This window comes from Castor canadensis, chromosome 15, assembly GCF_047511655.1.
Source record: "Castor canadensis chromosome 15, mCasCan1.hap1v2, whole genome shotgun sequence".
Taxonomy (NCBI): Eukaryota; Metazoa; Chordata; class Mammalia; order Rodentia; family Castoridae; genus Castor; species Castor canadensis.
Genome location: NC_133400.1, coordinates 73,778,037 through 74,066,394, shown reverse-complemented (window position 1 = coordinate 74,066,394; position 288,358 = coordinate 73,778,037). Strand labels below are relative to the sequence as shown.

At 39.6% G+C, this 288,358-nt stretch overlaps 1 protein-coding gene, 1 long non-coding RNA gene, 3 other non-coding genes and 2 pseudogenes across 5 annotated transcripts; 3 read left to right on the top strand and 4 right to left on the bottom strand.

Annotated features, from left to right (window-relative positions):
- Window positions 1-11,666: 11,666 nt before the first annotated feature.
- On the top strand, window positions 11,667-14,529 carry Otud1 (OTU deubiquitinase 1). Its single transcript, XM_020183120.2, has one exon. It carries the CDS (start codon window positions 11,813-11,815, stop codon window positions 13,244-13,246), a length of 1,434 nt encoding a protein of 477 aa, XP_020038709.2. The 5' UTR covers window positions 11,667-11,812; the 3' UTR covers window positions 13,247-14,529.
- A 48,576-nt stretch (window positions 14,530-63,105) lies between these two features.
- On the top strand, window positions 63,106-218,634 carry LOC141417300 (uncharacterized). The gene is made up of 4 exons (XR_012441822.1): window positions 63,106-63,468; window positions 194,066-194,358; window positions 217,193-217,329; window positions 218,440-218,634. It is a non-coding gene; the product is annotated as an uncharacterized lncRNA (long non-coding RNA).
- Window positions 64,104-64,205, top strand: LOC141417668 (U6 spliceosomal RNA). Its single transcript, XR_012442317.1, has one exon. It is a non-coding gene; the product is annotated as a U6 spliceosomal RNA (small nuclear RNA).
- Window positions 66,842-66,966, bottom strand: LOC141417772 (U6atac minor spliceosomal RNA). The gene has a single exon (XR_012442402.1). It is a non-coding gene; the product is annotated as a U6atac minor spliceosomal RNA (small nuclear RNA).
- LOC141417590 (NADH dehydrogenase [ubiquinone] 1 alpha subcomplex subunit 5 pseudogene) lies at window positions 89,789-132,757 on the bottom strand (annotated as a pseudogene).
- Window positions 167,385-178,348, bottom strand: LOC109677007 (trafficking kinesin-binding protein 2 pseudogene; annotated as a pseudogene).
- An 18,925-nt stretch (window positions 218,635-237,559) lies between the features above and the next one.
- Window positions 237,560-237,750, bottom strand: LOC141417795 (U2 spliceosomal RNA). Its single transcript, XR_012442420.1, has one exon. It is a non-coding gene; the product is annotated as a U2 spliceosomal RNA (small nuclear RNA).
- Window positions 237,751-288,358: the final 50,608 nt, after the last annotated feature.

Below are 288,358 nucleotides of genomic sequence, written 5' to 3'. Positions count from 1 at the left end.
TGTGTGTGTGTGTGTGTTACTCGGGATCCAACCCAGGGCCTTGTGGATACTAGGCAAACACTCAAGCACTGAGCTACATCCCTAGCTGAAAGACGATTTTTAATGTGGGAAAAGAGCGTTTAAAGATACTGAACAGTGACACTCATGACAATGACCTTTGTAGCCAGTAACTCTAAAGCTATGCGTGCTGTCCTAAACCTGAGTGTAACCATGAGTATTACTCTATTCTGAAGCCGTGAATTTATTCACTTCTATTTACTTGTAACAAAATTGTGACCTCTCACTTAACTTCTTAAAAGGTTTTCTTCAATCTTAGATTCTCTGTTTCTTGCCTGTTGTTTATCTTTGTTTCATCTGAGAAACTCTCATCATGAGGTCCTCTTATCTGTTTTTGGCACTGTTGCTGAGCAGACAAAAAGTAGGAAATAATCACAAAGTCTCCGCGGCTGGTACTCCTATTCAGGCATCTGCATTGAAGTGTTCTAAGAGATTGCATTTTGTCAATGGCTAGGATATTACGCAATGCCATTTACACTGTAAGCTTTTAAAGGCTGTTTCCATATCATTTCTTATAGCATACAATCACATGATTTTAAGGTTGAAAGAAATCCCAGCGACCATTAAACCCTGCTTTTATAGGTGGAGTAACTAAGGGCTGGCAGATGATTTGTTCAAAGTCAATTAGTTTTGAGGTTGGGAGGTAGAATCTGATTCTAGCTCACTTTAGCAAATTATAAGACGGAGTCACCAAATATCAGAGATCCCAGGTGTTCCTGGGTATTTTAGTAGCATGGGCTCCGTAGGAAAAAATAGTGAGCAGTCTTATCCTGAGGTCATCTGGGGGTCCCGGTGTTTACACCATGGACTTGGTGTGAACACAGGTGTGACTGGAGGGTCTGCTAGGAGTAACAAGGAACCCCCATCACTTAGGAAATTTCAAGGACTTTAGAAACTTTGTGCCAGGACCACCTGTTATAACAAAGATGCTCCTGTACCCTTGCCACTGAGGAAATCACAAAGCACTCAGGAGCTCTGTGTCAGGACCTGGGGTCAAAGACTAAAATATCTATATCTTATTACATATCCTGAAAAACCAATGTACATAATTGCAATCTTTAGGTGAGTATGATTCCTTTCATTTTGCTTTGATTCATTCATTCATTCATCCAACAAATACCTACTTATTAGCTCTGTATCACATAAGTCTATATTTGATAGTCTTTGGATATATATTCATTATATGCTATTTTCCCTGTGCCTCACTGGAAAGTGGAGTCAGGAGAAAAAAATTAAAATATCAAATATATTCTATATGCACAGTTTTTAAAGACAAATCAGATTCACTGACATTCAAAATTGGTAAGTTTCTCATGAATTATCTTCTAAAATGTTTATGAGCAACTGTAGGAATCCTCATATAAAGGCTCAAGCTTGTGTACCAAGATGTTATCTGAAACATTACTTGACTAATGAGGCAGTTAAAACAATCTAATTATCATTAAAAATATGATTGCATATCTGTATTTTACAAGCTTTTTGTAGGTATTAAAAAAACAAAATAGATCTATATATTGTGACATAAAAAATGTCCAGTATATTCTAGTGACATATTTTTTAAAAAGCATATTGCAAGCTGGGCATGGTAGCTCATTGCTGTAATCCCAGCATTTAGGAAATAGAGATAGGAAGATTACAAGTTTAAGGTCAACCTGGGCTACATAGTGAGTGAGACCCTATCACAAAAAGTCAACAAATCAAAAAACTCAAACATACACCAAAAAAAAAAAATTGCAGAGAAAATATGCACAGTACAATACTATGATGAAATATTCTTACAGGCACATGTATGTATCTCCATATAATCTATACATGCACGTGACAAGGCTGGAAATACACAAACAAATGTTTACAGTGGGTACCACCACAGTGGAATGTGAGGTGGGAGATAAGGGAGGTGGGAGGTAAGGGAATTTCACTTTGGGGAGGGGCGTTGGGGTATGGATCCCAGGGCCTCCTACATGCTGAGTGTCCGAGCTACGCCCCCAGCCCCTGCACTTTCACTTTTACACATTTGCATTGCTTTAACTTTTTCCAACCCATATTTTAAAAAAAAGAAAAAGAAAAAAGCAATTTTAAAGTACTGTAATGTCAGTCCTCCTTTTTGATTGGTTTGTTTGTTTTTCCCTTAAGGCTTGGCAAAAGAGTTATATAATGGGTAGGCGTTTTTTACAGTTGGCCTCTGAGTCATGAAAGGTGGGTTTCTCAGCTTGGCCTTCTGCCTACACAGAGGGCAGGTGGGCTGTGGCTGTGCCTTTGCTCCCCACAGAGGGTCTGTTTAGTCTCTGAGGAGGGGTAAGCCATATTGTCACCATGTTCACTTATTTACAGATATTTAAAAGTAAATAATACAAAGGTTGTGGGAGTTTTTAATGTTGGCATACAAACGGGTTCTGTTAGAATCACCCTAGCAACAGGTGACTGCATTCACTGCATTGTTAGTCAACGCTTGTGTGGATGTGTTGTTTTCCAAACTTGTGCTAAGTCTTCATAAAAGGCCAGTGTGTGTGTGTGTGTGTGTGTGTGTGTGTGTGTGTGTGTGTACTCTGTATTTTATCTGTATTGCTCCTTCTGCAACTAGCAGGCCTAGTTATTGTTGGTAGACCTGAGCATCACATTGAAGTCAACCAGATGTAGGCAACTAGAACAAAATGTTTCTAGTCTACTCTTTTTCTAATATAAATGTACAGAATTTAAGGAACATTTTTTGGGTTTCTCTTCTTACTTGAATGATTCAAAGTAGTGCATAGGAGATGAATATTCTATTCAAATTGTCATTAAGCCTCCCTGTGACTAACAGCCCCGACTCTTTTTCTGTAGTCAAGCAAATTCACAGGCTGAAAAAACATTGCACAAATAGGCATTTGAACCTTGCCAATCAGTAGGTAATGTTTCTGACTATTTATCAACAGGATCCGCACACTTCCTAAGCCTACGCTTGAGTCAGTGATCACACATTCTTCTCAGCCTTTTCTCCATATTCTGTTCTACTTTTTTTCCAACAAAAATCACAACAGGGTAGAGTTGGATAGAAGGAATGGCTTCTAACCCCTGTAGCACAGTAGGGTAACTATGTCAGCAGTTCATTATGTATTCAAAAGAGCTGGTAGAGAGGATTTTGAATGTTCCCAACATGAAGAAATGATAAATACTTGGGGGGGGGTGGTATATATGCTATTTACTCTGCTCTGATCATTACATATTAAACATAAATATTAAAATATCACACTGTATTCTATAAATATGTACAATTATTATGTCAATCAAAACATTTTAGAGCTGGACATGGTGGTAAATGCCTGTAATCTCAGTACTCAGGAACTGAGAGGCAGGAGAATCTCGAGTTCAAAGCTAGCTAGCATTGGCCATGTAGCAAGATCCTGTTTCAAAATAAATTAATAAATAAATAAATCAGGAAAACAAAAACAATAACTTGCTAATTGTTTAATTTAGTTATTATAAATTGCTTCAAATTTCCTGGATTTATGAGGTCTTTAAATAGGGTCTTCTGTCATCCTTTTCTTTAGCACAATATTAAAGTTATGGAAGTCATAAATAAATACAATTTTCAGAGAAGCATAAATTTTAAATAATTACGTGTAACTTTCACTTCTGCTTGGAAATTTCACTTCCAGCCAGTGACATGTCAATCAAGGTAGACGAGCTGAAGAAAAATATGTTTGCATGAGATGATGGCCTTTATTTATTTATTTGCTGCCTTTAAATTGAAGATTTAATAGAGTACAATCTGGGGATGAATATGTATAAACCTACACATCATTTCCCAAGATGCTTGCCTTCATTTATGTTCCATTTTTAGTTGGAAATACTACAGAAAATATTTATCGAAAGCTTGCTATGTCCTGGGTACTTTTCAGTATTTTTTTTTTCCAGCTGAGCCTTCCTCAGAAGCCTGAAGGAGCCCCTAAATTATCTTTCAGGACAGCCTTCCACCCGTCAAGGAGACACCATGAGCAAAGCTCATTCGCCCAAATGGAGAAAACTTATGGACAAGAAATTATCAGTGACCTTACATGGTAGCCACTATGTCCAAGGAGTATCACAGGATTTGATTTCTTTAAGAATCTTGTGGCAGAGTGGCTCAAGTGGTAGAGCACTTGCCTAGCAAGCATGAAGCCCTGAGTGCAAAAAAAGAGAGGAGAAAAAGAAGAATCTTGTGACAGATGATCCTATGGAGATGACAATGTTGAAATCGGTGACAGTCTAAAGAAATAGTGTCATTGGAAGCTTTAGCACATGTCTGGCTATTCACCAAAGAAGCCCTTCTCTCCAAAGGGCCTATTTTACTAGGGTACAAATATTGGGTCATGTACATTTTCATATTAACCATTTAATCAAATAAAATTTGTGATAGTAAAACAAAAGAATCTTTCCCCACAATACATTGTGTATGTCATATTTTTAGTTTGGCTCATTCTGTGAAGTGCTCAATAAATGACTGAGAGCTGGGGACACAGCTCAGTGGTAGAGCACTTGCCTGGCATGCACCAGGCTCTAGCTTCATCCCCAGCACTCCCTCCCCCCAAAACAGTTTGTTGAATGGATGTGTTTTTAATATCATGACAATTATACAAAACATTTAAGAAAAACAAAATGATCAATTTATATGGCATTTCACTAGCTAAACAAATTATCCTTTCACTTGAATGTAAATAATTTGGTTTCAGTAAGCTTCAATTTCTTTATATTATTTTAATAATTACACTTAAGCTGGCATATAGGATGCCACAAATTCTTCAGATAAATTGTTAAGATACATAAAAGTTGTCCATGATTTTTGCAATAATGTCCCAAAATAAGCATTGTTGTTGCTGAGATATTTACCGATAATATATAATCCTTTTCTCTCAAGCACTTAGTACAATACCTAGTTGATAATAGGCTTTATTTAAATAACTTCCATTTAGATATAATTCACCATTTTAAATAGTATATTTATGTGAGGGTTTTCAGATTTTCATAGAATTGTGCAGTCATCACCATGATCTAATTTCAAAGCATTTTCTTCACCCCCAAAAGAAACCCTTAAACATTGGCAGTTACCGTGTATTACCCCCTCACCTCAGCCTTGGAAAACTCTATTTTATTTCCTTTTTTATTTTTTGGCAGTTCTGGGGATGAAACCCAGAGCTGGGCAGGAGCTCTAATGCTAAGCTACAACCCCAACCCAATCACTATTTTCTTTCTCTATAGATTTTCCTATTCTGGACACTTCATTTAAATGGTTTTGTGCACATGTAACTTTTTGCATCTGATTTTTCTCACTTAGCATGTTTTTGAGATCCATTCATGTTGTAGCATGTATCAGTACTTCACTGTTTAAGACTGAATAATATTCCATTGTATGTACATACCACATTTGGTTTATCTGCTCATCAGCTGACGACTTTTTAGTTGCTTCATTATTAAGAATGACGTACAAGTTTTCACGCAGACATGTTTTTCTCTTGGTTGCATACCTAGGAGTGGAACTGCACAACCGTACCATGACTCCATGTGTAATTGCTATGGTTTGCATATAGTTTGAATGTGTGTCCCAAGGCTTTGGCTCTTGAGAGCTTGTGTGATGTTGAGAAGTGGTGGGATCTTTGAGAGGGGGAAGCTAATGAGAAATCATTGCTGCCACTCCCATCTCACTTGCTTCCTGTCTCACCATGGGATGACTTACTCCCACATACTCTCCTGTCATTGTGATGTCATCTGTTATGACCGAAGAGCTCTGCAGAGCTGCTGGTACCACGCCTTTGAACCTCTCAAGCTGTGAGCTAAATAAAATTATTTTCTTTCTAAAATAACTGGCCTTGGGTACTTTGCTAGCATAATAGAAAATAGACTGATAAAGTACTTTTGTGGAACTGCCAAACAGTTCCAAAGTGTATGCAACATTTTACAGTCTCACAAGGAATGTATTTTATGGGTTCTAAGTTTTCTAGTTTTTTTTTGTCTTTGTGGTGTGTGTGTGTGTGTGTGTGTGTGTGTGTGTGTGTGTGTGTTCGTGCTGGAGATAGAACCCAGGGCCTTGTATATGCTAGGCAAGAGCTCTGCCACTGAGCCACACCCCCAGCCCATTCACATTTTTGCCAACCCTTACTATAGCCTTCCTCCCTCTCTCCCTCCCTCTCTCATTCCTTTCTCCCTCTTTATCTTTTTTTGTTTTGTTTTTGAAATAGGATTTCTCTATGTAGCCTAGGCTGGTCTGGAATTTATAATCCTCTTGCCTCTGCTTCCCTAGTGCTGGGATTACAGCTGTGCATCATCATACCTGGCTCTTTCTTTTTTATTACAGCCATCCTAGTGGGTGTGAAGTTTTTCTCATTATGGCTTTGATTTGCATTTCCATAAACACTAATAATGTTGAGCATTTTCTCATGTGTTTATTAGCTGTACATGTATCTTCTTTGATAAATGTCTATCTGAATTATTTATCCATTTTAAAAGCCAGGTTTTAAAATTTTATTGTTGCATTATAAAACTCCTTTATACAATATATTCTGCATGCAAGTCCCTTATTGGGTATATGATTTATAAACATATTTAGCTTTTTTTTTTCTTTTTTGGTGGTACTGGAAATTGAACCCAGGGCCAGGCACGTGCTACTCAAGTGCACTGTCACTTGAGTCACATCTCCAGCTAGATTTGGAAGTGTATCCCACTTTTAAGGTTTTTTCACTTTCTTTATTATTTGCTTTGAAGCACAAAGGTTTTTAATTTTTTGTTTTTTTCAATTATAAAATTTTTTATTAGGATATATTCAATATACGGGCGGAGATTCATAGTGACAATTCTGATTAGGCTTATATTATACACTGGTTAGATCACCCCCATCATCTTTTCCAGGGTTTTTAATCTTGATGAAATCCAGTTTATATTTTTCTTTTGTGAGTTATACTTTTAGTGCCGTATCTCTGATACTGTTATGTAATTCATGGTCACAGAGATTTATGTCTACTATTTCTTCTAAGAGTTTTCTGGTTTGGGCTTTTGCATTTAGGCTTTTGATTTGATTTTTGTAGATATTATAAGATAGGAGGTCAATTTCATTTTGTTGCATATAGGTATCTCGTCTTAACACAATTTGTTGAAAAGACTGGCTCTTTTCCCCCACTGAATTGTCTTGGCATACTGTCATACACCAACTGACCATAAATGTGTAAATTTACTTTTGGACTGTCAATTTCATTCCATTGATCTATACGTTTATCAGTCAGTAGCATAAAGAAATTGAAATTGGGAGCCATGGGTTCTCCAGCATTGTTCTTTTTCAAGCTTGTTTTTCATAGTAGGCCTATAAAGAAATGATTAATCAAAGAATGAATATATGAGGTTTTTGGAAGTTTAGACTATTTGGGGGTGGAAGGTAAGACATTGGGAATGGTGTATTTAGGCATATGTGACTTAAGGAAAAGATGCCTTTGGTGGCCAGGTTTCTGCCACCTGGACAGTCATGAAAGAGTGCTTCTGAATTCTCTGTAATTGGTGCCACCAATTACATAGCTGGTATTCAACTGGATATTAACTTGACCTTCTTGTTTTGTTTTAACCCAATGGTTCTCTTGCTGCTATCCTCTGGTTGATGATGGCTAATATTTCCTATTTTTCTAGCCTGTTCAGTAACTAAACAACTATGGTTTAGAATCATTAAGAATTCATTTTTTAGTTTCAGCTTAATTGCTGTATTAAATGTAAGACAGAAGATTCAGTTTCCTTGCATAGGTTTTTTTGGTTTATTTTGGTGCTGGGGATAGATCCCAGGGCCTCACACATGCTAGGCAAACGCTCTACCACTGAGCTACATCCCCAGCCACTTTAATGTGTAGTTTATCATAAAATCTTTAAGTTATTCTATGCTAAGTTTGGAGACCTTTCTCCTGAAGAGCTTGCAGTTGAGAAGAGGCTAACAGTCATGTGGACCATGCAGAATTAAATACCCTTCTATCTGGAATACTTACGGTTCTTTGATTGCTCCCATCTGTGTAGCATTTTGTCATGCTTATTAATTTTAATTATTAAAAATATGGGAAGTCATTCCCCCCCCACCCTAAAGTTGCTCTTGGCCTTATCCCCCTTACTGTACTAGAATCTGCTTGGGGCTAGGAACCTTGACTTGATTTTCTGCTGCTTGCAATATTTTTTCATCACAATTACCTAGGTCCAAGGCATTTTGAAATAATTTCCATCTCGCGGATTCCCAAGAACCTTGAAGAACTTCAGTGAATCAGTTTACACTATTCACATGCAAATGAGCTATAACAACTTGCTCTGAGAATCTTTTTCTTTCTTTTGTTGGTACTAGGGTGTGAACTCAGGGCCTCACACTTACTAAGCACACACTCTACCACTTGAGCCACTCTGCCAGCCCTTTTTTATGTTGGATATTTTTGAGATAAAGCCTCACTTTTTGCCTGGGCTGGCCTAGAAACAGGATCTTCCTGATCTCTACCTCGAGTAGCTCGGATTACAGGTGTGAACCTCTGGCACCTCATTTCCTTCCTTCCTTCCTTCCTTCCTTCCTTCCTTCCTTCCTTCCTTCCTTTCTTCCTTCCTTCCTTCCTCCCTCTCTCCCTCCCTCCCTCCCCCCTTCCTTCCTTCCTTCCTTCCATCCCTCCTTTCTTCTTTCCTTCCTTGTGCTGGGGACCCAAGGCATGCTACTACATGAGGGGTCTACAATGGAGACAACCCTAGCCTCAAGAAAGCGTATGTTTTTAATGATTTGTACTTCCAGAAGCTTTGTCCTATTCATGATCCATCCCTATGAGCTTCCTGAGGCCAGGGACCATGGGGATCTTGTTTGCCTCTCAGTGTCTCCTACACCTATGGACATATACTAGATGCCCACATACACTTCTTGTGATACAACCGAACCTCTCACATCAGAACAGGGATTCTGTTTGAGTAGGTTACGGACATTGCTCAAGGAATTACATTTGCCTCCCTCTCTTTCGCTGATCTCTGCTATCACTTGTAAGGTCTGGCCTTTGCTTAGCCTCCAGGACAGAATTCCACCCCTCCCCCACCCCCGTTTTTCAGGACTGGCAGTCATTCCTGCTTTGAAGTTCCCTGAAGTATTGTTACCAGTGGCTGGGGTGTTCTAGACCTTCATAGCAGGTTCTTGGGTACAGGTCTGTGATTAGGATGCTGTCCAAGGTGCAGGGAATGAACCATGAAGAGTAGGAAATAGAAAAGGGTGATTTATTAGAAAAGCAGAATTACACCTTGCAAGGTGAGGTGGACAGTTGGATGAGGATGGACTGCTTCAGTCAGGGTTTAAGTTTTATCCCATAGGTAGGGTTACTAGGTGGCCTAAACCTGAGGCTCTACTCTTGTGGCCCTCCTCAAATGATGCGGCCATGGTGCCAAGACTGCCTGGGTGTAGGAAGGCCTACGCCTGCACATTTGAGCCTCTTTGCCCTGCCTGGTTTAACACTAACAGAGGAAGGTCATATGGCAATCATTACGCCCTCAAATCGCATGCCCTACTTGACATGGGCTGCATGCTCCCTAAAGAGAATATAGGGCTATTGTTTTAATCCTTGGCTCAGGGTGTGGGACATCTGGGATTTTAGGGCATTTCCTCATTCCTGCTCATGGCTACCTAACTATCTACCCTAAGACTACCACTCTCTCCAGACCTCTGTGCCTGAGATGTGGAGTGGACATTGATCCCCACAGTGGATACGAAGTTTTCCATAGTCCACCATTTTCACATAAACCAAAAGGAAAAACAAATGTCCTCATGTATGTTAAAGTTTTAAAGCTTCACTTCTATGTCCTTAACCCAGTACATCAGGCACATCGCCTGTCTTTTGTGTACCTAGTGTTTTGTTTTTCTGTGTTTACCTCTACCTGTTAAAACACACTCTTGCTTTAAGATTTTAATTTTCATATTTTCCTTAGCTTCCTCCAAGCTCTTGTTATGCTACCTAGCCCTGCTAGGCACACATTGGGTACTCAGTAAATATTATTTCAGGATTATCTTACTGTTGATAGTTACTTTATTATTTCAGAGCTTCAGCTATGGAAAGGCTGAGTTTAGTGGGAAGTGCACAGCATTGGAGACCCAACAAACCAGGGTCAAAATCCAAGTAATTCCCCTTTTCTAGTTAGCCATGGGGCTACCAGCTCCCCATAGGGTAGTGAGCAAAATTTAATAGCATGGTTAGACAGTTGTTTACCTTCTCCTCCTCAATTAATTTACCTAGCAGGTTCCACTGACCTGAGCACACAGCTGCCACTGGAATCTTGCCACGCCTATCTGCCCCCTTATCCCCATGGCAGATTAAAAACCGGCCAGAGTCAAGAAATCTGGATTGTAATTCTAGATTGCTCGCTGTCTGAGAAGCCTTGGGAACTTGGTTTCCATCTACTCATCCATTCAGTAAAACGTAATTAGTTCCTTTATGTGCCGGGCTAGGGGATAAAAGTAGAGAAGAAGACCATTTTTCCATTCGTGGGATTTTCGTTCCAGCGTACACCAACTCTAAAACAATGGCTTCTAAATTCAAGTTGCATGTCTAGAGCCTGTACATTTAGCATCTGACCAAAGCTCAAAATACAACAAAAGTCGTTTGTTACCCTAAGATAATGCACAGTGATAAAACTTCCTTCACAAAGGAGGGCGCTACTAACCCAGGGCGGGGGAAGTTTCTTTGTTTCTACCCAAGTCCCCGTCTACTGCCTCTCACCTATGCCTAGAAGCCGCACCTATTTTCAAAAGACCCAGCGGCACTCAGTCTTCTGAGAAAAGCTGTCTGAAAGGCTTCCTTCCTTTCAGCCATGCATTTCCCAGGTGATATGAGTTAGGGGTGCAGAAAAGCCTGTTTTTCTGCTTAGCAGGGCAGCAAGACCTTGGGAACTAAACATGTGAACCCAAGGAACTGACTGAAAAGAGGTTAGTGGCGAATGCAAGCCTAAGACCATGCAAAGGCATCTTTCCGTCTTCTAGCCCTAGCTCTGAGGCTGCCTTCGAGACGCAAGTTTCCCAAGCATTCCAGCTCGTTCAAGCGGCACCCATCCAGCCACAGAGCCAGGCAGCAGCGGAGACTCAAACAACCTACCAGCCAGCCTACGGCTGGAACCTGGGAAGCCAGCTTTAGGAGTCACGTGGCCTGCAGCCCGGAATCCCACGACTGCGCATGTATCAGTCTAGGCTCCTCATCCCACACCCACCCAACTCCGCCCGAGCGCCCGCTCAGGCCACGCCCATGACGTCCGTCGAGCGGGGCGGAGCCCAAGCTGGAAGGGGCGGGGCGAACTCGCGCAATTGAATGGAGCGGCGCGACGAGCCGCACATTCCAACGGGCCCACGTGACGCGGCCGCACGGCCTGAGGTAAACAACCGCGGCCCCGCCTCCCGGCCCTCCGCGCGCCCTGCACTGCTGCTCGCCGGCGGGACGCGCTCCAGTGGCGAGGCCGGCTTCCTCCAACAGTCCCCAGCGGCCGCCGCGGGCCGGAGCACCGGCAGCGGGCGCGGCGCCCCGGGCCTGCGGGCCGAGCGCGCGTTCCTTCCCTGCCCCCGCGGCGCGCTGTGGCGCAGCAGGAATTTGGCTGGGACCCGGGCGCTATTTGCGGCTCTTGACGCGCAGCCGCCGGCGGCCCTTGGGTCATTTCTATTCTGGGGGCACTGGGTCACCGCGCTCGGCTGGCTCCCCACACCCCCACGGCTGCAGGCCCAGAGGTGTGTCCCCTGCACGGGGACTCGCCGCGCCTATAAGGGGCCCAGCGGCGGGCAAGGGACATGCAGCTCTACAGCAGCGTCTGCACCCACTACCCAGCCGGGGCACCGGGTCCCACGGCCGCCGCTCCCGCGCCACCCGCCGCCACCGCCTTCAAGGTGTCCCTGCAGCCCCCGGGTCCCGCCAGCGGAGCGCCAGAGCCCGAGACCGGTGAGTGCCAGCCCGCCGCGGCCGCTGAGCCCCGGGAAGCCCCCGCCGCCAAGATGCCCGCCTTCTCCTGCTTCGACGTGGTGTCCGGGGCCGCCGCCCCAGCCTCGGCCGCCGCGGGGCCGCCCGGTGCGGCCTGCAAGCCTCCGCTGCCGCCGCACTACACGTCCACGGCGCAGATCACCGTGCGCGCCCTGGGCGCAGACCGGCGGCTGCTGCTGCACGGGTCCGACCCCGCGCCCGGCGCCGCCCCGCGTGCCCGCTGCCTGCTGCTGGCCCCCGCTCCCCGCGCCCCGGTGCCGGTGCCGGTGCCGCCGCGGCGGGGCTCCTCCGCCTGGCTCCTCGAGGAACTGCTGAGGCCCGACGGCCCCGATCCCGCCGGCCTGGACGCGGCCCGGGAGGGACCCGACGACAGAAACTTCCGACTGAGCGAGCATCGTCAGGCCCTGGCCGCCGCCAAGCACCGAGCCCCGGCGCCGCCCCCGGGAAGCCCCGAGCCCGGCCCCGGCGCATGGGCCGAGGAGCACCGGGCAGAGAGGATCCGCCGGGGCTGGGAGCAGGCCGGTGACCGCAGCGATCCCCCAGGCGCGGACGTGGTCCAGCGACCTGAGCCCGAGGCCCAGGCGCCCCCAGCGCGGAGCGGCGAGGCCACCCCAGGCAGCGCCGCAGAGACGGTGGCCGTGGCCAGATCGGAGCCGAGAGACGAGAAGCTCGCCCTGTACCTGGCCGAGGTGGAGAAGCAAGACAAATACCTGCGACAGCGGAGCAAGTACCGATTTCACATCATTCCCGACGGCAACTGCCTGTACCGAGCCGTGAGCAAGGCCGTGTACGGGGACCAGAGCCTGCACCGCGAGCTGAGGGAGCAGACGGTGCACTACATCGCCGACCACCTGGACCACTTCAGCCCCCTGATAGAGGGCGACGTGGGGGAGTTCATCATCGCAGCCGCCCAGGACGGCGCGTGGGCCGGCTACCCCGAATTGCTGGCCATGGGCCAGATGTTGAACGTGAATATCCATCTGACGACTGGGGGACGGCTGGAGAGCCCCACCGTGTCCACTATGGTCCACTATCTGGGCCCCGAGGACCCTCTGCGGCCCAGCATCTGGCTTAGCTGGCTCAGCAATGGACACTATGATGCTGTGTTTGATCACTCCTATCCCAACCCAGAGTATGACAATTGGTGTAAACAAACTCAAGTGCAAAGAAAACGCGACGAAGAACTCGCCAAATCCATGGCCATATCCCTATCCAAAATGTATATCGAGCAAAATGCATGCTCTTGAAATGTCTGACATCTTACACCCTGAGAAATTGCATACGGAACTTGTGTTTGGAGAATCACGTGAACTCTAATCAGGGTAATAGCACTTTTAAACTTCCTAGTAGATTTACCGTAGGTGTGATGCCTTAATCATTTGTTTTTAACATTTTCTCAGCTGAAGGTTGCTGGGCACCTAAATGATGTTTCACGATAGCTTTGGGGGATCCTACTGCTATTTATAATTTGCTGTATACAGTGAGCACTACTTAATTTGCAAGTTAATTCCTCACAGTGTAAATTTGTTCATTCCTGGTAGTCTATTTTCTATAAAAATGTATTTTTGCACAACATTTTTAAAAATTGGTGTGCTTTCATCGATGATGTGTTCCAATTGGACAAACAACTTTCGGGCATAAATCTAGAAAAGTGCTTTATATGAAATTTATCATTTTGAAGTTTGTGATTTTGAAGTTTGTTATTTTACGTTGTTGAAATGTGAATTTTACAATTCTTAGGTAATGATATCATTGGATATTGATGCACTCATGTTACCAGATGATTGCCCATTCCATTGTGATGAAACAAGCAGATTTGCTGTTTGGAAATTATTTTTCTAGAAATTGTCAATCTTTAAAGAGAAATACTTAAGAGATGGCTATTAGATTTTTTTTTCCTTAAAGGATAGTACCAGGTCTAACAAGAATGAATGTCTGATAATTGCTGTGGCAGAATGATGATTCTCTGGTTAATGTTTAGAGTAGATTGTCTGGTGCTCTGTTTTTATTTGTCATTTTGTTAATGAAAGAATTTTAACATGGTGTAGAATTTTGTGACAAGATGAGCCTCCTGCTTCATATTTTCATTTGTCATTTTGTTAATGAAAGAATTTTAACATGGTGTAGAATTTTGTGACAAGATGAGCCTCCTGCTTCATTTTTTTGGATTCAACTAAGATTTATAGCAAATGCCTGGAACCAACGTTGCAGTTATTTTATAGCAGACTACTGTCTTAATATCTTGTTCCTTATAAATTCTTCCAGAAGGCAAAATAGGATTATCCTGTATAATATAAAAATGTCTATAAACAGAGCTTGTATGGTTTGCTGGGTCAAACAGTGTTTCCATTTGAAAAATCTTATCTCCTTGCCACTTCAACTACTTTTAGTCGTATTTATTAAGTAATACAGTTTGTACTTTTTTATTTTGTAACATTTTGTGATTTTTTTGGTACAATACCGTATTTGTACAATAGAACAATTCTCAGCTGATGGAATGAATGAATAAAATGCATACTTTTACAATGTCTTTTTGGGTAGAGTGGTTTTTAAATTGTAATGAGTATAGGAACCTTTTTTAAATGTACACAGTTTTTTCTGAAAATTCCACAGAATTATGAGAGGTTTCCTAAATTCTCACATGAACAGCATAGGCTAATCATTAGTAATTTCAAAGGATAAGTCTCAATGATTTATAATTTAATGGTGGAGGAACTCAAGAAATTGCTCTCATTATTTCTAATTATAATTCATATCAAATTATAGCTTTACTTATTGGCTCCTGAACAGGGAAGTGATTGTTTTGTGCTCACTAGCCCAGTGTCTGATTAAATATCATACTTTTGTGTCCCACTCTCATGTTTTTAAAGTATCCTAATTTTCATCTAGTCTGGTCTTTGTGGGAACGTGAGACTATTTTGATATGTGTTACCATCTAGTTCAGTGTTATGGTTTGAATGTTTACATGATAGGGCCTTTGGAGAAGAGATTAAGTCCGGAGGGCACTACTCTCATTACACTTGCAGGATTTTGTTGAGGACTTTCTTTTTTAAGTGCTGGAAATTGAACCCAGGGCCTTGTGCATGCTAGGCAAGCATTGAACTGTATAGCGTCCCCAGCTCAGACTGGTTCTGCCCTTGAGTCAATTGCTAGTAGCCTAGGCCCTTGTTGCTCTTCTGGGATGTGAAGATACCTAGATGGCACCATGTGCAAGGAACAGACCTTCACCTGTTAAGAAAATTGCCTGATCCTTGATCTTGGACTTCCTGGCCTCCATAGGTGTGCAAAATTGCTTTTGTTTATGAATTATCCAGTCTCAAGTATTTGGTTTAATAGCAGTACAAATCAACAAAGAAAGCACTCCTGTGTAATGTTGGGTGTGACCTGTATTGCAGAGTAGAAAAAGCTAGTTTGGATTTTTTTACTTCTCAGTTAATCGCTTAACATACCACAGTTGTAGATGCAATTCAGCTTGAGTTTACTGTTCAGCCACATGTTGGGAGACATGCCCTTGTTTATCGAGGAAAGAACTTGGCAAAGACCTTAATGTTAACTATGAACTTCTGGATTTTTAGGTAAAGTTTTGAATCTGGTTCACTAATTAAGGAATTTGGGAAGAAATAAATGCTTTTCTATTGAGAGCTGAACGAAATTTGGAGATGCTGAAATTTGCATGAGAATGAACAGAATGGATTAATCTTAAAAAGTGCTCTGTAAGCCTTTTACTGATCTCAGTAGGTTCCTTGTGTTCTATTTTGTTGATTTAGACTGAAGTGTGATGTTTTTAAATGAAATGGATTCTATGATCATATTACATGGCAGCATGTGTTTTTAGTTGTCTGGCCTAAAAGGTTTGTTTATATCTTTCTTATTCTTTTTTTTGTGGTTTAGTTCTTGTTTTGGTTTTTGTTTTGTTTAAAGAGAAAATGTCTTCATCACTCCTTTACACTTCATATTCTGTATACCGTTTTCTCTGTTGGCCATAGCAGGCCTGGATTACCAAAGACTTGGGCGGTTACAGAGGTAGAAATGTGATTAATTGTTACTTACTTTTGGCAAACAGTTACTAAACAGTTTCATTCCTTTAGTTATTCTTGAAGAGCAGCCAAGAGACTCAAAACCGTAAAGGAGTTGGTGCTGTGAGTTCTATTAAGTTTCTTTAGCGTTTACTCCCCCATAAAATGTGGGGGGAAGGAGGCTAAAAATCTATAAAGCCCAACTAATGCTTTCCCAACTAATGTTTTCGGGTATATTGGCAGGAAAATCAGAGAATTGCATTAAAATACATAGATTAAAAACTATGATGCATACCTGAGGTGTGGCTCAAGGGGTAGAGTGGCTGCCAAACAAACATGAAGCCTTTCAATGCCCAGTACCTCCCAAACAACAATAACAGAAAACATAATTATTGTGATTGATTACTGTTTTAAATAACGTGGGACTTCAACATTTTGGCAAAAACTAAATATTTGAGGTTTTGTAGGCTTTATGTGGCAGAATTTTCACTAGGTACAAAGCTTTTCTCAGGAGCCGGTGCTGGTGGCACCTGTAGTTCTAGCTACTCAGCGGGATCCTGGTTCAAAGCCAGCTGGGGCAAATAGTTTTCAAGACCCTATCTCGAAAAATTCATCACAAAAAAAGACTAGTGGAGTGGCTCAAGGTATAGGCCCTGAGTTCAAATCCCACTATCACTTATAATAATAATAATAATAAAGCTTTTCTTAGAAACCTTTTATAGAGGCGGGGAAATACTGAGGATCCCAGCAACATCAGAATCGGTTAGCCTCAGTTTGGGTAAATAGCCCTTGTGGTGGCATGTTTTCTTCATGAGATCGGTGCTGAAAAAGCAAAAACAAAAACGGGACTTTAAGGTAATCTTACTGTTTTAGTTAAGTTTATTTTATGCAATTGTTTTCTCTTTCCCTAAATTTACCGAGGTGCTCAGTGAACTCACAGGGAGGAAAGGCATTAGAGAAGCAACATAGATTTAAACCTTTGTACATCTGATAATTTGTGGGGACTGTGGTTTGGGTGTGTCCTTCAGAATGTAAATGTTGGACATTTGTCCCTATGGTCATTTGTTAATGGCATTTGGAGATGAGACCTTTGAGATATGTTTGGGTGCTTTCCTGGATTTATGAACTAATGGGCTCTCCAGGGGTGGCTGTCTCTGATACCTCCCTCTATCTCTCTGTGTGTGCTATGCCCTCCACCAAGTTGTGATCCAGTAAGAAGCCCCTTACCAGATCTGGCACCTTTCTCTTAGACTTCCCATGCTTCAGAACTGGGAGCTGAATAAGCCTTTGTTCATTATATATTACCCAGTCTCTGGCATTCAGTTAAAGCAACAGAAAACTGGCTAAATTCAAGATCTTGTATGTAGCATGTTCTCATTAAGTTTGTCACAAGAAATTGTATCCAGACTTTTTTTTTAACTATACCTAGAGTGAATATGCTTTGATACTATGTCAAAGAGGCACTGAGAAACTAGATAGTATTTAATTCACTTTTATTCCCCAAATGTACTTAGCTCAATAGATAATAAGCTATATTATGTTCCTGTTGAATCCTGGGGTTCTGAGGACTTTGCAGAGTGGGTGCTCAGTAATTGAAGAAGTGATAAATTAGAGGGAGATGTGAGCTTTAGAAAATATTTAGTAATGGGTGTCCTGTGGCTCGTGACTGTAATCCTACCTAACGGGAGGCAGAGATCAGGAGTATCAAGGTTTGAGACCAGCTTGGGCAACAAAAGTGAGACCTTATCTCAAAAATACCCAACACAAAACAAGGACTGGTGGAGTTGCTCAAGTGGTAGAGTGCCTGCCTAGCAAGTGTGAGACCCTGAGTTCAAACCACAGTACCAAAAAAAAAAAAAAGAAAATACTTAGTGGGTGGATATGGAATTAAATCAAAATCATTTGATTCTAAAAGCACTAGGAATAATCGCAAAGTAGCTAGGTGTTTTAAACTGAAATAGTCAATTATAGAAAGACAATGAAGTACTCAGGTGCTGGAGTTGGAAATCAGGGCTTTGCATGGGCTAAGCACACACACATCGCTGAAGTGAATTTATCGCTGTCATATATCAAACATCTTGAGAAATTGAACCAAGAGAAGTAATTTAAATTTAGAGCTTCCATTAATCTGAAGTGCTTTGGAAAAGTGTTGCCTTGTCTGAGAGTCTTGCTCTGGCTTGCTTTAGAGGGTACTCCCATCGCAAGTCCAGTCTGTAGTAATCCTAGCTTCACTCTTTTCCCTGAAGGGCCCAGTTGAGAATGACATATTGGATGGATTTCAAGCATGATTTTTGGCTGTTGTGTTCAAAAATACCAACAGCAAGATTGTGCCCTTGGCCAGCGAGGCCAGGGCAAATAGTATGAATCAGATCAAAATAGATCTATGGGGAGAGGTGGGAGCCAATGTATTTCCTCCTACTGTAAATTGGGTCACTGACAATTGTTCTTTGAATGAAGGTCAGAGAGATAATTCACTGTTATCAGATTACTCATAGTAGAACCTTATCTAGTCTTATTTCTCATAATTGAATTTTCCAAACAATCAAATAGTCGATTTATGTGTTAAAAAAACCCACGAAACTGCTTTTGATAGCCTCCTTTAAGAATTAGCCTATTTGCCTTTATAAAATAACTTAATCTTCCGTTCATGCCTTAGGGCTCTTATGGACTAGCTCCATTGCTGTGAAACCATGGCGCTCTGCTGAGGTGTGACTGTTTCTAATCTCTACTGGATCTCAGCTTGCTGGGATTCTCATCTCTGGAATTTGCGCTTTCCTGTCTCCTCTGATTTCCTATTGTCATTTTCTGGCCCTAATTTCCCATTATGATGGCCTGTGTTCAATTAGAGATACCAACAGACATGATCGTTAGAATTAGCTCTAAAACAATAAGAAATTGGGTTCTAATTTGGAACTGGGATGCTCTGCTATGGGCAATGTGTGTGAGCTTTAAAGTTGATCAACCAGAGAAGTTTTTTGCTGACTTATTTGTCTTCTTTGTGGTATTTTTTGATGGTATCCTAGATTTGTCAGATTAATGGCATATTTAAATAGCAAACAATTTTGAGTTGGCTATATTAATCCTCAGAATTGGAACTGATTTGTCATTGGTTAATATTTTGCTTCCTCACTACCAGATGTAATCTTTTTGTTTTCATAGCAAAGAATCCTACTTATTTCCTGAAATTAAGCTAGGTTTTCTTTAATAATTAGTATACAAGAAAGAAAAATACTTTAAATTATTTCTTACTTAATTTTGCTTTTTTAAAAAATTGTACTGGGAGTACAATGTGACATTTACAAAATGTAATCTTTCATAGTACATTCTTGCCATTCTCTTCCTTTTGTTTTTGAATTTTTGGTTATTTATTTTTCTTTTTTTGGTGGTACTGGGGCTTGAACTCAGGGTCTCATGCTTAGCTAGGCAGATGCTCTACAACTTGAGCCACTCTACCAGCCCTTTTTATGCATTTTTGTATTTAGTTTTCTGGTCCACTAAGCTGTGATAATAATGAGCTTATTCAAATATCAGGTCTTCATTTGCAAACTCCAAATCACAATGTGCCCAGACATGTCCAGTACAAATATGACAGCTCTTTTGAAATTCCTCTCCGTAATACTTATTTAATGTATTCATATTATAGCTACATGGGTAATAACTTAGTCTTTCACATCCTGGTTGTCCCTGTCTGTGAGAGAAAACATCCGTATTGATTAGAACAGTTGAATAGATTCAGTATGCAGCCTGAATTAACAGGCTGACAAGTAGAACTTAGTCAAGGACAATTTGAAAAAGGGAGGATGAATTAATTCCATGGGGCATGTGCATTCTATATTTTAAAGTAGTTGAAGTAGAAAATACGCACACACACACACACACACACACAGTGTTTTCTTGTTTGAAGTAGAATGATTTTTCTGAACTCAAAGGAGGATGACAAGGAGACTGGCAATGTACAGAGTACACTTTTTTCTTTTTCTTTTATTTATTTATTTATTTTTTTTGTGGTGCTGGGGTTTTAACTCAGGGATTTCATGCTTGCTTTACCACTTGAGCCAGTCCCCTAGCCCCAGACAGGTATACTTGCAGTAATGATTAAGTCTAAACAAGTGTTCCACGTGAGTGGAAGTTCCTTCTTGGAATCATTTTTAGGGATGGTGTGGTTGTATTTCTTAGCATATCAAGATATGAAAAGGTGGTGTGCAAAGTAGGTCATTGTGGAGGGAATGTATACCAATGTGTCCTGTAACACCTGTGCAGCCAATTTGTAAAATAAACCCAAATAAGGCTTTCAGTTCCAAGGACAAACAGGAAGCTCTCACACTTTGTTTCTTCCAGTGAAATGTGAGCTATACTGATGATGTAATAGGAATGAAAGAAGAAGGAAATGCCACAGTTGAGTGGAAGAACACAGTCAGGAAATTCTGACTTAGCTGTCACTTCACTGCCTTTGTCATCTTGCTAGATCTACAGGGAATGGTTGTTTAATGACATTTTTGATTCTGAACAATGCTCATGTCTCAATAAAGCAGTGCATACCTGAAACAGAAACCTCAGTCATACTTCACACAGAATTCTAGGCCAGAGAAGAGAGAGATTTAAGATGTTATGTTGAACTTTTCAATATAAAGTAGCAATTCTCTCACAGATTTTTTTATTGAATGTTCCTTTTATGGATAGTGGCTGTTGGCAGAATCCAGTACTAGTCAGAATTGTAGCAATTTGCCAAAAGATGATTGATTTAGAAGGCAACTTGACCCTGTAAGAAGACAGCCACTTATAATAGTTAGGCCAAGCTATTACAACAAAAAGCTTATTTCTCTACAGCTTATCTGTTCCAAAGGGAGAAGTCTAGGTTGGCAGGGCAGCTCTTCTCCCCAAGGGCTGTCACTATAATCTAAACTGGGCTACCTCCATGTCTAGATTGTAGCTGTTGAGAGGGAAGAGCTCACATGTTAAGATTGTGCCCTTCACTTCTATCTTCCCCATTGGCTGGAATGCATCACACGGGCTCATGTAGCTGGGAAATATCCAGATAGTTCCCAAGAAGAGTAGAGCCAAGTGCCAGTGGCTCACGCCTGTAAGCCTATCTACTCAGGAGGCAGAGATCAGGAGGATTGCTGTTTTAAACCAGCTGAGGCAAATAGTTGTCTGGACCTTATCTCAAAAAAAACCCCAGCACACAAAAGGGCTGGTGGAGTGGCTCAGGTGGTAGAATGCCTGCATAGCAAGTGTGAGGCTCTGATTTCAAATCCCAGTACCACCAAAAAAAAAAAGAAAGAAAAATATAATACTGAAGTAACTCAGTAGCTCAGAATAAAAATAACTTGCTTCATATGACAAAGATAAAAGTTGCCATAATTTAGGGTTCCTTATCAGCTCCTCAACAATGTATTTGTCACAGATTAAATGTATCTGTATGCAAAGCCTTGCTTGAGAAGACTGCTATTTTTCTATTTCCTTTCCATTCTTAATTGTTCTTTGGTATTTCAGAGCTATATTGAAAATCTGGTGTTCAACTCAAGTCCTGGTTTTCTTTAGAAAGAACAATATATAAACATTTTTTTTCCTTTTTAGGCTTTTACCGATTTTACTTTTTAGAGTATTAATGGTTGTACTTCTTCCTCTGATTCTGTTTTCTAATTTCCTTCTTTTGCATTGCCCTGCTTGGGTTTCTTTTACAATCGTTGTATTCAGTCTGCTTTGCTTACAATTAGGTGTTTTTCTCTAATATTTGTGAATTCACTAATTCTACTTTACTAGTTTTACTAATTTGCTGAGTCTTTAAAAAGAAAAAAAGTAACTTCACCCTACCCCACCCCATCCCCAAATAAAAGAAAGGGAAAAGTCCATTAGTGGGTACTTAGTGGGCAAGAGATTCCATAAAGGGGTTGTACTTAGGATTTAACCTTGAGACTAATCCTCTGAAATGAAAGTTAGTATGAACTATCATAACTGAGTCAGAGGAGGCAAATGTAAGGGGAGCCCATCCCGAGATTGATCACTAAAGGCCTGGTGGAGAAGGGGGCTTCCCAATGTGTCAGGAGCACATCCTTTGCAGGAATTAATCACAAGTAATCGATATAAACAAAGCTGTAACTGACCTAAATATATTGTGATGCTTCCGCAGCAATGTATTGTTGCAAGGGAAGAGTAGGTGCCTGTAGGAAGCCTAGAGAAAAGAGAGCCAAGGAACAATATGTAGGCCCTTGTGCCTCATTTTACGTAGACGTTATGATTTGGAGCTTAAATTGTCCCCATAGGCCCATATACTAATACTAAAGGCTTGGTTCTCAGCCCGTGGTGAGGGAGGGGGTGGAACCATTAGGAGGTGGGGCATAGCAGAAGGAAGTTAGGTCATTGGGGGCAGGCCCTTGATGGAGATGTTGGGACCCTGGCTCCTCCTCTCTTTTGCTTCTCCACTTCCATAAGGTGAGCAGTATTGCTCCACCACAGGCTTCCAGCCCTAATCATTTGCCTCACCATAGTCCCCAAAACAGTGGAAGGAACCAACCATGGACTGAAATCTCTGAGTATCAGAGCCAAATTAAACTTTCCTCCTTTTAAGTTTATTTTATCAGGTATTCTGTCAGTGGCTGAAAGCTGACTAACGCACTAGGTGAGAAGGGACCATGAGGCAGCCATACTGATGCTGAATCATTTAGAATACTTTTTGGAAATCAGAAGTATAGTCATTCAAGAAACATTTCCTGAAGGAATGCAAGAACTGTGATAAGCAGTATGTGAACTCAGGGGCTATCTGGTAATTGGTATTTAATAATTGGAGACTGTAATAATCACATCTTGCTCAAAAATTACTTTGCTCATGAGGGAGTTTTTTGGATTCAAGTTGGCTGAGGTTAAAATTGTGGCTGAAGTATTTATTGTAAGCATGACTGTAGGTAAGTTAACCTCTTTAACCTTGCTTCATCATTTGTACAATGGAAACAGTTGCTGTATCATTTCAGAAGGTGTTGTAAGGAGTAAATTATAAATAATGTATATATCTTAAGCAGAGAGCTAGAATTAGCATTCAGTAAGTGTTAGAACTATGTCTGTAGTTGCTATCTTTAGAATCACAAGACTAGTTATATGTATTTGTAGGGGACCAAAAAAATGGAGCTTCTCTCCACCCTTCTAGATTCCTTGGCTGGACTGTGGATTAAATTGACATAAAACAGATTAATGGGAAAAAACTAACACATTTAATGATACATTTATGCATGGGAGTCCCACAACACATGGGAGTGGAAGAAGGGTCAGATGACTGATATGTCTCTAGCATCCTGAGCTACATAGAGGAATGGAGACCTGGGGCTTGGGTTGGGGGAAGTGGGAACACAAACTATGGGAAATCCGTGGTGGCTAAAGTGGTCTTGCTGTGTCTATGTAGATACCAGATACCTTCTGAGGGCAGGGGGGCAGCCCTCAGAAGAATAGATAGCTGTTTGGGCACAGCACCTGATCTGCACTCTGGTCTGAGGTGGTCGACGGTGGTTACTAACATTCCCAGAATGGGGAATCTTTCATGAAATTGAGTTCCTTCTGGAGGATCCCTCCCTAGGCAGATGAGCATGTGCCCACATCCTCTCTTCTGGGGACCCTCAGTTCACAGTGTCATATTTTGGGGTGGCATTTTCTGAGCTAACTGAAACTGGGGTTTTGGATCCAAGGCCCAAGCTCCTGAGATTTCAAATGCCAGGTTTGGCCACTCACCCCTAAATGCCAAATAAAGAGGCATGGTGAAAGCAGAGAGAGGAGGTTTATTACACGGTTCTCGGGACATGCAGTGGGAAGAGGGAGAGTAAGCCCTCAGCTCATCTTCAGCCACCTTCAGGGTACAGACATGAGCTATAGGTTTAAGTAGACAAAAGAACTGGGGGCAGGGAATAAAGATATGCATAATTAAACAGTATCAGTCACAGGTGTGTTCTGGTTGACCATTATCTCAATCCAAGGGTTCCCAGAGGGGTTCCACAGTTAATAACTGGATTCATTGTCAACTGGCAGGTGGTTCATCTTAAGGAAGGTCTACTGTTGGGTGTACTTTCTGTCCCTTGTCATAAAGATGTTATAAGTCATTCCTGTCCTTCCTGGATTCCAAGGTGGCTGCAAAGTGACTACTAGACTGAATGGCTCAGAGCAAAGGACATAGAAACAAAATAGAGGCTGGATGCCTAGCTGTTTTTTGGCAGGGGGAGGGTAACTGGTGTTTGAACTGAGGGCCTCACACTTGTTAAACAGGTGCTCTGCCACTTGAGCCATTCTGCTAGCCCTGTGATGTCTTGGGTATTTTTGAGATGGGGTCTCTTGAGCTATTTGCTGGGGCTGCCCTCTAACTGTGATCCTCCTGATCTCTGCCTCCTGTAGCTAGGATTAGAGGCTTGAGCCACCAGTGCCCAGCTTGGGATGCTTAGCTTTTATCTTGCTTTCATTTAATTCATAGGCCCAGTAAGGAGTCAGTGCTTTCAGCATAAGCAGTTTTTAAGTACCTATATTGGTAGCTTCAATTTGCCTAAAAATATCAAAACGATGTTTAAAATGGACACTTTATATATATATATATATATATATATATATATATATATATATGATATATATATATATATATATATATATATATATATATATCAGTGGTAAAGCCCTGGTTTGGCATGTCTTGACTGCAGAGTTCTCAGGACTGCAAAAACAAATAGACAAAAAAAAAAAAAAGACAAAGAATGGGTATCTTTCTCCATTCTTTTTTGGGTTATGGAGCCCAGGGCTTTGGCATGCTAGACAATTACTCCACCATTGAGTTACATCCCCAGCCCCTACCTTTTTTTTTTTAATGGGGAATTTTAACTGGAATTTTGATCATCTTGAGTAAGAGCTATGGGATTGTTTCCTTCAGCACAACATTCTGCTTTAGCTGCCTCATTTTCAATATAATGTGTCATCCACCAAATTCTATCTTTTATTCAGGAGACACCAGTTAAAATTGTCTACATTTTATGAATCTCATTTTTTTCCCTCATAACCTTTTATGATGGAATAAAAAAAATACTGATGCTACAAGAATCTGAAGGGTGTACTGCTTGCCGTTTTACTGAAAACCTGGGAGACAGAAATTGGTGGGAGGAAACAGGTTAATTTAAGGCTGGCCCCGAGGGAGATGGGGGATAATGTTGAAAATCTTGGGGTCAGAGGGTGTGCAGGGTTTTAAGGAACACTGGAGGCTATAGGGAGACAGTGGAAGAGAAATTCCCAGGTTGGGAGAGATCTTTTCTCTTTACAGTTCTATCTCCTCTTCTTCATTTTTTTTTTTTTTTTTGGTGGGACTGGGGTTTGAACTCAGGGCTTTGTGCTTTCAAAGCATGTGCTCTTCTGCTTGAGCCACACCTCCAGCTCCCAGCTCCTCTTGTAAGTTATCAGGTCTCCATATCCTGGGGCCAGTTATCTGCATTTTCTTTTTAGGTAAACATATTGCTCCTCTGCAAGTCAGTTCATATGAATAGGAGGAGCATGTCATGTGAAAAAGATGGAGCATTAAGAGTGTAGGGTTGGGCATGCCTATAATCCAAGCTATTCAGGAGACAGAGATCAGGAGGATCGAGGTTAGAAGCCAGCCTGGGCAAACAGTTTGAGACCCTATCTTGAAAAAAACATCTCAAAAAAGGGTAGGACCTGAGTTCAAGCCCTAGTAGCACAAAACAAAAAAAAAGAGAGATAGAGTAGGGAAAGGACTGGTGGAAGGTAGGATTAGGGGAAAGATTGGGAGGAAGGCAAAAATCTAAAGTCCTCAACTCATTGTCACATCTCAGTTCTCCAAAATAACCAAAGCAGCAACTTTGTTGTTCTGGATATTTTTCTTTTCTTTCTTTCTCTTTCTCTCTCTCTCTGTTTTTTTTGACAGTACTGGGCTTTGAACTCAGGGCCTCATGCTTGCTAGGCTGGCACTCTACTACTTGAGCCAGCCTACCTTCCAAAAGATAAAATTTTCATTCGATATCTGATTTCAGTACAGTGGGTCCGTCCTTGGCTCTGCACCTGGAGTCACTGAGGTCAGTCAGAGTCCCTCAGGTTCTCCCAGGACAGGAAAGGGACCCCAAACCCCCTTTTCTTTCTTTTCTCTTTTCTTTTTTTTTTATGGTTTTAGGGGTTGAATTCAAGGCCTCACACTTGCTAGGCAGGTGCTCTACCACTTGAGCCACTCTCCAGCCCTTTTTTGTGTTGGGTATTTTTGAGATAGGGTCTCACAATTGCCCAGGCTGGCTTTGAATCCTGCTCCTCTGATCTCTCTGCCTCCTGGGTAGCTAGAATTTCAGATGTGAGCCACCACCACTCCAGCTGAAATTGTCTTTTGACAAAGATGAGACTAAAACAGAGGGGTCGGGTTTTTCTAGCTGGTATTAGTGTTGGGACCAGTACCAAACCCCTTTATTTTAAACTTCCTGGTATTAAGCTTTAGGTTTCAGCATATGTGTTTTCTTCATGTCAGGGGATTTGGTGTGGCATATTCTAATCTCCTACCTTACTCTCAGAACAAAGTAAAGGTTCATGTTTCTGATTTCACTGTGAAAAAGAAGCACATGGCTGTAGAGCAGAGCATCGGCATGAGTGATAGATGGTAGATAGATAATAGATAGGTATTTAGATTTTTTTTTTTGGGTGGGACTAAGGTTTGAACTCAGGGTTTTGCACGTGTGAAGCAGCTGCTGTACTGCTTGAGCCACACCTCCAGTCCATTTTGCTCTGGTTATTTTATTTATTTTTTATTTGTTGGGAGTAAAGGAGCTTTGAACTTAGGGCCTCACACTTGCTAGGTAGGCATCCTACCACTTGAGCCATTCTGCCAGCTCCTTTTTTGTGATGAGTATTTTCAAGATAGTGTCTTGCAAACTATTTTGCCCAGGGCTGGCTTCAAACTGTGATCCTCCTGATCTCTGCCTCCTGCGTAGCTAGGATTACAGGCGTGAGCCACAAGAGCCCAGCAGCATTATATTTTTGAGTCTCTCCATGTTATCTGATGGGTGGTGTAAGGAGACCCTGGTCCAGAATATCTCAGGTCCTCATGTCTCTCAAATGGAGAACTGGACAGACACACAAATTGCAAAACAGTAGCAAAGCTTCACTGAGAGAAAAGGAAAGAATAGGCACTGCAAAAGAAAAAGCACTGAGCCCTGGCCAGGTGGCACAGAGCACTGATCTCTTGTTTAGAGGGCAATTTATAAATTTTAAGGTCAAATGGCAGGAAAAATCTGAGCAGTCTTTGCAGAAGGGGCTAGGATGACTGACAGGTTTGATTGACAAAGTCTTGTTATTTTACTCATGCTCTTATGCTGATCTCCAAATCTTTATGTATGAGATGCAACCAATATTCATACAGTCTTAAGTGGAGGGCTTTAGCTCAGAGGTCAAATTGAGGACAGATTTCTCTCCCTGGGCACGAGCCATTTTCCAGAGGAGATTCCCTTATCTTTTGAGGAACTTGCATCTGCAAAGGAATTTACAATTGAAGTGATTTATAACTGAGGAGATGTTTGAGGGTGGTACTGGGTGGGGAGAAAGAGGAATTCAGCATGGAGTGACATTTTGCTGATAAGGAGAGTCCCATGGGGGTTACTAGCTTGCCTTGCATAGGTAACTTTGACCTTAGGCTAGGTATAGGAACTCTTCAACTATAATAAGATCTTGTGTATCTTACACAGTGACCAAATACTGAATGAAATTTAGATTAAGAGAGAAAAGATGAAGAATACGAAGGAATATAATGAAAATTCACAAAATTGTTGGGAAAACGATGAACGTGGATGTACTCACCAAATCTGACATATCAAGATGAAGTTAGTTTATTCGGTTTGATTCTTGTATGTGTACATATGTCCATATTTGTACATATATGTGTAAGGAGAGAAGTCACTGAATTCAGAGAACCTTTCAGGGGAAGAGTCGCGTTCGAGTTTGTCTCAGCTGCTATAATAGAATGCCTGAGACTGGATCGTTATGAAGAAAAGAGGGTTATTTTAGCTCATGGTTCTGGAGGCCTGTAAGTCCAAGATCAGCAGACACTTCTAGGAAGGTCCCTGTGCTGTTCCACAAGTTGGAGGGGCAAGTGGGCTTGTGCAGAGAGGTAAAACAAGAGAGATGGCCACACTTTGTCATAACCCGCTCTCACAGTAGCCAATCCTTCTCATGAGAATTAATCCAGTCAGTTTTCAAAAATTGTCGTGTTTCAACTTTAGCTCCTTACAGGAAATACCATGTTGGGAGTGTGGATGGTCTGCCCCCCCAAAGCCCTGACCCTAGGTGTGGGGAGAAAGCCTGTCTCCCAGTTCTGCTAACTGGAACCCACAGCTAAATCTGTACATGCATATTTCCTGGTTTTGTTTCACCTTTTCTATAAGTTGTACCACTGCTATGGGCAAGGCGGTGACAGACTAATTATTTTCTTCCTCATTTTGTCCAAAACTGTATATAAATTAATTTTTCTACTACTATATCTATTGTGTCATTTCTCTCTGTCTTTTTTTTTCTGTAGTGGGGTTTGAACTCAGGGCCTACACCTCAAGTCACTCCACCAGCCCGTTTTAGTGATGGGTTTTTTTCAAATTAGGGTCTTGAGAACTATTTGCCCTGGCTGGCTTTGAATCATGATCCTCCTGATCTCTGCCTCTTGAGTAGCCAGGATTACAGGCTCAAGCTACCAATGCCTGTTATGTGTCATTTTCTCTTAATGCAGGTTGAGTATTGGGACTCAGAGCCGGGCTTAAAGAGCCAGACCCTAAGGGATCTCTGGTAACACTTTGAGAAAGGTATTCATCCCTTTGATGACCTAATCATCTCTCTCTCTCTGTGTCTGTCTCTCTCTTTTTTTGCGGTATCAGGGTTTGAGCTCAGGGCCTTGTGCCCCACCAACATTGCCACATGGTGATCATATTTCAAGATCAGTTTTGGAGTAGTGAACCCATCTTCAAACTGTAGCAGCCTACTGTCAGTCCCTAATTGCTGTCCTTCGCTGTTACAGATGGTGGTCAAAAGGGGAAAGTCAGGCTAGGGATGTAGCTCAGTGGTAGAGTACTTACCTAGTAAGGCCCTGGGTTCAATCCCCAGCCAGAACTGCAAAAATTAAATTTAGAAGAAGGAGGGGGAGATGGAGAAGGGGTTTTTTTTGGCCATACTGTGGGTGGCCATACTCAAGTCCTCACACATTGCTTGGCAAGTGCTCTACCACCTGAACTGTGCTGCCAGAATTTTTGCTGTGATTACTTCTGAGATAGGGCCTCACTTTATGCCCAGTGGCCTGGGCCATGGTCCTCCTATTTGTGCTTTCCAGCTGCGATGACAGGCTTAGCCTATATCTGCCTGATCTCTTCCTCCTGAGTAGCTAGGATTACAGGTGTGAGCCACCAGCGCGGACCACACTGTTATAAAAAGCACTTAGAAAATGCTTTTGTTAAAGAAAAAACACCACCACCAACTCCTCACCTGAACCCCCATGTTTACTAGAGCAGAAGAAAAGCTTGGCATCTCTGCCTCAATTTTGCATCTGTCTATCTTGCTCTGAGTCGTTTTCTCTGTAGTCACCTTGCAGCCACCTCTGATTCCAGGAAAGACAGGACTAATAGATAAGTATCTTGTGACAAGAGTCAATGCTACCCCAAGGCAACAAGGGCTTTCTTATGGGGACAAGGTCCTGCTTGATCCATCCTGAGATAATGGACAATCAAACCACACCATTGACCTCCAGACCGCACCTATGATTGTCTAATAGTCACACTCACCCCTTGTCTCTGGTCCCAATCCTTTCTCCATTTAAGTCTGTACCTGGAGGATGGATTGAATTGCTTACTTTGCCTCCTTCCTGTGGTGTGCTTGTGTCATTAGTAAATCTCCTTTCTCTGCCCTTCACCACTACTCATCTCTTTATTTGGTGTATTAGGGTGAGTGGTCAGACCTAACATGTGGAACCCCTAGGATTCTGGTTACAGTTTGAGAACTATTTCTGTGTGTTAATCCCAGAAAAGAGCTTTTTCCTTCCTTAGGCTTTGCACATGTTGCTTTGGCTTTTTTGTTGTTGTTGACCCCAATAGGATTTGAACTCAGGGTTTTATACTTGATAGGCAGGCACTTTACTGCTTGAGCTACACTCCAGCCCTTTTATTTGTGTGTGTCTGTGTGTGTATGAGTGACATTGGGGATTTGAACTCAGGGCCCATACATGTGTGCTAGGCAAGGGCTCTATCACTTGAGCTATGCCCCAGCCTTTCTGTCATGTATTGTTTGGTCCTGTGTGTGTGTGTGTGTGTGTGTGTGAATGAAAGAGAGAGGGAGGGAGAGAGAGAGAGGGTGTTTCCTTCTTCCCTTGCTGTTTTTTTTTTTGTAAATATGATGTTTCCTTCTATCTTGATCTATGAATTAAATTGAGATAAAACAGATTCACAGGAGAAGAACAATTTTAATTATGTATGTCTCACAAAAAAATTTAAGACTCGAGGAAGATGGTGACTTATAAATCACCCTGAATTATAGAAAGGAATGGAGATCTGGGAATTCTGGGAATTGAGGGGTGTAGAGCAAACTGCGGGAAGGTGAGTGTGAATGCCTGGTGAACAAACGTTGCCTTGTGTTGCAGGGAAAAGTCTCTCAGAATATTAAAGTTGTCTTGGTAGTTCTCTTCCGGGTACAGATACCTTTGTAAGTGTAAAGTTCCTTTACTAAAGGGTAAATTTTAGGTACTTGCGGAGTAAGTAAAGAACTTTTCCTGTATTGTCTGGTCATTTGCTTTTTTTTTTAGCTTGAATAATCAAGGTGCAAAAGTTGCATATTTTGGGGTGACTGTTCTGAACCCTTGCACTTCCAATTGATTCCACAATGATGACAAACTTAGTGCTTTGCTAGCTTTTTCTCTTCTTAATCCTCAGGGTAATCTCATAAAGGTAGGTACCATATCGTTACCTGGAAGCAAAGAGGTAGAGATGTTAAATGACAGGCAGAGAGCTGGCTTCCATAAATTTTTCAAAGTATGGGAGAAACAGTAGGTTTTACTTATGTATGTATGTATGTATGTATTCATTTTTGAATCAGGGTCTGCTGGTGTTGTGCAGGCTGGCCTTGAATTTGTAATCCTGCCCCAGTCATTTAGGTGGCAGGACATACAGGAATGAACCACTGGAGTATTAGATTTTAAAAAATGCTATTTTTGCTATATTTTCTACCTCTCTCTTCCAAAATATTCACCCACAAAATTATGGAAAAATATAATACCATAAAGATAAGAAAAATGGAAGAGGACAATAAAATAAAAGTGTGGGAACAAGAAAGAGAGGTGGTAAAGGATTTAGCAGGTCAGAGCTGAAAACCTATAGATGCTGAGAAACTAGAGCAGTTTTATTTTGCAGAATCCCAAAGCAAGCAGAGAGCTGCAGGCACAGGACCTCTGTTGGTGATGGTATAGGTGGAGTGAAAAATGGCGTATGGAGCCTGACGCCAGTGGCTCACACCTAGCTACTCAGGAGGCAGAGATCAGGAGGATTTTGGTTAGAAGCCAGCCTGCAAAAATAGTTTGTGAGACCCTATCTACAGGGGGTTTGGGTCCCTTTCCTGAGTGACAGTGGCTTCCCCATCCTGGGAGAACTTGAGGGACTCTGACATCAATGACTCCTCCAGGTGCAGAGCCAAGCATGGACTACTGTAGTGAAATTAGACATCAAATAAAAAATTTACCTGCTGGAAGGTGAGGCCCAGCCCCAGTCCCTTTTCCCAGTTGGGTCTGAAGATGCTGACTGCCAGACTTACTTTCTGACCCGAGGCAGGTTTCTTGTTTGGTTAAATAGATCAGACCAAGAGAAAAGACCCACAGAGACTGTCAGTTGGGATCTTTAGTAAAATAACCAAGGCAAGTGATTTAGAGCAAGCCCCATGACTACACACAGTTTCCACTCAGCTTCCCTGGGCCTCCTTCTAAGGCCAGTGTGGTGGGTCATGAAGTATTGACACCATCTCTGAGACAAAAGAGGGACCAAAACAACCAAAAAAGAAACACCAAGTGGAATGTACAGAAAAGAATGCATTGAATAGAAGAAGGCCTAAAAAAAGAAAGAAAGAAAAAAAAAAAAAAAACCCTGTAAATAAACCTCTAATGACATCTGCAGAGAAGATCCTGTGATACGGAATTGGATCCTGGAATACAGAATGATATTTTTAACATAGAATTCTGTAAGTTAAAAATAGCATGGCTGAAGTGAAATATTCAGTAGAAATTTGGAAGATAAAGTAGAGGAAATCTCTCAGAAAGTAGAGGAAGGAGGAGAAAGTCTAATATTTGATCATTGTGTTCCTGAAATAGAACAGAGACATGAGTTGAGAGGAAAGATTAGGAAAAAGATTTCCCAGAACTCAATGACAGTTGTAAAGTTCCACGGGCTCCATAGGTCCATTTTGGACAGCCATATAAGTGGTATCTATTGATTAAGATGGGAAGGCTGTTTGGTAGGGTGATGTAGTACACAAACTGCACAACTGGATGGCAGCCCAGTGAATTCAAAAGGAACCTTCATGCCGTGAAGTTTAAACTAGAAACTTCAGAGTACTAGGGATAAAAAGAATATCCTCCATAAGCCACATCCAGAACCTTAGGGGAAAGGAATGGCATCAAGACTTGTTATTGTTTGGATCTATAATGTCCCCCAAAGACCCCCCACATTGAAAGCTTAGTTCAAAGCTTGACACTATTGAAAGGTGGTGGCAACTCTGTCAACTGGGCCTAGTGGGAGGTTTTCTGGTATTGGGGGCATGCCCACGAAGGGGATTGTGGAATGCTACTGTCTTTCTCTTCCTTTTTCACTTGTGATCATAAGGCACTGCCTCCCCAGAGGCCCAAAAGCTACTGAGCCAACCAACCATGGACTAAAACTTCCAAAAACTGAGCCAGAATAATTCTGAAGTTGATTATGTCAGGTATTTTATTACAGTCCTGGAAATGACTAATACAAGGCTTCTCAAAAGAAGCATCATAACCAGAGGACCAGGGACAATGTTCACAAATTCTGAGGCTACAAGGATTTCCATCCTGTAATTCTATACTTGGTTGGCTTACTTAGTGTTCTTTTCTTTTTTTTTTTTTTTTTTTTGCGGTACTAGGGTTTGAACTCAGGGCCTTCATCTTGAGCTACTCCACCAACCCTACTTTTGTGATGGGTTTGTTTTTTTTTTTTGAGACAGAGTCTCAAGAACTATTTGCCTGGGCTGGCTTTGAACCACTATCCTCCTGATCTCTGCCTCCTGAGTAGCTAGGATTACAGGCCTGAGCCACCAGTGCCCAGCCTAGTGTTCTTAATTGTAAATGGCAGAATCTTTATAGTTATTTTAGGCACAGAGAAATTTATTGGTCTTAGACTGCTTGTGGACTTTTCTGGTAAATCAGAGGATGCCACTTTGTAAGCCATCTTGGCAGGATCTGTATCCAAAACCACTGTGGGGGCTGCACTGGTTGACAATATCTCTATTATACTTGGCACAGACAATGTACCTGGCAACGACAACAAAGTTCCACTGCTGCATCTCTTCCTCCTTTCCAGAGCACACATCGTTATACCATTATTCACCGAAAAGATGGATTCTGTAAATGGATGCTTTTTTTTTTTTTGCTTACTTTTCTTGTGGTGGAACTAGGGTTTGAACTCAGGGCTTTGTGCTTACAAAGCAGTCTACTATTTGAGACACACTCCAGTCTGATTTGCTCTGGTTATTTTGGAGATGGGGTCTTGGGAACTATTTGCCCCAGCTAGACTCAAATTATTCTTGATCTCAGCCTCCCAAGCAGTGAGGATTATACATATGAGCCGCTGGTGCCTGGCAAGTTTTCTTTCTTTCCTTTTTTGCTTACTTCTGAAATGTACTGCATGTATGTGTCACTGAAAGAGTTTAGGTTACATAGCTTCTCTCTCATCCCCATGTGCAGGAGAGCATGGTCTTAATTCTACCTTGGGGCTGGTGGTATGGCTCAAGCTGAAGGCCTTAAGTTCAAATTTCAGTATCACCAAAACCAAAAAAGGAGTATCAGTCCAACTTTGGAAAAGTGAGAGTGAAGATGGGGGAAATTTATCAAAGGAAAAATGAGCAAAGATATGGAATGACAGCAAAAAAATTATACATCAGACAAATTATTATGAGTGAGGGTAGAGGAAACACAGGACCATACATCCAAGTCTCAAAGTATTTCCAACTTCTCGACCTTTCTGAGAAATCTACTGCAAAATGTCCTCCTATCTACATAAGGTGTAGACCAAGGAAAATGAAGACAGGGGGCCCAGGAAACAGGGACTCACCTTATGCAAGACCCAAAGCAAATGTCCTTAATGGTGGTAGAAGGAAAGAGCTGTCGAGCACTGAGCAGAAAGCTTAGCAAGCAGGCTAGCACAAGGAGGGTGGGTCCCAACAAGTCCATGTCCTGGGAAGGGAGTAGCACTTGGAGGGTTGGATGGTTTGGGATAGAACAGAGCTAGGAGCACAGAAGACCAAGGAAATGGAAGAAAGGAACACAGTGATGAATTTTAGGAAGAACAAAAAAGTTACACAAGAAAAAGGAATATGAGTTGAAATGCATTAAAAGTGTACTACAAAAGATAATCGTATAATTAGTACAAAAATAAAATATATAATGATATTAGGAAGACAAGGAAGGGGAAGTATAAGATAGCTGAGCATCATATGATGGTGTTTTGGTCAAGAGAGAAGACTATGTATATGACCGTGTTCCCATACGATTACAACAGACGCCAGGTGCCAGTGCCCCATGCTTGTAATCCCAGCTACTTGGGAGACTGAGACTGAGAGGCAGTTCAAGACCAGCCTGGGCAAATAGTGCAAACCCCAGTCCCACTAAAGAAAAAAAAAAAAAGATTGTAGCAGAGCTGAATAATTCCTGTCACCTAGGGATGGCATAGTGTCATCAGGTGGTTTTGTGATGGGGTGGGTGCACGCCCACCACTCTGCAGGAGGGGATTATGTACCCTCACGTGTAGTATAGAGCACAAGCAAGTGTGACACTGGTTTATGGATTTCCATATTATACTTTTAATTGTTATTTCACTTTTGAGGTACTGAGGTCTGAACTCAGTGCATTGCACGTGCTAGGCAAGTGTTGTACTACCTGAGCCACGCTCCCGGTCCTTATTATCATTTTAGAGTATACGCCTGCTATGAGTAAAAACAGTGTGGCTTGTTATGCTAGCAGCAGCCTCAGACACCTTGTGTCTATTAGGTTTCCTCATGGCATCAAGAGGCCATGTGAAGGGGCTGGCCTACACCATGGAGGTCTGTGTAAATACACTCTGATTTTCACACGATGACATCACCTAACAATGCATTTTTCACAGTGTAGTCTTGTCCTTACGAGATACATGACTATATATGAATTCTTATCTTCTGTAATTGAAAATCAACATGTAATTGTTAAAAGTAAAAAATCCAGAAGTATTTTGATAGTTCTACAAAACATATTTCTATTAAACATTTACGTGAACCACTGCGGGGAGCCAGCAGTAGGACACCTGCCTAGCAAGCACAAAGCCCGAGCCCAAACCCCAGTACTGCCAAAAATAAAAAGGTTAAAAAATTTATATTATTAACTCACATAACTATAATAAGGGAAGCACATTATTTTAAACTGGAGGCAAAATACCAGAGTAAAGACTGAAGGAGTGGCTCTGGTCTGTGGGGTGGTAGACTAGTAGCAGGGGACTATTGGTTCCCGTGTTAAGCTATGGTTAGCTCTTTGACTTTAAAAAAAGACAAACATGTACAACTTTGTAATGTAACAATTGCAGAGTAAAAGCCCGTGATAGATTTTTGCAAACTGTGTCCCAGATTTTAGTTCTGCGCTGTTCTTAATGCTATGATACAATATTAATGACCTTAATTCTTATGATGGCATAAATGGGACATTTGTATGTGGAGAGAAGAAAAGCAGTGAATAAAATGCATTCAGCCTGTATTTAAGCACAGTTAGATTCCAGTCTCTGTTACATAGATCAAAAATTAAGTTCAAGGTATCGAAGTATTTGAAACTTCAAGGAGAGATGGAGGAAAAAAGAGACTGGTGTGTGTTTGCCCATGTTCAGCCCATGCTGGACCAATCAACTCTTTTTCTTCAGGAAAGTTGGCACACTTACGGGCCAGGAATGCAATTGAGGAGACCATATGTGTAATCTCTTGCTCAGAGTCCCAGAGAAGCAGCAGGAGTGTAGCTGGTTCTTAAGAGAGGAGAATGAGGTAAATGTGCTGAGAGATGGAGTTGACAGATGGAAAGAAAATCCTGAGAGATTTTTGTTTCCCCGCATTGGCCCCTACTTACATTAGTTTCCATTACTTGCAAGTTAAAAGTCTTAATTCATACCAGATCATAGTAGCTATCTTTACAGTTTTCACAGTTCCCCATATTGTGTGGCCCTGCTCCCAAACTTGGATGTTGGCCCTTGCTTGATGGAGAGTTCAGCCTTTACCTCATCTCATGACGTCACCGACTGTCTGCAGTGAGGCCTCAGCATGGCACCCATCACGCCCATGTGGTGGGAGCTGTACTGGCCACAGTGACACTGGATGGGAGTCCTGGAACTAAAGCTCTTCCCACCATTTTTAGAATCAGGTTAAGTCAATTCTGATTAATGTGAGATGGACCTTAATATTCAAAAGGAACTTCCATCTCCAAGCATTTCACTGGATTGCTAATAGTAAGTGAGGGCTGGTAACAAGGAAGGACTAGAATGCATAGAAGCTTGCTGGGAGGCACTGTGGGTGCTTCTGGGTTATCCAGAATCTAGAAATGAGGGAACATGTATTGCCGTATAAATACAGATTTCTGTCAAGTGAAGTACACTTAAATATGTTTTTTTCTATGAAGTTGAAGAAAAAATTAACTAGGTTGGTGAGTGTTAATGATAATATAATGACTTGCAAAAGTTCATACACCCCCCCCTTTCCATCTTGGGGTTATTTTCTTTTGACTTGAAGTACAGGTAGCTCTTCCTATCCACAGTTTTCATATCTGTAGAGTCAACCAACTGTGGATCAAAAATATTTGGAAAAAATTTTCATCTGTATTAAACATATACAGTTTTTTTTCTTGTCACAATTTCCTAAATAATACAGTATAACAATTACTTACTTAGCATTTGCATTGCATTAGGTATAAGGACTCTAGGAATGCTTTCAAGTGTAGGGGAGACCGTGGAGGGTTCTATTTAAATACTGCTCCATTTCATATAGGGCACTTGCGCATCTGTGAATTTTGATAACCACTGGGGTCCTTGAACCAAGTTCCCTTGAAAACTAAGGGATGATTGTAATTCTTACTAAAAATTTTTTCATAGTGATCTGTGTTAAAAGGCATTTTAAATTGTAATCTTGATTGAAAAATAATTAATGCTGATTAAAAATGAGTTGATTAAAGATGGTGGGCTTAGGCAAAAACAGTTGGAGTCAACACACAATTCCTGTTTGCTTTTTCAAATTCATTACATTGAATTTAGGAAGAAAAAAATGTATACTTTGTATACTCAAGATTTCCTTAAGTTTTCCATATTAATCTTTGCCGTTTTAGCATTCATGTAACATTAAGCATGGCATAATAACGATACTGGATTGTTGATTCTGCGTTCATGTCCTGCCATAGCTGATGATCGAAGTCGCTGGACCAGGAGTTAAGAGTAAAGCAGACACAAAGTTTATTGAAAGGGTTACAAAGCAGCCTGATTGGGTGGGACTTAGTGAAAGAGCTAAGCCAAACAGTGGCTGAGGTCTAGCACAGGTTATAGGACATTAACTCGACTAGGACCAGCTATTCTACCTTGAAATTACATTTGTGATTGGTTGGCACCTAGTTGACTTCTAATTAAATCCGATCACCTGTCTGTCCCTCCCCTTTATCAAACTGGATGTTCCAGGAGGGTCTGGTCAGCTCAACCTGGCCTTGGGGCCCACTCCCCACATTGTGCAGCTGCATCTTGTTATTTGGGTAAGGGGCTTGTTATTTCTCTGAGAAGCCTGTTGTTTCTCATGCCTTTTTACGTCTGCTTCTAAAGTGCCTCTCTGATCCAAAATGAAGTCGCCTCTGTCATCTCCCCCAACTTGCAATAATGGTAAGATATATTTTCAAGTCAGAAGATTTTTAAATATGCCACTTTTTTTTGTTGTTGTTTTCGAGGTACTGGAGTTTGAACTCAGGGCCCCATGATTGCTAGGCAGGCACCCTACCACTTGAGCCATTCCACCAACCCTATTTTTGTTGGGTATTTTCAAGGTAGGGTCTCTCAAACTATTTTGCCTGGGCTGGCTTTGAACCACAATCCTCCTGATCTCTGCCTCCTGAGTAGCTAGGATTACAGGCGGGAGTCACTGGTGCCTGAGGAAAATAAGCCACCTCTAAAGATCACATGAACTGGTCTGATACCTGATCTTTCCTTTTAATTTATTCTAGTCACTGTTGGCATCTATGCCTTTCCCGGGCTTCTTAAGGCATGTAAAGCCCTTGTAACTCTAGTTGATACAATAAAACCTATTAATGTAAATTTGGCTGATTCTGCATGTGCTTGCTGTTTGGGCACACTTGAGTCATTCAAATAGAGATTCAAAAGATTGCATTTTGAATATAAGGAATAAAATAGTCCTTTCTAATTATATGGAAATATTTAAGCATTTTAAGCATTTGGGTTTTCTTTCAGCCTAAATTAAAGACGTCTGGGAAACAACTACATTTATTTTTCATTTGCCTTTGAGAGAATTGAGCTGACTGATTATATATGTGAAAGTAGAGTTTTAGGCTGAATGGGAAATATAGTAAGATTTGGGCTAGTCTTAAAAACAAAATGGGAATGAAGGAGATGGTGGATCATACCTTTTACTGGATCATAAAATTATATCACTGCTGTGATTAAGCAATACAACAGCTACTTAGAAACTGCTTATGATAAAAAAAAAAAAAGCACTGACTCGTCGCTTGGGCCCACAAAAAAAAAAGCAGGAGAAAAGCCTCCCATCTCCACCTTCCTTTTGCATTGGTCTTCCTTTGTCTGAAAGCTTTGGGTCAGATTTCTGCTTACCTCTGCACATAAACATGCTAACCGCTCAAGCACTGTCTAATAACCTGTGATACCTAACTTGTCTCATTCCCCAGAAGGGCACAGGAAACATTTTCTGATATGGTCAAGGTCTTTCATTTCAAGAATACTACAGTGCCCCTATCAGCAGGAAGTAGTTACTGAAGAAAATGGCCTCTGGCCTTTAACTTCCCCTCCCCTAATTGAATGATGATTTGACAGAGGGGATTTGAAGGAGGGAGCACTGGTCACTGACCTAACCTAACTCTATTTTGACGTCTCTGGCTTTATTTTTGCCTCTTTAACTTTTCCTCCTTAGTGCCTCTCTCCTGTGGTCACCTAGGATTCTGGAGACATTCAGGACTGACTGATAAGCATCTTTATGACAAGGCGTTCATAGAAAATTTGAGATTTTCTATAAAAGGGAGAGAGAGTTGGGGTTTGAATTATGCATAGTTAACAGGGGATCCTGGTCAGGCAGGTGACCATGTCACAGTTCCTGTGAGCTCCTTGGTGATGCACTTGGGGGGTCATTGAATCCCATTATTTTCCCACCATGACTCCACTGAAAAAACCTCTTTTCTCTGCCCTTCACCCCATTTTGCTCTTTAAATGGCCTATTGGAAAGGGTGGCTGAGCCTTGTCTGTTGAGACTAAAGCATCAACAAGAGTTCAGTTTGAGTCTTGAAACATGGCTTGAAGAGTCTGCCTCCTAGAATCCAGAAAACTCCCATGCTTAACTGGCATAAATAAATATTTGTTAAGTAAGTGATAATTAAGAAAATCATCTAGAAAAATAGTATTTTTCAACTAATTCTGTATTTTTATTAAAATCTTTTACCCTTTTAAAGGTTAAATGTAACTAACAATCTGAGTTACTTTATTCTTGGATTTGCCCAAGTAGCACAGAGAACTCTATCAGTAGTCTATTTTTGTATCATGGTAATTTATCCACTAGAAGCAGGTTTGACAACGTTCAGATGAAGAATCCTCCTAATGAGGATTCCCAGAATGGAATCAAGAGTGTTAATAAGCCTGTCCATCATCCACCTGAAATTCATTAACTGTTTGATGTTTGCCAGCTACATATAGATCATGTCTGTGTTGACACTTCTTAGTCTTTTATTTTAGTTTGATTTACTACCGGCTACAGACTTCATTCGGGTGTTCTTAGTAAATCCAAGGGGTAGAGAGCTTAGTAAAATAATCAAAATATTTGTTTACTGCAGATTCCCCCTCCCCCTTTTTTCATGGGGGTTATGTTTTCATGGTGTGGAGGAGTATATAAATAAAACAACTAAGTTTTGATGGAGATTGATAAGTTATGAAGAAACACCACACACGGGAAGCAGGGCCCTTTACTGGACGCATCTAACAACCAACAAAAGTCAATGGCTAAAAAACTTCTGCACACTAAACCCAGCATACTCCCCTGAACTGAACTCCTAATCTCAAGGAAAAGATACATTTATGGGAGTCTGGAGTAAGACATAACTCCAGGAAAAGTAGAGGGAAAAAAAAAAAAGAAACATTAAAGGAGCTATTTTGCAAAGAACCAGATTATTTGGTTACTTGTCCAAGTACCACACTTCATATGCTTTGAGATCTTGGACTAGTCAATAAATATCCCTGAGCCTCAATTTCTTCATCTAAAAAATAGAAGCAATGTTTTCCAATCTGTTTAGATCATAGGTGCAGCTTGTAAAATTTATTTTACAGCCCAAAATACAACTAAAAAAGCCCCAAGACTTTAATTTCCTATAACTTAATTTTTGTCTTGTCATCATACAACTGTTGGATCAAAAACTTAAGACCAGCAATAAATAACACCTCACCTGACATCACTTTTTAAAGTGCCAAGGGAATATTTTCAATGAAGAGGACAAGGAAAAGCTTTCTTTGTGTAGGATGATCCAAGATAATTCTAAGAATGTAGTTCCTGTATCCGAATGGAAAAGATTTCCTGTATAGAGATGTACCATGGAAGTTGCCCAGCGTGTGAAATGGAATCTCCTGGAACAAATGATGTCAAGTTTTATATTTCATAGACAGCACCAAATGGTTTTGTGATTCTGCTGTCAGAATTCCTAAGAGTCAATTTGGTTGAGATGGGTTTACATTTGGTGGTTTCTGGAAGTGATTTGGTGAGACTGGTTTGGCTGGGCAGAGAAGCCACCACCTGTTCTTATGGCAAGTGCTTTATTTTTACACAGAAGTATTGCCTGTCTTCTATGAACATTTTTCCATCTATTTGCAGAAATAAACATAAATATGTGAAACAATGAACAAAATAGTTTGAACACTGAGTATTACAATATTTAAAGTCAGACGTAACTTCAGATCCTGCTTCTTCCTACTAAAGGAGTGACTTGAGCCAAATTGCTAACCTCAAAGTCTCCCTCTTTTAGTTTTACCTAAGAGAAAAAACTGAGGCATTGGTTCCTTTGTTGTTGCCTTTTTTTTCTAGTTTGTTAGAATTGAGTAGAAAAGCCTAACTGATAATAGGTACTTAGTGGGTGTTTTAAGTTTCAAGAGAGTAATTTAGAATTGCCAAGCTAGGAAAAGCTTCTCTGAGTTGAAGGAGTCAGGAAAACTGTTGATAGAATAGTCAGCATACTCGTTTGTTCTGATTATCCCGGGGGGGAAAAGCTGAATGGCATGAAGCTTGGAAGTGTTCACTTTTGGGCTGTTGAATAATCTCAGACACCAAAAAAAGTATAAAAGTGCAAACTGTAAAGTCTAGGCAAGTGTAAAGGAATCAGAAAGGGAAAGATGACATGGGCTTTTAGTAAACTGGAAACTATTAAGTCCCAGAAGGCTGATTAGAATGTGGATAAGTCTGTGGGTGGAGGGTGTGACAGGAAGCAGGAAATATCCATTACCTTTCTCTTAGGAGCTGAAATTCTGTTCCCCAGCCAGCATCAGGGCTAGAGGAGCCAGCCCAAACAGATGAGCTTTCTGTTTGCCTTTTCCTGGTCTGCAGGGCTCCGACTCAGTCAATGTAACTCAAAAGCTCTCTGCTTTCAGTTGCACCTTCTATAGTCAATTCTGCCTCAGATCTTCAAAATCAAGGTGGAATTTTACACTGCCAAGTGCACTGGACAAAGAACAGAATGCCTCTTTGATTTCTTAGAAGCAACAGGTGTGAGGCTTCTGATTTTTCCACTGGTTTGTGGTGTGCTTTGTGAAATGCAGATAAGTGCAAATCAGGGCTTAATCTCAAAGTGAAAGCGATTTTTGCATCTAGTTTAAGAGACTGGGGATATGTGAAGGGAGACTGCCCTGAGATTCAAGTAGGAAAATCCACTCTTAATGGACAGTGAGGAGGGGGGTGGTCCCTGCAAAGTGAAGATGAGACAGTATGTGTGGTGTGGCTGGTAGGAGTAAATGAAGAAATACCCATGAAAGTACTTACAAGGTTACCCAGCACAGGTGTGTGTTCAAGAAATATGAGCTGTTATGGCTCCAGCAACGTTTCCTAATTTGCCTAGTGATAAAAATCACCTGAGAGGCTTGTTAAATTTAAAGATTCCCAGGCCTCTCCCTAAAGAGTACATTTTTTTTCTTTTTTGGTAGTACTTGGGTTTGATGTACATTTTTTTTTGGTGCACTGGGATTTGAACTGAAGGCCTCATGCTTGCTAGGAAGGCACTCGAGCCACTACACCAGCCAGTTTTTACATTGGGTATTTTCGAGATAGGGTCTCCTGATCTATTTGCTCCAGCTAGCTTCAAACTGAGATCCTCCTGATTGCTGCCTCCTGAGTAGCTGGGATTACAGCTGAACCACCGGCGCTGGGCTAAAGATTACATTTGATTGTGGCTGAAGACGGTGGGGAGATGGATTGTATATGTAAAACATTGTCCCAAAATTCTTTTTAAAATTGACATGCATTTGCTATTTATTTTATTCTATTCTTTTAAAATTAATTTATTAGTGTTTATTAATTGCACAAGAGGTTTCATCATGTAGATAATGTGCTTTGATTATATTTACCTCCTCTATTACTCTAATTCCTGGCCCCCTTTTAAAATGGGGTTCATTGTTCTATTTTCATGAATGCATATAAAGTAGTAAAGTAGCTGGATCGTTTTCACCCTCTCCCCCTACACACACACCGCCAAGCAGTTCTCCTTTACATTCATGTCGTTGTGGTTTTATTTGCTGTTTTTGTTTTGATTTAGGTCTAGATTCTGCATATGAGAGAAAGCATGCAATATTTGTCTTTCTGAATTTGGTTTATTGTAATTTCCAGCTCCATCCATTTTCCTGTATATGACATAATTTCGTTCTTCTTTTCTTTCTTTCGGTACTGGGGCTTGAACTCGGGGCCTACACCTTAAGCCACTTCACCAGCCCTATTTTTGTAATGTTTTTTCTTTGGAGATAGGTTCTCTCGAGCTATTTGCCCAGGCTGGCTTCAAACCACAATCCTCCTGATCTCTGCCTTCTGAGTAGCTGGGATTACAGGAGTGAGCCATCAGTGCCCAGCAATTTCATTTCATTCTTCTTTATGGCTGAATACTACTCCACTCTGTGTGTATACATATACATACATACATATATATATACACACACACACATATATATACACATATATATAAATTTCTTTTTCCATTCATCAGTTAACATGTCCTAGAATACTTTAGATTTCTCTGGGTTGGAAAATAACACCTGAAAGCAATGGTTTTCAAGTTTTTGTTGCTTCACAGGCCCCTGGGAGCTCTACCCTTAGAGTCCAGGGTGGTGGTGAAGAATGTACATGCTAATTGAGGCAACGCTGGGAGTGATGGGAAGGAACTTTCTTTCACCTTCTATAAAACCAAGACCCCTTAAAGAGGTTCACTGACGTCTTATAAACTATTCCCAAAATAGTTTGGTCCAAAAATCAAAATTGTGGGAGGAAAGAGAGGCAGGTGAGTGTCTTCAAATATGCAGATGCCCATGCTTGTCCTGGTAAGATTTTAGCCAGTAGATCTGAGAGCTTATTCCAAGTTTCTCAGGCAATTCTGCCGTGATTCCTGGTTTGGGAACCACTGGAATTGTTCTATCTCAGACCATGGCAGCTAGGTATTGGTATTAGCATGTATCTGGGAAAGAATGTGTCAGTCCACAACAGGAGTGCTACCTGGAGAAACATGGCTTCTTGCCATGGCCAGAGAAAAGGAGCTTGGCCATGCCAGGAGTCACTCAGTCCCTTTTCCATGAGGAAGAAGCCACTCCTTCAGGTGTCCTCTGTCTATAAGCGGTATACCCATCAAACTTCACATCCTGTTTCCAGTGACCCCTGTCTGAGTTGTAGCTGCTGCAATAAATCGTCATCCTGTCACCTCCCTTCTTGTGTCCTTACACCACCCCAGATCCAACCTCTCTCCCATGTGCCTTTAGCCTTTCCTGTGTCCCCCACAACTCCTCTTCTGTGATCATTACATTCCTTTCAACCTAATATATTGTGCCCTCTCCTTCATTTCCTGGACTCAGCTAGTGTTTCCACAAAGGGGACTATTTATTCCCTCTTTCTCCAAACATGTCAAACTCAGGACAAGTGGCATAGTGTCATTTGTGGATGTCCTCAAAACCCTGAGTCCACAGTGGGAAAAAAAATTAATCTTTCTCTTAGTCTCTACTTACTGTATGGTTGGACCCTGGATGCTCCCCAAAGGTCATGTGTTGATGGTTTGGTCCCAAGCTGATGGTGCTGATGGGAGGTAGCGGGACCTTTTAGAGGGAGGCCTAGTGGAAGGAAGCTAAGTCCTTGTGTGTAGGGAAATGCCCTTGAAGGGGATGTTGACCCCTGGCCTGTCCTCTCCCTCTCGTTGCTACCCAGTTGCTTTGATGAGCATCTCTGCTCCATCATGTACTCCCACCGTGATGTGTGGTTTTACCACAGGCCTAAAGCAACAAGGCCACGTGACATGGATTAAAACCTCTCAAAGCACGAGCCAGAATAAATCTTCCCTCCTTCAAAGCTGATTTTCTCATCACAGCACACTTATCACCCCAACTGCTGGCTGTCTTAGGAGGCTGCAGGGTTTACCTCATGACACATCCACATTCCTGCCTCTTGGTTCCTTGCTGGGTTGAATGATGTCACATGGGTCTGAGCACATTTAGTATGTCCAATGGGAAAATAAGGATGGGCTGAGGCAGAGGTGACTGTGAATTGTGGTTGAATGTTATTAAAAATACTGAGCTGTGTAAAGGGAGACCTGCCTGGAACATTTTTTAAACCTATTTATTTATATGAAGAAGCAAGTAAGCGTTAGTATCTTGCATTGAACTTCTAAATCATCATAAATGTAAATATTACATTGTGAAAGATGTTTTTAGATATAGACCAATTCTCACAGAGGCATAGCAAGGGGGCGAAAATGGGGTGGTCAGTCCTAAATGCAGGCATAAAAGGATGCATTGATATAGAGAATTTTAAAAAGTAAGAACACCAAAATCCAAAATCCATGTGCTGCTTTTTTTTTTTTTTTTTATTGACAGCACTGGGGTTTGAACTCAGGGCCTCACACTTGCTAGGCAGGTGCTCTACCACTTGAGCCACACCACCAGCTATGTTTCATGTTGAGTATTTTTGAGATAGTGTCTCATGAACTATTTGCCTGGGCTGCCTGTGAACCTCGATCCTCCTAACTTCTGCCTCCTGAGTAGCTAGGATTATGGGCGTGAGCCACTAGTGCCCAGCCCATGTGCTTATTACAAAAATCATAAAATAAGCTGGCAGTTCTGTACAGTACCAGTGATAAAATGTAATTCCTCTACAAAACCCAACTGTTAACAATAGCTGTGGTCACTGTTGAGTATTCTTCCAGTGGGTCATCAGGTTCCTTACCCTTTAATCCTCCCTGGAAGGTAACTGGAGAACTTGGAGTTGCAGTCGGTTAGACAGTGAACTCTTATATGTGCGTTCATCCATAAATGTACGTGTGAAGCTTGAGCATCTTTGCAGCCAGCTTTGGAGCCATGTCCCCAGCCCCCCAGCTAGCTTCGGAAGCCTCTTTCCAGCCCTTGGTATTGCATGTGTGTATGTTGCACCAGTAGGACTGGGAGAAACAATGGTAGGGTGGAGATTGTGAAGACAGTAAGATCGATCAGTGTCTGTGACTGCTTGGAATTTTTGTCTGTGTTTAAAATTTAACAGTGGACAAAACAAAGAGTATGCATTCCAAGGTCTAATATATTTATTCAGAAAGTAGATTTTAGTACACATATGAAATGTTTTCATCAAATTTGAAAGACAACTTGAACATCCAAATTTCTTTTTTATTTGAATCATACATTGTTTTTAAGTGAAAGGACAAATAAAAGTGATTATTTCTAACAATTGTATAAGTATTTGTTTTTGGCATATAGAACGATGTGGTGTTAAAAAAATGATCCAGTTTTCCTGTCCAATGTGCCAGCTATACTGAGTATACCACTGGGTCCTCAAAATGCTACTGTTGATTTCAACTTAAATAGGATGCCTTAAGACAGAGAGAAAACTGGCTTCATCACTGCCATGGTTTGGATCTCGAATGTCTCCCAAAGGCCCCTGTTGATAAAGGCTTGGACCTTTGCTTTCGGGGTGGTAGAACTTTTAGGAAATGGGGCCTAGTGGAAGGAAGTTAGGTCATTGAGGGTATGCCCTAAAGGTGATACTGGAACTCTCCCCAGCTCCCCTCCCTGCTTTCTGGGCACCATGAGATGAATATGTGTTTTTTCCATGATGTACTGTGCTACCATAGCCCCAGGGCAAAAGGGCCAAGTGTCTGTGAACTGAAGCCTTCCCAACTATGAGTCAAAATAAACCTTTCTTCCTTAGAAGTTGATTTTCTCAGGTAGTTGTTACAGTAACAGAAAGCTGACCCACACAATCACCAAACTTTACTTTCTCTCTTCTCATATAATATTTCTGGAAAACTCAAGAAACTAAAGAGCACAGTGAGCACAAAGCACACTGAGTGTGCTTTGATTCACCACCTATAACTGAGCTTCTCAGGCTGGAGGAGTTTGGTATTTTTAGGTTTGTTTATGTCTGTTCAAAGGCAATCGTGGAACAGTTGCCTTTTAGATATGGTAAACGTGTTGATACGTATTTACACTTTTTTGACTATATTTCATAAGAAAAAGATTACCAGTAATTATTTTGGTGGGATTTGAACTCAGGGCTTCACACTTGCTAGGAAGGTGCTCTACCACTTGAGCCATACCTCTAGTCCCACTAATAATTTTTAAATAAGGAAAATTCTCACCATTGAGTGGCACAGTTCAGGTAGCAGTATAAGATGCAGTCACCAAGTTTAATTTAAGCAGTAACGTGTTTTGGGGGTCACTTTATAACTGCAGCTCTTAGTGAAAGTGGCAGGAGTTAAGTTCCTTCTCTCTGCCCTCTGTCTCTCTGTCTCTGTGCTGGATTTGAACTCAGTGGCTCATGCTTGCTAGGTAGGCACTCTACCACTTGAACCATGCCTCCAACCCAAGAATTACTTTTGGAAGTTCCTTCAATAAATTGCGGGTTCCTGGACCTCTAGACAGCCAGGCGTGTTGTTTGGGTCTGGCAAGTTCTTACTCTTTTGTGCTATTCCATCTCCCGGGAACGCAGTGGCAGAGAACACCACATTTTCTCCCATTTCCCCTTCTTTTTTCTCTCTCTCCCTCCTCTTTCTCTTCCTCCTCTCCCTGCTTTTCATCCATCTCTTCTGTCTTTATTTCATACCAAAGACTCATAGTCTAATTTTCTTGAATTACATTCTCAAAATGAATTTGTATACCATGCAACTCCGTGGCATTTGGCAACTCATGGTACTTGGGCTTCTATCTTCATTTCATTTGCACTAAGACCGATGAAAATAAACCAATCACAGAATGGAGGCTTAAGATAAATACATGTTGCGGGGGGGAGAAATGACCCAAGTATTGTATGTACATATGAATAATAAAAAAAATACATAAAAAAAGATAAATACATGTTGCAGGGCTAAGGGTAATGCATGTTTTTATAAAATAATATGACCATAAAAGGCAATTTTTAAGGACCTTGACGGTGTGTTTGAGGAAGGAGTTCTCTTACAAAGCATACTTTTGGTTCTCCAGAGTTATCAAATTGCAGAGCCTTCAGGACACCGAAGATCAATGGTGACTCAAGGACTTTTGTACTGTCCCTTCTGTTTTCTACCCCAAGTTGCATTAAACAATATCTTGCTATTACTCTCATTATTTTAAATCTAAAAATGACAGAATTCTTCATAAAATCTCTTAACAGCCCCAAGTCTTGTTTACCTGGGCAGAAGCATATGCAAAGAAATCTGCCTGCAGTTCACGGCTGGGCTCTAGGGCCTTCAGCAGGTGTCTACCCCAAAGGGTGGGGACGCTCTGCGCCTCTCCACGCTCCCTAGAATGCAGCATATCAGCCAGAAGCCATTCGGTTATCACTCTTTCCACAGTGGAGGCATGCTCACCGGGCACATTTTCTCTAACTGCCCTCACTGTTAAGGATACACACATTTTGAATTAAGAGAAAATTCTTATAGCCCTTTGCAAAAATAACAGGTTCTTTCTTTGTTGCAACATTTACCTCTTGGGAAAGGATTTGCAGAACTTTGTGGTAAGTTGCTTTGTAGTGATCTTGGGCTACTAATTCTATTTTTATTCCTAAGAAGAGGGGGTAAAATAACTATCTGGTGGATATCAGGGGCCTTAGGCTTTTGAAGGGGAATTCGACCAACGGCGTCATAGAACAGCAGTGTTTTATTCTGAAATCAAAAACTGGCTTTGCATAGTAGTGATTTTTAAATTTTTTTTATTTACTTATTTTATTTTTTTTGTGCTACTGGGGTTTGAACTCAGTACCTTATGAGCATACAACTTGAGCCATGACCCCGGTCCTTTTTGTTTCGGTTGTTTTTGAGATAGGGTCTCATGTTTTTGCCCAGGCCAGCCTGGACTGTGATCCTCCTACTTCATTCTGGCATAGCTGGGATGATAGGTGTGCACCACCACACCCACCTTTTTTTTGTTGAGTTGAGGTCTCAGTAATTTTTTGCCCAGGCTCTCCTTGAACCGCGATCCTCCTAATCTCTGCCTTCTGATCCACTAAGATTACAGGCATAAGGCACTGGCGCCTGGCATATATACCATTTTCTTTACCAGTTGGGCACTAGGTTGATCTGTATCTTAGCTCTTGTGAATAGTGCTGCAATGAGCATGGGAGCACAGCTATGTCTTTGACATGCAAATTTCATCTCCTTTGGATATAAGGCCAGATGTGAGATAGGTGGGTCCTGTGCTAGATCTAGTGTTAGGTTTTTGAGGAATCTGTTCTCATGTTCTTTTTCAGAGTGGCTGTACTGGTTTACATTCCTGCCAACAGTGTATAAGAGTTCCTTTTTCTCCACATCCTCATCAGCAGTTTGCTAACATTTTTGTTTTTTTGGGTTTGAACTCAGGGGCTCACACTTACTAAGCAGGTGCTCTTCCACTGAAGCCACTCCACAGCCCTTTCTGTGATAGATATTTTCGAGATTGAGTTTCACTAACTATTTGCCACTGCTGCCTTTGAACTGTGATCCTCCTGATCTCTGCCTCTTGAGTGGCTAGGATTACAGGCGTGAGCCACCAGTGCCAGGCTTTTCTTTTTTTGTTTTGGTAATAGGCATTCCATCGATTCCAACTATGAGATGATGTCTCATAGTTTTGATTGAATTTCTCTGATGGCTGAGGATATTTAATATTATTTCATATAGTTGTTGGCCATCTGTATTTCATCTTTTCAGACGTGTCTATTCAGACCATTTGCCCTTTTTTTTTTTGTGGTACTGGGGTTTGAACTCAGGTCCTCATGCTTGCTAGGCAGGTGCTCTATCATTTGAGCCACTCTGCCAACCTTTTTATTTTGTTACCTATTTTCTAGCTAGGGTCTTGAGAACTATTTTCTGAGGACAGCCTTGAAAGGCAATCCTCCTTATCTTTGCCTCTCGAGTAGCTAGGATTACAGGCATGAGCCACTAGTGCCTGGATATTTTAATTAGATTATTACTTGGTTTTTTTGAGCTCAGGTTATATTCTGGATTTTAATCCTTTGTCAGAAGAATAGTGATTTGAACTGGAGTCCATGATCCCTGTTGGAGAAGTATTTGTCTGGGCTGCAGAGTGCTGGTGATCTCTTTAGAAAGGACTGCACAATCTCTTTTGTGTACGCATTTGATTAATAACATATCTTGCAGCATTTCAGAAAGGAAGACTTGCTCTCAAGTTAAACTAAAATTAATTCTTTCACGAAACTCAAATGCCATTAGCCAATACCATTCTTCAGAATAGTCAGTAAAGCACACATAAATACCAAAAGACAAGAGCCGTACTAGAACATGACCGAGGCTCACTCTGTTTTCCTTGTTTTTAATTTAGTGGAGGTATGTTGATTTCAAAAGCTTAGTACTTAAACACTTTGGAATGGCTGTTATTGAAAGAGAAAGCTATCTACTTTGTTTAAGTAAATGCAGGTACTATGCTAACTAAGACTATTGGTTTGTCAAATAGAATTAAAATTACTTCTGCTGTTTCATGATATTAAAAGATGGATTTTTAATGGAAGAGCCTTTATTTCTAGGTAGGGAAATTCAGGTCATATTTTTTTTTTCCTTCTTTCCTTCCTTTCTTCAATCCCTTCCTTCCTTCCTTCCTTTCTTTCTTTTTGCGATACTGGGTTTGAATTCAGGGTCTACACCTTAAGCCACTTCACTAGCCCTTATTTGTGATGGGTTTTTTCAAGATAGGGTCACAAGAACTATTTTGCCTGGGCTTCAAAACTTGCTCATCCTGATCTCTGCCTCCTGAGTAGCTAGGATTATAGGTGTGAGCCATAGATGCCCAACTCTTTCTTTATTTAAGGTTTTCTATAGTACTTAGGTATACAACAACACAGTTTCATGTAAGAGATATCCCAAATTAGACATTGTTCAGAAATTATAAAATTATTTTTAGCAGTGCTCAGTTCACAAATAGTGATAAGAAAGGTTTTGAAATACTCTGTAATGGTGGACACTTTTTTTGAGTTGTATTTTTGTAAGACTTGGGAAAATTGGCACTGAACATGTGAGTTTAATGGAAGTGTGCTCGCTAATCATTTTTGTTGTTCGATTTGTGTATACCTCTTGAATACTTTCATTTAGATTTTTAATTTGGTGTTATATCACTTTAACTGAAAGTCACTCAAAGGTCTTGATAGAAATTATTCCTAGAGTTAAATACATCTGTTCTTATGTAGTTCCACAATAATAGTGTAAAAAATCGAGCTCTTACTACACTCTACCACTTATACACTTACTTTTGTGCTAAAACTTGCTGTGTTTTAAGTAGATACAAGATGAATCAAGCAGATTATGGCCTCAAGAAACTTATAATTGAATGGTAGAGATAAAGTATGAATATAAGAATCCCCAATATGAATAAATAATGTAAGATATATCAAGGTCATGTACAGATAAATTCACAAATTCAGAAGACAATAATAATATCCACTGTTTATGAATGACTTCTCAGGCAACATTTTGAGCTCACAAGTGTGTTTATTTTAATGCTTCAACTCACACCTTGAAAGGCAAATGTTGTTAACCCCAGGTCTAGATGACCAAGTGGAGGCTCAGGCAGGAGGTGGGAACTGAGTGCTCTTGAGGGATGGATAGGATTGATTTACCTGGTGAGGTGGGCAGCCCAGGTGAAGGGAGGAGCTACAGACAGCATTGTAAAAGCCAGGAAAGTCTTGGGAGGAAAAGAAACATCTCCTATTGACTGGTCAGGGAAGAGTGCATGGGAAGGTCAAGAGTATATTTAAGACCTCTGATTTGTAATGGTAAGGAAAGACCCTGAGCAACGTGTGAATGGGTGTTGTCATATGGCAAGTTCAAAGGATTCCTTGTGGAGTCTGTGAAGTGTCCGCTTATCAGCAAAATCCCAGAGGATGTTCTCAGAGATGGATTTTGGAGAGACGATGACTTTAACATATACAATATTCTCTAATTTGTGTATGTATTTTACCTGTGATTCTTTTTTCACTCTAGACAGTCTCTGGTGAATTCTGTATTATAAGCCATTTGATAGCAACTGAGCATTAGTTCAGGCCTTGTAAACCAACTATATAATTACATTTCTGCTTTTTTTTTTGGAGGTGCTGGGGTTTGAACTCAGGGCCTCAAGCTTGCTAAGCAGGTGCTCTACCACTTGAGCCAGTCATCCAGCCCTTTTTTTGCATTGGGTATTTTCAATATAGGGTCTCATGAACTATTTGCCTGGGCTGGCTTTGAACTAAAATCCTCCTGATCTCTGCCTCCTGGGTAGCTAGGATTACAGGTGTGAGTCACTGGTGCCCAGCTACATTTCTTACAATAAGTACTTTGATAATGAGTTGAGCAAATGAAGACATTTTTTATTTCATATTGTTTGAACATTTTGATTCCGTTTGGTAATAGCTTAAGCATTTTTTATTATTACCCAGATTTATTTTCTTGTTAGTTAAATTTGTTTTGTAGATTTTCTAATTTAAAAATTGATAGACATTTGGGCAGGGAACATATTCTGTATGATATACATCACATCATAGTGGATATGCATTGTTTGTGAAAACTATAAAAGGAGAGAACCCTAATGTCACCTATGGACTTAGGTGTCATAGGTGTAAATGTCACTGTATAGTTATCAATTATTATCATTATTATTGTTATGATTTTTGAATCAGGATCATTGCTCAGAGCAGCCTCAAAGTTGCTATGTAACCCAGGCTGTCCTCAAACTTGTGATTCTCTTGTCTCAGCCTCCTGAGTAGCCAAGATCAGGCAAGTGCCACCACAGCCAGCTATATTCATCACATGTACCTTTGGTGAAGGATGCAGACTGTGGGAAAGGCTCAGGGTGTGGGGGAGGGGCAAAGGGTACTCTCTCTACTTCCTGCTCCGTTTTTCTGTGAATCTAAAACTGCCTTAAAAATAGTCTATCAAAAATTAATAGAAGTAGGGAAACCTAAGGTTTTCCGACTAGAAAATTCTGTGTGGCAGATCAGAGGGTTTTTTGGCAGTGCTGGGGTGTGAACTCAGGCCCTCATGCTTGCTAGGCAGTCACTCTATCACTTGAGCCACTTCACCAGCCCACCATGTGGGAGTAAGCTGGTAGTAAGGTGGGAGTGTTATCAGAGTGCAACCGTGGACAATGGTGGCGATGTGGGGGTTGGTTCTTCCACCAGTATGAGGACAGGTGAGGGGTTCCTTAGAAATAATACGCTCTCATGATGTGAGAAGAGTCAGTCAATGAGAATACAGCAGAGAAGAAATCTTAGAATTAGAAAAAATGTAAGAGAATTCTAAGCACAGCATTCATTGTCCTGTATAGACAGCTCCCTGTATCTGCTGCTGGCTCTGCATCCACAGGCTCGAGCATCCACAGATGGAAAATATTTTTAAAAATGGCATCTGTACTGACCACATACAGAGATTGTTTTGCCACCATTCCCTACACAACACAGTTTAACAGCTCTTTACATAGCACTTACATTGTCTTAGGCATTGGAGGTAATCTTGAGATTGTAAGTACACAGCAGGAGGGGTGCGGGCTCTGTGCAAACACTGCCGTTTTAGGTAAGAGACTCGAGCATCTGCAGCTCTTGGTAAGCATAGGAGGATCCTGGAACCAATCCCAAGGACGCCGAGGGGCAATGTACTGCTCTATACTGATGCAGACTGAGCCCCTGCTGTCTGAAAAAATCTTGTTTGGGCTGTCTTCCTGTAAGAAGGCATCTTGCCAGGTGCTGGCTGCTCACACCTGTAATCCTACCTACTCAGGAGGCAGAGATCAGGAGGATCACAGTTCAAAGCCAGCCCGGGAAAATAGTTTGAGAGACCCTATCTTGAAAATACTTAACATACAAAAAAAGGGCTGGTGGAGTGGTTCAAGGTGTAGGCCCTGGGTTCAAGCTCCAGTACCGAAAAAAAAAAACCAAAAAAAACCAAATAAAAAAAAAACGCATCTTGATTTTGCAATGGAAGTTGGCTCTTAGGGCATCTTTTTCTTCCTTCCTTCCTTCTTTTCTTCCTTCCTTCCTTCCTTCCCTCCCCCTCTTCCCCCTCAATCTCTCTCTTTCTAGTTTAAGACACCCCCCCATGCATATTAATGTATCAAATCCAGGGATAGCACTATATGTTGCTGGCCAGCTCATCTCTGTCCCTGTCTGTATTTTTTGTTGAAAATCAAGACAATGAAGTACATCCCTGGTATCTACCAGCCCTTTTGCTCTCATGAGCCTGCAGGGATGAAGTTATCTTAGCAATCACTTCTGTTTTCATCTCTAAACTCATTTGCTTCGAGGTCGCCTTTTCATTTTTGCTAATTGCACTGGGTCTGACTATGAGAGAAAGCCCTCCAAAAGAACAAGGAAAACAGCCCCTAATGTTGAGTGTTTTCCTTCAAGGCACATTTGTATTGGTGGCAGACACATTTATATTTGTTTAGAAGCCTGGTTCTTAGACTGTTAGTTTCATTTTTACAAAGAACTAGATGACTTGTCTAAGTGACATGTGACTATAGGAAAGGGACTAACTGAGCGAGGAAATGAGGTTCCCTGATCACTTATTTAGTTCCTCTCCTGAGACTCATAGCAAAATCAACTATGTCCTCTGAGTGATTCTTATTACAAACCTGGAACCACCCATACCAATCTTAATGAAGAGTAGGGAAGAAAATTGGTATGCACTTGTTCAAGGGGGAACTAAATAATTAACTGGTAAACTTTGGAAAGAAATAAAAAGATTTATCTTAGAATGCATTATTCCAAAAAAAAATCCTGAAATTAATTTCTTCTCTCTCTCTCTCTCTCTCTTTTTTTTGGTGGGACTGGGGCTCAAACTCAGACGCACAACAGTTGCTCCACCACCTGAGCCACATCTCCAGACCATTTTTGCTCTGGTTATTTTAGAGATGGACTCTCACAAACTGTTTGCCTGAGTTGGTCTCAAATTGCAATCCTCCTGATCTCAGCCTCCCAAGTAACTAGGACTGTAGGCATGAACCACCAGTGCCTGGCTTTTGCTTCTTTTTTCTTTTTTGTGGTGTTGGAAATTAAATGAAGGGTCTACTGGATGTTCAACAAACATTTTACCAATGAGCTACACCCCAGCCTAAATTTTTTTGTTTCTTTTGGTACTGGGGTTTGAAATCAGGGCTTACACCCTTGAGCCAATCCACTAGCCCTTTTTTGCGATGGATCTTTTTCGAGCTAGGGTCTCACAAACTATTTGCTTAGGCTGGCTTCAAACCTCGATTCTCCTAATCTCTGCCTCCTGAGTAGGTAGGATTATAGACGTGAGCCACCAGAACCCAGGAAAGCTTATCTCTTGAGAGAAGGCACAGCTTCAAAATTTTTTCTTGCATCCTAATCTGTCAGTCACAGAAAAATTCAGTGAGTGCATAAGAAAGCAGTTATGACCTATGTTATCCTGTATTTTTTTTTTACAGAATAATATTTTACTACTTTTTTCCATGATCCATAAAATAACTACTATGTCTATGTCTGAAGATCTTGTCCTGTGTATGTCATATTGTTGAGTGACCTGTAGCTGATACTCTTTTGTCAATCCATCTGCAATTATTTGTCTTTCTTCTGCTCACATTGAACATTCAGGGATTACTTGACACACAAAAATGCTATATATATATATTTGGCTATTTATGTGATTAATATTGATCTCTATAATGATTGTTTATCATTGAATATTTCTATGTGGGGTTTGAACTCAGGGCCTTACTCTTGTTAGCAGATGCTCTTACCACTTGAGTCACTCCACCAGCCTTTTTTTGTGTTGGGTATTTTTGAGATAGGGTCTCATGAACTATTTGCCCAGGCTGGCTTCGAACCATGATACTCTAAATCTCTGCCTCCTGAGTAGCTAGAATTACAGGCATAAGCCACTGGTGCTTGGCTCATTTGTCTATGCTTTTAAGTAAGAAAGTAAAGCTACTTCTGCAAAAGATATTATTGGACCATAGGCTGGGGATGTATGTAGATCAATGGTAGATCACTTATCTAGCATGCGCAAGAACCTGGGTTTGATCCCCAGCACTGAACAAAAAAAATTGGACCAAATTTTAGGAAATCAGAAATGTTTCCCACAAGTCCTTATTATATATACTATCAATCAGCAAATAACTAGCTTTCTAAGATATTTACAGGGGGTAATTTACAGTATATTTAACAATCTGTAGGGCATGATAACTAACATAGCCAAGCTGACCAATGTGTTAAGTATAATTGAAATTCAGTAGTAAGAGAAATCAAGTAAGCAGAGCAGGCATTTGGCACATCTTCAGCATCAGTGCTACCTAACTGACTGGCATTTTATAATTCTAGGTGTGGCGATGACTTTCCCAGATGACCTTCAGAAGGCAAGCTCTTCTTGAAGTGCTTGTTTTCTATGTAGACAATAATCCTTTGAAAACAACAAGCCTTCATAAACAAGAGGTGGCCAACTATTTTATTCCATTGCTATGAAACTCTCCAGTGTTGACTGTCACTCCTCAGTTTTGTAGAGTGGGGGTTATTTCTGCAGTTCGTGCCCCTCCCCATATTTCCACCTGACCTTCAGTGATGAGGTGTTGTCTTTGGTTGTATGGCCCACTAGCTTGTGAAGGAATTGGGACCTCTCTAATTTAAACCTATTTGGGCAATGCTTCTTAGTTTTACTAGTAGATCTGAGAGTTTCTGTCTCAAAAGACATCGTATACACCCACGGTTAACCAAGTATGGTTCAAAGCAGCAATTCACGTAGTAAAGTTTAGTTACATTTTCCCTCTGCATATCCTGTTCTCTGAAACAACACCAATTATTTGAATTTCATGCTACTTAGCTTTCGGGAAATATTCTAAATTAATGTAAAAATAAACACAAACATCCCATTCTTAAAGTTAGGGTAGTTTTCCATGGTTGTATAAAAGACTCAAGTGGAAATCTATTATGTAAATTCTTTTGTTTCTTAAAAATATACTTTTCACGGTTAGGACAGCTTCTTCTTCAGTCTTTTCTAAATATTTTTAATTTATAGATATGAAGCAGATATTTTTACTTTTCCTAATACCAAGATTATGTCTGAACTGAAAAACATTTTTATTGTTGTGCTGGGTTGGGGGTGCATTGTGGCATTTATAAAAGTTCTTACAGTGTATCAAATATATCATACTTGAATTCGCCCCCTCTACCATTCTTCTTTATCCTTCTTTCCCCTGTGTCTGAACTTTTCTTTCTTTTTTATTTTTTTGTGGGACTGGGGTTTGAATTCAGAGCTTCATGCTTGCAAAGCAGGCACTCTACTGCTTGAGCCACACCACCAGTTCAGCATGTCTGAACTTTTTATAACAGAAAAATATAGACCAAGATAATTTCCATTTGATACATTTTTATATTAACTGGACTAAATCACACATATTCATTCACAATAGTATTTAAATATGTCTTCTTAGATCCAGTTGAATCTTCAATGTTACCAAGAATCAGAATTGCCTGGAAAACGCTAGATCCATCTTGAGCTTCTGATTCCCTAGGTCTCGGGAGGAGCCAAGAATTCACCTGTCTAATAAGGTCTTATGTGGCACGGATCCTTCTGGCCTGGAGACTACTCTGAGAACCACTAGCTTAAACACTTAGGGAAGCTCTGCATAGAGCTTGCCTGGACGCTGTGGCTTACAGACACAGACCAAGGATCCTCCTGAATGCTCCAGTCCTAATCCTTAGGTTCTACATCCCCATTTAATTTCATGATCTTTGGAATCCTGGCCCATGTGATGGGAAGAGGGCTGTTGCCGTTCACTCCAACTCAGCTACTGAAGAGGAGAGGCAGGAAGTGGGAAGGTTTGTTAGTTGGGTCTTGTACAAATTCAGCTGGATGTCCAGGCAGAGGTATGTTGAAGGAAAGCGACCAGTATGTAAGAGCAAGAACAGGGCAGCAGAGAGGAGGGAAACAGTGACTTACTAACTGGCTGGCACTGAATCCACACTCCTCTCCTGGAGGGTAGAGAATAATGTCATTTATATGGATCAGGGGTGAACTTTGCAAGCATAATTGTAACAGCCTGTAATTATCTGGGACCCCAAACTGAACCCTGGTTAGTTTCAAAACTCTATTACATCTGAGGATGAGGGGAGGAGAAGGGAAGAGAGGCAGTGTCACATATCACAAAAGGACCAAGTGGGATGAACTCTCAGAACATACCTGTTGCCTTTGCTGTTCCCAAAGAAACCCTTTAGTATGTAGGTTGGGAGTATAGGTCCCTCAACTTCAAGGGCAAGGAAGGAGAGGCTTTTTTTTTTTTTTTTAGTGCTGGGTGGGGATGGAACCCCAGGCCTTGCATGTGCTGGGAAGTGCTCTGCTACTGGGCTACATCCCCAGCCCCAGGACTGATTGGCTTTAAAAGGAAAAAGTCAATAACTTTTTGAGGATTAAGGTTTGCCCTGATACAGGCATTCATGCAAACTGGTGGGTTGCTTATTCAGACACAGTCCATTGAAAGTTTGCGCCTAGATTTTTGAATAGAACAAATTGTTGTCTTCTGATTTTTTTTTTCCCCATGGTGCTTGGGTTGGAACACCTACAAGCAAGCAGGGTATTCCAGTCTTGTCAGGCCCTTCTGCCAAGTATTTCTCATTATGTAAGTGGGTGAGGTATGTGTTGCCTCTTACATAAGAACCGGTTTTGCTATCATTTATCAAGCTGGCTTGGGCTATTTCTCTGTCACTTGTGTGCATGTGATACTTGGAGTGGCAGAGGCGTGGCTTGCCTGGCTTCCAGGTTTAGCTTGGGCTTTAGATCTGATGATTAGGGTTTGAACTCAGGGCCTCACACTTGCTAAGCAGGCCCTCTACTGCTTGAACCACTCTGCCAGCCCTTTTTGTGTTGGGTATTTTTGAGCAAGTACTTGCAAACTATTTGCCTGGGCTGGCCTTGAACTGTAATCCTTCTGATCTCTGCCTCCCAAGGAGTTAGGATTACAGGTGTGAGCCACTGGTGCCCGGCTTTTTTTTTTTTTTTTTTTTGTGTGTGATATTGAGAGGTCCTCAGTTTAAAGTTCATTCTTAACACATTGAATATTAGAGAAATCAACTCCTATAATTGATTTAAAGGTTTGAATTGTTTAAAGAGTCATCCAAAATAAATGAAATGTTGTTATTGATTCACGTGAGCCAGTCCATTGATATGAAAGGTAATTAAAATATTTCATTTCTGCTCTGAATCCATTGTTTTCTTTTGATTTTGGAGTTAAGTGGAGATAACTTGTAAATGATTATAGGATTATTTTTCTGGAGCGTAACTAAAAAGATTCTTAGTTGAACTCCCAAATATTTAACAGGTAGTGCCAACAGAGCGACTAGCATATTAAACATGAACCTAGTGTGGCTCAAATTCTTTCTAGAATCAAGTAGGGTATGCGGTAACTAGTATAGTCCTTTGCTGCCTGCAGGGGATGGGTGCTGGGAACACCTATGGATGGGAGAGTCAGCAGCAGCTCCCGCCCCTTATATAAAATGGTGCAGTGTTCGCAAATGACCAGTGAGCATCTTCCTGCACACTTTCTAGATTATTTAGAACGCCTAAAACAATGCATATGCTATGTCAGTAGTCGTTATGCTGTAACGCTTAGGCAACTGTGACAAGAACAAAATCCTTAGGTCATGCAGTACAATTGAAATTTAGTACAGTGAAATTTTTCTTTTATGAATATTTTTGATCCATAATTGGAACCCATGGATGCATGGGTTCCAGTGCATAACTAACTAACTAACTAACTAACTAACTATGTGTTTGCATATATTATCAATTACCATTTGGGTCTCAGTTTCCTTAGCTATAAAATGGGCATAGCAGAGTACCCACCATGCAGAGTTGTTAGAGGAAGTAAAGATTAATAGCATAACACCTTAGAACAACACCAGCCATACAGTGAGCCCAGAGTTCAAGTAGTATTTTTATCACTAGAAAGAAAATGAAATAAGCCCTTTCCCTTGAAACTGTCAGCAAAGAGTAAGACAAACACGGAGAGGATTGGAATGGGGTGAGTTTGGCAAAACTGTCAGATTTGATGGTGCTAGGGCAGAGGAACTGTCTGGGGGACACACTGTGACTGAGATCAGCCCTGTTTGCTCAGTGGGGCCATCTTGGGGAGACAGTGTTCCCAGGGTGTGGCCAGGGCAACATGAGGACAAGCCTACACTTTGCCCTTGGTTTGTTGTGGCCTCTGAACAGGAGGCCTGGTGTGTGCAGCCTTGAAAGGATATTACTTTCTTCCACTCAAGACTCAGGGTCCACCCACAGGTAAAAAGGACTCTAGTTCTTTTCCACACCAATTCTTATCTCAGAAGGGGAGGAAAGCGCACCACTTCCCTCTTTAAACATGTGTGGACAGGTACGTTTTTTAACCAGTCTCTCTAATCAAAGACCCACAGTGCCTCCTCCAGATGCACATTTAGAAATGCTGCCATGGTCACTGTTTTTGCAGTTGAGTGTCTGTCATTTGTCCACTGCAGGATGGCAGAATGTGAAAGGAACATTCCAAAGGAATCACAGCACCATGTTTGGGTGAATATGGTGGAAGAAGAATGAGGAACTGGGAAGAACCTGCACTGTCATCAGCATCTGGCCTTCTGGGGTTTCAGTCCCTTATTCCTTCCTCCCTCCCTCCCTTCCTCCCTCCTCCCTCCCTCTCTCCCTCCCTCCTTCCTTGTTCCTTCCTTTCTTCCTTCATTGTTTTGGTGGTACTGGAGTTTGAACTCAGGGCCTCACACTTGCTAGGCAGACACTCTACCACTTGAGCCATTCTACTGGCCCTGTGTTGGTGTTGGATACTTTTTGAGATAGGTCTCATGAGTTATTTGCCTGAGCTGGCCTAAAACCTCGATCCTCCTGATCTCTGCCTCCTGAGTAGCTAGGATTACAGGCATGAGCCACTGGTGCCAGCCAGTCTCTCCTTTTTAAAAGGAAGGTGTTGAGTGACCCTCTGAAGCCACTTCAGGCTCCGATGCCATGTTTGGTTGATGTGACCCCAGTCATGAAGAAGTTCACAGACTTGAGGTCGCCTAATGCATTGCTATGTGCCCATCACTTAAACAATTTGACTCAAAAACAATTTCAAAGAGATTTGATCCAGTGACCCTGAAGCTCCCTATTACAGATGACTTTATCCTGGGTTCATTCTCTCTAGTCTAACTCCTGCCTTTCCACTTGACTTGAAGCAAGCTTTATTCTTTCTAGAGGCTCCCAGAGTGCAATTCTGTTCAGCAACCCCCACCCCTTATAAAACTTCATGGAAGTGAAGGGTTTTTTAAAAATTTGAGCTCTGCAGGACCAGTCTGACCAAGGAAAGACTGCAGACAAGTGCTGTGTGGCCCCAGTCTGCCATCGACGATTGCTGGTGTAGTAACTACTCAGTAAGACTTTGATCAGGGGTCATTTTCTAGACACAATCATAACATTTTCTAGGCCTCTGGCGTCATTATTTCATGAAGTTTATTAGTACATTGCTTAGCAACTGTACAGCCAAGCCATGCAAAGAAAATCACTAATACAGGACTGTGAAATTGCAAGACACACTTTTAAAAATGTATTTTAGGAATCACAAAATGACCAGCATGAAAGGTTAATGCTGATTCCATTAATGACTGAAGAAACTCTATGACAAGAATAACAGAGCTCATGGGTGTAATGTCAGCCTTAGTGGGATTTGTGACCTGGACATTGCTAGAGGCAGTGTTCTGCATCGGGAGGACAGAGCTTGTCATGTTCGCGTTGAACTTTCTTAAGTTATTTGGGACCCTCTTGTGGGTAAGGGTTGCTTCACACTCATATCTCGCTTTAAGGCCCCAACTTTATTATATTCACAATATGGATTCAGGCATCTCAAATGCTTTCTAAGATGAATGGTGGAGATCCCTCTATACATAAGCAATTTGCCCAATGTGTTCGATAAATACGTTAAGTAAAATGTATTCTTCTTGTCTGTGAGAGGAGCCTGTGTAGAAAGAAACTCTTGAGAAACTTAGTTTAAATTGTTCCATTTCTATTTTGCCATTGTGGTTTGGGGACCTGGAAGATTTAAGTCATCCAAATGCATAAAACAATTTTTCTTAGGCTGGGTGCAGGTGGCTCACACCTGTAATCCTAGCTACTCAGGAGGCAGAGATCTAGAGTATTGTGGTTTGAAGCCACCCCCGGGAAATAGTTCAGGAGACCCTATCTCAAAAAACCCAATACAAAACAGGGACTGGTGAGTGGCTCAAGTGGTAGAGTTCCTGTCTAGAAAGCGTGTGTGGGCCCCTGAGTTCACCCCCAGGACCACCAGAAAAAAATTTTTTCTTAATGCAAGTAGTATATTTTCCCTAGCTTCCTGTGGCTAAACTCCCTCAAAGAACTTGAATGGGGATACTAAAATTTAAGACGGTTCATAAAATGAGGCCCTGTGACATGTGTCACATTCCACTGTCCCCGGTCCCTGCTTTTAAGTAAAAGTTCCTATACTATTACCATATACATGTACCCTAGATTCTATGGTGTTTTTGACATGGTTTACTTTTTATATAGATTGTATCATACTATATACATTCTCTTCCCCCAAAATTTCAAAGTACTTTTTTGTTGTTTAGCAATGTGTTTTTTCTTTTCTTCACGTTTCCTTCTGCAAGAATACTTTCAGGAATATCTGTGCAGGAGTGGAATTTCTGGACTCTAAACTCCACTCCTCCTTCCCAAGCCTGGACACAGCCTGATGTTCTGTGAGGTTACTGGGCCGGCTTTAGTCTCCCCCGACACGAGTCCTGCAGCTCCATATTGTCACTGGTCCTCGCTAGCTTAGCCTCACTGCAACTTTTCGTTTTTGCCAATCTGATGAGGGTGAAACGGAATATTTTATTGTTTCAGGAGGAATCTTCCTGGTTGCTACTGAGGTTGAGCATTTTTTTATGTGTCTGGTAACCATTCAGGTTTCTTGTTATGAGAAGTATATCTTTAAAAATAATTTCTTAGCGAGTAGGGGTGTAGAGTATCTGCTTAGCAAGTGCGAGACCCTGAGTTCAAAGCCCCAGTACCACCAATTTTTTTTTTCCTTAGGCTGTTTATATTCTTAATGACTTTTAGGAATTCTTTTCATACCTGATTGCTAATCTTTTTCTCCAAGTCTTTGCCTTGTCTTTTATTTATTTAGTTGGTGGGGCTGGCTTTTGAACTCAGGACTTTGCACTGGCTTTGAACTCAGGCTCAAGCTATTGCTTGAGCCACTCCTCCAGTCCAGTTTCGCTCTGGTTATTTGGAGATCGGGCCTTGAAGTGCGATCCTCCTGACTTCAGCTCCTCCAGTAGCTAAGATTACAGGCGTGAGTCACTCATGTTGGCTTCTCATTTTTTTTCTTTATGTGTTAAAGGTTTTCCTCCCCTCTATTTTACTTTTATCCTATTGCACTTGATTATTGTAAATTGTGTGGGATAGAGATATTATTTTATTCTACTTTTCCATTTAAATAACCAGTTTTCTAGCATAACTTATGAAATGCAACTTACTGTTTGGAAATGGGTGTTTGTTACTCTTGTTTGGATTTGTTTTCATTCTTAAAACTAGAGTCAGTTTATTATCAATTCTGTGAAAACTTAAGATACAATCTCTGGACATTTTCTCTCCGGAATTCTTTCTGTTTTTCTGGAATTTGTATTAGAATCATATTTCTCATTCTATTTTCCATGTTTTTTTTTAAGCTTTCATATTTTTTACATCTCTGTTTTGACTTCTGTGTGATTTTTTCAGATTTAACTTTTTCTCTTTCTAATTCTTTTTTCAGCTATGTCTCATAGGCCTTTTAGCATTTTTTAATTTTCAGTTTCAGTGACTATACTTTTCATATATTTAAGTTCCACTTTTTCTTTTTCAAATCTCCCTTGTTTTCTGTAAGGTCATTTTTTACATATTCAATTTTTCTTTTATCTTTAATTATTTAAAATACCTATTTCTTATGCTCAGTTCTGTAACTCATACACTAAAACTGAAATGATAAAAAGAAGAATGGTATGGTTCTTGGGCAAAAATGATGTGCAAATTTGTGAAGCATGCCGTTTTTTTTTCTAATGGATATAAAGATTATATACACAATGTACTGTTTGCCATAAAAATGAGTGGGTTCTATCATTTGCAGTAACATGGATAAGCCTGGAGTACACTATGTAAAAAATATAGAGCAGACACAGGCCAGTACTACTTGAGCTCATTCATATGTGAAATCCAAAAAACCTGATCTATAGAAATTGAAAGTAGAATGGTAGCTATCAGAGGGTATGATAAAATATGAAAACCTGGGGAGGGTAAGGAAGTGAGGGGATGGAGAGAGATTGGTCAATGGATGTCACATTACAGGTAGATAGGAAGAGCAAGTTCCATAGTCTAATTGCACATAATAATCGTAATAATAATGTATCATATATTAAAAAATATCCAGAAGACAGGATTTCAATTGTTCTTATCCCAAAGAAATGATAAATGTTGAAAATTATAGCTGTGTTAATTACCCTGTAAACATGTATCAAAACATCGTATTGCTCCCCACAAATATGTGTAACTAACATAGTCAATGAAAGCAAACCTTTTAACTTTTGGCAGCCCTGGGTTTTGATTTTTGGGCCTTGTGTTTGCTAGGCAGGTGCTCTACCACTTGAGCCATGCCCGAAGCCCTTTTTGCTTTGGTTATTTTTGAGTTAGGATCTTCTGTTTATTTATGCCTGGATCAGCCTGGACTGTGATTCTCCTATTCACGCTTCCACACAGCTGGGGTGACAGGCTTGTGCTACCATGTTTAGCTTTTTATTGGTTGAGATGGGGGTCTATTGAATTTTTTGCTGGGGCAGATCTCAAATTGTGATCCTCCCAATCTTTACTTCCTGAGTAGCTATGATTAGAGGCTTGAGTCACCATGCCTGGTTAAAAATAAATCTTAAAGTGCATATTTGTTATCTCTGATAATTCTGTTATTTTAGTTCTTTCACTGTGTGTTGAATAGATTGATATTCACTGTAGTTTCCTTGTTTATGATGAATTTTGAATTGTGAACTCATGTAGGGCTTTCTGGGAATTGTGTTCAACCTCCCAAACAGATTTTAATTTCCATCTACCAAGGATATCGCCAGTTTGACAGAACTTTTTGTTTTTAGTAGTTTTTTTGGCTTAGAAATCTCCAGACAATTGACCAGTTTATGCTTATAAATTTATTGCAAAGATTAATTATTGTTCCACTTGGACCTTAGGCCAAAATAGAGAGTTCCTTGTTTTCTCTGTTTTTAGGATGGTATTTGTCTTTTCAGTATACCCTTTATTGAGGGGTAAATCCTTAGGGTGCCTTTCTCAATTCAGGAACTTCTGCTCCATTTCCCTCTGGTCAGAGTCCCCAGGCCTCATCTGTTACTTAGGTTGTCATGAAGACCTAGCCCTGTGTTTGCACAGACTGACAAAACCCCACAGAGTTGTCCAGCATTCTCTGCTTATTACTGTCTTTCAGATTTAATCTTGTTTGTCATCTTTGGCCACTGTAGATTTCTCATATCTTATTAAATTTAGTTTTCTTGTTGTTCTTTTTAGTGGCACTGGGATTTGAACGCTGGGCTTGTGCTTACTAAGCAGGTGCTTTAACAATTGAGCCACAGACCCAGCCCTGACATTTATAGCAGGAATGTTTTCAGATTTTCCCAACTTCCTGACTGCCAGAAATGAAGGTGCATTTGCTTGCCTTTGCAAGCTTAGCTATCCAAGTAAAAGTCTCAAGTTAGAAAGAAAATAATTTAAACAGTAATAGAGCCAAACAATCACTGAGTGCAATGTACATAGGTTTACTATATAAACCTATCATTTATATGCATTAAAATTGGTGTTGTGCTTTTGCCTGCATTAAACTGTATTTTTGGGAAAATAACCTGTTCTTGACTGAACATACTTATTTGTTGAGCAGGTGCTCAATAAATGTCTCCCATCTGTACAAGAGCACATGATGCATGCTAGATTTCAGCACTGACTACTGACCTATTTCTCTCTCTTGGTCAAAAGATAAACTGATGTTTGAAGTAGGAAAATGACAATCCATGGTGTGTGTTTCTTCCCCATGGAAAAAAATGTGTCCTTAAAACAAAACAAAAAAAGAGATGCAGTGGTGCTGGAGTTTTTGACAATGCTGTCACAAGCTTCTACGCATTGAAAATAACTAGCCCCTCATTCTACAGGAACTTCTCATGCAGCTTCATGCACATAATAATTGTACAGGGGATATATTGTGACATTTACATATGTGCTTAAAATATATCTTAGTTGGATTTAGACCCTTCGTCGATCTCCCTTTTCCCCCCTCCTCCCTTCTTAGAACAATTTCAACAAGTTTCATTCTTCTATTTTCACATATGGAGATAAGATTCATCCACCATATTCACTCTCACTCCCTGTTACCTGTACCCACCCCCTTCCACTTGTATCCTCCCCTGGAAAAGCTTTATCTTTTTCCTCTATCCTTTATTTGTTTTTAAATTAAGTGTAGATGGATAGTCCAAAGAAGTTTCATCTTGGTACTTCAGCTCCGTATATATCATGCTTTAATCAAATTAATCCCCTATTACCTACTCTTTCTCTATCACCATGCTCCCCTAATATTCAACAGCTTTCTGTACAGTGCATTATTATTCATATAGAGGTGGTTGTTCCAATATTTCTCATTCTCTATAATTTTAAAACGATGGTTAGAAGCCACAAAATAGATGGCAGTGCCTTAACTATATGCGCGTCATCAGGTCCAAGGGCCTCTCAATCCTTGTCAAAGGGAGTGCTAGCGTTCTCTCCTTTTATACAACTCTGTTTTTATCATTTTTAATGGGTATTTGTAAATCAAGAGGAGACCCAGTAGGTGTAGCTATACTTTCACATATATGGATGTCCATTTGGCTCCTTAGGAAATAGTATTCTATTATTTGTACCAATGTAGAGCATGAACTTGCCAACTTCTGCAGGCTTGGCTAACTGTGCAAGAGAATGCATTAAGACAGCAGTTCATATCTGTTGATTTGGGAGAGAGATAAAGTGAGAATATTCTATGAAATGCCCTTTACCCAGGCACACCTCTCTTAAAAGTTTACTACAGATATTTTTTTGAAGCCTAGGGTTCTTTTTCAGAAAAAAAAGGAATCAGAATTGACAAAATAATTCAAATATCTGGGTGTATCAGGAAGATATTCTAAGATGTTTTTCAATGGCTAGGGGATATCAAGGTATAAGGAGAAAACAGCAGTAAGTATTCTTTAGTTATCAGAGAATACCAGGAATCTGTTTCAAGGTCACTGTAACCTTGAAGCAAGCTGGAACACAAGCACCCTCTACATGGCTCTTCCTGTGGTCCCAACTGTTGTGAATGGTTATGGACCCACAAGGGAACCACACTTGAGTATGAAGACTGGCAGGATATGAATGGGCCCCCAAAACTCATATTGAAGCTCCATCCCTGATGTAACAGTGTGGGGAGGAGAGGCCTAATGGGAAGTTATGGCTCGGATATGGTTTGTCCCCACAAAAACTCATGCTTTTGCTGTTGTTGTTGTTTTGTGTGTGTGTGTGTGTGTGTGTGTGTGTGTGTGTGAGTGATACTAGGGATTGAACTCAGGGCTTCAAGAACGCTAGGCGAGTGATTGATCACTTAAGCCTCACTCCCAGTCCTTTTGTTTGTATTTTATTTTTGGAATAGGATCTTGCTAACTTTGCTTGGGCTGGCTTTGAACTTGCCTCCTGAAAAGCTGGAATTTCAAGCTTGACAGAGCCAAAACTCACATGGAAGCTTAAATCCCCAAATGAAGCAGTTTTAGGAGGGGGGAGGCAGGAAGAGGTGTGTGGGTCATGGGTTGAGGTGCTCATGAAAAGTCTGATACCTTTTTGTTTTTTGTGGTACTTGATTTGAACTCGGGACCTTGCTCTTGCACTTGCTAGACAGGTGCTCTACTGCTTGACCTGTGCCTCTAGCCAGGATTAATGCCTTTCTTGAGGGAGTTTTCCTGGTCATGGGACTGGATTAGTTACCATGAGAGTGGTTGACACAAAGTAAGTCTACCATTCATGTTTTCTCTTTTCTGCATACAACCACTTGACCTGTGGCTTTATATTCTGAATTGGAGCTGTAGGACACCTTCACCATAAGTGGAGCTGATATTACTGTCTCCAGAACTTCGAGCCCAAATAAACCACTTTTCTTTATCCATGACCCAGTCCCAGGTATTCTGCTAAAGCAACAAAAACCAGATTGAAACAGGAGGTGTTTAGCTCACAGGGTGTGTTAATGTTATTGAAGGTGTGAGTTAGCTACCACAGAACAAGTTGTTATAAAGTGAGCTGAGCCCCTTGTACTTTTTTCTCTTGCATACGTTCATATGTTGATTAATCTTGGTTGTCAACTTGGCTGGATTGAGAAGTGCCTAGGAGATTAGTAAAGCATACCTCTGGGTGTGTCTGGAAGGCTGTTTCTAGAACTGATTAAAGCATGAGACAGTAACTAAGAGAGGACAACCTGCACCATCTGGTAGGCTGGGGCCTGGATGGATTAATAGTGAAAGAAGGAAGAAGCCATCTGGCACAGGTATGCTCTCTCTGCTTCTGGCCGCCATGATGCAAGTTGCTTTGCTCTGCTCCGTCCTCCCTGCCATGATGAACTGAAACCTCTTAAAATGTGAGACAAAATAATTCCTCCTCCCTTAAGTTGTTTATTCAGGAATTTGGTCACATCAGGAAAAAGCTAACACAACTGGTTTGCCCTTCCATGTCACAGCAGAAAAGCCCTCACCAGAGGGCAGTAACATATTCTTCAACTTCCCAGACTCTACAACTACAAAAGGTAAACTTCTTTTCTTTAAAAATTATCTAGCCTTGGGTATTCTTATATAGCAATAGAAAACAGACTAAAACAAAGACAAAGGAGTAGATGTCCATCCCTGCATTGTGGTGGCACCTCTGACAGTTCCTGGAGTGTCTATGGGACCCTCAGCTCAGTGCAACACAAAAGTCTGTGGGACTATTCTGCTTTTTCTATGTAGGATGTCCTCACTAGAATTGTTGACTAGTGGAATTCCCAGAATTGCTTCTGTGATTTCTTTGACCCCATAAACCATGAGTGAGTGGTTCATTTAAAAACGCTTTGAGTCTACTAGGTGATGTGGCAAAGGCAATTAAGAAATGTTTCTTCCAGGTGTGGTGGTACACACCTGTAATCTGAGCACTCAGCAGGCACAGACACAAGGATCATGAGTGTGGGGCCAGCCTGGACTACATAGTGAGTTCAAGGCCAGCCTGAGCTACATAACTAAGACTTTATCTTAAAAACCAAGGGCTGAGGATGTATCTCAGTGAAGAGCACTTGTGTAACATACATAAAGCCCATTCAATTCCCAGAAATAAAAAGAGAGGGAGAGGGAGTGAGAAGGAAGAAAGAAGAAGGAAGAAAAAAGAAAGGAAGGAAGGAAGGAAGGAGAGAGAGAGAGAGAGAGAGAGAGAGAGAGAGAGAGAGAGAGAGAGAGAGAGAGAAAGAGAGAAAGAGAAAGAAAAGGTTTCTCCTCTAAAGCTATTCACTGACTGGCACAGGAGGCAGAGGGTGGATAAGTCAGTTCAATACAGTGTTGGGGCAGAGTGCAGGGAGGGGCCCCATATCCAACCTTGAGTTCATGGAGTAGGTCAGCTGGCATCCCTAGGAGGAATGATTTCAGATTTAAATAAGAAGAGATTTGCATGTGTGTTTGGTACCCTTTGGTTAGGAGCAGAGAAGACAAAACTATTTCTTTTTTCTTATGTTCTTTGTTCTTTGTTTTGAGACAGACTCTCACTATGTAGCCCAGGCTTGGCCTCAAACTCAGCATCCTCCTGCATCCACCTCCCAGAGTGCTGATGGCTACTTCTTCATGTAAGCTGTTCTATCGAATTCTCTTGTAACTTAGCTTGGTAATACCTCTGTACTTATACACAGCATTATTTTCAGAAGCAAAAGCATTTCATCTTCCGATGCTCTCAGTAGAACATCAGACTCAGTAGACAGACTGTTAAATAGATACTTGTTAAGCAATGATAGTGGATCTGGCTTATATATGAAAAGATCAGAGCCAGGTGTGACGAAATGCAGGGGTGACAGTCACACTTGGCTTCTCCATTCTAGATCTGCCAGAGCTTTTCCTTGTCCATAATTTTGCTTGCCTCCATACCTCCACCTCCTGATCATAATTAATAATGTCTGTCTATTGATTTCTTCACTCTTGTGGAGTTGTCCAGTTGCACGCAAACTCAGCTCTACAGCTGACAGAATTATGCTTTGTCCCCAAACTATCTCTGTTCCTAGAACCCCTACCTTTGCTTGCTGTCTCCTGGTTCCTAACACTATCCTTGCCCCAAGGTAGTCTTGTTACTATTATTATTATAATTATTAGCATGTTATAGTTGTACAGGAGTTTTCATTGTGACATTTACATAAGTGCTTGTAATGCATTTTAATTAGATTCACCCCTTCTTTCTCCTTTGTCTCCCCTCTTCTTAGAACAATTTCAACAGGTTTCATTGTACTATTTGTCCTTTCTTTGCTGGGGGTTTTGAAGTCAGAGCCTGGTGCTTGCTAGGCAAACACTCTACCACTTGGTCCACATTTCTAGCCCCTTTTGCTTTAGCTATTTTTCTGATAGTGTCTCATGTTTTTTTCCTGGGCCAGCCTTATGTGGTGATCCTCCTACCTGTGCCTCCTGATGAGCTAGGTTTACTGTTAGACGCCATAACTCCTGGCTTGTATTTTTGATATAGGCTCTTGTTAACTTCTTGCCCCGACTGGTCTTAAATTGTAATCCCCCCCTCCCCGTTTCTGCCTCCAGAGTAGTTGGTGTTACAGGCAAACACAACCATGCTCAGTCCTGAATCTATCCTCAGTCCTTGATCTTGTCTTCTTCCCTATTCGAGATCATTTACTCAGGTCTTGCCATTCTTGAATTGATGTGGATTCCAGTGAGATTGAGGAAAAAAAAAGTAGAAATAGCACTTGCAGGAGTTGCAACTTGGGCAGCTTAAACTCAGTGCAAACTACAAAACTGGAACCAGGATGCTGAGGAAACTGAAGGTGGCAGTAGAGGAACAAGCTTGCTTTCTGGTCTTGGTGCTGGAAAGAGCTGCAGACAGGAATTCGAGCTTCACTCAGTTTCTGGATTATTTCTCTTCACATTTCCACCTTTCTTCTTTTTATCTCTTTCTAATTCACCCTTTTATCTCTTCTCTCTGATTCTTTCTCCACGTCTTCCCAATTGCTTTTGAAGGCTTTGTGCAGACAGAGATATCTTTTCTAGTTGTCTTTCTTTCTTCTATTCATCAAGAAATATTAAATCTGTTATCCTGTGCTTTTTCATCCACTTAAGTCTTAAATAAATGGGCTCTAAGAACTAGCAAAACAAAGCCCATTCTCTGTCATCTTTAACACACACTTACTGAAATAATACTGGATGGGTAAAATTAGCAAAGATGTGATCTTAGGCAATTGCCTATAGAATTTTTAGCAAGTGATTGAGCTACTTAAGTATCTTTATATTTAGAGGTTGATCAGCTATATCCTGGGGGTCAAATCCAGATGCTGCTTGTTTTTGTAAATAAAGTTTTATTGGAACATTGCCATGCTCATTCCTTGGCATATTGTCTATGAGTGCTTTTGCACTTCAGCAGCAGTGGTGCGTAGTTTAGGCAGCTGTGTTAGTGCATTCAGGCTAAATTCTTCTGCAGCAGCAAATAATTATGAAACCTCAGAGCCTTACAACCAATGGTTATTTCTCACTCACATGACATGATCTTTGAAAGTTAGTTTCGATAGTTCACTGCAGGATGCAGGCTATCATGGAGGTCCTTACCTGGAATATTGTCGATTTAGGAATGAGTTAAAAGAAAGAAGATGGAACCACAATAGCTTTTAAAATTCCTCTTAGGCATCACATATCAATTTTCACTCAAGTTTCATTGGCCAAGCAAGTTATAAAACCATCCCCAGGCAAGGAAATGTATTCATCTTTCAGGGATTAATGGGAGGGCAGAATCTGGCTAGGAAGATCTGAAAAAAAACCAAACAAACCTTAAGGACTGGGGATGGTGATGGATATCTGTAATTCCAGCTATTTGGGAGGTAGAGGCAGGAGGATCATGGTCCAAAGCCAACTTGGGGAAAAGTGTAAGACCCAGTCTGAAACACAACTAAAGCAAAAAGGGCTGGAGACGTGGCTCAAGTGGTACAGAGCAAGCATGAGGCCCCGAGTTTAACCCCCATTTCCACCAAAAACAAACCCAATAATAATGCAATACCCTGACTATTCTGCTTTTGTAAAGGATTCACTACGCAAATGGAAACTTCTACAAGGTCTTGGTGCAGAAGGACTAATTTTTATCTTTTCTTCCTATTAAGTAGTATGCGTTGAGCAATGACTACAGTTTCTGCATTCTATGTGTTCAGAGAGTGTAAAGAAAACGTCAGGGTCTGTGAATTCCTGGCAGACTCTCCCTCCTCATCCTTCCACGTCTTGCCATTGACGCCTCCTGCTCGCTATTTGCTGTGAGAGCCTCAGGATTAATCTTATCCTTCACTTCATCCCCAGTGTCACAGACAGGTTCCCTGAGAAGGGAATCCTAGTGCAGGTAGCTCACAGCCAAGTGCTTCAACCATCACCAGCACTGGGGGGGTTGGGTGGGAGGTGGGGAATGGGGTCGAGGGAGTGCAATTAAAGTTGAGGCCTCAATAGGTCTCCAAACCCTGAGGCATTCGTGGTCCTTCAGGGTGGCTGTCAGCAAGATGAGCAGCGAGGCCAGGCATTCATAGCTCAGTGTTGATCTGTCACTGGTGGGGTGGATTAACCAGGGTGACTCCTTCAGTCACTGGTGACCCCTGGCGAAAGACTCAGCTCAAAGTTTTAGCACCAGTCCTTCCAGCAGCTGGGACTTGATGGAGGATCTGGGCCGAGCACAGTAGCATCGATGACACTCTCCCACATCAGGTGCTCTGAGGAGTACAGGACTCAGGACACCTACATCATCCCTGTCCCCTGGATTCCCATCTCCAGTCAGCGCTGGGTGTGCTCTTTTCTCACTCACCTCCTTCTGCTGTCCAATCACTATTTTCTACTTTTCTATCTTTCTTCCTCGGGGTTCCTAACTCCAGTAATTCCTTACTGAATTAGGACTTCAAATATTGCCTTCTCTCTGTCCCTCTGCATCAGCTGGGATGTATGGTCCATTACACACCCATTGTCAATGGTGTTGTCCCTGTCCCCGGCCAAAGTCCCTTAGTAAAAAGTCCAAACTCTTCATCCACTGCAGCTGGATGAAAACCACACTTTTTGAATTCCTGGACTTTGAGTGAGGTTTTGGGGCTAAGGTCATAACCACTACAGTCACCTAGTCTTTTTCCTTGCTAATTCTCCTAGAAAATTCTTGCATTCTTTCTCCCCAGACTACCCTTATCCTCTCGGTCTCAGTTGGCATTGTGTTTCCCCATGGAAATAGAAGCAAACAGAAAGCGCTTTCCACATGTTCCTGACCACATGCATCTGTGCCTGGCAGCCTGCCTTCCCTGTCCTTCCCCTTCCTACCCAGCCGAAAGACGTTTCTGCTGTGTTTGTCTACCTCTTCTTGTGTATCACAACTTACTCCTTCTACTGTGTTAGTGCTGTCAGCAAGCACACAGCTTGTCACTTCTTCTAACCATGTTGTCACTGCTTTTTACCCTTAACTCTCCGAAAGGGCTTTCAAACTGCCAGCCTCCATCCTCATTCCATGACTTTCTACAGTTGATCACTCTCTTTGAAATACTTTCCAGAACCCCACAGACTCCTGGTTTTCTTTCCTTTTTTTTTTTTTTAAACTCCCTGTTCTGGGGATCAAATCCAGGGCATCGTGCATACTGGGCAAATGCTCTACCACTGAACTACAGCCCAGTTCTGGTTTTCTTTCTGTCTTGGCTGCTGGTCCTTCTCAGCCTCCCTTGCTTGTCCTTGCTCATCTTTGAGGATGCTAAGTGTGGCAGTGCCTCGCTGAGTTTCCATCAGACAGTTTATCTTCTCTAACTCCCATTCCTCCTGGGGAAGCTTGTCCAGATGGCTTTAATTACCACCTATTTTCTCACAAATCCCAGACTTATTTTCACAGCTGGACCTCTGCCCTCATCTTCAGTTACCCACTTCACATTCTCACTTGATGTCCCACGGGCAGCTCGGATGCAACAGACCCAGCACTGGGTTCTTGATAATAGCTGTCATGTGACTGCTGTGAGAAACAAGAGAAAAAAATGGATACTTGTATCTTAGATGTCCTGCCATGGTAAACACTCAAGAAATAATTATTGTCACAGTTGTATTGAGTAGGTACTTAATAAGTGTTTGTTGGGTAAATGAATATTACAGTAAATCCCTACAGTAATATAAGCTGGCTTAAGTAGTCACCAATAGTAAGCGTTTGTTGGTGGTAAACAGAATAAGTAATAGTTTATTTATTTATTCAATAAATACTTAGTGCTTGTGATATACCAGGCACAATTATTGGCACTGAGAATGTAGTATTGAAAAAAATGAGGCAGAATTCATTTTCTCTTAAAGTTTAAATTTTAAGAGGAGGGAGGGGACAAATAAAATAGAGACTATGTTTATGTAGATGCAACAGAGAGAAATGAAACAGCAAAGAGATTGTGAGTGCAACAGGTGTAGCTGGGGGGCTATTTTTAGATAGAATGGCAGATTACTAAATTATTGTTGCATGAAATAAAACCTCTGAAACGTGGGACAACAATACATATTTATTTTGGTTTCCAGGGGTGAGAAGTTTCAGGCATCTTGGCTGGGTGGTACTGGCTCAGAGCCTCTGATAAGTGTGCAGTCAAGATGTTAGCTGAGGCTCCAACCATCTTCAAGCTTAATTAGGCTCGCATTTGGCTCCTTCACAAGGTTGACAAGTTGGTGCTGGCTGTTGGCAGGAGGTTATAGTGCCTTACCACAGGGACCTCTCCAAAGAGCTGCTTGAGTGTCCTCATGGCATGGCAGCTTGGTTCCCTCAGAGAAAAAGATCCAAGAGAGCACATCTTTTTATGACCTAGCCTCCAGAATTGCACATGTCACTCTACAAACTAGTAGTTTCACAGGTCAATCCGGCTTTGAATAGGGAGGACATGGCAGAAGGACACCAATTCTGGGAGGCAAGGATCATTGAGCTGTTTTGGAAGCCAGTTTCCACATGGTTGGACATTTTAGAAACTCTTGTTTAGCAAATGGAATCTTTGTTCTTTTTTTCCATCTCTTTGTTGGCAGGGTGGGGGAGTGGGTGCCCTGTGACCACTTAGATCAATGGATTGTGACAGAAATGACACTGTATTTGGTTCTGGGCCCAGGCCTGAGGCATGGAAGCTTCCATGTACTGTTTCTTGGAATGGAACACTTGCCCTGCAGAAAGCTGGTCACCTTACAGAAAGTCTGACCACATTGACAGTACTATGTTGTGAGCAAGGTTGAGTTAGTCACTAAGGAGACACCAGATATTGAGTGAAAATGACCACACATAATTCCAACTTAGCCTCTGTTTGATCCAAGGGTCCATGTAAAAGCCATCCAGCCCAGCTTTTCCACTCCTGGCTCATAAGAGACAATAATAAATTACTGGGTAAACCATTACTTTGGGAATGGTTTATTTCACAGCAGAAGATAAGAAGTCAGAGAAACCTACTCTAAAAACATGACATTGGAGTGCCATGTGCTGATTTGGGGGAAGGCTGTCCAGGCAATAGAAAACAAGAAAGGCAGAGGCCTGAGAGAGGAGTGTGCTTGCTTAACTGAGGAGCAATGAGGGGGCCAATAAAGAATCAAAGCAAGCATCAGATGAGCTGTAGGTGATGAAGTCAGACAGATGGTTAGGGACCAGACCATGATGGGGCTTGGAGATTGTTATAAAGATTTTAAATTTTATTTTGAGGTATTTGGGAAGTCAATGAACAGTTTAACCAGAGGAATGACATTAATTCAATTTATATTCTAAATGTCTCAGTCTTTCTGTTTTTTTTGAAAAGTAAGAGTGTGGAAGGGAAGAATGGAAACAGAACAATTAAGAGAACATGCTATAGGTCAAGAGGATAGAGTCACAGGTAATGGGGAATCACAGAATCTGGAAATGCTTTAAAAGTAGAGGCAATAAACCAGGCATGGTGGTACATACGTGTAATAACAGCACTCGGAAAGCAGAGGCAGGAGGATCAGGAGTTCAAGGCTAGTGGGGACTACCTAGTGAGATACTGTCTCAAGTAACCAAGGGCTGGCATTGTAATTTATGTGATAGAGTGCTTGCCTAACATGTGCAAGGACCTGGGTTCAATCCCCAGCACTGCAAACAAACAAACAAAAAAAGCAGAGTCAAGAAGATTTACTTGCAGGTTGAATGTGAACTGCAGTGAGAAAAAGAAAAAAATTAAGGATGCTTTGATTTTGGCCCAAACAACTGGGTGAACAAAGTTGTCTTTGCTAGGTGGGAAAGGAAAGGAGAAAGGTAGGGACTTATTTTGGGAGGAGAGTTAAAATTCTGTTTTGGACAGCTTCATTTCCCTTCTAGGCAGGAATGTACTGGACGAGACACATTAATGACTCATCAGCATATAGGTGGCATTCGCCCCCATGAGTTGTTCGTTAGAATGGGCCCTGTAACAAAAGACAGATTGGTAAGGGAACAAACAAGCTTACTGACAGGTATATGTTAGATTCGAAAGGGAGCTACGTGGGAATGAGTAAATCTCAAAGAGGTGGCTTTGAATTTGAGCTTCCCTGGCATCTTGAATAAAGTGCTGTATGTTTTAAGTGACATGACAAGACGAATGGAATTTTGAGTCACTACGGGTGGCAACGTGTGGGAAGGCAAATAAATGGCAGACAAAGACCAGTTGTAAAGCTTGTAAATGGGGGGTCCTTTGTGCTATCTCTAGGCCCATGAGGTCCACAAGCTGTCTTTAGGTGGAGGAGGTATTGGGGGTCCAGGGGATTGAACTCAGGGCCGTGAGCTTTTTAGGCAACAGCTCTACCACTTAAGCCACACCCTCAGTCCTTTTGCTTTTAGTTAATTTTTTCAGATTCAGTCTCACATTTTTGCCCAGACTGGCCTTGGATTGTGATCTTCCTACCTCTGCTTCTCCAGTAGCTGGGATTACAGGATGTATCACCATGCCTGGCAGGATATACTTTTGCCTTTGTAAATCTATATCCTGCTTTTAGAAAAACAGGAGAACAAAGAGCTTTCCTGGATCTGTTTCTCCTTGATTGCCTTCAGCTCAACCATTTTTATTATTATTATTACTATCTTTGATCATTTTATTGTTGTACTGGGGGTACATTGTGACATTTAAAAAATTTCTTTCAATATATCATAGTTGAATTCACCCCCTCCATCATTCTCCTTCATCCTCCCTGCCCCTATTTCCTGAATAGTTTCAACAGGTCTCATTTTTCCATTTTCATACATGGGTACGTAGTATTTCCACCATATTCATCCTCCCTCACCCCCCACCGTACCAACTACCAGACAAGACCTGCTTTACCTTCCTGTTTTCCATTTTTCAAAAAAGACATTTTTGTTTGTTTAAGATAGCTATACAGGGAGTTTTCTTGTGATATTTCCATGTATATATGTGTTATAACCCGACTTGGGTCATCTCCTCTATTTTTCTTCTTTTTACCTTAGTCCCCCTCTTATGGTGATTTCAGCAGGTTTAAAAATTCTATATTCATCTTCTTAACTTCCTTCTTTTACTTTCCTCTCCTGTTAGTGACCTCCCCTTAGTGTGACCTCTTTTGTATAATATTGCTTGTATTTGTATTAGGTCTATATTCCATAGATACATATGCAGCTCAACCATCTTAATACTAAAGAGGCATATATATATATATATATATATATATTATGGGAATGGGTTTGAACTCAGGGCCTTTGCACTTGCAAAGCAGGTGTTCTACTGCTTGAGTCACAGCACCAGTCCACTTTGCTGTAGCTATTTTGGAGATGGGGTCTCATGAACTATTTGCCTGGACTGACCTCCAACCTTGATCCTCCTGATTTTAGTCTCCCAAGTAGCTAGGCACAAGCCACCAGTGCCCACCAAGATGAGTATTTTAAATAATGTTCTTATTAGTATATGATAGTTATACAGTGGGTTTTGTTGTGACATTTCCATATATATGTATTATACCCGGTTCATCCCCTTCATTATTCCCCTTCTTCCCCCACTTCCTTTCTTAAAATGACTTCGACATGTCTCAGTGTTTTATATTCATACATATTCACTCTCTTTTCATTTACCCTCCCCCTCCTACTGGTACTGTTTCCTTAACATGGCCTATTTTATATTCCTATCCCTCATTATTTGTCTGTTTATTGTTCAGTGGGTTTTTGCCTTGGTATTTTATATGTAAAATTAAAGTATATTTTACTTAAATCAGTCTAACCCTCCCTATTGCTCTTCATTATCCTTTCCCCCTGTATTTTCAACACATTTCATTGTGTCTTGTTTGTACACGATGTGATGCATTTCAATACTATTCACTCTCCATCATTTTTCTAAAGAGGTACACATTTTAGAGTGGATTATTCTAGTCTCCCAGAAAGACAAGACTGAAATATCAAAGGAGCAGGTGAGAGATCAGAAAACCAAACCCTGGCACATTACAGCATTTATAAACTGGTAAGAAAAGGATCCATCAAAGAGATTGAAACTGAGTGACCAGGGATAAAGGAGCAGAGAAACAATGTGTTGTCTAGAAATCAAGAGGAGAAATGTTTCAAGAAAGAAGGAATGGGGCTGGGCATAGTGGTACATGTCTGCAATTCCAACTACTTGGGAGGTGGAGACAGGAAGATCTTAGTTCAAGGACAGCCCAAGCAAGGTTAGCAGAAGACCCTTTCTGAAAAGCAAACTAAAAGCTGAAGACTTAGGAATGTGGTTCAAGTGGTAGAGCACTTCCTAAGCCCTGAAATTGATCACTGGGTTTGACAGTGACTTTGGTGGGAGGGGAGAAATCAGGTTGTACCTAGAGGGCAATGTGGGGTTCTTAGAGATATTTTAAGATGGAGGCAAGTGTAAATGTTGGTGAAAATGATTCAGTGGAGAGAGAAAAGTTGATGATGCATGAGAGAGAAGGGGTATTTACAGAACTGAAGTTGGTAAGTAGATAAGAGAGTGGGATTTAGTGTATAAGGTCCAAGTTCACTGCTATAAATGGAAAGACAAAGTGTATGGCTGCAGGTGCAAAAACTTAGTAAATCTATTGGTAATGTATTTCGTTTTTCTTTTCTCATTAAAATAAAAGAAGCAATGGCTGATTTTGAAGAAGGGAAGGAAGGGGTTTGGGAGGTTGGAGAAGGGAGAGGAAGTTGTGCAATGGTTCATCAGAAGAGTAGGGTTGATCCAAGATCCCAAGGACTGGCAGGCAGCACGGAGTGTGAGACTATTGTTTGTGGTCATAATTTTACAGAGCGGCCAGTCAGCATGGTTTTCTCTTCCTGTGGCCATGTTAGCTGCAAAGTGCAGACGATGAGTGGGTAGAGAAGTTCAGATTTGATTGAGGCTGGAGTTTTGTGAGGTGATTTTGAGTGAGTGAGAGGTCCAATGCTGTGATGTTGACCATGAGGATGTAAATGGAGGAGAATGAACAATGACATTGAGGATCCCATGGAGTCAAACATTTCTACACTTGGGGTGTAAGAGGGAGTGAGCTGGTGGTAAGAGAGGAGCATTCCTGAAAGTGGAAATTTGGATGTGATGCCCCTATTGGTAGTGATGGGGGTTAAAAACATGACATGGAGGTGAGTGACTGAGGTGAGACGGAAGACAGGATTCACAGATTGATAGGTTAATGAGTTAAATGTATCACCAATAAGGGGTATCAAATTCCCCCAAGAAACATGACAGGAGGAGTGTGGGAGAGAGTTGGGTCCAAAATTTTCAGTGAATGATGCATAGTAACTGTGAGGTCTGTCAAGGACTATACTAATTAGGGATGGAGTGTATTTTCTAATGCTCAATTTTTGAGCATGGCTGTTTCTTTCAATTAGTATAGGTCTCAGCTTTCTTGCCTAAAAATAGGGAAGTTGGTCTAAATCATCTCCAAGTTTCCCTTTTGTTCTAAAATTGTCTAACTTGAAGAAAATACGTATCACCATCTTTAAAAACACCTCCATTAACAGAGAACAGATGAATTCTAAGCATTTCAGTTTTCATGACCATAACAGGGAATCTATTTATTTCAGATTATAATGTATAATCTTGTTAATTTTCTTTTTTTTGGGGAGTGGAGGGTGACACAGGAGTTTGAACTCAGAGCCTCACACTCACTAGGCAGGCACTCTACCATTTGAGCCATTCCTCCAGACCTGGTGTGTGTGTGTGTGTGTGTTTCTGAGATAGGGTCTTGAGAACTAACCAGGGCTGGCTTTGAACTGAGATCCTCCTGATCACTGCCTCCTGAGTAGCTAGGATTATAAGCATGAGCCTCCAGTGCCCGGCTAATCTTGCTAATTTTCAAATGCATGTTTGTATAGCTAACAAGATGAACTAAAGGCCTTCCTAGATTAAAGAGGATGGAAGATGAGGGATGGAGGGGCAAGTGTATTAAGTACCAACTAGGGAAATTTGGAGTTAATGTTGTTGGAGCTTTTACCATTAAAGAGAGAAAACTGTATGACCGTTAGTTTATAAAACAAGTCACTGGGACATCTTTGGGACCAGAACTCTAACTCAATGAACACCCCCACATCTCAGAGAGGGGTTTCCCCACCCCTCTACTCTCTCTTGATCCTGCTATCATTCTACTGGAACACTTTTCTCTTCTTCTCTATTTGTTTTCTTCTCTATTGCCCTGTTTGGAATAATTGGAACTCCATGAGAGAAGTTTTGTTTCTTATTATTCTTTGCACCTGTCTTCAAGCCCAGTAATTGAAATATGAGCCACCCAATAATTATCTAATCAACGCAGAATTGAATGGTTGACTGAATGCATAAATGTAGGCAGCAGTCACTTGTTTATTTACTTTTGAATCTAGTAAACAATGGCCACCTTGCAGGTTGTAGGTGCTATGCAGCCTAGGTGTTTATAGGTATTTGAAGTGTACATGTGAACCAGCGTGTGAGCATGCCAAGGCAGATTGGTAGAGTTACTGATGCCTGCTGAATGCCATTCCTTCTTCACTCTGGGATTCTTCTGTATCTCACACATTTGCATGGCAGCATCTTCCTCTAATTGTACCAACTCCTGATTTGGACTTGGGTCACTGTTGTGTTTCTAGTCATCAAGGTCATTTGGAAACTCTGGGGTCCAGGACCCCCAAAAGACCTAAAGGAAGAGTTCTGAGGAAGTGGATTCCTTTATGGTTTATTCTTCCAGGGGTGTTGAGCTATGTTGTACATCTCCTACTTTGGACTGTGGTGTCAGAACAAAATGTAAATGGGTGTGAGCTATTCACACCAGTTCTAACTGACAGCCCATGGTGAACCATCTGCCGAAGTCCTGGAAATAATCCAGCAAAGCTTTGTGGAAATTTTGAGGTAGAGCTTGGTTTTCCAAGAAACCCTCTCTTCTGACAATCAGGTCTATTCTGGATGCCTGGGTGGGTGAAGTTACCACCACTGTCGGAGCAGTTGAGACCCATCCAAGGCTGAATCAGTCATCATCTCACTTTTGCCCCCAATTAGCCGAAAGAATGTAGGCAAGTTACTTTCCCTTCGGGTCTTCTGTTCTTATCTGTGAAATAAGGAAGAGCTGAATGTCCCTTTCCAATCCTGTCATCCGGAAATGCTGTGGACTCTTTCTTTCAGGGAGAAAAGTGGATTCTAGTGCAGGTTGTTCTGCCAGCTCTAAGTGAGCCCTGCTCACCCCCTCCCTTCTCTTGAGATAATATTTTAGTTGTAATCTTCCTTGATTTCCACCTCTGTGCTACAGCTTTTATTACTCACATCACTGTTTTCTTATTCACATCAAATCTAGGTTGTTTTACGAATATTCTTAAAAAATTGAAATCAACCCAGCATTCATTTACTTAGAAATTAATCTGAAGCAGACACTGGCTATGAAGGTAGGAAAGACAGGACTCTCTTCTCCAGGATTGCACAGCCTGGCAGAAATGTGACCTAACTCTGTGGCTACATTTCTGTTTTAAAGTTTATAGGGGCTCATGAACTTTGCCTTTCTCTCCTACTTTGAAAAATTTATGCTTTAGGAGAGGAAAAAATACCTTTTGCTCACCCATCCTACATACCTAGCTGAGGACAAAGGACAGAAGAGGAAAAAGCACACAAGTTTATTTAATATCTTATGTGGCATAGGAAATGAAAAACCAAAGAAGTAGTCAAACCTGAGTGTTTCATGTAATGGATTTGATGCAGATTGGAGAGTCATGGAGAAATGTGAGTGCACCAGGAGGGTGTGCATCGGTAAGGGGACTGTTGTTCAGGTCCTGTCTGTGTCCTTGTGTCTTCAGAGATAAGTGTATTACTTCCTTCTGGGAATAGCGAGGCCACCTCTGCCATCAGGGCCTTATGTCCTGCTTTGAGATAGAAAGGCAGGGGAAGGTTGGAGAGGCCTGCTGTCTCTCAAATTCCATCAGCTTAAAATACTCAGTCTGCCAAAGTGCCATATTGAGGAATGTCATGTCCTGAACCCTATCAATGCATTTCAAAAGACAGAGGGGGTTATCAGTAGCTATAAATATAGTGATGACCATTTTTCTGTTTCTTTGGACCAGAGACAATTTGCACCTTCTCTCTGGTATTATTTTGGTTGGACTCTGGATTTTGCAGAGGAGTTGTTACGGTGCTGTGACTATGTACTTTTAACACTGGGGACATTTTAAGTAAAAATTAGGGGGTTTGCTATTCTCTGGACTTAGAGTTGGGAAGGAGGGGGTCCCCTTGTGGAGCAGTGATGTTGTGATCAGGGAGGTTGGTTAGGACACTGAAGGCGGCATGGCTCCCTCTGAGGGCAGTTGCTATTAACTCGTTTGCTGGCATCCTGCGCACCCATAAAAGGTCCTTGAGAAGCACAGTTTTAGCTGCACTAGCTCTCCAACAAGGAGAACAAGGGACGACTTTCTGTTCCCGATGAGGAAAGTGCCCACCCCCAGGGTGTGGGCTGAGAAAAGGTAACTTCCTAGGTTTCCACATCAAGGTTTGTTTCATGAGCTGATAACAGCCACAGAAGGTCAAGTTCTCACATTCTTCATTGTAAGCACAGAAAACTTCCAAGGAAAACGTCAGTGAGTGCTAGGATAGCCCTCACTTCTCCTCTCCTTTATCTCAAATCATAGATGTATTTCTATATATGTATATTGTTGAGACTTTTGTTTTTCTGAGACAGTGTCTTCCTATGTAGCCCAGGATGGCCTTGAACTCACGATCCTTCTCTGAGTGGTGGAATTACAAGCAGGTGTTACCACACATGGCAAAGACTTTATTTTTTCTACTATAGTTTTAACTTCACAGCAAAATCGAGTCTCTCAGTAAATAGTGAGATACCCCACAAATCCCCTCTGCCCTCCACATGCACAGTTTTTCCACTTTCATCATCCATTGTTACAACTGATACATCATTACATTAGAGTTCAGTCTTGGTGTTTTACATTCTATGGATTTGCACAAATACACAATGACATATATGCATTATAGTACCATACAGAATAATGCCACTGTCCTAAAAATTCTCTGTGCTCTGCCTATTCATCCTTCTCTCCCCATAACCTTTGACAACAAACAGTCTTTGTTCTGTCTCCATAGTGTTGACTCAGAATATTTTATAGTTAGAAAAATATGAAGCCTTTTCAACTGCCTTCTTCACTTAATAAAATACACTTGTGTTTCTTACTTGTTTTTCTCATCACCGATTGCTCATTTCTTCTTAGCATTGACTAATATTTCATTCCTTGGCTGTACAACACTTTACCCATTCACCTACCGAAGGACATCTTGGTTGCTTTCAAGTTTTAACAATTAGGAATAAAGCTGATATAAAAATCTGTGTGTAAGTTTTTGTGTAGACATGAGTTTTCTACTTCTTTGGGTAAATTCTAAGTCTTGCCAGGTCCTATGGTTAGTTTTATGAGAAACTGCCCAACTACCTTCCAAAATGACTGTGCCATCTTGCATTCCACCAAAAATGAATGGAAGTTCTTGTTAATCCACATCCTAGTCAGCATCTGGTGTTGTCAATGGTCTGAATTTTGGCCATTCCAATAGATGTGTAGCAAGGTAACATATTTTATACACTTTGTAGTTAAAATGTGGCTGATGACTCTGTTATTATTTTTTGGGTAGTGTTACTGTTCTGATTATTACTAATTATTTTCATTTCTCACTCATGAATTACTATCCAGAAAAATTCTGTCGACTTCATTTGGATGTGGAAAATACTACAAAATGTGCTTGCTATTAATGAATACTTAATTAGGAAAAATGTCATTTTAGGAAGCACATCCTTTTATGTAACTTATTCCATTTGTCTTTTACCACCCATGAGTGCTAATTTCCTCTCCTGAATTGGAGAACATAATTTTGCTCATTTTGTGTTCTCTCCAGTTCTTTCCACATGCCTCACACGAGAAAAGGATAGTAAGTGTGTAACTTAGTGCCATGGATTTTAGGAAGGCCTCCATGATAGAAGCAATTAGGCAAATCATTGACCCATTTCTCACTTGGTGTGAGAGGTCAATAACTTCCTCATGATTATACAGCTAATAAATGGCAGGACCTGAATCCAAACCAGTCATTTTCTTCTAGAATTCCCCATCTATGGTCAGGAATATGTACTACTAGTGATACTAACATCCCAGTTGGTATCTTATCCCTTCCTGTTAGGCATAGTCATAATTTTTACACAGGTGGCAAACACTCCTTGTGTGCAGCCCCTTGCTGGAGGAAGCTGATTCCATTCCTGGTAACTGAGCTGGAATGTGTACCAGAGTGGGGCCCATATAAATGATGGGCTTTCATCCCTGGCCAGAGTTTCTATATCAGCACTGGGAAGTGAGCCTACAGACCGTGTTTGCTGAATGATCTCTCCTTTGGAAAAACTTTGAGAAAATGTGAAGATAAGCAAGAGTCCAGGCAGTTAGGGACAGCCAAAATAGTATCAGTGGGATTGACATTGACATTGCTAAGGCAGATAGAGGCAGAAGTAAATCTGGTCAGGAACCAGATCAACCCTGAAACTGTCCCTACTTCTAGCATTTAGTCATATGAACTATTTATTGTCTAAATCACTTCAAGAATTTTTTTTTGGTTATTCAATGGAAATTATTCATGGTCAAAGTTTGGGAAAATAAGACTATATTCCTTTTTCAACAGCTAATTGGTTAGAACATTGACCAAGAATAGTTGCTATGTTTGTAGAGAACTAATTAGATCTTGGTATTTAAGAGCTGTGTGATAACTGGTTCATGTTATATTTACAACTCTATATTCAAATAAAACCTAAATGTCAGGTGCCTGAATGAGAATATAAAAATATCAGGACCTGCTGTTACTGCGGCTGAAACTAAATTATGACTCCCTTAGGGGGAGTCAGTACTTTTATGCCAAACTTGGATTCTTAGATGCACTTCCAATTGACAAATAATAAATGGCCAAGGAAAATATTTAAAATTTTTTCTGCAATCATAAAAATGGGGGGGGGGCAGGAAATGCTATACATGTGCTATAAATGTCTGTCATAGGTTTGAGAAAAATCATCCCTTAAGCTCTTTCTGTATGGTATCCTGTTTTTCCCCCAACTATAGTCAATGAATAAAATAGCTTGCAGGGTAGAAAACTCGATTGTTGGTAGTTATAAAGACAAATAATCATGCACCAAAATCATCACCGTGAAGAGATTTTCTTTAAGATTTCAATGGTTCTTAACTTTAAAGTAAGAGGGCAGAACTTCTCTTGGTACCAAGGAAGTACAAGGAGCAAAATAACTTCAGAATAGTGGAAGACTGCATTGATTCTTCTGGATTAGGGAATGTCTAAAACCCTCTTACTCCAAGGTTACCATGGTGTTTTCTCTTTTTTGACAGAATCTAAAGTCTTAGATTCTGCTTTTCTTTGCTTCATTTACCTCTTGACACTCTATCTTGAACTATCAAATAGAATTATAAGATACTTGTTAAAGTTAAGAAGAAAACAATCATTTTCTGCTTTTGTTTTACTGGGATCAGACAGAGTAGAGGACCCCAAACCTTCTGATTTGATTGACAGTATTCTGAGTGCCCTGCACTTCAATAAGTCACTCTTAGGAAGAACGCAGTGATTCTCAAGGTCCCCGGACTACCGAGTGCTCAAGTGCTGAGTGTGAGTCACTTGTTTCTGAGACGTAAATAACTAGACTGTCAAATGAAGCAGGTGATCTCTAGAAATTCCTGAATACATTAAAATGAAATACAACCCAGGACTTTGATTTTTCAGGTCCCATTGAATACTGTTCCTAGTCATATGGTAAAATTTGAATTTATTTTATTATTGCATTTTTATGACAAAGTGTAATGTAGAGCCTTCATTTTGTCCATTAATCCTCTCTCTTTCATAAAAGCAGCCTATAGGATGACAACCTCCATTAAAGCAATTGTCTGCTGTGTATAGTTACACATCAATAATCTATAAATAATGTGAAAGTTTGTAGAAAATTAAAGTATAAAGAAAGAACCATAAATCTTTCAATATTTGTCTGCTAATATATTGAACTTGTGTTTTAGTCATTTGAGCCACCTAGTGGTAATATATTTGAAATGCGAATTTTTATTATTACTATTTTTATTAGCATATATTAATTGTACAAAGGAGTTTCACGGCGATATTTCCATTCATGCATAAAATGTACTTGGATCAACCTTTTCTTTTGCTCTCCCCTCTCCTGTTGGACTCCCCTCCAGTATTGTCTTTTTTTTTGCAGCACTATGGTTTGAACGTAGGGCCTCTCATGCTTACTAGGCAGGTGCTCTACCACTTGAGCCATGCCTCCAGCCCTATTTTTGTGTTAGGAATTTTTGAGATAGGGTCTCTAGAACTATTTGTCTGGGTTGGCTTCAAACTTCAATCCTCCTGATCTCTGCCTTCTGAGTAGCTAGTAGCATGAACCACCAGCTCCTGGTTCTCTCCCCTCCTCCAATGAAGTCTTATGCCGACCAATAATTTAAAAATTTAAAAAGAAAGAACCAAGTAAAGGGAATTGATGTCATTATTATATACATCCAGCTTTTAAATGAACATCTATTTATTGATAGAAGCTTGAATATTAGAAAATATATGATAAAAACACAGCTCTTTGCTTATTTTGTTCCTTCTAGTATAAGCTCCATAGTCATGAATATTAAAGTAATAATTGAAAGGGATGCTGTATAGAAAGAAAAAATGGTACCAAATATTTAATGGACTGAAGTGATGAATGCATATTACAATTTAACCGTATTTCTATTTGTCCTTTGATAAGTGGTCTTGCATGTGGTCATATTTTCCAAATTTGTCTTTGAGACAGTCATAAATGTCGTGTCTTATATTCAAAGAACAAAATGAATTGCCAATCTGCTCAGTAGCCCATTAGAAATACTCCATATCCAGATTATAGTGTGGCTAATTTTAGATTTCTGTAACTGGAAAGTGTAGATCAAACTCAGTTTCCATTTGGCTCTGTTCTGGTATAATAACTTCCATCAGAGCCAGGTCACGAAGTACCGCCAACTTCATGTGGTAGAGTACACATTCTTCTTTGCCTTGGTAGCGTCCAAGGAGCTCTTATTTGTTGTTCCAAGAATGTCAGGTTCTTTGGTTTCCTGCTTTCTTAAATTGCCATATGTCTCTAAATAGGTTTGTTTTTTTAAAATCAGAATTAGCACAACAATATGATAGATTTGCCTTCTGTGAGTTCACCAACCCCCTACTCTTGTAGGCTTGCAAACCAGCAGTGGAAATAATCTCTCCTTTTGATGATCCTGCTTGTCTGAACTCTTTCTTCCATCTCATCTATGGTTTCATCAGGTGAGCAGAAGACAGGTAACTTTCACAAGTGGTTCCTGAAAGCAAAGACATCTGAGAAAGTTGAGAGGAGTATCAGGCTGAGAGCAGAAAAAACCATTAAAGAGAAATCGAGCAGAAGAAAAATGCAATAGGCTATAAAAGAGAAGTTTCTGCGATATCTAAGGCACTGTGCAGATTAGTGGGGGAACTTAGTGACTGAGGGAAACCTCTCTTATGAACATAAACTAAGTGCTCATCATTTTGCCCCTTTTTAAAAATGGGAAATACCAAATCTTTGGACAGAATGTGTGTTAGGGGGGAACATATTTCCTAGGCTGGGCCAATCAGAGAATTTCCTTAAGCATTTTGACCTTGGGAGTAGTGAAAACAAGTCTGAGATTTTTGAGGTTAAACCTGAGGGATATGAACTGTGGTATTGCCTCCTGCTTTGTGGAGATGAAAGCTCAGAGCAGAAAGAAGCAATAACAGCACAGGTAGAGCATCTCAGTCAGGCTTCTCAGGAACAATACATTTCCCCTTTGGCCTTAGCTGGTTGGAGGTGGACTTCTCTCATTTGTGATCCACAGAATCCTGATTAATACAAAGTAGATGCTCCTTGTGGACAGTCAAGGGACTTGTTCAAATGTATCATTAAATAGAACATTCTGGAAGAGAAAGGGGCAGGTCCCAGAGTACTGAGAATCAGGAAAATAATGATCACCAAGACCTGATAAGTCAAAAACCAAAAAGTGACCTCACTGAATAGTCATAAGTTACCAAGAGAAGGTCTGGCCATATTTGAAGAGTTGTAAGAGGATATGGACTTTTCTTTACAGGCCAGATATGTTTCTTTAATTTCCTTTTTCACCATTAAAATTTCTATTAATATGTTGCGATGTTTAACTTTTATAAGAGGGAGGTACCAAGATGCCTAATTTCTGGGTTGGGGCTGTCAATATTGGTGCCTGTTATACCCATGATGTGGTTTGAGGAAAATTACTGAAATGCTCTTTTCCAAAACATTCAGTCCCATGAAGTATACAGTCATGTTTGGTGTCAGGTGACCTGCCTTTTCCCAGCCTCATCCTTACCCTTCATGGTTCATTAGACAAATTCTAAATTTTTTTAAAAGATGGAGGGACTGGTGGAGTGGCTTAAGTGGTAGAGCGCATACCTAGTAAGCGTGAGGCCCTGAGTTCAAACTCCAGTACCACCAAAAAAAAAAAAAAAAGATTAGATTAGAGAGATCACCTGGCCCTGTAATCCTAGCTACTCAGGAGGCAGAGGTCAGGAGATCAAGGTTAAAAGCCAGCCTGGGCAAATAGTTCATGAAACTGTATCTTGAAAAACTCATCACGAAAAAGGGTAGGTGGAATGACTCAAGGTGTAAGTCCTGAGTTCAAGTCCCAGCTCTGAAAAAAAAAATGAAGGCTTCATTCATGAGATCCCACAAATTCCAAAATGAACTAAAAGCACCTGTGAAAGGTTGTTGGACAATAAGTACAGTCACTCTGAGGATATGAGAGAGTAGGGCTTGCCTTTCTTCTGGGTGCATTTTTAAGGTAGAAAGATAGACGTCTACTAAAGCTAGTGTTCAATTAGGTTTTCAGTTCTTTTCCTCTTTCCATATTCACAGGCTCTTTTTTTTTTTTTTTACTTTTATATATTTTATTTTTACTTTATATATATCATGCCAAATTAACAATTTAAAATTTTATCAAACTATTTTGATACTATTCTCAAAATGGAACACCTTCACTCTCATGAGCTAACTTCAGTTATCAATACATTTATTCACACATAACAAAGTTCCTTCTCTTTTTTCCAGAACAAAAGAAATTAAGTAATGTGCTGAAGACACTACTAAAGATACTTCACCTTTCAACTGTGGCCTCTGCACTGAATACTTCTAAGAACTTTTCTAATTAACTTTCAAGTCTTCCCACAACCTCTCTGTTCAAAGAAATACTGTCTTTGAACTAATCTGAGTAGATACTATGCAAATCAAAAACTGAACCACAAACCCTATGAAAATAGTAACAGATTTTAAAGTCTCCTAGGTTTGTCCTGTATTAATTTTCTTGATTATAACATGTCAATAATATGAACACACTTTTAATATAACAGTACATTTAATTACATCAGTTTGCCATCAACCTATCAGAGACATTTAAAGATAATTATATTGGCCATTTCCACTGATTAGCAGGAGGCTCTTCCACTAATGGCTCCCATGGTTTCCACAGCAACATTTTTTTCGCCAAGCTTAGTTCATTTTCAGCCTGACGAATCACCTCTTCTATTTGGCCACCCTGAAGTTGGTCTTCCAATTTTTTACCATCTGGTTCCACTTCAACCATACCCAGCTTCTCATTTGTAATCTGTTCAGTATATTTTCTATATGCTACATTTTTAGGGCACTGATTAAGAACATCGAGAATCTTTGCATACAATATTCTTAGTCTCTCGTGCGGAGAGTCACTCACAGCCAATCCCGTGAGGCGGGTGGTCTTCTTCGGGAGACGCCGCACAACCCCCTGGGAGCCTCTTCCCAGGCTCTTTAAATGAACTTACTCCCATGGATTTACCTTCCACCAGCGTGAATGGGCCCCAAATTTATATCGCTGCTGTCAAACTCTTTCTTAAATTCAAGACCTGTATGTGCAATTGTTTACTGGCTATTTCTTAAGTTATCTGGAAACCTCAAGTTTGATGCACCTAACAGATAAATCTGAATTCCTTGTGCCCCCCATGCCAGAAACCAGAGGGAACCATCTACCTGGTTATTTAAGCCAGAAACCTGCGAAATGCTGGTGCCTCTGTTTCTTGACACCCCCCCTTCCCGCCATCTCAATGGTCACTATGATCTATCCACATTATCTCCACCATTTCTCAAATGCACTTTTTTCTTTCCTTCCCCAGTTCTACATTCTTAGTGAAGATCCTTCTGATTTCTTGTGGAGCTTACTGTAATAGCCTCTTAATTTTTATCCCAGCCTTGAGTTATTCACCTGTCAGTATAATTCTCCTTTCTGGAGTTGACATTTTAAAATAATGTCATTTAAAAATCTTTCATGTCTTCCCTTGCAAAGGGGTGGTGAGTTTTAAAAAATGTTTTCTCACAGGCAGGAGTAGCAATACTTATCTCTGACAAAGTAGACTTCAAACCTACATTGATCAAACGAGATAAAGAAGGACATTCCATACTAATAAAAGGGGAAATAGACCAAAAGGAAATAATAATCATCAATCTGTATGCACTCAATGTCAACGTACCCAATTTCATCAAACATACCCTGAAAGACCTAAAAGCATATATAAACGCCAACACAGTGGTTGTGGGAGACTTTAACACCCCATTATCATCAATAGATAGGTCATCCAAACAAAAAATCAATAAAGAAATCCAAGATCTAAAATATGCAATAGATCAAATGGACCTAGTAGATGTCTACAGAACATTTCATCCAACCTCTACACAATATACATTCTTCTCAGCAGCCCATGGAACCTTCTCCAAAATAGATCATATCCTAGGGCACAAAGCAAGCCTCAGCAAATATAAGAAAATAGAAATAATACCGTGCATACTATCTGACCACAATGCAGTAAAAGTAGAACTCAACAACAAAAGTAAAGACAAAAAACATGCAAACAGCTGGAAACTAAATAACTCATTACTTAATGAAAAATGGATCATCAATGCAATAAAAGAGGAAATTAAACAGTTCCTGGAAGTCAATGAAAATGAAAACACAACCTACCAGAACCTATGGGACACAGCTAAGGCAGTCTTGAGAGGAAAGTTTATAGCCATGAGTGCATATATTAAAAAGATTGAAAGATCCCAAATCAATGACCTAATGATACATCTCAAACTCCTAGAAAAACAAGAACAAGCAAATCCCAAAACAAATAGAAGGAGAGAAATAATAAAAATAAGAGCTGAAATCAACAAAATAGAAACCAAAAAAACCATACAAAGAATTAATGAAACAAAAAGTTGGTTCTTTGAAAAAATAAACAAGATCGATAGACCCCTGGCAAACCTGACTAAAATGAGGAGAGAAAAAACCCAAATTAGTAGAATCAGGAATGCAAAAGGGGAGATAACAACAAACACCATGGAAGTCCAGGAAAACATCAGAGACTACTTTGAGAACCTATATTCAAATAAATTTGAAAATCTAAAAGAAATGGACAGATTTCTAGATACATATGATCATCCAAAACTGAACCAAGAGGAAATTAATCACCTGAATAGACCTATAACACAAAATGAAATTGAAGCAGCAATCAAGAGTCTCCCCAAAAAGAAAAGTCCAGGACCTGATGGATTCTCTGCTGAATTCTATCAGACCTTTAAAGAAGAACTGATAACAACCCTCCTTAAACTGTTCCATGAAATAGAAAGGGAAGGAAAACTGCCAAACACATTTTATGAAGTCAGTATTACACTTATCCCAAAACCAGGCAAAGACACCTCCAAAAAGGAGAACTATAGGCCAATCTCCTTAATGAACATTGATGCAAAAATCCTCAACAAAATAATGGCAAACCGAATTCAGCAACACATCAAAAAGATTATTCACCACGACCAAGTAGGCTTCATCCCAGGGATGCAGGGGTGGTTCAACATACGAAAATCAATAAATGTAATAAACCACATTAACAGAAGCAAAGACAAAAACCACTTGATCATCTCAATAGATGCAGAAAAAGCCTTTGATAAGATCCAACATCATTTCATGATAAAAGCTCTAAGAAAACTAGGAATAGAAGGAAAGTTCCTCAACATTATAAAAGCAATATGACAAACCTACAGCCAGCATTATACTTAACGGAGAAAAACTGAAACCATTCCCTCTAAAATCAGGAACCAGAAAAGGATGCCCACTATCTCCACTCCTATTCAACATAGTACTGGAATTCCTAGCCAGAGCAATTAGGCAAGAAGAAGGAATAAAAGGAATACAAATAGGTAAAGAAACTGTCAAAATATCCCTATTTGCAGACGACATGATCCTATACCTTAAAGACCCAAAAAACTCTACTCAGAAGCTTCTAGACATCATCAATAGCTATAGCAAGGTAGCAGGCTATAAAATCAACATAGAAAAATCATTAGCATTTCTATACACTAACAATGAGCAAACTGAAAAAGAATGTATGAAAACAATTCCATTTACAATAGCCTCAAACAAAATCAAATACTTAGGTGTAAACCTAACAAAAGATGTGAAAGACCTCTACAAGGAAAACTATACACTTCTGAAGAAAGAGATTGAGGAAGACTATAGAAAGTGGAGAGATCTCCCATGCTCATGGATTGGTAGAATCAACATAGTAAAAATGTCGATACTCCCAAAAGTAATCTACATGTTTAATGCAATTCCCATCAAAATTCCAATGACATTCATTAAAGACATTGAAAAATCTACCATTAAATTTATATGGAAGCACAAGAGGCCACGAATAGCCAAGGCAATACTCAGTCAAAAGAACAATGCTGGACGTATCACAATACCTGACTTCAAACTATATTACAAAGCAATAACAATAAAAACAGCATGGTACTGGCACAAAAACAGACATGAAGACCAGTGGAACAGAATAGAGGACCCAGATATGAAGCCACACAACTATAACCAACTTATCTTTGACAAGGGAGCTAAAAAAATACGATAGAGAAATAGCAGCCTCTTCAACAAAACCTGCTGGGAAAACTGGTTAGCAGTCTGCAAAAAACTGAAACTAGATCCATGTACATCACCCTATACCAAGATTAACTCAAAATGGATCAAGGATCTTAATATCAGACCCCAAACTCTTAAGTTGATACAAGAAAGAGTAGGAAATACTCTGGAGTTAGTAGGTATAGGTAAGAACTTTCTCAATGAAACCCCAGCAGCTCAGCAACTAAGAGATAGCATAGATAAATGGGACCTCATAAAACTAAAAAGCTTCTGTTCATCAAAAGAAATGGTCTCTAAACTGAAGAGAATATTTGCCAACTATACATCAGACAAAGGACTGATAACCAGAATATATAGGGAACTCAAAAAACTAAATTCTCCCAAAACTAATGAACCAATAAAGAAATGGGCAAGTGAACTAAACAGAACTTTCTCAAAAGAAGAAATTCAAATGGCCAGAAAACACATGAAAAAATGCTCACCATCTCTAGCAATAAAGGAAATGCAAATTAAAACCACACTAAGATTCTACCTCACCCCTGTTAGAATAGCCATCATCAGCAACACCACCAACAACAGGTGTTGGCGAGGATGCGGGGAAAAAGGAACCCTCTTACACTGTTGGTGGGAATGTAGACTAGTACAACCACTCTGGAAAAAAATTTGGAGCTACTTAAAAAGCTGGACATCGATCACCATTTGATCCAGCAATACCACTCTTGGGGATATACCCAAAAGACTGTTACTCCAGAGGCACCTGCACACCCATGTTTATTGCAGCACTATTCACAATAGCCAAGTTATGGAAACAGCCAAGATGCCCCAGCACTGACGAATGGATTAAGAAAATGTGGTATCTATACACAATGGAATTTTATGCAGCCATGAAGAAGAACGAAATATTATCATTCGCTGGTAAATGGATGGAATTGGAGAACATCATTCTGAGTGAGGTTAGCCTGGCCCAAAAGACCAAAAATCATATGTTCTCCCTCATATGTGGACATTAGATCAAGGGCAAACACAACAAGGGGATTGGACTATGAGCACATGATAAAAGTGAGAGCACACAAGGGAGGGGTGAGGATAGGTAAGACACCTAAAAAACTAGCTAGCATTTGTTGCCCTTAATGCAGAGAAACTAAAGCAGATACCTTAAAGCAACTGAGGCCAATAGGAAAAGGGAAACAGGTACTAGAGAAAAGGTTAGATCAAAAAGAATTAATCTAGAAGGTAACAAACATGCACAGGAAATTAATGTGAGTCAATGCCCTGTATAGCTATCCTTATCTCAACCAGCAAAAAAACCCCTTGTTCCTTCCTATTATTGCTTATACTTTCTCTACAACAAAATTAGAAATAAGGGTAAAATAGTTTCTGCTGGGTATTGGTGGGGGAGAGGGAGGGGGCGGGGTGGGGGCAGGGGGGAGAAATGAACCAAGCCTTGTATGCAACATAATCTTTTTAAAATTTATTTTATTCATATACGCATACAATGTTTGGGTCATTTCTCCCTCTTTCCCCACCTACCCTCTCACTACCAGTGGTGTTGCTAATGATGGCTATTCTAACAGGGGTGAGGTGGAATCTTAGTGTGGTTTTAATTTGCATTTCCTTTATTGCTAGAGATGGGTGAGCATTTTTTCATGTGTTTTTTGGCCATTTGAATTTCTTCTTTTGATAAAGTTCTGTTTAGTTCACTTGCCCATTTTTTTATTGGTTCATTAATTTTGGGAGAGTTTAGTTTTTTGAGTTCCCTATATATTCTGGTTATCAGTCCTTTGTCTGATGTGTAGCTGGCAAATATTTTCTCCCACTCTGTGGGTGTTCTCTTCAGTTTAGAGACCATTTCTTTTGTTGAGCAGAAGCTTTTTAGTTTTATGAAGTCCCATTTATCTATGTTATCTCTTAGTTGCTGAGCTGCTGGGGTTCCATTGAGAAAGTCTTTGCCTATACCTATTAATTCCAGAGTATTTCCTACTCTTTCCTGTATCAACTTTAGAGTTGTGGTCTGATATTAAGATCCTTGATCCATTTTGAGTTAATCTTGGTATAGGGTGATAAACATGGATTTAGTTTCAGTTTTTTGCAGACTGCTAACCAGTTTTCCCAGCAGTTTTTGTTGAAGAGGCTGCTATTTGTCCATCGTATATTTTTAGCTCCTTTGTCAAAGACAAGTTGGTTATAGTTGTGTGGCTTCATATCTGGGTCCTCTATTCTGTTCCACTGGTCTTCATTGCAACATAATCTTTAACCAATCCTTTCCTACAATTAAACATTTCAGTCACACTAGCTACTCCCCAAATGAGCCAGGATCCCTCATGCCTCAGTTTTTCTGTAGACACTGTCCCCAACATGTCTATCAATATGGCTTCATGGTTCAGCTCATGGGCTTTCTCCTTCAAAAGCCAGACTTCCTTCCTTCCTTTCTTCTTTCCTTCCTTCCTTCCTCCCATTTCTCTCTCCCTCTCTCTTTCTTCCTCCTCCTCCTTCTTTTTGTTGTACTGGGGACTAGACTCAGGACCTCATACTTGTCTGGCAAGCACTTTATCACCTCTTGTTTTTAGCTTGTTTTTCAGATAAGATGCTTTTTGACCTGGCCAGCTTTGGATCAAGATCCTCCTATCTCTGCCTCCCAATTTTATGCTTCCCACCATTGCTGCGATGACAGGTGCAAACTCACCCAGTTATTTGTTGAGATGAAGTCTTGCAAACTCTTTCTCTGGCTGGCCCTGAAATATGATCCTGCTGATCTCAGACTCCTAAGTAGCTAGAATTATAGGACTTAGTCAATAGCATATGGCTCAGCCATTTCATTTTGATAGAGCAAAAACCTGGGTAGAGATTCTACTACATTGTTAGCTTTTAAGCAGCTGGAACAAACATTGGCAGATGTCTGATAATAACCTTGAAAGACTTGATTGTCAAACACTGGAAAAGTGAGAGACAAAGAAAGAGAGAAGAGTTGTATGGGAGTCTATGAGGACTCAAACAGAAGAGTGGGGAAAGTTTGGATTTTTATGCTCCGACCTTAAAAGGGTTGGTCAGGTAGCTGTTTTCAATTGCTTTCCTATTGTTTTGTCTGCTTAGGCTGTTTGTCTCTCCAATATAGCACTTAGTTAACAAAATAGCATCTGACTCTTTGTAGGTCAACCAAATTAGTCTTCAGGAATCTGCCCCTTTTCTCCTTGGCACCCTACATATTTGAACTACCTACTGGAGGTACCCTGGCCTTACCCTCCACAGAGAGGAGCTAGAGACACACTCCAGGGACAGAAAACAAAAGATCTATCATACTGGTCAAATAAAAAAGTTTTAGCAACATTTATTTAGCACCAATTCAGAATTTGCTCCAGGATTTCTATTCAAAAGGAGATTAAGGACACAATTCATTTGAAAAGTGGAGTAAGGAGGGGTTGATGGACCTGTGATTTGTAGTGACAGGTGAAGTTAAATTCCTCTGAGCCCCTTCAGCCCCTTCCTATTTTCTCACTACCTTATGCTAGACATTTTGAGAGTTTTTTCTTTAAACCTAGTAAAATGAGCCCTGTTCTCAAGGAAATTAGAGTCCAGAGACAGAAAAAAATAAAAGGTTTAAGTGGCTATGAATCAACCAAGCATTACATTATTCTTCCTTCCTTCTTTCCTTCCTTCCTTCCTTCCTTCCTTCCTTCCTTCCTTCCTTCCTTCCTTCCTTCCTTCCTTCCTTCCTTCCTCCTTCCTTCCTTCCTCTCTCTCTCTCTCTTTTCTTTCTTCCTTTCTCCCTCCTTTTCTTTCTTTCTTTTTTTTTTGCAACTAAAGCAAGAGAGTTTATTGAGATTAAAAAAAAAAGTACAGTTCCCAGAGCTGGGAGGGTCCCAAGAGAGGGTGCCAGCGAAGTGAGGTATACTAATTAGGTGTTCCTTCTGGCTGGCTGTGCCTGTAACATTCTGATTGGTTACATCCCAATCCTCATAGTGTCCTTACTCTGGTCTGCCCTACTTTTCCTTCTTCTCACCCTTTAACATCACAGGAAAGTTAAATAGAGATTTTCTGTCCTGGCTATCCTGTGTACTTTTAACCCAGTGTCTGGTGTACTTGCTTATTCCCACCCTGAAGAAGTAATCCTAACTGCTGTTAGGGAAAATGGCGATGACTGCTCTTTGGCTGCTTCAAGCTAGAAGGGGGGCATTAGTAGAGGACGGCAGTCAGGACCTTCTCACAGAGGCCTATCTAAGGGTCCCCAGTAGATGGAGGCCTTTATTTGAAGCTCCCATTTTAATTTTAAACTTAAGAGGTAACAAGGGAAATTTTGTTGTCAGGAAATTTAGATGACAGCTTGCCAGGACCAGGACCAGGAGACATCCAGTTATTTTTACCCTTCTGAAGCCCCAAATTCCAGGCCAATCCACCAAACATGAAATGGGAGATTTGTGTAGGACTGAAAGCCTCTGCTCAACTTTGCTGGGTTAGGTGTTTAGTCAGAGGGAGAGTTGGTGTTCTGGTTCTTGTCTCATGAAGCCAAAGAATGAACTTCACTGACAACAAGAGTGAGAGTTCATTGAGATTTAAAAAAAAAAAAAAAGGTAGCAAAAAGTACAATTCTCAGAGCTGGGAGGGGTGTCAAAAGAGGGTGCCCCCTAGAACAATTTTCTGAAGACAACTGAAGTACAGAAAAGTCTATTGTAACAGATTAATGAGGGTCCAAATTTTTTCAATAGTGTAAATAAAGTTAATATTTTTGCTAGAAAAATAAAACAGTGAGCTGAACCTGTGTACTAGTTGACCAGAAATTCTGGGTCTGACCACATCATTTAAGTCCTCCCTCATTTTTTAGCACCTGCGTAGTTTGGATCCTAAATGGCCCCCAAAGCCCTGTGTGTTAAAATCTTGGTCCCCCAGGTGTTAGAAGGTAGCAGAACCTTTAAAAGGTGGGGCTTCAGGAGAGGTCTTTAAGTCATTGGAAGTAAGCTCTCAAAGGGAATAGTGAGACCCGACCCCTTCTTTCTTTTACTTCCCAGCTATGAGGTACTTTGCTATGTGCACCTGCTGTGATGTGCTGCCTTGCCACAGGCCCAAAAGCAACAAGTCTGAAACTGAGCCAAAACAAACCTCTCCCCTTAAGAAGAATTTTCTCATAGGCAGTGTTGTTCTGAATGCAACTCTAATAGTTCAGGAAACAATAGCAAGAATCAATAAGTGGGGTTGCATCAAATTAAAAATTTTCTGCATAATAAAGACACAATTAGCAGAGTGAAAAACAGCTTACAGAATGGAAGAAAAATCTGCCAGCTACTTATCTGATAAGGGATTAATAGCCAGAATTAAAGAATTCAACATTTAAACATGAAAAGAGCAAATAATCCAATAAACAGGCAATTGAACTAAACTGAACACTTTTTCTTATTGTTGTGCTGAATAGGGGTACATTGTGGCATTTATAAAATTCTTACAGTGTATCAAATATATCATATTTGAATTTACCCTCTCCACTGCTCTCCTTCATCTCCCCTCCCCTGATTCCTGGAACAGTTTCAACAGCTATCATTTTTCACATTTACATACATGTATTACAGTATTTGCACCATATTCATCCTCCTATCCCTTTCCCCTCTATCTCCCCATCCCATTGGAGCCACCCCCACCCAGCAGAACCTGTTCTGCCTTCTGAGCAGACACTTTTTAAATTAAGAGGTATCAATGGTCAATAAATATATGAGAAAATGTTCAATATCTTTATCCACCGGGGAAATATAAGTAAAAACTACATTGAGATTCCATCTCACCACAGTTAGAATGGCACTCATCCAGAAAAAAAACAAAACCCAACAAATGTTATTGAGGATGTTAGAAAAAAGATGGAAATGTAAATTAGTATAGGAACTGTGGAGATAAGTATGGAGGGTCTTCAAAGACTTAAAAAAATTACTATATGATCCAGCTATTTCACTCGTAGGTGTATGCCCCGAAGAATCAAAGTCAGCATGCTATAGAGACACCTATGTGCTCATGTTTATTGTTATACTATTCACAAAAACTAATTATGGAATCAGCTTTGGTGCCCCCAATGAATGAAAGGATAAAGATGGGGTATGTATACACAATGGAGTGTTAAGCAAAATAAACCAGCTCACATGTCTTCTGTCAGATGTGGAATCTAAGTGAAAAAAAGGGGACATCAAAGTAAGAGGGAGACTACTAGGTATGTGGAAGGGGACAGAAGGGTGAGGGATGAGAATAGGTAATACAAGGGCTTGATGCAATCAAAGTTCAAGATATTATGGAAATATCATAACAAAACTCATTGCTTTGTGCAATTAATATACAGTATATTATTATATTACATTATAAATTATTATTTATATCAGTTATTTTATAATAGTAATGGAAGCTGACTAACACACTACTCCTTGGTGACCCTTGTGTCCTCTGGTTAAACATTAGTGGGTTTGCCTATAGGCCTTGGGTCACCAGTTCTTCAAGGTTCTTGCTTAGACAACCCAAGAAACCTCTTTGTGTAGTTCAAAGGCCTTTGCTATTTCAATTGCATTCTTTTGTATCTTTACTTTTTTTGGCAGCACTAGGGTTTGAACTTAGGTCCTTGCACTTGCTAGGCAGGTACACTACCACTTGAATTCTTATCTTTTGAGGTACCTTGAAACCCAGCTTTTTGCTGCTTTTTTTGTCTTCTTTTTTTAAAAATTTTTATTTATTTATATGTGCATATAATGTTTGGGTCATTTCGCCCCCCTTCCTCCAACTCCCTTACCTCCCTCACCCCCCCTCTCCCCCCTACCCCCTCACTACCCAGCAGAAACTATTTTGCCCTTATCTCTAATTTTGTTGAAGAGAGAGTATGAGCGATAATAGGAAGGAACAAGGGTTTTTGCTGGTTGAGATAAGGATAGCTATACAGGGAGCTGACTCACATTAATTTCCTGTGCATGTGTGTTACCTTCTAGGTTAATTCTTTTTGATCTCACCTTTTCTCTAGTTCCTGGTCCCCTTCTCCTATTGGCCTGAGTTGCTTTTAAGGTATCTGCTTTAGTTTCTCTGCATTAAGGGAAACAAATGCTATCTAGTTCCTTAGGTGTCTTACCTATCCTCACCCCTCCCTTGTATGCTCTTGCTTTTATCATGTGCTCAAAGTCCAATCTCCTTGTTGTGTTTGCCCTTGATCTAATGTCTGCATATGAAGGAGAACATACGATTTTTGGTCTTTTGGGCCAGGCTAACCTCACTCAGAATGATGTTCTCCAATTCCATCCATTTACCAGCGAATGATAACATTTCATTCTTCTTCATGGCTGCATAAAATTCCATTGTGTATAGATACCACATTTTCTTAATCCATTCATAAGTAGTGGGGCATCTTGGCTGTTTTCATAACTTGGCTATTGTGAATAGTGCTGCAATAAACATGGGTGTGCAGGTGCCTCTGGAGTAACCCGAGTCACAGTCTTTTGGGTATATCCCCAAGAGTGGTATTGCTGAATCATATGGTAGATCAATGTTCAGCTTTTTAAGGAGCCTCCAAATTTTTTTCCAGAGTGGTTGTACTGGTTTACATTCCCACCAACAGCGTAAGAGGTTTCCTTTTTCCCCGCATCCTCGCCAACACCTGTTGTTGGTGGTGTTGCTGATGATGGCTATTCTAACAGGGGTGAGGTGGAATCTTAGTGTGGTTTTAATTTGCATTTCCTTTATTGCTTGAGACGGTGAGCATTTTTCATGTGTTTTTTGGCCATTTGATTTTCTACTTTTGAGAAAGTTCTGTTTAGTTCACTTGCCCATTTCTTTATTGGCTCATTAATTTTGGGAGAATTAAGTTTTTTAAGTTCCCTATATATTCTGGTTATCAGTCCTTTGTCTGATGTGTAGCTGGCAAATATTTTCTCCCACTCTGAGGGTGGTCTCTTCAGTTTAGAGACCATTTCTTGTATTGAGCAGAAGCTTTTTAGTTTTATGAAGTCCCATTTATCTATGCTATCTCTTAGTTGCTATGCTGCTTGGGTTCCATTGAGAAAGTTCTTGCCTATACCTATTAATTCCAGAGTATTTCCTACTCTTTCCTGTATCAACTTTAGAGTTTGGGGTCTGATATTAAGATCCTTGATCCATTTTGAGTTAAAATTGGTATAGGGTGATATACATGGATCTAGTTTCAGTTTTTTGCAGACTGCTAACCAGTTTTCCCAGCAGTTTTTGTTGAAGAAGCTGTCTTTTCTCCATCATATATTTTTAGCGCCTTTATCAAAAATAAGTTGGTTATAGTTGTGTGGCTTCATATCTGGGTCCTCTATTCTGTTCCACTGGTCTTCATGTCTGTTTTTGTGCCAGTACCATGCTGTTTTTATTGTTATTGCTTTGTAATATAGTTTGAAGTCAGGTATTGTGATACCTCCTGCATTGTTCTTTTGACTGAGTATTGCCTTGGCTATTTGTGGCCTCTTGTGTTTCCATATAAATTTAATGGTAGATTTTTCAATATCTTTAATGAATGTCATTGGAATTTTCATGGGAATTGCATTAAACATGTAGATTACTTTGGGGAGTATCGACATTTTTACTATGTTGATTCTACCAATCCATGAGCGTGGGAGATCTCTCCACTTTCTATAGTCTTCCTCAATCTCTTTCTTCAGAAGTGTATAGTTTTCCTTGTAGAGGTCTTTCACATCTTTTGTTAGGTTTACACCTAAGTATTTGATTTTGTTTGAGGCTATTGTAAATGGAGTTGTTTTCATATATTCTTTTTCAGTTTATTCATTATTAGTATATAGAAATGCTAATGATTTTTCTATGTCGATTTTGTATCCTACTACCTTGCTATAGCTATTGATGATGTCTAGAAGCTTCTGAGTAGAGTTTTTTGGGTCTTTAAGGTATAGGATCATGTCATCTGCAAATAGGGATATTTTGGCAGTTTCTTTACCTATTTGTATTCCTTTTATTCCTTCTTCTTGCCTAATTGCTCTGGCTAGGAATTCCAGTACTATGTTGAATAGGAGTGGAGATAGTGGGCGTCCTTGTCTAGTTCCTGATTTTAGAGGGAATGGTTTCAGTTTTTCTCCATTAAGTATAATGCTGGCTGTAGGTTTTTCATATATAGCTTTTATAATATTGAGGTACTTTCCTTCTATTCCTAGTTTTCTTAGAGCTTTTATCATTAAATGGTGTTGGATCTTATCAAAGGCTTTTTCTGCATCTATTGAGATGATCAAGTGATTTTTGTCTTTGCTTCTGTTAATGTGGTTTATTACATTTATTGATTTTCATATGTTGAACCACCCCTGCATCCCTGGGATGAAGCCTACTTGGTCGTGGTGAATAATCTTTTTGATGTGTTGTTGAATTCGGTTTGCCATTATTTTATTGAGAATTTTTGCATCAATGTTCATTAAGGAGATTGGCCTATAGTTCTCCTTTTTGGAGGTGTCTCTGCCTGGTTTAGGGATAAGTGTAATACTGGCTTCATAAAATGTGTTTGGCAGTTTTCCTTCCCTTTCTATTTCGTGGAACAGTTTAAGGAGGGTTGGTATCAGTTCTTCTTTAAAGGTCTGATAGAATTCAGCAGAGAATCCATCAGGTCCTGGACTTTTCTTTTTGGGGAGACTCTTGATTGCTGCTTCAATTTCATTTTGTGTTATAGGTCTATTCAGGTGATTAATTTCCTCTTGGTTCAGTTTTGGATGATCATATGTATCTAGAAATCTGTCCATTTCTTTTAGATTTTCAAATTTATTTGAATATAGGTTCTCAAAGTAGTCTCTGATGATTTCCTGGACTTCCATGGTGTTTGTTGTTATCTCCCCTTTTGCATTCCTGATTCTACTAATTTGGGTTTTTTCACTCCTCATTTTAGTCAGGTTTGCCAGGGGTCTGTCATCTTGTTTATTTTTTCAAAGAACCAACTTTTTGGTTCATTACTTCTTTGCATGGTTTTTTGGTTTCTATTTTGTTGATTTCAGCTCTTATTTTTATTATTTCTCTCCTTCTATTTGTTTTGAGATTTGCTTGTTCTTGTTTTTCTAGGAGTTTGAGATGTATCATTAAGGTCATTGATTTGGGATCTTTCAGTCTTTTTAATATATGTACTCATGGCTATAAACTTTCCTCTCAGGACTGCCTTTGCTGTGTCCCATAGGTTCCAGTAGGTTGTGTTTTCATTTTCATTGACTTCCAGGAACTTTTTAATTTCCTCTTTTATTTCATCGATGACCCATTGTTCATTAAGCAATGAGTTATTCAGTTTCCAGCTGTTTACATGTTTTTTGTCTTTACTTTTGTTGTTGAGTTCTAGTTTATTGCATTGTGATCAGATAGAATGCATGGTATAATTTCTATTTTCTTATATTTGCTGAGGCTTGCTTTGTGCCCTAGGATATGATCTATTTTGGAGAAGGTTCCATGGGCTGCTGAAAAGAATGGATATTGTGTAGAAGTTGGATGAAATGTTCTGTAGACATCTACTAGGTACATTTGATCTATTGTATATTTTATTTTATTTTTTTTATATTGTATATTTTAGATCTTGGATTTCTTTATTGATTTTTTGTTTGGATGACCTATCTATTGATGATAATGGGGTGTTAAAGTCTCCCACGACCACTGTGTTGGAGTTAATATATGCTTTTAGGTCCTTCAGGGTATGTTTGATGAAATTGGGTGCATTGACATTGGGTGCATATAGGTTGATAATTGTTATTTCCTTTGGTTTATTTCCCCTTTTATTAGTATGGAATGTCCTTCTTTATCTTGTTTGATCAATGTAGGTTTGAAGTCTACTTTGTCAGATAAGTATTGCTACTCCTGCCTGTTTTTGGAGGCCATTGGCTTGGTAAGTCTTCTTCCAGCCTTTCATCCTAAGCCTATGCTTATTTCTGTCATTGAGATGGATCTCCTGTTTAATCCATTTTGATTGGGGAATTAAGTCCACTAATGTTAAGTGTTAGTACTGATCGGTATGTGGTGATTCCCATCATGTATTTGTCTTAGTTGTTTGAAGGTTTGATTGTGTGTACCTAAGTTGAGGTTACTCTCTACTTTCTTGCTTTTTCTTTTCCTGTAGTTTGGTGCTGCCTGCCCTTTCATGGTTATGTTGGGTTTCAGTTTCTGTGTGCAGGATCCCTTGAAGAATCTTTTGGTGGCTTTGTGGTCACATATTGTTTTAGTTTCTGCTTATCATGGAAGACTTTTATTGCTCCATCTATTTTGAATGATAGCTTTGCTGGGCAGCATATCCTGAGGTTGAAGTTATTTTCATTCAGTGCCCAGAAGATCTCACCCCAAGCTCTTCTTGCTTTTAATGTTTCTGTTGAGAAGTCTGCTGTGATTTTGATAGGTTTACCTTTGTATGTTATTTGTTTTTTCTCTCTTACAGCCTTCAATATTCTTTCTCAGGTCTCTGTATTTGTTGTTTTAATGATACTATGCCGTGGGGTAGATCTATTTTGATCTGGTCTGTTTGGTGTTCTGGGGGCCTCTTGCATCTGTATGGGAATAGATTTCTCTAGATTTGGGGAATTTTCTGTTATTATTTTGTTGAATATATTATGCATTCCCTTTGCTTGCACCTCTTCTCCTTCTTCAATGCCGATGATTTTCAGGTTTGGTCTTTTGATGGAGTCAGTGAGTTCTTGCATTTTCTTTTCACAGGTCTTGAGTTGTTTAACTAATAGTTCTTTGGTTTTTCCTTTAATTACCATTTCATCTTCAAGTTCTGAGATTCTGTCTTCTGCTTGTTCTATTCTGCTGGACTGGCCTTCCATTTTGTTTTGCAATTCTGTTTCATTCTTTTTTCTGAGGTTTTCCATATCCTGAGTCGTTTCCTCTTTAATGTTATCTATTTTTGTCCTGAGTTCATTTATCTCTTTATTAATTGTGTTCTTTGTTTCACTTTGGTGTTTATTCAGTGCTTCTATGGTTTCTTTTATTTCTTCTTGTGCTTTTTCAAATTCTCTATTTTTGTTGTCTTAGAATTTCTTGAGTGTCTCCTGTACATTTTGGTTGACCCTATCCAGTATCATCTCTATAAAATTCTCATTGAGTACCTGTAGTATGTCTTCTTTTAATTTATTCTTGTAGGCTTCTTTGGGTTCTTTGGCATAGTTTATCTTCATTTTGTTGGAGTCTGGATCTGAGTATCTGTTTTCTTCTTTTCCTTCTGGTTCCTGTACTAATTTTTTGCTGAGGGGAAACTGGTTTCCCTGTTTTTTCTGTCTTCCCATCATTGCCCTTGGTTTTGTTATTGTCCCTGTACTCTGTGCAATTAAGTATTTTCTGGCTTGTAATAATAACACTAGTGATATTTAGAATGGAAGGATGAGAGGGGAGGGAAGGCAAAGAAGTTAAAGAAAGAGGGAAAAACAAGTAAACAAACAAAAAAATGCAAACAAACAAACGTTTTAAAGATATAAACAGAGAGAGATAGCACACTAATCAACAGTAAGCTGAACAGTAATTAGAGAGGCAGAGAGAAGACTGAGAAAAAAATTAATAAAATAAAAAATAAATAAATAAAAATTAAAAAATAAAAAATAAAAATTAAAAAAATCTCCAAGTTCAAATGCAATAAAGTTTCAGTCTTAATAATTTTGGTTTTAGTCCCTCAGCCTCCAATCCTGTAGATGGTGTCTCAGAAGTAGTTCTGTTGTTGTCTTATCAAAGGGGAAAAAAACCAAACCAAACCAAACAAAAAACACCACAAAGTGTCCCAAGTTCAAATGCAATACAGTTTCAGTAAGTTTTTCAGCATGCAGCCACTGCTACAAGCTTTCCCCTTTCCAAGCACACTGGGGGAGGTGACACTGAATCCGCTTTCTCAGGTCGGCATGTTTATTTATAGTTCACGTGGGAAGTGGGCCTTCCCCACTCTCCTGTGGAGTCTTCCTCCCACCACCACTTTTACAAGCTTTCCCACTCCTGATTGCTGGGCGGGTGCCACCGCTCCTGCCTTCTCTGGCGGGCTTGTTTATTTGCAGTTCACATGGGAAGTGGGCCTTCCCCGATCTCCTGTGGAGTTTTCCTCCCACTGCCACTTTTACAAGCTTTCCCACTCCTGGTTGCTGGGTGGGTGCTGCTGCTTCTGCCTTCTCCAGCCGGCTTGTTTATTTACAGTTTCATGAGGGATTTCCCCCCCCCCTCTGCTTCAGCACTCAGGGTGCCCTGCCTTGTTTGCTATGTGTCTTTTTTGTTGTTATTGCTTATTATTCAGTTTTTTTTCTTTTTTCCCTGGGTGGGGGTCGGTCTGACCAGGGTGCTATGCTGATTTGGCCCAGGATTGTCTGTGGGAGTAGCACGTGCTGCTTAGCTCACCATGTGGTCTGTGTCTTCCCAAGCCATCTGGGTGCTGGCATCTGGTGGTGCAAGAGTCCTGGTTTCTCCCTTTTGCGTGAAGTGGAGATGCTCTGCGCAGGCTGGGGGTGTGGAGGTGTAAAAGTTTTGCCTCTTCTTGGTGGTTTCTCCTGTAAGGTGTATCTCCAGCATCTCTCCAAGATTTTACTTTAGGAAGCATGCTTTCTGCTTCCTCCCTCTAGCTGCCATCTTGGAATCTTCTCTGTCTTCTTTTTTAAGTTTCTCTTCATCTTCATCTTTGTCCTCATCCTTTTCCTTCTCCTGGTCTTCCTCCTCCTCCACTTTCTCCCCCTTCCACCTCTAACCACTCATCTACTTTCTATCCACTCTTTAGAAGGACATTCAGGGCAGTAGCAGGAATTGCAGACATCTTTGGATCACTTGATACCCACTTTTTCATCTTATTTCAGGGAAATTGGGCTGAGAGATCAGTGGGGATTGGGCTGCTTCCTTTGCTTCCCTATTTCCCAAGACAGGATTGCCTGCCCCCTGATCCTATCTGTCTCCTCTACAGAAAATGACCATGTTGCCTGCCCTGCCCCATTTATAAAGTGCGGTTGGACATAGGAGAAGACAGTGTCAATTTCCAATTTCATTAAAGCTGAATTTATATTATCACAGGGCATATTTATCTCTAGATTTTCCCATAATACCATTCTCTTTGAGTTGAAAGAACTTGGAGTACTGCCCTAAGGAGAAAGAATGAAGGTATAATTGTAGAAGCAGATATGTGTGAGGGATAATAACTGAGGTCCACTGAATCCTTAATGTATGCCAGGCACTATTCTAGGCAATTTATTTGCATTATCTCATTTGTTTCCTACAGTGGTCCAATGAGGGCTGCACTATTCACATCTTCATTTTAGAGATGTGAACCTTCAGGTATAGAAGGAAAATTTGCTCAAGTGCCTGGAGCTGCCGAGTGCAAAGTTAGGGGCTTGTCCTTAGTCACTTTTACTCTTGAGCTCATGGCTTTAACTACAATGTTCTTTTGAAGTTAATGTGTATGGGTTGCCTCTATTCTTTACTTTTTCAATTGGCTCAAGTTCACAGCTGGACCATAATAATTAAAATCTTAATAGCTAGCTTTGTTATAAATGAGGAGAATACAATTGGGATGGGGAAAACCTGGCAAACACTTAGAATTTTGATTTCTTATTTACAAAGAAATACTGATCTGAATTTTTTTTCAAGACAGCATCTTAATATGTAGTCCAGGCTGGCCTTGGAATTTCTATCCCAAGTGCTAGGATTACAGGAGTGAACCACCATACCTGGTCTCTGATACAATTTCTAATCCTAGCTGCTTCTCTTTTTTCCAAAGGCATCTTTCTATCTTGTCTTTTTTTCCCTCTCAAGAATCCTCAGTTCCCCCGCACTTTAATTTCTTTTTCTTGTCCATGTCTACTCCATCTTGAGAAAAAAAGAGAAAAAAAACCATTGAATGACCTATTCTTGGCTGTATCTGCTTTCTCCAGTTTGAAAAATAAAGGCCTATTTTTCCTTCCACTCCTACCACTTCTCCATGTTCTTCTCTTGAAGGCCCAAATAACCTCTTTGTGAAGTACAAAGGCCTTTGATATTTCAGTTGCTTCTTATTCCTTTATCTCATGCAATACTGTGAAACCCATCTCTTCTGCTTCTTTTTCTTTTTCATTCTTTTTTGTTAATCTCTTGTCTTCCTCCTACCCACTCACTGTGGGTATCTCCATGTTTATTTCTTAGAACTTTCTATTTTTTTGAAAAGGTCACGCATTTTCAAAGTTTCATCTCTCCCTTTCATCAGACATTTGTAATTATTCCTTGGGATGTTGTCTTACCCAATTGCCAGTATTTATTTCCAAGTCCTTCCTGGAAATTTCCAGTTAGTGATTCTAGTCATCATTAAACTCAAAGTGAACTGGCATTTCCCACATAGGTTCTTTCTGATGGTGATGATGGTGATGATGAAGACCAAGATGATGGTGAAGACCAAGATGGTGATAGTAATAATAGTATCAGAAAACACTCTGTAGCCTGATGCCATTCTAAGTACTTTATAAAGATCAACTGATTTAATCCTTAAAATAATTATTGTCCTTATTCTATAGATGAAGGAATTCCAGCCAAGCAATGGTAAGTGATATGCCTCCAACTGATGTCTCTTGGCTACAGAGTGGAGAGCCAATACCCATCCTAGTCAATGCCCTTCTAGAATCTTTATGCTCAATCCATATTCTATATTTCTGTGTGCTGTTTTTTGATTCCTTATGCTCAAAACTGTACAACTCAACTTTCCTTCTTCCTCTGATCCAATTCATAACTTCTCTCTGCTTCTTTAAAAAACTTTTTGGTCCCTATATTAGTCAGAGTCTTCAAAGGAACAGATAGCCTATTCAAAAAAAAAAATGCACAGAGGCATGGTTAAGGTGACCAGGAGGAGATGAGAAAACTCGAGTGTTAGCACCAACTCAAGTCTTTTTTTTTTCTTGAGACAGGGTCTCACCCTGTGGCCCAGGCGGGCCTTTAACTCTCTATCCTGCTGCCTCTATCCCTCTGAATGCTGGGATTACAGGCATATACCACAACATCCATTACCAACTCCAGTCTTAAAAGAACAAAAGGGGTAAATGATGTTGTAGGGTGCCTGCCCAGAAGAAGCTGGATCCATGAAAATTGGGACTACCCAGAAGTTCCCAGAGGGATACAGCCACTGCTGAAACACAGTAAGCCACTGAGTGGGATGAGGAGGAAGTGAGTGGGGAGGATAAATATGAAACTGTCTCCTCTTGGATTCTATTTCCTGCACTTGCTTCATCATCTCATGCTTGGAACTCGCCATGTCCTTCCTACTCTTACTTCATTCCCCACAATATGGTGCCTCCAGTTCTCCAGGATGCCACATTAATTGCTGCATTTTCCTTCTCATCACCTTAAAAAGCTTGTCATGTTCCTCAGTTTTCTGTTGGTAATCCTCCAAATCTGGGGTCCCATCTCTCTTTCAAATACAGGTTCTGCAACTCTCCCAGCCCTCGGCTCTGATTGGCCTCTTCAGTGCCTTCCCATGCCACTCTCTGCCTGCATCCACTGCTATGGCATATCCCCCTCCCTAGGCCTAAAATACTTTTGGTCTTCTTTGCAGATGTGAGGCTCTTCTCTTCTGTAAAAATTCCTATGGTTACTCCCCTGTGCCCAGGGTTCTCTATCTTCCCAGTTTCTGCTAAATTGTGGGGGATATCTTACCAATTGGATCTTAATTATGCTCAGTTTGTTCCATGAGTATATGTCTTGTCTCCTCCAACTGAAGGAGGAGGATCCCAAATCAAAGGTGCAGTTGATGGTTTGTTGGTGTGTTTCTCATTTTCTAAGCTGTAACAGTTGGAAGGGTACAATGAAAGCAATATAGGTGACAGCATGCCAACACAAGGTGATTTGTGCAATAAGCTCCTTGCTATAAAATCAGGGCACTCCCAGCTTGCAAGTTCCTCCCTCTCCAGACAGGGCCTGATGCTGTCCTTTGCTACTAGAAGTATGTCAGATTCAGTACTCCCAGGTCACCTCTGATGCACTCTGTTATTGGTATTGTAGATTATGGACCTTGCTGCAATAATGCCTTTGAGATGGATTGGTAATCTGCAAGCATCTTTCCACTTTCCTTCTAGAATTCCTTCTAGGGATTGTTCCTTTCTGTATAATTGGCATTCTTCTCACTCAGTTTGATTGAGCCATCCTGTTGGCCAAGAGTTGCTTGTTGGGATGGGATTATTTAAAGTATACACAGGTTCACACCTCCAGAGAACTTTAGTCCCTTGACACTAAGCTAATGTCTCTGGCTTAAGTTGGTCCTTGTCAATTCTTCCCCTATTCTAGGATAGTGCCTCAAAGATGATCTTCATTTCTTCTCTTTGCTCAAGAATCTTAGTGCTGGAGTTGGCTGTGAGCCCTGCCCAGCTGGGAAACCTGCAAGAAGCTCTCTATGACATCCTGAGGCTTGCCTTAATTCTCCTGACCGCTGCAACAACTTGTACTTAGAGGACTCTGGTCATCTGCCATCTACTGTGGTTCATACAGTAGATGATGTTTTTCCCTTTTTCCTTTTCTCAATCACATACTTTATGACTAGAATCTCCTTTATTGTTGAGAAGGCTTTAATCTCAACTTTTTAACAGCTATGAAGAAGCAGAATGTGTTAGTGAAAATGAATGGACTCTTACATTGTTTATTTGGATGGCTTCTCTGGCCTTATGTCTGGAAGCCTTTCTCATCTTCTATTTTTCTATCTTGTCTTTTTCACTAAATGCACCTTAAAATGATAGATTCTTTAATAGCTTAGTTGGAACTAGAGGGATTTTAAAAAGAAACAATCCTAAGAAAAGTCAAAGAATTTCAGAGGGAGGAGGAATTTGCATGGTGAAACATATTAATTATGGATTTCTTGGAGTCTTCTGAATTATATCCATACAGTTAAAAATAATTCTTGGTGCTCATTAATTTTGGAGCAAGGAAATCCAACTTTCATCTTTTTAAAAATCTACTATCATTTATAATTAGGTGATGAAATGCACTGCTCTTCAAATTCAGTGAGTTAGCTATCTAGATGCTCCTTTCTATCAAATAAAGAATATTGCTTTTTTAAGAGACGATCACAGCAACAAGAAACATCATCTGACGAACAGAATCAAGACACGGGGAACGAGGAAAAGAGAGCCATTGGAAAGTAATTGAAAAAATTCAGAAAAGAACCTTCTTTTCTGAAGATTTTGACACCACAAAGGAACATATTTATCTGCCTACCTCAACTTCTGGAAAATTTTATGGTGGGCAAGAGGGAGATGGAGAAAGGAACAGAGAAGGGGGATGGGCGACTTCCTTTTGCAAACACAAAGACCTTTATTTTCCTGGGAATGGAAAGAAAAATAAAAAAGCCAGAAACTGAACTTGGTGGGTTTGAGGACTTGCAAAAGTAGCCAGCTGAAACTTTGTAAACATTTAGCATAAAACTCATTTTTAATCTCATAAACTTAATTTTTCCCCCTAGCATATGGGATGCATAAAAAGGAAATAAAACTTTAGTAAATTGAGCCTTACTTGTGCTTTATAAAAAAGAAATTGAATTGCTCTAATGGCAGCTGCAGCTGGCTTTCAGCTTCGAACACCCAGTGTAAATCTAGTTTTTAGTGCTTGATTTAGTAAACACTCAGCTGTGAAGAGGCTTCAGACACAGCTCTGAATGCAGGGTTTTCCGTAAAGGCAGTTATGTAACCTTTGTGTAGTGTGCTTTTAAAATATGTGGAGAATAGCAGAAACCCTGATTGGGATATCTTACAATTATCCTCTACTCTATATTTAAATCTGCAGAGAGTTTGCTACTAATTATCCATAGAGCTAGCACAAATGGATTCGAATGGGCTATGAATTTAAATGTATGTATAATATTCATTACTAATAATGAGTTAGGAAGCCATAGTAGAGGTAGACATGTTGTTTGATTACCTCGAAGTGATAATCACACTTGTTTCTGATGCCATCCTCCTCTGAGCCTTATGCCACACTCCCACACACTGGGAGCCTCAGGAAATCCGGTTCAAATTCTGTTCAGCAAAGGTTGCACGTGCCAGGCTAGAAATTTTTGCCAAAAATAGGGGAAAAAATCTTCCAATGAACAAGATGGAACTTCCTACTGCTTTTAAATGAATGCCTGAGTAACTGTTAAGATTATAATGTTTATCCAAAATTTTTCTTAGTGACCTGGATTAGTGGGGATTTTTGTCACTTTGATGGTGGTCATTTTTCCAATCATAAAATATTTGCTACGAGACAAAAATGAGAGTTACCATCCTATGGAGTTCCTCCTAAAGGAATCTTTTAAGAGATTTTTGTGACTTGGAGGGCCAGGGTTAATCCTAGGAATGACTTTGAGTTAGGATAAATCCATGTCTGTTTCTTCCTCTCTTAAACATCTTCCAGTACTTCAAGTTTATTTTTAGCTGGCTGTCAACCAAACTTGCCTAAGGCATTAATTGATAAGTGTTAGATACTCTATTTCTCATGAGTATTTCCAGTTTGAACAGAGACCCTGGAATGTGGAAAAAATCCCAAGACTCCAAATTTGGGTTGTTTGTGTGACAGATCCTGGAGCTGAACTGGGCAGAGGGCAACTTGCTATAAGGCTGGCTCTGAGCACAATGGCTGGGGTTTAGAGACGTTGATTTGAACACACCCTCTTTCTTTTTCTCGCCATCTGGTTGTTCAGCTGCCAGCAATTGGAGCTATTAAGCAAATGGAGACGATATGAAATTTGAAAACAAGCCTGCTGCAGAGCAAGGTAGGTGGAGAGAGTCATCAATGTGGGAATCTGCCCTTGCCAGCCAAGTGACCTTAGGGAAAGCACTTAACCCTCTGAGCCTCAGCCTGGCCTACCTTTTAGGGCCAAGTAGAAATGGTAAAGTATGACTCAAGTGCAAGTCCCTTGGATTATTCATAGCAGTAAAAGTAATGAGTGGTATCTTCTTATTCCCAGGGAAAGGGTAATTATCGCCTGAACCACTGAGATCCAGAGAAGTAATGATGGCAAGTAACAGACCTTGTTACACCTGTGCATGAGCATCTAGAACCTGGAGAAGATTACATCACTGACTATTCCCATAATTAACAAGGACAAAAGCATGGCAGAAGTTAAGGTGAAACTGTTAAAGGGTAATGAGCTGAGCTACGCCAGGACTAGTCTGTATTACACCTCCCTCCAGCCAGGGGTTCCAGGAATACCAGGGCTCTTTTTAATATTCAAATTAATAACCTCAAGAACCCACCTGTTTATATTGAAAGCCCAGCATTTTTTTCTTTTTATTTTTATGTTAATGATGTCTATTCTTTCATTTGTTTAGTTTTCTTTGTGACTATTTTTCAATCATTTCTATCAATTCCAATCTCTGTGGAAAGTGTAAAACTTTCTACAAAGCCAAACTCAACAGCCCATCTCCCAGTTCCCAGATGTATTTGGGAGGCTGCCTCTGTAAATCCTTCTTTCTTCTTCTCCTTGAGCTGGCTGAGCAGTAGACATCTTTGAGTTACTTCTTCCATTTCAGGTCTGACTGGGCTTTCTGAATGCCTGTCTTCCCTTTTTGGTTAGAGACCATCCTCTGGTCATTTCATCTAGGTTGAAAGAGCCAGGTGCAGTGGCTCGTGCCTGTAATCCTGGCTATTCAGGGAGGGCTGAGACTGGAAGGATCTCCATTCATAGGCAGCCTGAGAAAAAAGTTAGTGAGACCTCATCTCAACCAAAAGCTGGAGGTTGTGGCATGTGCCTGTCATCCCAAGTTATATGGACGGCTGAGATTGGCAAGATTGTGGTTCCAGGCTAGACCAGACCCACCCCCTCAAAATGTTTGCAAGACCCCGTCTCAATGGATAAAAGCTGAGTGTGGTGTCGTGCACCTGTCACCGAAGCGACAGTGGGAAGTTTAAAATAAGAGGATTATGGTCCAAACTGACCTGGGTAAAAAGTGAGATCTTATTTCCAAAATAACTAGAGCAAAAAGGGCTTGAGGCGTGGCTCAAGTGGTAAAGTACATGCCTAGCAAGTGCAAAGCCCTGAGTTCAAACCCCAGTACTGAAAAAATAATAAATAAATAACTAGATGTGATAGTAGCAGAGGGACCTGGGACGATGGCTACTGCCACGCCAATTTCTTGAGTAACACTGTTCAATTCATTCTCTCTGCTTGGCACCCAGTTATCATTAGGCAACTCTCTTCATCATTTCCAAAGTTCTCTTTCTTCTCTTGTGTTTCATATCTCCTTGTGTTAGTCAGCGTCCCATTACTGTGACAAAATACCTGAGACAATCAATGTAAAAACGTAAAGGAGGAAAGACTTATTTTGGCTCATGGTTTCAGAGGTTTCAGTTCATGGTCACTTGGTTCTGTTGTTTACGGGCCTGTGGTGAGGCAGAACATCGTGGAGGGAGCTCATGTAGAAAAAATCGCTCACCTCATGGTGCAAAGAAAGGGCAGGGGGCGGGGGGAGAGAGAAAGAGAGAGAGGCTAGAGACAAAATATACCCTTCAAGGGTGCACTCAGTAATCTAGGTCCCACCTCTTAAAGTTTCCACCACCTCTCAATAGCCCATTAAGCTGTGAATCAATCCATCAGCGAATTAACCTGTTGATGAGGTCATGACCCTGGTGATCTGAGCACTGTTGAATTGGGGACCAAGTCTGCAATACATGAACTTTTTTGGGGAATAGTTCAAATCAAAACCATAATACTCCTCTGTATCCTATATATTCATTTTGAGTTTATTTCCCTGCTCTGCTGGGGATAGCTTTAGTAGCTTCCTGAGAAACTATGCCTGAGAAGAAATATTTCAAGTCTTTACATTTCTAAAAATGTTTTAAATTTACTTCACTTGCAATGTATGGCTAAATATTGAACTCTGAATTCTGAATCTTGCTGCTTCCAATGTGCTCTCTCTCTTTCTCTCTCTCGTTCTCACACACACATACACACACACCTCCCTCTTCCTTTGCCTTCCTTGCAGTAGTTTTTCTTTGTAGTGTTCTGAACTGATGTGACTTTGGATAAATGTATTTCTAACTGTGTTTTTGGAGTTAGTGTCTTTCTTGGTGGGCTTTCCAATGTGGAAACTGCTGTCTTTTATTTCTAAGAAATTTTACTTATAATTTCCTCTCACCTTTCCTTATTTCTTTCAAATAATCCTATTACACTTATGTTCTAATTTCCTTATTTCTCTGGTTGTCCTTTTTCAAATTCCCCCCAGTTTCAGAGTTTTTGAAACTTTACAGTGAATTTTTTAATTTTCAAGAGTACTTTGTTCTCTGAATGCTCCTTTTTGAAGAATTCTGTTCTTGTTTCATGAATGGATTACCTTTTCTTGGGCCTCTAAGAATACTAGTTGCAGTTTAACTTTTTAAAATATTCTTCTTGCCCTGTTTTAGTTTCTCCACATTGCTTTTTTTCTGTTTGTTCAGGTCTGTGGGGTTTCATGTCTTTGGTAGCTCTTGGTTGTATGTGTTGCTCAGGATAGGGGGACTAGAACACTTCCAGTTTCTGTGAGTGCGGGTGTACTGGTCAACTCTGAGCTTTACCATGGTATCATCTTCACTTGGGCATTTGTTTGGAGAATGAATGTTTAGTGTCAGTATTTTGAAATCTTTATCTTTTTCTGTTTTGAAAGAGTTAATAAACAATTTTTTTCTTTTACTTAAAATTAGTATCTACATAGTAGCATGTAGTAAGTCTTATTATAATGCTGTGCCTTTGAGTAACTTTTGTTGTCGAGTAAAGCATTTGTGAGTCTTGTTTCTTTTGTCTTCTTTCTGACCTTGTAAGTTACTTCACTATAAAATATGGCTTATTACATAGTGTCTACTGGTATATATTTTTTTGAAAAAGAGATTTTTTTCATTGTAAATAAAACAAATGATGATGTCTTTAAAACAGAAGTATTTCCCAATCACCTTACTTTGAAACACATGATTTTCATCAGCTGCTTTTCTTTTCTCAGTAGCAGTCATTTGGAAAATGATAGACTCCACACACACCATCATCATCCATCCTCCCCACCATCTGCCTGCCTCCAAGCCAGCAGAGACGCATGTCTACCTGCAAGGCAAAGCCAATCAGTGATTATGGTCCAGCTGCCAGGCCCTGCTAGTGCCTCATCCATCCCCGCGTGAACTACAGATACCATAGAGTGCAGCAAAGCTGAGGCAGCTGCCCCTTCTCCCTGTTTGTTAACTAAGAAGACTTCTGATATTGCATCTTTGACTGTCTTGCCTTTCTGGCCCTGTCTTTCCTCATCTCTATGAGAGGGATACTAGTATTAATTTGCATAGTGGTCATGACTCTTGAAACAAATGCTTAGGCTGGGGGCTTCTTATTGATGCTTTAGGGCAGCATTAGCACCTGGAGCTTGTCAAGGGGGACTCCTGAGAGCCCTGATCATGTGCACTCTGTGGGAGGAAGCAGGTACCCACAGTACCCTGACATATGGACCCTTGGGCATACTTGTCTCAATTATTCACTTCAAGGCATTTCCTTACAGGATTGTTTTTATTACTCCTAAAAATATTGCAGAAAGAAAACTGGTAATCCAAAACAGTGCATCTGATTCCTAATTTTTTTTTTTTAGGAACCAAGGCTAATAAACTGCCATGTTCATTCTCTTCCCTCTTTTGAACCAAAACTTGTGTCAAATGGACAGAACAACTTCAGCTTCAGTGTGGTAGCACTGTATGCACTTATTGCACATGAACTATTTCTATTCAGCAGGGAAACCAGGTCAACCTGGGAAGATGGTGTCAAATGAAAAGACAATGGATCAGAAAGTGCCAGGTCAGAGTGCTTGGGCTGGAGTTCTGTATCTGTTCCTTACTGTTTGACCTGTGAGCCACCGAGCCAATGTGGACTACAATGTCTTTGTGAGATGAGGTCCATGACACTTCATGCTGCAGAGGGGCACATCTAATGAGATTATGATCGCAAAGTACCTGGTACATAGGTTGGTAATCAACATAGTTCTTTCTCCATTCTGTCAAGAACCTGTTTTTGGGCTGGCAGAGTGGCTCAAGCAGTAAGAGCACCTGCCTAACAAGCCTGAGACCCTGAGTTCAAATCCCAGTGCTGCCAAAGAAAGCACCTGTTTTTATTTTTTTATCATCATATTTTTTTTTGTACTGGGGGTACATTATGATATTTACAAAGTGCTTACAATATACCTTAGTTAAATTTACCCCCATCATGCTATTTTATACACCTCCCCCATTCCTGGAACAGTTTCAACATGTCTCATTTTCCATTTTCATACATGAGTACATAAGATTTCCACCATATTCACCCTCCTACATCCTTTCTTTATATCTTCTACCCCATTACCAACCCCCCAAAGACCTGTTTTTATTATTTTTATTAACACACTAAATATATTCAAATATATACATTGCAAAATAATTTCAAATGGTTTTGATAATATTCTATATTTCAGTGAGCGCTTTTTACACATTGGCCTGAGTTAATCTTCAAGCGTGGTACAAGTTACAAGGTTCCATGGGGTAGCCACTGTTGTGACGTAAATCGTTGTTCACTGACTATGAAATGGGCACTGTGTGTGGAAGTCAGCCTTGGGCTGTTTTTCCCTGTTTGGCTCTGACAGTTCTTATGACTCACAAGTCACCGCCATAGCAACAAGGAGTCTTTGCCACAAATCGTCTTTTTCTACCCTGCAGTGAGTACTGTTACCGTATTAGTTACAAATGTATGCATGGGAAGGTCCCTTTCTTTGTTCAGTTTTGGGTACTTAGTGTGTTTGTCAAAATGAACCTAATGGCATTTCCAGCAGCTGTCATTTTGTTATTCTCTCTCTATGGCGCTGTATTGTCTAGAATTGTATTTCTCAATGCATTTATTCCTAAATTCAATGTTTATCATCATTCTTTTGGGGGAAGGGTAACAAAGAGGATTTTCATTAGTTTTGAGCTTATGAGAAACCAGTTTGTATGAATGTGTTGTTATTTGATCTTTTAAATGAGATGTTTTATTAAAACCAAGATATATTGATCCGTAGGGTCCATATCTTAGTGTCAGAAACTCCAATCAACTTGCCATGCAGCTATCCAATAGTGGTCTTTGAATACCCCTATTTATTAAGGTCATGTTCAATTATAATTTGAACTTTTAAAGACATAGCTAAATACATCAATATATTTATTAAGATTGTGTTAAGTTGTAACTTGAATTTTTAAGTAGATCCTCAAAACATTCATCTCATTAAAGAAAAGGGCCACATTAAAAAAATTTTTATTGTAAACAATCATAGAGCATTTGAAAGATAGTTCCTAGATTCTTTCCCTCTTCCCCCATCTTTATTGGAGTATAACTGACAAAATAAGTTGACTTGATGTTTTGATACAAGTGTGCATAGTTAACAATACTAGATTGTACACTTGAAATTTGCTAAGAGGGTGCATCTTAATTGTTATCACACACACATACACATACAGAGAGAGAGACAGACAGACAGACAGAGACAAAGATTTTGACTCAATCACTTTCCAGCTGTGGCCTTTGAGTAGGTTTTCTTTTGCACAATTATTCTCAAAATTTATTTATTATATTTTTGAATGATTTGTAGAAGTGTCCTATTCATAGCTTTTACCAGTTTTCTACTATGTTGTCCATTTCTCATTGGTTTGTATATTTTTATTCATATGTTTGTATGTATATAAAGGTATGTGTTCATATTCCAATTCTTTTTTTATATTTGTTACAAATTTTTTCTAGTTTGTTGTTTGATTTTTAACTTGTTCACAAGATCTTTTCTTATATAGTTTTCAAAGTTTCATGTAGAAAAATTCATTAATTTTTTTTTCATCTTATAAGCACATTTTTTTTTCATTTTTCTTTTATTATTCATATGTGCATACAAGGCTTGGTTCATTTCTCCCCCCTGCCCCCACCCCCTCCCTTACCACTCACTCCGCCCCCTCCCTCTCCCCCCCCAATACCCAGCAGAAACTATTTTGCCCTTATTTCTAATTTTGTTGTAGAGAGAGTATAAGCAATAATAGGAAGGAACAAGGGATTTTGCTGGTTGAGATAAGGATAGCTATACAGGGCATTGACTCACATTGATTTCCTGTGCGTGGGTGTTACCTTCTAGGTTAATTCTTTTTGATCTAACCTTTTCTCTAGTACCTGTTCCCCTTTTCCTATTGGCCTCAGTTGCTTTTAAGGTATTTGCTTTAGTTTCTCTGCATTAAGGGCAACAAATGCTAGCTAGTTTTTTAGGTGTCTTACCTATCCTCACCCCTCCCTTGTGTGCTCTCACTTTTATCATGTGCTCATAGTCCAATCCCCTTGTTGTGTTTGCCCTTGATCTAATGTCCACATATGAGGGAGAACATACGATTTTTGGTCTTTTGGGCCAGGCTAACCTCACTCAGAATGATGTTCTCCAATTCCATCCATTTACCAGCGAATGATAACATTTCATTCTTCTTCATGGTTGCATAAAATTCCATTGTGTATAGATACCACATTTTCTTAATCCATTCGTCAGCGGTGGGGCATCTTGGCTGTTTCCATAACTTGGCTATTGTGAATAGTGCCGCCATAAACATGGATGTGCAGGTGCCTCTGGAGTAACAGTCTTTTGGGTATATCCCCAAGAGTGGTATTGCTGGATCAAATGGTAGATCGATGTCCAGCTTTTTAAGTAGCCTCCAAATTTTTTTCCAGAGTGGTTGTACTAGTCTACATTCCCACCAACAGTGTAAGAGGGTTCCTTTTTCCCCGCATCCTCGCCAACACCTGTTGTTGGTGGTTATAAGCACATTTTTGAGTACAAGGTAGTAAGTCTATTCTCCTATATTTTCTTGGGATTTTTAACCTTTATATATTTTAACAGCTTTATTGAGATATAAATTGTATACAATACAATTTGCTAATTTAAACTATATCATAAAATGGTTTTAAAAGTGTGTATCTATAACCACAATTGATTTTTAAATTTTTTGATTGTACTGGTGTTTGAACTCAGGTGTCAGGACCTGCCTGGGAGCAGGCACTCTATCACTTGAGCCACTCCACTAGCCCTGTTTTGTGCTGGACATTTTTGAGATAAGGTCTTGTGAACTGTTTTCCTGGGCTGGATTTAAACCTTGATCCTCCTGATCGCTGCTTCCTGAGTAGCTAGGATTACAGGTGTAAGCCATTGGTACACAGCATCACAATTGACTTTAAAACATTTTCATCAACCCCCCTAAACCTCCCCATACCCATTTGCAGAAACTTGTTATTTCCTTAAAACATTCCTTCCATTAATTCTACCACTAGTCTACTTTTGTTTTTACAGTTTTGCATGTTCTAGAAAAATCATGGAAGTGGAGTGACTAGATCCTTTCACTAAGCAAAATGTAGTCAAGTTTCATCCAGTTATACTTTTGTATTTTTATAATGACATTTTTGATCCCTCTGCTCTGGAATTTATATCAATTGGGTAAATAATTGTATATAAATTTATCTTTTGAACAGCATAGACAGTTGTACCAATATTAGTTACTGAAGATTCAGTTCTTCCTCTACCTATTAATCTAAAACACTTCCATCATCTAAGGTAGGCATCTGTTTCTGGATCCTATTTCTCTCTCTCTCTCTCTCTCTCTCTCTCTCTCTCTCTCTTTCTGTCTGCAGTACTGGGGGTTTCCTCACACTTGCTAGGCAGGCACTCTACCACTTGAATCATTCAGCCATCCCCACTGTAACCTATTTCTGTGAGATCACACTACTATCTAGGAAGGTGAGTCTTCTCTCATCTTTCTTTTTTCCTTTCTTCCTCCCTTTTTCCCTCCTTTCCTCCCTCCTTCCCTCCCTCCATCCATTCCTTCCTTCCTTCCTTCCTTCCTTCTTTCTTTCTTTCTTTCTTTCTTTCTTTCTTTCTTTCTTTCTTTCTTTCTTTCTTTCTTTCTTTCTTTCCCCTTCCTTCCTTCCTTTCTCTCTTTCTTTCTTTCTCTCTGTCACTCTCTCCCTTTCTTTTTTCTTCCTTCCTCCCTCCCTTCCTCTCTCCTTTTCTTCCTCCCTCCCTTCCTTTCTCCCACATTCCCTTTCTCCCCCTCTCTCTCCCTCCTTCTCTCTCTTTCTTTGCTGCAGATTGAACCAGGTCCTTGCACATGCTAAGCAAATACTCTACTACTGAACGATAGCCACAGCCCCTCATTTTTCTTTTCCTAAAACTTTCTTGGTTCTTCTTTCTTGTTCCTCTTCTGTTTTAATTTTAAAACTGTCTTATCAAGTGTCATCAAAATATTGTTCAAATTTTTGCTGGAACTTTATTGAAATTAGATGTCAAATTTTGAAGAAATGTCTGTTTAATATTGAGGCTTCCTGTATTTTTATTGAATTGATAGCCATATTTTTATTCATTAGATGAAGTAGAGATGTCCCATCAAAAAGTAAGTTTTTAATTGTTATTTATGTATAGGAAAGTCATTTACTGAGGTAGAAGCAGCAGAGGGAGTAGAGTTTGATTAAATGATAATGAGACTTGCTCAGTTAGACACATTCTGCCTTAGATGGTATGAGAAATGAATGTAGAGAGGAACACACAGAAATATTGCATTATCAATTTTGTTGATTTTTTTTTGTAATGGCAATAGAAAAGTCGACGGTCCATAAACTGTTTTGCAGGAGAATGTGGTATTTGGGCCAAATTTATGCAATTCTTAAGATTTGAAAACAGCAGAGCTTCTAACCCATAGTGGTACATTTCTTTCTACTGAAAGTGGAGGACCACAAGGAATTGTTTAATTCTATTACTTACATTGAGAAGCTGTTGGGCTAAATAATTCCTGAATGCCTAGCTGGCCATGCTCCTGACACTGTCCCCTTTCTCCAAGGTCTGGGTTCAGTTGAATCTTTCCATTATCTCAGGTTTTATCACAGCAGGTTGAACCTGTGTTTCCTAGGCAACCTCAGTGATTAAAATCAAAGTGATGACAACAGTAGCCAGTGATATTTCTGTTCTGTGCACGCCCAAATCCTTGTAGGATCTCCAGTTTCTCTGTTGACACCCTCCTCAAATATCTCAGGAAACTCTCAGAGGGATCGTGGTGGGTTTTGAGCACAAATTCTTAATTTGCTGCGGAATCTAATCTCTCCCCTTTTCATGCTGAGCCTCCCACTTGGTTACCAGCTGCACTGTTCTCTGATGCCCCAAAAGGTGCTATGGAGATGACTTGAGATCATATCTCTCTTTATTCCCAGCACAGAGTCATGACACCCTTCATTGTAGCCACACTGACTTTACATGCTGTGTCAAAGATCCTGTGGCAGATGCAAGAAAGCCCTGCTGTGTTCTCTACCAAAGTGGGGAACATCTTTTCCCTGTCCCCAAACATCATGTATCATTCTTACCTGGCCAGAGCAGTGCTCTCGACGTCACACCTGTCTGCATGGAGTCTGGAAGCAGGGAGTGTGCTTAGCCTTGTCCTTCCTCTCTAGTTGGCCAGTAGTGCCAGTGGCCTTGACCTTGAACTGAGCCTGTGTCCCTGATTGCCTCTGTCTTCAATCTTGATCCCATGCATAAATAGACTTCTGGAGCCTTGTTCCTGGGGCCTTCTACATATGACCAGGATGTCTGAATCCTAATCTGACTAGAGTTTAGGTTCAAGCTGGAACCCCTTCTGCTCCTCTAAGGAAATGATTCAGAATCATGCATTAAATCTGAATCATCCTAGTAGGCCTGTGGCCATCTGCTCAGACTTGGTAAGGAAAGAGACAAATAGTAGTTTCAGGCATATGGCTTTTGCTATTAAGCCTTATTGTCTTTTCTTCATGGTGAAAATGATACATTGTTTAAAACTAACGAGTTATGATAGGAGATTGAACACACAACCGTTATATAAGTTATAGTGATCGTTTGATGGCCAAGCCAATGGAAAAAGTAGATCAGGAGGGGATAGTGTGTGCAGAAAATTATAGACGTGCACGAGAAACAGACTATTTCTGGTTCATCTTTTTTTTGGATTGGGAGTTGGGGGGAAGCTGAGAGAGAGAGAGTGCCTGGCTAGTTATCTTTTTCTCACCCAGGAATGAATGCTGGTAGCATTTTCCCCACATTTTTATGTCAAAGGATGAAGGGGTTTGGTGTCCTCCATCTTCCCAAATCTCCAGCTCATTACAATTTCTTGAGCTGATGTGACTGATGTGAGCCATTGAGAACACAGAGAAGTTAATTTTACAGAGCTCCATCTGATGATTTTCAAGAGTGTAACTATCAGACATGGACTTCAGGAGCATACTGCTCTAATCCAACCTCTGTTTTTAGGCAAGACTTCCTTACAGTCACCTCACCTAGCCTAATGATGTATCTCAAAGACACCCTGTAGTTACATATTGCTGTGTCGCACAGGCATTGCTATTTAGGAAAAGTTTTCCAACATTTAAAACCAAAGTCACTATTCATGTTTCATTTTTAGTGAAAATGACAAATTCTTGCTTAGTCCCTCTAGCTTCAAGTTGCATATGCAGTGGGATGTAAAGGAAAGTATATAAGCTCTGGTGTCAGAGAGACCTGAATTTAAATCCAGCTGTGTGACCTTGTACAAGTCACATAACCTCTTCAATTCTCTCTTTCTTCAACTCTAAAGTGAAAATATAAGGCCCATCTCAGCAGTGTTATATGAAGTAAATGAAATGGTGGTTATGAAAGTGACTGGCGTACCCTATGTGTTCAACAGCTACTTTTGGCCTATGTGATATTTTCAGCTTTGCCCTGAGTCCAATTCTTTCCTATTGATCGTGCTGCTTGTGGAACAGGTGACATCAGCAAGGAAAGAGTGCTTTATAATCAAGAAAGTCTGAAGAATCTTAGTTACAGCCTGAAGATTGGACTGAGATCCAGGAGATGGAATTATTTTGCAAGCTAAGATTATTTCAGTGAAAGAGATTAATGAGTCACATTATACAAATGGCTCAAGCTAATGACAGATGAAAATGTTCTGGTTTTTAGCAAGAGTTGATTTAATAATATTTGTGCAGTAGCAATATTGAGTTCAAAGTCTTTTCCAGTGAATGGGACTTACCCCAGAACTTCCCTCTCAGAGGTTAGGTTATCCTTCTGGAAATTACGATCTGACTGACTGCTTTGTGGGCAGCCCATCTGAGGAGCAACTTCAGGGCTACTGAGAGACCCCCAAATTCTTAAACACTGTGCTTTCTCTCCTCTGATTAGATATTGAGGTGACTGAAGCTTTCTCCAATCTCGTTCTATGAGTGAAGTTATCTGAAGGAATCATAGATTAAGCCAGAATCAGGAATTAACACTTTAATGAGCATTAGTTTATTTGATCATCCTCCTAAGTGAATATTGGAGAAGAATTGGTCAGGGTTGGAAGGCAGACTGGGGGAGAGGGTGAAAAGAGAGGATAAAGGAGGGCAAGTATGGCTGATGCACTTTGTATATGTGTATGAAAATGGGACAATGAAACCTGTTGTTCTAGGACGAGGCTAGGAGAATGAGGGAAAATGTTGGAGGGGATGAATCTAATTAAGACACACTATAAGCACATATGTAAATATCACAATGAATCCCCTCTAAACAACTAATATATGCTAATAAGTTTTTAAAGAAGCTTTCATTTTTCTGTCATTTTTACTAGGTTAAAAGTTCTCGGAGTTCCCTTTCATATTTCTGAGTTTCTCAGAGTGTCTTTTGTACATCCCATTGTTATTCAATAAATGCCTGTTGAATGAAAAGGCGTTGAAGAAAATCTTGATTTTTTTTTTCACCTAGAACTGACCTTCATAATTCTGTTTCCATTTGTCACTTCGTGGAAATCATAGAACAGCCCTTGTGTGGTGTTCTTTCTCTCTTCTGCCATGTTTGGACCTGTCTTCCCCTTCCTTTTGGTCTTTGTGGTCATCACCTCCAATACATCTGTTATGGTTTGAATGCAAAATGTCCCCAAGTGTTGACTACTTGGTCCCCAGTTGGTGGTGTTTTTTGGGAGGTGGTGGAAACTTCAGGTGGTGGGGTCTTAGGGAGGAAGTAGGTCACTGGGATGTGACTTTGAAGATTATACTGGGTCACTGGTTCCTTCCTCATTCTCTGCTTCCTGTCTGCCATGAGGCAGACAGTCTCCTTCTCCACATGTTCCCACCCTCACGATGTCCTGCCTCACCACAGGCCCAGAATAAAAGATGATGGAAGAAGTCAAGGACTATGGACTGAAACCTCTAAAACTGTGAGTCCAAATCAGTAATTCCTCCCTTTAAGTTGTTCTCTTGGGTATTTTGTCACAGCAATAAAAGTCTGACTAACACAACTTTGCACAGACTTAGCTGTCATGAAATACATGGCCATGTTCACTTCCTCCCTGTCACCAATCTCTCTGGCATCCTGCTCAGAGACACCCGGAAGAAATCCACTATTTCATGTCCATATAACATGATAGGAACCGACAAGACACCACTGTGTTTTTAAAGTGCTAAGCTCAAATTATAATACAAAAATTGATTCACCAATAAAAGCAAACAAATATTACTGAACACAAACCCTATGCCAAGACTGGGAAGAGAATGTAGGTGAAGACAGATATTCCAAGGGACAAGACAAAAGCATTTGGATGGCTAAAATTTTGTCACTGAACAAGTTTTAAAATTCAGTCTGGAATATTGAGGTGATTTGACATGGTAGAAAAATTCATCTCAATATCTCTTTCATCTAAATGGGTCATATTGATTTTCCCTAGGAGAGAACAATATATTCTGATGTTTTTATGATTTAAATTTTTATTTTGAGGTAACTATACATTCATATAATACACAGTTTTAAGAAAGTAATGCAGAGAGATCCCATGTACCCTCATCCAACATTACCCACTAATAACATCTCGCAAAACTATTATAAAACATAGCAATACAATTGAGACACAGAACATTTTCATCACCAGTGGTATCTCTCGTGTTGCCCTTTTGTTCTCACCCATTTCCTTTCTGTCCACTCCCTTCTTAATTTCTGGCAACAGGAATTAAGGTCTGTTCTCCATTTCTAGAACTGTCATTTCAATAATGTTCTATAAATGGAATCAGACAGTCTAGAGTCTCCTGAGACTGGCTTTTTTCACTTAGCATAAGTTTCTGCAGATCCACCCAGGTTGTTGCACATATTAATAGTTCATTTCTTTTTATTATTATGGTGTGGATATATTTGTTTATTCATCTAAGTAGTCATCTACTTCTAGTTTTTGCCTACGTAAAAAAAAAGCTACTATAAACATTTGTGTACAGGTTTTTATTTGTGTGTGTGAGCAAAAGCCTTCATTCCTCTGGGATAAAAACCCTAGTGTCACAAAACAAAGAAAGAAAAGAAATTGTCAACCTTTTTTCAGGAACGGCTATACCATATTGCTTTCCCACTAGTGATGTGTAAGTCATTCAGTGTTTCAACTTTCTTGGTGGCCTTTGGTAGTGTCATTATTTCTTGTTTTAGCCATTTTGCTGTGTGTGTAGGGGCTTTAATTTAGAGCTGAAATGCCCTCTAAAGGACCACGTATTAGAGACTTGGTTCTCAGTGTGACACTCTTTGGAAGTGGTGGAATTTTAAGAGGTGGGTGGGGCCTAGTGGAAGGTCTTTGAGTCACTTGAAAGGAGTGATCAGATAGTGCCTCGTCCTGTCTGTCCTTTGTGCTGGACATGAGTGACCAGGTTTCCTCAGTCACGTGCTCCTGACATAATGTACTGCCTCAACACAGGCCCAAAAGTAACAGGCCAACCAACCAAGCACTGAAAACTCCCAAACTGTGAACCAAAATAAATGTTTTTGGCTAGGTATGATGGCACATACCTGTAATCCCAGTGCTTGGGAAGCTGAGTAAAAGGATCACAAATTCAAGGCTGGCCTGGACTACATAGTGAGATGCTGTCTCAAAAAAATCAAAACAAAAAATTTTTTTAACTTTACAAGTCAGTTTATTCATTACAGTAATAGAACACTGACTAACACAGAAGGAGTATCTCTTTCTGGCTTAATTTTGCATTCTCTGATGCCTAATGATGCTGAAAATCTTTTTATAAGTGCATTTGCTATCTCTGTATGTTCTTTGGTGAAATCTGTCCTCATGTCTTTTGCCCATGTTCTGATTGGATTGTTTGTTAATTTTGTTTTTCCTGGCTACTAGTCCTTTGTCAAGTAAGTGGTTTGCAAAAATGTGTTCCCTTTCTGTAGCTTAATTTTTAATTTTCTTAGTAGAATCTTTCACAAAGCCACAAGTCCAACTTATCAATTTTTACATTATGCATTGTGCTTTCAGTATCAAATTTAAGAATTATTTGCCTAGATCCTGAAGAATTTCTTCCATGTTTTAAAAAAAGTTTTATAGTTTTACGTTTTACTTATTAGTTTTGATAGACTTTTGGTTTAATTTTTGTATTAAATGTGAAACAGCTCCAGGTTTTTGTCTATATGTGTCTAATTGTCCCAGTACCATTTGTTAAAATGGCTATCTTTTCCCTCCATTAATCACTTTTTCAGCTCTGTCACAAAACAGTTGGCCTATTTGTGTGGGTCTATTTTGGGTTTTCTGCTCTGTATATCTATTTCTTCACCACTACAATGTATAGTTTTGACTACTGTAGCTCAGTAGTGTGTCTTGAAATCCTTTATTCTTCTTTTTCAAAATTGTTTTTTTTGCCTTTCTATATAATTTGTGGCTTAACCTTGTGTATGTTTGCAAAAAATCTCACAGGGACTTTGAAAGGAATTGTACTAAGCCTGCATATCAATTTGGGGAAAATGACATCCTTACTACACTGAGACTTCCAATTCGCAAACGCAATATATCTCTTCATTTCTTTAGGTATTTCATCTCTTTCAGTGGTGTTATATAGATTTTATTATTTAAGACCTATGCATGTTCTGTTAGATTTATACCTAAGTATTTAATTTTTAAGTAATTGTGAATGGTGTTCTATTTTAATATAGGTATCCATGTAGTCTCTGTGAATATGTAAAAACACAATGGATTTTTATGTTTATCTTATATCCTTTGATGGTTGAACTCACTTATTAGTCACAGAGTCTCTTTTTTTCTAGATTCCTTTAGCTTTTCTCTGCCAAATCATTACTTTTGCAAATAGGAACAGTTTTATTTCTTCCATTCTGGTCTGCTTGTCTCATTTTTTGAATTTTTATTTTATTTTTTACTTTTTTCTTTCCTGGTTGTATTGACCAGGACTTTGAGCACTATGTTGAATAATATTGGTGGCCTTTGTCCAATCTTAGGAAAACATTCAGCCTTGTACTGTTAAGTAAAGCTACCTCTAGTCTTTTTTAGATGTTGTTTTTCAGGTTGAGGACATTCCTTTGTAGTCTTATGTGTCTGAAAGCTTTTAACAAGAATGTGTGTTAAATTAAGCATTAAGTCAAATGCTTTTTCTTCATCAACTGATATGACTGTGTGATTTTTCCCTTTTGCCTGTTAGTATAGTGACATATACAGTTTGAATATAAGTATTGAATCAGCACTGAATTTCTAGAATAAATCCCTCTTAGTCATGATGTCTAACTTTTGTATTTGCTAACATTTTGATAAGGGTTATTGCATCTATATTAATAAGGAATATTATTCTACAGTTTTCTTTATTGGTACTATCTTTGGTTATGGTATTAGGTGATACCAACTTCATAAAGTCATTGAGAGATCTTGCCTTTTACATTGTGGAAGAGATTGCAAAAATGGTATTAGTTATCTAAAAGTTTTCATTAGAGAAATCTTTCTAAAATAAAAGCCTTTGGGAATGTCTGTTTTTGGAGTTCTAAAATTATGAATTCAATTTCCTTAGTGATGATAGGGTTATTCAAATTGATCTATATATTTAAATTGATCAAATATATCTACATGGATATATTGATCTATATCTGTAACTGAATTGTGATAGTGTGTTTTTCAAGGAAGTGCTTCACTTCGTCTGAGTTCATTTGACAATTCAAATTCCTGTGTACAGAGTTCATAGTATTATGCATGATCTGTAGAGGTATCTCATGTTCCATTCCTATACATATTGGCAATTTGTGTTTTTCCTCCTCAGTCTTGCTATGTCCATTTTATTACTCTTCTCAGAGTACCAGCTCTTTGCTTCACTGATTTTCTTTTTCATTCTTCTATTTTTAACTAATTGATTTTTGCTATTTTTAATATTTTTTTCTTTCTTATTTTGGATTTATTTGTTCTTCTTTGTTTGGGTTTCTGAGTTGGCTGCTTGGATTCTTAATTTGAGACTTTTTTCTTCGCTATGTCCTTATAAATTTCTTTATTTAAATTGCTTTAGTGCTGTCCTACAAAGTTTAGCATATTGCATTTTCATTGTTATTAAATGTACTTTTTCAAGTTTCCTTTGAGATTTTATTTTTGACCTTTGGCTTATTTAGAAGAGTGTCATTTAGTTTCTATTGTTGAAAACTTCACTGCTGTTTTTTAGTTAGATTTCACTGCAGTTAGAGAAAATGTCTATAAAACTTCAATTCTTTAATAAAGTTGATGTTTGTTTTATGGCCCTAAATTTGGTCTATCTGGATATATCTTTCATAACATAAAAAAATGTGTATTCTGATGCTGTTTGAGTCTATTGAATGCTGGTGTTGTATTCCTCCAGATTCTTTCTTGGTGATTTTCTTCCTAGTTCTTTTACTAATTGTTGAGAGTGGGATTTTTGAAATGTCCAACTATTATATGGATTTTCCTATTTCTCTTTTCAATTCTATTGAGTTTTGACTCACATGTTTTGTAGCTTTATTGTTTGGTGCATGCACATTTGCTACTGCTGTGTCCTCTTGGAGAACAGATCTGTTTTGTCATTATATAACATCTTTCTCTGTCTCTGCCTATATTGTTACATTTGAAGTGAGTTTATTGTAGATAGCAAATAGTTGTCATGTTTCTTTATTCATTTTGCCAATCTCTCTGGTTGGTATATTTAGATCATTTAATTATTTAATTATATATTAAATTAATTATAATTATCACTTAATTATTAATCTGTTAGGGATTTAGAGTGCCATTTTTTATTTTGTTTCCTTAGTTTTCTTTTTATCTCTGTTTTCCTTTATTCTGTGGATTATCTGAACATTTTAAAAAATCCTATTTGGATTTTTCTATGGGGTGTTCTTAATTGTAGCTCCTTGTATGCCTTGTTGACTTGTTGCACTGAGTATTACTTTAAGTATACACATGTATACACATCACAGTCTATTGATGTCCTCATTTTGCCAGGCTGAATGGATTATACAATACTCTCCCTTTTTTTATAATGTACAGTTGATTGTCATTCTTCACACTTATATTCTATAAGTTTCTATGAATACTGAATTAACTTATGCTGAGACATTGTTTCCAGGGGACATACAGGGTTAAAGAGACCTCATTCAGTATTTATTGTTGATTTGCTAATGTCCGAATTCATTCATGACTGATAGCACTCATGAATGAAGTTTATCTAATACACATAATTCCTTCATCTGTCATTGTCACAGACTTTTTTGCTCTTGGGAAAACTAGATAGCACTTCAGCACCATGCTTGGGGACCATGTTGTTGAATGCACCAACAAAAGCACAAAAATGCAAATAATATGACACTGAGTACATCACATAAAGGTCACTTGTTCACTATAGAAGAACTGAAATCAAAGATGACAGCCTTGCTGAGTGCCAGTGACTCATGCCTGTTATCCTAGTTACTTGGGAGGCTGAGATTGGGAGGATATTGATTTGAGATCCCTTCTCAACCAATAGCTGGGCTTGCCTGATGTCTCAGCTACGTGAGAAGCTGAAATTGGGAGGATCACAGTTCCAGGCCAGCATGGGGAAAAAAAAATTTACAAGATCCTGATCTCAATGGAAAAAATGCTGGGCATGGTGGTGCACACCTGTCATCCCAGCAATGGCAGGAAGTGTAAAATAGGAGGATTAAAAAGCAAAACCCTATCACCAAAATAATCAGAACAAAAAGGGCTGGAAGCCTGGTGCATGGCTCCAACCATAGAAAGCCTGCCTAGCAAGCTCAAATCTTTGAGTTCACACCCCAATACTGCCAAGATAAATTTTTGAAAAGGTAACAGCCTTCTTCAGCCTTAGCTCTGCATGTGTCAGTAGACTGAAGCTTTTTGCCACTGTAGGCATATCCTTGAATGACTATGAAAGTGCTATATTGACTTGGGGGTTGCGAGTAAATGTTAGTGATTAGGTTACTTCACAAATACGGCATCTGTGAATAATGTGGATCAACTGTAGTGATCTTAAATGTTTCTTCTACATGCGGTTAGATCCACATAAAGCAATGTTACAATTTTTGCTGAAATCATCAAGTATAATTTGGAAAACTCAAGGAGATGAGGAAGGCTTATTCTATTTACCTGTATTTTGCTTACTATTTTCTTTCTTCATTACCAATGCTCCAAGTTTCATTCTTTTATCATTTCTTTCCTATTTAGGGTAGATCACTGGTGACAATTCATTTTGTTTTCTGTAATCTAAGGATGTCTTTTGTTGTGTCGTGCTTTGTTTTGTGGTAATTGAGATTGCTCAGGGCCTCACACTCATTTGGCAGGTGCTCTTACCGTTTGAGCCACTCCCCCAGCCCTTTTTTTGATGGATTTTTTTCTTTTTCAAGATAGTTTCTCCATAACTATTTGCCTGGGGCTGGCTTCGAACCATGATCCTCCAGATCTCTGCATCCTGAATAGTGAGGATTACAGGTATGAGCCACTGGCACCTGGTTTAATTCTTTTTATTTTTATTTATTTATTTATTTATTTTTTTGTAGCAGTAGTGGGATTGAAGACAGGGCCTCCTGCATGCTAGGCAGCAAGCTGCCATTTGAGCCACACCCCTAGCCCTTCTGTTTGTATTTTGCTTTTGAGATAAGGTGCCACCACTACCTTTGCCTGGGCTAGTCTTGAACTCAGTATCTTTCAGCCTCTGTCTCCTGGTAACTGGGATTACAGGTGTACATTACCATGCCCAGCTCAATTCTGTATTTATAGTAAGTTTCTTCACCTCTCTGGGGCCTGGAACCTTCCTGATGCTTTTTATCACCCATGATCACTTTTCACGTATACAGTTATTCTTTTGTCCCATCTTTATTCCAGTTTTATGCCCCCTGTTCCTCCTGTTGTTTATCACAGTTCACCTACTGTGTGCCTTCTCATTGTTTAATCCTTCTGAATATTGAGTGTTTGCTTGTATTCTGTGTTCTCTCTTCATAGCACTTCCTGTATAAAGTAAATAGCCCCAGACAGGGTTAAGTAAAAGTGCAGGAAGGGCAAGTTTCCAGCTGTGCTTTCTCCCTCTGGGTGCAGGGGGATCTCAAGTTAATTGGAGAGGGTCAATAAGAGAGACAGCTAAGGAACTGATTTTGAAGATAAAACCCATTTCCTCTGAGGAAAGGAAATTGTGCAAAACTATCTTAGATCCTATTTCTCTGTCTCAGCCACTTGGTTGGTGTGACAGCAATCAGAAGCTATAAATAGATAAACTTTGCTGGAAGCATCTTAAAGAACCATCAAGAAGTGACCAGCCTCGTTGATGGTATTTTGGAAACGAGCGTGTTAACAACACAAAGCGCCAGCTCTCATTTATCTTTTGCAAATATTGTGCATGGAAATTGTTACCATTGCTAGTCCCTGGGATTCTCAGAGGCATCCTGTTAATTAATACCCTTCTACCCTGCTCCGTACACTTGCAGCCTTCTAGATGGCCAAGTAGATTGATTAACAAGTTCTGCTAATGATTCTGATTAGCTCTATTTGTTTTGCATGTAATTATCTTTTCTTGGTAATTAGAATTTAGTCACAGCATTCGTAGTTGATATAATTTTGGATAAAGATTCCCCTAATTAAACTCAGATATATTTATAATTTCCAAGCAATTATAGAGCAATTTATCAAAACCTATAGTGAGTCTGTTTTCTGAAGGAAAAAAAGTGATTTGTTTTAAAATTGGAAGTAGTTTTTGATTATGTAAGATAGTTGGTAACACAAATTAGTTATGTTTTTTAAAAAAATAATGTTTCCTGACAAATTATTTGCTGGATAAAATTCATATAGGACACAGTAGCTTTTTCTTTGGAGAGGCATTTGAATGGATTAGCCTTTTGGATTCATATACTAATCTTTGTATAATCTTAATTATGCCATATCTGGTATCTGGAAAAGAAAGTGTGGAGATAGCTGTCCACCTGTGTTCATGGTCCTAATGAAAACATTGTATTTGTGGGCTCTGGCCTCCAGCTGGTGTATAAGTAGGGCTCCCTTATCCCCTTAGGGAAAATGAAATAGCTATCTGGATTTATTCAGGTCAACTGCAGAGCCAGGGCTGAGCCAGGCTTTAGCTGCTACATCTTTGAGTCCCTGGGCAGCTGTGTGGTTCCCAGAGTCCTCAGTGTGAGAAGCAGAGGCAGGGGTATCCACAGTCTGATGTGGTGTGAGAAGCAGAGGCAGGGGTATCCACAGTCTGATGTGGTGTGGGGAGTGAGGACTGCCCTCTGGACCAGTGTGGCTGGTGAGATGGAAGCAGGGTTGGTACTTTTGACAGGATGCCTTCCATCAGTCAAATTCTTTTGTGAATTCTCCTTTGGAGGCACTAATGATGAGTATATGCTTGCTTTCTATGATTTTAAGGTCATCCTAATTGGCTATTTTTTTTTTGTTATCAGGCTTTTCAAGGAGACTAACCACATTTTTTAAATGCACAGTTGCATATTAATAACACTTCCTTAGAATTTGACTAAAGCAGCCTCAACTTTGATCTTTGTATGATTTGGTACAAGATGATCTGAACTGAAGTGTCCAGTGTGACACAATTCCATCAGTGACCCAGGGAGACTTTGATAGTCAAACCTGCACATGCGTCTTGTGGACCACCTGGCTCTTGTGAGTGGCGGCTCAGATGCTGGGGAAGGAGCCGCCACCAGGGACTCATCAACCTCAGCTCTAATGCTGCTGTCTGAGCAGCTTAACTCCCTTCCGCTTGGTTTTCCACAGTTGATGCTGACTGTGGCTTCTGATAGCTGAACAAGGCCGGAGGTCAATGAGCCAGAGAAGGTGGTGATTTTTAAAGGATCAACATATTTTAACATGCACATCTTCTGAACTGAGGTCAAACACTGGGGTGTCAGACTGACAAATGTTCCCTTTCTCTTTAATAGCCCAAACAAACAAAGCAGTTGTGAGGGAAGTTGAAGGGTTTTCTCTATATTTATTAACTTCTAAATTTGGAATTTAAAATACTGAAGAAGGAGCAGGCTCTTAATACCTTCCCCCCATAGGGGTATTAATCACCCCAGGGTGATTAAGGCTTCTGGTTAATGGAGTCCCTTTGCTGATGTGATCTGCACTTAATCAGTTGACCCTTGGATCAGCTGCACCCCACAGAGCACTGTGAACCAAAGGCATAGAGCCTTGTCCATACTTTGTGTATTTGTCATGAATTTATGGCTTCTCTTATCCTAAATTAAGCTTCTCAACATGTAATTATCCTTCCCACACACTGAACCTATCTCCAAGGTAAAGGATCCTGTGTGGCTGAAGGCTGCTTCCCCGTGCAAAAACAAGTCCTCCAGTTCCTGCCTTCGCTCTGTCACCTCTACCCCACAAACTGGGAATCCTTCTTCAGCAGGGCTCTGGGGGCTTCGGGTGTGTGTGTGTGTGTGTGTGTGTGTGACATTTTTAACTTTAGTGATTACATAAAGATTGGCCTGTGGAAGTGTTTATGCACCCTTCTCTCCTTTTCTTCCTTCTTTTTCTCTTTTCTCATAACTTGAGGGAAAAATACCAAGATTTTTAAGAGCCCCAAAGTTGGATTTAATAATAATAATAATAATAATAATAATAATAAACACAGAATACCACTTGAGGGAGTTTACATTACTAAAGGAAGAGGCTTCATAAAATTAGCAGCTGTGATGTTCAAATGTGCATTGCTTCTGAGATGATGCAATGGTTTTTAAAATTTGGCTGGAATGAGGAACAGCATCGTAGGTTCTAAATCTTGGTGAGACTTGTACCGAATTTTGGTTTTGGGGGCATTCTTAGGCATCACGTACGCGTGGCAGCCTTTGTGTACAGGTGTGATGCTATCCCACACCAACAAGAGAAAGGACAAAGAACAGAGCAAGAAGTTCATTTGAAAAGAGCAATGTAGGTTGAGCATTCCTACCCAAAATCTGAACTCTGAAACGCTCCCAAATTTGAATCATTTTGAGCACATGACACCATGAGCTAACAGTTCCATCCCGGCCTCATGTGATGAGTTCTAATCAAATGAAGATGCATTAAAAACATTGCGTACTGTCACCTTCAGGCTCTGTGTCTCAGTTGTTGTATGAAACATACAAGAATTTTGTGTGTAGACTAGAGTCCCATCCCCAGTATGTTTTGATATGTAAATGGAAATATTCCAAAATCCAAAATACTTTGACATTCAAAATACTTCTGGTCCTAAGCATTTTGGATAAGGATACCCCACCTGTTTAACAAAATGGCCCAAAAAACCATAAGAAGATGGTCCAAACTAGTTAATAAATCCAGAAATGCAAATTAGAGCTATCTGTTTTTATCTACCAAATGAGCAAACACATAAGAAGCAATAACCCCCAGCCTTGCGTAAAGATACTGGGCAGTGACGAGGAGCTGGTAGACAGGTTTGCTGCTTAGCTGTCTCTGGCTAAGGGAACTTGGGCATGCCACTTGACTTCCCTAAGCCTCTTGTCCTCAGCTGTAAAATACAGAGTATTGGTAACTACCTCCCTGGTGTCTGAGGAGATCAAATGAAATATTGCTTCTGAAGTGTTTAACATCTGCCATGTAGCAAACACTACATGAATGTGAGAGTTGTGGTTATTATTGGAAGCTGGAATCCTATACACCCATGGGAGAGCATAAACTGGAGAACCATTCAGGATAAAAATTTGACACATGTGAATACCTCTTTGATGTGTACACATTTGGCTTAATCGTTCTACTTCTAGAAATTTGTTCCGAGGAAATAGGACTCAATAATACATTCACAAGGATATTGTTCATGATTTTTTTATATTGCTCAAAAAATGGAAAACAGTTTAAATGTTTCATGGTACAGGAATGATTAAAAATTTCAGCTGGTCCACTAGCTAGAGTTTCATTCAGCATATTTTTGAAGAATATTTAGGGGATGAGAAAAATTATGCTATGTAAAACAGTGGTCTTTGGTGGTCAGTGGGATTACTTGTGATATATATATATATATAAATATGTCACAAAAATATATATGTCACAAAAAATATACATGTCACAAAAATATATATATTTTTTATGGTACTGGGGTTTGAACTCGGGGCCTACACTTTAAGCCACTCCACCAGCCCATTTTTTGTGACGGGTTTTTTTTTGAGATAGGGTCTCAGGAACTATTTGCCAGAGGCTGGCTTTGACCTGCGATCCTCCTGATGTTTGCCTCCTGAGTAGCTAGGATTATAGATGTGTGCCACTAGTTCCTGGCTGTCTTGTATTTTTTGTTATTGCTTATTTATAATTTAAAGTTTTCTGTAGTCAGTCAATGTACACTTTTTGTTCATTTGCTCTGGTCTCTAGTCTGGGGCCACAGACGTGGTTATAGGTAAAACAAAGTTTCTTCTCTGTGGAGTTTCTGGTCCATCCATGCAGGATGTGTCCCATTGATAATAAAGAAAGCCATTACCCAAACAAAAGGGGACAGTGTGTCACTCTGCCAGTACTGCTCTAACAAAGTACCACCTTGGGTGGCTTAAACAACAGAAATTTATTTCCTCATGGTTCTGGGGTCCGGAAGTCTGAGATCAAGGGGTGGCTAGATTCTTCCTGGATCTTCACATGGTCTCCCTCCTGTAACTGTCCAAATTTCTTCTTCTTAGAAGGATACTGCTCATGTTCAATTATGACCCTCAAGACCATAGGTTATCTTCATATCCTCCTCAAAGACCCTATTTCCAAGTAGAGTCACAGTCTGAAGTATGGGGTTAGGATTCGGCATGAGAATGCGTGAGGGAAAGAATCCAGCTTAGAGCTGGATTGGTTCTTGTTTTCTGATACTTTCTGTCTTGAGCCATTTACAATGGTGCTTACCTCTTTTCAGAACCCCTCAGGAGAAGACCATGGACCCCTCTTTGAGAGCCTGCTCCAGGTCACAGCCTTGGCAGCTGAGATTTCACCTTAGGTGAATATGGCCTTAGATGGTAAGTTCTAAACCATCTCAGGGAAACAGTGACATCCAAATCCCTCTCATTTCAAGTCTAGTCCTGACTCCTCATCTCTCCCAAAACCAGGCATTCTGGGAGACCCAGGCAGGAAGGACTTTCTTTTTCTTCCTTTTTTTTGATGGTACTGGAGGTTGAATTTAGGATCTCATACTTGTGAGGCAGGTGCTCTGTCACTTGAGCCATGCCTCCAGTCTCTAGCCCTTTTTTGCTGTAGATTGTTTTTCAGATAGGGTCTTGTGTTTTTGCCTGGGGCTGAGCATCCTATGCCTTCTGCATAGTTGGCATTATAGATGTGTACCACCACACCCAGTGTATTTGTTGGGATGGGATCTCCCTAATTTTTTGCCCAGATTGGCTTTGAACCATGATTCTCCTGATGTCTACCTCCTAAATAGCTGGGATTACAGCTACAAACTACCATGCCTGGCCACAGGGATGATCTTCTGGGTGGTGTTCCAGGATCTAATTAGGTTTAGATGCATAGTCTGGAAGTGAAAGCTGCCTCTGGGTGTGTCAGGGGCCACTGAGGAGCATGTGTCACCAATGAACAGCAATAGTGAAAATGATTATATCTCTATGCAAACCAGAGCAGCTTCTGGTATGCAAATCTAATTTTAATTTCATTACAAGGGAGCTAGAGGAAGGAAGCCATAGATGCTGGATGATAACCATTCTTCCAGATTAGTTTACAAGTGGAAGTGAACCAAGAGAACATTAAGTTCAACCTCCTATTTTAAAGATTGGGAAATTAGCTCGTCAGGGCCATCTGGATTTGCCTGTAATCCTGCATCTGATGAGCAGCTAGGGCCATTCTCAAGACCAAGGATTGAGACACTGATGCAGGATCTTTCCTATAAGACTCATGAGGGATAGAGGAGCCCATGTGCTGGAGGAGGCTTTGCACCCAACAGTTAGGAGCACTTGGTGTCCAGGGTTCTAACTGCTAGCGAGCTGCACAACAACCAGTACCGTGTGTGCCTCCGGTCTGGTCACCTGGTTTTTTTCACCTTCAAAATGAAGTTGGATCATATGATCCCTTCCATCTCGAATACCCTAAGTCTTCCATGGGTGCCATGTCCAGGCAGGCAGAAGTGGCAGGTGGGTGTACATTGATTTGCCAGACAATGGTTTTGTAATGGTGTCTAGGATACTAGAGAAAAAAGCAGATGACTCAAGACTTATCTAAATAATTATCTAGACTTATCTAAAGGATTAATGAAGATTGAGAGTGAGGAGGTGCTGTGGTTTGAATGTCTGTATCCCATACCAAATTCCTTTTTGCAACTTTATCAACGATGTAATAGTGTTAAGAGGTCAGGTTTTTAGGAAGTCTTAACGATGAGGTGTTGAACCTTTATAAATGACATTATCAAGCTCAAAAAAGATAGCTAGGCCCCTATTTCCCCTTTCACCTTGTGAGGACACAGCATTCTTCTCCCAAAGATGCAGCCTTTAGGGTGCCATTTTGGAAGCAGACAGTAGACTCTCAGTAGATACTGAACCTGCCTGTGTCTTGATTTTGGATTTCCCAGCTGCTAGGACAATGCAAATAAATTTCTATTATTTATAAATTACCCAGGCTCAAGTATTCATCTTTTAGCAGCACAAACAAAAATCAGAAAAGATGGAAAATTAATGAGAGTTGCAATCTTGAGTTTGCCTCTGCTTATTTAAGATGCGGGACTTCCTCTCCCTACTCACGTTTGATTAATGCTGACTTGTTTTGCTTGCTTTCTCAAATCCTTACATTCTTTACTTCTGTTTCTATTAACAAGTAAAACACCTTCATCTCACTGTCGTTTTCTCTTGAAAAGCTAAGATACTATTTTCAGGGTGCTAAATGTTAAGAAATTGATGAAAATCATTTTAACTTTTCATTTAAGTCCTTTTATTTTCACCTTTCTTTTCTCCTTCCCTCTTTTTTTCAGTGTGTGATAGGTTTGTTTTCAAAAGGTGTTATAATCTTAGCAAAATTTTCATTACCATTCCTCATGCATATTTTAATTAAAGAAAACTTGTATTTTGCTTGAGTCACTGGAGAAAGGAATGGTGTAATCTAAATGCTGAACATGCTTGTAGTTTGCATAAATTCCAACTGGACCCCCCTTTCCTGATATAAAGACTGAAACAAGGCCATAGACTAACACCCACTCTTAGAAAAATTCATAAGTAGCCTGGTTCCAAGACTCTTTCCAATTATCCCATGTCCTTTTTGGTTTTAAAGGACAAGGATCTAAATTAGGAGTTATACCTTCCTGTATGAAACAGAGCATTAATTGCTACCATTTTTACATATGCAGGGAGTCTGTGTGAGGTATGATACAGACGTTTCTACAAGACACTTGCATCAGCTGTACAATTTTTACTTGGGTTACTTGCTTTAGTACATTTATTAAATGGATGTTGGTAATTTTATTCATTTTGTAAAAAGCAAAATTATAAATCATCAGGCTTTTTCTCAAATATGTGGAAGCCTATTAAACAGTATTTTACTTATCAAACCATATTTTATCCCACACAGTGATTATGGGAGTCAGGGGCCTTTTGAGCTTCCTGCTTCCTTTTTATCCCAACAAAAAGGGAAGAACATCTATTTTTTTAGATACAAACTTCATATCTATTTTTTTTTTAGATACAAACTTCCATTGCTGGGATTGTAAAGGTACCTAAAGCCTTCTCTGCACAGTCAGACACAAGAGCCTATATTTCTAGTGACCTTTACTAGGTTACTTAAAAAAATTATTTAAAAAACCTTTCATTTCTGTGTTCTTTTGGTCAATGTGACTTAGAAATTACCTTAGTGAGTAAATTATAAGACAACTCTTAATGTGTCAGAGAGAAACCTTACAAAAATGATGTGTTTTATGCTATGTATTAGCTAGGAACCCACTGAAAAGAACTGTGATCTCTTGTAATACATGGGGACTACAGGTAATAATAATGCATTATATATTCCATAATTGCTAAAATAGACATGCACAGAACAGGGTATGGTCCTTACTCTGGTGATAGCTCTTTTCACCTTCTGTTGTGAGCTCCATGGGCTTGCTTCTACAACCTTGGCCATTGAACTTAGGAAATAAAGTATGAATAGATAAAAAGATTCAGAATATGTGTTATAAACTAGGCGTGGTGGCACATACCTGTAATCCCACCATGTAGGAGGCTGACACAGAGATTCAAAGAGTTTGAAGCCAGCCTGAACTAGGGTAGTCAATATGGGCTACACAGCAAGATACTGTCTCAAGAAAAGAAAAAAAAGGAAAAGAAAGGAGAGGGAAGGGAAGAGACGGGAAAGAAATGAAAGGAAAATGACATATATATATATATATATATATATATATGTACATAGGATAAATATATCTACATATATATATCCTTAAAAAGAAGGAGATTCAGTCATTTCCAACAGCATGGAGGGAACTGAAGAAGATTTTGCTGAGTGAAATAATGCAGGTATAGAAAGACAAATGCCATATGAACTCAGTTATATGTGGAATCTAAAAATGTCAATCTCCAGTACAAGAGGTTGGAGGTGGGTAAGGGAGAGAGGAGTGGGGAAAAGAAAGATGCTGTCCAAAGGGTACAAAGTTTCAGTTAGAATTAGTTTTTGTGATCTCTTGTAATACATGAGGACTACAGGTAATAATAATGCATTATATATTCCATAATTGCTAAAATAGACATGCACAAAAAGATCAACTGAGAGGGGATTGAATCTTTCTACAATTCATACAGAGATCAGAACGTCACACTGCACCCTATGAATATACACAAATATTATTTGTCAATTAAAAATTTAAAAAAGAGTGGCTGAAGAGTCCAAAGAGCAAATAGTGGACAGGGCACCCAGCTCAGTTCATGGTCCATGCATCCCACGATCTGTAGAAAATTCACCAATTCACTGGGAGAAATCACTGTCACAGAGACCCCAGATACTCAATGTGCATGTCATTCTCCCTGTAGACAGACTTAACATAGGAAGCTAACTAATAATTACAAAATTGCTAACATGAGTATGGAATTACAAAATGAGTTGTCAATAGCATCGGCTAAAGGAGATGGACATACCATAAAAGGGATGGTCTTATTAATGGGAACACATTACTAATGGCAATGCTTGGCTAGGCACTTCAGCATTTACTTCAGTGATTCGTCTTTTTCTATGTTTACAAACTGACTGCTTCTTTTAGTGATTGATACATTCTTTATTTAGACATGTCAATATTATCATGGCAAAATTATCCCTGCTTTGGAGCCACTCTGTCTCTTCAAAATGATGGGCTTTCATTCATCAAATATTTATGGAGTGTCTCCTTGTATGTCAGGCCCTGTGTCCTCCATTGAGCATTCAGCAGTGAGACAAGCAAGTTATAGTCTAATGGGAGAAATCACAGCTAAACAAGCAATTACAGGAATGGGTGATCAAATTACACAATGAAAAGAGCAAGCAGCTCTATCACATTAACTCTAGCCTTGGGGACTCAAGAGGTCTTCCAGGGGAAAGTGATGTCAAATTTGAGGCCTGAAGGATGGAGCTGGGAAGGGCAGAGATTTGGAAAGTATTCTTGGTAAAGAGAACTTTCTGTGCAAAAGTCCAGAAGAGAGAGTGGGCAGCCACCATTTAAGGCTGTAACAGAAGGTGAAGGTGAGACGGCTGGGTGAGTTTAGGGGAGATCACAACGTGAAGGATCTTATTAGACCTGCTTGGTGTACTCAACTCTATCCTACAAGCAATGGGGGAAGGTAGGGATGATTACAAGTTTTGTTTGATTGTTGGGTTTTTTTGTTGTTGTCATTGTGCTGGAGATGGAACCCTGGGCCTCACTCATGCTAGACAAGTGCTCTACCCCTGAGCTACATCTCTAGCCCTGGTGATTAGGTTTGCAGTTCAGAAAGGTTATGTGGCTGTAGCATGGAGAAGAGATTTGAGAGAATGATTAGGACGAGAGCACTATTTTGTGCAAGGGATGGTACATTGATAATCAGGGCAGTAGCTGTGAGAATGGACAAAGATGATGTTTTGAGATGTATTTATGAGGAAGAATAGATAGAACTTGAGGCTTATGAACGTAGAGATGATGAGGAATTAAGAACAACCTCAGATTTTTTGGAGACAGGGAATACAGGCCAGGATATGTTAAAGTGTTTGTAGTGGAAGGCAGTTGGATGTGTAAACCTGTAGCCCAGGAAAAATGTCAGGGCTGGAGATTTGGAATCATCACCATAAGGATAAATGAGTTCACTTGTGAAAAATATGGAGAATATGAAGAGACCAGCATTAAATCTCAGCTGAGAAAGAGCCACCTAAGAGGATGAAGGAGGTGGTTCTAATGAGTGGGTAATACCAACTCCTCCCAATCCTGTCCTGCAAGTCTGCTTTGTACAATTGTCCTGTTCCAGTTTTCTTAGCACAGTTGTCTCTGGAAAATATCCTGAGGTGAGAATTAAAGGAAGACTCATGCTTTATATGGCATGTTTAAAACCAGGGCAGAAATGATGAGGTAAAAGGGAGAGAAGAAAGATGAGCGCCCATGCAAAATAATGCAGACAGAATTCTCTTACTACCACTTTGTGCTGGGCAGGAAGAGGCTCAGGAAGTCACTCACAGGTTGATGGGGACTTCCCCACATGGGCTGAAATGAAGCACCATGCCTTGGAGGAGTCTGTGGAAAAGAGGAAAGTGGGAGGATTCATTTGTCTTCGTCTCGCCAATGTCTTGTTTCCTAGGTGCAGCAGTTACAGTTTAATAGATAGACAGTTAATCAATAGGGGACGACTCACATGGATTTGTCACAGGGATTGGTTTGTGCAATGGGGGTGGGGGTCTGCTTAAACTCTCAATCTTTTTAAGATTTTATTTTTAACATACTATAATTGTACTGGGGATACATTATGACATTTACATAAGTACTTACAATGTATCTTAGTTAGATTTACCCTCTCCATAGTTCTTCTTTATTCCCTCCCCACTTTTCAGAACAGTGTCAACAGGTCTCATTGTCTCCATAATCTGATGGAGGAGTTGCAAGTCCATGGGGAGAGTGGTCTGGAAGGCAAGATCCTAAGCAGACTGGAGGCCCATGAAGACACACCAAAGCCACATCCATTCTTGTTATTGATCTTTGTGAAGAGAGTGGTTTCGTAGAAGCTGAGACTCTTTGCTGTGGAACTAAAGACATACAATTGGCGCAGGACTCAGACAAACTGAAGGTTAGTTTGGAAGGAAGGGCAATTGAGACCCAGATGCCATGTCCTGCCAATGCAGTGAAGGACCTGAACAGCAACATGTGCCAGTTGTAGTATGACTCTCTTTTGCCTTCCAAATCTCACAAATCTTCCTGTGGATCTCCCTGGGCCATGGCTTTTAGCATTCAGATTATTACTCACTTCTTTCCAAGGATCTTTGTAGGTAGGGCCAGTTCTTGAGAGTATAGACCTGGGTGGTGAGTTAAGTTCCCACATTTCTGGATTGCATCATCTAGCCCCACAGTGTAGTGCTTCAGCCAAGTCTCAAGCAGTGGGAGACATCAGAAACTCTAGGGAGGGCCTGGCATGTCCAGACAAGTATCTGTTGGCCCTAAAGAGCAGCAGGGTAGAGCAGGTGTACCCAAGGAAATCTGAGCTGGCTAATAAAGTAGAGCCATCTGTTGGAAAATTTCCATATGTAATGGGACCTTTGGGTTTGAAAGAGGAAAAATGTTTTAAATTGGACCAGAACACTTCAAACGGTTTATTTTTGTTGAGCAAAGACATTTAATATTTCAGAGATCTACCACCTGAAACTTGCAGCTCTTCTTACTATGTGTAGACTTCAGAACACTTAGGGTGGTGTTCATAGAGTCGAGGCAGCTGTTGTGCAGATGCTGTGCTGCTTGTGTAAGAACTGTTGAATGTTAAACAATGAGATAAATTCATTAGATTTTTTTTCATTTTTCTTTTATTATTCATATGTGCATACAAGGCTTGGGTCATTTCTCCCCCCTGCCCCCACCCCCTCCCTTACCACCCACTCCGCCCCCACCCTCTCCCCCCACCCCCTCAATACCCAGTAGAAACTATTTTGCCCTTATTTCTAATTTTGTTGTAGAGAGAGAATAAGCAATAATAGGAAGGAACAAGGGTTTTTGCTGGTTGAGATAAGGATAGCTATACAGGGCATTGACTCACATTGATTTCCTGTGCGTGGGTGTTACCTTCTAGGTTAATTCTTTTTGATCTAACCTTTTCTCTAGTTCCTGGTCCCCTTCTCCTATTGTCCTCAGTTGCTTTAAGGTATCTGCTTTAGTTTCTCTGCATTAAGGGCAACAAATGCTAGCTAGTTTTTTACGTGTCTTACCTATCCTCACCCCTTCCTTGTGTGCTCTCGCTTTTATCATGTGCTCATAGTCCAATCCCCTTGTTGTGTTTGCCCTTGATCTAATGTCCACATATAAGGGAGAACATACGATTTGTGGTCTTTTGAGCCAGGCTAACCTCACTCAGAATGATGTTCTCCAGTTCCATCCATTTACCAGCGAATGATAATATTTCATTCTTCTTCATGGCTGCATAAAATTCCATTGTGTATAGATACCACATTTTCTTAATCCATTCGTCAGTGCTGGGGCATCTTGGCTGTTTCCATAACTTGGCTATTGTGAATAGTGCCGCAATAAACATGGATGTGCAGGTGCCTCTGGAGTAACAGTCTTTTGTGTATATCCCCAACAGTGATATTGCTGGATCAAATGGTAGATCGATGTCCAGCTTTTTAAGTAGCCTCCAAATTTTTTTCCAGAGTGGTTGTACTAGTTTACATTCCCACCAACAGTGTAAGAGGGTTCCTTTTTCCCCGCATCCTCGCCAACACCTGTTGTTGGTGGTGTTGCTGATGATGGCTGTTCTAACAGGGGTGAGGTGGAATCTTAGCGTGGTTTTAATTTGCATTTCCTTTATTGCTAGAGATGGTGAGCATTTTTTCATGTGTTTTCTGGCCATTTGAATTTTCTTTTGAGAAAGTTCTGTTTAGTTCACTTGCCCATTTCTTTATTGGTTCATTAGTTTTGGGAGAATTTAGTTTTTTAAGTTCCCTGTATATTCTGGTTATCAGTCCTTTGTCTGATGTATAGTTGGCAAATATTTTCTCCCACTCTGTGGGTGTTCTCTTCAGTTTAGAGACCATTTCTTTTGATGAACAGAAGCTTTTTAGCTTTATGAGGTCCCATTTATCTATGCTATCTCTTAGTTGCTGTGCTGCTGGGGTTTCATTGAGAAAGTTCTTACCTATACCTACTAACTCCAGAGTATTTCCTACTCTTTCTTGTATCAACTTAAGAGTTTGGGGTCTGATATTAAGATCCTTGATCCATTTTGAGTTAATATTGGTATAGGGTGATATACATGGATCTAGTTTCAGTTTCTTGCAGACTGCTAACCAGTTTTCCCAGCAGTTTTTGTTGAAGAGGCTGCCATTTCTCCATCGTATATTTTTAGCTCCCTTGTCAAAGATAAGTTGGTTATAGTTGTGTAGCTTCATATCTGGATCCTCTATTCTGTTCCACTGGTCTTCATGTCTTTTTTTGTGCCAGTACCATGCTGTTTTTATTGTTATTGCTTTGTAATATAGTTTGAAGTCAGGTATTGTGATACCTCCTGCATTGTTCTTTTGACTGAGTATTGCCTTGGCTATTCGTGGCCTCTTGTGTTTCCATATAAATTTCACAGTAGATTTTTCAATCTCTTTAATGAATGTCATTGGAATTTTGATGGGAATTGCATTAAACATGTAGATTACTTTTGGGAGTATCGACATTTACACTATGTTGATTCTACCAGTCCATGAGCATGGGAGATCTCTCCACTTTCTATAGTCTTCCTCAATCTCTTTCTTCAGAAGTGTATAGTTTTCCTTGTAGAGGTCTTTCACATCTTTTGTTAGGTTTACACCTAGGTATTTGATTTTGTTTGAGGCTATTGTAAATGGAATTGTTTTCATACATTCTTTTTCCGTTTGCTCATTGTTAGTGTATAGAAATGCTAATGATTTTTCTATGTTGATTTTATATCCTGCTACCTTGCTATAGCTATTGATGATGTCTAGAAGCTTCTGAGTAGAGTTTTTTGGGTCTTTAAGGTATAGGATCATGTCGTCTGCAAATAGGGATATTTTGACAGTTTCTTTACCTATTTGTATTCCTTTTATTCCTTCTTCTTGCCTAATTGCTCTGGCTAGGAATTCCAGTACTATGTTGAATAGGAGTGGAGATAGTGGGCATCCTTGTCTGGTTCCTGATTTTAGAGGGAATGGTTTTACTTTTTCTCCATTAAGTATAATGCTGGCTGTAGGTTTTTCATATATAGCTTTTAGAATGTTGAGGAACTTTCCTTCTATTCCTAGTTTTCTTAGAGCTTTTATCATGAAATGATGTTGGATCTTATCAAAGGCTTTTTCTGCATCTATTGAGATGATCAAGTGGTTTTTGTCTTTGCTTCTGTTAATGTGGTTTATTACGTTTATTGATTTTCGTATGTTGAACCACCCCTGCATCCCTGGGATGAAGCCTACTTGGTCGTGGTGAATAATCTTTTTGATGTGTTGCTGAATTCGGTTTGCCATTATTTTGTTGAGGATTTTTGCATCAATGTTCATTAAGGAGATTGGCCTATAGTTCTCCTTTTTGGAGGTGTCTTTGCCTGGTTTTGGGATAAGTGTAATACTGGCTTCATAAAATGTGTTTGGCAGTTTTCCTTCCCTTTCTATTTCATGGGACAGTTTAAGGAGGGTTGGTATCAGTTCTTCTTTAAAGGTATGATAGAATTTAGCAGAGACTCCATCAGGTCCTGGACTTTTCTTTTTGGGGAGACTCTTGATTGCTGCTTCAATTTCATTTTGTGTTATAGGTCTATTCAGGTGATTAATTTCCTCTTGGTTCAGTTTTGGATGATCATATGTATCTAGAAATCTGTCCATTTCTTTTAGATTTTCAAATTTATTTGAATATAGGTTCTCAAAGTAGTCTCTGATGTTTTCCTGGACTTCGATGGTGTTTGTTGTTATCTCCCCTTTTGCATTCTTGATGCTACTAATTTGGGTTTTTTCTCTCCTCATTTTAGTCAGGTTTGCCAGGGGTCTATCGATCTTATTTTTTCAAAGAACCAACTTTTTGTTTCATTAATTCTTTGTATGGTTTTTTTGGTTTCTATTTCATTGATTTCAGCTCTTATTTTTATTATTTCTCTCCTTCTATTTGTTTTGGGATTTGCTTGTTCTTGTTTTTCTAGGAGTTTGAGATGTATCATTAGGTCATTGATTTGGGATCTTTCAATCTTTTTAATATATGCATTCATGGCTATAAATTTTCCTCTCAAGACTGCCTTAGCTGTGTCCCATAGGTTCCGGTAGGTTGTGTTTTCATTTTCATTGACTTCCAGGAACTTTTTAATTTCCTCTTTTATTGCATCGATGATCCATTCTACATTAAGTAATGAGTTATTTAGTTCCCAGCTGTTTGCATGTTTTTTGTCTTTACTTTTGTTGTTGAGTTCTACTTTTACTGCATTGTGGTCAGATAGTATGCACGGTATTATTTTTATTTTCTTATATTTGCTGAGGCTTGCTTTGTGCCCTAGGATATGATCTATTTTGGAGAAGGTTCCATGAGCTGCTGAGAAGAATATATTGTGTAGAGGTTGGATGAGATGTTCTGTAGACATCTACTAGGTCCACTTGATCTATTGCATATTTTAGATCTTGGATTTCTTTATTGATTTTTTGTTTGGATGACCTATCTATTGATGATAATGGGGTGTTAAAGTCTCCCACAACCACTGTGTTGGCGTTTATATATGCTTTTAGGTCTTTCAAGGTATGTTTGATGAAATTGGGTGCGTTGACATTGGGTGCGTACAGATTGATGATTATTATTTCCTTTTGGTCTATTTCCCCTTTTATTAGTATAGAATGTCCTTCTTTATCTCGTTTGATCAATGTAGGTTTGAAGTCTACTTTGTCAGAGATAAGTATTGCTACTCCTGTTTGTTTTCGGGGGCCATTGGCTTGGTAAATCTTCTTCCAGCCTTTCATCCTAAGCATATGCTTATTTCTGTTGGTGAGATGAGTCTCCTGTAAGCAACAAATTGTTGGATCTTCTTTTTTAATCCATTTTGTCAAACGGTGTCTTTCGATGGGTGAATTAAGTCCATTAAAATTAAGCGTTAGTACTGATAGGTATGTGGTGATTCCTGCCATTTAGTTGTCTTAGTTGTTTGAAGATTTGATTGTGTGTACCTAACTTGATGTTACTCTCTACTGTCTTGCTTTTTCTTTTCCTGTGGTTTGGTGCTGCCTGCCTTTTCATGGTTAAGTTGGGTGTCACTTTCTGTGTGCAGGATCCCTTGCAGAATCTTTTGTAATGGTGGCTTTGTGGTCACATATTGTTTTAGTTTCTGCTTATCATGGAAGACTTTTATTGCTCCATCTATTTTGAATGATAGCTTTGCTGGGTAGAGTATCCTGGGGTTGAAGTTATTTTCATTCAGTGCCCGGAAGATCTCACCCCACGCTCTTCCTGCTTTTAATGTTTCTGTTGAGAAGTCTGCTGTGATTTTGATGGGTTTACCTTTGTATGTTACTTGTTTTTCCTCTCTTACAGCCTTCAATATTCTTTCCTTAGTTTCTGAACTTGTTGTTTTAATGATGATATGTCGTGGAGTAGTTCTATTTTGATCTGGTCTGTTTGGTGTCCTGGAGGCCTCTTGCATCTGTATGGGAATATCTTTCTCTAGATTTGGGAAATTTTCCATTATTATTTTGTTGAATATATTATGCATTCCCTTTGCTTGCACCTCTTCTCCTTCTTCGATTCCCATGATTCTCAAGTTTGGTCTTTTGATGGAGTCGGTGAGTTCTTGCATTTTCTTTTCACAGGTCTTGAGTTGTTTAATTAATAGTTCTTCAGTTTTTCCTTTAATTACCATTTCATCTTCAAGTTCTGAGATTCTGTTCTGTTTGTTGTATTCTGCTGGATTGGCCTTCCGTTTTGTTTTGCAGTTCTGTTTCGTTCTTTTTTCTGAGGTTTTCCATATCCTGGCAGTTTTCCTCTTTAATGTTGTCTATTTTTGTCCTGAGTTCATTTATCCATTTATTCATTGTGTTCTCTCTTTCACTTTGGTGTTTATACAGTGCTTCTATGGTTTCCTTTATTTCTTCTTTTGCTTTTTCAAATTCTCTATTTTTGTTGTCTTGGAATTTCTTGAGTGTCTCCTGTACATTTTGGTTGACCCTATCCAGTATCATCTCTATAAAATTCTCATTGAGTACTTGTAGTATGTCTTCTTTTAAATTATTCTTGTGGGCTTCATTGGGTCCTTTGGCATAGTTTATCTTCATTTTGGTGGAGTCTGGATCTGAGTTTCTGTTCTCTTCATTCCCCTCTGGTTCCTGTACTAATTTTTTGCTGTGGGGAAACTGGTTTCCCTGTTTTTTCTGTCTTCCCATCATTGTCCTTGGTGTTGTTACTGTCCCTGTACTGTGTGCAATTAAATATTTTCTAGCTTGTAATAATAACAATGGTAATATTTAGAATGGAAGAGTGAGCTGAGATGGGAACCAAGAAGTTAAAGAAAAGGGGAAAACAAATATACAGACAAGAGGGAGAAAGCAGAACAAGGTATCAGACAAGAGAGTTTCAAAGGTATAAACGGAGTGTTAGTGTACTAATCGACAGTAAGCTGAACAGACATTAGAGAGACAGAGAGAGGATTGAAAATCAAAGATTAAAAAAAATAAAAAATAAGTAAATGAAAGAAATATCTATATATAAAAATGAATTAAAGTAAAATGGAAAACAGAAAATTAAAAAAACAAAGAAACAAACAAACAAAAAAAACCCAAAAAACTTCCAAGTTTATATGCAATGCAGTTTCAGTCTTAATAATTTGGGTGTCCATCTCAGTCTCCAGTCCTGGAGTTGGTGCCTCAGATGTTGTTCTGTAGTTGTCTCATCAAAGGGGATGCATAAAGTAGAACAAAACTACACACACACACACACACACACACACACACACACACACACACACACACACAAAAAGCCCCAAGTGTCCCCAGTTCAAATGCAATACAGTTTCAGTAAGTTTTTCGGCTTGCAGGTGTAATTCGGTTGTTCTCTCATCAAAGGTAGGGAGAAAAAGAAAAAAAAGCGTCTGGAGACAGTTCTGAGAGTGGTATCTGCAACTGTGGCTCGCCTGCCTGCTGCTCTCAGCCTGTAGCTGGCGGCATTATTTATGCAGATCTCTGGGGTGAGCTAGCACTCACCTGGTCCCACAGGCTTTGTTTGTTCAGAGTTCTCCTGTGCGGGAGCCTCTGCTACAGGCTTTCCCCTTTCCAAGCACTGGGAAAGGTGACACTGCCCCCGCATTGTCAGGCCTGCGTGTTTATTTACAGTTCATGTGGGAGGTGGGTCTTCCCCCCTCTCCTCTGAAGTTTTCCTCCCACTGCCACTTTCAGAAGCTTTCCTGCTCCTGCTTACTGGGCGGTGCTGCTGGTCCTGCCGGCCGCCATGTTTATTTACAGTTCACGTGGGAAGTGGGTCTTCCCTCCTCTCCTGTGGAGTTTTCCTCCCTCCTCCACTCTCACAAGCTTCCCCGCTCCCACCAGAGGCTCTCCAGCCCGCCTGGCTTGTTTATTTACAGTCCCGGGAAGGATTCCCTTCCCCCAGTCTTCAGTGCTCAGGGTGCCCCACCCTCTTTCCAGCGTGTCTTAACTGTTCTTATGGCTTATTACTCAGTTTCTCTTTTTTTTTTTCCTGGGTGGAGGTCAGTCTGTCCAGGGGGCTATGCTGCTCTGGCCCAGGCTTGTCTGTGGTGGTACCGCGGTACCGCGAAGCTCACCTCGTCCGTGTCTTCCCAAGCCGTATGGGCGCTGGCCACTGGCAGCTCCGGGGGCCCTCCTGGTTTCTCCATTTAACATGAAGTGGAGATTCTCTGCACCAGCTGGAGATGTGGAGGGGTCAAAGTTATGCCTTTTCTCAGTGATTATGCCTGCAAAGTGTGTCTCCAGCGTCTCTCCAAGATTTCACTATAGGAGGGTCGCTTTCTGCTTCCTACCTCTAGCCGCCATCTTGGAATTCCTCTAGATTTTTATTCATTATAATTGAAGCAAAAAAAAAAAATCCCAGACAGAATGATGTACTATAGGGCAACATCAAATATGGGTCAATGACAATAACAATTCTTGGCTGAGAATTAATGAAAAACATGGGGATTGTCTGGTTATTGAAAAACAGTTTTTAACAGTTTCTCTCTCTTGCACACATCTCCAACACTGTCTTTGCAAAAACACAGTAAACATGAATAGAAGGAGAGTGTTCTGCGCTACAATGGCAATTCTGAAGTGAGGATTTCACATCAAGGCTCCTCTACATGAGCTGTGATCCTCATTCTGTGTCCTACCTGTGACAGTGGACATTTACATAAATAAAACACCTCTCTTCCGAGACACTGGGTAAGCTCTGCTATGAATTGTGCCCAATCCTAGCACTCTGTCTATGACAACATGAACCTCTCTGTCACTTAACGAAGGTTATCAGAACGCATGTGAACTAGAGTAAGTTATATTATGATAATGTGAAATGGTGACAAATTATTTAAAAATTAATTTGTAAATATAAGTAGTTTATTAGTAAAATTTTTCACATACATGCATATCATTGTCTATCACACATGGTTATAATGTAAGGATGGTACTGCAATGTTTAGAACTATAAATTCTAAAAGCTGTTCGTGGGACCCATCCCAAGTGGCTCAAGTGGTAGAGTGCCTGCCTAACAAACATGAGGCCCTGAGTTCAAATCCCAGTACCACCAAACCACAAATAATAATAATAATAATCATAAAAGCTGGTTTTGAATAAGAATTACCCTCTATTCAGTCTGTTCTATATTCCTATATGTAAATCTCAGTGATAAGATTAGTCCTATTGACTGTAATGAGTGAGTGGAAGATTAGGGATTAAAATTTGCCCATCAATATTTTTTCATGGCTTAAAATATGTAATATATTATATAATACATGCTATATTAACCATTTCAAATGATCAGTTAGCTAATTGTCGTGACTTTTGTGTGGGGTATAGGACAATTTTAATTCCTTGATTGCCTTAAGGTAGAAGCAAGCCAGGTGATAAAAACATTCAGAAAACCAGACAGCAGGAATACCAAGGGCAGCTTCAAGAAGGAGAGGAAGGCTGTTGGCATCCATCTTTCTTCTTCATTTAGGCACCAACAAAAGTCCTCCAAGTGTTAGACAAGGTGATTTTGACTGCAAGTGACAGAAACATGACTTGACCTAGATAAGGTCAAAAAAGGAATCTATCAGCTTTTGTAACTAAAAGTCTAGAAGGAGAATTCCCATGTGGCTGAATTCAGAGGCTCATGTGATATTATTAGATAACTCTCTCTGTGTCTCTGTTCCCCTCTCTCTCTCTCTCAATTTATAGTTATAGCTCTGATAAAAGAGCCTCATGAAAATCCTGTGGTTCAGCTGGGGTGTTCTTAGCCTTGAACCAATCACTAGGTGCTGTCAGAGGAGAGGGTGCTCCAAATAGCCAAGGTGGATCAGCTGGTTGGCAACTGTGTTAGTTTTCTGTCATTGTGACAAAACACCTGAGATAATTAAATTGTAGGGAGGAAAGGTTGACTTTGGCTTAGGATTTTAAAGGTTTCAGTTCAGAGGTGGTTGGCCCTGTTGTTTTAGGACTTGTAGTAGGGCAGCATACTATGGTGGGGAGTGTTTGGTGGAGAAAAGCTGCTTAACTCATGGGTAGCCAGGGAGTGAAATAGAGAAGAAGAACAGGGGTTGGTGTCCCAATAGCTCTTTCAAGGGCATACCCCTCAGTGACCTTATTTCCTCCCACTAGACTCCACCTCTGAAAGGTTCCAACACCTCCCATTGTGCCAAGCTGAAGACCAAGCCTTTAACACATGGGCCTTTGTGGAACATTTCAAATCCAAAACTATAGCAGTAACCCTATCTTATAGTAAATGATTAACGTTACTCAAAGAGGGGTCTGACCTTTGTCCCGGTTCCCTTGTGGGGGTGGGGTTAGCCTCTAATTCTGTAGAACTTCCAGAGTGATGAGTGTCTTCGCTATGTATGACGGGCCCCTCAGACCCATGCCTGCTAGTTTATGTTAGTGAGATGACTCAGGGTGGTGTAAGGCCACTTCAGAAAGATCAACCATGTGATTACAGAGTTAGGGCTTTGAATCAAATGATATCAGCCTGGCCTCCAAGGAGGGTAGTGGAGAAAGGGTGCTAGAAATTTAGTTTAGCCATATGGGCAATGATTCAGTCAATCATGCCTGTGTAAGGAAACCCCAGTGAAACCCTGGTGAGCATTATTTGTTGATAGTAGTCTTTGAGTGCTGTCACTGCTATTGGGGATTGAACTCAGGGTCTTGCTAGGCAAGCGCAATGTACTTGAGCCATGCCCCAGTCTTGTTGTCACATTTTGAGGCAAGGACTCTCTGAGGATTATGGCAGCTTCATGTGAGACACCCCGCCCACCCCTGACTTCTTCCTATGCATCTGTGGTGCAATTTGTGTCCTTTTGCTATAACACAACCATAATTATGTGCACAGTGTAGTCTGAGTTGTTCTAGAAAATGTTCAAACTTGACAGTGATGCTAGGAACCCCTGAATTTATAACCAGCTATTATGTGAAGTGAGTAAGAGCCTGAGGACTTTTGCACCTGATGTCTGAGTGGACAGCAGGCTTATGGGAATGGTTCCCCCGGGCTTTAAAGTTTGGTATACCCATTGCAGTTGGTGTCAGAAGTTTTGGGTAGCCTGGCAGTCTGTAGGACTGTGCTCTTATCCTTGAGTTTGCCAACTGTAGTCCCACTGATGGATAAAAGTGGTTTCTGAAAGTAAAAAATGGGTGGACAAAAAAATAAAACATCAAACTGAAACAAATAGATGTCCATTTTTCTTGCTTTTCAATGCAACTCCAGACATTTTGTACAGTAATAATGTCTCATGACTACTAAACCTTTGGGGAAATGCTTATAGGAGCCCGTGACTCAGAAGCATATTGTGTGTGTGTGTGTGTGTGTTGTGTGTGTGTGTGTGTATGTGTGGTGTGTGTGTATGTCTGTGTGTGTTGTGTATGTGTGTTGTGTGTATATGTCTGTGTGTGTGTTGTGTGTGTGTGTGTGTGTGTGTGTGTGTGTGTGTGTGCAATGTTGGAGATGGAATCTCGGGCTTCAGCACATGCCCAGCAAGAAAGCACTCTACAATTGAGCTGCACCCTCAGCCCAGTATGTTGTGTTCTGTGTTGTGTTTTATTTTTAGCAGTCCTGAGATAAAAGTTTGATTTATGGTACTAATTATTGATAATAATTGATCCATTGATCAATGTGCTCCTTTTCTGTTAATATTTACTTTTGAGCAACCTTTAATTTTTAACCCAAATCAGAGTAATCTGGAATGTAATCTTCACAAGGGTAGGGACCTGTTGGAAAGTGGTGGGTGTCTGGGGGAACATTCAGCCTGTACTCACTCCAACAGTGTAAATCAGAGGCTACTGAGAAAAGGAAGGTGCAGCTGCCCTGCTGCTCCATTCCCCCAGGAACGGCACTAGGTGAGGTCAGATGGATTAGCATAAACAGAGAAATATCTCGCTGCTGAAGAAGCACCTAGCAAAAGGCTCCAGCATTTTATAGAGGGGGAAAGGGCTACGAGTGGGAAAGCACTAGGTCAGAGTGAAGAAGTGTTTTCAAGCTTCTAGCCTCTCTCAACCACTCCAAGGTAAGTTGGTATTGACAGATATGCCTCAGTGTCTTCAGGATCCCTCCTCCTGCCAAAAGACCTCCAGTTGAAGTCACTGAGGCAGGGAGTCTAGGTACATGTGACAGCATGTCCTGCCCAGGGCCAGGTTCATGTCCCTGAGTATGGCTTCCTCCAGAGAATTTGGCCCACCTGATATGTACCAACTCTGGTAAGGGGTTAAGGAAGATTTCCCTCCCTTTTCTGGCCTTGAGTGTTTTTTTTTTAACTGGCCGTGGTTGAACCTAAAAGATTACATGTAGGATTTTGGCTCAGTGTCAGACTCCTCAAGATTCTGTTTATTCCCTAATGCATCCTATGTGCCTAAAGCAGTGCTAGACACATAGTAGGTACTGAGTAAGCTGGTATTTTTACAGATGATAGCATCAGTGAGGGAGAAGAGCCACTTCAGATGCTCCAAGGGCTATTTCACGGGCCTTAATGTTACCAAATGTTGGAGCAGCTGGCTCCAAAATTGATGAGTTCTGACAATGTACCTATCAGATGTCCAGCCCAGCCAATTCCACAGCAGTGACCAGTAGAATGGTGCTGTGTGATAGAAAAGTGTATAAAATAGAAAAAAAAGAAAAAAGTAAAGAAATAAATGAATAAGAGGTTCAGGAAGGATCCTTTTGTGTTTACTGTAGGCAATATGGCTTTATAATTCTATTCTTATTTGAGGAAAACAAATTAGGTTATGACATTCATAACAACCTATGCACCTTCTGCCATTTGGCCTTTAGGCTCGTTCACAAAGTCACAGTCACTGTACTCATTGTTCCCTGTGGTCAGCGGAAGACATTCTCCTGTCTGCGACTATGGCATATTCTCATTTAAGGAGGGGGCTCTGCTGATCTTCACATGCTGCTCCCCCATCTGTCCTGCCAGTTTGTGTATTTGCCCAAATTCAGAGCTATAACTCAATAGTTTTACTCTACAATGTGGGATGGCTTTGATGCTTTGTGTTAACTCCTTGATGGAAGGGATTAAAGAGACAATGTTTCTCAACAAGAAAAAAACCTCTTATGTTGAATGCATTTTGAAAATTTTAATATTTTCATCTTATTGCTTTATAAATTATTATGAGGAAGTTAAGTCTTTGTAGTCATATAAATAAAATGATGAAGTACAATTTTTCCCTAATGAATTTGTTTTTAAGGAAGTAAAGCCTGTATTCACATGTTTCAAAGATGCTTTCTGGGACCCTGTGTTATTTAAAACTTATTTATTAAAGTCTGATAAATAGGTCTATTACATTTTGAAAAGCTGATTTTGGAAGAGTGGAATGAGCTATCACACTATGCTTTCTTTGCAATATATCTTTGTAAGTGTCCAGCGTAATACAGGGACTGAGTCACAATTTGCTCTACAAATTGACAGGCTAGCAATCATTAGGGTTCGTGTATAAGCTTGAGTCTGTCTTTGATCTTGTCGTATTTTTGATAATAGAGAAGATGGCGTCCAGGGCAGAAAATTATGCCACAAAATAAATCATATGCAGGGTATCATAATAGCCCTAACAGTTATGACAGGAAAAAAGAATAGTTACAGCCACCCCTCACTGCACAGTGAAATAGTGAACACTGTTAAATATCCCTGGAGTCAATTAAACACGCATAGGATCAGTTTGGTGACTGCCAAGCCTCAGTGGGAGCCAATTAGAATTTACCAAAACTGCAAATGGATGAATCTGGAAAACAATGTTAGATTTATGGGAGAGAGTAAACACATCCTTGAGCCAAAAATAATCTTGGTGGACATTTTTTTAAAGATAGTTGTTGAATGGATGTTCCACATTCACGGTGACATGACTAGTTCTTCTTCAGTGTTTGAAACCATTATCACAAAGGAATTAAATTAGTTGGATTTAGCCTATACAACATGAGAGAATAGCTCCAAAAATTGCTGCCATTATTAATTTTGTTCCAGATGCAGCCTTGCATGAAACATTAGAGTGTTTTTTCTTTTCTTTCTTTCTTTTTTTTTTTTTTTTTGCATTTAAGTTACAGATAAACACTACAGATTGTTACAGATGAATGCTAGTGATATGTCGGAGACTGTATGGGCAATTCCTTTTAAAGTCAGATACTCAGAGAGGATTCCAAGATGGCGGCTAGAGGTAGGAAGCAGAAAGCGACCCTCCTATAGTGAAATCTTGGAGAGACACTGGAGACACACTTTGCAGGCATAATCACTGAGAAAAGGCATAACTTTGACCCCTTCACACCTCCAGCCGGTGCAGAGAATCTCCACTCCATGTTAAATGGAGAAACGAGGGCCCCCGGGGCCGCCAGTGGCCAGCACCCACTGGGAAGACGCGGACCAGGTGAGCTTCGCGGTACCGTGGTAGCCCCACAGACAAGCCTGGGCCAGAGCAGCATAGCCCCCTGGACAGACTGACCTCCACCCAGGAAAAAAAAAAAGAGAAACTGAGTAATAAGCCATAAGAACAGTTAAGACATGCTGGAAAGAGGGTGGGGCGCCCTGAGCGCTGAAGACTGGGGGAAGGGAATCCTTCCCGGGACTGTAAATAAACAAGCCAGGTGGGCGGGAGAGCCTCTGGCGGGAGCAGGCGCGCACCCAGCAACCACGAGCGGGGAAGCTTGTGAGAGTGGAGGAGGGAGAAAAACTCTACAGGAGAGGAGGGAAGACCCACTTCCCACGTGGACTGTAAATAAACATGGCGGCCGGCAGGACCAGCAGCACCGCCCAGTAAGCAGGAGCAGGAAAGCTTCTGAAAGTGGCAGTGGGAGGAAAACTTCAGAGGAGAGGGGGGAAGACCCACCTCCCACATGAACTGTAAATAAACACGCAGGCCTGACAATGCAGGGGCAGTGTCACCTTTCCCAGTGCTTGGAAAGGGGAAAGCCTGTAGCAGAGGCTCCCACACAGGAGAACTCTGAACAAACAAAGCCTGTGGGACCAGGTGAGTGCTAAGTTCACCCCAGAGATCTGCATAAATAATGCCGGCTCCAGGACTGGAGATTGAGACAGACACCCAAATTATTAAGACTGAAACTGCATTGTATATAAACTTGGAAGTTTTTTGGGTTTTTTTTTTAATTTTCTATTTTCCATTTTATTTTAATTCATTTTTATATATAGATATTTCTTTCATTTACTTATTTTTTATTTTTTTATCTTTGATTTTCAGTTCTCTCTCTGTCTCTCTAATGTCTGTTCAGCTTACTGTCAATTAGTACACTAACACTCCCTGTTTATACCTTTGAAACTCTCTTGTCTGATACCTTGTTCTGCTTTCTCCCTCTTGTCTGTATATTTGTTTTCCCCTTTTCTTTAACTTCTTGCTTTCCATCTCAGCTCACCCTTCCATTCTAAATATTACCATTGTTATTATTACAAGCTAGAAAATATTTAATTGCACACAGTACAGGGACAGTAACAACACCAAGGACAATGATGGGAAGACAGAAAAAACAGGGAAACCAGTTTCCCCACAGCAAAAAATTAGTACAGGAACCAGAGGGGAATGAAGAGAACAGAAACTCAGATCCAGACTCCACCAAAATGAAGATAAACTATGCCAAAGGACCCAATGAAGCCCACAAGAATAATTTAAAAGAAGACATACTACAAGTACTCAATGAGAATTTTATAGAGATGATACTGGATAGGGTCAACCAAAATGTACAGGAGACACTCAAGAAATTCCAAGACAACAAAAATAGAGAATTTGAAAAAGCAAAAGAAGAAATAAAGGAAACCATAGAAGCACTGTATAAACACCAAAGTGAAAGAGAGAACACAATGAATAAATGGATAAATGAACTCAGGACAAAAATAGACAACATTAAAGAGGAAAACTGCCAGGATATGGAAAACCTCAGAAAAAAGAATGAAACAGAACTGCAAAACAAAACGGAAGGCCAATCCAGCAGAATAGAAAAAACAGAACAGAATCTCAGAACTTGAAGATGAAATGGTAATTAAAGGAAAAACCGAAGAACTATTAATTAAACAACTCAAGACCTGTGAAAAGAAAATGCAAGAACTCACCGACTCCATCAAAAGACCAAACTTGAGAATCATGGGAATCGAAGAAGGAGAAGAGGTGCAAGCAAAGGGAATGCATAATATATTCAACAAAATAATAATGGAAAATTTCCCAAATCTAGAGAAAGATATTCCCATACAGATGCAAGAGGCCTCCAGGACACCAAACAGACCAGATCAAAATAGAACTACTCCATGACATATCATCATTAAAACAACAAGTTCAGAAACTAAGGAAAGAATATTGAAGGCTGTAAGAGAGGAAAAACAAGTAACATACAAAGGTAAACCCATCAAAATCACAGCAGACTTCTCAACAGAAACATTAAAAGCAGGAAGAGCGTGGGGTGAGATCTTCCGGGCACTGAATGAAAATAACTTCAACCCCAGGATACTCTACCCAGCAAAGCTATCATTCAAAATAGATGGAGCAATAAAAGTCTTCCATGATAAGCAGAAACTAAAACAATATGTGACCACAAAGCCACCATTACAAAAGATTCTGCAAGGGATCCTGCACACAGAAAGTGACACCCAACTTAACCATGAAAAGGCAGGCAGCACCAAACCACAGGAAAAGAAAAAGCAAGACAGTAGAGAGTAACATCAAGTTAGGTACACACAATCAAATCTTCAAACAACTAAGACAACTAAATGGCAGGAATCACCACATACCTATCAGTACTAACGCTTAATTTTAATGGACTTAATTCACCCATCGAAAGACACCGTTTGACAAAATGGATTAAAAAAGAAGATCCAACAATTTGTTGCTTACAGGAGACTCATCTCACCAACAGAAATAAGCATATGCTTAGGATGAAAGGCTGGAAGAAGATTTACCAAGCCAATGGCCCCCGAAAACAAACAGGAGTAGCAATACTTATCTCTGACAAAGTAGACTTCAAACCTACATTGATCAAACGAGATAAAGAAGGACATTCCATACTAATAAAAGGGGAAATAGACCAAAGGAAATAATAATCATCAATCTGTACGCACCCAATGTCAACGCACCCAATTTCATCAAACATACCCTGAAAGACCTAAAAGCATATATAAACGCCAACACAGTGGTTGTGGGAGACTTTAACACCCCATTATCATCAATAGATAAGTCATCCAAACAAAAAACTCAATAAAGAAATCCAAGATCTAAAATATACAATAGATCAAATGGACCTAGTAGATGTCTACAGAACATTTCATCCAACCTCTACACAATATACATTCTTCTCAGCAGCCCATGGAACCTTCTCCAAAATAGATCATATCCTAGGGCACAAAGCAAGCCTCAGCAAATATAAGAAAATAAAAATAATACCGTGCATACTATCTGACGACAATGCAGTAAAAGTAGAACTCAACAACAAAAGTAAAGACAAAAAACATGCAAACAGCTGGAAACTAAATAACTCATTACTTAATGAAGAATGGATCATCGATGAAATAAAAGAGGAAATTAAAAAGTTCCTGGAAGTCAATGAAAATGAAAACACAACCTACCGGAACCTATGGGACACAGCTAAGGCAGTCTTGAGAGGAAAGTTTATAGCCATGAGTGCATATATTAAAAAGATTGAAAGATCCCAAATCAATGACCTAATGATACATCTCAAACTCCTAGAAAAACAAGAACAAGCAAATCCCAAAACAAATAGGAGAGAAATAATAAAAATAAGAGCTGAAATCAATGAAATAGAAACCAAAAATCCATACAAAGAATTAATGAAACAAAAAGTTGGTTCTTTGAAAAAATAAGATCGATAGACCCCTGGCAAACCTGACTAAAATGAGGAGAGAAAAAACCCAAATTAGTAGAAGGGGAGATAACAACAAACACCATGGAAGTCCAGGAAAACATCAGAGACTACTTTGAGAACCTATATTCGAATAAATTTGAAAATCTAAAAGAAATGGACAGATTTCTAGATACATATGATCATCCAAAACTGAACCAAGAGGAAATTAATCACCTGAATAGACCTATAACACAAAATGAAATTGAAGCAGCAATCAAGAGTCTCCCCAAAAAGAAAAGTCCAGGACCTGATGGAGTCTCTGCTGAATTCTATCAGACCTTTAAAGAAGAACTGATACCAACCCTCCTTAAACTGTTCCATGAAATAGAAAGGGAAGGAAAACTGCCAAACACATTTTATGAAGCCAGTATTACACTTATCCCAAAACCAGGCAAAGACACCTCCAAAAAGGAGAACTATAGGCCAATCTCCTTAATGAACATTGATGCAAAAATCCTCAACAAAATAATGGCAAACCGAATTCAGCAACACATCAAAAAGATTATTCACCACGACCAAGTAGGCTTCATCCCAGGGATGCAGGGGTGGTTCAACATACGAAAATCAATAAACGTAATAAACCACATTAACAGAAGCAAAGACAAAAACCACTTGATCATCTCAATAGATGCAGAAAAAGCCTTTGATAAGATCCAACATCATTTCATGATAAAAGCTCTAAGAAAACTAGGAATAGAAGGAAAGTTCCTCAACATTCTAAAAGCTATATATGACAAACCTACAGCCAGCATTATACTTAACAGAGAAAAACTGAAACCATTCCCTCTAAAATCAGGAACCAGACAAGGATGCCCACTATCTCCACTCCTATTCAACATAGTACTGGAATTCCTAGCCAGAGCAATCAGGCAAGAAGAAGGAATAAAAGGAATACAAATAGGTAAAGAAACTGTCAAAATATCCCTATTTGCAGACGACATGATCCTATACCTTAAAGACCCAAAAAACTCTACTCAGAAGCTTCTAGACATCATCAATAGCTATAGCAAGGTAGCAGGATATAAAATCAACATAGAAAAATCACTAGCATTTCTATACACTAACAATGAGCAAACGGAAAAAGAATGTATGAAAACAATTCCATTTACAGTAGCCTCAAAAAATCAAATACTTAGGTGTAAACCTAACAAAAGATGTGAAAGACCTCTACAAGGAAAACTATACACTTCTGAAGAAAGAGATTGAGGAAGACTATAGAAAGTGGAGAGATCTCCCATGCTCATGGATTGGTAGAATCAACATAGTAAAAATGTCGATACTCCCAAAAGTAATCTACATGTTTAATGCAATTCCCATCAAAATTCCAATGACATTCATTAAAGAGATTGAAAAATCTACTGTGAAATTTATATGGAAACACAAGCGGCCACGAATAGCCAAGGCAATACTCAGTCAAAAGAACAATGCAGGAGGTATCACAATACCTGACTTCAAACTATATTACAAAGCAATAACAATAAAAACAGCATGGTATTGGCACAAAAACAGACATGAAGACCAGTGGAACAGAATAGAGGATCCAGATATGAAGCCACACAAGTATAACCAACTTATCTTTGACAAAGGAGCTAAAAATATACAATGGAGAAATGGCAGCCTCTTCAACAAAAACTGCTGGGAAAACTGGTTAGCAGTCTGCAAAAAACTGAAACTAGATCCATGTATATCACCCTATACCAAGATTAACTCAAAATGGATCAAGGATCTTAATATCAAACCACAAACTCTTAAGTTGATACAAGAAAGAGTAGGAAATACTCTGGAGTTAGTAGGTATAGGTAAGAACTTTCTCAATGAAACCCCAGCAGCACAGCAACTAAGAGATAGCATAGATAAATGGGACCTCATAAAGCTAAAAAGCTTCTGTTCATCAAAAGAAATGGTCTCTAAACTGAAGAGAACACCCACAGAGTGGGAGAAAATATTTGCCAACTATACATCAGACAAAGGACTGATAACCAGAATATATAGGGAACTTAAAAAGCTAAATTCTCCCAAAACTAATGAACCAATAAAGAAATGGGCAAGTGAACTAAACAGAACTTTCTCCAAAGAAGAAATTTAAATGGCCAGAAAACACATGAAAAAATGCTCACCATCTCTAGCAATAAAGGAAATGCAAATTAAAACCATGCTAAGATTCCACGTCACCCCTGTTAGAATAGCCATCATCAGCAACACCACCAACAACAGGTGTTGGCGAGGATGCGGGGAAAAAGGAACCCTCTTACACTGTTGGTGGGAATCTAGACTAGTACAACCACTCTGGAAAAAAATTTGGAGGCTACTTAAAAAGCTAGACATCGATCTACCATTTGATCCAGCAATACCACTCTTGGGGATATACCCAATAGTCTGTGACACAGGTTACTCCAGAGGCACCTGCACACCCATGTTTATTGTGGCACTATTTACAATAGCCAAGTTATGGAAACAGCCAAGATGCCCCAGCACTGACGAATGGATTAAGAAAATGTGGTATCTATACACAATGGAATTTTATGCAGCCATGAAGAAGAATGAAATGTTATCATTCGCTGGTAAATGGATGGAATTGGAGAACATCATTCTGAGTGAGGTTAGCCTGGCCCAAAAGACCAAAAATCGTATGTTCTCCCTCATATGTGGACATTAGATCAAGGGGAAACACAACAAGGGGATTGGACTTTGAGCACATGATAAAAGCGAGAGCACACAAGGAAGGGGTGAGGATAGGTAAGACACCTAAAAAATTAGCTAGCATTTGTTGCCCTTAACGCAGAGAAACTAAAGCAGATACCTTAAAAGCAACTGAGGCCAATAGGAAAAGGGGAACAGGTACTAGAGAAAAGGTTAGATCAAAAAGAATTAATCTAGAATGTAACACCCACGCACAGGAAATCAATATGAGTCAATGCCCTGTATAGCTATCCTTATCTCAACCAGCAAAAACTCTTGTCCCTTCCTGTTATTACTTATACTCTATCTACATCAAAATTAGAAATAAGGGCAAAATAGTTTCTGCTGGGTATTGAGGGGGCAGGAGAGGGAGGGGGTGGAGTGGGTGGTAAGGGAGGGGGTGGGTGGTAAGGGAGGGGGTGGGGGCAGGGGGGAGAAATGAACCAAGCCTTGTATGCACATATGAATAATAAAAGAAAAAGGAAAAAAAAACATAGAAATATATAAAGGAAAAATTATAGTAAAAAATAAATAAATAAAATAAAGTCAGATACTCAGTTGTGAATGACGGACGTTCGGACGTTCATTAGTTCACTGCTGTCAAGACATGTTACTGTGCACGTCTCTGGTGCCGATCCTGCTTTCATAGTCATGATTGAGTTGTTAAGGTAAAAATGTACTCCGCAGAGCTCTACATGACTGAGTCCAAACCAACACTCACTCGAAATATCATTGGCTTAGCAGCATCCAAATCCACAAGGCAAATAGTTTAGATCCATGCCAGAGACTTTTCTACAGCTGTAAGTGCATTTGTCTTCTTTAAAGCAGGGGTCACTGTTCCAACATAATTATTCACATTGGAACAGATGAAAGAATTTACTTCAAATGAGGTAGATGGCTGTCCCTTGGAAACTGTGTCAGAATAAATAATCAGTTACTCTTTAGGGGCATAATTTGTTCATTCTCCCATGAAGCACCAGTGATCCATGAACTGTACATAGCCGAATTCATTCAGATGGAGGGAAAAATCCTTTCAGTCTAGGATATAGGCCAGGTAGGATACAAATACTTTAGTGTCCAGTTCTCTGCAAAAGGGCCATTTTCATATGCCAGATGTCCTAAAGCAATAGCTCTTTGTCACTTGTTTATAATAAATTTTTATTAAGGGAAAAATTCCAAGTGACAGATGTCATCAGTGAATGTCCACATCAGTTTAATGAAGACAGGGCTTTGAAATACATCATTATAGGGTAACAATGTAAATGAAAGGCCAATACTGGGACAATTTGACAAAGTGTGATGCTTTCCAGATTTATGGGGAGAAAAACTGTAAATTCCTCAGGTGAAAGAACATTTCTCTCCTCCTTCTTCATATCTAAACCTCCCTGATCCTAAGATAGTGATTGAATATAATAGATACTCAGGAGATGCTTGGTAATGATGATGGTGATTATGGCCTGTGCTTTTTATGGGGTTGTTTTGACTGATGGAAGGCAAAATTAGGGTGACTGATATGCCAAGAGATGTAAAAATTTCTATCAAGAACTTGCTACCAAGAGCACACAGTAGTTGTGTTGAAAATTTGGAAATTTATTCTTTGTTCCTAAGAATAATCCTTGTGTCCCTAGTGGGTATAAGATATTATTCTAGACATTCTAAGAGCTGTATTACTCTCATAACTTTTGGATTTTCTGATGTGACTTAGGCTATGGATGTTAGAATCTTCTTTCTGTCTTGAAATTTAGAATCTATGAACTATGAGCTTCTGGGTTAAGAGAAGATCCTAATATTGGCTTATAATGATCTGGAAATGAGGTCATTACAGTTATCCTGGAAGCAGAGACATATGGCCCGGCTTTCTCCCTTGGATTGAATTGGGCAATAGGAGCCCTATACAGATACTAAAATGGCCTTGGAAACACTACATAAGTTACCCCGAACCCCAACTCCACACTGCGTGGTTAGAGCAGCTGTCGAGGGCACCTGAGGTTTATGTCTGATTCCTGTGTCCATTGCCTTTGTTGGGAAATGTCAACATATCTTTTTATCTTTGGCCCAGGTCACCACCGTTTGTTTACATCAAACTGTTGGTATCACACGACAGTCTGTTAGAACTGTTAGAATTACAATGTAATTCCTATAGATTACACTTCTGGTTTAACTCCTTCAAGCCTCCAAAGAAATTTGAAAGGCAAGCAACTATGTTTGTATTCCTTGGCCACTGTATTTCCAGAAGAAATAGCCTAAACACAAGCTTCTTGGTTCTAATTTACCCCTACTTTCCTTCTTAAAGTAAATTCCTTCCAACCCCTACCTATATTGTTGTTTTTTTTTCTGATCTATAAAAATACAAATTTAAAAACTTGAGCTTTTTTTTTTTTTTGATACTGGGGCTTTGCTCTTTGAGGCCTTGTGCTTGCTAGACAAGTGCTCTAGCACTTGAGCCAAACCACCAGCTTTCAAAATGAACTTTCATTAATCATGAGTACGAAGGAGTTTGAATAGTGCTTGTGCTCCCTGTGGCCCAAAGACCTGAAAATGGAAGAGAAAAGGAAGTCTCCACTTCTGATATAATGAAGAAGATAAAATTCCCTGCTTTGCTAATGCTGTGAGCATACCATTAGATGGATGCATAATCTGATCAGCCATTAGCAAGGGAAACATAAGCATCTCACGACTGTCTCCATGACAGACCAAGCTTACCGCACCAATCTCTTGGAACAGTTTTCTACCAGCAGCAATCAAAGTTGTTCCTTTTCTTCTCACCCTTTTAGGTAGGTTCTCCCTGTTTATGCTCCCCAGAAATAAAGGTGCCAGCAATTTCAGTATTTCTGGCATGTTTCAATAATCCTAGATTGTTTTCTATTCACTTTTTATTTCCAAGACAAAAAACTCAACTGAAGGAGTGTATTAAACCTTTCATCCTTCTTTGTCTCCAGACATTTCATGACCCAGTCATTACACTTTCAGTTTACTAGACTTCATCCATGAAGTCTTCATCCCAATTTTGTTTCCATTCCTCTACTTCCTCCTTCTCCACATTCACAACCCTTCTGAAACATTCCTTTTCTCTCAAGTCAGACCAGATCTGGTGTATCAGTGCATGGCTACCCTCAATGTGCTAATTTCTATAAGAGGTCAGTTAGTGCTGAGCCTCAGTCCTCCTTCAGGATGCCCATTTTGGGTGAGGATGTGCAAACTGGGGCACCAAAGCTACCCATCAAGACTGAAAGACACTGATCCCTCCTCAGTCCAGTCAATAAATTAGTACCTGAATTTAAATAAACAACAGAGTCTGCTTTTTGAAGACCAATTTCAGTCTCTTGACTTTTCCCATTCTCCTTAGTGTTAGGGGTCTTGATCAGTCTGGCAATCCCTAGTCTTTTCATTCTGTCTGCTAAATTCATCTTCAACTGGCCAACATCAGGAGGGTTCTGAGAAAGCCTCAGGGCATACATCTCCTGGAGAAATATTTCAGTTGGTCAGGAGGTCAAAAATTTTTCAGAGATATGCACTCGGGCTCAAAGGGTGAGGGAGAAGAGCACAGAGAGTGAGGTGGAGAATTTGGTGGTGTGGAAGGGGTAGCCAGAGCTTTAGGGAGAGGCTGGGGGAGGGGGTTCTCTGAAGCTGGGCTCTGGTATACTTTAGCAAAGATGCCTCACTCTTGCAGAAGCTTGTCCAACCTGATGGTGCTACTGAAAATTATAGTAGAATCTCTTTGGTTTGTGAGGGATTCACCAATGCTGAGTCTGTAGGACATGGCAGGAGCGTTCACAGCTGTTTGATGAACTGCTTCCACAGGATAGTGAAGGGAACCCAGAGCGCTATTAGAGGGATGTAACCCAAGTGGTATCAGAGGGATGTAATATCCTACAGGTGGTGAAGGTGAACGTCAAGTTCGTGCATAACAAATAGACACTTTGCGGGATTTGGGGTTGCAACTGTAACTGGTCCACCTGCTGAAGTAATGGGTGGCAGGAAGATCCCTGCCATTGGCTGAGATACTCCAAGTTTCTGCTCCACTTGAAGAAGCTGCTGAACCTGAAAAGTGATACCCTCCTCTTTGTCCTCCTCTAAATCTGAGATATGATAAACAGCATCCTTGGGCAACTGGGTAAAGCCTTTAGTAATGACACCTGGTCGTGGATTAAGAATGGTTCCCAAGTTTGGTTGAGCAAGGTGCTGCCAATGATGTAAAGCTTGTGATCCTTCAAGGGGTTTGACAATTTGTAATTTTTCTGTCACAAAGCCTGGAAGGGAAGTGGTGCTACTGAGGTCTGTGATCCCTGACTGGTTGGTGCAGAGAGACACAAGGCTCTCTGTGGGGGTGTGCCAGTCACTAAATCCTTCTTTCTGGTCAGTCAGTCAGAACCTGAATCTTTCCATTCCCATTCTTCAGCAAAGAACTGCTTCTCACTTAAGTAGTTCTGTCTTTTCGGGCTAAGACGATGCAGTGCTGTAGCCAAATCACTATCATCAGAAGGTCCTGGTTGGCTCATCGACTGAGAGTTCCTGGGAACCTCCTCCAAGTTGTCCCCCTGGCTCAGAAGTGTTTTTTTCTCTGTTTGCTGTACACCAGACTCAAAAAGTTTTGCTGTCATGATAACACTTGAATGGATGGAGCCTGGGATGGGCAGCAGAGCTGGGAATGGGAAACAGCAGCCCCATGTGTCATTTGCAACCTTGACAGTATCAAACACCTGTTTTTGTTAGGCCTTTTGTTTAAAGAGAGAGGATTCTTCATCCCAACTCAACTTTTTATGCATGCTTCCCTCAACCTCAGCTGCCAAAGTTTCTCCAGTAAAATCTGTAAGACAGGGAGAAGTAGAGATGAGTAGCCGGGCCAGAACTACTACGAAGTTCTTTTATTTCTTCTTGGGACTCATGTAACCCCAGACACTCCATGTTCCTGTCTTGTAAATCATGAAGTTCCATTGTCAGCTGTTGCTGGGCACCTTTGGAAGCTTGTAGGTGAAGTCTCAATTCTTCCTTCTCAATCACATATTCGTTAAGTTTGGGCTGAAAATCTATAACTTGAGACAAGAGAGAAGAGATTTCTTTGTAGTTGAATCAGTTCATCACTTTTTCCTGACAATTCTCCAGTCATTCTGGACATCTGAGTATTGTTTTACGAAGTTCTTTAACACAGTCATTGACAAGCTGTTGTTCCTTCTCTTCATATGTAAAAGTTTCTGTTTTTATATGATAAGCCTTGGACCGAAGAGCCATATTCTCTTCTTCCTGTTCCTTGAGCTTTTCTTGCAGCATGTCCACTGCAGCAAACCTTGAGATAAGCTAAAGGACTCATTGAACTGAAGAGGTGTAGAACAGCTGGAATCAGCTGCATTCTCTTCAGAAGCAATGGAGACCATTCGAAGCAATCCTTTCTTAGATAGCTCATGCTGCAGCTGATTAACTTGATCAAAGCCTTGTCCCAATTGTTCCTTCAGGGGTTCGTTCTGCTCAGATAAGATGCATTAAGAGACCTTGTCCAATTCGAGCAGCTGGCTCGAGATTGTGATCCCTCTCTACCAGGAGATGTGTAACCATGTCAACGTCATTGTAAGTTTTGGTCATCTGCTCCACCCTGTTTGTGCCTGGAATCATGTTATGGAAAGTCTCTTCAGCAAGCACTGGAGAGAGGGCATCGGATGCATGCCGATGCTGGTGTGGTGACTGCGCCCAGTCTTAATTTCATATAGAAGGAGAGAGTCTACTCTTAGCATATATGGTGGCAGCTGTTCTTCTAGCAGATTCACTGGCTTAACTTTGGGGAGCTCCTCACTGGAGCAAACATTGTGATGTTCTCCGAGTCTCTGTGGTTGCTATTCGTGAGGCTTTCTTCACCTGTTGGCAATGGAAAATTGGCATTCTGGGATTGACTCTCGCAGGATCCTTTCTTGCTTTGGTTGCAAAGGACAGCTTAGGTATGAATCAGAACAAAGGAAATCCATCAAGCCATTTAACAGAAATGGGTGTGGTCATATGGATATTTTCTTTAAGACAGATTTTCTCTGATGAGTCAAGTGACATTCACAGCAATGAGTGCACTCATGTGATTGTCATTCCTTGGACAGTCATGACGGGAATGGCGTGCATCCTGAGTTCTCTCCCCGCACTCCCTCAGAGAGAAGCTCCTAAAACGGCGGCAGTTTGAGAGCAGGGACCAGCCATGGCTTCACAACCTTGGATCTGCAGTGATGTGGGGGTCAATGGCAGTCCCTACACAATTGAGGAGGTGTCCACCAGCACTTTTTGTGATGGTTTTTTCAAGATAGGGTCTCATGAACTATTTGCCCAGGCTGGCATTGAACCGCAATCCTCCTGATCTCTGCCTCCAGGATTACAGGAGTGAGCCACTGGCACCTGGCCCAAAGATACATTTTTTCATATGGCATCTGACTAAATCAGTACTTCCAATTTATCATAGCATGTTGGTAACAAAAACCAGTCAAAATTTCCCCATGGCCTCTGCATCTCCTACAGGGCACAATGAGTACATTTTTGATGAACAGATTATAAAGGTTCACTTTGACATTTCAGGGGAGGACGATTATTATATGCTGAGATGCTGAGAATCTGTGAATGCATCAGTTATGCCCAAAGAACAACTAGTCTTGGTATATTTCCTATCTCCAGCATTAAACTATTGAATCCTACAATTAGAGAAAATTTCTCTACTTTTTGGCTTCCACCTTATTCTTAGTATGTCATAAACAATTTTAAAGCTTTAAGCTCATTTATAATATGTAGATAATTAGGGAAATAAACCTTTTATGTTTCATTATGGAAATTTTCAAATAGCCAAGAGTACAGAGCATATTATAATAGATCTGCATTTACCTGACTTCATAAATCTCAACATTTTACTAACCATAATTCATTTTCCCTACCTTTGTTTTGCTATAATATTTTAGAGAAAATTCCAGGTAGCATGTTGTTTCATTCCTTATACATTAATATACATTTCTAACTGATAAGGTATCTCTCCCCCTATTTTAAAAGAAAAATAACAACCATGCCACTATCACAAGTAGCAAAATTAACACTCATGTCTTAAATTTCATTTAAACTCAGACAACATTCAAATTTCCCAGATTGTCTCAAAAATGATTTTAATAATTAATTTTTTTATCAGCTTCACCTAGAGTCCACATGTCTTTAATTAATAGTCAGGTTTTTAAAATCTTATACACGCTCACCCTCTCCCTCCCTCCTGACCCCTGTCATTCATTCGATTACCTTGTTAGACAGTCTAGGTTGTTTAGCTGTAGAATGTGTTATGTTCTGGACTTGCCCAGGTGATTCCTCATGGTGTTGGTTGACCTATTCTCTCTCCAGCAAATTTCCTGTAGCTGAAATGTGGTCTAGAAAGGTGATTAGATTTAAGCTGAATTGCTTAGACAAGATGAATTCAAAGGTGGTGTATCCCATCACAGGTGTACAGTAATGTTCGTACCAGGCATTTGGGGATGTTAAGGCTGGGCAATACCACAGATGGCATTGTTTAATGTCTCCACCATTAAGTTTGCCATCAATCTTCCTCCAATGAACACCTTTGAATCATGCTTACTGACAGCAGATATGTTGTCCTTGACTAAGGACATGCTCTGCAAATGCATCCCTAGTTCCTATGCAATCCTGTATCCCTAGTTAGACACTGATTTCATGCTTGAAGACCCACTTTCTGTAACAGTGTTCTTACCCTCTACTTCATTCAGTCTTCTTACACAAATCTCTTTTTTATTGATGGGCACTTTTCTTCATCTCCTTCTTTACCACACACCAGAGCTGTTAACATCTTTAGCAATAGATCTTTTTGTAAGGTCCAGGATGCACTTTTTTATTTTATTTTATTTTTTAAATTTTTTATTCATTTAGTCACACGTGCATACATTGTTTGGTCCATTTCTCCCCCCTGCCCCCTCCATCTCTCCCCTCCCCGCCACCTCGCCTCGATTCCAGGCAGAACCTGTTCTGCCCTTATCACTAATTTTGTTGACAAGAAGATAAGCAATAATAAGAAAGACAAAGCATTTTTTGCTAGTTGAGATAAGGAGAGCTATACAGAGAGATTCCTAGTATTGCTTTCATGTACAAATGTGTTACAACCCAAGTTGATTCATCTCTACCTGACCTTTTCCCTAGTTTCTGATCCCCTTCCCATATTGACCTCTGTCACTTTAAGGTTTCTGTATTAGTTCCTCTGCAGTGGGGACATCAGACACTTTCATGTTTTGAGTTTCCTACCTATCCCTATACCTCTCATATGTGCTCTCCCCTTGTCATGTGACCCAAGTCCAACAACATTGCTGTATTTGCCCTAGATCTAAAGTCCGCATATGAGAGAGAACATATGATTTTTGGTCTTCTGAGCCTGGCTAACCTCGCTCAGAGTGATGTTCTCCAGTTCCATCTATTTACTTGAGAATGATAAGAATTCATTCTTCTTCATGGTTGAGTAAAACTCCATGGTGTATAAGTGCCACATTTTCTTGATCCATTCGTCAGTAGTGGGGCATCTTGGCTGTTCAGGATGCACTTTAATTTGGCTGTCTACTGTACAGCTGCACAATAGCAGTGTAGCATCATCCACCTGCCAGGTTCTTGTATGCCTTCCTTTCCAAGGCTCTGTGGATCCAAGTAGATTCCTTGGAGAACTGGATTGATTTGTCAGAGATCTAGCAATACGAACCATCCAGAACTTTGCAAGTAAAGAATGCTATTGAATTAATAATTCCTTAATAATAATATTTTAATTTTCAAATTCCATTACTTATGTGACAAATAAATAGTAAGTAGTATATATTTTTATGTAACCCATTGGGTCCCACTCTTGGGAGCAAATGATTCTTTTGCCTGAGAAAGTATTTAGGTGGGATACAGAAAACCATTCAGATTCTTTATCTTTGAGGTAGTAGGAAACATTCTTTAGGCAGAAATTTAACTGGGCAATATTTATTTTTCAGCTAAGCCTATACATTTCCATTAACCTCTTTCTGCCTCACCGAGAAAGGACACTGTGAAAAAATAATAGTAACGGGTACATTCCACGAGTACTCATTGAGTGCCAATGGCAGCAATAGACTTCCCTAGGCACCAGGAGATTATGTACTTTGCACAATATCACACAGGTAGTAACTGTCAGAATTTGTTCAAAACAGAGGCCTCTTAAACATGATGCTATAAAGCTGTCTTCTTAAAGAGCCCCAAGAAAACCCGCCACATCTGCAATGTCTACATTGCAAACACTGTGCAATAGCTGTTAGTAATAGCAAGATTTCTCAAGCCAAACCTGTCCCTTAAACTTGGAGCAATTGCTGACAATTTGACAGAATTCTTTCCAATGACATATTAATGGCAGTGCCAGGAGGTCGCCAAACCAGCACTCACCAGTGAGGACCACATGATAAAGAATACAATATGAAGCTGTAGATAGAGGAATAGAAAATGAGGTGGTTGCAGTGGGAGCTTTCTGTACTGTCCTTGGCTAAAGCCTTTCCTAAGGCAGAACAGATGGGTGCTAATCCCACATCCAGAATGGACTTTTACTGTACTAATTGTAACTTGCAGCCTATATTTATGCCAAATATTTAGGTTTAATTGGTCTCAATCAAATTTACTTGATTTATTTTCAAATTTGAAGATTCTCTTTTCTTATTGTGAAGTACAGCTTCTGAACCAGGTAGACTTGGCGAAAATATGTGATTACTTTTTGGGTGTTGCAATAAAGTAGATAAGGTGAGAATAGCTCTGATAAGCCAGTGGGGATAACATTTCCAAGAGTCAACTGTCTCACTGCTGCAGACCAACATACACAAGACCCCACTGGCCTCATGTTCTTCATGTTAAAATGCAATATGGGGGTGTAAAGCATGCATTCATATAAAACTTCCTCACTTGATGACTGAACTGCAAAGACAAACCTAACAACGCAACTTCTGCCATTTTTGAACCAGTCTTTCATTACACCCCTGTTCCATGATTATATTTGCCCTCCAAAATGGAAACTCAACAGATTTCCACAGGTAATACACAGCAAATAATTCAAATGTGCTTTCTTTTTATAGTTAATAAGAGGAAGAAGAATTTGACTGAGAAAGTGTTGAAAATGAATCCTATGAAATTTGCCCAATTTTCTGTTTGCTTCTTTGGGGGAGCTCAGCTGTGTGTTTAGTTAACAACTCATGTCTAGCCCCACTAAAAGGAATTTCAGGCATCATGTAGTTTATGGCCTGTCTGGAAGTAAAACCAGCAGGAATTCCACTTCCCAGAGGTTAGCAATGGCATATACTTAAAAATAGACCACGGTAATATTTTTTTGTTTTTGTTTTTTCTATGATTATATCCTTTTCCACAGATTACATAACTGTAATGCTTTAGGTATCCATCCTGCTATATAAAAACAATATTTTTTGTGTGTCATGGTTCTTGTAAAGATTTTTAGCTTTGTTTTTGTTGTGTTTTTTGTGTAGGTCTTCCATTAAAATATGTCTACAAGAACAAAAATTAGAAGTGGGTTTGAGAAATTTTTTCATGTGAAAGAAAAGTTGGGAATTTGAGGTTACTTTCGTCATTGTTCCTCAGAAATCAGCAATAATACCTTTCCTCTACCTTTATGTCTTCTTCCTATTTTTGACTAGTTCAGTCGTTCTTTTTGGGGTGTGTAGCATTGAGGCAAGGTCTTGCTATGATGCCCATGCTGGCCTCCAACTCACAATCTTCCTGCCTCAACCGCCAGAGTGCTGGAATTTGCCACTATGCCTGGCATTTTTAAAATAAGCTTTTCTTTAGAAAAAAGACCAAGTAAAATTTCTGCATGGCAGAGGAACCCGGATAATGCGTGGGGCATGTTTCCCTGAGGATTTGGAGGAATAGGGCTAGCTCTGTAGTAGAATTATCAGGGTTTTCTCTCTTTTTTTTTTTTCTACAAACTGTCTAGTATGGACAAGGGCAGGGCAGAGTTTAAGGAAATTGGAAGTCATACACAGAAGGCAGTGGCACCTTTCCTATGGTTTATGCTGTGTTTTTCTAAAAGTGCTCAGAGTTTCTATGGTGAACATTTGCCCAGAACTCTCTCTCTCTCTCTCTCTCTCCCTCTCTCTCTCTCTCCTTTTGGCTTTTGGCAAAGGGAAAGAGATTTTTTTTGAGCATCCAAACTTAACCTGCTTCCCTCTAAGGAAACTATAAAATGAAAGGCACTTGTCCTACCCCCTACCTCCACAGCAATGTGTAAGAATGGCTTGGCCTGAGCAGTCACACATTCTCAGTGGAGGAGTGCCAGGCAGCAGCAGGGCAGCTTCTCTCCCCAGGGAGCAGTTTCAGTGGTGCAGAGCTGGTCAGAGGTAGTAGCAGTTAAGGAGGAGGAGACCCACACATTTCTGAGGAGCTACCCAATGGGCTTTTAACCTGTTCTTATTCTGCTTCAACCACTCAGAGTGGATTTCTGTTGCTGGCGATCTAAGACCCTGACCCACACAGGCCTTTTTGAGATTTGGACCTAGGGATCTAGAAGTGAACTTGAGCTCCCATGGCACAGAATGGAGGTATTTATTATTATGGGACCGGACTTGAGTCCAACCTGCTCTGACTTCTCTTGTCCAAATCAAACCCAAGGGAGAGCCGTGTAATCACCAACTGTTCACAGAGACCAGAGTCAAAAAAGCATAATTTCTAGAAAGAGATTCATGCCACTTCACTTTTTTCAGTCCTTTCACCATTGGCTGAAATCCTGTTGGTTGGTTGAGAGTAGCTCTGGAAAGGGTGCCAGGTGTCTTGAAACACAGGATTAGGGTTCACATAGTGAAGCCAGGTCAAAGATAAACCTGCTAGTAGCTGACAGTTACCTTCTCCAGATCCCTCCCACTAGCTCACTGAGTTCATTTATGGGTGGTGAAGACTAGCAAGCCAGAGCTCAGGGTGGCTATTACCTGCTAAGGAATTCCAAGAAATGGCCTCTGAAAATGAGAATATAATTTATCAAGCAGTGTGTGTTCAATGATTCAGAAAGATCCATATGTGCTTTTGTTTCAGCCACTTTAATGGGAATGTGTCAACTTCAGTTAAATTCTTCTATTATCAGGCTCAGTCCTGGCTAAACCGAAGTGGCTGCTTCCCAGGGAAGGGTGGTCTCACTGCAGGGCATCCTAGCTTGCAGAGAGGCTGTGGCTCATTGTAAAGGACCTTCAGGTTATGACTGAGCCCCTTTCAATGGTCAGAAACCAATATATTATTTCTAGAAGGAATTTGATGACATTCCAGCATCATTATCCAGCACTGATTTTAGAAAGAGAAGGAAAGCGGTCTGAGGCAATGTCTTCAAGACTGAGTGATTTAAAGACGTGTGGGATGGGAAGCCAGAGGCTGATGCAGAACAAGATGTCACATTGTCTAACGGACCAAAAGAAAATGACATTCCTTCCAGTTCCCTGCTGAAATGAAGGTCAAGGCTTCTGGTTTGGAGACAAGTGGTGTCCCAAGGGGACGGAATATTTCACAGTCACAGGAATGCATTGTCCAACAAGTAGATGGTGAAACACATGAATGGCAAAGGATTAGTATAACTGTTCTACTGAAGGAAAACGACCCTCATCCAAACCCAGCAAAACGTTTACACTTTTGTACAAAAGAGAAACCCTGAGGATACAAATTGGAATTTTGTGTGAAGCAAATATCTTTTTTGTTTTTCTAACTCTGTCTGCCATTTGCCTTAAGGGTGAAAAATACATAAGATGCTTCATGGTGTAGGAACTAAGCAGAATTTTCTCGTTAGGGAGCTGGACATGCTGTAGGTGGGGGCAGAGGTAGTGCCTCGTTTGTGGGCATGGTAGGGGAAGGGCAGGAGTGCATAGAAAACAAGGGCAAATAACCAGCAAGCACTCCTTAGAATTTCTTTCTCTGCCATCTTTGGATCTCTGAAACCAAGATCTCTCTCAATCTCCCCCCCACCAGCCAGTTTTGTACTACTGGGATTTGAACTCATGATGCAGGAGCTCTACCTTTTGAGCCACTCCCCCAGTCCTTTTTGCTTTAGTTATTTTTAAATTAGGGTCTTCCTTTTTGCTGGGGCTGTCCTGGACTGTAATGCTCCTACTTATGATTCCCATGTAGCTGGGATGACAGGCACACATCATCACACTCAGCTTTTATTGCTTGAGATAGGATTTCTTGAACTTTTTGCCCTGGATGGCCTTGAACCAGGATCCATCCTGTCTCTATTTCCAGAGTATCTAGGATTACAGGCATGAGCAACTGCACTAGTTTGAAACCAAGATCTTTTATCTAGTGCCCTAAACTCAGATTTTCATGTTGATTTCTGCATGGACAATTTACATTGTACCATTACCAGTTCAGGGTCAACCTTCCCAAATTGACTTTATTTTACTAATTAGTGAATCTCCATATCATATCGTCATTCTCTTAGGAAACTTTAGCAACAATTGTCAGCCAGTACGAGGACAGCACAATTGACAGCACAAACCCTTGAGTTCTCCTTGGGAAAAAAAATGACCTTGCTGATTATTGAATTCTAATTCTATCTGGAATTCACTTCCCCGCTCCTCTACTTTGAATGATGCCTGTGGTTTTTGATGACTAGTTTTTAGGGTTTGCTGTTTAAAAACATCCTGAGGAAGTCTTGAGCTCGAAATTCTTGAGAATTTCGACAGCATGTCTACTACACACCTTTCATAACAACAGCAACAACAACAAAAATAATATTTATGCTAGGGGCTTTCTGTACATTTTTCTTAATTTTTCTAATAAACCTTCCTCATTGTTAGTGCTATTACCCTCACATTAAAGATTATGGAGCTATGGTGTGGACTTTCACTAAGTCGTTTCTGGACATTCGCTGTGTGCTTGTTTCAAATTATATTTCTGATTTATCTCACAAGTTCAGGGAGAGCTGGCTTTGCGGGTTGACTAGTACACATTCCTGATAGCCCACTTCTTCACGCACATCTTCCACGTGTTGCAGCACCTCATTCAATTTTCTGGGTGTTTCTATCCTTTTCATGCTCAAGCTGCTTGGCTTTCTCTTCAGCTGGGCATCAAGGTTGCCTGCGGGAGCTTGATAGGTGTTATCAAGACCTGTGAACCGTGAGATGCTTCCCCACATAGTGTGTGTTGCTGGTCCGAGGGAGCAGGAGACTTGGGCATTTCTTCCTGTCACAGTGATGGAACGTTCATAAGAATTACCTGATTTGCAAGCTGAAGGGGTGTTCAATTCAGAGCCCTAACACTGTGTTAACACTGCCAATTATCTATTTGAAACATTGTATTGAAATATCCAGAAATGCTGAAATTGTGTTGGCTTTCTCACACAAAGTTGTACTTTTCTAATTGCTGTCAAGAGACACAATGCACTGAACACTAAAATTTTTATGATATTTACCACTTGCTTTCAAATAAATACATACAAGAGATGCATGAACCAAGAAGTATCAAATGTGAGTGCAACATGAGCAGGGCAGGAAGCAATTGTAAGATCTTTAAAAAAAAAATAGGATTTCCAGTTTTGATTATAAGATTTCTCAAAATACATTTCTTGGGACACTAACCCTGTAAGTTGTTACCTCACATAAAGAAGTTAAAGAATCAGACAATTATATATTTCTCATGTGGAAAAGCACAATGCACTAGAACCTTACAGAATTTTCTTGAAGAAAGCTAAGCTTTCCTTAAAAGCATTGTTTCTCAAATGTACTTGACCACAGAAAATGTTACTGGGTAACATCCCATAGACTACCCTTTGGGAAATGCTAGACATTTAAAAAAGAATGTCTTAACCTTTTTGAATTTGAAGTCCTTTTACCAAAGAGATTTTATAATTTTAATTCTTGTATTCTTGGTTTTTGCAGGTTAAAACCTATGAAATGAAAAATTTTCGTTTTTCAGGAAAGGCAGATTTGTACTGATTTACATGCCACCTTCCAGCAGTCTGGCATGTACAGTACCCCTCCCCTTTCTGCAGTTTCACTATTTAGAGTTTCAGCTACTTTTGATTAACTATGGTCTGAAAATATTAAATGAAAAATATCCAAAACCATAAATTTTAAATTGTGGGCAGTTCTGAGTAATGTGATGAAATCTTGAACAAACTTCTTCTGCTGCACCTGGGACAGGAATCACCCATTTGTTCAGAGTATTCACTCTGTATCCACTACCCTCCCAGGAGTCACTTAGTAACAGTCTTAGGTATTGGATCAGCTATTGTGGTATCACAGTGCTTGTGTTCAAGTTACCCTTGTTTTACCTAATAATGGCCTGAAAGTGCAAGAATCATGATGGTGGACAATTCAGATATGGCTAAAGAAAAGCCATCAATTGCTTCCTTTAAATGAAGAGGTGAAAATTGCTGACTTGGGGAAAAATATGGCAAGGTTGCTAGGATCTATAATAAGAATGAAACTTATGGCTTTGAAATTGTGAAATAGGAAAAAAGAAATTCTTGCCAGTTTTGCTGTCACACTTCAAACTGTGAAAGGTACAGCCACAGTGTGTGACAAGTGCTTGGTTAAGAAAGAAAAGGCACTAAGCTATAGGGTCTGGTACTACCTGCCATTTCAGGCCTCCTCTGGGGACCTTGGAACACACTATATTTGGATTGCTGCAATTTGGACCAGTGTCAATCCCTCTCAGTAGTTGGAGAGGGGGTCTTCTGCAAACCATCCTTCCTCCTACCAAATGCAAGAGCCTTGTGAAAATTGAATAATCCTCTTCTTATTAACTTTTATAAGGAATTTGATACATCAAAATTTTTTTTCTCAAGATTAGTCACATGTGCACTTTCTTTTTAATTGGGAAAACACATGTGGAATCCTATAACTAGTCTTAAAGTAGTCTCTGTGCACTGATTTATTTAGATCTAGTGGACAAGAAAAGACTTTGTATATGTTACAAGCTATTGTGACTATTACATTTCATACATTTCATAGTGTTTGAGCTTTTCCACATATCACTCCTAGGAACTACTCCTATTAGACCATGGACTTTTAATGCCAGCCAAACCTGCAAGCCTGCTACCTTTCCTGTGCTAGTTTTCATTAGAGCATTTTCTTCTTCTTCTTCTTCTTCCTTTCTTCTTCTTCTTCCTTTCTTCTTCTTCTTCTTCTCCTCCTCCTCCTCCTCCTCCTCCTCCTCCTCCTCCTCCTCCTCCTCCTCCTCCTCCTCCTCCTCCTCCTCCTCCTCCTCCTCCTCCTCCTCCTCCTTCTTCTTCTTCTTCTTCTTCTTCTTCTTCTTCTTTTCTCTCTCTCTCTCTCTCTCTCTCTCTCTCTCTCTCTCTCTCTCCCACTCTCCTTCTCTTTCTCTTTCTTCTTTGAGACTGGGGTTTGAACTCAGGGCTTACATAGCAGGTGTTTGCAAGGCAGGCGTTCTACTGCTTGAACCACAACTCCAGTTCATTTTGCTCTGATTATTTTAAAGATGGGGTCTTATAAACTATTTGCCAGGTTGCCCTCCAACCAAGTTTCCCCTGGTCTCAGCCTCCCAAGTAGGATTACATACAGGTGTGAGCCACTGGTGCCCAGCAGGCATTTGCTCTTATAACAAGCTTCCAGTGGAAAAGGTATATAGGTGTATAGGCAGAATAAATATAGGAAGCTCTACTTGTCAATACCTTGAGTTTTAAAAAAAATTTCTTGTCTTTCAGCTGTTCTGACAGTGAATCAGTATATCATATGCATACAGTCTTGGTCTACAGTCTCTTTTCAGCTTCCATCTAGACCTTGCCCAGTTTTTGGTGTTACTTCCAGGTGTGTTCTGTCCTACCTCTGAAGAGAGCTCTCAATCTGAAAGACTACACTGGCCCCCTTGTTGAGATGGAGTCTGGAAGAGGTTATCTCTGGGCCTCTTGGAATTTCACTCAGCCTAATGTACTTGGAAATGAACTCATTTGCCAGAGAACAATTGACAAAAGAAAGAAAACTCCCCACTAAATGTTGGGTCTAAAGATAGTTTCTTTTAATCACTTCTTAAAATAGCAGCACACCATTTCATCATTGAATCCACAAAAATGTGCAGATTGAAATTGGTCTGTCTTCTTCCAGACATAAAGTCTGGGTAGCACTTGACCATCTGAAAGAAAACAAATCAAGCAAGCAAACAACAATAAAGATACATGTTAACCAGAAAAATGTATTTCTTCATTAGCCCTTTCCCATAATTCCTAGTACTATTCTGGTATTATTATTATTATTCTAGAATGATGCTAGTTTTCTTTCCAGTGAAAATATTTTATAAGATTTCTTTAGCTCTCAGGGAACTCTCTAGTCCAAAGGTAGACATGACCTTGATGTCTCGTCTGTGTCTTTGAGTGAATAATCTTAAGAGAAAAGAGTGCCTTTATCAGTGAAGATTGCAAAGTGTTACCCACCCCAAGTCTGCCTCTGCTGTCATTTCTATATGGCCAAGTTCATCAGTCATCTCAAGGTCTTATAGTTGTTGTAGATTGGAAAGACTGGTCAAGGTCAAGATTGCTAGAACTTGGAATCATCAAGCAAATCAATATCTACACACATACTGGTATTGGCAGAAACTTGTTGCCAACTGGGATCCTGAACAACAGACTCTGATATGGAGGTGTGTTTGTGGGACACTTGTTAATGTTCTTAGGATCAACACCCATGGAAGAGAGGAGCAGCTGCAGCTTTGGCAGGAGGAGAAGGTGGGTCTCAGTAAGTCTCAGCCGACCTGAGAAGCCCTGACACGAGTTATACTGCAGCATAATTCAGAGTAGCCAGGGACTGTCTTGGACCTCTGTGTTGACTAGTCACTGGACAGCTCTGGCCTTAGCATCTTCTCTCTGCTACCCCAGTGCTCCATGTTTTCAACAGGATGCTCTCTTCTCATATCTCTGCATCAACCCCGCACCTTCATGGCCATAAAACCCTCCTCTCATTCCCATACTTACCTTTGCCCTTTGCCCCATCCATCTTGTAAGTCACAACTTCCTGGCATATTTATATTATTTATATTATTTATTTTATTTCAAATATTACTTTTACCTATTACCATCATTTCAACATTTTCAATATTATATTTCATTCTTAATATGAAATTCAGACAACAGAGAATGCAGTTGAACTTTTCCCTTCATTACTATGAAAGACAACAGATATAGGACTTATGTGCAAACCAGATTTCTAGAATTTGAACTTGGCCCAGCACTTCCCTACTGTGTCCTCTGGGTGAGTGGTTAACTCACTGTACTTCAGTTTCTTCACCTGTAAAAGAGAGATGATAATAGTGCTTTTCACACATTGCTGGGATAGGTAAATGAGTTAATATTTAAAGGATGGTACCTAGCAAATAATAAACATCACAAAATATTTTCTTATTAAAATAGGCATGTGATCTACATTTATGTACATGGAAAGAGAGAGGGTTTGGAAATGGGCAGAAGGAACTCACCATGTTAAGCACCTACTAAGTGCTAGAAACTGTGCTAGGGCACAGAGATTGCTTTATTTAATCCTCACAATAGCCCTGTGATGCACATTTCATCCTCTTACAGATGAATAAATTAAGGCTTGCAGAGTTAAATAGCCAACCATTATCAGCTGCAATTCAAACCCAAGTTAGCCTGGGGTTGGTGTCTTTGTTCCATTTTTGTTTGTCCCCTTCCATCCATTCCCATTTTTTTCTATGAGGCCCCCCTTGAAGTGGCCTGGTGTTTTTCCATTTTCCAGAAACTGATGTAGTTAGAAATGATACAAACCAGAATTCTTAACTCTCATGAGAATTTCTCTCTGAAACTCTTAGTCTCATTTTGTTCCTGCTATTACATAAAACAAAGAGTAATAACATGAAAAATATGACTTGACAACATCATTTATATTATAATTTTCTCATTTTATAAACTTCATCCCTAAAACAATACCTTTTATGGAAAGAATTATCCTAGCATTGCTGTATTCTTAACTACAAAAATTACTCTTTATGGAGTTTATTTGTGTTCAAATAACTTATGAGCAAATATTTCTACACAGATGCAAATACAAACTGAGAAAATTAATTCATAATAAGTCAAATTTTGATGGTAAAATAGTTTGATCTGGGATTATCATTGAGTACAAATTGCCATCTGTGCAAACTTGTTAAAGATGTCAAGTGTAATTAATTCAACGGACTCACTATTTGACAACCTCTGTTAAGGGGATATGCAGAACATATACTTGTTTGTTGAACCTGCTGTGTAGTTTCATAAAGCTTTATGAAAATAGCTGCTTCTCTCACTTGACCAAACTTTGAAAGGTTGATAAAAGGGAAAAAGAAACAATCATTGTATCCACATTAGCTTAATCCATCCTCCATACATTTCTACAAGAGACAGTTATTAGTTCCTTCAGTGAAAAAAGACTCCAGAAAGTTTTTAGATCCCATGAAAAGTAAGAACTCTAATTTCTTATTTTATAAAACAGTTGTACATGGGATGCATTGTGATATTTGCAAAGGTGCTTACAATATATCTTAGTTAAATTTATCTCCTCCAACCTTCTTCCTCATCACTCCTCCTTCTTCTTAGAACAATTTCAACAGGTTTCCATTTTCATATATGAATACAAAGTACATCCACCATATTCACCCTCATCTGTCCTTTCTTATGCTCTCCCCGTCACTGGTACCCACCCTTGGAAATGACCTGTTTTACCCTCCTGTCCTTCAATTTTTTAAAAGTGTATATTGATAGTACAAGGGGGTTTCATCTTGACACTTCAGACATGTATATATCATGCTTTATTCATACTAACCCTCCAATTGCTTACTCTTTATCACCATGCTCCCCTGTTATTCACAGCTTATGGTATATATATGGTATTCATAACAGATGGGATGGTTCAATACCTTTATGTGCTAACATCTCTTCCCTATCCTGCCTCCTGTAGTCCCCTCAGACAAACTCACTAACACAATCTGTATAAGAACTCTATTTTCTGCTTTTGGGTACAAGCCTCTTTGCTAACATATGTGTGCAGACCCAATCTTCCTTTGCATATCTAAGGGTATGGGGGATAGAGGACACACGGGAGTGAATGACTTTATCACCATGTGTTTCCCAATCAATACCAGTGGCCAAAACCCTTCAGTGATCCCTGAGAGGCTTTCATCCTTGCTTGAGGGCTAAAGTGGAGAAGCAGGTAGGTTGAAAATTGGCCATGGAGGAGTGCCATCTTGAGTAGAGGCAACCAGGAGACTTGTGAACAATATCAGAAACAAAACATTGACAAACTCAACTTGTTATAACATCTAAAGAAAGTCTTGTCCCAGGACCTTGACTCTGAAACTCTGCACCTCTACCTCCAAACATCCATCCAACTCACTGTCTCGTTCCTTCACTTCCCCCAGCCCCACCATTATCCCTTCCTGCTGGATCCCCAATACTAGCCTACAGAAGCCACAACAAGTGCCCAGGGTTGGAGAAGTTTTCACTTCTAGTGCTCAGAATGTAGAAGTGGAGAAGGAGGTGTAGGTCCCAATGCAGTATAGGAAGAATATGCATTTCTGATAGCTCAGCTTGAAGTCCAAACTCATTCCACATGATATAAGGGTAAGAAATGGTACATAGATTCTCAAGTATTATTAGAGATAAACTTCAGCAATGTTTTGTGAGAAATAGTTTTTTTGGGTGCGTGTATGTGTGTGTGTGTCTGTGTGTGTGTGTGGGGGGGTGAACTGGCCTGAGGACTTATAATTCCAAGTAACCCAATTTCTATAAAAATGTCTTCACACTTTCCTCACAATTAATTTTAAGACATAATTAATTTTCAAAACATAGTTTAAAAATATTGCAAGATGGGGTTAGGTTTCTTCAGCCAAGAGCTGAAGAAACATGGAATAAACAGTTAAAATAATCTAAGAAATTTTCCCAAATAAGGATACAAAAATTGATGAGTGAGATTAGAAGCAGCTCAAAAAGGAGAAAAAGAAGTTGGCCAAAATGAGAAAAATGAAACCTGTTCTACCTGAGACAGTTAATTAGCTTACAAAATAGGTTAAAGCTCAGATTTACTGCATCATTTCTGATCTCAGATAACAGGCATTTACCATGAGAGAAAATACACATCAAATAGACTTATTTGCTAGTTTACTTTTATTTAAAATTTTATGTATCAGAACTAAACATATATACAGAAATGGCTGCTGCAATCTTTCTGAAAGAGAATTCAGAAAATTTCTGATGCAGAAATAGGGTGGTAAAGATTAAGTCACAGTTCTCAAATTAAACAAATGAAGTCCCCTCCCTTTTCTACATTTACTTATATTATTCTATTGTATTTTAACTTTTATGTTTTTCTGTATCATGCAAACCTGTGCTAAGTGATGGTTTTCTTCTATATTTTTATTTCTGTATTTTATTAAACCTTTAATTTGTGTACAGTCATAAACTAAAAGAAAAAAAATCCCTTGCCTATTTTCTAGGCAAGGTAAGGTAGCCAAGGAAGTGCTTGCTGTGTCGTTAATATTTTTCTACATAATTGAATCTATTTTAGCAGTATGAGCTATTGCAGCTATTATGAACTGAACAATGGAAGAAGGCCAATTATTCCAAAGCTGCAGTTAGTGGCTGCTCACCTTGCACAGATATTGCTCTTCAAAATCAACTGCAATGCACCATGCATTCTCTGAGCCACTCAAGAGGCAGATAGATAAACACTATCAAACAGCATCCTTTTGAAGTCTAGTGTCAGCCATTGAGAATCTTGGACCAGCTGCTCTGTCATCCTGCTACTTAGAGTTCTTGGTCAGTTGAATTCTTAACTATCTATTTTAAAACGCAGAATGATTGCTAGGAATTCCATCGAGGCACTTTTGCTTATAAAATCTTCTCAGAGGCATATTCTGTTATGTCTTGTGTGTTCAATATAGATGAATCTTCTCAGAATTAGTTTCCAAACTGGCCTGAGCAAACAGCCAGAGCGTTAGGGGAACTCTGCTAAGATGAAAATCTGAAATGGAAAGTACTAGCTGAAGGGGACTAGGAAATTGGATAATAAACTCAGTTTAAAAATAGCAAGTGAATAATGATCTACTAGTATGTCCTCTGTGCATCCAGGAATGCTGCTACCAATGCCAGGCCAACACCCAGGACCTCCAGGCCACTTGACTGACTATTCTTTGCCTTAAGAATGATGGTGGCTTGAGGGATTCTTCTCTTCAAGCACCTCCTATTTAGTGTGACACCTTCTCATTGTCATCCCAACATCTTCAGTTTCCTGAGTACTCTCTCTCCACCCCTCCTTATATTCTCCCTGTCAACTCCCCATGTACCAATCTCTTCTGCCTTCTCCCTGCCTGTCTCTGACATGCATTCATCTCCTTCAGGGCTTGTCTCCCAGTGAGGTTCCACAGCAAGCGTGGTGTGGGAATTAGAAAGGCTTGGGCTTAAAATTCTGGCTTGACTGCTTATTGGCTGTGAGACCCTTGGTGAGGTATTTACCTCTTTTAAGTACCAGTATTTTCATAAATACAATGAAAATAGTAGTAGCGATACTAAAATTAAAACATACTATGTTTCCCTCTGCCAACGTGATACCTGAAAAATAACAGGGGCCCAATAAACGGAAGATGTCATAATTAACTTGATAATCCAGAAAAAGAATTTCTTCATCAGTAAAAATGTTGCAACTCCTGTATAAGGAAAAATTTGAATGTTTTTGATAGAAATTAAGGAATAAATGGAGCCATATGTTATGCCCATGAATCAATGAGTTGATATACTAAAGATTAAAAATTTTCCCTAATCAATCTATGTTATGTAAGTCAATTTCAGTAGGGTCATTATCATATTGACTAATTGATATTAAAATGTATGAAGACTTGCAAAAATCCCAAGAATATTCAAGACACTCTTAAAAAAGAGAGGAAAAGGGAAGGAAGCTTGTTTGGCCAAATATTTTTATTTATTTTAAAACTTTATCTATCATGACTATGTGGAATTGTGGCATATAAATAGACCCAGGGAAAGAAATAGAGGTACCCAAAAAAGACTCATGCGTATATTGTCATAATTTATGACAGTGGTGATATTCCAGAGCAGTCAGGGAAATGATGATGTCTTTGTTAAGTGGTGGTGGTATAAGAAGGTGATAAATGGGAAAAGAATGAAACTTGGGCCCATTTCTCATGCTATAAACAAAAACCAAGTTCAAGTGAATTATAAGTTAAAATGTGAAAAAAAAATTTTAAGCTATAAAATTTACTTATAAATGTTATACATATCCTCACTACATTGTTCAAGATTCTAAATATGGCATAAAAATCAAATACTTTGACTGTATTAAACTTAAGGAAACTCACGAAAAGACATCATAAAGAAAGCAAAAATACAGCCAGGGGCCAGGGCTCATGCCATAATCCTAGCTATTTGGGGGGGCTGAGTTTGGGAGGATTGAGGTTCTAATCCAGTCTGAGCAATAAAGTTTGTGACTCCAACTCAGTGAAAAAAACCTGGCCATGGCGACACACCCCTGTTATCCCAACTACAGCAGGAAACTTAAAATAGAAGGATTGTGGTCCAGGTTGGTTTGGGCCAGTGAGACCCCATCTCCAAAATAACCAGAACAAAAGGGCCTGAAGGCATGGTTTAAGAGGTAGAGACGTGCCTACAAAGAGTGAAGCCCTGAATTCAGACCCCAGTACCACCTCCTCAAAAAAGTGAAAATACTGGGTACAGAATGAGATATTTGCAACATCTAATCAACAAAGAACTTGTACCCACAAACTGATTAGAGAAAGACAACCTAACATGCACTTCACAAAAAAGAAATACAAACTAAGAAGAATATGCAAAGATGCTCAATGCCATTAACTGAAGAAAACACAAGCTAAAATCATAGTGGGATCCCTGTACATACATCAGGTTGGCAAAACATAAGTTCTATTTTTAACTGTTGGTTGGGATGTGGAATAATGAGAACTCTTCTGTACTGTTGGTGGGAGAAGAAATTTTGGAAAACAGTTCACATTACCCAATAAAATTGGAATTATATACACCTAATGGTTCAGCAACTCCTCCTCCCTCGGGCATGATCACCCCTGGAGAATGGAGCATTTGTGTATCAGGAGACATACATTAGAATGTGCCAAGCAGAATTTTGATAATAGTCATAAATTGGAAATAAACCAACTACCCATCAGCAGTAGAATGTCCATAAATATTAAATGGAGGAAAAATTGTGGTGCACAGTGAAATCCTCACAGTGAAAAAGGGTGATCACGAGCATTTTTTAAAAAGTCTTATAACTGGATATGATTAAAAGAAGCAAGACATGAAAGAACATATATACAGTGTATTTCTAATTGAAATGAAGTTGAAAAATAGGAGAAAACATACCTCATGGATGATAGAACTATAAAGGAAATCTAAGTGAGCTGGAATAGAGCCACAGTAAGAATCAGGTCAGTGTTTTCCTAGAGAGACCAAGATGGTTTCCATTAGAGGGAGATATAACTTCTGCGGAGGGACAGCATTCCATTTTCTAGCTTGGATATTAGTTATAAGCACATTTGCTATATAATCACACATTGCACTGCATTCTTTTTTTTTGCATCTGATTTATTTATTTATTTATTTTTCTTTCTTTCTTTTTTATTCATATTGCACTGCATTCTTGAGTGTTTTTTCATTTTCCTATGTGTCATGTCCAACTAAAAATAATTTTAAAATACACCCACCAGAAAGAGAGTCATGTTGGTGTGATTTTCAATTCCAAATAAAACAGAGAATTATTATCCAGCCTGTGTGCTTTGAACATAAAGCCAATGTCATGCTGACATCTTGAGTGGCCTTCCAGGTGTCATTGACAAGCTGTATTTAATGTTTAATAATGGAACTTATACAAATGAGGTACTTACTATGTTCCAGGTGATGTGCTCAGGGTGTAGCACACATCAGCTCAGTTAGTCCTCACAGCACTCCTGTAGGAAAGTGTTATCATGATCAGTTTACAAGAATGTGTGTTCATCAGGTAAGCCCGTGTAAAATCTCCCTCTGATTGTATAAGCGGCAGAGATGGATTCCAGCCCAGCTCAGGTTGATTGCCCAGTTGACTTATGGGACTGGCCCACTGTCCAGTTTTACTTCTTTGTTAATGCTCAGACCTGGTCACTAACGGCAAAGTCTTAGAAGCACCAGAAGACTACTATTCAGAGAGGATCTTTATTCATCTCACAATTACCTGTCAAGCTCTGTGTTGATTTTTGTGGCTACAAAGAGAATGCCCTCGGGAGCATTCCGACCAGGATAAGAAAGAAGCTGGCAGCTTATGGGTGCATTACAGTGCAGTGATGACAAACAGACTTGATACTGGCTTTAAGTTCAAACTTGAGCCTACAACCCACTTTTCCCTACTTGGACTCTAAGTTTTTCTATTCTCTGACTCCCCTTCTCCTCTGCCTCCTCTCCCTGGTCATGCTCTTTGGGCTCCCTGAGATACACCTAACCTTTAGTGCCTGGATCAAATGCATCTTTCTCTGAAAATCTCTGGCTCCTCCACTGGAAGTGAGCATGACTTTTCTGACGTCATGACTTTTCCAGTTTATTTATGCCATATTTGCAGCAGACAGCAGATTTGGTCCTACATCAGAATTATTTATGTGCTCGTTTTCTCTTCCCTGCTAGAGTGCAAGCCCCTTCAGTGCAGAGACCATGATCAATTTCACTTTGTGCTCATCACAAAGGCTAGAACCGTGCTTACAACACACAGCCTTGTTGAATGCAGGTGGGACACAAACAGAGCTGAGATGTATTTGTCAGCAACGTCACCAGACTTTGGGAGGTTGGATGGGTCTTTTGGAGCAGAGGTGTCATGAATTTTATGATGATATTAATAATAAAAATAGTAATAGCTTATAATATTTTAATATCCCAAGGCATTTTAAATTTGTGACAAAATAAATGTACAAAAAAACTACCCATAAGTCAAAGGACACTACTGAAATTTTTATGAAAATATTTTCTCCTTTTGCAAGAAAAATCTTTTATGAAGAAGAACAGCTAAGTTTTCACATAGAAACTTTCCTATAGATAGGATGGCTAATCACCCACTGACCCATTCTACCATGTTCATGAAGTCTCCCATCAGCAGTAATTATGGAATTGAGAACATAATAGATATAAAATATCATTTATTACTTTATATTTGTTATCATCTCATTTTTGCTTAGTGATACTGAATAACATCATTAAAATCACTTCAATATTTTCATTTGGAAAGTTCATCTATTTTTGTTTCTTAATAGATTTCTTGTTATTTCTTTATTTCAGTCTTTTCTCTGTTGGAAAAAATCTTCCAGCTGCTATCGAATAGCTTGGAAATTTAATGAAAATGTATGAAAGTTTGATTACTTTTAGAAACCTTGCCTTGACATTTCTTTATGTTTCTTAAATGTTTAATGATAAATGATCTCTAGGGAGTTCAAGTGTAGAACTACCTATAAGTTCAATTTAAAATTCCCAAATTAACCACCTCTGAGGTGTTCATCCAAAAGAGAGTCAAGCACAGACATGACATGGTTTTTAATGTAGGTCCATATCATGCTAGCTTCCATTGCAAATTCCTCCCTCCCTTAATAGTGTCTGGACAGTTGGCCATTGACTCCCTGTGACCAATGACGTTTTCCTCTGAGGTTGTGTTTCTGACCTCCCCTGTCTTTGGACCCTTGACTATGGGGCTGATGCCCTAGTGACAGGCTAGACTGAAATTGCTTGTGCTATTTCTGAAGACATAATTGGGGTGTCTTATTAGTGGGGCTTTAACATAAGAAAGCAGAAGGAGGGAAGAACACTGGGCACAGCTTGAGCAGCACTGGCCACTGGGCCTTGAGTCCATCAGGGGAAGTGTCAGAAGCAGCATCACTCAGTGCTACTCTTGCAGAAGTGGTCATCTCCCACCTTGGGCACATTTCTGGACTTACCTCCAGCTGCTTTTGATCCTGCAGTGAAAAAATTTGAATATGTTCCACCCCACAACAGATGGGTTTTTAAATGCACACAAGTAAAACAATGAAGAAACAATTAGGGAGAGAAAGAAAAGTAAGTAGGAGCACTCCTAGTTTCTTCTGATCCCACCAGGATCATCTTACCAGGCCCACCTAGGGCATCTCAGTCATGATCTGTCTTTCTCCACTGCTGGAGCAAAGACCTAGCTTCTCTCTGTGTTCTGGTTTCTCTCTGTGTCACTCTACTTCTGCTTTGCTTACTGTGGTACTGGTTCCCTTTGTAGGAGGTACACACAAACTTCCTAAGGAGGGAACCCAATGTGGGGGCTTATTCATCACCATTTGTGTGGTACTTTCTCACCAGGCTCCCAGGAGAACCAGCTGGGAAAACTTGGTGGAGTTGAATGTCCATGGTTTGGCTATCTATGGCCAGGCCATTAGTACTGCTTTTTAGAATGCATCTCTTCAATGTGGAGGCAGCCATGGGTGGGACTGCTACCATCAGGGACCTTGTGTGGCCCAATACATGGGCAGTGGTCACCTTTCTATGGCTATTTTTCTTTGGGTCATGGTAGGATTCTTGGTTAAAGATCCTGTGTTCTTTCTTTCTTATATGCTATTCCACTCCAAGCTATCCCCATCTCTTCCTCAACTGCTAGACAATAATTTTGTCTTGAGCCCGTAGTGTGGAGTCTTTGCTACCTCTTTCTTGTAATGCTCCGAGTAAGGAAGAATTCATTTATTTATCTAAGTCTTTGTCAATAAAAGCCCTCTTTCAAGGAAAGCAAGATAAGTTTTGGCAATAAACTGGCACATCTCAGAACAAGTCCTCTTTGCATGTTGAATTCTTCCCAGAAGGTAGAGCTCTCCTCTCCTACCTTGCTGGAGAATTTTAGGTCTGGAATGAATTAATGGCAATAATTTTATTTAAATGGCATTGGGGCACCCAGTATGACACGCCTTCATACTCTTTAAGAAGACAAGACCGCCTCTTGGCCTCACTCCGCCCCTGGGGAACAGTGTAGAGAGGAGGCTGAGAGCAAGAGCTCTGCTGCCACACTGCCTGGCCCCCTTATCCAAACTCTGCCATGGATTTAGTGTGACATGAGCAAATTGCTTAACTTTTTGTGCCTTGGTTTCCTTGTCTATCAAGGGGCAATAATAATAGCACCTACATCATAAGACTATCATGAAAATTAGTTTAAGTGATGTATAAAATGCTTACTATAGTTAGCAGAAAGTAAATGCAGACTTATTTTCTAAAAAGAGTTACATACTTCCTGGGTTAAACTTGTAGGGCTTCCTATTCTTGCTGAAACAACTGAAGATGAACAGATGTGTGATAGGTCTCATTGCCTGTGAGACTCAGGAGCAGCAGCTGTGTATCTGTCCTCTCCATTCTTTCTGTCTCCTTAGCATCTAGCCCCATCCCTGGGATGGTGCAGACATGTGTTAAATACTGGTAATTGGTTTAAACAAATGTTAGGAAATGTAATTCAAAGAGGTTTTGTAAGTTTTGCTCTGCTGAAAGTCAGGGGCAGTCGTAGACTCTCGGTGTGTGGGACAGTTGTGTGTGTTTATGGCACGTCTCTCACCCGTCAGATGCTTACACGCAATATTTGCGTAATCTTCTACAAAGTCCTCAGAGGCAGCTATTAACAGTCGTGTGTTGCGGATGGGAAACTGAGCCCCACAGGAGCTGTGACACACATGGAAGTCCTAGAGCGTTAGATGGCAGAAAGAAAATTTGCACCAGGACTCTGTGGCCTCAAAGTCTGCCTTTCTTGCTGATTTGCTCCCATGGCCATGAGGACAGGTGGGGTGGGGTAGCTGGGGCTTGGGCAGTACCTCAAGCATTCAGCCTCTGTGGAGTCAAGAGTCACTTGGGGGAACTGGAGGCCCTTGGGTTTTCTAGATCACCCATCATCATTCGGTTCCTAAACTGGCCATCAGAAACTGGCGTTTATCTGATTAGAAGGAAGAAGCAGACAAGTTGCTGAAATAGAGTCAAGTACTTGATAAAACTTTCACCATAGGCTTGTCTTACATTATAGTTCTTCTTTTTCTAATCCAGTTGGTAGATTTTACTAAAAGAACCAGGAACTCAAAGATACGAATTGGGGAGCCATCAGGAAGTTGCAGAGTATGGACTGGGGATAGTTTTAATTTTGAGTTTTTGTTTTCATCTGCAAGTGTTGTTAACCCCTCTTTATTTTCAGAACCAATGGGGAGTTTGCAGGAACCACTACTTAATGCTTACAAATAGATTTTTAAGATGGGTATGTGGCTTATACCTGCAATCGCAGCTACTCTGGAGGTGAAGACTGGGAGGATTGCTATTGGAGGCTTACCTTCGCAAACGTTCACAAGACCCCTCCCCATTTCAATCATAAAAGCTGGGCATGATGGCACACACCTGTTAGCCTAGCTATTCAGGAAATGTAAATAGGAGAGTCACAGTCCAGGCCAGCCAGCACAGAAATGTGAGACCCCGTTTGAAAAACTAAAGCAAAAAGGGCTGAAAGTGTGGCTGCAATGGTAGAACACTTGGTTAGCAAGTACAACACCCTGAGTTCAAACCCCAGGACTACAAAGAGGGGGGTGGTGAGGGGATGGGTAAATAAATAATCAACAGAAATACTAAAACTGACCAGATGATAAACCTATTTAAAATGTTTTATTATGGTATATCGCTAACATGAGTTCATGCAGACAGTGTTCTGATTTGTATATTTAACTTTGTGTACCATCTACTTTGTAGATCACTATCAAAATTAAATAGTGATTACTCCTAATCACAACAATAACTTTTCATAGGCTGCAAAAAGTGTGATAATCTTAGAAATCCCTGACTTGCTCTGACTGAGTTCTCTCTGAACCAACCTGTTATTTTTAGGAGTCATTTGTTGAGACAGTGATGGTGTAAAAGGTTACTATGAGGAGCAATTGGATGAGACGGAGTAACCGAACAGTTTGGATGAATATCAAGAAAAGTAAAGTCTTGAAGTTCTGGACGATGGAAAAGAGTCTTGGGGAAGAGGTAACCATCCTAAGTAATCAACATACGGATCAAGTTGCAGCATGATTATGAGGATGCTTAATGAGCAGGAAATGTCCCTGCATTTTCTAAGTACCATTCAAGAATCTTACCAAGCCTGCTTTTAATGTTAACACTTGGATCCTGAGCAGGTAAGACTTTGGTGTCTGGAATAAACATTGAACTTTAACTCCATCACAAGTCCTTTTTCCCCAGAGTAATTTCCTTTGGGAGTATCCATGGTCTGACTGTCTTCATGGAGCAGGGGTGGGGGGTGGAATGGGGGGGTGGGGGGTCTTCCTCTTGAAGAGCCATGATCTCATGTGCATGGAGCTGCAGAACTGAAGGCAGGAAAATCTTCTCGGCAAGTTGTCCCCATCAGAGTCCTTAAGTCACCTAGACACAAACACCACCAGCCCATATACCAATGTGGGACTTACTCAGCTCATTGGGGCATTTTCTGGGCTTCAGTTCTTTAAGTTCCTCAAGTGGTACCAAAGTTCAGTGAAGATAGAGAGCCCCCCAGAACTGCTGATGTTCACACACTGGCTCTTACCTGCACTGCTGTCCTGATTTTTGTGTCTTTAGTTACTGCCTCTGGAGTTTTGTCTGAATGCAGGCAACATCAAAGTTTTTAACTCTTTTAATGCATTGACACATTGAAGTATTCATTAAAGGCAATGGAGGACCCTTTTCTTGGAAAATGTACTTTATCTCAAATACAACTCAAGCATGTTTTAGAACCCCCAAATTCCATCTCTAAAAAATGAGATAAAAGTTTCTGTGTTACCAGCTAATGCCAGAACCTGGATGTTCCTATTCTTCTCTAAGTGGTGCCTTAGGGCCCTGAGCCTGAGTCATGAGACTAGCATATCTATCAGTTCATTCCTTTTCCAAAGAAGTGGAAATTGCCATTGCTAAAGCCTCATGATCTCCTCTATTGGGATGGCTGCCCAAAAAGTGTTTGGAAGAGGTTAAGCATGGTGGCTCATACCTGCAATCCCAGCTCTACAGGAGGCAGAAATTGGGAGGATTGTGGTTCCAGGCCAGCCTGGGCAAAATCTTCCTAAGACTCCATCTCTTGGAGCTAACTTGTCCACATCTAAAGCAATCCCGTTGTTTCACCAGGAAATAGTATCTGTGCCTACTTTGAGCACTTTTTGTTGTTTCCCTGATGGGGATATTGAGCAAGACCCATTTGAAACCGGATTTTCTTGTTTTAAATTTTCTTAATTGAGAAAGCAACTTGCATCACAGCTCCTGTAAGGGTTTGGTAAGTGCCCTCCAAAGGCCCATGTCTTAAAGATTGGTCTTCAGCCTCTGATGGCTTTGAGAGGTAGTAGAACCTTTAAGAGGTGGGGGTGGTAGGTCTTAGGTCAAGGGGCATCCTCAGAGGGGATTGTGAGACCCTGGTCTCTTCCACTTTCTTTTCGATTCCTGGCTGCCTTAAGGTGAGCAGCATTGCTCTGCCACATCTTCCCATCACGATGTGCTGCCTCTCCAAAGGCTCAAAAGCAATGGGTCTGACTGACCATGAACTGAACCTCAGAAACCATCAGCCAAAATAAACTTCTCCTCTTTGTAAGTCGATTACCTCAGGGTTTTGTTAAAGTAACACTGCTGCTGTAAGTATTCATCTAAACTGGGAATATTTCTTTCCCATTGCAAAGGAGAAAGAGAAATGTTACCTTTAATCCAAACCAAAAAATGCTCATCCGTTCACATTTGAAACATTTAGGGGTTTTCTGTTTGTTTGTTTTTTGGTTTACCTTTCTACTTTGAAACACTCAAATTTAGAAAATCCAGATGAAAGAAATGACAATCTAAGAACAATTGACTTAGAAAGTTTTAGATCATTAACTACTGTAGGTAGTCAAAAGTGGCTTAATGCCACTATCTTCTCTCAAGGCAATAGACCCAGTTTATAGATGACTTGTGCGAAACTTTCAAGAAACAGACAGCGACTATTATAAACTATGATGAGAATTTAAAAAGAACAGGAGAAACTCCTTTGCTTTCTCTAAATGGCTAACAAACCCTGAAGAAAGCATAGAAGTCAAAGGGAAATTATAATCCAATTTGAAAATATAGATGCAAGTACATAAATAAAATATTAATAAATCAATTCTAGGGCACATAAAAAATACATGATAGCAAATAGTTTTCAGCTGGTAAGTAGAAAGGTGTTTCAACATTACAATTCTTATTAATTGAATTTACTTCATTAACAAATAAAAAGAGAAACTAAATTGAATCATCAATTATGATTATTAAAAACACCTGTTATAAACTAAGAATCATTTAAGTCCCACAATAAATCTGAGGGTAAAATAATAGAAGCCATTTCCAAGTATAAATGTTAAAAAGGCAAGGACAACCACTATCACTGTCACTATTCAACATTTTACAGAGGGTTACATTCTTGGAATAAATCAAGAAAAGTTAAGTAAAGGATCTGGAAAACTATTGGGAGTTAGGAGAGAGTTCACAAATGTGGTTGGCAACAAGAGTGCACAAGATTCATGATGTCTGAAACACAAGAGGCCACGAATAGCCAAGGCAATACTCAGTCAAAAGAACAATGCAGGAGGTATCACAATACCTGACTTCAAACTATATTACAAAGCAATAACAATAAAAACAGCATGGTATTGGCACAAAAACAGACATGAAGACCAGTGAAACAGAATAGAGGACCCAGATATGAAGCCACACAACTATAAGCAACTTGTCTTTGACAAAGGAGCTAAAAATATACGATGGAGAAATAGCAGCCTCTTCAACAAAAACTGCTGGGAAAACTGGTTAACAGTCTGCAAAAAACTGAAACTAGATCCATGTTTATCACCCTATACCAAGATTAACTCAAAATGGATCAAGGATCTTAATATCAGACCACAAACTCTAAAGTTGATACAGGAAAGAGTAGGAAATACTCTGGAGTTAGTAGGTTTAGGTAAGAACTTTCTCAACGAAACCCCAGCAGCACAGCAACTAAGAGATAGCATAGATAAATGGGACCTCGTAAAGCTAAAAAGCTTCTGTTCATGAAAAGAAATGGTCTCTAAACTGAAGAGAACACCCACAGAGTGGGAGAAAATATTTGCCAACTATACATCAGACAAAGGACTGATAACCAGAATATATAGGGAACTTAAAAAACTAAATTCTCCCAAAACTAATGAACCAATAAAGAAATGGGCAAGTGAACTAAACAGAACTTTCTCAAAAGAAGAAATTCAAATGGCCAAAAAACACATGAAAAAATGCTCACCATCTCTAGCAGTAAAGGAAATGCAAATTAAAACCATGCTAAGATTCTACCTCACCCCAGTTAGAATAGCCATCATCAGCAACACCACCACCAACAGGTGTTGGCGAGGATGCGGGGAAAAAGGAACCCTCTTACACTGTTGGTGGGAATGTAAACTAGTACAACCACTCTGGAAAAAATTTGGAGGCTACTTAAAAAGCTGAACATTGATCTACCATTTGATCCAGCAATACCACTCTTGGGGATATACCCAAAAGACTGTGACACAGGTTACTCCAGAGGCACCTGCACACCCACGTTTATTGTGGCACTATTCACAATAGCCAAGTTATGGAAACAGCCAAGATGCCCCACCACTGACAAATGGATTAAGAAAATGTGGTATCTATACACAATGGAATTTTATGCAGCCATGAAGAAGAACGAAGTGTTATCCTTTGCTGGTAAATGGATGGAATTGGAGAACATCATTCTGAGTGAGGTTAGCCTGGCCCAAAAGACCAAAAATCGTATGTTCTCCCTCATATGTGGACATTAGATCAAGGGCAAACACAACAATGGGATTGGACTTTGAGCACATGATAAAAGCGAGAGCACACAAGGGAGGGGTGAGGATAGGTAAGACACCTAAAAAATTAGCTAGCATTTGTTGCCCTTAACGCAGAGAAACTAAAGCAAATACCTTAAAAGCAACTGAGGCCAATAGGAGAAGGGGACCAGGAACTAGAGAAAAGGTGAGATCAAAAAGAATTAACCTAGAAGGTAACACACATGCACAGGAAATCAATGTGAGTCAATGCCCTGTATAGCTATCCTTATCTCAACCAGCAAAAACCCTTGTTCCTTCCTATTATTGCTTATACTCTCTCTTCAACAAAGTTAGAAATAAGGGCAAAATAGTTTCTGCTGAGTATAGAGGGGGTGGGGGGAGAGGGAGGGGGCGGAGTGGGTGGTAAGGGAGGGGGTGGGGGCATGGGGGAGAAATGACCCAAGCCTTGTATGCACATATGAATAATAAAAGGAAAAAAAAAGATTCATGATGTCTGCAATTAACAGTTAGAAAATGGGACAAATAAAAGGTGCCACCTGCAATTAGCAGCTCATGTCTGAAACACCTAATAAGACATGATAAAACTGTACGAATAAAATGAAAACAAATTACAGGATGTGAGTCAGGTGTGTGCGTGTGCTTGTGTACATGTGCATTCGTACCCAGTCAGCCCTCGATATTTGTAGGTTTCACATCACAGACTCAACCAACCATCGATCAAAATTATCTTAAAATTGCATCTACACTGAATACATCAAAACTTTTTTCTAGTTATCCCCAAACAAAACACTATAACTATTTATATAACATTTACATAGTATTAGGTAGAATAAGTACTCTAAGGATGATTTGTAGTACATGAGAGAATGGGCATAGAAATACTATGGCATTTCAGGTAAGGGAACTGAACATTTATGGATCTTGGTCCTGGAACCAGTCCTCTGGATATCAGGGTGTGTGTGTGTGTGTGTGTGTGTGTGTGTGTGTGTGTGTGTGTGTGTATGTTCTGCATGGGATCATTATTTTTTAAATTTATTCATTTATTCATATGTGCATACATTGTTTGGGCCATTTCTCCCCCCTACCCCTCACCTCTTCCCTCTCCCCTCCACCTCTCTTGCTTCCAGGCAGGATCATTCAATATAATTATGACATTAAATCCATCTCCATTTTATTGATAAGTTAAATACCACTCTAGTCAAAATTTTGCCATCCTAATAAAAAGTCTCATCAGATTCTTTTGTTTATTCTAAAGATCACATGAAAGAAAAAAATGCACAATAGTAGCAGAGACATTTATAAAGAAGAAAAGAGTAAGGGGCAGGCTTCCCTGCCAGAAAGGACAGTGTGCCATGAAGTTGTGGTCCACAGAGCAGCGGGTGTGGGAACAGACACAGGCACGGCACTCAGTAAACCTTGAGAAATTCTGAGGCCAGCTCCGGTGAACGTGGGGACTCAGCATGGGTACCGGTAGTCTTCCAAATCTGAGAGGAAGGGTGAGCAATTTAATGTCTTCTGAATTTAAGACAAAATAAAATAATTTATAAGGCATTCCTCACTCTATAAGAACAACTCAGTCACAAAGAAAATTATGAAATTATTATAAGGAAAGTATTTTTATATCAAATTGAGGTAAGCTTTCCTAAACAAGATAGAAATTCTGGGAGCAGAAAATTAAAGCAAAACTCTCTCTTTAAAAATAACATAAAAGTCATAAACAAAATCTCACAAGGAAGCAGTTACAAGCTGAAATCTCAAGATAGATTTTAACCACCCAACCATCAAAACTATAAAGAAAGCTAATCTCAACTTTTTTGTGGAGGGTGGAGTAAAACACTTGTCTCTAAACAGTAGGTGAAAGTAGAGTTAGGTGGCGACTTGCCTTCTATTGAAATGATATAAGGCTTCTCTCATTTGGTCCATGCATTCCATCTCCAGGATTCAAATCTACAGAAATATTTATACATAAGTGAAGGCACATATTACAAAGATGCACTAGCCTTGTTTCTTAGCATGAAAATTTGGAAATAATCTTCAGAAAAACAGCATTTCTGTTTTTCTGTATTCGGGTGAATAACAAGGAAGCTTTTAAAAATAATGACAATGTAATATCAAGTCACAAAACTTACAGCTGGAATAATTCCATTTGAAGTCTTTCTCTGCCTGAACATAGGCATGTAAATTCATAGGAGAGAGTTTAAAAGGATGACCATGAATTCTCACCTTCCAGCCCTTTCTACTTCAGTCAATAAAAACTCCTTACTCTGTGAAGAGCATCGTTTAATCCTCTGATCTTGGAGCTGCTTGGTTGAGCTGCGAAGTGCAGGGTTAGACCCCCAGAGGAAAACGGCTGGACACAACCTGGGAGAAGATACCCACAATAGGTAATTGGACTAAAGACTTGTATCTAGGATCTATCAGACAGGTAACTAGAAAATTCACACAAATCAATAAGGCAGAGAATCAAATTAAAAATAAAAAGCAGACGTCCATCTGGAAGGACAGAATGAGCACTTCTAAAACCCACTCCTCCATAAAAACAGTAAGAAGACTGGCAAAAGTGGTCAAAAGAAACTTTTTCGGAACTCTGGAATTGAACCCAAGGTTCACAACAATCTCTATTCAAGAGAAACAGCTGCATCTTGGAGGGAATAGCAAGCTCTGTGACATTTTAACTTGCCCCATCCCCTTCTCTGCAGTTCCACAGTAGCCTTGAAAACTAACAGTCTTGTAACCATGGCAACAGGGAGAGCCAGCAGCTCCTGGAGGGGGCGGGACAAGTTTGGAGCTGCTCCAAAATCTCCATCCCCCAGGGAACCAGACCCTTTGACCTCTCTGGCTGTTCCTGGCAAAGACCCTTTCTCAGGGTGTGTCTCTGATTCAGAGCCTGCTCTGTGTGACAAGCCAGGGTCCCCAAGGTGTTTGTCACAAACAGTCAGTGAAATCGTTTAACATCGCAACTGCCTGAGGTGGGGAGGCAAGTTGGGGCCCGCAGGAGGCTGATTAAAAGACTTAAAGGGAATGCATGGGAACGAGATGTCCCCAGGGCTTTTTGAACAGCTCTTACATATTTTGGGAAATCTAGAACAGCATGTGCAGGGCTGTGCACATGCTCAGAAAAGCCCTCAGAAGACCCCCAAATGCTTGACTCTGGTTTTCACCTAGGCTTTGTGCAAGCAGGAAGTGAAGTCTATGGCAGGCTTGAAGACACAATACAGCACACAGCCAGAGCCCCTAGGCAAAGGCTAGGGGACTTGCTGCTTCAAGACATAAGGAAGTACCTACCCAATCATTAGCAAATTCAGCAGACACTTCAGAGGCTGAATAAGAAAGGGACGGGTTCTGTAGATAGGCCAAGAAAGTTGCTATCAGATAACAAGAGCAACCCCAACAACCACCAGCAACAGTGTCAAACCCGCAGAGGATAGGTGTACTCTGACATCCAGGACTGCTGTATGACATCTTAAGGCGTCCAGTCTTCAACAAAAATTATAAAGCAAACAAACAAAAGAAACAAAAAAGCATGGCCTAACCATAGGGGAACTAAAAAGCTACCAATAGAAAGTATCACTGAGGAGGCCCAGATGTCACACACAATGTAAAATGACAGCCATGATAAATGTGTTCAAAGAATTAAATAAAATCATGTCTAAAGAATTCAAAGACTCTTATACATTGTAAGAACTTTTATAAATGTCACAATGCACCCTCAGTTCAACAATAGTAAATAAAATTAAATATAAGTATTTAAAAACAGAAGAATTCAAGGAGCCAGACATGGTGCTGTATGCCTGTAATACCAGCACTCAGAAAGCAGAGACAGAAAGATCAAGAGTTCAAGGCTAGCCTGAGCTGTGTAGCAAGACTCTGTCTCAAGAAAACAAGGGTTGGGGATGTAATTCAGTGGTAGAGTGCTTATTTAGCATGTGTAAAGTCTTAGATCTGATCCCAGTACCCTCCTCCCACCAAAAAAAAAAAAAAAAAGAATTCAAGGAAAGAATGAGAATGTTTCACCAAATATAAAGTATCAATAAAAAGATAGAAATTGTAATTAAGAACAAAATAGAAATTTTGGAATTGAAAAGTAAGTAAAAATTCACTGGAGTGACTCAATGGAAAATCTGAGTTTTCAAGACAGAAAACCAAATAGTGAACTTGAAGACAGATGAATTCAAATTACCCAGTTTGAGGAACAGAAAAGGAAAAAATAATAGTCTAAAGACAGATGAACAAAATCTTAGAGTTCTTTCTTTTGGAACCATCAACATACCAACATATGTTTAATGGATAAAGAGTGCTCCAGGACAGTGGAAAGAAGGAAGCAAGAGAATATCTGAAGAATTGATGACTGGAACGTTCCACATTTGATGACAAATATTAAACTATACACATGAGAAGATTAACAAACTTCAAGCAGTACAAACTGGGACATTGAAACCCAGACATTTCTTGGTTGAAGTAACTCTTGATGTTTCCAGAGAAAAGTAACTCAGCATATACAGTGAAGATCCAATGATATTAATGATTGAATTCTTATCATAGACCATAGAGCCCAGATGGCAGTGGGTGACATACTCAAAGTGCTAAAAGAAAAAGACTGCCAACCAGCAATTCTGTATCAAGCAAAACTATCTCTCAAAGATTAAGTAGAAATTGAGACATTCCCAGACACAAAAGCTAAAAGAATCTGTCACCATTAAGTCTGCCTTACAAGAAATGCTAGCTGAGGGTTGAAGTGAAAGAACACCAGACAAACAAAGAAATAAAGAATATCAATGAAGGTAGCTACACAGGGACCATCACAGGCAACATATGTTTGCACCTCTTTTCTACTCCTATATAATTTACAAGACAAGGACATGAAGCAATAATCATGAAACTATTGAGGGATTTGCTTGTGTAAAAATATAATTTGTTTTACAATAGTAGCACAAAGGAGTGGGGGAATGGAGCTAGACTGGCACAAAGTTTTCCTATACTTTCAAAAATAAGTTGGTATTTACAAAAACTAGATTATTTTAAGGTGTTAAGTCTAATCCTCAGAACAACCCCTAAGAAAAGAAACAGAGTTTCAATATAACCAGCAATTTTCTCCTAGAGATACATATATCTAAAAGAATTGAAAACATGTCTCCCTAAAACCTTATACACAGATATACAAAAATGTACAAAATGTACAAAAAGGAGTAAACAATACAAATGACCATCAATAATGAATAAAGAACAATGTGGCATATCCATATAATAGAATATTATTCAGTAATAAAAAAGGAATGAAATTCTGATCCATACTGCAATATGGATGAATGTCGAAAACATCATGTCAAGTGAAAAACTAGTCATAAAGCCTGTGATTGAATTTATGTGAAAGTTCAGACTAGGCAAATCCACAAAGATTGAAAGTAGATTAGTGGTTTCCAGAGGTTGGGGGTGAGGGTGGGAAGATAGGAGTGACCGCCTAATGGGAATAAGGTTTCTTTTCATACAGTAAAAACGTTGTGAAGTTAGGTGATGGTGTACAACTGTATAATATACAAAAACCCAATGACCTTACACTTTAATTGAATGAAGTTTATGATATATGCATTACATCTCAATAAAGCTGATATTAAAAAAAGAAATGGCCAAAAGGTGTTCACAGGCACTTTGCAACGAGCATACAAATGGCAATCAGCATCTGAGACAGTGCCGAACATCATTAGTCATGAAGAAAATGAAAATTAAAGCCACCACACACCCACCAGAATGGCTAAAATTACAAAGACTGACAGCACCCAGTTTGGTAAGAACATGAAGCAAGTGGAACGCTCATGCATGGCTGGTGGGGGAGTAAGCTGGTACAAACACCAAAGGCTAAGGAAGAAAAGTTACCACATCCCCAAACTACAAATATGCCTGCTGAGAGACCTAGTAATTCCAAAGTATGTACCCAACAGTAATGAGCGGAAACGCCCACCAAAAAAACATGTACAGAAGTATTCATTGTAGGTTCACTAATAACAAAAATCCAGTAACCAGTCCCCAGCAGTGGGATGGACAATGGCATGGAGAGCACATGTGAAAATCCCTCAAGATACGCATTTGAGATCAGTGCACTTTACCATCACTATATCGCTACACTAAAGAATTCACTTAATAAAGCCCAAAGTAAATCACTGTCTTTTTCCCTCTTTCTGCACAATCCAGTGACTGCAGGACACCACCTCTGGCCACAGCCTTCCTGATGTAGCTGCCATTCCTGTCCAATAGTGTGAATGAGGACAGGAAACCTCATCAGTAGGTTTATAGTTAGAAATCATAAAGAGAACTTTCCCTTTTCCACTCAGGACGAAGGTCAGCATAACTAGGTTTCTTTTCTGGTCCCCTAAGCTGGGCAAGTTTCTCTCTACTTCACCTTTCCCTGACCGTTTAGCTCTCTGGGATCCTGTGAGCACTCTTAATAGCTTTCCTTACTGTTCACAGGTTCCAGGTTCCAAAAACAGAAGTTACAATGACTGGGGGTTGACACTTTGACACTTGGACAAGTTACCTATGAGTGGAAGTTGGGTTGATGCAAACCTGCAGAAGGCAGTGGGGTTGAGATAAACAGGGACTCTAGTGCCTGGAGTCTGCAGTAAGGAAACCAACATTTGCGTCATAGCGGTTGTGAGTTGGCACACAATCGCAGGCCCTCATAGCTAGATGGCTTTAACATAAGAGTGAAATGTGGAGGCTGAGGCTGCTGAGTCAAAGTGCACACACTTTGACTCTTTTTTCTGTGGCAGCCCCACATGGATGAGGGGTGAAGCCGTATAGCTGGAAAATGCTGGGTCGCTCAGGGCAGTACAGATGCCACACCTCTTACACATGCTACTTCGTACCCTTACAGCTAAGAAACAACATTCAATCAAAGGCAAGTTGAGTCAGCTTAATTGCTAACTCAAACCCCAAAATACTTCCATGGTGCTATAGTCTGTGACCACTCACGGATTCTGATTCTTCACGGTGTGAATCTCAGACCTTGTAAGGACTGTACCTTACTCATCCAAGTGATGCATGAATACTAGCTGCTATTACTGTTGTGGTAACTGTCTTATTAACAATTTTGGTGGTTTTCAGCAAAAGTGTTCTTTAATCTTTCTAGTTCATCATACTGCAGAAAATAGAAGGCATCATAAACTTGGTCATGGGCAGTGAGCGCCATGTTGCTAGTTTTGCCACCTGAGGCAAATTATTTACCTGTCAGTTGGGAGGAGTCTGGAGAATTCTGGCTCTGTTAGTCTCCTCTTCTTCTCTCCCAACACATTAGGATGGTTTTAAGAGCCAAGCAAGGTGGTGCATACCTGTATTTCTAGCTTCTCAGGAGGCAGAGGTAGGAGGATTGCAGTCCAAGGCTGGCCAATGCAAAAGTGTGAGAACCTATTCAAAAAATAACTAAAGCAAAAATATTTGGGATGTGTCTCAAGTAGCAGAGTACTTGCCTAGCAAGCACAAGGCACTGAGTTCAAACCCCAGTACCATCAAAAACCAAAACAACCAAGCCAGGCATGGTGGTCCTCACTTCTGGTCCCAGCTACTTGGGAGATGGAGGTAAGAAGATCCTGGTTCAAGGCCAGCTGGGAAAATTCAGCATGAAACCCTTTCTGAAAAACAAAAACTAAAAGCAAAAAGCACTGGGGGCAGGGGTGTGGCTCAAGTGATAGAGTGCTTGCTCCCTGAGTTCAATCCACAATGCCAGAAAGAAAAAAAGATAGTTCCTAAAAACAGACTCTGCAATGTGCAACCTTTTTGTCTATTTCTTTCTCAATTTTGTCTATTTCTTTCTCAATTTCCTTTTGTGTCCTTTTCTTTCTTTGATAATTTAGAAACATTGTAAGGGGCTAATAAAAAATGTGTAGAGATGCTTTACAGAGAGGTGGATAAAAAGATGACATGAGTCAGGCATAGGTGGTTCACACCTGTAATCCTAACTACTTGGGAGGCTGAGATCAGGAGGATTGCAGTTCAAGGCCAGCCAGGGCAAATAGTTCTCAAGATCCCATCTCGCGAACAAAATGGAGTAGAGTGGGGCTCAAGTGGCAGAGCATCTGCTTTGCAAGCGTGAAGCCCTGTGTTCAAACCCTGTACCAAAAAACCCCCAAAATGATGACATATCCTCTATCCTAAGAGTCTCCCTATAGGTGTAGGAGTGGGAGAGTTAACATAAATGAATGAGCTGTATCATCACACTAAGTAAGGAATAGTGGGGACTGGGGTGAACGGCAGGTGCATGTCCCATTCTAATGGGAGCCATTCCAGAATAGCTGGACACCTTTTCTGATTTCCGCCCCCCCAAAAAAAAGCAGAAATAAGAATTTGTTTTGGTAACATCTTCCAGGTTTTAAACATTGGCATGTCTCAGTCAGCTCATGCACTGTGACACTCTTCTTATTCTCTTATCTGGGATTAAGTAATTTCAATAGACCTCTATTTAAAGGCTCATCTAAATACCTTTGCTAGTAGCTACTTTGCCATAGTATTTAATTGATAAAATTCAATAGTAAGAGTTTCAGTTCAGAAAGAATGATATTAAATTAGCAGGTAATCCATTTGTTTGAGAATTAATCCATTGTAGAGTATAAAGTAATATTCTTTCTTTTGTGAAAACTTTTAGTAAAATATGATATGTCCTCAAAAGTATTACTGGCAAGTGCAGTAAGGAGTAAGAATGAATAAGATAGCAATGCAGTTAAAATAATAGCACATAGAAAGATAATGAAAGAATAAGTAACTAAAGGCTCAACCTCAGACTTAGAACAGGCATATGAATATGTAATCTTCTGAACACAATCAAATACCAATTCTTTCCTATTTTAGTGATTGCATTTATTATAGTGTTCTTCAAAACAGGTTGTAGTTTCCAGAGTAGATGCAACACAGCAAACTTTGGAACTTCCATGTCATACAAATAGCATTTGCCACCTGGTAAAGTGAGAAAGTACTCCGGGGTCACATTTCTAGGAAGGCAATTGGAACTGGGGGAAAGAAAACAGGAGATTCTAGCACTAGGCTGGGACTGACTTTTACTGAGTTCAAGATTGAGCAAAAATTACAGGTGCTGAAAAAGACATCCAGAGGATGAGTCAAACACTTGGAAAATAGTGTAAGGATGATGAGGAATCTCATTCCCCAGTAAAAGGAAGGGAGCTGATAACTTTTGGATTTGAGAATTGCAGAGGATGCACTTGAGAATAGAAAAGAGTTGAGTTTCATCTCTCCCTCATCCTTCTCTCCTTCTTAAAACAGTTTCAACAGGTCTCATTGTTCTATTTTCATACATGTGTATAAAGTACTTTGACCGTATTCACCACCCTTCACCCTCTCCTTTCATCTTCTGCCCCACACCCAAACAGAACCTGTTTTTGCATTCCTGTTATTCATATTCAAGAACACACAATGTTTGTCCTTTTCAGTCTGGCTCATTTCACTTAACACGATGATCTCTAGTTCCATCTATTTTCCTGGGAATGACATAGTTTCATTCTTTATGGCTGGATAATACTCTGTTATATATATATAACACATTTTATTTATCCATTCATATGTTGATGGGCACTTAGGCTGATTTCATATTTTGTCTATGTGAATAGGGCTGATGTAAACATGGGTGTGCAGACACTTGGATTGTATGTTGACTTACATTTCTTTGGATACATACCCAGGTGTAGTAGAGCTGAGTCAAGTGGTGGTTCAGTCTTTAATATTGAGACCCTTTTTCCTTGGAAGGAGAGTGATCGCTGGATTTACTGCCCACTGTACTCAATGAACTCCTCTTAATGTGATCACTCTTTCAAGGACCTCATTTTCACATCATGTCATTCTCATTTATAAACCGTGGGGTTGGGACTTAAACATATCTTTTGGGGGTCACAGTTCAACCCACAGCAATGAAGACAGCTTACATAACTATGCAGAGAGCATAGGAAAGTGCATTGGAGAGATTGCCTTCCAAGACTTTCCATCACGAAAGCCACAACACAGACTAGAAACAATTTAAGTGAATCACATGCATGAAAGAGGGAGAATAGCTCTTTCAGTGCTTGAGGAGACCTTCAAAGCCATCTTTCCAAATCCCCTACTTTGTATATGACAAAATTATAGCAGTAAGCTGGAGTCTCCTTGTTTTGTTAATATATAGGATGTTTTAATTTAGAAATACTCTTTTTCTCATCTTCTTTTTGCTATAACCAGCAAGGCACTTCCAAGCCCAGATTTTTGGTATTAATGAATATTGCCTTTTGATTTCTTTACATTTAAACTTTTTTGTAACTCACAGAAGAATGCTAATTAACACTTTCCTCCAAATCACCATTGTTTAACTAGCTTATCATTTTTATTTTTGTTATAATTTCAGTAGCACTGGGGTTTGAACTCGGCCTCATACTTGCTAGGCAGGCACTTTACCACTTGAGCCACTCCACCATTCTTCTTATGCTGACTGTAAATACACTATCCTTCAGTCTCTATATGTTGTAATCGATTTGTCTATGCTTGAATCAGAATCAAACGGTTTTAATTTGTATGGTTTTATAACTTACTGCAGTACATAACAAAATAAGTCTTTAAAATCTTTTTTTTTTATTCAAACATGTCTTGGTTCATCTCAAGTTGTTCTTCAAGTTGGATTTTAGCAACATTTTTTAAAGTTCTATAAAGATGTTGTTTGGAGTTATGGTTGGAATTGAATTACATTAGACTCCAACTGTTGTCCCTATGGAGTAGGTGTCAGAACCCAAATAAAGTGGAGAGGAAACCTATACAGAGCTGCTGCTTAGTACTGTGTGTCAATCCTCTAGTAGATAAAGGTGGGTACCAAAAAGGGGGAGTACCAGAGTAGGAGGAGTCAGATGATACGATGTGACATAGTGGGGAAACAGCAGATAAGCCCAAAGTGGATGACAGTTTATGCAACAACTGGCTTGTAGTCCTCAGAAGTATCTAGGTCACAAAAATCATGGACCTATAAGTCTATTAAAGACTGGAGGAGACTAAAGAGACATTATGACTAACCTGAACCGAGTATTTTTGCTGTAAAATGTTTTTGAGCTAATTGATGAAACTTGAATATGGGCTGTTTTAGCAATTAGATGATAGTAATGCATCAGTGTTAACTTCCTGATCATAATGCTTGTATTGACATTCTGCAGAATGTCCTCGTTTGTAGGAATGCACACTACAGTTTTAGATGATGGAGAAACAGGAAAGCAATTTTCTTTCAGATAATTCAGGGGGAAAAAAGAGGTCTGTGATTATATTTCCACTTTCCAGGGACTATGTGATTGTCTAAAAATATTTTTTAAAGCAGGAAGCAGTTCTGTATGAAAATAAAATTTTATTAGTTAGTTATACAGAGAACTTATAATTTTCAAAGTTGAATTTTCTTATCCAGGAACATCTTCCATCTCCACATATTTAAGTCTTTAAAAAATATCGTTGAAGTCAGTGTTGCTTCTCCCACATCAGTCTTGAACATCTCACTCTTAGGGATTTTATAATATTTTTAGTATTGTGAATGGGCCTTTTTCTATTTCAGTTTCTTTTTTTTTCTGTCACATAATAAATCAATGAACTTTTATATGTTTACTTTGTGGTTTTGACACTCAGCTGACTTCTGATCTTTTCTTAGTTCTGCTATATTTTAGCTGTTTCCCTTATATTCATATATATATTAAATCATATATCTCAAATAAATCTAACTTTGCTTCCTTGTTTTATAAATTTTACCTCATTTTTTCCTTATCATATTCCCAGTAATTCCAGAATAATGCAGTATATAGTCTTAGCAACTGATATCCTTGTCTTAACCTTAACTTCAGGAAGACTACCATTAATGTTTTCCTGTTAGCTACAATATTTACCACTTACTTTTCTAGACAAACTTTATTACAATAAGAGAATATCCTTTTATTCCTTAGTGTACTAGGAATTTTTCCCCTAAGGATTAGATATTGAATTCTATCAAATATCTTTGTGATAATTATCAATATATATATGCTTTTACTCACTTAACATAATTGAATAATTAATTATATAAATAAATTTCCTAAAGTTGACTCATTTGTGAATTCTTAGACATAATTCAAATTTGAAATTAATATGGTATCAAATTTCACATTATATTTTATATGGAATTTTACAACTATATTTATAAGTGATACTGGTCTTCTTTATTCATGTCTATTGTGTTGTTCTTGTTCTTTTTGCTTTTGATTTTTTTCCTTTTTTTTAAATTAGTTTTTTATCTTTTCTTTTTTTATTGGGATTCATTAATAGAACAAGGGGGTTTCATTGTGAAAATTCCATAGATGTGCACCGTGTACTTTGAACAAGTTTATCCCCTTTATTATGTTCCCTTAGCCTCCTTCCCTTCTCCCGCCCTCTTTCAGACAGCATTTAATAAGAGAAAATCTTTGTCAGAGATTCATCATATAAAGGATTAATATCCAGAATTACAAAGAGCTCAAAAATTAAATACAAAAAGAACAAATAATCCAATTAATAACTGAATTAAACTTCTCTCAGAAGAAGTACAAATGGCTAATAGACATATGAAGAAATGTTGTTCTTTTTTAACTTTAAGGTAATGTTAACTTCATGAAATTAACTGGGGAACATTCTAATTTTCCTGTCTTTTATAATTGCAAAGATAACATAGGACTTATCAAGCTTTCAGTGAATAGAGAGACCTTGTTCCTAAACTGTATGGGTTTATTTCCTTTCTTTATTCCCTTAGTATTGTCATTGTGTTTGGTTTCTTTCCTGGTTATTATGCAATGAAAACTTGCTATGCTTCTGAGTCAATTTTGGAATTCAACATTTTCCTTGAAAATCATTTTTTAACTTTATGTTCCAGCCTCTTTGGCTCCCTTGCTGTCTTTATTCTAATGGTCAGGTTTCTTTTCATCCTGTTCTCTGGTGATTTGAAAGTTACATCTCCAATTTCCACTTTATCTGCGATCATCTTACATTAGGAGCATGTTTAACTTTAGATTCTGTGCAATTCTCAAGAACAAAATAATATGTATGTACTTTCTGCACTCTGCCTCACCTTTCTTCTCAAAGATTAACGTTAACACGGTTTGCATCCTCTTTCTCCTGGATTTTATCTAAGTAGCTTCAGATTATTTTATTTTTTGCAGTAAAAGTAATTGTAAAGCTTATTAGGAAAGGATTATAATATAACAGGATAAAAGCGGGGTGAAAAGGATAAAAAGAAAGAAACATTTCTTGCTCCCCATGTAGAAAACAGGAGTTAAACTCTGCTTCAGGTTATTTTTAATATTATATACACTTGGAAGCTGTATCTTCACTTGGATCCTTCTCTCTATCTCTCTCTGCCTCTGTCTGTCTGTCTGTCTGTCTCTCTATCTGTCTCCCTCCCCTCTCTCACTTTCTCCTTCCTGAATGCCTTCCTGGCCATAATGGACCTGGCCTACCATGAATGGAAACCTTTGAAATCATGAGTCAAAATAAGTCTTTCCTTCTTTTAAGTTGCTCTGTTACATATTTTGTCACAGCAACAAAAAGTCTTACTAACATAGACACAGAAAGAATTGCACTGTAGAAATACATATGAAGCGAATGTCCTTTATTTCCCCTTCAAGGGATAAACATCAGCATTGGTTTTGCATCAAATATGTACATGCATATATATCTATATTCATATAGATATCTATGTATTTTCATTTAAATACTTTTATTCATTTATCCTTGTCAGATCATCTTTTTATTTGGAACACTGGTGCAAGACTCCACCCTTGGTATACATAACAATTTATCTAAATTAATGCAGCATGAATAGATAGTTGTTTACATGCTTTGCTTTTTATATCTATGTGCAGACAATAATAATTTTGAAAAGTAGAAATTCCACCTTTTCCTCCTTAGATCTTGGACTCTTCCCAGAGGCAAGCAAAGCACAGAGGCCAGCTAAACGTAAGCATTGGGAAGCCAGACTTGCTTTCGGTCTTCACTCAGAATTAGTCAGGAAGAGCAGGTTTCTTTGTTGATCTGTGTTTGGAGAGGAAGGGCTTGATGCATGTGGTGTTCCTGGGTGCAGTTTGTGATTACTGTCCCTTAAATGAATGTGTGACATAAAATGTTTTTCAAAAAATGCATCTATCAAAAGGGAACATTAAAAATATCCTGTTTTTGCCTTCAAAGAAATAATCTTCACTGTAGTATTTTAACTGAACACACACACACACACACACACACACACACACACAGAAAGAGAGTGCTCAGAAGTTGTACTGCTTAGATCAGAGAGATTTTTATACTCTATTTGTAATAACTAAGTTTTTTAGTCACTGAAGCAGTGCATCATCAATTTTCATTTCTTTTTATTTTACTTTGAGATGGACTGGTTCCAAGTTGACTAAGTCAGACATTTAAAATAATTAAAAGTTTCATATTTCAGAAGAAAAATCCTCCTTCTTCACCTCAGAGTGTGTCCTTTTCTCCACTCATTGATCACACTAATACTGAAAAATAGTAAATGAAACTACCATTTCATGCCTAACCTCCTTGCTTTAAATCTCCAAAATGCAACTTGTGAGTATATTTCCTATGTTTGGGGCCTATGCTCTTAGGAGAGGAGCTGAAACAACTGATTTTTAAAAAAATTACATTTACAAATAATGTTTGCGTCTTTGTAATCTTTCAAAAGGATGTCATACTAGAGATGTGCCTGAATCCCAATGATTTGCACCATGGGAAACCAAGGCAAATGAAGAGAAGAGCTAAGAAGGAAGGTTCTTGGTGATGCCCACTGTTTTTTAATGAGGCCACACTATGCTGTGGGTTCTCCTCTCCTGTAATCTACTCCTCTCACACTCTTCACCTCCCTTCTCTATAAATTGCTCCCATGGATGCATTGGTACAATGAAGGCACAGCTGGGATTAAAGACCATGGCTTTGATATGGACACAAACTGTAGTTCCGCAAGTTTATTTATCTGGGTATGGAACTGGGGAGGGTGCATTTCATTAGGTCCATGGTTGGGGTGCCCCAACCCTATAATCACTGCAAAAGTTCTGGGTGCAAGGGAACCACGTAAACTGGTGAGGGGTATTTTAGATTATCAGTAACACGGGGTCATGAAAGTCCTAGAGAAGTAAGTGAAGTCAACTAGAAAAAAACTGGGGTCGAAGACTTCAGAGGCACAAATGTGGTCCCAGGCTTCACTGGAGGAACCATGGTAATAGACGTATGACTGCAAAGGACTAGAGGTTAAAATCCTGGGAGCTGAGGTGTTGGATGGACCATCCACTTCAGTGATGGGCAGTATGGCAAGACTTGGAAGAGAGAACAGCGGTGTGAGTCAGCTGTCACTAATGAATGAAAAGAGTTACAAGGACTTCAAAAAGGAACATAAAGGGGAGAGAAAAGGAGGTGTCATAGTAGTATGGAACAACTTTAAAACCAGGGCATTTTTACTTAGAGACTGAGATATAATGTTAGTTTACTTTCTGACCCTGGAAGAACGCTGTTGGATGAGCAATGCCCAATTGCGAGGTGCAGTGCAGAAGCGGTGTCCTTGAAATAATACAGACCTCAGTTACGGAGGAGGTCACTGTGCAGAGACTAAGTTAATGATGTCAGAGCACTTCTTTACTGGGTGTGCAGTGGTTCAGAGCCCTCTAGGTTATGCACTGAGAGAAGCCATGGGAGAAAGACAATATAGCCTAGAACACAGCAAGGTTTTTAATGCTGTCACAAACTTGCTACTTTGTCATTCTTGCTGACTTTGAGAATGGTTTTAAGGAAAAACAGAATATGGATACTTGGCCCCATTACCAGTTAGATATGGGATAAACAGCTTTCTCCGTAAGTGTGGGATGGCCAGGTCTAGAACTTTGTCTCTCCCTCATCCAGAACATGCTAAGTGTTCAGAAAGGTAGGGTGTGAGGGAAGAGGTTTGTGGATCTGCTTTTCTCACTAACTTTACAAGGGGAGTAAATTCTGATTAGTCTGGGATGACTAGGGTATGACTGTCTACCTGGAAGAGAAGGATAAATTACCCTGCCTTACACATGCTTTTACATTCCGATGATTGCGTGAATCTAAGCCAAATTAGCTCAGATTCCAGAGTATTATAAATGTAGTGGAATATCATTACAGCATTTTGTGAGGATTCAGAGTGACCTTATTTTACAAACTTGAAATCATAACATGTGCTCCAGCAATAGATGTTTTCTCATCTCTAAATTGAATAATACGAAATCACATTTGGTTAAATATTGAATGTGCTGCCTTCACAGAAAAGGATAAAATAAATTTAAATTGGAATTGCCCCAGAAAAGTTGAAGACATATGACCACTGTACTTGTAAGTGAGAATAATTTATCAGGTAGATATTTCAGTAACTATGGCTTTTTGATGCAGTTTAACAAGTTCTGATCTAGGGCACAGAATGTCCCAGTGAGGTTCCAGTGGAGTTATCCAAACCCAAGAAATGAAAGGTATAACTCTTATTGAAAAATTTAGACTTTCCTTCTCTACTTTAAGGCAGCCTGGTCTTATATGAGTTCTTAGTTTCATTCAACTGCTTAGAAACATATTATCCTACTTAAAATGAAGAATCCATCGAGAATAGTTGGATCTATTTTGAGCATTGTAACTCAAGGAAAATCCCTCCTTTCACAAGTGATAAAGGAGTCTCAGCATGTCCCATTACTTTGGGTGCAGAGTGGATACACATTGAAATATGATAACAGCATTGTCCAGGTAGGCGATAGACTTGTTTTTGAGGGCTTATCAGTAGGATGCTGACTCAAAGTAGAAATAATAATAGCATCATTTTAAATTACAACATCCTCATTCATTCTTTCTAAAAATTCTATTGGTTTTCTGGTCTTTTGCCTCCTCCATGAAAATTTGCTTTTGTAAGAGGATAATCTCACAATTCAGTTCAGGCTTATTATATGATCTTAAGACGAAACAAACAAAATAATCTTAAAAAATCTCATGTTTGTTTGAAATTTCATGAGGTGAAGACTTGTAGGTCAAGTGATCAGGGAAGCCTCCTATAACTGTTCGCATAGTTGAAGTCACCCATGAGGTGTGCCTGGGATCCCTCCCTGCCACAGAAACTACTTTTTAGTGGAAAGAACTTTAGTCAGGGTGATGGAGCCTAGAGGAGAAGAAAAATAAATGAGTCAGAGGTGAATGAAAAGAGAGAGAGACCCCACCAGAGCTCAAAGTAGGCTAAAAGAAGGCAAGCTAAAAGCTAGATGAGGGGCTTCTAACAGTAGGGCTGTGAGGACAGAAAGTGATTTCCCATTACTTCTGAAATCTGAGGAAAAGAGATTCTTGAATTGCTATTTCTTGGAAACTTGGAGACCTTTCTGCAGTTTCCAGATATTAAGAATGGGAGTTAAGGGCAATGGCCCTAGGATCTTGACCATGAGGACATTGTGACATTCCTGGAACTCATGTAACTGCCCCATAGTACTGGTTTTTAATACTGTCTTCCCTGTAGCCATACTGTTAAATCCTTCAAGAGTGGATTTAGGGCACAGGTTCATTTTGAGGCCAGTAAGAAAGGGGTGAGCTGGGATAATGGCCTCCTGTGTTGCCTACTTTGGGAGATGGAGGAACAGAGGGTATAGAGCAAGGGGGAGCATCTTTGAAGGAGAATAGAAAGTAGGGGCCCCAAGGTGACCTCAAGCTCTTCCCAGGAAGCCAGCCAAGAAACAACTCAGGAATTTGGGACAGCCGTTTTGATTAGGACATGGCAGGAGGGCTCACTGACCATGGAGATCTTGCAGTATTGGTGGTATTGTGAGCCACTCTGGATGGGACCTTTGAAGAACTTATGAGAAGCAGGTGTTTAGTCTTCATTTTTCATCTTAAATTATACTCTATATGGTTTTCTCGACATTTAAAACACGTCACCCCTACTGATGGCTCTCTGTCACTTATCAAATTTGGCCCACATCCCCTCAATAAACTCACAGCCAACTGTAGCCATCTGCAATTTCCCTGAGAACTCTATTTCCTGCTCTGAGTATCATAAGTTCCATTTTCCTTCTTCCCCTGCTGGACCCTCACTTCATGGCCTTCACCCTCATGGTTTCCTCTTCCTGTGTCAACTGTGGTCTACTTCCTGTTTTTCAAAAAACCACCAAGTTTAGTTCTTGCTGCCCATGTAACTTACTCTAAGTGAAGCGCTTTGATGAAGTTGTGAGGAACTCTTTCTGATGCTCTGTGTTTAGATGTGGTAGAAATGGAGGCAAGATGTGTTGTGGGAGTGGGAGGGAGGAAGTGTCCAATCCTTTCACTGCCAGTTGTCATCATGCTTTGCTTCCATTTCTTTGACTTTCTGTCCTGTGACTAGAAAGTCATACCTCCTTGCCTTGGGTTCCTTTCAGGCAGACATTGACTCTTATTTAAATTCATAGTTGAGAATCTAGCATTTTGCCTCCAACTCAGTAAATATTTATTGCATGAGGAAATGAGAGTTAGAATCCTCTTCCACCCTCACAAAGCATAGGTGACATTGTTTAGTGACATAACTCTGAGCCATGCAGGTTGACGTTGACTGTCAAATGCTTAGTCATAGGTATCTTCAAACTAATCCCAGAGGATTTGGCCCTAGAAGAAAAGGGAATCTGATGAGACATCCCAGAGGATATTAGAGCACCTTTTAATGGATTTATGTATCCTTCTGTCAGCTTCGTGTGCTCTGTTTCCACCCAAAAGGTATGAAATCACCATGCGACTAAGGCATGAAGGCTTCTGGACAAAATCAATGCAATGTCCTTCATGTGAAGTCAACAGCCCAGCCCTCCTCTGAGGCTGCAAATAGCAGGCCCCTAGGCAGGGATGAATGGGGAGGTGTAAGTTGTCCAACTAGAGCACTGATTGCTCCAAAAGTTCAACTGACATAGCGTCTTCAGAATCTGCCTCTGACCTGGCCTCCCTTCTTGCCATTTGGCCCTGAGCAAATGCCAACTGTCACCCCTTGTCCAGGGAGTTTTGCTATGCTTAACAGGCTTTAGGTCTACCTTGTTTACCAATAGTCCCCATCCCTCCATTTAACCCAGAGAAGTCTCTGCTGAAAGGATGGTCCATGCCAAGGGGTCCAGGTTTGGGCAAGGTGCACTATGTAGCTTCCCTAATATTCAGCTTTTGTTTCTAGGGGAAATCAGGTGAAACTGATCAAGTGGCAGTCATAAGTGAGAAAGATGTCATCCGAGGACAAGATGTATCAAGTCCTTTTTATGTACCAGACTTTACATTTTGTAACTCATTTTTTCTTTCTAACAATATGCAGAGGTAAGTGCTACGAGGTATGTATGGAAAAGCTGGGAAGCAGCACAAGAGATCCCGTGTGGGACCCATAGAATGCACTCTCTCAACCTTCCACTCAAAGGGACTTGTTGCTCTGGCTACTGACAGGCTCTGAGTCACTTTAGGGTCTGCCTCAGCTAAAGAACCTTCCTCACTCAGGGTATGTCATTCCTAGGGTGACCAGCATCCACCTCTACTGTGTCTGGTCACATTAGAGCATAGAGGCCCACCAGGGGACAATTAAGATGGTTGACTGAAGTTTTGTTTGGCCAGCATATCAGGTTGTCTTCTCCCTGGCTTGAGTACCTTTGTATGCTCTTTCACTGAAAGGAAGCAGTTCAGAGAGACCATGGCCTGTTTGTGAATACTTCCTTGAATAATCACTCAGATTTCTACCTTTCAAACTTTAAATTGTAAAGGGGTTGGGCATGGTGTCCTACACCTGTAATCCCAGGTATACACAAGGTGAAGATGGGAAGATCATGGTTTGAGGCCAGCCTGGGCAAAAAGCTAGTGAGACTCCATCATAACAAATAAGCCAGTGATGGTGATGCATGCCTAGGAATCCAGCTACATGGGAGGCCTAGGTATTATAGTCTGAGGCCAGCCCCAGGCAAAAAGTGTGAGACCCTATCTGAAAAATCACTGGAGAAAAAATGCAGGAGGTCTGACTCAAGTGTTAGGGCACTTGCCCAATAAGCCAGAGGCCCTGAGTTCACATGCCAGTACTGACCTGCCAAAATGTCTAAAATTATGCAAAACTAAATGATACATTACTTTGACACATATAACTCTGCAATACAACTACATTTGAAATGGGAAAAAAAGGATTAAAAAGTTAGGATAATTTTGGGGATAAACAGAATCATACATAATGGGTTAAAGAAGGCATTCATAAGAAGATTCAGCTGTATTGGTGATATTTACCATAATTCTTATGTTGGGTGGTGGGTTCTCACTCATAAATAAGTAATGTATGAAAATAAAATAAATATATAAAATACTGAAAATTAACTAACCAATTAAAAAGCTAGAGGATGGTGGCAGGTAAGCTCTGATTGGTTAAAGCATCGTATGCCCTTGTGTTTCTTACAGGCAGATGAAGACACTGACAAAGGTTAGAATTTTAAATGTAAGTGTGTTGAAAAGTTAAGGATAACCACCTGAAGATGCACCTTCCCCATCAGCACAGGAGAGAACAATGAAATGAAAAAGAAAATCAATTCAGAAGACCGGAGAGAAAAACAAAAAGGGTAGAATTCAGGAAAAAAGTGGACAAAATATAGAATAAACAGGGCATACAGAAGGAATAAAAGTGAATGTGAAAAATATAGATTAACAATCTGATCCTTTCTTTATGTTGGGGTAGGCAGTGCTGGGGTTTGACTTGAGGACCTTGTGCTTGCTAGGCTGGTGCTCTACCATGTAAGCCATGGCCCCAGTTCCTTTTGCTTTTGTTGTATTTCAGATAGGGTCTTGTGCTTTGCACATGTGACTCCTTACATCGCCCTTGTAGCTGGGACACCCGGGTTTTTTGCTGAGAGGAGTATCACTAATGTTTTACCTGGCTGGCTTTGAACCATGATCCTCCTAATCGCTGCCTTCTGAGTAGCTAGAATTACAGGCATAAGCCATCACATCCAACCCAGTAACATTTCCTTTAAAAAATTCCACCTATGTACTTTTTACAAACGAAACATGAAATTTTTCTTCAGCTGGCTTAGTTTTGTTACACTATCATAATTCTGTCCGTAGTGTTTGTGTACTTAGTGTGCCTGACACAGTAGATGTTCACAAATGGCTGAATCAACAAATGTCACACAAGTCAGAATGCAAGGTTCTTGGAGATCTTCAGAGGCGTGTTGTTATTTCATCAGCTGCTGTCCTGAGGCTGAGAGGTATTTTATGTTAGTCTAGAGAAGTCTTTCTGATCCCATAAAATTCATCACTTGACCATGTACTTGTACGAAGTGTTTCAGTCCTGGAGCTTCATGGACCTCGCACAGAGCTCTGCCTTTGAGGGTTGTCACTGTGAGTCCTTTCCCGAGAGCTGCATTCCTTCTTGGAGAATCTAAACGCTGACTCTGCTAAAATCTGATTCCCTGTTTTCCTGACTTTGGTGACATTTTCTCATGTCAATTTCATAACGTCAGGACCAATTTTCTTACAGAGGCTAGTCGTCAGCTGTTTGGAGCATTAATACGCTGAGTGACTATGTTGGCAGAAAAATCTATTTTAAAAGACCACAAAAAATAGAACTCAAAGAAAACTGTAAAATACAGCGAGTTCTTATCTATTTATTTCATTTAAAGAAAACAAGGCTGGAGAAGAAGGTCTGAAGCTTCAGAATCGCGCTGTGCCTTGCTTCCCCAGGAGCTAACAGGGCTATAGCTCTATAGCTAGGCTTATGCGAAAAAACAAAAAACAGTTCCCTTTGTCTCTAAAAATATTGTTCTGTGGCCTTCTTCTCCATTATTCTTACAATAGGCAATTGTAATTAAATTTTTTAATTGTGTTTTTATCAAAATAAGACATGCATGGAGTTGTTTTCTTTAATTAAGATATCTATAAACCAACACTCCCATGCCTCAGTTCCTGAGTTGGATTTCTCAGAAGCAATTTCTTCACTTCCTTAAGCTGTTTCTTCTGATAGTATCTATCTAATTTTAAATGCTGATTTTTTTCAGGTTTAGATACTGTTTGTTGAGCTTCAGATATGAAAGAAGAACACTGGAACTCTTATGAGATCACTCTACCCTTCAATGTCCTCCTCCTCCATCCTCTCAATATACTTATAATTTTCAATAAAATCATTCATCAGTGCTATAGTTTTATGGTTATGAACATATTACTCATTGCTAAGCAAAATTTTCCTACAATTGTGTTTTCTTTTTCCCCTTGGAGTTAATATTTGCTTCATTTTTTATTTGCTGTTTTTTTTAATGTTATAATCATAAATTCTCAAACTTTCCATAAAACTCTAAAACTGGCAACACTATCTTTATACTATTTGCTACTTGCAAAACACAGCAGGTCATCAATTACTTCTAATTTGTGTCTACCCTCCTCCATCCAATCTAGATGGTTTGATTGGGCCTACGGCAGTCGTGACATCACAAGATTCCCTTTTGCTTCACCCCTGTCCCCCCAGACCGTCTTGATTTTATTCTGTTCTTGTTTTCCTGCATAATATCATCTTGTCACTTCTGAGAGATGGCGCATGGAAATTGTTAAGCAATTCTTTTGAACTCTTGAATGTCTAAAAATGTGTTTGTGTCACCTTTGTACTCGGGTAGGTTAGCAGGATATGGATCCTAATTTTTTTCTCACCATCCTGAAGGTATCATTCCATCGTCTCTTAGTTCCCAATGTCTTTCAAAGGAAGTGTTATGTTATTCTGATTCTTTAAATAGAACCAGCCTTTTATCTCTGGGAGCTTTTTGGTCTTTGTTTATCCCTGATTTTTAAAAAAATTCATACTGACATTTTGGTTGAAACCTTTCTTATTCATTTTTCTGGGCTAATAATATCAATTTTAGGAATTCTTTTTGTATTTTTTATTAGCCAAATCTCCTTTCCTTCATTTTTTTTTTTTTTTTGGTGTTTTCTCATTATGTGGATGTGGGATTTTGAATTAATCATGTAATTTCCAGAATTTTTTCCTTGTTTTCTTTTTCTTGTCATTATTATTTTCTGGAAGATATTCTTCAATTTATCCTCTTGCCCTTATGATATTTTTAATTTTGTCTGATATTTTAAGTATAGCCCTACATTTAATTACCAGAAATTCTTAATTGCTTTCTGTGTCTTTCTTATTGTACCTTTTAATGGAATTAATATCTTCTCCTAGCTCTTTGAGGATATTAAACAAGTGTTTTAAAGTTTTTTTCAACTTTCTGCACTGTCTCATTTTTACTGAATTTTTTTTCTGTCTTTTTGTTGGTACCTGCCTTTCATGTTAGAGATTTTCCTGAAAGTATATGACTTCTTGGATGTCAGTTTCTACTAAGAAGCTATTTAGAATGTGTCTGGACAGGCAGGACATAGCTACAGGGCTTTCATGCTAGTTTCACAGCCAAAGCCCAGCTGTTTCAGGAGACTTTTTTCAAATGTCAGTATATGTAAATCTTCCCCTCATCCTCCACTCAGTCTTTTCATATCTCAAGAGAGTAATTCTCTATATTCCAGCCTTGGGGAATATGCCTAGTTATCCACATTTTTGAAGGTGAGTCATGGAAAAGTGGTAGGTGTTTCAATATTTAATAGATAGGTTTTCAAATTTAATTTCTGATTTATATGCAATAGGGTTTTGTGTATAATTTTGTGAGTTTTGACAAATGAAAAAAGTCATAAATCAGCATCCCAATCAAGAAACAGAACAGCCCTGCCTTCTTCCCAACTTTTCCTGCTTGCCCTGTGTTTTCAACTTCTCTACACATTTATCACTGTCAGTTACCGATCTCCTCCTTAATCCCTGAAGTTTCTCTTTTCCAGATTACCATATACATGCAATCCTTGTTCTTTCTTTTTGCTTCTGCTTATTTTCACTTGGCATAATGCACTTGAGGTTCATCCATCCTATTTCATCTATCAGCAGTTCATTCCCTCATTGTAATATTCTATTACATAGATGTATCACAGATTGTTCACCCATTCCCCCATGGAAGAACATATGGATTAGTTCCAGTATTTAGTGATTGTGAATAAAGCTACCATGAATAGTTGCATACAGGCCTTTGTATGAAAATTAATTTCTTTTTCAATCCTATCCTCAGAAGAGAGATTGCTAGGTCATTTGGTAAATGTTCATAGTTTTTCTTTAACTTTGTAAGAAATGCATTATTTTCCAAAGTGGCTGTGTCATTTTGCATCATTATTAGCAGTGTATGGACAGTCTGGTTCCAACCTCATCATTAGATATTGTTACTCTATCTTGACCAGTTGATATTATTAGGACTTGTGTCTTCAGCTTTGTTACAATTTGTCAAAATTCTTTTGGTTTGTTACTTTGCTTTTCCATGCAAATTTTAGAACCAGCATGTTGCTCTCTCCAAGAATTCTGAAATTTGGTCAGATTTAGTATAGGTGAGACTGGGTCCCTGGTGGAGGAACATAGGTAATTGGAAGATGCTTCTTCAAGAATTCAAGAAATAGTCAAGGAAACTTTGCAGAGATGTCCCATTTAGCATATATTTATCCAATAGATTCTGACTGGAGACTTCTGCTTCAGTCAAGGTGGAGTAACACACTGTACTTTCATGGCAGGAACAACTAAAATATTGGAAATAATGTACTGAACAGTGGTTTTCAAGATAGTGCATATCAACCAATAAAGAAAAGTTTCCCTTAAGAAATGGGAAAGAAATAAGGTGAGAGTTATGATTGCCCCCAAGTGATTGCTTCTATTGCATTTCCAGGTCTCATTAGAGAGAGAAAACTCAGATTAAGCCCAAAAGTCTTCCTGAATTGAGGTGAGGCAGCCAGAAAGCAGAGGATGAAAAGTCTGCTATATTTTGGGGACAGAATGCTAGAGAGGACAGTGCTGCACAAAGACAGAACTCTAGAGATCACTTGGCAGTGTGTTTTGAGTATTCTTCAGCATAATGGCTCACACATGCATTTGAGAAAACTATAGGAGGCAGAGGAAAGGAACACTTAAGAAGATTAGAGTGAATGGTATCCAATGTTCACACAGCCTGAAGCAGCACATGTCGTCACCAGCCAAAACATCATTCTGGGGGCATCCAGTAGAAAACTCTGAAAGGTTTTACCTAAGAAGTGGGGAACTATTTAGCCTTAAACTACACTACTTGGGAACTGGCTAACATATAAGAAAAACTAGATTCGAATAATCACATAGTTTCACAAAAACTTAGCCATATCCAAGAACAAAGCTCAAGCAGACTTTAGGAAGACAAAAATATCTGGCACCCAACAAAATAAAATTCTTAACACCTGGCATCCAATAAAAATCTAGAAGGCATACAGGTGATTTGTAATAGGGATAAGAACTCAATCAAAATGGACCCAGCACTGTAAACAGATGTCAGAATTAGCAATGATAGTAAGATAGTTATTCCAGGTGTTCACAAAGCTCGAGGAAAGACTGAACAAGTTAGACAGTGATATGATATCAATAAAGCTCCACATTTATAGAGATGATAACTAAAATATCAGAGATGAAAAGGTTTGCCAGATAGGATTGTTGGCCAATTACATATTGTAGAAGAAATAATTAGTAAACTTGATGACATAGCAATAGAAACAATGCAAAATGAAAAACTGAAAAAGACCACAAATACAAGACGTAAAAGTAAAGCAACTTGTTGATATGTGGGCTTGCTCAGTCACCTGGTGTATGTGAACCTGAAATCTATAGACAAAAAACAGAGAGGCTAAGACAGAAAAAAAATTTGGGTAATAGCTGACATTTTTTTCAAAGTTAATAAAAACTGGAAACCTACAGATTAGAGATAATTAATGAACTTTAAGCATGGAAGACGGGAAAGAAGCAGTGTCAATGTCCATCATAACCACTTCTCCAAACAGAAAAAGGAGTGAGAGAAAAAAGGTCACGAGGTGGAGAAGAATGAAGACAAGGCCACAGCAGATTTTCAACAGAAACAATACAAGTAAGAAGATAGTGGGAATCTCTAAAGCACTCAAAGAAAAGTGAGATTTTTTTTTTTTTTGTGGCACTGGACTTTGAACTCAGGACCTTGAGCTTGGTAGGCAAGCACTCTATCACTTGAGTCATACCCCTGCCCTTTATGCTTTAGTTATTTTTCATATGGGGTCTCAAGCTTTCTGCCCCAGCGGGCCTCATCTCGTGATCCTACCTGTGCTTTCTGCTTAGCCAAGATTACAGACATTTGTCACAATGCCTGTCTTGTTTGTTGAGTTGGAATCTCACTAATCTTTTCTTAGGTTGGACTTTAACCCTGATCTTTCTATCTCCACCTCCTGAGTAACTGGGCTTACAGACATGAACCACCACACCCAGATGGGGGGTATCACTAACTTTTAGCCAAAGCTGTTGTCCAACCACAAATCCTCCAAATCGCTGCCTCCTGAATAGCTGGGATTACAGGCATGAGTCATTGGTCTCAACCCTTAATGGAGAATTTTATACCCACTAAAAGCATCTTTTAAATACAAATTTGAAATAAAGACTTTTTCAGACATACAAGAGCTAAGAATTCATCAGCACTATAGACACCCTATAAGAAATGTTAATGGATGTCCTTTACACAGATTGAAAATGCTGGTGGAGACAAGAATGTTCATAAAGCATGAGAAATAGTAATTGTTGTGTGTTTTTAAGGGACCTTTTATATTTCATTTAAACATATAGGAAACATTTATTGAAGTGTCTGCAAAGAACAACTATTAACAGCCCAAATAATAACAATGTATTGTAGAGTTGAACTCATGTTGCAATAAAAAGTATGACAACAGCCCAATAGACAGGAACTCTAAAGTGGAAGAACCATTGCTAGGTGCTTTTGCAACATGTCAGGCAGTGTAACATCACTTGAAGTTTAAAAGTAAAGATGTATTCTATAATGAGTGAAAGATGAATATGAAAAACCCTAGAGCAGTTACTAAAGTAACAAGACAGAGTCATATCTAATAAGTCAACAAAGGAGATAAAACAGAACTATAAAATGTCCAATTCATTCAGAAGAATGTAAAGAAAGGAGAAAAGAACAAAGGACAAAAGAAACAAACAACAATTGGTAGGTTTAAGTCTGACCACATAATTAGTCAGAAAATCAAATGGGTTGAATATCCTAATTAAAAGGCAGAGATCCTTAAGTTGGTTAAAAAGTAAGACCCAGCTATCTACAGGCTGTCTGCATGTGCATGTGTACACAAAAACTGGCTATAAGTAAAAGAATGAGGAGGCATATACTATGCTAATAAGTTCAAGGAAAATTGAAGTAGATATATTAATGTCAGCCAAAGTAGACTCCAGAGCAAAGAATATTATGTTGGAAAAATAAGATTAGCTCATAATGATAAAGACTTCAATTCATCAAGAAGTACCTAATAAAAGAGCCTTAAATATATGGAGAAAAAAGTAGTACAACTACAAAGAGAGGAAGAAAAATACATAAATGTCACCATAAAGGTAAATGTAGTTGATAAAACAGGTAGAATATTGGCAAAAATGAAGATTTGTAAAACAACACAAATCCACTTGATCTAAATGATATTTATTGAATACTCTATTGAATAGCAGCACAATAGATATTCCTTTCAAATGCACGTGGAATATTTGCCAAGGTAAACCATGTTTTGGATCAGAAAAGTCTCAACAAAATCTCTCGCCTCAGTGGAATTTAGCTGGAAATGAGTAACAAACAGTCTCTGGGAAATTCCTGAGGATTTAGAAATCACACATCACACTTTAAAACACCATGGGTAAATCAAAAGATCAAAGAGATGCTAGAGGGTTGGTGGAGTGGCCCAAGTGGTAGAGTGCCTGCCTAGCAAGGATGAGGCCCTGAGTTTAAAACCTACTACCGCAAAAAAGATTTTAGAAAATATTTTGTACTAGATGAAAACAAAAATATAGTATAAAAATTTGTCAATACTATTAAAGTAATAATTAGGTGGAAATTTATACTACCAAATATAGTACTGTATTAGCAAATAATAAAAGAGATCTTAAATTATTGACCTCAATTTCTATCTTAAGAAACTAGAAAAAGAAGAGCAAATTAAACTCAAAGGAAGATAGGACAATAAAGGAATAGAAAACAGAAAAAATAAGTAAATGAAACCCAAAGCTGTTTATTTGAACAGCCTGCTAATGCTAAGCATCTAGCCATGTTTATTATCAGAAACAAAAAGGAGAAGACATACAAGTTACCAATATCAGGAATAAAAGATGTAACATAACTACAGATTCTACAGATACTAAATGAATAATAGAGATGTTTTGTGAACTTTATGCCAATACATAAGACAACTTTGAGGAAATGAATAAACTCTTGGAAAGACCAAAAGTACTAAAGCTCACTCAAGAAGAAGTAGATAACCCAAATAGTCCTATAGTTATCAAAGTAATCAAATGCATAGTTAAAATCTTCCTGAAACAGAAAACTCTAGGTTCAGATTATTTCATTGGTAAATTTTACCAAAAACTTAATAAAAAAGCAATGCCTATTGTAAACAAACTCTTCTAGAAAGCTGTAGTATAGAGCAGACTCTAGCTCGTTCTATGTGGACAATACTCTTCTACCACAACTAGACAAATATAATGGAAGAAAAGAGAACTTCTAAGCAATATCTCTTACAAACATAGATGCAAAATCCTTAAGCAAACTTTAGCAAATGCACAGACTGTCCCTGAGTTAGGATGGCCACATTAACAGTTTTTCAACTTTACAATGGTGTGAAATTGATGCACCTTAAAAGGAACTTGCACTTAGAATTTTGAATTTTGATCTTTCCCTTGGTTAATGATATGATCAAGTGAGGTTAATATCAGGAATGTAGAGTGGTTTAATATTTGAAAATCTATCAACATAATTCATCTTAGTAACAAACTAAAAATGAAACACTCATGTATTGCTACACACAGAAAAAATATTTTAAAAATCCAAATCCATTCCTGATTAATTGTTTTCCTCATATTAATAAGTGCCTTATATGAAAATTCTATGCCTGACATCATACTTAATGGTGAAACACTGAATGCTTTCCCTCTAAGATAAGAAGAACACTAAGAATGTCCACTCTCACCACTTCTGTTCATCATTACACAGAGTTTCTAACCTGTGCAAGCAAGCCAGAAAAAGAAATAAAGGATATCAATATCAGAGTGGAAGAAATAGAAACTATTTTATTCATAGATCACCTGATTTGTCTTAGGGCAATGGCTGATGGAAGTGTATAAGAATGTGCAATGTATAACGAATAATTAAGTTTAGAGAAGTTGAAAGATACAACATCAATGTACAAAAGCCAATGTAGTTCATTATATGAGCAATGAGCTATCTTTTTTTTTTTTACCTTACCTTCATTAACTCTGCATGTGCAGAAATGGAAGTACAAATCATATCATTTATAACAGTGCCAAAATTATGAAATATCTGGGATAAATCTGACAAGCAATATGCCAGATCTGTACATTGAAAACTACAAACTATGCTGGGGGAAGTTTTAAGAGACCCAAATAGCAGGAGAGAGATACTGTGCTCCTGGGGCAGAAGACTGAAATTCGTTAAGATATCAATTGTCTCCAGTTTGATTTATAGACTGGACAGAGTGTCAAACGGAAAAAGAAGGTCAAAGCTAATGTCCCACCATGGCTTCTAAATCACAGCAGTCCCCGGCTTGAGGACCAGTCGTGGCTACTGCTACTGCTGAGGTACATGCCGGTCTTGATCCCCCGGCTGCTGGTCATTCAACTTGCCTTCAACTGCTCCTGCGGTCAGCACTGATTCCACCCGCAGAGACTTTTCCTAACACTCAGCTTCTAAACGCTTAAAGTCTTTGCCATCACTCTCTCCAGTAAAATAAAAGCCACACACACACAGATTACTTCTCATATTTCTCACTTCTGGACTAAAGTCCCCTGTGAGGAAGAGACCAGGGGTACCAAGTTATCTGCCTGTGTTCTGCTGGAAAAGAAGTGAGATAGCTATACTCTTAGTATTGAAAGTTGGCACTTACTCGGATTATAATGGGGTTAAAAAATGTTGGGCAGTCACAAATATGACATACTTCTTCAGTAAGCTTAACACTAAAAATCTTTAACGTGAAATAGCAGGACTTCAACAGGATTTTTTTTAAGAAATAAAAACTCCCTAAATTGATATTGTAGGAGTCCTTTCATTGCTTCTCAAGTCAAGAAGCGCCTGTTCTTAAACCAGGGTGTTTGTCCATTTCCATTTCCTTCAGATTCACTTGAAAAATAGTTCCAGAAATGTACGTGCAGGTCACAGTCAGGAATACACAATACAAAACCAAACCAAAACAAAAAATAGCCTGAGAGACACAGAAAGCCTTTAGAAAAAGTCTAAGGGGGAAATTATCCATTTCCTCTGCCCTAACTTGGGTTGGTTTCCAGGGAGTCCCAGAGAAATGGAGGACAGGGACCACAAAGAGGCGTGGACACCTCCCTATTGGTGTAGATACCTCCTACAGGTGTCTCAAGAAGTGTTAGTGCCTGGGCTCTGGCTTTCCCCCTTGCTTGGTTTCTTGAAGGTTTTCTTTCTTTTTGAGATAAATAATTTTTTAAAATTTCAAAAGTTCCAGAAAAAAAAATTTCAGACATCAGCATCATTGTTACTATTGCTGTTATAATTTAAGGCTTACTGGCAGTCTTGTGGAACAAACAAGTAAGTAAGCTTTGAAGGAATAGCTTCATAGGTGTCTTGAGTTTTTGAAAGAATGTTTCTTTTATGTAGCTTTATGTGGGTACAGTCTAAAAATATGCAGTCTTTCTCTAGGCTACCACAGAGAGCTGGGATTCATAAAGAGACTCTTTCTCAGCACACAGAGACACACACATTCAGATGGTAATAATATAATTGTTATATATATTTTATATAATTTTTGCATATATACATCATATGTAATTTATACATATTATAAACATCATAGATTATGTAATATAACATAACATATAATATGATAATATATGTTTATGTATTAATATCGTATATAATATTAATACATAATAATATATAATAATTCTGTACCATATTCAATTGCTTGGCTTTAGTCCTCTACCTAAAAAGCATTTGTCTTAGACTGTTCCTGCTGCTATAACAAAATTCCTCAACTGGGTAATTTATAAAGAACAGAAATCAAGTTCTTCCAGTTCTGGAGACCAGGATGTACAAAATCTAGGTGCTGGCAGATTCAGTGACTGCTGTGGGCTTGCTCTTTGCTTCCAAGATGGTACCTGCTCTGTCCTCCCATGGAAGAAGGGCAGAAAGGGGCCAAACAATCTCCCTCCCACCCTTTCATAAGTGCAGAGCCTTCATGACCCAATCATGTGCAAGCCCCTCTCCCTTTGTCGATAGGATGCATGGAGGATTAAGTTTTTCACTTGAACTTCCAAACCAAAGCAGCATTCTTCACCCACCCTATAGAGTCCAGAGTCTCCATACAGAGGCCTCTTATGGGGGTGGGGAGCTCCACTCACATGCTTTTCTCTCCTCACACGCAGGACTTTCCATTCCTGCCTTTCCCTCCTCCCTCCTCTGTCCTCCTTATTCCTGGATCTGTGAAAGTCATCACTTCTGGGTTCTGGGCTCCTGGCAGTGACAGGATCTCTCCCAGGCCGCACTAACTCACCAGGCCCTTTCCCTTTTGCTTCTGCCTGCACAATTGCAGTAAAAGAGCAAAAACACTGCCACAGCTCTCACTTTGGTTCCTTGTTTCCTTCTATCTGGCTTCCTATCTGGCTCAGGAACCGAACACCAAGTTCCTTCTGAACTGCTGTTGCTGCTGGCCTGGTCCCAGTGGACTCTCAGTTCTCTGGGGTGCTGGAGAGGCAGACTCCCTCCCTCATGGATTCACATACCATTGTTGAGGCTCTGAGAAGGGATGTTTTCTTGGATTAGTGTCTTGGGGTCTCAGGAAATGGATCTTTCAGTTTCACTGCTGGTCTTCTGTCTTCTGGACTCTGACAAAGGCAACTAGGGATGAAAGGATAGACATTTATTGCTCTCAAGAAATTACCCCTTTCCTGGTACAACACAGCATCATTCACTTCCCTCTCTTTGGGAATAAGGCAAATGTGTAAAATCTTTCTTGGCCACGGGTCTGTTCAATCTCCATCCTATCCATAATTGGAGAGGCCGACCCTTCCCAATGGTCCTTTACCTAAGATGCTGGATTTGAGGCTACGTTTGCTAATTCACATGTTTACACACACTTTAGATAGCAGAAGTGTGGCAAGAATCATCTCCCAGTCAGCTTTGGCTATTTCAGCTGGCAGGGAAGGTCATAGAAATTATAATCGTTCTGTATTGTAAGCCTCTTGCTTTCCAGATGTGGAGAAACAGGTGCAGCAATGCAGCACAGGTGGGGTGTGATTGTAAACTCATAGCTCCAGTGGTGGGCAGTAAGGTCATGGCTGGCCTGGCAGTTCAGGTCTGGATTTTTTGAATGCTGTGTCTGGAAATTTAGGTTAGAGCATTTTTTTTTAGACTTTCCAATGATTTTGTGAGCACCCAATTGCAGACATATATCACTGCATTCTTAAAATACTCAGAGTAAATTCTGTTTTTTGTACTGATTCTTGACCCATAGACCACCATCCTAGTAGACCTCTGCCGAGTAAGCTATATTCAACCTGGAATACGTCTCCCCTCTTCTGAACCTTACCCACCCCACTTCTCTATAAATATTTCTCCTCGGTTATATTTTTTACTGCCCAGCAATAAAAATAGTGCATATCTTCTGATGGTTTTTTAAGCAGGAAGATGTGTCGTTTAAAACTTCAGAAGTAGTTGCTAGAGAACAGTTCTGGCCTCTGAATACTTGTCCTTTTATCATTTTAATGGGTACTCCTGGAAGGCATTTGAACTTGCCTTTCTCATTTACCATGGTCTTTTACACACAAATCTGAGGATTAGTTCATGACAGCTTTTTTTTTTTCTTTTTTTTTTTAAAGCAACTGCAAATGAAGACATACATGCCAATGATTACTTTGGCGGACTGGATAACATTTCAAATGACAATGTCTTCCAAGGTGAGCTCCTGTGCTGTAAAAATCAATGGGTCTTGCTGTGCAGGATAGAAAGAGGAGCAGGATGGCTGAGTGCAGACTTGGCACCTTTGCCAGGCTTTTGCCTCTGTGGCCAGCCAGCACTTCTTCCCAGGAACTCCCTCAGGAGTTTCTGCTGCAGTGTCAAAAGAGTTTTACTACATGGTGCTATATCCAATTAATTCAGAAGACTGAACGTACTGCCTGATATGTTAGAATTTTTGACTGCAGAAGTCTCTGGCCAAGGTTTCCACTCTGGCATATTAAAATAACATGACTGCATCAGAAGAAAACCCCCAGGCAAAAAAAGCAAAGAAGGCAAGGAACTCCCTCTTCTTAGGTAGTAAAGTGGTGTGAAGGTTTCAATTTTATGTAGTACTGCTCTTTTAACACTCCATATTTTCAAATGGCATGGACATTTTGACCATGTAACCTGTCTGCTCAATGATTTAAACTGCAGCACTAACTTAATCACCTCAAGCTGGCAAGCTCATTGCAGGAAGAGACCAGCAAGAGTATTTACTCACTGCCTTTCCAGTGATGTCTTTGTTCTTTCCTCTGAGTTGGAAAATGAGAGGCAGTTCACTGTTCGTTCAACAAAGCCAAGGCTGAGCCAGGAACGGTGGACCCACAGCTACTCAGGAATCTGAGGCAGAAGGACTGCAAGTTCAAGGCCAGCTTGGGGGGTAACATAACAAGCCCTGTCTCAAAAAAAAAAAAAAAAAAGCCAAGGCTAATATTCTGATTGCTGTTTAATCAGACAAGAAAAGCTCAGCCTGCTTATAACTGCAGTCATGCTTTGCCCCCCAATTTCCTGGGAGTAGGGAGTGCTAGAGTGTAAAATGCAAGCTGTCTTGTATGTGGGGGCAGATTATACATTCTTATCTTGTTTAAATTGCTCTTTGCGGACACATATATTTTAACCATCCTTAATGTTGGCTGAGTTTGGGGTGGAAAAGACTGAAAAGAGGATTCCTTTGAATAGTTTGCAGCATGACTACAACTTAAGTAGCACCCTGCCATTTCTGAATCTCAGAGGTGGGTGGGAGAGAGCTGCAGGTGCATCGCTTGCCAGAATATATAGTAACATATTTTTGGAAGATTGTATAATGTAGTGCCCATTATAGCATACGTTTCATGAGATAATTATGAAGCACTAAAGCAAATCAGCATACTAAACTGGCTGAATGTGCTAACATTCTAATTTTGTATGGAGGGTGATTACTGTTATTATTATTTATAGGGTGCGGTAAGTATACATAGTACTTTATAAACACGTGGGCAGACAAGGGCTCTGCCCAGAGATGCCTAAGTTCTAATCATCTGAATTAGACAATATAAATGAAAAAAACCCTACTCTGTGAAAAAGTGGGGAGAGACCAGCCAGAAAATTGTGTTAAAGAAATGCTTATAAAGGAATGATGGATAAGAGCAAATGCTCTTTTAGACTTAAGTTGAAATTGCTCTGTACAAGGCAAGAAGAATCAGAGTCATGAGGCTGGCTGCTCGTGGCTCACTCTAGTAATCTGAGTTACTTGGGAGGCAGAGATCTGGAGGATCTTGATTCAAGGCCAGCCTGGGCAAAAAAATTTGAGAGATCCCATCCCAACCAACAGTTGGGCACAGTGGTGCACCCCTATGGGAAGGGTACATAGGAGACCCTTTCTCCAAAATAACCATAGTAAAAAGAGCTGGAGGTGTGGCTCAAGTGGTAGAGCCCCTGTCTAGCAAGTACAAAGCCCTGAGTTCAAAACCCCAGAACTGAAAAAAATAAAAAAGCAACTCTGAGCAGTGTAACTAAACCCGCTTAAAAACACCTCCTAGAAGGATGAATGTAGTAGAAATATTATGTTCTCATGTATGAAAATGGAAAAATGAGACCCATTGAAACTATTCCAGGAGTCGGGGTAGGGAGGAGTGAAGGAGAATGAGGGGGTGAATTCAAGTGTGATGTATTGTAAAAACTTTTGTAAAGGTCTCAATGTACCCCCAGCACAACAATATGATAATAAAGGTTTTCTAAAATGTAAATAAAAATAAAAGTACCTCCTGGAGTCTTTAAAGAAATTTTAACTGGTTCTTATGAATTCTGTTCTCCTTAACTTGTTCAAGTAGATTCCAGCTTCCCAGATCACAACTCCTAGGGAATTCAAGGAAAAGCGGGGAGTGGAAGGGTACCAGACTGTAGGCTCAAGAACCAAGTCTGATAAGTTCTGGACTTTCTAAATCTGCTCTCTTGACTAGGACTTTTCTTGCTTTCATACCAGTAGGCTAGGGGAGTGGAATGGAAACTTCCTAACTTACGGCATTCTTTTCATGTGGGAGCAGCCTTATAAAACTTACCCTTTAAGGAAGCCCTTCCCCAAACTTGAACTGGAAATGACAATGTATTGTCTCTGAGTTCATTAGGTTTGATGATATAACAAAGATGTTCCTTGAAAATGAAGTCCATTTAAGAGCCTGTTCTACAAATCACAACAGGCAGATCCAGGGAAGGGTCTGTTTTAACTTGAATTTGTAAGTCTGTGCTGCACTGTAATTACAGCATATGAACACATGTATAAAAGTAAAATGTCATCATTTTTAATGTAATAACAGCAGCCAAATCTAACTCTCTTCATAAAATTATTGCTAATCCATAAGGCATTTGGTTATCTAATTGCCTCCTCATTTCCATTTTAGTATCAAATGTAACTAAATAACCTTTGGGAATAACATTTCTAAATGTACTATGTCATGTTTTTGTTTTGGTGATGACATTTTTGAAATTTGAATGCTTCAATTTAGAACTTTAAGTTAAGAAGTTGGTCACTTAGATTTTGTTTTAGGGTTAACAGGATTAGAAGGCACTACACAAATAATTCAAATACAAAGCTTTTAATATTTCATGAAGTATAAAATATTAAGAGCAAATCTAAGTCCTGAAAGGAGTTTCCCAGAAAATTCCAGAGTTTTATACTAAATTTGCTATGCTCTGAAAAATAAGTGTTTAAAAATTTTTGATCAGATTTTTATATCATGAGCTAACGTAGCATCCTTTTAAATATTTTTCCAGACACATCTACATAATTGAATAGGCTGATGAAAATCATTTTGTTCAGAATGTATATGTGCTATATTGCTATATGTACGTGTGTTTATCACCTATCTAGATAAATATATGTACATGTAAAAATACTCATATCCAGATATTCTAGGTACATTTCCAGAAACATATACAGATATGCTAAAGACACATGTTAACTAGTCAAATCTAAGTTCTATGTGAAAGAAATCTAAGTTCTCATTTTTATTTCTATTCTTGTCTCTTTTTTCTTTGCTTTCTTTGTTACAGAAAATGAGAAGAATGAGAAGCTTCTTAGAGAGTATTTGCCCAGGAGATAGCTTCAAGAAGGACAGAATATGATTCTCCATAATTTTGCCAAAGGGCTTCAGAGCATAAATGGCTGTGCAGTATGTGGAAAGCTACTGCTTCTTCCCCACCCCAGGAACATCTTACTCTGAATCCTAACAGAGCTCTTTTCCCTTTGGAAATCTGATCTTCTGGCTGTATGGTAGCTGTGGACTGACACTTGTGCATGTGTGTGTGTGTGTGTGCGTGTGCGTGTGCGTGTGCGTGTGTGTGTGTGTGTGTGTAGCTGACTTTCTTCCTGGTCCCTACAATGTGCCTGGACATAGGTAGCCTGTGTTTGAGAGCATAGAGACATACCATTACCATGTGGACTGGGGGCCGTATTGGCAGTGCCTGGCTCCTGGCTTTCTTCACACTGGTAGGGCAAAATCCAGGGTAGGGTAAGTTGAGCTAATAGTGTCTCTTAACTTGTTGGCAATGTTGACGTCTGACTTAAATGAGGTGCTATATTCTAACACAATGGGAAAATATTTGTACTGCACTGTGGACAGTGTCTCTGGGTTCTGAACACCAAACTTTAAAACACATAATGTCAAAAGGCAAACAGAAAAGAAGTAGGCTAAGCGCTCACCACAGGAGAACAGCAAGTGATGTTTTTACAGGCAGATTTTTCTGTCAAGGGACCAAGTGAGCCACCAGTACTTTTCCTTGTGGGATTTGGTTCTTCCTCTCTCTCCTCTGTTTTCTCTCTTCTCTACTCCATTGTTTCCACTTTATATCTATCTATCTACCTATCATCTATCTATCATTATCTATCTTTATCTCTTATCTATTATCTATCATCTCTCATCTGTCATCTATCTGTATCTATCTTCTATCTATCTATCTATCTGTCTGTCTGTCTATCATCTATCTGTATCTTTTTCACATTGATGGCAAAGGGGTCAGTTTAAAACAGGTTGTATTTTATATTTTTTAAATAAATTTTATCATATATCTGAGGCTTACAACACAATGTTATGGGGGTATGTGTAGAGAGTAAATGGCTACTATAGTGACAGATTAATATGCCTACGTCTCACATAGTTACTTTTTGTGACAAGCAGCTAAAATTGACTTATGAAACAAAATCCCTAGGACAACAATTTTATTGCCTCGTCATGGTGTACATTCCACATCTGAGCTTTTTCATCCTTCATTTCTGCTACTTTGTTTTCTTTGACAACATCTTCTCATTTCCTTTCCCCCTCCTCCACCTGTGGTAACTGCTATCTCATTCTTTCTGCAATAAGCTCTTTTTTAAAAGGTCTATTTCTTATACAATTGAGATTATGCAATATTTGTCTTTGTGTGTCTGGGTTTTTAAACTTAGTATAATATCCTCCAGGTCCATCCATGTTATAGCAAATAGATTCCCCTTTTACCAGGTTGAATAATATTCCATTGTATAAATTCCACCATTTCTTTACCCATTCATGTCAATAGACATTTGATACCTTGGGTATTGCAAACAGTGCTCGATGAACATCAGATGCAGGTATCTTTATGAGATGGTGACTTCATCTTATTTGGGTTTATACCCCGAAGGGAAATTAATGAGTCCCATGGCAGTTGCATTTTTAATATCTTCAGGAACCTCCATGCTGTTTCCCACAGTGGTTGTACCAATCTACAATCTCCCACCAATGGGATTCAAAGGTCTCCTTTATTCTACATCCTTGCCCACAGGTGAAATCTTTCATATTTTTTTTATCACAGCCATCCTAACAGCTGTGAGGTGATAGCTCATAGCAGTTTTAATTTGAATTTCCCTGATAACTGATGATGTTGACCACTTTTTCACATACCTTCTGGCAATATTTCTGTCTTATTTGGAGAAATGTTTGTTCAAGTCCTTTGCTCATTTTTTTACCTGGGCCATTTGTTTTTCTGCTATTGAGTTAGAAGAGTTCTTCGTAAATTTTAGATATGTGTTTTTGCAGGTATTTTCCCCAGTCCCTAAGTTGCCTTTTGATTTTGTTGTGCAGAATCTTTTTAAGTTGATGTAGTCTCCTTCATTTAGTTATGCTTTTGTAGTTTGAGTTTATGGTATAATCCCTCTCCCCAAATGACTGGCCAAAAATCATTGGCCAAGGTCAATGTCAAGGAGCTTTACCCCTCTGTTTTCTTCTGTACCTTTAGGTCTTATATTTAGGCATTCTGTCCATTTGGAGTTGATTTTTGCCCGTAGTGTAAGATAAGGGTTCAATTTCCCTCTTTTTGCATATGGAAAGTTTTCCCAGCAACATTTATTGAGTGGCTGTCCATTCTTCATTGTTACTGTTGGTGAACTTGTTGAAAATTAGTTAATCATCTCTGTTTGGATTTGTTTCTGGGCTCTTGATTTTGTTTCATTGGTCTATATTTCTGTTTTTCTGTCACTATCATACTTTAAAACATTTTTAAGTGTAGTCATTTTATACTTAAAAAAAATAAAACAATCCAGAAGCCTGGCATAGTGGTACGCTCCTGTAATCCTACTATGGTGGAGAGGGAAGTAGGAGGATCACAGTTCAGGGATAGCTCTGGGGTAAAAGTCCAAGAGCCTATCTAAAACATAACTAAAGTAAAAAGGATTGGGGTGTGGCTCAAGTGTTAGACTACTAAGCACAAGGTCCTGAGTTCAAACTCTAGTACCACCAAAGCAACAGTAACCACAACACACATACACACACACAAAACCCAACCCAATTCTGTCAACTCATATTTATTGAGTGCTTGCCATTTACCAGGCACTGTACTGGGTCCAAAAAAAAAGCAAGCAAAATTCCTTCCTTAAAGGGCTTATAAATTTAGAAGGAAGACAGATATGCAAACAACCAAACAACCATCCACATTAACATGTAAAAATAGTTATCCTGGAGATGCAATAAGAAATAAGGGAAGTTGTACTTAGGCCTGTCACATCAGATAGCCACTAGGTAAGGTAGACTATGTCAACTGGGTTGTCACACTTGCCAATAGAACATGGCTGACTTACTACATTGAACCCTTAGAAGCAAAATCATGACCCAGTTTAGAGGGTTCACAGCTGCCACTTAAATTCATTTTCAAATCATTCCTTTTCTTTTTTTTTTTTTTCCAAAAAAGGGGAATGCACCATTCCTGGAAGTACTGCAATACCAGGCCTATGCGTGGAGTGGACAGAGCAAGCTCATATTCCATCTCCTATTTCCAAAAATCCATTTAATATATTGTCCTCGGATAGAGGACGTATCAGATATTAAACTGATAAGAACAGATACTACACTTGATCTTAGCCAAAAGGCCAAGAAGCGATCAAATCATTCCTTTAATACTCAATGACTTGCTTATTCCCACACTATTAATCTGAATTAGCACTTTCAGGGAACAGTGACTCCTAGTGAAGAATCACTGCTTTTGAAATCTGTGTAACTAGGACCTAGTTATGTAATTCCTTCATCATGTCAGTGTGCTTTCAAATTTATACGTTAAAAAATAGGACAGTTGCAGAAGAACCTGGAGGCTGATGACCTGTGTCCTCTGATATTTCCTTGTTCTAATTAGAACATGCTGTGTCTTTGCTTATTTTAATTATATTATTTGTTTATGATATCCAACCCATGGTTAAGGATGCCTTTAGTTTTGCCTAATTAGCTAGAACTGTAATTTTCAGAAGTGGGAACTCCTAACATTGAACTTAGCCTGTTAGACCAGCATCCCACACCCGCTTCTTGTTAAGTTTCCATTGGAAGAATTAAGATTGTAACCAAACTTTCTGCTGCATACTGCAGTAACTTTAGAAAGTTATAGTTAAAAAAAAAAAGTGTTTGTGTACAGGGACTATTTTCTTCCTTTTACCTCTGTCTGTGTACGCTCCACCTTTTCTATTAAAAGTTATTTTAATGAGTAAAAGCAGCTCGGCGATTAAATAGAGTCTAGATTCAAGAAGGAAGATGTTTGTCATGAAAATCAACCGTCACTCAAAGGGGCAAAAATTTCTGGTCACTGCGGAGTGCGCCTGAGCGTGGGTGCTGGCGGTCCTCTAGGCTTGGCTGGAGCGCATTGAACATTTTGCTCCCACCTTGAGGCTGCAGGCGGCTGGCAAGCAGCACCCTGCTGGAACACTCAGCAGCAGGGAGGGGTGCGGGCAGGTGCACGGAGTTCTGCACTCTGCCCCAAAGGACAGATGCTCCAGGAACAATCTTTAGCCATCCCAGCACCATCTAAAGAGCCTGCATCTGGAGCCTCTGCAGAAAGTCTCTTCTATTTTTGGTTCCCAGGACAATTTCAGAGAGGGAGGAAGTTGGGTGGCTATGTAGGTACCTTTAGAGCGTGGGGTCCTGTGGCGCAAAGACTCAAACTGTGGCCTCACTCTGATGATCTCAAGGGACTCTTGGTCAGAGTTATCACCACCGCCTAAGTCCGGGACCCAAGGGCGGGGCCTCCGGCACTTCACGCTCAGCCTTGGCCTTGACGCCTTTCTGTTGCCGGGTGCTTTTGACAGTGACTACCCCAGGTTCACGCAAGGAGGGGAGTGGGATGGGGAAGGCCAGCTACTTTGATGTCTTCGCAACTTGTCCACGGACAGAGAGAGAGGCATCCGGAGACTCCAAACTCGGCTGTCTCTCCGGAGTGCAGGCCGAGGAGACCCTGAGAGCTCCCCAACTCCACCCGACTCGCGACTACATGAGCGTGAATAAAATTGTCCCGCGCCATCTACCCCTCTTTTCCTCCCAAATCTCCAACTCAGCTTTTGCAAAGGCGTGCTGTGCATCCTCCAACTTTGGGGAAAGTGTGCTGGTTGGTCTCCCACCACCCTCATCCTGTGGTCGCCTCCAAACTCAGCGTCCCCGGCCTCTCCGCCCCACCCTGGAAGCGAGCGCCCCCGGCTGTTCTCAGCAGCCCTTTGGCGCGGGTTTGCAGGGAGCTGCGTTTCAGGCTCCTCGCAGGATCCAGCTGCGGTTCCGATCGGTCCCCAGCCCTGCGGGGCACGGGCGCGCGTGCACATACGCGCACTCACACACCGCTCACACTCACGCGTCCTCGGTCCCTGCACCCCACCCTGGGCGCCGCTCCTCCGCGGGGTTGGGGGGAGGGGGGAGGGTAGGTGACGTCAGGACTGCAGTCCCGAGGAGAGCGGCTGGAGAGGGCTGCGCGCTCCTAGCCGAGGAAGCTGGAGGCGCACTCGGGCAGCAGCTGCTCCCGCGCTCCTCCCTCTGCTCTGCACCCGCTGTCACGCTGCCGGCCCGCGGGGGAGCCTCGCCAGCCTCCAGGTGAATTGAAAGTCGTTTCCAGGGGAGGACGGAGAGGGTGCTGCAGTCCTGCCATGCACTAAAAACTGCAAGTCGGACAGAAGCAGCCCGGCCGAGCAGGACGCGCGGCACTGAGCGCAGCGTCCCCGGGTTGCTGGTGGCGGCCACAGCTCAGCTTGCAGCCGAGAGCGGCGGCCGGAACTCCACCCCGGACTCGGACCCTGGGCGCGCTGGTTGCCAAGACCCCCCTCTGGCCGATCTTGCGCATTTCACAGCTGCGCTAGGGTGGGGAATGAGAGCGCGGTGGCCCCAGGTCGCCGCCGAGCAGCTGCTGGAGGGAGAGCGATCAGAGGCGAGGGGGCGGCAGCCTCGGCCCGAAGTAAGTGCAGCAGAAGTTTGCGTCGGTTCCTCTGCCGCTCCCCCTGCGCGAGTGGGAGGCACATATACTCCCCTCCTGCTCCGAGGAAAACCGGCGGAGACTTCCAGGGGCCCCCTCGAGCCTGAGAGGTAGTGAGCCTTTCGAGAAGGGACAAGAGCAAGAAGGGCGAAGGCACGGAGGGTCCTGGTGGGATATTGCGGGTGCCAAAGGAAGAGACCCCCAAGTGGGGTGAGGCCACGGAAAGGAAGCCTATCTTGGGGGGTCTCAATAGGGGAGGGACTTGCAGAGTGAAGGCGGAGGCAGTCATACCTATTCTGGTGACCTTGGCATGCCCCCCTGGCGTGGCGAGCCAGGGGCTCATCAGGATAGATAGGATAGGAGGTAGATGCCGCCTTGTTTCCTACTAGGGGTGCGCCGAGAGCATCGCGCTCGCTGACAGCTGAAAGACTGGGCGACAGGAGAGACAAGCTGGCCCGAGACAGCGATGCTGGAGGGTTGGAGATGCCAGCAGTCAGCACCCAGGGGCTTGGATTATTAGGTGGTTGGGGCCCTCTGAGTCGCTCCAGCCTCGATGGAGGTGACAGAGGTTGAAGGACGAGGGGTATGTGTGTGACGCTTCTGGTCTCTACAGCTGATCTTGGGCTCCTTTGAAGCCTCAGTCGCCAGTTCTTGTAATTGGGTGGCTTCTCTGAGGGCGACCACGCTCAGGAAGCAGCTGCGGGTCTCCGGTCTGTCCTCCCTGCCTCTGCTCTCTTCGCTTCCCTAAGGGTCCCTCTGAGTCCTCAGACTGTGCTGAGAGGCTGCAAGGGCTGGGCGATATCTGTCAGCTCCTGTGAGACCCTTCGCTCTAGGCTCCCTGGTCCTGCGCCATCAGCTCTGTTTTACTCCCTCTTCTCCAACCGATTCCGCCAAAGAGATTTGGTTCTTTGACCAAACTTCTAAACAGTTAAAAAAAAAAAAAAAGAAAAAAAGTTCAGGAAAGCTGAGCTCCTCCTAGAATCAGAGGCCTGCAGAGGGCAGGCGCGGACGACACGGGTCACCTGGGAAGGGTTCTCAAGGGTTTTGTATTAAGTATGATGAAATGATTTCAGGAAGGCAATGAAGGCAGGAGGACTTCTTAGATCAGAAAACTGATCCCATAGATTTTCATACCGCGGACGATACTTTGGGAGAAGAGAGTTAATTAAAAACGTATCCCAATGAACTTTTAGAAAGTCATTATTAAGGGATCCTGGTTATCCTTTTATCCATGCTTCCATTCCATCCATGCATCCATGTATCCATGCATCCAATACTCTTGATGGGACCTAACTCTTTGCTAGGCATTGCATTCTGGAAAGAAGGTAGGGAAAATGCATGTTTCACAACAGGAAGCAAGGACTACCTGGCTTTAGCCACAGTGATTCCCTCCAGAAGTGACCCAATGTCAGCTAAATTACATGCTCTTTGAAGACAGGGGCACCATGATTCATCTTGGGGGCCCAAAGGCCAGTACTTTGCCAGGCACATGGTGTGTTATCAATAAGCACTGTTAAATGAATAAATGCATAGATGACTTCTTCATATTTAAGGTATTCTCAAGAAAGGTGCCATGATGGGGGAAACACAGAATGAAAGAATGAGCTGGAAGGGAAGAGATACAGGTGTCAGGAGAGGACAGCAGAGGTCCTAAGTGTTTGAAAGCATGTATTCCTTAACAAACAAGCTTTGCTTTCCATTTTCATTCAGTGGAAATTATCAACACCCAACTCAGTTCTCTATCTATGAAATAAATGCATGCATCTCTGAGGATATTTATATTTTACTTGTAAGAGCAGGGTCTCTGTTACCTTGCCACGTGGCAGTCATAAAGCCATACTTATATGGATATGTTGATATAATGATTTGAATGTGTTCAAGGTAGTGGGACAAATTGGTAGGACATGCTTTAGAATCACCAAAATAATTCTTTCACATATTTAATATTTGGCTACTTAATATATACTTCTTTACACCTAGTGTTTTAAACATATTTAATTTAATTTCAGTTAAAATATTTATACATAGATTTTACCCATGAAGATTTAACACATATATGTAAAAACCTTCCTTGATTTAATTGAGTCCAAGTTACCATTGTTTTCACATAGAAGGTTATATAAATACCAAGATGAGTAATGAGGGATTTCCCCTCCTTAATTTTGTTTTACTATTTTTACTGGAAAGCTAAAGTTTCACGTTTTTCTTAAGCACACAATAGAGCTACTCACTTTGAACTGCTTTTTCAGTCTTTATTAATGGTAATAATAACTGAATGAAGAGTTTATCAGCAGTAAGACTGGTTTCAGTTACAGAGACCTTCTCAGTGTTGTGTAACTTGGGGCCATTTGTAGAATTTTTGTAAGCTTATTTTTTTCTACTTACAAAATGAGGTCATTTTATTTATATGACGTAATCAGATATTGACTATCAGGTTATATCATTGTAAAGCACTACTTACTTTTGGACTTTGTATTCTGTCATTAATGTCTTAATTCTGTATAACAGCACTGACAAGGATTTATAATTCGGGAATAGAGAAAACATCCTGTATTCTCCACTATTAAGTATTTTACAGACATCTAAGTCACTATCAGAGTTCTAGGAAGAGTATTGTGGCTGTGGACAATTTATGGTGGCTTAAATTTTTATTTTATGTAAAAATCATATTTTAGAAGTAATCATGAAGAAATACTAATAATAATAGCTAAACTTTGCAATTCTTTAACCAGACCCTAAGACTCTTCTTTGGTGGTAGATATTTGGTTGGCTTATTTCCAGAACTGCACTGTTAGATCAAATGATTATTTGAAAGAGTCTTGTATTTGGCAAAGAGTTTGCTCTAGGGTAAAGAAGAATATTTTGAAGATTTAGTTAGGATACAAACATGCTGAGGTTTTTAGAAGTATGGGATCATGTCCTACCAAGTTTAGAAATTATCTAGCTTTGTTTTTACAGATGAGAAAACTGGAGTCTAGAACAGTGAAGGGTCTCAGTTTCCAGAATCACATTCAATGCGCAAGAGTCCCCTGTGTTGCCCATTGTAGGCTTGGGAGGAAGTCAAGCCCTGAAGATGCCTAAATGTAGGGGCAATTGAATGGATTGCTTTTCTTGGATTTCTCTTTTCTGTCATTCTTTCTAGCTCATACTCTCTTCCTGCCTCTGTCTCTGAAAGAGGCCCCTTCTGCCAGTCCTCCTACTCCTCTGTGACTCCTCCTATATTCTCAAGTCTTTCAGAAGACTTTCAAAGGACTTTGTCAGGGCTCATGGCCCCCAGCCTCACAAAGACTGGTTCTAGAACTATGGAGTAAGTTGGATTTGGTTGTCCCTTACTTCTTCTTTCTTCTATTTGGACACGAACATGCACCAAAGAATCTAGTTTCTGAGCCAGAAGTGTGGCTTTTGAGAATATCTGGTCCAAACTGTCTTATTGATGAGTGACCTTGAGTTTAGGAAAGGCTCTGTGATAGACACATCACAACATGGTTCAGCAGTTCATGGAACATGTTCTTTTTTTTATTATTGTTTTATTATTCATATGTGCATACAAGGCTTGGGTCATTTCTCCCCCCTGCCCCACCCCCTCCCTTACCACCCACTCTGCCTCCTCCCTCTCCCCCTCACCCCCTCAATACCCAGCAGAAACTACTTTGCCCTTATTTCTAATTTTGTTGAAGAGAGAGTATAAGCAATAATAGGAAGGAACAAGGGGTTTTGCTGGTTGAGATAAGGATAGCTATACAGGGCATTGACTCACATTGATTTCCTGTGCATGTGTGTTACCTTCTAGGTTAATTCTTTTTGATCTCACCTTTTCTCTAGTTCCTGGTCCCCTTCTCCTATTGGCCTCAGTTGCTCTTAAGGTATCTGCTTTAGTTTCTCTGCATTAAGGGCAACAAATGCTAGCTAATTTTTTAGGTGTCTTACCTATCCTCACCCCTCCCTTGTGTGCTCTCGCTTTTATCATGTGCTCATAGTCCAATCCCCTTGTTGTGTTTCCCCTTGATCTAATGTCCACATATGAGGGAGAACATACGATTTTTGGTCTTTTGGGCCAGGCTAACCTCACTCAGAATGATGTTCTCCAATTCCATCCATTTACCAGCAAATGATAACATTTTGTTCTTCTTCATGGCTGCATAAAATTCCATTGTGTATAGATACCACATTTTCTTAATCCATTCGTCAGTGCTGGGGCATCTTGGCTGTTTCATGGAACATGTTCTTATTCCCATTGGTTGCTTGTGTTCTCTGTGTCCACACAGTGGCAAATGGTGCTGACATTCAGTTACTCCATATCAGGCTGTGTGTCTGGAAGGACCCAACCCTGTCTTCCCCAGTTACTTAAGTTGTCCACCACCTTGATTTCTTTATTAGTAAATTTTTGCTTTGCATTGTTTTATGGGGTATTACTTATATTTAGGTAAAGATGTATTTGCATAAGCATTTGTTTATTGCTTTCTCTCTAGATCATATGTTTTATAAGGGAAGGACCAAGTCTTTCTTGCTCACTGTATATCTAGGACCTAGCACAGTGTTTGGCATACAGTAGACAATCACTAGACATTTGTTGAGTAAAAAGGAATGCATGAATGAGTGAAAGAATAATTGAGTCAAGGAGACATCACCTAGGTAGAACTGGAATCTTAATCATGAGAGCTATATCCTCCTGCAGATGCTAAATCTAAAATAACTGCTCTTGCCTTTGCCACCATCTCATTGTGAGTGGATGAGCCCCTACATACCTGTTCCTCAAACCTGCTTCTCTCTCTTGGCCCTTCTCTGAGTAAACAGCTGCTCGTTGGGCTCCAAACCGTGGCATCACTCTGATTTCTCTTTTGCTTCTGGCTCACATTCAATCCATGAATTAATCCTTCATGGTACATCATAATTGTCCCCCCTTCCAGCCTAGTCCACGCTGCCATCATTTCTCCTGATGTCTCTCTCTGCTCCCAGCCTTGTACCACCCCACAGTTAGATTCCACACACAGTTAGGGCAACATTGCCATCATGTAAGTCAGGCCATGTGCTTCTCTGCTTCTATTTGAAAGTTCTTAGAAGGAGCCCTAGGGTCCTACACTACCTAGCCCCTTCTAACCCTTCTGATTGCTTCTCCTACCTCCTCTTTAATCATTGTGCTTCTACTATGCTGGCCTCCTTCTACTACTGTGATTGACCACACTTGCTCTCATCTAAGCAAGTTTAAATTTGCTCTACTCTTTGTCTGGAATGTTCTTCCCCATGTAACTGCTTGACTCACTCTTTCACTCCCAGTCTTTTTGTTTTGTTTCTTGGTGGTACCGGGGATTGAACTCAGGGCCTTGCTCCCACTTGAGCCATACATCAAGTTCTTTTGTTTTTAGTCTGTTTTTCAGATAAGGCCTCATGCTTTTGCCAAGGCTGGATTTAGACCATGCTCTTCTTGTCTCTGCCTTATGAGTAGCTGAGATTACAGAAGAGTGCCACCATGCCTGCCCCTTCTCTTCCAGTCTTATCTCATATTCATCTTCTCAATGAGGTCTTTCTGGACTACCCTAAAAAGAAAACTATACTTTCTTTTAAATTACCTTTCCAGAATGAGTGTTCCTTTTAGATATTGTGACTATAAACATCGTATGTTTTACTCATTTATGCTTTTGGTTTCATTTTTCCACTAAAAAAGTAAGATGGACATTTTATCTATTTTGTTTACTTCTGTATCCTTTGTGTCTATCTAGAATGTGTGGCACAAGTGGGTGTTCAGTAAATATTTGTACAATAAATAAATGAGAATACAATAAAACCTGTATCTTAGGGTCTTATTAGCATTAAATGAAGCCATGTCTGTTGAGTATTTAGCAATATAAGTCATTATTGTTACAGTGGTGTCATCTCTGGTCTGGCCTGTTAGTCCCTCTTTTGACCAGAATTGTGCTCTGGGGAGAATTCTTTCAAGATCCTCAGCTACTATTTTTGGAAATGACCTTGAAGGAGCCCCATCTGCTACTGGAAATAATTAGGAAAGAGATGTAGTTATCTCTTCAAGATTCTGGAGCTTCTGGAAGGTTGCAATTGTACATTTTTTTCTCCAGGGTGAAAATACCACCTTCTATCATGATATCCATGCAAGTTATTCTCAAGCAGGGCAGGGTCTTCTCTAAAGGACCCCACATCCCATTTCTTAAAAGATAGAGAAACTGGGAGGCTGGGAATAGTGGTGTCCCAGAGGCTAACAGTGAAGATCATGGTCAAACATGGAATATTTGTTTTTAATGGAGGTTAAGTTGTTAAGTCAGGAGTGAGAACAGGAAGGAGAAATGAGAGAGGGAGAAAGAGAACAGGGGGAGAGAGAGAAAGAGAGAGAGAGAGAGAGAGAGAGAGCTCTGTTAGTTGGCCACCTGAGTTAGTTTTGCATAATTTTTCTGTCCCTTGCTCTTAGTTTGCCTTTTGCTTGTCTTAACACAGTACTATTCTCATTGGTCACCTACAGACCTGTAGGTGTTTTTTTTACATAAAAAATAAGCATTACATGAAAAGTAAAAATAAATGACCCCTATAAATCCATGCCAAGGGCTAGGAAGAGCTTGTATGCTAAATAAAAACTTCTAATTACATTATAAAGGCTGTGCCTGTTCAAATGCACTGTTGGTTGAACCAACAGAACATGTTTGTGGTTTCACCAGGGTGTTGTAAGCAGACACCGTACTTATGTATTAATGTTTGGTACCCCTGCTACATTTCTCTATAAGTTATCATATTAAAGTGCACAGCTCATAATTCCTACTAGCTCAAAGCAGTCACATTTTCAAAGCAGACTCAACAGATACTGCTTTCAAGCCTCTGGATTTATGATGGTTTTGCCTAGCCAGAGAAAAGTGTTCTGTTGTACCCATTTTTCTCTCTAGAACTAGAAAGAGAGCTTTGGGTTTGGTACCTGTAGGTTACCAGTTCTGTTCTTAGCATATTCTTTGACCTTACCCAATTTACATTAGTTTAGAGTCCCTTTTTTGGAGCCTGGAAAAGTTACCACAGCAACAAAAATGGGACCAATAGCCTTGAACTCTATCCATGAGAAATCCTTTTTCTTTGACTGTGAAACAGATGAGGTCAGAACAAGTCTTTAGGGGAACAAGGAAGAGGGAGAAAGGAGGGAATAGAGGAGGGAGAAAATATACATACTGTAGGGCAGAAACACAAACTATGCTGACAACGATAAGAAAAGCAGGGACTTTTAGCTTTCCAAACAATTAATACACACATTTTTTTCTCTCTAGTTCACAAACATGTTTTTCCTGAACATTCTTCTTATGTAGGTCGTTTGGAATGTTTTTTTCCTGCAGTAAGAAAATTGGGCATGGAACTTAGGTTCCCAGATGCCAAGGAGAAGCCTATTTAATTCATTGGTGAGCATTCAAAAATAATACATGTTTGCTTTTTCATATGAAAAATGGTCTCAACATCTAATTAATAAAATCCTAATTTCCATCTTGTTATACCATGAAGATCTAGGTTGGCATTTTTGTAAGTCATTTCTTTCTTAACTTTTGCTGGTTTATTCAACAGAATAGGAGAGCATACATCTATGTATTCATATTTTTATTATTATAATTATTAACACATACTAATTGTAAAATTTAATGAGATTCACTGTGATTTTCCATACATACATACACCGTGCATTGATCATGTGTGTAATATATACAAATATAAATTTATAATATGTGCAAATCTACAGGCAATGTTGGATCCTCTTTATTAGCCACCTTTTCTAAACAAGATTATTAAATTGATAAAGTGCAGGACTGGAGGTGTGGCCTAAGGGGTAGAACACCTGCTTTGCAAGAGCAAAGCCCTGAGTTCAAATGCCAGTCTCACCAAAAAAAGTTATGAAGGTGCAAATAAACATATAATCAACATTAAGTATGTAGACATCATTAAGAATTAAGGCTGTATAAGGTGAATCTCTGAGTTTGTGTGTCCCTCAGTGTTCTGCACAGTTTCCCCATTCCCTCTGTCCAGACCACTCTGCAGAGAACAGAGGTGTTCAGCTTTCTGGAAACTTGCTCAGAGTTCTCTTTCCAGTTCTGTCTCACCTGTTGGATGCTGGCATATAATAACCCTTTGCAGAAGAGACAAAGCAGTGCCCATTACCTTTCTACATCTTTCTTCTTCCTCCCTTCATGTACCACCTTCATTGCTTCTCCTTCCTTTTGACCTCCATCTCTGCTCGCCTACCATTTGGCCTCTGCATTCTGGTCCTTAGAGCACCTTAGTGCAAAGTGTGACCAGCCCTCCCCCTAGTGGTGATCAGAAAGCCTTCCCTCATGGTCCTGGTTAACGGCAGGAGCTTGTTTTCAAGCCTTCAATACCTTCTGATTTCTGAAAAGTGCAAAGGTGAGTTTTCTAGACAGTTTTTATTTAGAAATGGTGCTGGCTCTCTGCAGGAGGGAAAAAAACCCTGACTTGTAGCATTTGCCAATCTTACTGTAGCCAATTCCAACAGGACATCAACTGGTTTGTGAAACTCAAAAATGTAACAATTGGCTTTTGTAAATCTGTACAAGCTAGCTCCCTCCCTTCTACTATTTTTATTGTTAACAATGATGTACAAGAAAAGACAGGATTTTTGACTGTCCTTCTTCCACTTGTCCTTTTCTGTTTGGTAAATGTAGGGAAAAATGTAGGGTATCGATTAGGAAATTAGTAAACTTGATCTATAAAAGGCCAGAGAGTAAATAAATATTTTAGACTTTAAGGACCACATTTACTTTTTGTCACATGTTCTTTATTTTTAAATAACCTTTTGAAAGTGTAAAAAATTCTTAGCTGCAAGGCAGTACAAAACCAAACAAAACCCCAGGTTGAGTGTTCAATTTGTTGTATGGGTCTTAAATTGCTGATTCTTGGAAAGGCTGATCAGGGTAGATCCCCAAATTTCATGGAACTCATGAAATGTTTGTGTGTGTATATATTTCAGAGAAAAAGTATTGACTGGGGAGACTTTCTTGACCATCTCACTTAGGACCTACCTGGGCGTGGGTCTCTGTTAGATGAGCAAAGAGTCTGGGATGGGAAGGTGTGAGTGAGTTCAATAATGAAGAAGAATGTGAACCCAGGGGTCTTTCCCTTTCCTTCCCTTCCCCTTCCTCCCCATCTCCTTCCTTCCTTTCCTTTCTTTTCTTTATAAAACAGTTTTATTGATATATAATTTGCATAACATAAAATCCATCCAAACAAAGTTCAACTTAAAAAGTATATTCGAAGGGGCTGCTCTGAGTTCAAATCCCAGTGCCACCAAAAAATATATGTATATACTCATAGTCACACAGCTGTCACATTTCATTTCCTTTTAGACGAAACTCCCACACCCATTAGCACTGAGTCAACTCCCTCCTTACCATGGGGCTTCCCAGTCTGTGACAACCACTAATCTACTTTATGTGCATGCAAATTTGCCTGTTTTGGACATTTCACATGACTGGAATCAAACAATAGGTGGCCTTTTGTGATGTTACTTGAGCTTGATGTTTTCAAGGTATCCATCGCCATATTTCTTTTTATTACCAAATAGTAGTCCACTGTATGGATATGCAAGATTTTATTTAGCAACTCATTAGATAATGGACAACTGGATTATTTCCAGTTTGGGGCTGTTATGAATAATACTGCTATGAAGACTCACTACAAGACTTTATGTTGATGCATGTTTCATTTCTCTTGGGTAGATACCAAGGAGTGGATTTGTTGGGAAATATGGCAACTGTGTTTAGAATTTTGAGGAGTTGTCAGATTGGTTCTCAAAGCAGCTGCACCATTTTATATTCCATCAGCAACATATCATGGTTTCATTTTCCCCACATCATCCTCACCAATATTTCTGTCTTTTGTTACTTTAGCTGCACTAATGAGTATGAAGTGGCGTCTTTTGGCTTTGATTTGTATTTCACTAATGACTGATAATGTTGGGAATCTTTTCCTGTGTTTATTGTACATTTACCTATTTCCATTGGAGAAATGTCTATTCAATTCATTGTCCATTTTAAAATTGGGCTGTCTTTTTGTAACTGAGTTGTAAATGTTCTTTATGTATTATGAATGCAAGTCCCTTGTCAGATGTATGATTTTGTAAATACTTTTCCTGTGGCTTGTCTTTTCACTTTCCTGTTGGTTTAATTTACAGCCCAAAAGTTTTGCTACTTTGTTGAAGTACAATTTATCTAATTTTAATTTTGTTGCCTATGCAAGAAATCAAACTTTCTTAAGATTTATTCCCTTGTTTCCTTCTAAGAATATTGCAGTTTTAGCTCTTGCTTAATTTAGGTCTGTAATCTAGTCTGGGTTTTTGTGTATAGTGTGAGGAATTCATCAAACTTTATGATTTTGCATGTGGATATTGTCCCAGCATTACTTGTGGAAAAGAATTATTTTGGCACAGTTATGAACATCAATTGGCCCTAAGCATAGAATTTATTTCCAGACTGCTTATATTCCTTTGATCTATAAGGTTGTTCTTAAGCTAGTACCACATTGTCCTGAATACTGCAGCTTTGTAGTAAATGTTTAAATCAGAAAATGTGTGTCCTCTAGCTTTGTTCTTATGTCTCAATATTGTTTTGCTTATCTGGCTTTCTTGAATTTCCATGTACATTTTAGGATCTGCTTGTCAATTTGGGGGGTAAAAACCCTGAGGTTTTGGATTGTTGAATCTGTAGGTGAATTTGGGAGTCATGTCATTTCAACATTACCCAATCTTTTGACAAGTAAACATGAGATTGTTTTAAATTTATTTTCTTTAATTTTTCAATGTTGCTTCATTGCATTTCATTTGTTCAGCTTAGTCTTAAGCACTTTATTCTTTTTAATGCTATTGTAAGTGGAATTGTTTTCTCAATTTTATTTCTGAATTGTTTATTACTAGTGTATAGACATATAATTGCTTATTTTGTATTGATCTTATATCTTTAAAACTCACTGAACAATTTTATTAGTTTTAATAGCTTTAAGGTATATTTTAAAGAATTTTCTCTTTACAAGATCATGTCATTTGCAAATAGAGATAGTTTTATTTCTTGATTTCCATCCTGAAATGACCCCCCCTCCAGTTTCTTTGTTCTTTCTCTTTTTTTGTAGCCTAATTATCCTGGCTAGAATTGCAGAAGCAGTAAGAGTGGGCATCCCTGTCTTGCTCCTCATTCTGGGGCAAAAAGAATCTGCCCTTTTCCACCTTTACCATTATATATAATATTAGCTGTGGGTCTTCTGCAGGTACACTTTTCCAGGTTGTTCTTCCTAGTTTGTTGAGTGTTTTTTTTTTTTTTTTAAAAAAAACATGAAATGAAAGAATTAAAAAATCAAGAAATGGTACTGGATTTTGTGAAATGCTTATTCTTTGTCTATTGGGAGGAATGTTATTTTTGTCATTTATTCTATTAATATGATATATTACATTAATTGATTTTCAGATGTTAAACCAACCTTGCATTCCTGGGATAAGTTCCACTGGGATGTGTTGTGTAATACTTTATATATGTTGTCTCTCTCTCTCTCTCTCTTATATATATATGTATATGTATATGTATATATATGCCACTGGATTTAGTTTGGTATTATTTGTTGAGGATTTTTTGTGTCTGTATTCCAAAAGGATATTGGTCTATAATTACATTTTCTTGTGATATCTTTGTTGATTAGTTATCAGGGTAACAGTGACCTTTCCCCTTTCCCCTTCGTTCTTAACATTGCTGTTCTAGCCTTTTTTAGGGACCAGCACAGTTGCAGGGAAGGAGAAACACTGACAGTGGGTCCTGCAGCAGTATGGAAAAAGGGGAGGAAAACCCCAAACAGACTCTAGAGAAGAGGTGGGATTCTTGTTAACCACATGGACACTGGGTTGGGAGCTGGTATTAGGGACAGCCAATGTAAGCGATTTGTTTCTTTCAATACACATATTCAGTTGGAATGTTTTATTGAGTACCTACTCTGTAGTAAGAAATAAATTTATTACTAGCAAGCTTAAATGGACATGTTTTCATGGAATGGAATCTAATTTTATTAGAACACACAGGTTAAAGAATAGACAGATCCAATAAAATAACTGCAAATTACTTTTAAAATTACAGCTGTAATCCATATGGTGAAAGGGAGGTCCCTGGTGCAATGAAAAGGGAATTTGGCTGGGTGTTCTGGTTTGTATTTTGGGAAGAAGTGATAGACGACCAGTGTGGGTTGAGCGCAGTGACAAGATGAAGGGAAATAACGACAGGAAAGAGACAGGAAGGAACAGCCAGATCACCTGGGCCTGGGTATCTGGTCAAAGGCCTGCATTATTCTCCTTAGATCAAAATTTCCTTGTCTGGATTCACCAGTCTTATTTTTTGTTTCATGTTTTCCTTAAAGAAAGGAATATCATTCTCTATTTCTCTTGTTTACTTTTTTCACTTTTATGAGTCTCAAAACGGAGGCAAGAGGGAAACAGAGTGAGGAATAAAAGTTTTATGACTAGCCAGGAGAAAAAAAAGAAAGCAGGGTTAAGTTTCTTTACAAAAGGAAAGATGAGAGCTAGAAAAAACCCAAGTGCACATCTCATAAAATCACCTTATTTTATTGGTGACACACTAAAGCTTAGTAATGATGGGTGACATCCTGGTCACATAGTCTGAGGCACAGAAGAAAAATACAAGCTCTGTCTTCCTACTTACCTTTTTTTTTTTGTGGCAATATTGGGATTTTAACTCAGGGCTTCATGCTTTCTAGGCAGGTGCTTTACCACTTGAGCCACTCCACCAGCCCCCTACCTGCCTTTTAAGCCTCTTTCCACTGACTTGACTCTTCCTCACACTGAGCTCTGAAGGATAAAAGAGTAAGGGAAAGGCTTCTGGGAGAGGATGCCTGTTGCACAAAAGCCTGAGGTGCACAACAGCTCTTGTAACAGTCATAGTAGAGCATGGTGAGTGATGAGATGATGTCAAGAAATGAAATAGAAAGTTAAGTAGGGACATCACCGCAAAGAGTTTTGAAGGTTGGTAAGGAGTGTGGACTTATTCCAAATACACTATGAATAGTGTTATGGAGGGAGTAGTGCAGGAAGACTTATGTTGAGAAGACCATTGCTCCTTTGCTGAGAGCAGATTAAATGGGGCAGAGTAAAGAGTACTGAGTCCGGGTATGAGTCTGTAGAAGGTGAGGTGGGCAAAGAGAATGGAACAGACTACAGGAATTAAAATGGACAGGACTTGTAGGCATTACTTTAATACATTGGTGGGAATCCCAAGAGGAAACAGATCTGCCTAGAAGCATAGTGTAGTGTGGAAAAGAGCAGTGTGCTTGACCATCTAGACAGCTGGGCTATTCTGGAAGAAGATGTGTTGGCTCTTTCTTCAGTTCCTGAGATGGGCCAGATTTTCAGTTAAAGTGTCTGTAGCTTTCCTGCCTCATATTTGGACCAGATGCGGCTCTACCAGCCTGTGGCTGTGTGACACTTTGTATCTGTCTTCTCAGGTGTCTGACTATAATAGTAGTGGGGGAAAATTTCTTAAAGAAAAAGAAATTTCGTGCCAGAGGTCTAGGTCAGTGATAGAGCACATGTTTTACATGTGTGAGGCCCTGGGTTCAATCTTGAGTTGCACCCCGCACACCCAAAGATAAAAGGAAAGAAAAAAACTTCCTTTCACCTGGAATGACTTTTCTTCTTTACTAATAAACAAGCATTTAATTTTTTTTCGAGTACTAGCTCAAATATTACTTTTTTTTTGGTGAAACTATCAAATCATATGACATTTATTATACCCATCTAATAGTTTTTCCTGTGCTTATACTGTCCTTATTGTACCTAAAGTGCTAACACTATCTTTCTTTCACACAGAAACATGAAGCATAGAGAGGGTAAGCCACCCAAGGTCACAAAGAGGCCATCTGGCTCCATTGTCCAAACAGTTGGCCACTATATTTGTCTTAGCTGAGAGCTCTCTAAGCAGAGTTCCTGGCTTTCTCTTGCTTCCAGTGCATGGCCAAAGTGAAGGCAAGAACTGTGTTGCTTACTTTCCTATCCCCAGAGATGGGTAGATAATAGATGCAGAATGAGTGAATGAATGAACTGGTGGGTGAGAATTAAGAAAGGAAGGTGGCAGCAGTGGAATGGGGCCTTCTGTGACAATCTGTAGGCTGCACTATTTCTAGGCCAACGAGTTCCTGCACTGCATTGTAATTCAGGCCAGTGTAGTAGCTGGTTTTGCCATTGTATTATTTAAAATTTTCCATTAATCTTTTGATATCTTTTAATCAAATAATGCTGTTCTCAGTCAAACAGAGGATGAAGCTTCTGCACTGGCAGGTTTTCTGCTCTTTAACACAGTTGCTTTGCTGCCACCAAGGATGTTTTTGCATCTGATTTTGATTTAAATATTCAGTTATGAATGTCATGAAGACAGTTATTTATAACTAATGAGGATTGCATTGGCTCAAGAAATTGTGGCAATCTGGACAATAAAGTGTGAATGAACAGAATAGCTTCACTGATCTGCATTCTCACGGCTTTTTGTTCTGGGCTGATACAAAGTTGAGAAATATTAGGTTCTGTGACTTTACTGTATTTTAGTGTCAAATGATGAACAAATTTTTTTTGGAAAATTCATTACATTTTGCAGACAGTTCAAGTTGTGCTGAACTTTTGCTCAAATATAGATTTATACAGGTATGCCTTGATTATGAAAAATGTGTCTTATCAAGATCTGAATTACAGAACAGATCCAGAAGAAACAAATTCCACCACAGAAGAGTATCCAGGTAGTTTATCATATGTCCGTGGAGTGGGAATGGTGAATCTAGGAGACTGGGTCACTGCACCCTTCTCTTTCTCTAGGGTCTGATCAATAAAGCAAACGAACCAAGCAGGCTTGCTAGCTAGATGGAAAATATAAATAGCGACTTTGCTCATCTTTATATTGCTCACTGCTTTGTCAAGTCAACATTAGAATATGTGTTTCATCCAAAATGAACTCATTAGTGCTACTCTTTTTCCAGATTTGAGCGCCACAGCTCAGGTGTGCCTACAAAAGGAGGGAGGTAGAGGCTCAGATCTTTGGGGCAACTTCAACACCACTTGCTTGCATGTGGATGAGGCTGGTTCCAGAAGGAAGGCATGGAAGGCAGGATAATGGCCTACTCCCACATGCCCACACCTTTGAAGAGATGGGACTGTTTTACCTTGCATGGAAAAAGGGACTTTGCATATATGATTATGTTAAGCATTTTGAGAGGGGAGATTAGCGGTCATTATCCAGGCAGGGCCCATGTAATCCCAAGGTCTTTGTAAGAAGGAGCAAGAGGGTCACAATATGAGATGGGAGGACGGAGCAGGCCAAGATGGTCCAAGGTCATGAGCCAGCTTCAGAAGATAGAAAAGGCAAGGAAATAGATTCTCTCTAGAGTTCCCAGAAAGAGTGCAATCCTGCTGATACCTTAAGCCCAGTGAGACTGGTGATCTTCAGAACTGTAGCAATACATTTGTGTTAAGCCACCTAGTTCATGGTAATCTTTTACAGCAGCAATAGGAAACTAGTAAGAAGGTATGAGAACCTGCACAGATGAGAGTATTGTAGACAGAAGAGAGCCCTCTGGGTCTGATCCCAGAAAGAGAAGTTGGATTGATTGTTAAAGCTTGACATTAACAGGTCCTCTTGACCTGTTGGGGCTCCATACTGGCTCAGCCGTATTACAAACCCAGTCTGTGAACACTGTGGCAAACTTTTCTTTTTATAGGGGAGTGTATGGAGTTTGAACTCAGGGCTTTGTGCTTGTTAGGCAGGTACCACTTGAGCCACACCTCCCGCCCTTTTCGTTTTCTTTATTTTTCAGATAGGGTTTTGAGTTTGTGCCCAGCCTAGCCTCAGACTGCAATCCACCTACTTATGCCTCTGCCTAGCTGGGACCACATGTGTGCTCCACCATGCCTTCTGGGTAGCTGGGATCACAGGCATAGGCCACTTTGCCTGATCTTGACTACCTTTTTTTTTTTTTTTTTGGTGGTACTGGGGTTTGAATTCACAGTCTTGCATTTGCTAGGCAGGTGCTATACTACTTGGGCCAAACCTCCAGACCTCTTTGCTTCAAGTATTTTTTGAGCAGGGTCTCACATTTATGTCTGGCCTGGACTGTGATCTACCTAGTTATGTTTCTTTGAGTAGATGGGGTGACAGGTGTACCACCATGCCTAGCTTTTTGTATTGGTTGAGATGAGGTCTCAAGAACTTTTTGTCTGGTCTGGCCTCAAAATGTGAACCTCCCAATCTCTGTCTTCTTAGTAGTTAGGATTACAAGCATGAACCACACCGAAGTCCTTGGCAAACTCTTTAAATTCCTCCTGAGTCACTCAGTCTGAAAGAGACAGAAGATACATGTGAGATTGAATATTAGTACGTAAATTAAAAGTGATTGTGTTGTAATTTACCTGTAACTTACCAGTATCTATTTCAAACCTTCTTTATCTCAAGGGCACTTTTCTTTGAAGCTTTTAACAAATAATTTAAGCCAAATTAATATTCATTGCAAATGTCAGGAACAGTTGAATTTTATTTGCACAGGGTCTTTGAACTTCTATATCTACTCAAAAAAAATCAAACGTTATCATGACATTATTTATACTTTTTAAAATATGAAGATACACATAATAAAGTTATCTAATTATTAATAACTGTTAATTACATGTAATTAAATAATACAAGAATAAACTCAGTATGCTGTCTTTCTTTCTCTCAAGTATTTTCAGAAGATTTGTGTACTATCCATTAGTCTAATATTTTTTTGTGAGGGAGGGGCCTAGAGTTTGAACTCAGGGCTTTGCACTTGCAAAGCAAGCCCTCTACCACTTGAACCATGCCTCCAGTCCATTTTGCTCTGGTTATTTTTTGGAGATGGGGGGGTCTCAAAAACTATTTTCCTAGGCTGGCCTCAAATCTTGATCCTTCCAATCTCAGCTTCCCAAGCAGCTGAGCCACTGGCGCCCAGCAAATTCAATCTTTAATGGCCTGTTAAGAATATGGAATTGCTTCTGGTGTGTTCAAAGCGGCCAAAGAGATGGGATGGTTGAAATGGAATTGGCTTGCAGGCCCTTGCTTCGTTATGTGACCTCAGAGGATGAACGTGGGGAACAGTTGAGTTAACACCACACGGTCCCTAGTAATCTAAAAAACCTGAATGATGTTGGTGCAGATGTGAAGGAAAAGGAACCCCTAGACGCCGTTGGTGGGAATGTAACTTAGACCATCATTATGGTGCTTCCTCAAAAATCTGAAACTAGAACTACCATATGTAGCAGCTATACCACTCCTGCATATGTACCTAAAGGAATCTAAGTTGGCATACAATAGGGATACTTGTGCACTCATGTTCATAGCAGCGCTATTCACGATAGCCAAACTACCAACAACAGGTGAATGAATAAAGAAAATATGGTTTATGCACACAAAGGATTATTACCCAGCCATAAAGAAGAACAAAATCATGGCATTTCTGGGGAAAATGGATGAGACTAGATATTATCATGGTAAGAAAAATAGCCAGACATGGAAAGACGAGTAGTATTGCATGTTTCTTCTGATGTGGAATTTACAAAAAGAAAAGGACATGGAGGTAAAAGAGGGACTATTACTGATGAAGAATAAGAAAAGGAGGGGGAGAGGTGGGATGAGAGCGTAATAGAGGGGATGAATGACAGTACAGCATACGCATGTATGGACATGTTATAATGAAATCCATTACTTTGTATAATTAATATATGCTAATCAAAAACATCTTCCTGCTCAGTGAAAAAAGAACTGAATGAGAAGAGGAGCTAAATTGAGCCAAGTTTTTAAGTCATGAACTAAGGGTTTTAAAAGGAACTGGGGATGGGTGGTTGTAGATGAATTGAAGAATCAGAAGGTAGGAGTCAAGGAAGTAAATTGCTCTCAGGTCACTGATAAAGCTGTTTGAAGGGTTTACCTGCTCGTGTTGTGGGGGGTAGCTCTTCCAGAACCATCTCACATAAGGTCTGATCAAATAAAAGTATTTTCACTTGGCTCTTTGTCCCTGGCTGTCATACTGAACTATTTCTGCATTCTAAGGCCACAAGTCCAAAATCAGGAACTGGTGGGTTCAGGTCCATATCACTAATTATTGCACTTTTATCATTGGAGATTTTATTTTTGTGCCTCCAACAGCTTATTCCAGTCCTGGGCAGGAAGACTGTTGTTGACTGGAAAGCAGGTCTAAATGGTGATAACTGTTGTACACATTATATGTTTGTTAATATGGAAGTCCTACCCTTATGTAGTCTAATCTCTAAGGTTCTGCCCAATTCTCTGTGTCTAGAAGGCCATGTTGATTTGCATGTAGATTTTATCATATTAGCTACTATTTTTTTTTGAGCCAAAGTCTCCCTGTATAGCCTAGGCTGGCCTTGAACTCAAGATTCTTCCTATCTTGACCTCCTAATGTGGGATACCAGTGTGTACCACCATGCTTGGCAACTATTCTGAAATAAAACGACCTATTAAAATACTTGATAAGGTATTTTAAAGTAAAATACTTTAATAAAATTTGACTTTGATTTCTACTAGAACATGTGATGTGATTCTGGAAATTAAGGTATTCTAAAAACAAATCAACTTATATCACTCTATTTCCCAGTTAAATCAATGCTTCATGATAACTTATTTCTAGTACCACTAGGAAATTTGATTTATGTCCTTGGTTCAAACCTACCTCCAATCAGTCCAGCTCAGAGCTCTCTTTTAAATTCAGATTGCAAATACTATTCAGACTATTAGATACCTCTCCCAACTGTTTTATAGGCACCTCACACTCACTATATGAAAATCTGAAATCATCCCTCCTTCTTCCACTCCTCCAGAAACTCTCATCCTTCTGTATTTCCTGGCTCAGAGACTGATGTCAGCTAGTTGCCCAAGTCTGATATCTGAACTTACCCTAGGTTTTATTTTTTTTTACCTTTCCTCTGTACTCAATCAATTGCTCTTAAATATCTTCCTGTTCTTTGTATCCTTCTTTTTTTGTGTGTGGTTCTGGGTTTGAACTCAGGCTATCACAAGTGCTCTACCTTTTGAGTAACACACTCATTCCATTTGCTTTTAGTTTGTTTTTCAGGTAGGATCTCATACTTTTGCCCAGCACCAACCTCAAACCATGATCCTCCTACCTTACCTCCTGAGTAGCTAGGATTGCAGATGTGAACCACTGCACCCAGCTCCTCTGAATCCTTTTGATCACTACATTGCTGCAGTGTTGATAGTGTTCCATCTGGAACTAATGGATTTTCTTTCTTTTTTTTTTTTGCAGTACTGGGGTTTGAACTCAGGGCCTTTACCTTGAGCCACCCCAGCAGCCCTTTTTTATGATTTTTTTTTTGAGATAGGGTCTTGTGGAACTATTTGCCTGGGCTGGCTTTGAACTGTGGTCCTCCTGATCTCTGCCTCCTGAGTAGCTAGGATTATAGGCATGAGCCACTGGCGCCTGGCTAACAATGGCTTAGAAAACAGTCTTAAGGTGGGCTCTCCAGAAAGCATACACTAAGAGGAAGACCTGTTGCCAACAACTTATTAAGGTGCTGTTTTCAGTGGAGGCTCACAGGGAGTGGGAAAAGTAGGACAGGAGGGGAGAGGAAGGCAAGCCAGGTTGAAAATTCAGGCAAGGTTCTGCAGACAGTAACGTTTTCCGGAAAGAGGAACCGTATTATGACTTCCATCAAAGGGACACTAAAATTGGCACAATTTTTACAATTTGGTTATATAATAATCCATAGTAAGGAAGTGATAAGCTAAAGCAGGTTTTATTTATATCATATATTCTAGTGGGATCTCAAGTTCCTCATAAATCATTTAGGACAACAGTATGTCCAAATTCTGGCCTCACCTATTTTTATCAATTTTTTTCCTACTTTACTCTTTTCATTTATGTAGATTCCTTCTCCATAAATACACACACACATGCGTACACACACATGCGCACACACACATGCGCACACACACATGCACACGCACAACTGCTTGCCCTTTCCTGAATATGCAATGCATGCTTCCTTTTTACCTGCTGATCTCCTGGCCTGAAACATTCCTTCTTTTTCTGCTCATTTTATTTCTGGGTGAAAGATGGCTACAAAGTTCCTCTCCAGCTCACCTTTTGGGAAGCCTTTGTAACACCTCCAAGATGGCTTTAGTGATTCTTCTGGCTCAAAGATAGTTTTCCTCCTATGCTGCCACAACCTGGTGCACTAGCTCCTATTGCAACAACCATTCCGTTGCATCACAAGTGCTGGCTGCATGGCTGCCTTTCCCTCATGGTGGTGGAGGAAAGAGACAGGTGCTTCCATTTTTATCACATTGGTATTTACTCCAATACTTGTTGAGTCAATGAAAAGAGTAAAGTAGGAAAAAAATTGATACAAATCTGGTGAGGCCAGAATTTGGACATATTGTTGTCCTGAATAATTTATGAGGAACTTGAGATTCCCACTAGAATAAGTGATGTAAATAAAACCTGCTTTAGCTTATCACTTCCTTGCTATGGATTATTATATAACCAACTTGTAAAAATTGTGCCAATTTTAGTGTCCCTTTGATGGAAGCTATAAGATTTTACATTTATTTTATGATTCACCTTTGTGAGGTTTTAAATATATACCCGAGAGATTTAAAAGGAGAATTAAGCAGATGACTAACATATAAACTTGAGAATTTCAGTGTTAAAATATATATACTCATTTTCTCTCACCTACGAATATATTCTTAAAAATTAGATAGAACTGATTCTAAAGGAGGCAATCACATTACCCAGCATTTTAAAATTAAACTTGTCCATGAAAGAAAAGCAAAGTTTTCACAACACTTCTCTCTTTACGTCATTTTATTTCAATGATAAATGTCATTACCAGTTCACCAAAATGCCTGTAAAAGCCATGATTTTTAAAAATATGGTTCTGTTTTAAAGGCAAACACTTTCCAATGTGCAATTTAAAGGCAGTATTTTTGTCTTAACAGTGATAAGGAAGCAGAAATTGAGGCACAAATAATACAAATGATCTGTTTCACTCTTGAAAGGCATTCTTCTTATTATTCCTTAAATAAGCTTTTATGAAAGCATTCTGACTTATGCCACATAAAGAAGTTTATACACATACTTCCATTAGATGAGAATATGTCATTAAAATATATGAATATAATTGATTCTGTGCACACAAAATGAAACAAGACTATGCTCAGGGTATTTGGAAATTTTCTCTTTATAAAATAAATGAACAATGTCTTTATTTAAGTCCATCTAAAACAAAGCTCTGGTTTGCAATATAGGGCTTGGTTTTGAATCATTGAATTCCTTTTGTATTGTTTTCTCATGCATACATTTTGTACTCGTTCTAAATAGACAAACCCATCAACTCAGTTGTCTTTTTGCAGGGCTTTCTCATGCTAAATAAATGCAATTGGTAAAGAAGTTTGGATTACAGATTATATATTAAGATATAAATTCAATTTACACATTTAGGTCCACCTGCATTTTCAGAATGAACCTGCTCTGTCTTTCCCAGGATAAAATTAAATTTGCAATAATTTGCAAGCATAATATTTATAACTACTTTCTCCATCTGGAGGCTCCCTCCCCTTTCCACCCCCAGCTTGGAATGAACACAAAGATGACTGTGCATGAGTTTATGGCGTAAGTCAGCGGGAAAATCAGTCCAGTGTACAGGGAACAGCTTGATAGGTCTGCATTCATTGTGCATATTAAAAGATATTTACATGTATATAGTAGCAAAGGACCACTAGTGTGCCTTTGCTTATAAAATGCCTCTTTAAAGGAAAGGAAACCTCTTGCAATTGCTTTAAGTGGGACAAGGAGGAGAAACATTGGGGGCTATCTAATCAATGTACAACATAAGCCTATTTGGAATCGTCACAATGAATCCCCCCGTACAATGAATATATCCTAATAAAAAAAGAAAGAAAAAGAATCTGAATGATGGTTTTATAAAGTACAACCCAATTGACTACTTAGTGTTTTTTCTTTGTGATCATCCATTGCTTTGTTTTGTTTTGTTTGTTGCGATGTGGGGGATTGAACTCAGGGCCACACCAAGAACTCTACCACTTGAGCCACATCTCCAGTCCTTTTGCTTTTTTAGTTGTTTTTCAGATAGGGTCTGGAGCTAACTTTGCCCAGGCTGGTTTTGATCCTCCTATCTCTGCCTCTCAGGTAGCTGGGTTTATAGCTGTGCCCTACCATGGCCAGCCCTCCATTGTTATTGTAGGTCCTAACTTTTCATTTTCTCTATACTTTAACCTCCATATATAAAAGGCTTATTTATAATTATCACTACTCCTTGTGTCTGTGGCAGTGTATATCCATGCTTCACTCATCTTTAAAAATACATGAAAATACCTGTTAAACAGACATGAAATAAAAATAACACACACAAATTAAAATCTCCTTCAACTTTAAGCTTCTGGCATAGCTTTCCCTTCTCTTCACAGCCTGTCTTTGAAAGAATTCCCTGCACTTTCTATCTTTCTCTCTTTACCTTATCTTCACCTCTAAGTTTCTGTGAACTCAAAATTCTTTTTGATATTAAAAGACTTGGCTGCCCCCTGTACTAGTGGATTTTTAGATGAAATAAATTGATTTCTACTTTTTGATGTTTTTTGCTCTAACTTGAGCTTACAGAAAGATGTGTTAAAGTACAGTAATTGACAATATTAGAGCTTACATTTACTGATCACTTCTTATGGCCCAGGCAGTATGTATTATATAACTTATGCATCACAATCACACTGTGAGACAAGAATTTTGCCAACTAGATAGATAACTGAGGAAAATGAAGAACAGGAAGTTGTGATCATGAACTCAAGCCCAATAATACAGGTCACTCTAAGCTCACCCCTAACTAGAATAACTGTATTTTTCTGGGAACATACCAACTAAGGTTAGAGTCTTAACCTAGGACTATCCTATGTGGAGTGGGTTGAAAGATTTATTAATGTTCTTATATAATTCCTAACAGAATTTAAGTCAGGACAGTAAAGATACACACAATGAGAGCAAAAATAAAGATGAAATTATCACGTAACATACATATTAAACATCGTCTACCCATGACAGTGTGAGTCAGACATTGTGCACTTGAGTTGTGATGAAACATCATTGGTGACTATGATTCACTTTGTCTAAAATCTGACAATCAGATAATTGGTCAAGCAAAGTGCACCTCACACTGATAATGAGACCCAGAACCTGTGGTTATGTTCATAGAGGATTCCATATAAATCACCTTAAATACATGCATTCTTTCAAAAACATTTTCAACATATTTCCTAACTTTGTTGGACTGTGTTTTAGTGTTAAGACGAGTAGAATCTGGCTTTCCTATTGATTATCCTAAAACCTTCTTTGCTTCCATGGTGCATCCAGTCCACAATTCAGCAAATGCAGAATAAGTGTGAGTTTTCTCTTCCTGTCCACTTCATGTTCTCTACAGAAAGTGTGGACAGAGTGGTTAAACCAAGTGACCACCTCTGGGTTGGCCATCATCAGTTACCTTTTTGAGTTACAAGAGCAGTTTTATTTCTCATTTTTTTTGAAAATGTGGTTCACAGGTTAGCAGAAATATTCTAAGGAACCATTCGTTTATGAGCAAGTTTTGTCAGAGGGAAATGTACAATTCAGGGTTTGTCTCAAGTTTTTTTCCCATGTTAAAATAATTCTTTTTGCTTGCTTTGTTATACACCAAATTTTAAAACAGTTTTAAAATTGCATTCATTTTTACTTACTGATAAATCCTTTTCAAGAAAAAGGGTGTGTAGGTGGACAAACATTTATATGGAATAAATTTACAGAGATAGGAAGCAAAGCAAAAAAGTAGATCTGTTTTGTGAAAGAAAGTAAATAACAGGGCTTCTCTTTATTCAAAAGGACTGTATCTTCACAGTCTTTTCTAATAGCAGTCTTGAGGTTTATATAGATGGAGTAATTACTTAATAAATAGTTTTGGGCCATCTACAGAAGCGTATCATGTGCCATGCAATTTAGAAAATGAGCAAGAGAAGGAAAGAGAGCAAGCAAAATGCAAATTTCATTAAGGACAAGGCACCCTTTCAAGAAACTTATCATTTAGTTAGGAAGAGTGTGCATTAAAAGCAAGTGTTGGTGTCATGGTTCCTCAAAATGTTACACATAGAGTAACCATAGGACCCTGCAGTTCCACTCTTCAGTGTACCCAAAAGAATTGAAAACAGACATTCAGACAAATGCAGGTACATACATGTTCATAGCAACAGCACTCACTGGTCATGATGGCCTAAGGGTTTGGAAACAGCCTAAATGTCCATCAGTAGACAAATGGATAAAAATGCAGCATATGCAAAAACGGAATATTGTTCAGTCATCAAAAAGAGTGAGGTACTGATATATGCTGCAACCTGATGAACCCCCAAACAAAATGATTTCTGAGATGTTAAAAGAAGCCAGGTACAGAAGGCTACCTATTGTATGTTTTCATTTGTTTGAAATATTCAGAGTAGATAAACACATACAGATGGAATGCACAGTGATGATTGCCTAGAGCAAGGGGAAAGGGAAAGATGGGGGAACTGCTTAATGGGTAGGTTGTTTTACTGTGGAATGTTGGGAATATTATATGACAAGGTAGAAGTGATGGTTGCATAACACTGTAAATATACCAATACCATGGTGTCATTCACTTTAGAATGTCTGATTTTATGTTATGTAAGTTTAACCTTAATAAATTATCTAAGAAATATATACATACATATTATGTGGAAATTCATAGATATATAATACCTTGTTAAAGAGCTGAAAAATTCAAAAGTATTTGCCTCAGTACAGAAGAATTGGGGGTTGGAGAGGGGTAACATTTAACTTGCTGAACTATATGTATCACTTGACAAAATAAAATTAATTTAAAAAACTTGAATAGTTTTGGCTTGTTGAGATTTTACAGTAATCATATAAATAGCAATGAACTGTCTAAATCCTGGAGAAGTGTTGAGTGAAAAACAGAACAGATCATTGAGGTTGTTTAAGAGTCTCTTTGTGGACTGATAACCAGAATATACAGGGAACTCAAAAAACTAAACTCTCCCAAAATCAATGAGCCAATAAAGAAATGGGCAACTGAGCCAAACAGAATTTTCTCAAAAGAAGAAATTCAAACAGCCAAAAAACACATGAAAAAATGCTCACCATCTCTGGCCATAAGGGAAATGCAAATCAAAACTACATTAAGATTCCACCTCACCCCTGTTAGAATAGCCATCATTAGAAACACCAACAACAACAGGTGTTGGGAGGATGTGGGGAAAAAGGAACCCTTGTACACTGCTGATGGGAATACAAACTAGTACAACCACTCTGGAAAACAATATGGAGGCTACTTAAAAATCTAAACATAGATCTGCCTATGATCCAGCAATCCCACTCTTGGGGATATACCCAAAAGACTGTGACACAGGTTACTCCAGAGGCACCTGCACACCCATGTTTATTGTGGCACTATTCACAATAGCCAAGTTATGGAAACAGCCAAGATGCCCCACCACTGACAAATGGATTAAGAAAATGTAGTATTTATACACAGTGGAGTTTTTCTCAGCCATGAAGAAGAATGAAATCTTATCATTTGCCAAGTAAATGGATGGAACTGGAGAACATCATCTTGAGTGAGGTTAGCCAGTCTCAGAAGACTGAAAATCGTATGTTCTCCCTCATATGGAGACTTTAGATCTAGGGCAAATGCAGCAATGTGGTTGGACCTGGATCACATGACAAGGGGAGAACACATTCGGGAGGAATGGGGATAGGTAGGAAACCCAAAACTTGAAAGTGTTTGATGTCCCCACTGCAGAGAAGCTAATACAGTAACTGACAGAGGTCATATGGGAAGGTAACTGGGAAGTAGTGAAGAAGTCTGGTAAAGATGAACCAATGCGGGTTGTAATACACATGTGCATGGAAGCAATGCTGGAATCTCTCTGTACAGCTATCCTTATCTCAACTAGCAAAAACGCTACGTCTGTCTTATTATCTCTTATGTCTTCTCTTCAACAAAATTGGAGAAAAGGGCAGAACAGGTTCTGCTGGGAAGTGAGGGGGTTGGGGGAGAGAAATGGCCCAAACAATGTATGCACATGTGAATAAGTTTTTAAAAAAAGAGGCCTGATTGGGGAAAAAAAAAAAAGAATTTCTTTGTGGAAAGTTTGTTTTGAGGTGGAGTTGTTTTGGGACTTAGGTGAATAGATGGAGGGACCAAGTTGGGGGTGAGGATGTTAGAATGAGTTGGGACATGCAGAGGGACTGGACCAGAGGGCAGTGTATGGGAAGAACTTCCCCAAAGATGAGCTATAGATAATAAGAGCCCCCAAATCGGTCACTTCCTCTCTGTCTCTTTCCTTCCTTCCTTCCTTCCTTCCTTCCTTCCTTCCTTCCTTCCTTTTCCTTTTTGGTTCTATGGGGTTAGAACTCAGGACTTCATGCTTGCTAGGCAGGCACTCTACCACTTGAGCCAAGTTTCCAGCCTTTTTTTTCTCCCCCCTTTTTGGCACTGGGGTTTGAACTTGGGCTTTGTACTTGCTAGGCAGGCTCTCTATCACTTGAGCCATACTCCCAGCTATTTTTGCTTTAGTTTATTTTTCAGATAGGGTCTGCGCTTTTTCCCTCTTACCTCTGCCTCCCAAGTAGCTTGGATTATAGGCATATGCCACCACACCCAGCTTGTCTTTGAGAAAGGGTCTTGCTAACTTTTTAGCCCCGACTGGCCTCGAACCAGTATTCTCCCATCTCCACCTCCCATGTAGCTAGGATTACAGTCATGTGCCACCACACCTAGCCCTACTTTCAATTTTTTTTAAAAATCTAGTTCTGGGAATTAAACCCAGAGCTTCGTGCACGCTTAGCAAGAACTCTACCACTGAGCTAAAATCCCAACACCTAAGTTTTATAATTGGTTAACAAAAAGTGTATTAGAATCACTCTGTCATGGATGTACTGTAAGAATAACCTGTCATGGAATAAGAAAAACCTTCCTAAATTTCATTGACAAAAATCCAATATGAGTATATTACCTACATTTAACCTAGAATTATTCTACTAATATTCATAGGTCACCCATATGAAAATGGGTCATATTCCCTAAGGGATAAAAAACCTGTGATTCTAGATTTGTCTTAAAAATTAAAATGAAAAGGTATGCATCCCACTGACACCTTTCTAACTTATCAAAGACCCTAAGAATATTTTTGCATTCATTAATATTAGCTTCTGCCCACCTGATTCTGTGGAAGCTTTTGTAGTGTCCAAGTCCTTTTTTTAAGGGCCATTAAAAATAATTTCCAGAGTACGGTATGTGAAGACCTCTAAAACACCTGGGAAATTAGCCAGTTTCCCTGAGTGTGTGTCCTTGAAAAGTCAGATGTGACTTCCACAGTGACTCTAGGAATTTCCAGTTGCCATTTGAATCTATTTCTGTGTCCCCGTCCTGAACACTCGTGCCCAAAAAGTGGAGCTGCTGAGGGACTGGGCAATGGACCGTTGTCATTTAATGTCTCAGAGCCGCCTCACCTTCACCTGGTTGGTTTCATGAACCCCAAGCAAGGTATAGGTGTGGGCCAAATGACAGGTCCAGCATTATGTTCCACTGAAGTCAGGGTCACTATTATCAATAACGACTTTTATTCCTGATTTTAAAAACACATAGTGAACTTCTAGTATTAATTTTGCAGTTGGTATATGATATTCTTCAGTGCTCATAAAAGTATATGTAAATAAATAGCCTGTGTCCTTGATTACATAATCCAAACTAATACAGGTGATTAAAAATGTTCTCTGAGTACATTTACCTTCAGTAGAAAGAAGTTGTTAAAATTTTCCAGAAGGTTTTTCCAGGAAAATTTCTCTTATTTAGGAATCATATTATTTGCCTTCTGAGACAATGGAAGAAATTAACATAGTACACGAAGTGGGTGGCTTCTAAAAAAAATTGAAATTTCTCTTTTCCATCAAATCAGGGACGCAGGGTTTCTTATAATCATTTTCTTGTTTCCATCCAGATTTTCTTTTTTTCAGAATAGTTTGCTCTTTTATTATGTATATGAACTATATAAAATGATGGGTTTTGTTGTGACACTTTCATACATGCCCCCCTTACCGTTTCTTAGTCGCCTCTCCTCTCCTGCTGACCCCTTCCCTTCCTCTCCCTGGTAGTCTGTCTTCTACTTCTATTTTTGTATCTTTAAAAAAAAGCAGACTCCACATATGAGAGAAAACATGTGGTACTTGCGTCTCTGAGGCTGGCTTATTTTACTTAACAGGATGATCTCCAGTTCACTCATTCTCCTGCAATGACGGAGATACATACTCCATGGTGTATCTGTATCACATTCTCCTTACCAGTCACCCAGTGATAGGCACCTAGGCTGATTCCATAACTTGGCTATGGTAAATAAGTGCAGTGCTAGTATGGGTGTGCAGGTACCTTATCTTTTGGCTTTAAAAAATATTTTGCTATTGCAACCCAAGTGTCCACTGATGGTTGAATGGGTAAACAAAATGTGATGTATACACCACATTTAGCCTTTCAAAAGAAGAAAGTTATGATACGTGCTGCTTCCCAGATGAACCTTGAAAACACCATGCTAAGTGATTTCAGCCAGTCAGAGAAGACGTTATATGATCGATCCCATGTAGTCAGATTATCATTGAGTCAGAAAGTAGAATGGTGAGTGTCCAAGGCTGACGGAGGGAGAATGGAAAATTTTTGTTTAATGGGTGCTACGTTTCAATTTTGTAAGATAAAGAGAATTGTGTGGTGAACTGTAATGACAGTAACACAATCGTGTGAATATACTTAATGCTATTGAACTGTATGTTTGACTGGTTATGATTGTAAATTTTACGTGAGGCATATCTTGCCAAAAATTATATACGTATATATGACAATTATATATACATGCAATGAATTTTTGCAGTTTTCCATTGAGTCTATTATGAACTTTAAAATTAGGATAAGTACTCTGTTATATTAAAATATCTGTTTTTTATTGTTTTAAGATTCAAATAATCTTGGATAAAAATATTTCCTATATGTATCTAGCTTCTCAAATACACCCCATTTATACTCTTGTCTTTTATGGTGTGCCATCCTTTGAGGAGCAGAGATGTGATATAATATGTTTTGCCTTTGTTAGCTCATTAACTTTTCCTAATTATCAATAAGGACTTTTACCAATGAGGAAATTGAGTACCTTCCTCTGAGACATATAGGGGTAAAGCCAAGATTTGAGCTTTGCTTGTGTAACAAGACGCTTTGAACTGTACAAAATAGAAATCTAAGTTTAAATTGGGTTCAACAAGGGATTAATACAATGTACATATTCCATCCCTGTAGGGCAGACTGTGACCCTCTCTTCCTCTCTCGATTCTGCCTTGTCCTGTGTGTTGGCCTCATCCTCAGACTGGTGGCAGTGTAGATCTTTCTTTGTTTTTTTCCGACAGTACTGGGGATTGAACTCAGAGCTCTGAGCTTGCTATGTTAGACAAACTCTCTACCACTTGAGCTACACCGCTAGTCCTTTCTGCTTTAGTTTATTTTTATAGGGCTTTGTGCTTTTGTCCAGGCTGGCTTCAGACCCTGATCCTCCTACCTCCACTTCCTAAGTAGCTGGGATTACAGGGGTGCACCACTACTGCTAGCCCCTAGGAATTCTTGAGTGTCATTACATAGCTCTTGCATCAATGTCATCATGCACCTTGTGGGTCAGGGTTGGTTCACACACCCATTCCTAACCAGTCTCTGCCCATCAGCATTACATCCTTGGCACTATTGATATGTGCTCTGTTCTATCCTGAATGGCTCTGCCCATTGATGCTCTTAATGACTGTATCTGGTGTATTTCAATTTCTCTAACTCTCACTGTCACTGTGAGTTTCTCCTTCCAGCTTCTATTACTGTGTTTGTTCACAGCAGCATTTCCATCCCTCCTCTGATTATTTCATTATCTGCTGCTTAGCGCTGTGCCCTGGGAAAATGAGAAAACATTACCTTATTAGAGGTTTATATAAAGATTTAAAGATAGACTAATAGTCACGCCATGTTTGTCTGTCCTAAGAAAAAAGCACACGAGTGGTAACGTGTGCAATGCTCAGGTTCATTTTTTGTGCATTTACTGCTTCATTCTCAAGTTTCACAGTGGTTTAGAATTATTCATGAGTCACTTCTAGTTGTGAGTATTTAAAGTTACACAAAAGAATATATAATACTTCTACATGTTTCAAAGCTATTATGAAGCTAGTAGAATTAGTTTTTAGCATTTTTGGTGTTTTAGAGATCTTTCCCAAGAAATCTTTGTGGTTATACATGCCAAGAAATCTATATGGTTGTACTTGCTAGGTTTAATATTTAAGAAGATATTAAAATTCACATGCAAAAATGAATACACTGGTAAGCTTAAACTTTGTTTATTATATCATAACCTTGATAATTTCTTTTTTTATTGTTGTGCTGGAGATACATTGTGGCATTTACAAAAGTTCTTATGATGTATCAAATATATCAGACTTGAATTCACTCCTTCCACCATTCTCCTTTATCCCCTCCAAGACTTGATAATTTTTCTTTTAAAAAATGGCAAAAATTTTCTATCACTTAAATGCCTTAACTTTCCAATTCTATTCCTTTGTATATACATTTTCATTTTATTAATTTAAAATTTTCCTTTTATGTTTTACTTGTATTTAATTAACATTTTCTACATTCCTTATGCTTTTAATCATATATTGTTTAACTTTTGTCTTATAAAGAAAGATGTTGTTGAAGTTATTTTTCAAAATTGTATTAGATTTATCAATAATAGAATATATGCTTAAAAAGTGGGCAAGCTTTTAATTGCTGCTCTGGATAATTTAGCAGATTTTCTTAAATTTAACCTCCACAAGTCCCTAAAAGTGGAAGAGAATGAAGGTTTAATCTCCTAAATTGGGTGGCTACCTGTTATTTACTCCAAAAAGCCCATGAAATATTTCTTTGAGACTTGGTGTTTAAAAATTTATGCAAATTTTGTACATCCCTCTGTGAGGTGCCTAATTATTTCAATATGAGTTATGACTTAATCACTTGTCATTGAGATGACTGATGTGCCAGGAAGGCATGCCACGTTTATCTGCTAAGTTTGCCTTCCTATTCCCACACCAAGGAGGACGTGACCTTGTCCTGTGTGTGCATTAAGCCCTGCAAGTTCAGTTGTGCCAACTTCTTGAAGGCATTGCGTTCGCCTCAGTTCTACACAGAGGGAGCCCTTCTAGATGCAATACCGCACAGCAGACTTTCTTGCAAAGTGCTTTCCTCCTGCCTGGTGACCTCATGGGCTCCTTTCCTCTTATGTCTTCAACTTCACTTGTCTGTTCAGGGCATTTTCTTCCCTTTTCAACTGCATTTGAACTCTTGCTGCCCTGCCTTCATTCCATGCACAGGACCTGAAACCCATAGGGTTTAATCAGACGGTGTGACTGATTCAGAGTCTTTCTGGAAACTTTCTCAGAGAGTGGTTGTGAGAAGGGGTTAGGAAGGGAACTGCAGAGATGGGGATGCTACAGTGCAAGGAGCAGGTGGATTGGGCAGGAGGCAGACTGATTTATGTTGCTTAAGGATTACAGAGAGACAATGACCTCTGTTGTCAATTATAACTTTTTTTTCTGTTTAAAGGCTGTTACATGGGCAAGTATTGACTTGTGAAATTTTTAGGTATCTTCCAAAGTTGAGCTTTGTAACTGCAATCATGCATCAGATCTATGAGAATAAGAAATGATTAAGTATAACATGGCACGTGAGCTAGTTGTTTCCTCCCTTTCAAGTAGAATAAAGTCCAGAACACTGCAGTCGATGGAATAATTAATCCCTACCACTTGATTGGAGTGAATTCTTTGGTTCACAATAATAAGTGTCATTGTGCTTGAATACATAGCTTGTTTATCCATTGAGCTTTAGACTTACAGAAACTAGCATTTTGCTGTTATAAACAGTTGGTGACATCTGTTAAAAATTGAACATGATTGGTTTTTCCAAGAATAGTGTTCCAACTCTGCACCAAAAGTTATAAACAGCTGTCTGCGACTAGATATCTAAACAACTCCCCACCTTTGTGCCCTCTTCTTGAAAATGCTTTCTGCACCTCAAAAATCAAGTTCAAGTTGATGTAATCTCTTAATTTGAAAATTATGCTACAGGATTTTGTGTTCTTTTCTTTCCTCACTCAAAAAAATGAACCATTCAGTGTGGGACGAAAATGATGGTTTGTAATTTTTTCCTTTCTAGTGGCCTTTTTATATGACTTCCTGGAAATATTCCTTTATTAATTTTTCCACCATTCCAAGTAAATTTCACTGTTTTTTCGAGTTCTTATATGGTTTTAAATTCACCTTTTAACTATTCTTGACGTTTACTTCTCTTTTGTTTTTTGGGGGAACTGGAGTTTGAACTCAGGGCTTCTGGCTTACAAATCATGCACTCTACCACTTGAGCCATGCTGCCTTTACCTTTCTTTAGCACCAGCCTGAATAAAGTTGCTAGTATTTTGGCAAGAGTTAGACTGCTTTGTTTGAAAAAGGTAAGTCTAGATTTTAGCATTAGTTTTTCATTTTCTTACCAACTTTATTTTTTTTTCCTTTTTTTTTAATTTTTCTTTTATTATTCATATGTGCATACAAGGTTTGGTTCATTTCTCCCCCTTGCCTCTGCCCCCTCCTTCTCCCCCCCAATACCCAGCAGAAACTATTTTGCCCTTATTTCTAATTTTGTCGTAGAGAGAGTATAAGCAATAATAGGAAGGAACAAGGGTTTTTGCTGGTTGAGATAAGGATAGCTGTACAAGGCATTGACTCACATTGATTTCCTGTGCGTTATCAAACTTATTTTGAGAAAGGGTCTTGTTAGGTAGCCCAAACTGTCCCGAACTCACTATGTGACCCAGGCTGGCTTCAAACTCAAAATCCTCTTGCCTCAGCTTTCCAAGTGCCGGGATTGTAAATACCACCCTTGGCTTAACTTTCTTATATTATAAATGAACTATAACCACATATGAAAATCTTGAAGGATATAGATAAAGAAGATAGAGAATGATAAAGAATTACTTGTAGGTTTAGCTTTATCAAAACTATAATTACAATTTGGAGGCATTTAATTCCATTCTTGTTTCCTCTCAGAAATGTAATTGTCGTTATGATGTACAACCACTTTTGTGTTCCTTTTCAGCTAATGTTTATTAATATTTCTTTTTAATAAAGGGTCAATTTTTCCGGTCATGGAGTCATATACCTGTAATCCCAGCAAGGTTGGAGGCAGAGATAAGAAAACTGCAGTTTGAGGCTGGCATGGGCAGCAGCATGGGACCCTATCTGAAAAACAAACTAAGGCAAGACAAGGCTGAGCGTGTGGCTCAAGTGGCACAGCACTTGCCTAGCAAGCACAAGAGTGTGAGTTCAAATAGCAGTGCCACAAAAAAAAAATTTTCTTATTTAGGCTCAAGCAAAATAGAAGGGAAAACACAGAGAGTTCCCATACATGCCTTACTCAGACACCTGCATAGGCTCCCCAACATCTCCCGGCAGAGAGGTAAGTTTGTTGCAGTTGATGAAGCGACTTGATGCTTCATTATCACTGAAAGACTGATTATTTACCTTAGGGTTCACCCTTGGTGTTGTACATTCTGTGTATTTGGAAATGTAGAATGACATGCACCCATCATTATTTCATGGTCATCCAGAGCCTTTTCACTCTCCTAGAAGTCTATGTCCTACCTATTCTTCCTCCCAGCCCCAACCCCAAATCCCAGCAACCACTGATCCTGTAAGATTACAATATAGCTGAAAAGTTCCTTTTGCCTAGTGACATTGTAGCCATCTTAGCACCATAGTGCAGAGTGTGGCTCGTGTTGTAGTGATGCTGGTGCAGACACACGTCCTGCACTGCCAGTCCCATAAGAGCACAGCACATCCGATTATATACAGCACAGAACACTTGATATCAAACACCTAGGTATTTGATTTTGTTTGAGGCTATTGTAAATGGAATTGTTTTCATACATTCTTTTTCCGTTTGCTCATTGTTAGTGTATAGAAATGCTAATGATTTTTCTATGTTGATTTTATATCCTGCTACCTTGCTATAGCTATTGATGATGTCTAGAAGCTTCTGAGTAGAGTTTTTTGGGTCTTTAAGGTATAGGATCATGTCATCTGCAAATAGGGATATTTTGACAATTTCTTTACCTATTTGTATTCCTTTTATTCCTTCTTCTTGCCTAATTGCTCTGGCTAGGAATTCCAGTACTATGTTGAATAGGAGTGGAGATAGTGGGCATCCTTGTCTGGTTCCTGATTTTAGAGGGAATGGTTTTAATTTTTCTCCGTTAAGTATAATGCTGGCTGTAGGTTTGTCATATATAGCTTTTATAATGTTGAGGAACTTTCCTTCTATTCCTAGTTTTCTTAGAGCTTTTATCATGAAATGGTGTTGGATCTTATCAAAGGCTTTTTCTGCATCTATTGAGATGATCAAGTGGTTTTTGTCTTTGCTTCTGTTAATGTGGTTTACTACGTTTATTGATTTTCATATGTTGAACCACCCCTGCATCCCTGGGATGAAGCCTACTTGGTCATGGTGAATAATCTTTTTGATGTGTTGCTGAATTCGGTTTGCCATTATTTTGTTGAGGATTTTTGCATCAATGTTCATTAAGGAGATTGGCCTATAGTTCTCCTTTTTGGAGGTGTCTTTGCCTGGTTTTGGGATAAGTGTAATACTGGCTTCATAAAATGTGTTTGGCAGTTTTCCTTCCCTTTCTATTTCGTGGAACATTTTAAAGAGTGTTGGTATCAGTTCTTCTTTAAAGGTCTGATAGAATTCAGCAGAGAATCCATCAGGTCCTGGACTTTTCTTTTTGGGGAGACTCTTGATTGCTGCTTCAATTTCATTTTGTGTTATAGGTCTATTCAGGTGATTAATATTCTCTTGGTTCAGTTTTGGATGATCATATGTATCTAGAAATCTGTCCATTTCTTTTAGATTTTCAAATTTATTTGAATATAGGTTCTCAAAGTAGTCTCTGATGATATCCTGGACTTCCATGGTGTTTGTTGTTATCTCCCCTTTTGCATTCCTAATTCTACTAATTTGGGTTTTTTCTCTCCTCATTTTAGTCAGGTTTGCAAGGGGTCTATCGATCTTGTTTATTTTTTCAAAGAACCAACTTTTTGTTTCATTAATTCTTTGTATGGTTTTTTTGGTTTCTATTTCGTTGATTTCAGCTCTTATTTTTATTATTTCTCTCCTTCTATTTGTTTGGGATTTGCTTGTTCTTGTTTTCTAGGAGTTTGAGATGTATCATTAGGTCATTGATTTGGGATCATTCAGTCTTTTTAATATATGCACTCATGGCTATAAACTTTCCTCTCAGGACTGCCTTAGCTGTGTCCCATAGGTTCTGGTAGGTTGTGTTTTCATTTTCATTGACTTCCAGGAACTTTTTATTTTCCTCTTTTATTTCATCGATGATCCATTAAGTAATGAGTTATTTAGTTTCCAGCTGTTTGCATGTTTTTTGTCTTTACTTTTATTGTTGAGTTCTACTTTTACTGCATTGTGATCAGATAGTATGCACAGTATTATTTCTATTTTCTTATATTTGCTGAGGCTTGCTTTGTGCCCTAGGATATGATCTATTTTGGAGAAGGTTCCATGGGCTGCTGAGAAGAATGTATATTGTGTAGAGGTTGGATGAAATGTTCTGTAGACATCTACTAGGTCCATTTGATCTATTGCATATTTTAGATCTTGGATTTCTTTATTGATTTTTTGTTTGGATGACCTATCTATTGATGATAATGGGGTGTTAAAGTCTCCCACAACCACTGTGTTGGCGTTTATATATGCTTTTAGGTCTTTCAGGGTATGTTTGATGAAATTGGGTACGTTGACATTGAGTGCGTACAGATTGATGATTATTATTTCCTTTTGGTCTATTCCCCCTTTTATTAGTATGGAATGTCCTTCTTTATCTCGTTTGATCAATGTAGGTTTGAAGTCTACTTTGTCAGAGATAAATATTGCTACTCCTGCTTGTTTTCGGGGGCCATTGGCTTGGTAAATCTTCTTCCAGCCTTTCATCCTAAGCATATGCTTATTTCTGTCGGTGAGATGAGTCTCCTGTAAGCAACAAATTGTTGGATCTTCTTTTTTAATCCATTTTGTCAAACGGTGACATTACTTTTTAAATACTTCAAAGAAATCAGCTTTAATGATTGTAAACCAAATCATGACTTTTAGGAGATATTTAATGGCTTATTTCATGTGTTTATATTACTTTTCACTGTTAGGAAAAAACTACAAAAGGAAGGATTATTAAAAGTAGGATATCTGGATTAAAATGTAAGACTACTTTCAGATGGTTAAAATGTTTTGATAATTTATTTTTCAATAGTATCTCACATATGGTACTTACAGGATTTTAAATATACACTTTTAACTATACAATGGCTGGCACTGAATTGTTGAAAAAAGAGCCAGTTTAATTTGCAGTAACTTTCTGTTTCATTTACAGCTAATTGTGCAAGATTGACTGTTTCCCATATTTATTTTCTTGTTGCATTTTGTCTTTCATAACTTGTTCTTTGTTAGGTAGCAATTTATCTAACATCTAATTTGTCCCTAATTTATATACAATATTTAATTTATCCAATTATCTTATTTATTCTAATATCTAACTTATATGTTCATATATTACTGACTGCTTCTGATTATGCTAAGGAAGTATGCAATTTATTCAAATATTTTTATTATGTTGCATTTAACACAAAATGTTTACCAGACATGTAAATTATAAAAATGAATCTGCTATTATAATACCAACTTAGCTGGAAGCCACCTTAATGAGATTAGCACCCAACTGCATATTCCATACCCTAGCAATCCCTCCTGCTGTGTCTTCATGCCTTGCTGCATCTCCTATAATGTATATATTTTTGAGTCCTTCATGTTGCTGCATTTAGACATAATTTATCTGTATTTACCATGAAAAGTTTTCTGTTGAGGGACTATATCGCAATTTATTCATCCATTCCCCTGTTGATAAGCATTTGAATTTTTCCCATTTTTTACTGTTTTAAATAATGCTTCCGTGAATATTGCTGTCTGTGTCTACTAATGTTCACATGAGACTTTTCTACCATATGATTCTGGGAATATAATTCCTGGATTATAGGGTATGCAGAGCTTCAATTTTAAAGTATAAAGCTGCACTTACCTTTTCAAGTGCCATGCCATTTTAATTTTCTCCAGCAGTGTGTAAGAATTCCTATTGATTTGCATCCTTCCCTATAATTTCTATTGTTAGCCTTTTTTATCATGTGGGGGATTGAACACAGGGTCTTGCGCTTGCCAGGCATGTGCTCTATCATATTCCTATACCCCCACCCCATCAGACTTTTTAATATTTATAAATCTAGGGAAATGGTATATCATTATGATGTCAAAATTACATTTTTCTGTTTACTAATGAGGGTTCAGAATCTTCTTGTATGCATATTTGTCATTTGTGGTCCCTCTTTTGTGAAATGCCTATTTGTGTCTTTTGCTTGCTTTTATATTAGACTATTTTCTTTAATCTTATTAGGTTCAAAGGGATTTTTACATATTTTGAATACCGTTCCGTTGATGGTATGTGTGTTATAGATATCTTCTTCCAGTTTTTGGTTTGTCTTTTCACTTTCTTTACAAACCTTTTAAAAAATAACTTTATTGAATTACAGTTGACATGCAACAAACTGTGTGTGTGTATATATATATAATGCACAATTAAAATAAATTTGATATATATATGTGGAACTATCAACCATCAACACAATCAAGATAGTGATCTTATCCAGCACCCCTGAAATTCCTTGTGAACATGTATTTCCTTTTGTCTCAGGTAAATGCACAGTAACAGAATGGGTGCATCACAGATATATGTTTAATTTTAAGAAACTCCAAATGTTTTCCAAAGTGGTTATATCATTTTACACCCCAGCTAGCAGTACACAAGAGTTTCTTCCTAGTATCATTTTATGAACAGAAATTCTTCATTTTAAGGTACTCAAATGTATTTCATTTTGACTTTTTGAATATTATTAAGCAATTATTCCCTACCTAAGACCATAATGACATTCTCCTGATGTTTAAGTTTTTTTGGGGTTTTGACCTTTAAGTTCAAGACTCCTTCAGTGTGGTGCATGTAGCATGGTGAGTTTGGTAGACATCCAATTTCTCCTCTCTCCGTGTGCAAAACCACTGTCTCACACCATCTTTCAGAGTCTCCCCTTCCTCCTGTGGTCTCTCATGCACCTGTGCCATGCACCAGATTTTCCTATGAGAGGCTCAATGCACGCATCTATAATCTGCCTCCTTGCCTGTCTCTGAGCCAACAGGACACTAATAACTGACCATACAGCTTTGCAAACATCTTCAGAGCTGCTGGCACAGGTCCCCTCATTATTTTTCTTCAGCAGTTTCATGGCTATTCTTGGCCTTCGTTCTTCCATATACATTTTAAAATCAGCTTCCCAAGTTCCATAAAAAGCACTTTTAAGATTTTTATTGAATTCTATTTGATTCAAAGATCTTTGTGAGAAAAACTGAGATCTTTATGAAATTGAGTATTCTGATCCATGAACATGACATTTCTTTCTCTTTATTTGAACCATTAATGTCTTTCCAAAGAGTTTCATAATTTTCCCATGTGTCTTGCATATAATTTGGTATATTAATGACCAGATTTTATGTATTGAAGGCAGACAGAATGATGAACATTTTAAACAGAATTTCATGTTCTGTTTTTCTTTTTCCCTTCCATCGCCCCTCCCCTGACTGCTCCCAAGAATTTATTCCTCTTTCCAAGGTTTAATCTGGAATTTTACACAATTGTTTTGAAATAAAATGTCATCCCTTTCAATACATATGCTATTTTTTGTTTTGTTTTAGTTACTATTATAATAATTAAAATTGTTTCTATTTGTGAAAATATACTCTTTTTCTCCTGGTGATCAATGCATTTACTTAGGTATTTCTAAGTAGTTGGCAGATTCAATGCCTACAGAGATTTATTTCCTACTAAAATAGTTCCATATTTTGAACTCATGTTTTTATTCATCTCTTGATGGCCTAGAATATATTGTTAGTGAAATTTGGAAGAAAAACTGTTAGGTACAAGTTTATAAGATTTTTCTCCCTAGTTATATTTTTATAACATTATTCTTTTGCAGGTGTGGTTATATAATATATGTTGTATATATGAATAGCACAAAAATATTATAAAATCCTTAAAACATAAACTTCTTCTTCTATGCACTATAAATTGCCTTGTTGTCTGTCAGTTATTACAGAGAAGATACTGGAAAAGAAACTGTAGGTATTCTTGTCCCTCAGTTTGGAGAATTTTTGTATTTATTTAAATATTTCATTATACATAGTTAAGGTATGTATATATACATGTACACATATATATATACATATATACACACACACACATATATATATAGTGGAACAAATGAACATAAATAAACATCCTTTCATAAACTTACTTATCCCTCCCCCGCCCTGTGGCAAGAGCAGGTATAATGTACTCATTTAGTGAAAGCCCTCACTTCAGTGCACTATCATTACATGTCCTCTGTTGTTGTACATTAGATCTTTCATTGTGTTCTTCCTACATGCTTGTTACTTTGTATTCTTTGACCTACATCTCCCCATCCCCTCTCCCCACACACACCCTGACCTTGGTAATCAATGTTTTAATCTCTATATATTTGACCTTTGTTTAAAAGATTCCAAATATAAGTGAGTGAAATATATGCAGTATTTTTCTTTTTCATATCTGACTTATTTCATTTATGTATCACTATTTATAAACAAAAAATTTGTGCTCTAGAGTCTTCCATTTGTATAGATGGTTTGATCGATCGATTGATTGATTGATGATAGATATATAGATAGATAGATAATGAGTTTCCTCATTCTTTGCTCCATTGATGGATATCTAGGCTGGCTACAGATTTTGGCAATTGTGAACAGTGCTTCACTGAACATGTGAGTTCAGATGTCTTCACAAAGTGGTGACTCCATGTCCTTTGCTTACATACCCAGAAGAAGGACTACTGGGCTGGAGTAGTTATATTTTAATTTTTTATGAACCTGCATTCTATTTTCCATAATGGCTATCCCATCAACAATGTACTAGAATTTCCTTCACCTCTCACAAGCATTTGCTATCTCTTGTCTGTTTTTGGAGGGAAGGTGTCCTTGGTATTGAACCCAGGGTCTCAGGCATGATAAGCGTGTGCTCTACCACTGAACTACATCCCCATCCCCTCTCTTGTATTTTTGATAATGGCTATCCTAGTGTGTAATTTTAGGACTCATTTAAAAAGTTTGTTAGGTTTAATATTTCATGAGACTATCTTAATATTGATTTCTGCTCATTAAGTTCAACAATGAATTTCAAGCTCGCTTTACCAGATCTGAAAAGTTTTATCCTCTTACATATCTGATTATTGCAATTTCATTGGTGGGTTTTCTCTCCAAGATTTGCCATTCAAATATGTTATAGCTATGTGTATATTTTTTACAGTATTATTCATTTGGCCTTTGTTCTGAGAGTGCTTCTTAAGTTCATTCTCTATGATTATGATTTTCTGCATGCCTTCAGATTTTATTTCAGTCACTACACATTGAATTGTCCTATGTCATATCTTATTTCTACCAGTTCTTCTTTAATATATTCCTTTATCACATTGGGCTCAAAAAGTGGATACTTTTATTTTTTCCCTATATCTTGAAGTCTGATAAGGAGGAAGCAATACGGGTTTCTTTTCTTTAAACCATTATAGTTTGCCTTTTCTTCTTGGCAAAGGAATGGATGGTTAGGTGACTGATTATCCCAACACATGCTGTGGAGCACCCACTATGTGCTGGGCACTGTTGGTATAGCAGTGGACAAAACAGGCAAAAACTTCCCTACTCTCATGGGGGTTGTATCATACTGGAGGGACATATATAAATAAATAAAGCATGTACATCAGATGGAGCAGTGAACTCAAGAAACAAATTAAGTGGTAGAAGGAGAAAGTGTTACTTGGGGTGTGTGGGGTGCTTTTAAAGCTAAGAAAGTATAGCTATGTGGAGGAACACTTTCTAGGTGGCTGGAACTTCTAGCCAAAGACTTTAGAGGAAGAATGACAGGTGGGCTTGAGGGATACAGTGGCTAGAGTAGACAGACCAAGGGGTGAGAAGTAGGAGGTGACATCAAAAAGGCTCCAGCATTCAGGACACAAGGATTCCTGGCTTGGGCTTTTGTCTGCATGACATGGGAATAGTATGGAGGAATTGGGGTACAGGGGAGACATGATCACCCCTTTGCTTTTACAGGGTGACTGCTGGATTAAGAGCTGGCTTGACTGCAGAGGCAGAGTAGAGATGAGGAGACCAGTCAGGAGGTTGCCACAGTGAGCCAGGTGGTGGGTACCGGTGATGTGGTCCAGGTGGTAGCAAGAAGTGCCCAGGGTTCAGCTCTAGACATATTTTGAGGCAAAGATAGCATGACTGGCTGGAGCATGGGATGCCAGGTGAGAGAGGAAGGCGTGAAGGATAAATTCAGTAGGTTCAAGTCTAGCTGACAACTGAAATGAAGTTGCTGTTTTCTGAGCAGGGGAAAGTCAAAGGGAATTAGATTTGGAGAAGTTGAGGAGTTCCTTCCTTTTTTTATACACTTTTGACTGGAGATACCACTTTTATTATTTATTTATTTATTTGTTGGTGGACTAGGGTTTGAACCCAAAACCTCAGGCTTGCTAGGCAGACATCCTACTGCTTGAGCCACGCCCTCAGCACTTATGCTTTTTAGTTATTTAGGAGTTTGCATTTCTTTTCGAGACACTTATGCTTTTTGGAACTAGTTTTCTGTTCATTTTCAGTTGTAATTGTTCTGATTATTTCCATGTTATTCAGTCCTTCAGGCCCAGGCAAGGGGAACGAAATCCCTTCCAAGTGGTTCATTACACAATGAAAGCACATTCACATATTCATTTCACATCCCTTCTGAATCTCAGATATGACATTGATCTGTAGTTTCCAGATATGTTTTTCTGTACATAAGCTGACCATACAAAGCCAGCTCTGGGTGACTTGAGCTTCTGGCTGAGACTGGAATGGGGCTCAGTGGTGAATGAGTTGGTGAAAGTCCATTCTTCCTTCTCCTTACGTTTAGTGTGGGAGAGACAGACATCAAACAAATAAAAATGCAATTTAAGTAGTAAAGCAGAATAGGAACTAGGGAATGTGAGAAAAATGGCCAGGTTCTATTATGGACAGGGCAGGCTACTCTAATAGGGTGACTTTCAAGTGACACAAAATGATGTGAGTGCATGAGCCTGAGGTGACCTGGGGAAATGGAGTTGAGGCAGAGGCAACGGCAGATGCAAAGATTTGGGAAACTGTATGAAGGCTGATATGAGGGATAGCAAGTGAAGGATGGGAGGAGTGCTAGTCAGAGGTATATGAAGGCCAGGTTCTATTTAGCCTGCAGGTACCATGGTCAGCATTTGAGAATTCTTCTTAGGAATCAAGAACCTTTGGAGATTTGGGGGACTGACATGACACAATTTGATGTGTTCTTTGAAACTATCACTATTTCATGGAGAACTGACTGTCAGGGCAGGGACATAGGTTGGAGGAGTGAGACAATAACAGCCCAGGTGAGTGACAGTGGTTTTGTGGCAGTAACAGGTGGTGAAATGAACACCTGGTTGTTGGAGATGAGGCTGAAGAGATCAGTAGATGAAGTAGTGTGGGGTCTGAGTACGTAAGACAAGGGAAGGACTGCATGTAAGCTTTTTTTTTTTTTTTTGCCAGAGTAATGTCATCATGACATTTATGGATAGAGGAAAGTATGAGAGTCAGATTTGGGGAGAGGAAATGAAAGAGTTCAAGGTGAGAGCTGTTGTGTTTAGATGCCCCTAGACATCCGCGAGGTGATGTCTGGTGTGTGGAAAAAGCCAGGGTTGGAGTCACATATGAGGAAATCATAAATGTGTTGATTTGAAACCATCAGAGTGGATGAGAGGACCTCAGGTGTGAGTGCATGGAGTAAAGAAGAAAGGGTTCTATGACCCTCTAGAGGGGCTAATCTGGAGAGAGGAATCAGGACTCTAGAGAGTGTAGCATATTGGCAAACACATGTGTGAGGATATGCTATATATAGCATTGCTGAGCAGCCAGGAACCATGGTGACTGAGAACTGACCGTGGGACTTGGCATTGCCATTACATAACCTCACAGCTAGGGTTTGGGAGTGATGGAGGAGGTGCTAAGAAGAGCAAATTTTTGACCATTTGTTCTCTGATGTGTCAACCACTAGTGGAGAGCAGAATTGCAGAAGCTACCCGGATCCATTCGGGCCTCTACAGAAGTGTTCAAAGTGATGGGTTGAAATGCCTGGAATGAAAGGTATAGTTGGCACTGCTGGAGCTGTGGGGAGGGGGCAGGGTAGGGGAAAGTGAAGCACAGATTTCTGGGAGTTTCAATAAGATTATTTTGGCATCACTTTCATGGTGGGTTTGATTAAGACCTGCACAGAAAACCCGAAAATTGAGCTAAGTACAAAATTGAAGCTGTTTCCTGATAGGCCCCAGGTGACAGATAAACTTTTTTTAAAATCAGTGCTTATAATGGCTCTTACCACAGTCTGGTTGGGAATCCCACCCAACACCCATTTCCACAATTAGCTCAGTTTTCTTATTTCTTTTGCAAATCACCTCTAAGCTGAGCATGTTGTACGTGACAAAAATCAAATATAGGTAGAAAAAGTTCTCTGGCATTTAAATGGCTTTGACATGGACTCATTCTGCAGATTCCCAATAAGAGGAGTCAATTTATTAAGACATGTCATGAATTGATAGTTGCCTGAGCTGTACAGTTATACTTGTTCTTAGAGATGAAGGAGCTCAAGGAGAGAGGAAATAAGGGTAGTTGTAATGTAAACAATTATAATTATGGAGCTCATACTCTGCTTTGTTGAAATGACCAGCAGTCACCTCACTGACACTGTACAGATTTTATATTTTAGATTTCTTACATTTTAAGCTTATCTCCCTGAACTGCTCAGGACTTTGAGTCTCTGTTTATAAATTGCATTTTTAAATATTGGTATTTATAGCCAAATAAAACACAGCCAGTAAAATTTCCACCTTCTCATATTTGGGCCAGTTTTCTAGGACAAACTGTCATTAGGCTAATGTTTGAATATGTGGTGCATATGACCTTGTTTTTGTATGTCCTTTCTTATTTCAGAAGAAACAGAAATGTCTCTGGGAGCACAACTAAGGGGGGTCATTAAGTTTTTTCCTGGCGGTTGTCAGGAAAGACTTCAGGCAAAAAGGTAGCACTTGAGGCAAGGCTAGAAGGATGGATCTGGTAGAAAAGTAGAAGAGAAGAATTCCCTGCTCAGGAACACATGACTGTGAGCAAGACTGTGTGGAAGTACCTGGCACACTGGGATGGAAGCCAGGGGCAACTAGAAGACAGCAATCTTGGAATTCAGGGCTTTAAGGACGGACAGCGAGGCCTTTGTGGTGGTTGTAGTTCCTGTTAGTGATCATGTGAGCTGTCAGGTGGCCTCCTGAGCATGGGATAGGATTGAGTGCTATTCCTTACTGTGGCACTTTCCTGCTGTTTTTGACATTTGCACGACCCCAGTAAAAGATCCAAGTTGTTGTTGCTCAGTCCCTCCTAAGTCAGCCCTGGGAAGTATTTGGTGGATGCCATGATGAAAATTAGTGTAGGTGACTTTGCCAGCACTGGATCATTTCCCAGAGCATCAATTATTAAAACACTTATCCCTGTATCAGTCAAGAATCTCCTGAACCACATACACAGAGAAGTTTATTTTAAGTAATTGGACTACATGATTATAGAAGCCAAATAATCCAACATCTGCATGCTGGAGACAAAAGCAAGAGCTGATACTGTAGCTCAAGTCCAGACCAGCTGTCCACTGCCAAAATTCTTGCCTGGGAGAGGTCAGACTTTGGGCCTACGTTGGCTTCACTTTACTGGATAAGCACCTACACAGGATGGTGGGCAATTGGCTTTACTCCAGTCACTATTAATATTTTCTAAGAAACATCATCACAGAAACTTACAGAATAGTGTTTGACCAACTATCTGGGCTCAGCCAAGTTGACTCATAAAATTAACCATCACAACCTCTACCCAAAGACTGAGGTAGGGGGAGGATTCTTGATTAGAGATTTTTATTATTTCTTCCACCTTGCTGCATTTCTAGTGCCTATACTATTACCTGGCACATAGTAGGTACTCAAGTAATATTATACACATGAATGAATAATGGAATAAATGAGGTCCATTATTTGAATACACATTATCTCATACTCTAGTTATTTCCATCCTGGCCAGAATGTTTGTGTGAACATGATGTAACCACACAGAATTGGTCAGCACGTCTGGCTTGAGTCTCCACCTAAGTGAGGCATCTCGGGAAATCAGTTGTAACTCAATCCCATTGCTGATCACCATGGAGACGATGGCAATGGCCTTCACTGCATAGTGGGTCCATACATGTTTTTGAGGAGCTCTTCCCCTTGTGAGAATCACTAATAAACAGTCTGAGGAATTTTAGCTGTATGTATATTAAAGCACTTTGAAAGAGAGAGGACATGTTTTCTTTACCAGCAAAGCTTGTGAAGGCTGTTTGTAACTCTAGTTGGCTCACAGATAATTTGTAGCCCTGGAAAACAGACAGACAAGTGCGGCAGTATTCACAGAGCCCACAGTAAAATGAGTGATAAATTGCATTCTGGTGAATGGATGGCTAACCACAGGGAGATGGGGCTGGCAGAAAGAAGCTCACCAGGCAGTGGGTGAGCAAAGGACGATGAGTACAAACATCTGCTTCTGATTATGTCTGCAAGCAAGAGAAGAAGACTAATCCATGCTTATCTCTCTTCCATGGCCCAGACTTTGCTGCTATCTTGCACCCTTTCTGTACATGGATGGCACTAAATTCTAATCACTATATTCCCTGCCCTCCATTAACTCATATTCCAGATGGAGGTGTGAGAGAGGCATGTGTGCATCTTTTCTACATGGTGTGGCCAGGTTACTTTTTCGAGTTAAAATTTGAGTGAGAACTTCTATGAGAAAACAGAAGGAACAGGATGATGGCTATTGGGAATTATTTCCTGCCTACTGCAGTCAGGAAGGAGCTGTGGAGATGGCAGTGGGAGGATTAAGCAAGGAGCACCAAGGAAAGACCTGCTCCATTGGAGAATGGAAGGTGAAAGGCTACAGGAAGTGAGGAAACCTGGAGGAAGGCCTTGAAACCCCCAAAATGAAAGCTGAAAGCATGCAAGGCCCAGAGAACCATCTTGATTTCTAAGACTATCTCATTTGAAAACCACTTTAAAGCGTGCATAGTCCTCATCTCCTACCTTCATGCTTTCATCAAAAGATTTGGAAGGAAAAAGACCTCTTTGAGTCTCTGGAGAGTAAACTAGCTAAAAACAAGAAGGGTGCAGAAGAGATGACAGTAGCCAGAGGAGTCTTAAAGAATAAAAGACAAATGAAAGTAATGAAGATGGTGAAAGAAGTATCTATGTCTTATTTCTTCTAGAATTTCGATGAGGATGGTGTTACATTTTTTTGTTTCCCAGATTTCTGATACAGGGTAATGGGTGCCTCTTGGAGACCTTATAAGGGTGAACAGTGGAGTGGATTTTTAGTTCAGGTAACAAAGAATGGCTCAGAGAAATTTTCTGCCAACAGAGCCACAAATGTTCCTGTGAGGTAGGGCCAGAATGTGACAGTATGGGACTGACCATGAGGATCAGGTGGTTAGAAAAATTAAGGAGGAACATTCCTTATTAGGAAGGAACTGAAAATAGGTTCCAGAGGGATGTTCACACATAGTGGGGGAAGTATTGAAGGTGAGCAATCAAAGCAGATATAGGGCTTAGAAAGGTATAGAGAACCAAGGTCAGGAGATTTCTTTCTTTTTTTTTTTTAGATTTCTTTAAGAGCCTACTCCACAACTGGTCAGCCCCTTTGCAAAAGGTGTAGCTTCTCCCTCCATACCCAGGGCTATTTTTTCTAACTTATATATGATCATTCCAAATTCATGCTTGAACTGTCCTTCACTCAGATTCCCTAAGACCACAGTCTCACAAGGTCTGGGCTAATCTTGTAATGAGAATTACTCCTAGACGTGACTATTGTCTCTGTGTCATGCACATGAATTCCCAGGAGAGGCTCAATTAATTAGGACATGTGTGTCTGGGATGAATTTCACCAGAAACCCCAAGGCCAGTTAGCTGGTTCCTACAGGCTGCATACTTGTGCTATATTTTGCCACTCAAAATAAAAAGACCCTCAAAGACAAAGTACCACTATTCTGCAGCTCTACCTACTCTGTGCTTTCTTCGCTGGATTCAGCCTTTTCCAGGCTCTTTCTCCCAACCCTGAGCATATGCCTTGTAGAGTACTCGTTGCTAGAGGGCTCGTCTCTCTTTTGCCATCCTCTTCAGTAGATCTCTTTACCCCTGCATCTTAACTGATACCTTCATCCCTCTCACTTTCACTTTTTTTCAGCAGGAACCACATGCGATTATTTACCAAGATCTTCCCCGGCACTAGCAGATACTCAAGAAACACTTCTTTTTTTAAAAAAAATTTTTTTTTTATTATTCATATGTGCATACAAGGCTTGGGTCATTTCTCCCCCCTGCCCCCACCCCGTCCCTTACCACCCACTCCGCCCCCTCCCTTTCCCCACTACCCCCTCAATACCCAGCAGAAACTATTTGCCCTTATTTCTAATTTTGTTGAAGAGAGAGTATAAGCAATAATAGGAAGGAACAAGGGTTTTTGCTGGTTGAGATAAGGATAGCTACACAGGGAGTTGACTCACATTGATTTCCTGTGCGTGGGTGTTACCTTCTAGGTTAATTCTTTTTGATCTCACCTTTTCTCTAGTTCCTGGTCCCCTTTTCCTATTGGCCTCAGTTGCTTTTAAGGTATCTGCTTTAGTTTCTCTGCGTTAAGGGCAACAAATGCTAACTAATTTTTTAGGTGTCTTACCTATCCTCACCCCTCCCTTGTGTGCTAAAGCTTTTATCATGTGCTCAAAGTCCAATCCCCTTGTTGTGTT

Excerpts from the sequence above, each read along its gene's own strand:
- Otud1 (XM_020183120.2), top strand. The coding sequence starts at position 11,813 with ATGCAGCTCTACAGCAGCGTCTGCACCCACTACCCAGCCGGGGCACCG.